General features: G+C 49.3%; 59 protein-coding genes across 59 annotated transcripts; 27 read left to right on the forward strand and 32 right to left on the reverse strand.

Moving 5' to 3' along the window:
* Positions 1-4,909: 4,909 nt before the first annotated feature.
* Positions 4,910-8,458, reverse strand: J4E88_009477 (uncharacterized protein; the record flags this gene model as incomplete). Its single annotated transcript, XM_049403076.1, has 1 exon — positions 4,910-8,458. The coding sequence occupies one exon, from the start codon at positions 8,456-8,458 to the stop codon at positions 4,910-4,912; it is 3,549 nt and encodes a 1,182-aa protein (XP_049251204.1).
* An 827-nt stretch (positions 8,459-9,285) lies between these two features.
* Positions 9,286-10,620, reverse strand: J4E88_009478 (uncharacterized protein; the record flags this gene model as incomplete). Its single annotated transcript, XM_049403077.1, has 2 exons — positions 9,286-10,574; positions 10,614-10,620. The coding sequence occupies 2 exons, from the start codon at positions 10,618-10,620 to the stop codon at positions 9,286-9,288; spliced, it is 1,296 nt and encodes a 431-aa protein (XP_049251205.1).
* Positions 10,621-10,809: 189 nt separating this feature from the next.
* On the reverse strand, positions 10,810-12,385 carry J4E88_009479 (uncharacterized protein; the record flags this gene model as incomplete). Its single annotated transcript, XM_049403078.1, has 3 exons — positions 10,810-11,345; positions 11,394-12,326; positions 12,379-12,385. The coding sequence occupies 3 exons, from the start codon at positions 12,383-12,385 to the stop codon at positions 10,810-10,812; spliced, it is 1,476 nt and encodes a 491-aa protein (XP_049251206.1).
* Positions 12,386-13,410: 1,025 nt separating this feature from the next.
* J4E88_009480 (uncharacterized protein) lies at positions 13,411-15,539 on the reverse strand (the record flags this gene model as incomplete). Its single annotated transcript, XM_049403079.1, has 2 exons — positions 13,411-14,886; positions 15,531-15,539. The coding sequence occupies 2 exons, from the start codon at positions 15,537-15,539 to the stop codon at positions 13,411-13,413; spliced, it is 1,485 nt and encodes a 494-aa protein (XP_049251207.1).
* A 706-nt stretch (positions 15,540-16,245) lies between these two features.
* On the reverse strand, positions 16,246-18,884 carry J4E88_009481 (uncharacterized protein; the record flags this gene model as incomplete). The annotated part of the gene is made up of 2 exons (XM_049403080.1): positions 16,246-16,413; positions 16,527-18,884. 2 exons carry the CDS (start codon positions 18,882-18,884, stop codon positions 16,246-16,248), a joined length of 2,526 nt encoding a protein of 841 aa, XP_049251208.1.
* An 816-nt stretch (positions 18,885-19,700) lies between these two features.
* J4E88_009482 (uncharacterized protein) lies at positions 19,701-21,932 on the forward strand (the record flags this gene model as incomplete). Its single annotated transcript, XM_049403081.1, has 3 exons — positions 19,701-20,227; positions 20,312-20,447; positions 20,505-21,932. The coding sequence occupies 3 exons, from the start codon at positions 19,701-19,703 to the stop codon at positions 21,930-21,932; spliced, it is 2,091 nt and encodes a 696-aa protein (XP_049251209.1).
* Positions 21,933-22,165: 233 nt separating this feature from the next.
* J4E88_009483 (uncharacterized protein) lies at positions 22,166-23,881 on the reverse strand (the record flags this gene model as incomplete). Its single annotated transcript, XM_049403082.1, has 2 exons — positions 22,166-22,281; positions 22,333-23,881. The coding sequence occupies 2 exons, from the start codon at positions 23,879-23,881 to the stop codon at positions 22,166-22,168; spliced, it is 1,665 nt and encodes a 554-aa protein (XP_049251210.1).
* Positions 23,882-24,396: 515 nt separating this feature from the next.
* Positions 24,397-25,182, reverse strand: J4E88_009484 (uncharacterized protein; the record flags this gene model as incomplete). Its single annotated transcript, XM_049403083.1, has 2 exons — positions 24,397-25,096; positions 25,145-25,182. The coding sequence occupies 2 exons, from the start codon at positions 25,180-25,182 to the stop codon at positions 24,397-24,399; spliced, it is 738 nt and encodes a 245-aa protein (XP_049251211.1).
* Positions 25,183-25,345: 163 nt separating this feature from the next.
* J4E88_009485 (uncharacterized protein) lies at positions 25,346-26,410 on the forward strand (the record flags this gene model as incomplete). Its single annotated transcript, XM_049403084.1, has 1 exon — positions 25,346-26,410. The coding sequence occupies one exon, from the start codon at positions 25,346-25,348 to the stop codon at positions 26,408-26,410; it is 1,065 nt and encodes a 354-aa protein (XP_049251212.1).
* A 2,771-nt stretch (positions 26,411-29,181) lies between these two features.
* J4E88_009486 (uncharacterized protein) lies at positions 29,182-31,092 on the reverse strand (the record flags this gene model as incomplete). The annotated part of the gene is made up of 1 exon (XM_049403085.1): positions 29,182-31,092. The coding sequence occupies one exon, from the start codon at positions 31,090-31,092 to the stop codon at positions 29,182-29,184; it is 1,911 nt and encodes a 636-aa protein (XP_049251213.1).
* A 3,368-nt stretch (positions 31,093-34,460) lies between these two features.
* J4E88_009487 (uncharacterized protein) lies at positions 34,461-36,211 on the forward strand (the record flags this gene model as incomplete). The annotated part of the gene is made up of 4 exons (XM_049403086.1): positions 34,461-34,468; positions 34,846-35,006; positions 35,408-35,725; positions 36,087-36,211. The coding sequence occupies 4 exons, from the start codon at positions 34,461-34,463 to the stop codon at positions 36,209-36,211; spliced, it is 612 nt and encodes a 203-aa protein (XP_049251214.1).
* A 3,986-nt stretch (positions 36,212-40,197) lies between these two features.
* Positions 40,198-41,079, reverse strand: J4E88_009488 (uncharacterized protein; the record flags this gene model as incomplete). Its single annotated transcript, XM_049403087.1, has 5 exons — positions 40,198-40,260; positions 40,319-40,724; positions 40,793-40,902; positions 40,960-40,994; positions 41,046-41,079. 5 exons carry the CDS (start codon positions 41,077-41,079, stop codon positions 40,198-40,200), a joined length of 648 nt encoding a protein of 215 aa, XP_049251215.1.
* A 1,067-nt stretch (positions 41,080-42,146) lies between these two features.
* On the forward strand, positions 42,147-43,155 carry J4E88_009489 (uncharacterized protein; the record flags this gene model as incomplete). The annotated part of the gene is made up of 2 exons (XM_049403088.1): positions 42,147-42,764; positions 42,823-43,155. 2 exons carry the CDS (start codon positions 42,147-42,149, stop codon positions 43,153-43,155), a joined length of 951 nt encoding a protein of 316 aa, XP_049251216.1.
* Positions 43,156-44,017: 862 nt separating this feature from the next.
* On the forward strand, positions 44,018-47,112 carry J4E88_009490 (uncharacterized protein; the record flags this gene model as incomplete). Its single annotated transcript, XM_049403089.1, has 3 exons — positions 44,018-44,152; positions 44,219-46,844; positions 46,889-47,112. 3 exons carry the CDS (start codon positions 44,018-44,020, stop codon positions 47,110-47,112), a joined length of 2,985 nt encoding a protein of 994 aa, XP_049251217.1.
* Positions 47,113-47,882: 770 nt separating this feature from the next.
* J4E88_009491 (uncharacterized protein) lies at positions 47,883-49,190 on the forward strand (the record flags this gene model as incomplete). Its single annotated transcript, XM_049403090.1, has 1 exon — positions 47,883-49,190. The coding sequence occupies one exon, from the start codon at positions 47,883-47,885 to the stop codon at positions 49,188-49,190; it is 1,308 nt and encodes a 435-aa protein (XP_049251218.1).
* A 1,224-nt stretch (positions 49,191-50,414) lies between these two features.
* Positions 50,415-51,152, reverse strand: J4E88_009492 (uncharacterized protein; the record flags this gene model as incomplete). Its single annotated transcript, XM_049403091.1, is given in 3 exon segments — positions 50,415-50,782; positions 50,852-51,134; positions 51,147-51,152. 3 exon segments carry the CDS (start codon positions 51,150-51,152, stop codon positions 50,415-50,417), a joined length of 657 nt encoding a protein of 218 aa, XP_049251219.1.
* Positions 51,153-51,237: 85 nt separating this feature from the next.
* Positions 51,238-52,274, reverse strand: J4E88_009493 (uncharacterized protein; the record flags this gene model as incomplete). The annotated part of the gene is made up of 3 exons (XM_049403092.1): positions 51,238-51,910; positions 52,010-52,049; positions 52,124-52,274. 3 exons carry the CDS (start codon positions 52,272-52,274, stop codon positions 51,238-51,240), a joined length of 864 nt encoding a protein of 287 aa, XP_049251220.1.
* A 3,850-nt stretch (positions 52,275-56,124) lies between these two features.
* Positions 56,125-57,347, forward strand: J4E88_009494 (uncharacterized protein; the record flags this gene model as incomplete). Its single annotated transcript, XM_049403093.1, has 5 exons — positions 56,125-56,143; positions 56,194-56,238; positions 56,354-56,430; positions 56,489-56,734; positions 56,784-57,347. 5 exons carry the CDS (start codon positions 56,125-56,127, stop codon positions 57,345-57,347), a joined length of 951 nt encoding a protein of 316 aa, XP_049251221.1.
* A 2,772-nt stretch (positions 57,348-60,119) lies between these two features.
* J4E88_009495 (uncharacterized protein) lies at positions 60,120-61,103 on the forward strand (the record flags this gene model as incomplete). Its single annotated transcript, XM_049403094.1, has 1 exon — positions 60,120-61,103. One exon carries the CDS (start codon positions 60,120-60,122, stop codon positions 61,101-61,103), a length of 984 nt encoding a protein of 327 aa, XP_049251222.1.
* Positions 61,104-65,625: 4,522 nt separating this feature from the next.
* J4E88_009496 (uncharacterized protein) lies at positions 65,626-67,911 on the reverse strand (the record flags this gene model as incomplete). The annotated part of the gene is made up of 1 exon (XM_049403095.1): positions 65,626-67,911. The coding sequence occupies one exon, from the start codon at positions 67,909-67,911 to the stop codon at positions 65,626-65,628; it is 2,286 nt and encodes a 761-aa protein (XP_049251223.1).
* Positions 67,912-71,332: 3,421 nt separating this feature from the next.
* On the reverse strand, positions 71,333-73,965 carry J4E88_009497 (uncharacterized protein; the record flags this gene model as incomplete). Its single annotated transcript, XM_049403096.1, has 3 exons — positions 71,333-71,440; positions 71,538-73,207; positions 73,254-73,965. The coding sequence occupies 3 exons, from the start codon at positions 73,963-73,965 to the stop codon at positions 71,333-71,335; spliced, it is 2,490 nt and encodes an 829-aa protein (XP_049251224.1).
* A 1,160-nt stretch (positions 73,966-75,125) lies between these two features.
* Positions 75,126-76,485, reverse strand: J4E88_009498 (uncharacterized protein; the record flags this gene model as incomplete). The annotated part of the gene is made up of 2 exons (XM_049403097.1): positions 75,126-76,348; positions 76,404-76,485. 2 exons carry the CDS (start codon positions 76,483-76,485, stop codon positions 75,126-75,128), a joined length of 1,305 nt encoding a protein of 434 aa, XP_049251225.1.
* A 3,737-nt stretch (positions 76,486-80,222) lies between these two features.
* On the forward strand, positions 80,223-82,702 carry J4E88_009499 (uncharacterized protein; the record flags this gene model as incomplete). The annotated part of the gene is made up of 6 exons (XM_049403098.1): positions 80,223-80,280; positions 80,340-80,715; positions 80,897-81,020; positions 81,124-81,291; positions 81,345-81,624; positions 81,777-82,702. The coding sequence occupies 6 exons, from the start codon at positions 80,223-80,225 to the stop codon at positions 82,700-82,702; spliced, it is 1,932 nt and encodes a 643-aa protein (XP_049251226.1).
* A 326-nt stretch (positions 82,703-83,028) lies between these two features.
* J4E88_009500 (uncharacterized protein) lies at positions 83,029-84,180 on the forward strand (the record flags this gene model as incomplete). The annotated part of the gene is made up of 1 exon (XM_049403099.1): positions 83,029-84,180. The coding sequence occupies one exon, from the start codon at positions 83,029-83,031 to the stop codon at positions 84,178-84,180; it is 1,152 nt and encodes a 383-aa protein (XP_049251227.1).
* Positions 84,181-84,873: 693 nt separating this feature from the next.
* Positions 84,874-85,365, reverse strand: J4E88_009501 (uncharacterized protein; the record flags this gene model as incomplete). The annotated part of the gene is made up of 2 exons (XM_049403100.1): positions 84,874-85,109; positions 85,260-85,365. 2 exons carry the CDS (start codon positions 85,363-85,365, stop codon positions 84,874-84,876), a joined length of 342 nt encoding a protein of 113 aa, XP_049251228.1.
* Positions 85,366-85,751: 386 nt separating this feature from the next.
* J4E88_009502 (uncharacterized protein) lies at positions 85,752-86,297 on the forward strand (the record flags this gene model as incomplete). Its single annotated transcript, XM_049403101.1, has 1 exon — positions 85,752-86,297. One exon carries the CDS (start codon positions 85,752-85,754, stop codon positions 86,295-86,297), a length of 546 nt encoding a protein of 181 aa, XP_049251229.1.
* Positions 86,298-86,722: 425 nt separating this feature from the next.
* On the forward strand, positions 86,723-87,127 carry J4E88_009503 (uncharacterized protein; the record flags this gene model as incomplete). The annotated part of the gene is made up of 1 exon (XM_049403102.1): positions 86,723-87,127. One exon carries the CDS (start codon positions 86,723-86,725, stop codon positions 87,125-87,127), a length of 405 nt encoding a protein of 134 aa, XP_049251230.1.
* A 2,586-nt stretch (positions 87,128-89,713) lies between these two features.
* Positions 89,714-91,713, forward strand: J4E88_009504 (uncharacterized protein; the record flags this gene model as incomplete). The annotated part of the gene is made up of 2 exons (XM_049403103.1): positions 89,714-90,142; positions 90,190-91,713. The coding sequence occupies 2 exons, from the start codon at positions 89,714-89,716 to the stop codon at positions 91,711-91,713; spliced, it is 1,953 nt and encodes a 650-aa protein (XP_049251231.1).
* Positions 91,714-91,891: 178 nt separating this feature from the next.
* On the reverse strand, positions 91,892-93,029 carry J4E88_009505 (uncharacterized protein; the record flags this gene model as incomplete). Its single annotated transcript, XM_049403104.1, has 2 exons — positions 91,892-92,409; positions 92,780-93,029. 2 exons carry the CDS (start codon positions 93,027-93,029, stop codon positions 91,892-91,894), a joined length of 768 nt encoding a protein of 255 aa, XP_049251232.1.
* A 702-nt stretch (positions 93,030-93,731) lies between these two features.
* J4E88_009506 (uncharacterized protein) lies at positions 93,732-94,679 on the forward strand (the record flags this gene model as incomplete). The annotated part of the gene is made up of 1 exon (XM_049403105.1): positions 93,732-94,679. One exon carries the CDS (start codon positions 93,732-93,734, stop codon positions 94,677-94,679), a length of 948 nt encoding a protein of 315 aa, XP_049251233.1.
* A 1,796-nt stretch (positions 94,680-96,475) lies between these two features.
* On the forward strand, positions 96,476-96,976 carry J4E88_009507 (uncharacterized protein; the record flags this gene model as incomplete). Its single annotated transcript, XM_049403106.1, has 3 exons — positions 96,476-96,479; positions 96,564-96,696; positions 96,820-96,976. The coding sequence occupies 3 exons, from the start codon at positions 96,476-96,478 to the stop codon at positions 96,974-96,976; spliced, it is 294 nt and encodes a 97-aa protein (XP_049251234.1).
* Positions 96,977-97,366: 390 nt separating this feature from the next.
* On the reverse strand, positions 97,367-98,407 carry PUP2 (proteasome component pup2; the record flags this gene model as incomplete). The annotated part of the gene is made up of 6 exons (XM_049403107.1): positions 97,367-97,643; positions 97,740-98,083; positions 98,137-98,215; positions 98,269-98,281; positions 98,336-98,357; positions 98,405-98,407. 6 exons carry the CDS (start codon positions 98,405-98,407, stop codon positions 97,367-97,369), a joined length of 738 nt encoding a protein of 245 aa, XP_049251235.1.
* Positions 98,408-100,503: 2,096 nt separating this feature from the next.
* Positions 100,504-102,519, forward strand: J4E88_009509 (uncharacterized protein; the record flags this gene model as incomplete). The annotated part of the gene is made up of 2 exons (XM_049403108.1): positions 100,504-101,637; positions 101,968-102,519. The coding sequence occupies 2 exons, from the start codon at positions 100,504-100,506 to the stop codon at positions 102,517-102,519; spliced, it is 1,686 nt and encodes a 561-aa protein (XP_049251236.1).
* Positions 102,520-105,922: 3,403 nt separating this feature from the next.
* Positions 105,923-110,328, reverse strand: J4E88_009510 (uncharacterized protein; the record flags this gene model as incomplete). Its single annotated transcript, XM_049403109.1, has 2 exons — positions 105,923-108,743; positions 108,794-110,328. The coding sequence occupies 2 exons, from the start codon at positions 110,326-110,328 to the stop codon at positions 105,923-105,925; spliced, it is 4,356 nt and encodes a 1,451-aa protein (XP_049251237.1).
* A 3,085-nt stretch (positions 110,329-113,413) lies between these two features.
* J4E88_009511 (uncharacterized protein) lies at positions 113,414-114,574 on the reverse strand (the record flags this gene model as incomplete). The annotated part of the gene is made up of 1 exon (XM_049403110.1): positions 113,414-114,574. One exon carries the CDS (start codon positions 114,572-114,574, stop codon positions 113,414-113,416), a length of 1,161 nt encoding a protein of 386 aa, XP_049251238.1.
* Positions 114,575-118,535: 3,961 nt separating this feature from the next.
* RPN8 (proteasome regulatory particle subunit) lies at positions 118,536-119,814 on the reverse strand (the record flags this gene model as incomplete). Its single annotated transcript, XM_049403111.1, has 3 exons — positions 118,536-119,162; positions 119,277-119,548; positions 119,631-119,814. 3 exons carry the CDS (start codon positions 119,812-119,814, stop codon positions 118,536-118,538), a joined length of 1,083 nt encoding a protein of 360 aa, XP_049251239.1.
* Positions 119,815-120,243: 429 nt separating this feature from the next.
* On the reverse strand, positions 120,244-121,534 carry J4E88_009513 (uncharacterized protein; the record flags this gene model as incomplete). Its single annotated transcript, XM_049403112.1, has 4 exons — positions 120,244-120,367; positions 120,418-121,252; positions 121,302-121,337; positions 121,387-121,534. 4 exons carry the CDS (start codon positions 121,532-121,534, stop codon positions 120,244-120,246), a joined length of 1,143 nt encoding a protein of 380 aa, XP_049251240.1.
* A 598-nt stretch (positions 121,535-122,132) lies between these two features.
* J4E88_009514 (uncharacterized protein) lies at positions 122,133-122,828 on the forward strand (the record flags this gene model as incomplete). Its single annotated transcript, XM_049403113.1, has 1 exon — positions 122,133-122,828. One exon carries the CDS (start codon positions 122,133-122,135, stop codon positions 122,826-122,828), a length of 696 nt encoding a protein of 231 aa, XP_049251241.1.
* A 2,601-nt stretch (positions 122,829-125,429) lies between these two features.
* J4E88_009515 (uncharacterized protein) lies at positions 125,430-125,772 on the reverse strand (the record flags this gene model as incomplete). The annotated part of the gene is made up of 3 exons (XM_049403114.1): positions 125,430-125,563; positions 125,625-125,739; positions 125,767-125,772. The coding sequence occupies 3 exons, from the start codon at positions 125,770-125,772 to the stop codon at positions 125,430-125,432; spliced, it is 255 nt and encodes an 84-aa protein (XP_049251242.1).
* Positions 125,773-128,767: 2,995 nt separating this feature from the next.
* On the reverse strand, positions 128,768-130,283 carry J4E88_009516 (uncharacterized protein; the record flags this gene model as incomplete). The annotated part of the gene is made up of 4 exons (XM_049403115.1): positions 128,768-128,931; positions 128,984-129,506; positions 129,556-130,211; positions 130,265-130,283. The coding sequence occupies 4 exons, from the start codon at positions 130,281-130,283 to the stop codon at positions 128,768-128,770; spliced, it is 1,362 nt and encodes a 453-aa protein (XP_049251243.1).
* A 1,599-nt stretch (positions 130,284-131,882) lies between these two features.
* Positions 131,883-133,213, forward strand: J4E88_009517 (uncharacterized protein; the record flags this gene model as incomplete). Its single annotated transcript, XM_049403116.1, has 2 exons — positions 131,883-131,964; positions 132,012-133,213. 2 exons carry the CDS (start codon positions 131,883-131,885, stop codon positions 133,211-133,213), a joined length of 1,284 nt encoding a protein of 427 aa, XP_049251244.1.
* Positions 133,214-134,525: 1,312 nt separating this feature from the next.
* On the reverse strand, positions 134,526-135,797 carry J4E88_009518 (uncharacterized protein; the record flags this gene model as incomplete). Its single annotated transcript, XM_049403117.1, has 2 exons — positions 134,526-135,394; positions 135,449-135,797. The coding sequence occupies 2 exons, from the start codon at positions 135,795-135,797 to the stop codon at positions 134,526-134,528; spliced, it is 1,218 nt and encodes a 405-aa protein (XP_049251245.1).
* Positions 135,798-136,774: 977 nt separating this feature from the next.
* Positions 136,775-137,512, forward strand: J4E88_009519 (uncharacterized protein; the record flags this gene model as incomplete). Its single annotated transcript, XM_049403118.1, has 1 exon — positions 136,775-137,512. One exon carries the CDS (start codon positions 136,775-136,777, stop codon positions 137,510-137,512), a length of 738 nt encoding a protein of 245 aa, XP_049251246.1.
* A 2,628-nt stretch (positions 137,513-140,140) lies between these two features.
* J4E88_009520 (uncharacterized protein) lies at positions 140,141-141,560 on the reverse strand (the record flags this gene model as incomplete). The annotated part of the gene is given in 2 exon segments (XM_049403119.1): positions 140,141-141,535; positions 141,555-141,560. 2 exon segments carry the CDS (start codon positions 141,558-141,560, stop codon positions 140,141-140,143), a joined length of 1,401 nt encoding a protein of 466 aa, XP_049251247.1.
* Positions 141,561-145,145: 3,585 nt separating this feature from the next.
* Positions 145,146-146,651, reverse strand: J4E88_009521 (uncharacterized protein; the record flags this gene model as incomplete). The annotated part of the gene is made up of 2 exons (XM_049403120.1): positions 145,146-146,093; positions 146,367-146,651. The coding sequence occupies 2 exons, from the start codon at positions 146,649-146,651 to the stop codon at positions 145,146-145,148; spliced, it is 1,233 nt and encodes a 410-aa protein (XP_049251248.1).
* A 911-nt stretch (positions 146,652-147,562) lies between these two features.
* Positions 147,563-148,060, reverse strand: J4E88_009522 (uncharacterized protein; the record flags this gene model as incomplete). Its single annotated transcript, XM_049403121.1, has 1 exon — positions 147,563-148,060. One exon carries the CDS (start codon positions 148,058-148,060, stop codon positions 147,563-147,565), a length of 498 nt encoding a protein of 165 aa, XP_049251249.1.
* Positions 148,061-149,560: 1,500 nt separating this feature from the next.
* On the forward strand, positions 149,561-151,231 carry J4E88_009523 (uncharacterized protein; the record flags this gene model as incomplete). The annotated part of the gene is made up of 1 exon (XM_049403122.1): positions 149,561-151,231. The coding sequence occupies one exon, from the start codon at positions 149,561-149,563 to the stop codon at positions 151,229-151,231; it is 1,671 nt and encodes a 556-aa protein (XP_049251250.1).
* Positions 151,232-157,364: 6,133 nt separating this feature from the next.
* Positions 157,365-158,958, forward strand: J4E88_009524 (uncharacterized protein; the record flags this gene model as incomplete). The annotated part of the gene is made up of 3 exons (XM_049403123.1): positions 157,365-157,419; positions 157,466-158,583; positions 158,632-158,958. The coding sequence occupies 3 exons, from the start codon at positions 157,365-157,367 to the stop codon at positions 158,956-158,958; spliced, it is 1,500 nt and encodes a 499-aa protein (XP_049251251.1).
* Positions 158,959-159,489: 531 nt separating this feature from the next.
* J4E88_009525 (uncharacterized protein) lies at positions 159,490-159,998 on the forward strand (the record flags this gene model as incomplete). Its single annotated transcript, XM_049403124.1, has 2 exons — positions 159,490-159,821; positions 159,890-159,998. The coding sequence occupies 2 exons, from the start codon at positions 159,490-159,492 to the stop codon at positions 159,996-159,998; spliced, it is 441 nt and encodes a 146-aa protein (XP_049251252.1).
* A 6,998-nt stretch (positions 159,999-166,996) lies between these two features.
* On the reverse strand, positions 166,997-168,792 carry J4E88_009526 (uncharacterized protein; the record flags this gene model as incomplete). Its single annotated transcript, XM_049403125.1, has 2 exons — positions 166,997-168,598; positions 168,655-168,792. 2 exons carry the CDS (start codon positions 168,790-168,792, stop codon positions 166,997-166,999), a joined length of 1,740 nt encoding a protein of 579 aa, XP_049251253.1.
* Positions 168,793-169,270: 478 nt separating this feature from the next.
* On the reverse strand, positions 169,271-172,003 carry J4E88_009527 (uncharacterized protein; the record flags this gene model as incomplete). Its single annotated transcript, XM_049403126.1, has 8 exons — positions 169,271-169,693; positions 169,753-170,278; positions 170,330-170,517; positions 170,567-170,839; positions 170,893-171,076; positions 171,123-171,358; positions 171,407-171,829; positions 171,878-172,003. 8 exons carry the CDS (start codon positions 172,001-172,003, stop codon positions 169,271-169,273), a joined length of 2,379 nt encoding a protein of 792 aa, XP_049251254.1.
* Positions 172,004-173,748: 1,745 nt separating this feature from the next.
* On the forward strand, positions 173,749-175,163 carry J4E88_009528 (uncharacterized protein; the record flags this gene model as incomplete). Its single annotated transcript, XM_049403127.1, has 3 exons — positions 173,749-173,975; positions 174,020-174,617; positions 174,666-175,163. The coding sequence occupies 3 exons, from the start codon at positions 173,749-173,751 to the stop codon at positions 175,161-175,163; spliced, it is 1,323 nt and encodes a 440-aa protein (XP_049251255.1).
* A 579-nt stretch (positions 175,164-175,742) lies between these two features.
* Positions 175,743-177,158, reverse strand: J4E88_009529 (uncharacterized protein; the record flags this gene model as incomplete). Its single annotated transcript, XM_049403128.1, has 5 exons — positions 175,743-176,327; positions 176,380-176,450; positions 176,499-176,663; positions 176,716-176,801; positions 176,866-177,158. 5 exons carry the CDS (start codon positions 177,156-177,158, stop codon positions 175,743-175,745), a joined length of 1,200 nt encoding a protein of 399 aa, XP_049251256.1.
* A 569-nt stretch (positions 177,159-177,727) lies between these two features.
* J4E88_009530 (uncharacterized protein) lies at positions 177,728-179,047 on the forward strand (the record flags this gene model as incomplete). The annotated part of the gene is made up of 1 exon (XM_049403129.1): positions 177,728-179,047. One exon carries the CDS (start codon positions 177,728-177,730, stop codon positions 179,045-179,047), a length of 1,320 nt encoding a protein of 439 aa, XP_049251257.1.
* Positions 179,048-179,510: 463 nt separating this feature from the next.
* On the forward strand, positions 179,511-180,185 carry J4E88_009531 (uncharacterized protein; the record flags this gene model as incomplete). Its single annotated transcript, XM_049403130.1, has 1 exon — positions 179,511-180,185. One exon carries the CDS (start codon positions 179,511-179,513, stop codon positions 180,183-180,185), a length of 675 nt encoding a protein of 224 aa, XP_049251258.1.
* Positions 180,186-180,764: 579 nt separating this feature from the next.
* Positions 180,765-183,367, forward strand: J4E88_009532 (uncharacterized protein; the record flags this gene model as incomplete). Its single annotated transcript, XM_049403131.1, has 4 exons — positions 180,765-180,768; positions 180,807-181,055; positions 181,105-183,059; positions 183,119-183,367. 4 exons carry the CDS (start codon positions 180,765-180,767, stop codon positions 183,365-183,367), a joined length of 2,457 nt encoding a protein of 818 aa, XP_049251259.1.
* A 1,897-nt stretch (positions 183,368-185,264) lies between these two features.
* J4E88_009533 (uncharacterized protein) lies at positions 185,265-186,272 on the forward strand (the record flags this gene model as incomplete). Its single annotated transcript, XM_049403132.1, has 1 exon — positions 185,265-186,272. The coding sequence occupies one exon, from the start codon at positions 185,265-185,267 to the stop codon at positions 186,270-186,272; it is 1,008 nt and encodes a 335-aa protein (XP_049251260.1).
* Positions 186,273-187,284: 1,012 nt separating this feature from the next.
* J4E88_009534 (uncharacterized protein) lies at positions 187,285-187,961 on the reverse strand (the record flags this gene model as incomplete). The annotated part of the gene is made up of 2 exons (XM_049403133.1): positions 187,285-187,676; positions 187,739-187,961. 2 exons carry the CDS (start codon positions 187,959-187,961, stop codon positions 187,285-187,287), a joined length of 615 nt encoding a protein of 204 aa, XP_049251261.1.
* Positions 187,962-188,967: 1,006 nt separating this feature from the next.
* Positions 188,968-190,899, reverse strand: J4E88_009535 (uncharacterized protein; the record flags this gene model as incomplete). The annotated part of the gene is made up of 1 exon (XM_049403134.1): positions 188,968-190,899. The coding sequence occupies one exon, from the start codon at positions 190,897-190,899 to the stop codon at positions 188,968-188,970; it is 1,932 nt and encodes a 643-aa protein (XP_049251262.1).
* Between the last annotated feature and the right edge of the window lie 29,940 nt (positions 190,900-220,839).

Genomic DNA, 220,839 nt, shown 5'->3' on the forward strand with positions numbered 1-220,839 from the left:
CTTGACGGGATCCGGGGTATCACGGATAATGGCGATCTGGAGATGTATACGAAGAGTGCACGCAGCGTGTTTGGTGCTTCACATAAAATCAGATTTACTTCTCGGATTCGCGACGTACAGCTTCTGAAGTATAGGTAAGGTTGATAATTGCACATTGAGTTTTGTTGGGGGATATTACTTACCTCCAGGGCAATTCAACGATGAGCGTCAAGTTAAGTCAAACACAGTTTGACTGCGCAATCCGATCACAGCTTCTTCAGATACGATATTCTTCCCTTTACTCTACATATTCAATCGTCTATCGTGTAAGAGCGCCTCTGATCAGCAGGCAATCACCGAAGCTTAGTCCACATGTCTTTGAAAAGCTGCCCTACAGACTTTCGTTTGCGTGGATCGTCAAGACCATTTCCGCCGTTACTAGCTTCTGGAAGTTCAACAATGGGAGCCTTGGCGGTGGCCATACCCGTTGTGTGAACAGGCTCACGGGCGTCGCAGTTGTGCGGCGGAAGTTCGAGATTGACATAATCGCCAGTCTGTTCCTTGACCAGTAAACCATCTGAGGTTGCGCGCAGAGGTCCTTGCGATACGTCTAGTCGTGATGAATACTGGTGGACCGACTCCGGCAGCTTCGGTCGCGATGCTGGGGTGTCTGAGGGCGACATTTTTAATTGTATTACCATGAATTTGGGTGGCTGGGATCTCTGGCTATCGAAAATGTTGTTTCGGTGAATCGATGAGGCGGGCCACAAAGCGATGGCTGCGCTGCCTCTCCAGAGTGAAAGAAAGCAACCAAGGTTCCGTCACGACGCATTTGCGCGCTACTTCGATGGATTCTTCTGGAGATATGATTGGGGCCGCGTTTGCTTCTGAACATTGATGCTTAAGTGTTAGTTCTTTAGTGAGGTGGCTGCCCAGGTGTGGTGTAGCGACGTGGTGCTGAAGTCAAGTGGTGACGGCAGGTATGGTACCTAGCCAGTGGACGCGAGGCTGGCAGCTACAAACGCAGTATCGGAACGACGTCAGCTGACGTTGAGACCAAGACTTTTGGTGCATGGTTGATGATAGAGGATCAAAAACCTCCCTCCGCTTACATAGTGCGTGTGGATTACGTCATCAAACAACTCATTTCGTGCGCACTTCAAAACCGTCACGAAACGCCCGCTGATCTCAACTCAAAGCTCGACATTTCTATTCGCGCCTACAACTGACTCCTACCACAAATATATAAACGCAACATGCCACAGTCGAAGTCACAACATTTGTTCAATCTTCCGCCACTCCGCCATCCCGAAGTCACTTCCACCGCCGCGTATTCGGCCAACACTGCAAACTCACAATCCCAAAGTCACCGTTCAAACCAGGACACCCAATAGTACTACTACAGTTAGCAAATCTCCCGATGCTCTCGTTATCTTGACCAACTTACTTGTACGCTTGTCCATTAGCTATGATATGAGCTTGCGCCCCATTCTTGCAATCCGGCTCCTGGTACAGAAGGCAGTAGCCACCCGGATCAGGTCCGATAGACTGAGGACGACTCAGAGCAAGACCAATCTCTTTTTGGTAAGAAATGCAGACTGTTTCGTCATGAGCAGCAGGAGGTGGCCACCACTTGCACGTTTGAGTTGCAGAAGGCGTAAAGTTTGGACCGGGGCAGATGTAGACGCCGCCCGGTCGTCCTACTTTGACGTCACAGACAGGGGAGTTTGGGTCGGTGAAGGTGCGTAGGTCGGCGTTACTGCCGCTGAATCCTCCGCCGGTGGCTGGGATTACCTGGACAACGATGGTATCTCTTGTGGGCGTGTTGACGGGGGAAGTGGCGGTGATGGCGAAGAAGATGCTGGTTAGGTATGTAGGGCAGATGTTCAGCATATCGACCAGTTGAGTTCGGGTTTAGACAGCAAGAAGGATGCCTATTCTTGAGGTAGCAGCGGCTCTTGTTAGTTGCTGGCACAATGGTGTAGAAGAGGTGGAAAGATACTGACGCGTGAGTAGAACCCTAATATATCCTCCCCGGGCGGCGAAAATGTGATGGTATCCCGTTACATTGGCGTCCTTCTTTTCAATAATGACCGCGACATGAACAGCACGATGCATCCCTTCCAATCCACTCGATCACACCCGAGCTTCACAACGCCCTATGAAAGCGTCGAGCAAAGTCGAGATTCCTGCCATTGAATGTGGTACTGAACAGCACTGTACGATGCAAAAAACAGACATAAATAGACCTGACAGCATACTTCTCCCTTCCTTCATCGTTACACGTAACATCAATCGCACAAGAACTCAGGCATCAACATAGCACGGCATCCATAGAATTAGCAACAACCAACACAAAGTCGCATTCCTCTCCCACCACAATGCACCCACTCACCCTCTTCCCCCTCATAATCACCATAGCAACAGCTCTCCCCTTCGCCGCCAGCCCCCACCCAGACACATCCGACCAAGACCAACCAGACTGTAAACCCGGAGCCGAAGGCACCACAGCCGGCGTAACCTACTGCCTTTCCACAAATTTCAACGGGCCCTGCGAATGGCACGCCTACTACCCCGACCGAGACTTGTGTATGGCTTTCGACGCAAACCCAGAAAGGCGCCCCCTTTCCATCCGCCCTCAGCACGGTGGGTACTGTGAGTTGTTCAAGGACAACAAATGTGGGGGTGATCCGGTCAGCATCTGGAAGGACGATACGACGACGAAGTTGGAGTGCCCGGGTATGAGTGATGCTGGGAAGCCGGATTGGTTTGCTAGTATGAGGTGTAGGACGGAGAATGAGGGGACGCAGAACGAGGGGACGCAGAACTCGGATGGATCTCCAGGAGGGGAATACCAGGGTAGTGGGGGTGATAATTATCCTGGGAGGGTTCAGCGCAGGTAGGTTTAGGTGGGCATTCGGGGCTGTTTATGGAAGCAGGAGGTAGATGGGAAGTTTAGAACGCGGTGCTTACATGCCAGGTTGGGCTTAGTTGACGTTTAGATCGTCTACTTGTGTTACGTTCGTATGAAATGGAACACTGAATTGATATATTCCCTGATATACATGTTGTATACAAATTATGAATGCAGTCCTAAAGAAGTAGTACCAAACGCATGAAAGATATGTACATCGCAGATAGCTAAGCCAGTAGCCACCGGCTTCAACTCAATGCCAAACCAATAACAATCCATCTATCTGCATCCAACCAATCCATACAAACCCGCTCCCACCATCAAAGAAAGCAAAAATAAGAACCCAACACGCCATGAGAAAACCCTCCCCCCCCACACCACCGTCTAATCCTTCCTACACTTCATACTCTTAAACCAAATCGGGTTCCCCACAGCCGACAAGCCCGGACACTGAAGCGGCTCCGCCCCCTTCCCCTCCCAAATCTCCACTGCATCCTCGTCCTTGCAGTTCATCTCTTTGTACAACCTGCAGTGGCCGCCTAATCAACAAATCCCAAAAATCAGCAAATGTCCATAATTCGAAATGCATATACTGTCTTAAGGTAGGTAAAACAACTTACCCATATCAGGACCGATGGAGCGGGGTCTGTCTTTATATTCGCCGAAATTCTCGCACCACGGCTCTTGCTCGAAGGCGCGCGAGTGGCACTCCTTTGTAAAGCTTGGCCACACGCACCATTTTACGCTGGGGTTTGGGGGTGGCGCGGAGCAGTACTCGGGGGATTGAGAGGGCGCGATGTATGGGCTTATTCCATGGTGGTTTTGGGGTATGAGGGGCATGGCGGAAGTGAGGGCGAGGCCGCTGAGGAGAGTGGGAAGTGTGAAGAAGTGCATTGTTAGGTGGTGATAATATGGGATGCTTGTCTTGATTGTTGGAGTGTAATCTTGATTTCCAAGGTTGCTTCGTGTCCTGACGTGGCAGTTGTTGTATTGATTTGGACTGATTAAGAGGGACCAAGGGGGTATTTATGTGCGCTCCACGACCATACCTCGTTTGCATCACACGGGCATGTCAACGTCAAGTTTGAGTTTTCACATCGGAAAATCTTGACATAGCCTCGACTATGGAATAGACACTCCGCGATGGATTACATCAACTATTCGATTCAAGAACACGTGAAGATATCCACTGATATGAGCACCGGTTCCATTCTTCCTACATCACTTTCAAGGGCTGGTAGTGCGATGATGCAGAATCAAGAGCCGCTCACAACTCCCGCACGACTAACTACCCAAACGACGAGACACTCTCTTGAACGAAAGCTGGCGCATTCACGAGAGCAGTAAAGAATGTAGATGCTTGGAAACCTACTGTGCAAGTCTTGTAGAATGCGCATGCCTAACAAACGTTTCATGCACTGGAAGAAGCTTCATCGACTCCCTAGCTGTGTAACGCACCGTCCCTTCATCACCCAACTCTTTTCACTCAGTTTCCCCAAATCACTTACCCACCATCCTCCCATCCTCCCATCCTCTTTCTCCCTGTCCCCCACGCCCTTTCAACACTCCAACTACCAACCACCCAAACACACCAACCTCTCCCTATACCCCTCTCTCCACCTTCCGAATTCCCACCTACCTTGCTATCGCAATCAGTGAAGCAGAACAGCGCAGCACATCACCCGCACACTACCCGCACGCTAAACTCGACGTCTTTGAACAAACTGAACACAAATGGTATTATCGTAGGCCAAAGCCACATCTTCTACTTCTCTCCCCTTCTCACTCTCACTCTCCCTCTTCTTTTCTCCTATCCTTCTTCCTATCTCTAGTACACAGGAAACAAGAGTCGAGTCGAGACAAAAGAGACAAGGTATACACAGCCACAATCAACGAGGAGGAAATTGTGTTGAAGCTCAAGGACAAGGAAAAGAATACACACACCTAACCTCACAACCTCACCCTCTCCCTTACCCGTCTCTTCCCCCCTTCAAGCTTTCAAGCACTAACCCCATACTAATAAGGCGCCCTCCCAACCCCACCCCCCGTCCCCACACTCTCCACCACACTGCCCCCCAAACTTCCATTCCCATCCTCCTCATCCCCATCCTCAACCCCAATACTATCCAAAAAGCCCGTAAAGTCTGGTTTACTGCCTCCACCTCCAGTACCCCTCCTCGCACTTCTTTCCCCACTCCTCCCCCTACTAACCCCACTCTTCACACTCCTACTACGCCCAGCCTTACTTCCATTGGGCGCGGTCTTGGGTCTCGTCGCGAAATCGCGGGTGTCGCTTTGAGCGTGGCCGTTTGGTGAAGAGCGCAGTTCTTCTGGGATGGGAGGGACAGGGGGGAGGTTTGTCATTGTGTAAGTGCTTTCTCTTGGGTTTGCTGCACCACCGGCGTTATTGTTGGTATTGGTATTAAAGTTCATTCCCGCAGTAGTTTCCGGGCGGGGAGTAAGCGTCGCAGCAGGCGTAGTCGGACTCTCAGGATTTTGAAGCTGTTGTTGGGACTCGGTGGTGGGTGGGTGTGTTGTTATGAAAGAAGCATCCGACAAGGAGTGTACGCTGACGAGCGAGTCGGAGGCGGAAGACGCGTCGTGGTCAGAAGAAGTTTTGCGGTGACGGTGTGAGGGGGCGCGGTGCGAGTAGCCTGTTCGAGGGGCGCCGCCACCGGATGTGGAGAGTGCGCGGCGGAGATCGTCGACGCGGACTGTGGAGCGCAGGGAGGAGGAGCTGTTTGGTGTGTCGCCTGGACTGCGGCTGCGGTTTGGCGAGGAGAGACGGCCTACTAGACCGTATGCCGCAGATGGAGGTCTGCTGTGTGCGCGTCTGGGGCTTTGGGCTGGCGAGCTACCATTGCTATCGAGGTTGCCGTTGGGGATGTTGACACCGAGGAAGTTGTTCTTCTGCGTGGCGGCAGTGTAATGGGTACCGGTCTTGGAACCAGAGATTGAAGCAGATGACGAATCCTTCGTGTGGGAAGACAAGCAGTCTTCGCGACTCCAGTTCGCCAAGAGATCTTCTCGGACCTTGAACGAAAGTTCAGGCGCGCTCTGCTGGCTCACAGGCTGTGTCGGTTGATGAATGGTAGGAATAGCTGCAGACGCCGTACGGCCAGGTGATCCCGGCGGCGATGAAGGCGGCGAGTATAGGGAAGTCGAATAACCTTCCGATATTTTCTCGACCAATGCCTCGCGGTTGTCAAAAGGCTTGAGCGCTTCGTTCTCGACAATTTCTGACGGGATAGCGACAGGTGTAGGGTGTGGGGTTTCTATCAGCTCAATCGGCATTGGTGGGACGCGTATGCTCTTCATCCAAAGACCCTTGCTGCTTCTGCGCGTGATCTCGTTGTGGAGGGCGCGACCGACAGAAGAAACCTCAAAGTCCAAGGTCATGCTGAGTGCCCAGAGGTATCCGTGTACCAAGCTTCCCAGGCGCAGCTTAGCACCGGGATCTTCGATGGTAACAATGTCCTCTTGCAACCGCATGATCATTGGTAGTCCGCTCCTCGCTGCGTTCACTCCGAGCCTGTTCACCAGAGTGGTGAGCAGTAGATGGAGGAGCAGGTAGTCCGCCTCGGAGTCGACATAGTGAAGCGCATTCTCGTACACCGCCAGATGGAGCAACGGCAAGAACGTGTCCCTACCACGTTTCGACACCCTCTCCCTGTTCGAAGCATTCGAGACCGCACGTCTAGCCAGCGCGTTCTTTTCATTCTCCTTCTCTTTCCGCCTGTAGTTGTCCACGATCTTCAAATCTTCCTTGTCCTTCTCCGTGTTCAGCCAGGTAATCAGCGCATCGACGTATGCTTTCCTGACTTGACCACTCGGATCGCGCAGAAGCCATTGTGTACCTTCCCAAACACTCACGCCGACCTTGCTCCGCGACACAGAAGCCGATGAACCATCTGGTCTTCGGGTGTTCGCCGTCTTGATGATGGCCTTGACAGCATCGAGAGCAGTAATGCGTGCTGTTTCGAAGGAGAAGAACCGATCCACATGCGTCTTCTCCTGCATACTGATGGAATCGGCAACAGCATCTATCGCACCTTCGGGGTTCTGTATCGCTTCAGTGGTGGAGGAAACGCTCGAGAGACGCGATGGCTTGAGTCGGCTTAGTATCGCTTCCACCATATCAGATATCTGATCGGTGTAGTACACATGCGTCGCGAGATCTGCCATGCATCTCTGCACTGTATCCAGAAGCTGCATCCTCGCATCAGAAGGCTTCTTGACGACTTCCATAACGACACTATCCAGATTGGCCGTCGACGATTCATTGCTAGCCTCCTTCTCGGATACGACAGACGTTGTCTGCTGATGATGCGGTACGATGTTTGATCCCGGTCCGCCAAGCTGGAGGAGTAGCAATGAGTGAGAAATGAGCCCAACCAGAACATCCATGACACTGAGTCCGATGAAGTTGATCGTCGAGGCTAAAAGGTAGTCGATGATCGTCGCCAGAGTCAGCTGCCGTTCGAGGTCGTCTTCTACGATCGGACTGCGGACCAGGGCTTCCACTGCGCCTACTAGGATTGTGTATCGGTCTTGTACGGGGACCCATGCGCAGATCATAGCCATGAGTGTGGTTGCCCAATGGCTGCTTTCGTTCGGTGCAGCTTCTTGCAGGCTCTTGACATGTGATCCGATGAACTTGAGCACAGCGGACGTCGCGAGCCGGAGCTGTCCTCTATTCACACCCTGGAATATGCTCCTCAGGGCCTGGAGCGCAAGTACTCCCACCTCTTCTTCCGCAAGCTTATCCGCATCCTCCGTTGTACCAGATGCCGCAATCGGGTCGCCGTCATCGTCGTCGGTCCGCGCGGTAGACACACTCTGCCGCCGTCGCAATGCCAGCTCCTTCTCATGTTCGCCCTTGGTGGCTTCCCGCGTCTCCAACCGCTTGAGATACGCGCCGCTCTCTGAGTGTATGTTGAGGAGGATGACTGGTATGACAGCGCCCAGTTGACGCCCGGTCTCAGACCCCAGTGACTCAGACGAGGCAATGGCCTTCAGCGCCTGCAGCCCAGCCTTCCGGTATCTGATCGCGACCGGCCAGCTGACTGGTGCCTTGCCCGTCTTGACCGTCTCCTTGGACGCGAATTGGGCGTATAGTTGTACAATCTCCTCGTACTTCTTGATGTAGTCCTGGTCGGCTGCGAGGGCGGCGGGGTCCTGATGCGCGCATAAGGCTTCGAATGTGGGCACCGACTCCTCGACCATAGTAACGTCGTTGGAATTGAGGATAGTGCGCAGGATATGCAGGACAGCGGTGGCATAGAGGGGGAGGTCGCGCGGGCACTTCTCAATCAGCGCCTTGATGATCTGCATCGTGACCTGCACATTGCCCGTCCGGACCTTCCACACATCCTTGGTCGCCCTCTTGTCCAGAAAGTCGACGACCTTTTGCAGCTTACTGCGGCGCGTGCTGGCGTAGAAGAGCAGGTAGCTCAGCTCGCTCGAATTGGCCTTGGCCTCGGCATCGCTCTTCTGCACCTTGGGGTAGCATTTTAGGACCAGGACCTGGTGCTTGGGGCGACACGCCTGCCGCGCTGCGTTCATCGAGGCTCAGGGTGGTGACGTTGCGGGTTCGATCGAGGTAAGCGGCAGCGATTGACTGGGATATGGAACGCAGCCTCGGCGTCGGTGGCAGCGGCGGCGATGACGAGCGGCGGGGGAGGACTCAGGATTAGGATAGTTGGGGGATTGATGGAGTGGGCGGGAGAAATCAGGGTCGCGGCATTATTCGCGCGGCAGGTCGTTCACTAGCACGCATGCATGTGCAACGGACGGTCGCGGAATAAGGAGTGGCTTGGGTGGATAAACATGATCGGCCGTATCCATGTCCGCCGTCCGGCCCAGAGATGTGGTCACTGCCCAACGTTGCCTGCCAAGCCGTCACCAACACCAACACTAAACATTGTCGTACACGGGAGGCTAGTGAAACGAACTACTTGTTGGATACTGAGACACGTATATTGTTTCTGTGATATTGTGGGCTCGCGCTCGAACTTGAAGTCTTTTCGCGAGGGACTTTAGGTGTGTACGTTGGTAGGTTGGTAAGTCGATAACGGTGGTTTGCCAGGGTTCGTCGGAATGGTCGTCCCCATACTCAGATATTGTTTTTGTACCACATAGACATTGGTAAATCTTATAGAGTGTTGTCTCCTGTTCAAGACTTTGATTTTTTTTGAGTTTGAGACGGGTACGGTTAATACTAAAATCGTACACCACTAAGACTGCAGCGCGTTCTCTCTCACGGCCAATCCCCAACATACACAACCAGTAACTACTCAGCGAGGTGAACATCAGGCTCTCACGCGAAGTCCAGAAGCCGCTCTCTCTCTCTGCCTCCTCATTACCTTCCCAAACCTCCCACCCCCTAGTACTTAGGACCTTTTATTCCCAATATACCCCCTCTGCTCCCACCTCTGCCCCTCACCCCTCCTATCCCTCCTATCATCCAGCCTCCGAATCGGCAACCCCGCATCCGGATCCGGCACCAAAAACCCATCCGTCTCCTCATCCCTCTTAAGCCACTTCTTCTCCTCGCCACTCAACACCCTCTTCCCGCCCTTCCCATGCTTCGCCCTCGCCTGCTCCCTCGGCAACCCAGTATTAATACTATAATCCTCCAGTCCCTGGTTCCTCAGCTGCTGCCGCATAATCCTAGGTAACATGGCCTGGTTCCCCGATTGAATGGACGAGGTCACAGAGTCCTTGATGCGGAAAAGTCGTTTGTCGAGGTTGATGGCTGGTTCTGCTTTGTGGCCTGCGACGGCGACCCATTGGACGAGGCGGCCGTCGGAGACGGGGTTGATGAGGTAGCGCGTGTCTTCTGGCATGCTCTTCATGATGATTTCGGGGCGGAGGTGCGGGAAGTGCGTGTGCATCCATAGCCAGCGCTCTGGTCCTGCGGGCTTGATGCGCTCTTCTTTTAGGAGCATCTTGCCCTGTAGGCGCAGCCGGAATTCGACGGCGTGCCCGGCTTCGATGAATTGGTAGGCGCGGTCCATGCACATTCTGAAGTATTCGACGGGGCTGGACTCGTTGAGGATGATGTTTTTTAGGCCGCCGATTTGTTTGCCTTTTTGCCCTGCGGTCTTTGGGGCTCGGTATGTGTAGGCGTTGTGGATGGCGAAGTCTTGCAACTCTTCGGGTATTGGCAGCTCTGGGTCGTCGATGTGTGATTTTGCCATTCCTTTCTTGATCTCGCCGAGGCAGTAGAGCATCTTCCCGGGTCCGACATGTTGTGTGAGGAGTTCTTCGAAGGAGGCGCTCTCCGCTATTACGGACAGCTTCTTAGCCTTCTTGTCGGTCTGCCATAGTTTGACTCGGTGCTCTACACTTTGCAGCGGCGCTAGAATTTCAATTTCCCACGAGCTGAAGTTGAGAACTTTGTGCTGTCCGAGGACTGTCTTGGCCTTGGCCGTCTTGTATAGGTTGAGCGCGCGGCGCTGCTCGAGGCGCTGGGTAGGACAGGCGGGGCGCGGTACGTGAGGGGCGCATTGCGGGCGGTACAGTGTATGGAGGGCGCGTATCGGGATTCGTAGGGGCGGTAGCAGGAGCGATTGGAATTCGACAGTGGGTATGCGCATTCTGGGTGCCATGGTGGCGCGATGAGAGTTTGTATAGACCCTGTGCGAGACGAAAGACGCGACACCTGACTCGGGCCGCGCTATGAATTTTTGGCTCATGACGTCGCAACAACAATCACTTGGCATGCCGAAACTAACACGTGCATTTCTAGGTACTAAAGTCCCGTCTGCGTTGTCATGAGCAACATTATTGTGGAGAGCCGATTGTATATTTCGCAACTGTATCTACGGAATCTTTGAATCCACCAAATGTGCCAAAGCATCCATTCTGTTCACTCCATAAACATCGTCTCTACCCCTATGCAATGATACCGCCTACGTCCACATCGGCACCGAAAAATTCGTAGCCCCCTCATCACTCCCAAGATACTGCGTTTCAGGCGCAGGCGGAAAGACAGCCTCCCAATTAATCCCCGTGCCAAAAACATACGGCGGATCATTCCAGACCACATCACCAAATTCCATTGTAGGCTCTGGTATATACGGCGCTGCATCTGCCTCAACAAGAGAATCATATCTGTGTTCGCGCCCAGTCACGTTCGTTGGTACAGCTAGGGATGGCCTCTGGAAGGCCGGAGTGGCTGCGGGTAGGGGCGTGGCTTGGTACGAGCTATTTATAGAGCTGGCACTTGCACGTCGGTCTGGGTTGGAGGGTGGGGAAGATGGCGGCTGCGCTTGATTCAATAGATCGTATTCGCAACGGCGCACTATCTGCGCCACGCGTTGTAGGAGCTGTTGCTCGGCTGGAGTGGGGACTTGTCCGGATTCCATGAGGAGCTCTTCTTGTACGCGGCGCAGAAGGTCTCTGCGGAAGCGTCGCGATGTTTCGCTAGGCGAGTCGCAATCGTAGACTGATAATTGTTAGCAGGCTAAAGATCCAGCGTGGCGCGATGGCTTACAGGGACTGGGTATCTCGGCGGCAGATACATCTGGAAAGAGGACCTGATACACATCCCTCCATTTGTCTTCTTCTAGTCTCAGCGCAGTGGTGCGCTTCCTCAGCGTCCAGACAGTCTCGCGATCGATCCCTTCGATCTGTTGGGGTAATGATCTCTCGCATTGCTGCAGTCGCACATGACTCGACTGCTCCTTGTCTGACTTGAAGGTCGCGTAGCAGATTGGACAAAATATCGGTTGGGAATGTGACCGGTAGAGATGCTCTTTCATTCGATGAACCGTGGGCCAGCCAGGCCCGGGACAGGTTCTCCTGTTGCGATGCCGATCCGGGTCGTGTTTGTAAAAAGGACATGCGAACCTCGCACCGGTCTCGGACTCATCGGTAGTGGTCGTTGATCCACGACGTCGCTTGCTTGAGCCATCTTCGTCATCGTCTTCTGGCGGTGGACTGCCCTCCAGACGGGACTTGCGCTTTGATCCTGAGCTCACAGACGTCTTGCGGCTACTCTGACCCGAAGGCAACGTGGACCTGGCTTGGCTGTGCGCAGCGTTACGTCCGGTACATTGCTTGTAAGCTGCATTGCGGAGGTTGATCTCAACCTTGCGCAGGATGAGCTCGATGATCTTCTGCATGGGTGCTGGAGATGGTTGTGTTGGCCGAACGTCATGCTCCATTTCGTCTTCGCTGACGTCCGTGTTGGTATGCATGTCGCAAGAGCTGGTGGATGAGATGGAGACGATGGATGTTACTCTTTCTCTGGGACGCTTGGCTGATGGAAGATTGTCGTCGATCCACCTCTCTATATCTTCGTCTTCCGATGCTGGCCTGTCTTTAGGGCTGTCCTTACGTGCACAATCAATAAGACTCTTGACAGATCCTATTTTTGGAACTTCTGGAGGCGTGGTGTCGAGGAATGTCTGGTTGGTAACGGCTTCTGCAGGGTTGCTGGTGATGTTGTTCTGTCGAGCCAACCCTGACCTATCGACGTTGCATCTCTTGAGAAAGGTAGCCTTGTCGTTGACAAGAATGCTCGGCACACAGGGAGGAAGTCCAAAAAATATGTCTGCTGCGCCGTTAGCGATCTGAGCTCCCGCTAGAAATTGTAGTAGGCAATACCCTGATCCAACGTTCCCGTATCCAAGGGTGACAGAGAATCAGGATCGCTATTGTAGCCCGAATCACGGGTCCTGGATGAAGACAGCGAATCCCTTCTACATATTCGCTTGGTTGTGCTCAATCTTGGTAGACCGGCTTGCGCATGGCTACATGATGCCGTGGCGAACATTGCGCAAAGTTGTTAGAGGCGTCCGAGGGGAATGCTCGTGTTCGCAGTTGACAGAGTAAGGCAGGGTGTGAGCAGAAGGAGAGGGCAACGTTATTGAAGGCATCGCGGTCTTGAAGGATGCCTGACGGCTGTCACAAGCAGTCAGACCCACTGCGCGAATGCGCAAACGTGGGAGCAGGGTGTAGCTGACGAATTCCGCCCACCGGTCATCATCCGGTCTCCAGGCACGGGAGGCCCGACTGCCAATCGTCGCAGGTCATGATGCGTCGGCACAACGGCGTTGCGGCAGATACGGACTGAACATCAAGGCGTTGTGGCTGAGCAATATTGATGAGTGAGGTGTTCATAGGACGATTCGGTCGAGTCCCGCGGAGAATGACGACGGTAGATGCACCAATGAAGCTTGCGCTAGCCCTGGAGGCAGGCGCTAAGAACGAATCGGAATGTGGGGTTGTTGCGACATTCTCGACTTCAGCTGCACCTTATTCATCTCCTGGAAAATGCCTCTTTTTCAATGTGCGAGCTCAGGAGATCTTTGGAAAGGAGTTGGGGTCTGGGCTGATCGAAGGCCATACGCTGCTTTCAGCTTCACAGTCTAGAGCTTGCTATCTTCGACGTCGCCACCAAGTTATCTCATCGGCCTATCACAGTACTAACGCCACATGTGTATACTGCTGCATCACGTATGTGACGAGGTGCTCATGAACGCTAAACAGGATGTCGCCAACACCATCTATATTCTCCGCCGAAAGCACTCCCACGACTTATTCACGACGAACCTTTGATACTCCACGCATCTCAGCTCATTGAATATCTCCTTCCCCAGTATCGCCTCAACCTTCCCGCTCCAAAACTCACTACCCTCCATATCCTCAACAAAGCTCATAAGGCGTTGTTCCAACCCGCTCTTACGAAACGAGTAGCGCGGCTTGCCCATATGCTTAGCCACGAGATAGAAAATGACAGGCAACATATCCGTCTCCTTGAACTCGCTCAATGCTCTATTGGCACTAGGACCCAGCTGCCTGAGGCACTCGCGGTGTACATGCCGATTGTACTCCGCGCCGTGGTCGAGCATGTACTTGACGATGGAGATGTTTTCGAACTCGATGGCGCGTATGATTGGGGAACCTGCGTTGATGGAAACGCCGTGTTCGAGGAGTACATCGATGATGTGACGTTGGAGGTACTGGGCGGCTGTTTGCATGCAGGATATACCCAAGGTCTGTTCGACTTTAGTCTTGTACCGACGGGCTATGTCAGAACCTGCTACGGGACCCTCCCGCTGGAAGCAGTTGGGGTTATGGGCAATGAGGTGTCGAAGGATATCTACTTGGCCGTACTCGCAGGCGAAGAGCATCGCATATGCCACAAGATTCTTCGCGGACATGGGGGCAGTACTCCCGACTACCGCCATAGCTGTTTGAAAAGTCTCCATACAGCCGGTCTTGACAGCAGTCCCGATCCATACTTCAGCACAGGCTAGATTGACGTGAGTCAAGCTGGAGTCCCAGATTCCATTCTTCCTAGCGACTACTGCCAACGTAAGAATTGTTTGGCGGTGTTTGGATTGAATAGCCGCGTTGAGGATGCACTGGAATCGGTGCTTGAAAGTGTCGGTCCACTTTTCTGCACCTCCGAAGTCTTTAAGCGCTTTGAGTAGATGCTGTACGACTTCGATGTGTCCATTAGACGCTGCTGCTCGAAGAGGATCTGCGTAGACGTTGTCATTGGTTGCATGCTGTCGGAAGTATGGCCACGACGGCCAGTCTGATTCGTTGTCCTTGAGAAGTTGCTTGACTGCACACAAGCTCCCCACAGCGGCAGCGCAAGTTAAGTCGGCACGTTCTGTGGAACTAGAAAGCGGATAGTCGCTGGGCGAGCGAAGTGCCCGATTGATAGCTGCTAGCTTGCCTCCTCGGGTCAGATACTGGAAGATGTACTCGACGTATTGAGTTTTGGTCTTCTCATCGTAGGGATGGCCTTCGATCTTGAGGACCGCTTCAGCGCGTGTCTCAATAGAGGTGACAAGCGGATCGTTAAAAGCTTTTCGAACAGTGCTCTGTAGGATTTCGGGGAGCATGTGATGTAGAACTCTCTTATCAGCTTCGCAATCTCTGGAATCTTCCTGAAAGGAATCGTATTCATAGTCGAAGTAGACAAAACGCAAGTGATTGGCGATTTGGTAGCGGATCTTTTCGTCGAATACCTCTACAAAATGTTAGCGCATACGGATTGATGTCATGATGCCGATGTATATCTTACTACAAACTGCACGAGTAGCTGAAGCTTCACTGACACGAACAGTGTGTACATAATTGACAATTATGTCGTAGAAGATGTCCTCTGGGAGTTGCAGCAGTGGGCTTTCCGATGCCATGATCTTGGATTGGCCAGCCATCGGCAATCGAGTGACTGTGGTGCAATGGTTGAGTGTCGAAGAGTAAGGAACAGTTGAGCGTTAGAGATTTCGCGGTGGTCCGGGTAGGAGCAAGGTGTAAGGAGGAAGGTGCAAGGCGGAAGGAGGCAGGCGATCATTGGCCATACTTTTGCAGGCAGTGAGAACAGCAGTTGAATGCATTGTAGCAGTCCATTGTGAAGGTGAAAACAGTAACTTAGAGTGAATAGGTTAGACTTTTGGAAAGAAGCTTGGTGAACACCAGCGTCTCGCGAAGGATGCCAACCACGGGATTGTCCGCTGAACAGGAAGTCGAAGATGCTGGTCGTGTTGTGTGAGTACTCGAGGAACAGACATCTGGTCGCCGCATGCACTTCTTGCAGTATCACCGAGTGCATCAAAAGCGGGAGGTTATTCGAACCAGGATCAGACCGCATTCTGAGTCAAAGGCGCACTCTGTCCATTCTGGAGGTTGTGCGCAGGTGAAGGTTCGTGATGGTTCGTGATGGTTCGACGGTTCCTTCCCCATCAACACACACGTCATCACCCCTAGCGTGCCATCCGTGCGCAGTACTCTCGCCCAGGCGAAGTCAGTCAATCCCACAGCACCAATCAAGTCAGCAGCAGGATAAACACAGCGCACAACAACTTATCAATCTCCCACTTCCAAACACACTCCCCATCAACAAGAAACAACGGGCACATAGCGCCCTTTCGATTCCAAAGATGCATGGGTGATACGATAAACTAGCTGGGTATATTCATACCCAAGAGACAGCTGTCCGTAGACAAAAATACGCTGTCAACTCCAGACACCATGCCAGTAAAACAAAGAAATACTAGCGAACACCCGTAACCCTATGTTTGATAAACCTTCGCCCTCCCTGGGGTGAAGAATACCATACCAATCCATCCCATACCAATCCATACCAATCCATACCAATCCATACCAATCCATACCAATCCATACTCCATCCATCCCCAACGCCCACCACCCACCAAACCCCAGACCCCAGACCCAAGACCCATCCTCCGGATACCGATATCCTATCCTATCCTATCCTTCCTTTCAAGCCGACGACCTATCAACCATACTAAGTACTCCATCCCCTCAAACAAACATTAACATCTTGCCGTCGGGCCCGTGAAGACGAGAAAAGGGTGAAGAACCTACCGATTACCGCGGCGACCCGGCAGCGGAGGCGGAACCAACGGGTTTCCATAAGCATCTGTGCCCAGTGTAACGCGACAGTCTGGACAGTACCATTTGGCGCGGCGGGAAGGGATGTCGTCTTCGGTCATGTCCATGCAGGGGAGGTGGAACCACTCTTTATCGCACTGTGGGGTGGGGATGTTTGTTAGTTCCGATGATAACAAACAACAAAAGGGGAGGAATTTTGTGGGATAAAGGGGAGGAGTTCTGTTGAATAAAGGGGATGGGGGGAGCTTACGTTATTATCACACGATATCATTTGCCCGTAACTAACGTCGTCGCAGATACAGTATCGGGGCTCATTGGGATCGATGTCGTCGGCCTGCTCCGCCTCTTCTTCTGCCTTTTTCTTCCGCTTGTTCTTGCTGCCTTGCGCGCGTTTGACGTTTGTCACTGTCTTTTGGCCGTCTTCTGCATTCGTGACTTCACCCTTTGGAGGAGGCTTCCGCCGGCTACTAGTGCGGGTAGGTGGGGGTGGGGGTGCAGGTACTGTGAGCGTGGTTGCGGGTTGGCTAAAGACACTATGACGACGGGTTTCTCGAGTTATCCTACCTTCTTCGTTGGGCTTGGGCTCTTCGCTTTGCGCCTTGGGTGTAGGGACGTGGCCGCGTGCGGAGCGAGGGCGTAGGGTCGGCGCTGCAGGTGTCTCTGGGCGGGGCTCAGGCACGGGTGTAGGTGTCTTTGAGGACTTGGTGGGCGGGAGAGTGGTCACGGGCGGAGTGGGAGCTTTCGGAGCAACGGATTCGCGTTTGGGCCTGGTCGAAGCTGCTGTTGGTGCTGAGACTGAGACTGAAGCTGGAGGAGTTGGTGCTTTAACAGGTACTGGTGATTGCGGAGCCTGTGCCACGGCAGGTGACTCCTCTGGCGGTACTGGCGACGTTGTAATGGGTGTGAGCTCAGGACTTGCCTCTTTCGAAACGGCCTTGTTGACTTTCGGTGTGCTTGGACCTGCTGGCGCAAGCGGCACTTGCACGGTATTCCCATTCGTCGATGGCTTTGCAGGCTCTGGGACTGGTACCGGTGTGCTTACTCTTGGAGAGGGCACAACAGAGGCCGTCCGATCGCGAGGGGTGGACACGGTCGAGTTGGGGGTCGGTATCGGGGAGGCGACCGAGCTTGGTGCTGGAGCGATGAGCTGCAGACGTGCGCGCTTGGGTTCTGGCGGCCTTGACGCGCTGTCTTGAGTTGCTACCGATGCTTCTCTGGTGGTCTCGATGGCGCCGTCGGTGGTGGGTGGAGGGGATGCATCGCGCTTCCGCTTGTTGGATAACCTGAGCGGAGTTTTCTTCTTCTGGTTCGCAGTTGCAACACTAGAGCTGAAGTTGAGCTCCGTAAGCTCCTTAGCAGCTTCTTTGACCTTCTCAGAAGCGCCGATAAGCTCCTGGGCGTCGTGCATAGCCTTTTGGCGCTGCGACATGCGATCGAGCTTCCTGCCTTCTTTTGCCGCGACAGGCTTCAGGCGGATGCTGACTGGCCCGGATTCTTCCCTGGAATCTTCCTCGACAGACTCGATTGGCGGGGGTGGATTTGCTGCCTGCGGGCCATGCGGTGCCAAAAGGCCCAGGCCAGAAGCTGTCATAATCTGTTGCAGCGTCTCAGGCTCCTCGTCCAGGAAGTGTTCGCCTGTCGCCTCGCAGCGAGCCTTCTCCCTCTCGTAGTCGGCCTCTGTGCGGTGCTTCTTCTCCAGCTCGCGTATCATCATGGTCTGACTAGGAGTCCATACAGCGTTCTTCTTCATCTGCTTGCGCAGGACGGCCATTTCGTATTCTGTCAGCTTCTTCCAGGGCGCCCATTTGCTACCGGGTTTCGCGTCGGCTGGCGGTGGGGCCAATTGTGCGAGCGCATTGCTGGTGGATATGCCGGCGATGGAGCTGTGCACGTTGGTGCCGAGTACGCCAGCAGCGCGCGACCTGCCCCCAGTTGCCCTTGAATGTCTGTCCCGGTTGTCCTTGCGCTTCCTGGGTGATGCCACGTCGATGCCTGAACCACCATCCGAGTCTGACGAGTATGTTGCACCGCGGCGCCCACGTCCGCGTGGCAGAGGAACGGCGGTCTTCCGGTGCCTGTCTCGGGGTCGTGAGGTGTTGGCGCCATGTCGGCCGCCATCGAAGGTGAGGCGCAGATGGGCGGGGCGTATGTAGTCGCGGTTTACGGGTCGGTGGGCGCTGGGAGAGACTGGCGGGGGCGTCGGGTCGCGTGAGGGCGGCTGTGGCTGGGCTTGGAGTTTCCGCTTAATGACTGATGAGCGCTGGCAGTGGCGGACGGTGACCTCGTACAGCCGCGACGCTTCTGTGTATGCAAACTCTCGCTGATTGATGGCCTTTTGAAGATGCTGGGCGATGTTCTTGCGTAGTAATACCGGATCGGGGCGCTCTTGCTCGGGGAGGGCGGGCAGCTTGCCGTACTGGACCGTCAGCTCGTGGACCTGCTGGACGGCGTCCGAGTAGGTCGAGTCGAGGTCGGCAATCAGCGTCAGCGAGCGCACCAGGTCTGACGGGAAGAATTCGGTGTAGTCGAGGAAGTCGTTGACCGTCGTCTGGGCGTCCGGGTTCGGGGCGGGTTGGGCCATTTCTGGCGCATCGTCGGCTTCAGACATGGCGCATCGCGGGGAGGCAGAGTAGATGGAGGGTTGCGACGCACGCGTCAGACTCTCCAGCCACGCGTCAACTAGAGTATTGAGGAGAATCAGCGCGATCGTGAGGGCGCGAGTTGCGATATGCGCTGACAAGATAGGGCGGCTGATGGGAGCTGGTCGCACTGAGGTTCGCGGAGGGAGTTCGTGCTAGCCGCTTTAGGCGCGCCTCTTGTCGATCTCTCAGGAACGCCCATGCGCTTGCGAGTTTGCCCAGCTGCCGGCTCGCCCCGCAACACCCCATCTGTGCCTAGCGACTGTATCATCCTTCACTCTCGTGCGTCACCTTACTGGCAAGAAAATGTGTCACGCTGACCTTATGCCTGGGAAGGCTTTGCATCTCCACCCACCCCTGAGTCTCCGCACATCACGACTGCTTGTGCCGTCAAATAAACAACTTCCGGCACATGTAAATTGGATGCATCATAATCGTTTACTGCTCTGAGTCGGTATGTAAATTCTACAGGCAGCATAAACTGTACTTTTCGTGATAATACGCTATTAAGACAATGTCTTCTCAAGTCTAGACCATGCGCCTTCCGTTGACACATTACCTCTGTAAAGACCACCGTCAACTCAAGTCAGACTCTCTTTCCATTTCTCAGGTCGCATGACCCATTTTTGTGTTTTCTATCTCTCAGAAGTCTGGGTGAGGCTCTCGCTCACCGCGCCTGTCGTTTGCTCCTCCCTCATCCGTCTGTCCAAGCGCGATCCCCGCATATATCTTCGCGCTTTCTATCGCAAACAATTTCTACCAGTTCCATTCGTCAAACAACCACCATGGCTTCGGCACGCCTACAGCGTCTTCGGAGGTTCGTTCAAACAGACCTTGATGCTGTTCCTGACCGCCCCGTGTCTCCACAACCTGAGCCCAACCCAGAACCCAAATCTGACCATGCCAGCTTCAACGACTGCACTGGTGGTGTATCGCTGGAGAACGCACCGCCGAATACGCCTGCTAGCAAACAAACCTCAACCAGTAAGATCGATACGTCCATAAAGACACCACCTGCCGTCGAGAACACCGAGCGCCGATACATCTGGGTCAAAGACGCCGATAGCTCCTTCAACCCAAACCTGGACTCGATGCGCCTATCCACCGCCTCGGCCCCAGCTCCTCGAACTGATGCCGCTGGTCTTCCTGCTACCGATCTTCAACGTGGCGACCTAGCCTCACCTCGCCATCACTTCACACCCATCCAGGCCCTGTCCAAGTACCCTTACAAGTACTGCGATAAGAGTCATATGCAAGACATTGCATCAGCCTTCTTCGACCAAGGAAAGTTTTGGCAGCGAGAGTGGGACCTGTAAGTTCACCTCATTCAATTACTCTGAAGAAGGATATCACCGCATCGCGACGACTCTCACCAATCACTTGCTAATCTCACCAGGTACTACGTCTGGGACATCGAAGAGACCTCCAAGCCCTTCGTACTCGTTCGTGAGAGTCAAGTTCTAGCCTTGCTTGGTGAGATCAACAAGCATCTTAATCTCTCTTTGAGAATCAGCGACCAGCAGCGTGAGGAGGTAACATGGCCCGCTCATACGTACTGCCGGAAGGTTTAGACTAACTGACAGCTCCAGGGCCTACTCGTGCAATTCCCTGATCATCCCCGCTGCTTGCCTCGATACCTTGGACGCTCGCACTCGCGCGAAGACGTCGATAGCATGGCCGAGAACGCCCCCAACGAGCACTTCCGCGCAGCAGGCGAATCTTCACACCCACCGCTTGAACAACCGACTCTGGAAGACTTCAAGCAATTGATGGAGAACCTGGCTGAAGCACAGAAGGCCAAGAACAAGGCGAACAAAGCAAAGAAGCAGCAAGAGCGCCTGGGCAAGAACAAGTCCATGACCGACCAGTTCAAACGCGCGTCAAGGTATCTCGGTCTACGCGATTCCATTCAGAATCCATCATTGTCCACCTTGTCTCCGGCCGTCGATCCATCCCAGCCAGCTCCATTCCCCTTCGATCAGTCTGTCGTCTTCGTCTGTGTTGATGTTGAGTCGTATGAGAGGGCCCATCACAAGATCACTGAAGTCGGTGTCGCCACCTTGGACACACGCGAGCTGGTTGGTGTTCCGCCTGGCGTGGACGGCGAGGCCTGGAGAGAGAAGATCCGTGCGCGTCACTTTCGCATCAAGGAACATCGTCACCTAGTCAACTCCGAATTTGTTGCCGGACATCCTGACAGCTTCAAGTTCGGCCACTCGACCTTTATATCACTCAAAGAAGCTGCGAGTCATGTCGCGGCCTGTTTCCACGCCCCTTTCGCCGCCGAAAACGGCGATGACTTCCTCAGCCACTTTGATCCCACTGAGAAGCGCAACATTGTCTTCCTCGGTCACGATACTCTGGGCGATGTTCGCTACCTCCAACAGCTTGGATACGACCCGATGAAGGTAGAGAACATCCTCGAGGCCATGGACACCGCGACCATGTACAAAGTCTGGCGTCGGGAGCAGCAGCCTACCAGTCTAGGCCGGATCATGAACGCCTTCGATGTTCCCGCGTGGTTTCTTCATAACGCAGGCAATGACGCCGTATATACCGTGTGGGCTATGCTGGCCATCTGCGTGAAGGAGGCCACTCTTCGTGGTTCCCCGGAATTGGACGATCTGCGAGAGAATGAGATGAATGCTAAACTTCAGGCTGCTCTTGAAGATGCCGAACAGAGGGTCAAGGACGATGCCGAGGGCTGGAGCGATCATGAAGCGACTGGAGACGGCGGTGTACCCGTACCCCTTGCGACTGCTCTCGCACCGAAGCCAGCACAGCCCATGACGAAGGCCATTCCTCAGTATGATGGTTATTCGGATTTCGGTATGGAGACAGGCCGTGGTCGTGGATTCCAAGCTCCGATCGGACACCGGGATGGTGCTAGACAGGGAGCTTCTCGTGGAAGGGGAAGTAGTCAGTTACAAGGAATTAGTCGCGGTCGCGGCCGTTCAGGCTCGCCCAAGGGTGCGCCTCGGCCAGAGGCTATTCCCAAGGTGGACTACCACTGGTAGGCAGGAAGTGATGGTAGCGGTCAGCGCAGTGTGGGTCACTCGGATATTGAAGCCGGGGTTCTCGACAGTCATATAGTCTTGCGATAGGAGATATGGGGAGATGATTGATGGAGATGAATGATCAAGTCTACATGAATCAAATCATAAATGTAACTTGATCTCACACTGTATCTCTGAGGAAGGCTTACCAAGACACGCTCATATGAAATACAATCATAGTCCCATCATTAATGCTACGCCTTCAGCACACCCTCCACAACCTTCAGAACCTCCACCAACTCCTCATCCATCATACTCTTCCCCACAACTTGAACATGCGTCGGTAAACCCTCGCACTCATCCGCATCATCTGCGACACGTTAGCCTCCAACATTCGCCTGATACGCAAAGTAATACTTACAAGGCGGTTCAAACGCCACGCCCTCCTTCAAAAACTCCTCATCAGCCCCCTTCTCCGCTTTCCCAGCTGCCAGCACCCCGCTCGGCCAATTCAACAAATTGACCACGACCGTGTAAATCGGAAGACCGTAGGTATCGTGCTTCGGGGCGACACCCTGGTACCCTGGCATGAGAACGGCGTCTAGTCCTTTCTCCCCCTCTTCCTTCCCAACGTCTCCGACCATCAATGCATGCCACTTCTTCACAACCCCCGCTTTCTGCACATTCAAATCCCACAGCTCATCCAGACTAGGCACCCAATCTTTCAACTCGGGGAACGAGCATGTTGATAGCGAAGGAACGGGCGGTTCGCCTCCATCTTTGATATACTGCAACGGCGTCTTCTTCGGGTCCAGCATGAAGAACTTCCATGCTAGCAGGGCGGTTTGATACAGATCCGGTATCTTGTCATCGAGGAGGACGATATCGTGGCCTTGCGCTTTGAGTTTCATCGCTGTGGTATGCAGTGCGCGAGCGATGGGTGGGTGGAGCGGTCGTTCTTTACAGCCCCTCACCAGCCCGAATCGCAGGGGTTTGCTAGAAGGCTGGACACAGCGCCACGGCACATTGAGGCAGTTTTCGTCGTAAAGCCACGGTTTCGCGTCGCCCACACTCCTTAAGAAAAGTTCGTAGTCGCGGACGGACCGGCCACACGGTCCTATAACCACGGGAACGGAACCTGGACTACCCAGCCGACCGACTGCGACGCCACCTGCAAACGGCACCCTCCCTGCTGTTGGCTTCAGAGACGAGCCGCCGCAGCATATCGCGGGGATGCGGTTTGAACCTGCGACATCTGTTGCCACGCCTAGGACGCTGCCTTTCATAGCGAGGAGGGCGCCCTCGCCGCCTGTGGAACCGCCGGCTGTGTGGCTGAGTTTGAGCGGGTTTAACGTGCGGCCGAAGATGTTGTTGTGGGAGTCTGCTGTCATCATTGTTTGGGGGAGGTTGGTTTTTACGTAGAAGACTGCGCCGAGGGTGTGCAGGAGGGTTACTAGGGAGGAGTTTGAGGCGGAGGGGGGACGGGCGAGGAAGGATATGTAGCCGAGTGTTGCTTGGACGCCGCGGATGTTGAAGGAGTCTTTTAGGCTTATTGGGAGGCCGTGGAGCGGTCCTATAACCCTCCCCTCCTTCTTCAGAAAATCATCGCATTCCCGAGCCCGAGCGAGTGCTTCTTCGAATAGTATCTCTGTCAGGCAACTCACGCACTGCTGCGCTACAGCTGCTCTCTTGCAAAATGCCGTGACCACTTCTGTACTTGTCAATTGGCCCTCTGCCATCATCGTGACCACATCAGTGGCATCGTAGTTTTCAGTAATGTCCAACTCTTTCTCGGTCAAGATGCCGCATGTTCGCGGCACATCTAACACAGATATACTGGATGTTTCCGTGTACTGAGACGTTTGAGAAGAAGGCAGCCGCCAATCTTTCGGTATTTTTGCGTACACGGATTCGCGTTTCGAAGCGGCGAGGGTGCGCCAGTCGGGTATGGATGGTGGTGCTGCGGTCATGGTGTTTGGTGATGGGATGACTGGGGTTGGACGGATGGGATCAGGGTTATTCAAGTCAGAGTTGTCAAGCAACGAAGAATGAGTATGTAAACGGGGTTTTGAAATAAGAAAAGAGCAAATCGCAGCGGTGAGGATGCAATAGCGAAGACGCTACTGTGTATCATTGTTACATGCTGATGATGAGGGGTTTGGGGGGCTATGGGGAGCCGGCCGAGGTTGCCGAGTCGGAGGGAGATCCCGAAAGGCGTGCAGTGTGGGGATATGTGGGTTTGTACTGGGGTAGTCAGGTGCGTATGATGACTTTGTGCGGCATGCAGAATAAGTTGTTGCTTGAAGAATTGCCAGATCTTCCTTTGGGTCGATGTCTGGATGTCCAACGTAAAGATTTCGCTAAAGCTACATAAGCTCTCATGAACGCTTGAACTGGGTGGCACCATACCAGTAGAAATCTAAAGAACGCCCATGGTCTGATTAGAACTGCTTTGAGGATATGTTCGCTGTATCTGCTACACTCCTCAATCCCTCCTCCTCTCACTCCTCTCATGTGGTGACCTGCTTCTCGTGTCCTTTCGCCGTCTCCGGTCTCTCGATAGTGACCTCGATCGTTTCGCATCGAAATCGCGTTCTCGCCTGCGTTCTGTATGGTCGTCTCGTCGCTTGTGGTCGCGGCTTCGTGATCGGTGTCTGCGCCTCTCATCGCGCCCATCGCGCCCATCTTCCCTCCGCCTGTCGCGCGACCGTGAACGTTCCCGATGTCTGTGGCGTCGTTCTCTGTCCCGCGAACGACTTCGCGATCGATGACGTCGCCTTCGCTCTCCGTCGTCGTCTCTATGTCTGCGTGAACGCTCCTTCTTTTCCCTCTTCTTCGCCTTGTCGTCGTCGTCCTCCACTTTGGCCTTCTCGTCTAGCGTATCCTTGACATCTGCCTCATGTACCTTCTGGCCGAGTGGCGTCAGGTTCGCATTATTGCGTACTGGCACGGGGAGACCCATGGCAGCTAGCATGGCGTCTTCCTCAGCCTCCTTCAGTTTGCGCTTCTCTTCCTTGATGCGCGCAGCTTCGGCTTCTTTGGATTCCTCGTCGCCCTTTGCATACCAGTTCAGGTCGCGTCCTTGTTGCCAACGGCCGACAGGGGCCATGAGCGAGTGGCCCAGGTAGTTTTCGCGTTGCGCATCGTTCTTGACGTCTTCCCATTTGAAGTCGGCGCGACCGCCGCTGGACACTGTCAGCTGATGCTTTACATCAATAAATGAGGAAGCTTACCGGCTGCCTTCTTTGCGCACTGTCTGGACGAGATCCATGGTGTTGAGTTGTCGTGGTCGTGCACAGAAGACGGCGCAAGTCGATTGCGGCCAACACGCGGAGGTGAGAGGCCCGTGCTACCTACCAGTAGCTTCTCCATCACCAACCTCCAAGAGCTGCCAGACAGCCCCAACACTCTTCACTCACGTACCCACCGCTAACATGCCTCCGACACTCCCACCCCCCGACGAGCAAGAATACGATGCGCCCTCGACCATCGCGACCCTCCCTGGGCAAGACCTGAATGCCGGAAACAACCTCTTCTGGTACTTCACCTCGTCGCCATGGTTCGACGCCGAAGAGTGCATCAACATATCCGTCTTCACTAACCTCAACCTCCATGACCCGGCCAATGCCCAACAAATCATGAATGACCCGACGCTGTGGAATCAACGACTCAACAGTGTACCGCAAGGAATACAATACGTTATAGCTGGTGAAGGGCAGGGCGAAGGTCACCCATGGATTCTCCAGCGCCAACACAAGGCCGAGGTCACAGATTACGATGGCAACAAGAAGAACGGCATGTTTGTGGAGGGCAACTGGTACACGCACAACACAAAGGTTCTCATGGCGCCGAGCTTGCTGGACGTTGTGCAGAGTAGACTGCTTACCGTCGCGACGCGCATGGAGCAGATGGCTGAGATATCCAAGAACATGACACATTGGACACCTGCGACGGGATACTCGTACTTCCCTCCTTCACACGAAGCGGCGAAAGCGGCGACTACGGCGAGTCGAATCGGGAGTCCGACACTGGCGCCAACAGATCCAGACGCGGCGGGCTCTCAGTCACAAGGAGCAGGAGCCACGGCACAGGCGACAGACCCACTGGCATCCACCACCGAGTTCTCAGACGCGCTGTTCATGCACTCGCTCAACCTCACAAACGCATATGGAGACGAATACATGGACGAGAACCCGCTGAAGGGCGAGCCAGGCGCGTTCGTCTTCGAGGGCACCAAGACCGCTGTCAATGCGAGGAACAAGGCACAAGAGCAGGCGGCACAGGCCTCACAGTCTACACCTGCCGCAGGGCTGAAAATCGAGACACAGCCACCGAGCAGAGCGCCATCTGCAGTAGGCACACCAAAGGCAGTAGGGACGCCGACTACACTAGAAGCGCAGGGTAAAAAGGGCATCATCGCTCCCGCTCCCAAGAAGAAGAAGGACAGGAGGAAGAGTCAAGGTGGACTGACCAGTCCAACTACACCGAGTGTGCCATAGTTCCGTCGTTCGGACTCGTTTTGGTGTAGGAGCTAGAACCCATTTCCTTTCCATGATACCCCGACTGTATACAAGTCAAAATCCAAAGATCGTCAAAAGTCGTCTTCTTCCGATTCACCATGCGCTTATACCCGTAAACTGACGTACGATTACCGATAAGAACACCTGCAGCCAACCGGAATGGAAGGTGAGATGCAACATCTAACGCCTCTGACTTTAGCCCGAACGCCGAAGTAAGCCACAACGAAACGGCCCCCAAATAACGTGTAGATCAATACCTTCCTACATGTATAAACAGTCGTTGTTGCCGCATTCTACTCTAACCATCACAACATCTCCATCCTGCCCGCAAACATGGTTCTCAGAAAAGTCGTCACGCCGGCTCCCACTCCCAATCCCCCCTCAACCCACAACACCACCACCAACGCCTCTTCTCATGGAGAAAAACAACCCCACGACTACCTCCCCGTCCCCAACCCCATGCCCAGCTACTGGCTCCAAAACCCGCATCCCTACGCCACCCTCCGCAGTACCCCCTCCCTCCCCCCAACCTGCGACATCGCGATTATCGGCTCCGGAATGGCTGGCGTACTAACCTTGTACCACATCCTCCAAACCAGCCACAAAAGCTACCTCTCCACGGGAAAACGCATGCCGCGCGTCGTCCTCCTCGACGCCCGCGACCTCTGCAGCGGCGCCACCGCACGAAACGGCGGGCACTCCAAGATTAAGACGGCGACGCTGGCGGGTATGCGAGATAGCGCGCTGAGAACGGAGATGGCGGAGTACCACCAACGCGTGATTTACGAACTGAAATCCCTAGTCGAGCAAGAGGGGTTAGTACAAGAATGCGAATTTGAACTCCGACGTAGTTTTGATGTTTTCCAAGATAGAGAGGAGTTTGAAAAGGTGAAGAGGGTGTATGATGATGCGGTGGAGAAAGGGGAGGGCTGGACAAAGAGCAGGAGTGTGGTGGAGGGGAGGTATGTGGAGGGAGTTACTAGTGTAAAGGGGGCGGTTGGGGCGTTTACGTGTGAGGTTGCGAGCTTTTGGCCGTATAAGTTGGTTACGGGGGTGCTGGAGGGGTTGGTGGGGAGGTTTGGTGGGAAGGAGGGTGTGTTGAATGTACAGATGAACACGCCGGTTACGCACCTCACCTCCTCCACCTCCTCCCCCTTTACATCCTCCAAAACGACAACAACAACCCTCCACACCCCCCGCGGCACCCTAACAACCCGCCTCCTCATCCACGCCACAAACGCCTACACGCCCTCCCTCCTCCCCTCCTTCCGTGGCACAATAGTCCCCTACAGAGGAATGAACAGCCACCACGTACCCACCCATCCCATCCATCCCCATCTGTCCAACACCTACAACATCGCCTTCGCCCCGACCCCATCCACCCCCTCATCCCCATCCCACCCAACAGGAACAGACTACCTAAACCCGCGCCCCGACAGCTCCATCGTCGTCGGCGGCGGCTCCTGGCTCTACACCCACCCCTCCTCTTCCAACCACCACAACAAATCCCTATGGTACAACACCGTCGACGACTCCGCTCTCACAGGGCACTTCCCTCCCCCCATCTACACACACTGGACATCTTACATGTCCCACAATTTCCTAGGCTGGCAGGACAGCGGCGCCCAACCAGACACAATCTGGACGGGGATTCAGGCCATGACGCACGATGGTATGCCGCATGTAGGCCGTGTTCCAGGGACGAAGGAGGGCCAGTGGATGTTGTGTGGGTTTAATGGAGGGGGGATGGGTATTATACCGTTGTGTGCGAGAGCGGTGGCGAAGATGGTGGTTGAGGGGAAGGGGTTTGAGGATGTGGAGGGGGAGTTTGGGCTGGTGGGGGGGTTTGCGACGGGGGAGGGGAGGATGATGGTGTGATTGATGGATGGGACGGGGGAGTTGAGTGTATGTGTGGAGGTGTAAGATGGGAACAGCGATGTTGTGTTGATCGATCCTCTGCACGTTGAACAGGTGCATGGATGATCCTTGGTGATACTAGTTTTCATCGCGAGAAGCGCGTTCTATATGGGGTTGGGTCTAATTACAATGTACGTACGGGATTAAATCTATAGATATATATACAATCTGAGAAAGAAGCTTATTTACTTGAACGGTAGGGCATCTACCGTAATGGTTTTTGATTCAAGGAAATCGTCACTGGTTGCAGAAGACGTACTAATGAGTGGGTAAATCCCGGATCCTTTTCGCGACCGATCGACCTTTTGCGAAACGGTGCCAATGCTGAAGGAATCTCCGACGGATACGAGTCTTGACTAACTAATCATCCCTAAGAAGCGAATTGTGAAAGAGGAGAGATAGGCTCCTCTCGATGCCAACAGAAAAAAACTTAAACTCCATCCCAGATGCCGCTTGCTTCCCTTTTCATATTTGAGCATTTGCAGTTTGACGAAAGCCTTCATCAGAACAGTTTCTTTCACCCGCCAACAATGCAAGAGTCCCAGAAGCTAGCCACAAACACACCCGTGAAGTAACAAAGGAGAGATACCAAGCGACAAGATAGAAGCTCGAAATGATGAGGTCGTCGGTGAAGTGGAGTGTACAGGTATAAGGTAGAGAGGAGAGGAGATAGGAAATGGTATCTCTAACGGCTACAATTTGAACGTGGAGGGTTGAGGATTGGGAATCGTAGGACTCTTGCTTCCTGGAAACAACGTATTCCTCGAAATCAAAGCAAAGAAAAAAAGGGATAAGAAAAGTTGTCAAGACTACAAGTGGCAGGTCATAGTGCCTTACCACACCCACTCAAGGTCACCCAGATCGTCCGTGATCTGGGCGTGTTCGGTATGAGAGCGCCAATCTTTGCTCTTGTACCAGTTGTCCACCTTCTGCTCCCAGGAGCTGACAGGGTGGTTGTTGTTTTCATTGTGACTGGAGCCCCAGTGGATCGGTCGTCGGCCAGTCCCAGTCCGGCTCCGCTTCCGGGCGGAGTTCGGAGCTTCAGTGGACTTGGGCGACCTCATTGGCTTTGACGGAGTCTGCTGCTGAACTTGCTGCTGGGCCTGGACGGCAGGGCTGCGTCGACGGTCGCCGAGGGCAGCCCACTTGTCGGCAGCAGAGCGCTTGGGGCTGCGAGCAGGTGCTGGGGTGCGATGCTCCTCGAAGACGAATCCCGTCGCCGCGCTGACGTGGTCGACCGCAGAGCGAATGTTCTTAGGCGAGCGATCCCTGCTGTTGTGGACCGTGGCAGGGTTCTTCACCTCGGATAAGCCGCGAGGGGTCGAGACGCCAGATCCGGCTTCAGAGACAACAGCCTTGGGCTTGGGCTTCTCAGCACTGAACGAGTGGCAGTTGTTCTCGAGCTCAGCAAGGAACTGCGCGTCGTCATCCTCCTCATCCCAAAGGTCACTCCAGCTCTTCGAGATCATGTCGCGCTTCTTACCGAAGACGGACGACATGCTGTTGAAGTTCTTGGCAGGAAGCGAGCCAGAGATAGCAACGGGCCGAGATCGAGTGAAGTTCATCGACTTTGGTTCGCTGACGTCAACCGACTTGAAAGATAAGCCTAAGCCAGAGTCCACAAAAGATACGGCAGAGGCGCTATCTGGCTTGACATCGTAGGGAGGACCCGGGAACATGTCGTCCTCGTAGATCTCGTCGTCAGGAATGGCTGAGAGCTGACGGAACTGCTGAGGTGGCGACATGGCCAAGGCCTTCGCCCATGGGAATGAACCATTGTTCTCGAGCTGCGGCGTCGAGATGGAGGGAGTGCGGAGGGGCTCACGGTTGGCTCCGACAGCGACGACGTCACGCTCCTCGGTGCAGAAGTCGTCAAGGCTCTCGTCATCGGTGGTGAAGCTGATGACGCGGGCCAAGGCATCCTTGACAGCGTTGAGGTCGCGCCTCTCGGGGTCGATGGCCAAGCACTGCCTGATGACCTCAAAGGTATCCTGCGACATGTTGGGGAACACGTCGAAGAGGCTCTGACGGTCGAGAGCAAAGTCGGCGTACAGAGGGTCTGAGGTGGATGGGACAGCGAAGGGGTTACGCTGGAAGAGGATGTTGAGGAGGACGATGCCAATGGCCCAGATGTCTGCCTTCTCAGTAGAGTAGCCAGTGTTGCCAGGGTCGTACTGCTCAGGCGCCATGTAGCGGTCGCTGCCTACAGCAATCTCGTAGGACCACGTGTCAGTAGTGGCAAGACCGAAGTCGCCAAGCTTCATGGAGCCATCTTGGGTGAGGAAGATGTTCTCGGGCTTGATGTCGCGGTGGTAGATGCCTTTCGAGTGGATGAACTCGACGGCACCGACAAGCTGCATCATGAAGTCGCGCACGTGCTCGGTCTCGAGAGGGCCCTTGCCAACACGAATGGCCTCGTACAGGTCGCCATTGGAGCAGAACTCGAGGACCAGGTAGATGTGGTTCTGGGTCTCGAAGGACTGGAGGAGGTTGACAACATTGGAGTGGTCGCCGAGGTGCAGGTGAACGCCAAGCTCCTCGGAACGCTCATCGACTGCGAAAGCAGAAGGGCAGTTGACGGCGGCGGTGCTCTTGGTGATGACCTTGATGGCAACATTGTCGCCAGTTACGAGGTCCTTGGCCTGGAAGACCATGCCGAAGGAGCCATTGTTGAGAGGGGAAATGGTCTCGTATCGTCCATGTAGCACAACGCCGTCGTGAAGGTGATCGCGCATGCACTCCATTGGAATAGTGTGTAGTGGAACGGGGTGGCTGTCGTGGTGAAGCCGAACAAACAAAGGAACAGGAAGAGGGGAAGCTCGATATGCGGATAAACAATGGGCAGACAGCCGAAAGCCCAAAAGCGATGCTCTATCAGACTTTTAGGTGACGGAGTCTTGGGAAGATATCAATAAATGGTTGTAATGGCGGCCGATGGTTATGGGATAGGTCGGACCGGATATGTCGTAAGGCAGCAGCGGGAGGCTGGAGAAACAGAAAGCAGTCGTCGGTGATATGCACAGGAGTCCGTCGACGGAAACAGCAAGGAAATGCTCAAGAGAGTGTGGTTCTCATTTGTCGGTATTAATTGCGTATGGATAGCTCGAGTCAACGAGCTGTCGGGGTGGGTGGAGGAGGGATGGAGTCGTAGACGTCCGGAAAGGAAGAGGTATCGCTGCGTAAAGAGAAGAGAGTCGTAACACGTGGAAGTAGAGGTGTCGTCGGTAGGCAGACAGTAGGGAGGTGTCTGGATGACGCTATTGACGGCGTGAGTCAGATGGCACGGGCTCACGCGGAAAGGGAGCTAGCAGGCTGTCGAAGGTGGTCGAGACGATGCTAGTTGGCGGTTCGCTATGCTGGATTCGATCGAAAGAGCATCAAACGTGTGCCTGGAGAAGCTATTGCGGCGGCGGTCGGGTCGAAGTGAGGTGAGGTGAGAGATGGGGACGAGCGGGTACTCGGACTAGCTAGCTGTCGGACGGATGTCGGAATGGCCAGCAGCGGACTCTCAATATCACATCAAATCAGACCCGGCGGTGGCAGCTATATGGTCGAGTAGATGCGTGTATAGCGTGGTTGGCGTGGGTGTGTCGGGAGTCGGCGGAGGGCGGAAGGGATGGTGTTGTTGACGTTGTTGACGTCTGAGCTGCGAGCGGTTGCGGCTGCGGAAGGAGCGAGGGAGGAGCGGTGGTAATTAAGGCAGCAACGGACGGTGAGGAGTGTTGTGGTGGTGATGAGGAAGCAACGCTAGAGCTTGCGAACAACGACGAGAGCAAAGTAGGTGGGTACGTGTTATGGAGGCATCGGGAGATGGTGGTGAGGTGATAGCGGGTAAAGGACGGCCAGCTGGGTATTAGAGGGCAGCGCGCCAGGAGCTGCTGCCCTCGGGGGACCCACCAGTGGCAGGGGTCGTGCTTTGGGACTAGCGCTGGCTAGGGATGGCTACGTGGCTTTCCAAGGTGCTAAAGCAGCACGAAGACCTGGCCAACCGGCGCCGCCACTGGCCTGCCAACTTTCCATGACTTTCTATCGGTTTCCACCGTGGTCGTCACCCGTCGTGCCTGCCATCACTTGCGCCCCCGTCCCCGTCGTCCCTGCTTTGGCAGCCGGTGGGTCCTTCCTGCCCATGGCATCATCTCTTGCACAGTCATCGGCTCCACTCTGATCTCTGTGCTGGCGGACGAATGCGCAGAAATTAGCTATGACGAGCGCTGAAACATTGTCCTGGCCGACGCGGACAGGGCGCACTTCCAGACCTCGTCCAGCCTGTCCAGCCTGACCAGCTGTCGTGCGCCAATGCTGGCTTAGCCCCAAGCGCCGCCTCCAGGGCGCTGCTGATCGTAGCCCGTTGCACCGTAGCACCCAACTGCCACCTGGCCTGTAGAAGCCCGCGCCCGCCCTCCACGAGCTGCTCCAACGCGACCGTTATCTCTCGTTTCGTGATGCTTGCCACTTTGTCCCGCATGAGCCTTGCGCTCTCTGCACCCGACATTGGACGTCCTGCTGTCGTGTGCTCAGATTGTCCGCAGTGTATCCGTCGCGCAGTACTGTGCTATCCAGGGGCTGATCTACGCCCCAATACAGCATGACAAGTGTTTCGTCGCTAGCTCGCGGCCATTTGGTACACTATTCGGCTGACTACTGTCTATCGTCCCTCGACATCGGCCTCAAGGGTCGGGCGGGTCGCGGCAAACATTAGAAATCTGGGGAAAGCTCATGCTGCGATGCGATGCGATGCGATGAGACTGCCATTGCGGTCAACCCTGACAGCTGATGTGCCGGTAGCATCCCGCTGCTTCACAGTCGGGGTTCATGCTACCGCTCTACCTGAGACAAAGCCGTGTATGCGCTCACGCCGCAATAGCCTCGCGCGTCCATCCCGCCTCGAATCCTCTGTTTGTTGTCTTGCTGCGCAGGATCCGGAGTAAGCTTCCCACTGCACCCTAAAGGAGGGCTCGCAGTAGCTTGCAGTAACTTGCAGCCTCCTGCATCCACAGCCACCCAGAGAGCGTGTTGGACAGGCACTCGGCGGGCTACTGCAGGTAACATGCACCGGGCCATTTCTTTGTACCCACTCGCTGTACCTGTCCCTGGGCTACCCATGAGCGGTGTAGAGAAACAAAGACAACACACTCTCCCCCAGCCTATAGCATTTTCAACTTTTTGCGTTGAGCCGGGAGGATTTGCGTGACAGGCGGACGTACAGTGGGTCGGCTGCGGAAGCTATGTGGAAATCTTGCGACATCGAGCATCGACATGGCCGGGTTAGCCAGGAACACCCGTCCATCTCACCATGGTCGCCCGCAAACACGAGTGAAGGTGTGGATATTCTGGGGCTTGCATGACGGTGTGCGCCTCAACGACCAGCCTCATCACGATCATTGCCACGAGGATGTACGATCAGTGCAAGGAAGTCGTTGGGGAAGAGCCATCGTGACTGTACGCGACTGCCAACCTTCAACCCCCGATGCCCGATGACTCCTATGCTTTTGAAAATTTTCTTCTCGACAGCACGTTCACGGCTGTCAGGCCTCATCCGGCATCGTCAAGGAATATTCAAGGAACTTGTTTACACATGTCAATAATACACAACTTGCCGTGGTAACCTCACCGCCATGTTTTGAAGTTCCCGTCCTCAAGCCTCGCACCAGTTAGCTGCCAGTCCAGACACACAACTACAGTTCGCAGTATGGAGGCGCTATAGCAGAGATTTTCTTCTCACCGCCGTTCACCGCCCTGCACTCAACAACAACAAGGAAACAATGTCGCCCGCGTCCCTCGACACCGCGCGCTGGAGCCAAGCAGAGGTAGTGTTGCTCGACATTGGTGAGTCGCTTGCCATTCTCGAGTCCCGCATGGCTAGTCGAGAACGACTGCAATCAGCCTCCACCAACCTCGCGATGCATGCAGCTGTCTAGTCAGCAACTTCCCGATGGCGATGCCGGCCACCGACAGCACCTTGCACTGTCTGTGTTGCTGCGCTCTCCCGGCCGCTACCCCAGCTTTTGCCTGCGCCACCCAGCTTCGCATTCCGATGCGTTGACTGGTCTAAACATCTCAGGAGGCTGACTGCTGCCAGAGGGCACTATTTCCAGCATCTCATTCGTCAAAGATGTCATGGTAAGCCTTTGTGTTTCTATTCTCGCGTCTCACTTCCCAGCGCTTCCACCTTCCCTCGTTGTCATTCTGTTCGTCTCGAGGCGCATCTTCCCCGCATTCGGAATCGTGATCACCACCACCAACCTCTGTCGAGAATCACGCCGGCCCGCCCTCCCATGCCAGCCTGGTGTCACCCGGCAATGATGAAGCCACTCATGGCTCCCCTCGCCTCTTTCGCCTCCCCTGAGTTCTAGATGCTTTTCCGACCTGCACCTGCCACTCCAACGATGATCTCGCGCTTCCAACCTCCGTCATCTGTCACGCGACGCCCGCCAGTGGGGTTTCCTCTTCACGCCGTCTCGCTCACAATAGCCGCAGTACCCGTATGCACTAGACAGTCTCACAGGACTAGCACGCAATTCGTGGTCGGATGCCGACTTCCAAACCCTCATCGCATCGTTCCCAGACGACGCCAAACGCAGCGCCGATGCGCTACTCGCCCACGTACAAGACCTTACGCGGCGCGATGTCAAGGCTGTGTACTTGAAGCAACTACAAGGTGGGTAACAAATTGAGTGTTTCAACATGGACGACGCACCCCGGGCCTCCCATGTCCAGCCAAATGATTGCCAACACCAAGCGCCGACACCGCGCCGCTCTAAAGCGGCTAGCTCGATCGAAACAGAGTAGTGATTCGATCGGCCAGTCACCACCGGCAGCATTATCGCGATAGTCGCCGCCTGTCGCAGCGACCCTTGGGGGTGCCAAACCCTCTTCCTGTCAGCTCGACGCCGCTCCAAGACCCCATTCCGTCCATCGCACCACAAGCGTGGCGATCAGCCCATTCTAAACGCTGCTTGCGTACTACCATCACCACACATGCACATTGCCTTTATCGATCTTATCAATCATCGGCCAATACACATAGTTGCACCGCAAAACTAACCCCTTTGCTCGCAGGCCACCTATGGACAACCGGGTTCCGCAACGGTGATCTCAAAACCCCGCTCTTCAGCGATGTAATCCCAAAACTCGAGCAGTGGAAAGCAGCCGGCAAAACACTGGCCATCTTCTCCTCCGGCAGCGTGCAGGCTCAGCTCCAGTTCTTTACCTACGTCACAGACGGTCCGAATACGCGGGACATTAAACCCCTGTTCGCCGCCCACTACGACACGGTGAACGCCGGTCCTAAAATGGAAAAGACGTCCTACGAGAAGATATGCCGTGAGCTGGGCAAGGACGTCAAGAACGTCGCTTTCTTGACTGACAATGTAAAAGGTATGTGGTATTTTCGTGAGGCTGTTACGGCGAATGGTGATTTGAAACAACACACCACCGCCTACTCACCGCCCTTACATCTGCACCCCACCACCGCATCTTTCAACCCACTCTTTGTCTCGCGTTCCGAATTCGTTACTTACCTATCATCCCACTATCACACGTCCTTCGTCACGCCGCATATTCTCGTCTAGAGCCTACTGCCCCTCTCGTCCACATCCGCGTGTCTCGTTCCACTTAAGTCTTTCCCATCACGCGACCCCACCATGTTTCACATCGATACATCTTTCTCCATCGCACGTGGCTAGCTCCATATGCACACTTCATGTACAGTGACTAACATGTTTTGTGATTTGAATAGAAGCTGAAGCGGCGATGGATGCGGGTGTCTATGCTGTTGTCGTTGACAGGCCGGATAACGCGCCGTTGTCGGATGAGTCGAGAGAGACGTTCGCTGTCATCGAGACGTTGGATGCGTTGCCTTGAGCGGATCGACGATTAATGGAGGTGTTGTCGCTTGGAGCGTGGGGAGGAGGGCTTCATACGTGGTTGCCGTTGTTGCGACACTGTATCGAGGCTTGATAACGGGTTGGTTGGCTAGATATACAATATCAATATGAGCTCTTTCCTTCATTGAAGTACCTTTCCAAAGTAACGAAGCTCTCGTCATATCTACTCTTCATGTGATCTATCGGTGATGCGACAAGAACCCAACGTCTAATCGTCAACATAGCTCAACCCGACATCGCGAATTATCGCTATCACCATACACTTTGTAAAGATTATCTGAAGTGATATAGTAATTCGAACTCTTCCTGTTGTCCAGACTACGCAGCTAAATAAAAACTGTTGGGGGGAAATTCGAAGGGTATCTACTGGTAGTTTTTCAACTTCGGACTGTAAACCAAACCAGGAAAATAATGCATCCATACCGCAAAACCCCCAAGATTTCGCGCAACTCGTCATCATCACATTATCGCTGTAGTTCGTCATAATGTAACAAGTTCCTAGAACAGAAAAGCGTTGTGGTGCTAATCATTTTCCCCTTTCGATACCTTCCCCCAACCCCGATGTCCTACAACCCACTCATCCACCTTTCCACCTCTACCATAACTTCGGTAAACACACAATACTATGAAGCTTGTAGTACTTCCAAAACAATTCATTTGGAGGTACCACCAGCTACATAGTATCCTCTATCCACCCAAACCCACCCCAAAGCCCCCAAAAAAAGCAGCCAACTAATCGCGACAATCCTTCCAGAACCGTAGAATAACACCAAGAGAGATAGCCAGCAACAAAGCCAGAAATGGCTGTCTGGATTCGCGTTGTTTTGTCGCTCTGACTTACATCAAAGCGACAAGACAACGCGAATCAAGTCAGACTATCTGCTCTGTTGCTGGCCTACCTCTGACTGACATAACGCCAACCTTTAAGATTTCGTAGGTTGAAGGCTGCTGTAGCAATCTGCAACTGACAAAGTCTAAAAGATTGGGGTGATAATTAAGGTATGAAAGGTGTGCGGTCTACTCACACTACACACTACCCCAGTCTTGTAAACTATATCAGTGGAAATACTGTATGCTAGGATAGCCATCTATTCAGCATTGATGGATATCCTACCATACAGTATTTCCACTGATATAATTTACAAGAATGGGGGAGGGGAGGAGTTCCGATACGTAAAGTGTGCGCCCGTTTGGTTACTGGATCGTGCGGTCGTCGGAAGATAGCAAGCGTGGGGGTTTTGCGATGGCTGGTAAGCCTGTTCTGATGCGTGGAGAGTGTGGTAGAGGACCTTTTCGTGTGCGCATCCCTAGGGACAACCATCGTCCAAATCGACTATCGATGTCCGTTGATCTCATGGATGCTTGTGCTCCAATGTACCTAAAGCTTGGTATAGTGGAGCAGAAGCACCCATGAGATGAACGAAATCGGCAGAACGCCTCGCCGACGTTTGGTCACCAACAACTCACAGATTAGTCGAAAGCTCGACGAAACCATCGATTAAGCCGTTCGTGATCGTAGCGTTCAGGTCGACTGTTAATGTCCGTTGATTCTATGAATTCTTAAAAAACAAAACGCCACAGATTCCTAAACGCGCTCTTTCAAGAATCCGTAAAATCAACGAGATACGCAGATCCATGATTTCGCATGATTATGCCAGTGATCTATGCCCAAAGCATCGCGGTTTACGCTCGATGTAAATACGCGGTGCTTTGGACATAGATCATTGACACTATCACCAATTATACGCAGATCCATCGCCGACGTGCGGTCAACGTATGGCTTAGCCTAAGTCCTGAGACCATCGGCTAAGCCGTTCGTGACCGCAAGTCGGCGAGAGCCTGCCGGTTCCGCGGATTCTTCGTTGGGTTTGTTGTCTCGGTCGGAGCATGCGCTCCTCGTCCAAAGGCTTGACGATTGATACCGACGTGTATGGGAACAGTTGCTCACAGATCGGGGAAGAATAAGCGTGGAAACGGCTGCAAGACACCGCAGACCGACGGCTGAGCTCCAAAACCCAGACCTTTTGAAAACCCAACCCCTTCCGTATTCCACCTCTTCAAATGTCCTCCCCAGCGACCCTCCTAACCCACTCAACCGTCTCTTGCACGCGGCTCAGAAAAGGACTATGCCCACACGCCAGCCTCGTCACCTGCACCTCCCCACCTTCCGCCCTTGCGATCTCAATCATCTTATCCTGCGCAACAACCGGCATACTCCTATCCTCCTCGCAAACCAAATAAGCACTAGGAATCTTCTTCCACGCCGCCCCCGTCGTCTTCGCATAAGCGCTCGCCAGCGAATGCGGTTGGATTTGCGAAAACCAGTGCGTCTGTTCGTCGGGAGGAAGGTCGGAGTAAAAGACATGTGGGTCGAGAGCGTGGATATACGGTCCGGAAATTTGAGTCCAAGGAGGAAAGGTGTGGTTTACCGAGTCCATTAGGCTGACACCTTCGGGCAGCATGCTGGCAGCGATATATCCACATCTCACTACTCCACCTCTTTTCCCTACGGCTTCTCGCTCGGTTTTTCCGAAGCCGACGAGAGCGCTACTGGCGACGATGCCGCCCCAACTGTGGGCTAGTACGACGACGTCGTTCCCGGAGTCGCCGATGGCGGAGTTGATCATGGACTGAACGATTGCGATGTCGGCTGAGAGGTCGGTGGTAGGTGTTGTGCCGCCGACGGAGGCGAGTTGGCGCGCGTGCGTTGTGTACCCAAGAGCGTGCAGCTCGGTAGTGAGAAGGGAGAAGGCGGAGGGTGTGTGCCAGGCGCCTGGAATGAGGACGAGTTGCGGTTTTGTCATTGTTATTGGTGTGTTTGAGAATGTCATTGGGAGTGGTGCTGTCTGTGATGCGAATAGGTCTGCGGACTACAGCAACTTAAATACTTGCAAAGTACTAACGTCGATGTAGGCTCCGGGGTGTTTGGATTTTTCCTAGGTTGGCCGAGGATGAACGAAATGGTCAACCACGACCAGTACTAGCAAGTTTATCGCGCACTCCGAATGCGCCTTCCTTCGACGATGACAGTCATGCAGTCCAACGTAGTAGTTCCCAGACGTGGAAGTTTATCGCGTAATTATCCCGATGAAGCCATCCCCGACGACAAAGGCTATGGCCCGGGGTCCTTGAGCACCGGAACTCCGAAGCTAGGTCGTCACGGGTGTGAATGGATATGGGAACGGTGGCATGTCTCGTCCACATGGTCGCCCGAAATATCGCCATATCTCCACTCTCTTTGCTCGAAGTAGGCATGTATTCCTCTTGACCCGATCTTTCCATCGTATCTTGACAGTCTTTCCACCCGTGCCTCCTCCAACCCACAGCGATATTGACAACAGGTGGCTCCATTGTTTCTCACTAGAGAGGAAGGGCAGTTGGTGTGGGCCGTATAGTCCGGTCAAAGGTCTCAGTCTGCTCCTGTAGCTCCATTTCCCCTCCCCCTCCTCTTATAAGACATCCCCTCGATATCTGATCATGTCGTCATGGTGTTGATACCGGCACGTGCGTCCGAGTTCGGTGGGGTGTTCACATGGCGTGCGTCGTATAGCCCGATGGCATAGTGTTGTCCGTATAGTCCTGTCTGTCCACTGTCGTCCACTGCAGTATCCGTCGAAGTGTGCTGGACTGGCAAAAGGAAAAAGGTGCAAAACGAAATTGGTAGTGTGGAGTGGGGCAGACATGGTGTGAAGGATTAGCGAGGTATGTAATGCTCACGACTTGCTTCCAGCCAATCACAGCTAGAGGCTTGGGAGGGTATCCTTGTCTTTTGGACAGCGCAAGCGTTCACATCTTTTATAGGGCCAGGTTTTGTTCAGAAATGTATACGAAAAGCCGAAGCTTGGGTATTGTTGTGTATCTTTCGCCGTTTTTTACGGCAATGTATGCGCCTCTAACGCCGACGGTGCCTAAAATGTCCTCCTTGTCCTTGGTACATGCTGAGTGCCGACTCGCTGCATGTGTCTAAAAGAATCTCCACCAGATGAAGACGATGATGATGAAGGCCAGTCCGCCGATAGGTCCGTACTGCGCATCGTTAGCATTCCAAGTTTATGACCGTGACGTGCGTCTGCCCGTTACTCACCTGCTTCAACAACAACTCCCAGTTGATGCGCACGGCAGCCTTCTTGTACTTCCTACTGTCCTCCCTTAACCGACTCGAGATATCGCCCATCCTCTCCAGACTGTCTCCTCGATACAGCAGATCCTCAATGTTCTTGGTCATGACCTTTGTAACATCCTTCAGCTCATCGTTCAACTTGTCCAGATTCTGTGTCGCCCTCGAATCCTGGTATGTCTTCTTTGTGCTCTGGATGAACTGATCGAACCCGACGAACTCGTACGGTCGGCATGTGGGCGAGAGGTACTGTTGCGGTTGGTATGTGGTGGTGAATTCGCGTTGGAGGTCGGAGAGGTATGTGAAAGCGAGTTTGCGCGGGTAGGAGCGGTCGCATATGCAGAGGAAGCAGAGGTCGCCTTCGATTATGTAGCTGGTAGTTGCGTTAGCATGTGATCGAGGATGCTTCTCCGCATGTAAAGGCAGGGGCAATGCGCATACTGGAATGTGTAGTTTCCGCTCTCTATACTCGCTTGTTGTTCGGCGTTACGGTTTAGGCGTCGCTGTAACATCTTTACTTTGTTCGTGGCCTCGATGAACTCGGCATCGTTCTGGGAAATGTGAGTCCTATGTTCAGGCTACGTGAACAGCTCGAGAGGCGCCGTTACCTGGTTATTATCGACCGAGGCTACCAAGTGAAGGCCTAGACATGTATCAGCACGTGTGCAGCCTTCAATACAGCTGAGTTACTGACCATCGAGACGCGATATTATGGTGTGTTTGATCATGGTGGCGGTTGAGGGTGCGGAGAATTACAGCTGGTGAGTGTACAATGTCGTCAGATAATGTGACGAGCGCAAAGTTAGGCCCGAGGGTGAGTAGTCGCGTATAGGGGATACGTGTCGAGGCTGATGATACCAGATCGCAAAGATGACGATGCGGAAAGGTCGCGCGGGAAAGCGCACGGACGCGCCAACGGCCATCACCGAACAACCAGCATGCCGTGACCCTTCAATGGACTGTCATTCGTGACTCTACAGACGCGCTCATTCAAATCCCGAGACCAGAGAGACTGACTGAAGTAATACCGGTATCCTTGTGACAGTACATCTGGTACAACCTCAACTCAGCGCCCCAGCCACCATGCGGAGCCGAGCTTCTATCCTCGCGTACCCTTTCAACACCTTCACTCCATGCATCGAGTGGCGGACGCGCTTTCAGCCCTGATTCAAGTCGCTCGATGCTCAAGCTTCCCAGTAGAATCCGACCCTAGCCATTGGTAGATCAGCCTTGCGGAACGCGATAGCTACTGCCTCAACACAAACGACATCGCACCGGCATTTTGCTAGCTGCCGCTCATACCAACCTACCCAGGTAGTCACTTGCACTTACGACGTCTTGTAAGCAAATACTTGCTCAAGTTCGACATCAAACTTCTGCAACCAGTCCAAACGACAACATGTCGTTACCAGTAAGGTGCGTTCCCATTCTTCACTACACCATGTACCGTGCGGCGTCTTCACGACTTGTCTGCCAAGCGCGTGACTACCATTGTGCAACTGCTCAATACGACCTCCACATTCACTTCGCGCGCCGACATTCTTCTTTTCACACGTGACTGTCGCCTGGTCCAATAGCCTATCGTTCGCCCGTATCCACCGTCCGACAATAGAAAGCTCAACGCGGATTGGCAACCCATATGTCGTCTCCCTCAGCTTCGATTGACAACCATAGACCTTCGTCCGCCACCCGACTCACCTCTCCACACGACTATCAACCGACACCTATTCCGCCCGCACCAAAATCAGAGCAAACCACCGCACCACCTCCAACAACACCAAACAAACGAGCCAAGATGCACCACTCTGACCCAGACTCATCACCTCTATCTTCGCCGCCCTCTTCTCCATCTGAGCAGGTCTCACCCATCCCCTCAAGCCTGCCGAGCCAAGTCCCAAATTCTGCCATCTCAACAACAGAAAACGACTCGTCCATCATGCCATCGATCGAGTCTCTATCCTTACCTCGGCAGGCGCTGGCGCCTGCATCTACTACTATGCCGACATCCAACATGGGCGCTAAACGCGCATCTAAGCAGAGCCCGAAGAGATCTCACGAAGAAGTCGATGATGACGACGAAGAGCCCGCCTTCGGTACACCGCCTCCCAAACGCGCAGCCAGGAGTACAAGCTCAGCAACAAAAGCCAAGACTACTAAAAAGAAGACGCCTGCTCCAAAGAAGCCTGCGCCCAAAAAGCCGGCCCCGAAGAAAACAGCAGCCAAGAAACCCGCTCCTGCAGCAACACCCAGCTCACGCCCCTCGCGCAACCGCAAAGCCCCAGAGCGGTTCGAGGAGTTTGAGGAAAAGCCTACGCCCAAAGCTGTCCCGACGAAGAAAGGGTCAAGCAAAGTCTTCGATCCAGTCTACATCACGACCAACTCCTCCAGCCGCCTAGTCAAAGCCGACATCTACGTAAGTCTTCGTCACAATCCACTCACCACTCACACTTCAAAGAGCTCACACATCGCAGCACATGCTTCTTGAAGGACCAGCCTGGACCAGTCTCAGCGCAGAGCAGCAAACTACACTCATCTCCATGCTCCCCGAGAATACCACGCACCAAGCTCTCCTCGCCAAGATCAGCGCCGGCAACACAGAAGACACACGGCCTTCAGCCTTCACGCTGGCAAACAACTGCTTCCGTACCGATGTCGCCAAGTTCCAGGAAGATCTCAAGAACGGTCATTTGGCGAAGACGTGGCAGGCGGCTGCTGAGCAGGCTGTGATTGAACGGGCGGCGGGAGAGTATGATGAGTGGAAAGCGGCGGAGGCAGAGTCGTGGTGGGGGCAGAAGAGCAAATGAGGTCTTTGATGGCAAGTGTTGTGCTTATGATGATGGCTCAGACGGAAGTTCTGGTGCGCGCGCCTCGTGCGGCGTCAAATGGGACTCTGGAGTGCGAGTTTGGGGGAACTTGGTGGGCAACCCCGAGGTTCAGTTGCGACATCTAGTACGTATCTTCCCTCCTAGATGTTATTTCTGCAAAAGGCAGATGTAAAAGCCGCCTCTCCTCTGTATTCTGTGTGTCCCCTCTAGTATAGCTATGACTTTCCCTTCTTCCCTTTGTTCCTTTGTTTGGCTCCCGATCGCATCAGTGAAAGACCAAAATTTCCAACAACGTGACTTTTCCGTTACGTCAGCCCACACCATTGCGACTTAGCGAGTGTAAACAAGAGTTTTTCTGTTTCCTTGCATTCATTGAGTCGCGACTCTGCTACCCCTCTATCTTGGATATTCTCAGCCCACTGCGACGACACCACGACAACACCACGACGCCACCACGGTAGCATCGAAGACGCTCAGGTTCAGATAAACAGCCCAAGGGAACTACACCGCAACCAAACAAGCGAACGCTTGCGCGACAAGGTCTCTACCACAGCCACGCTATCAGCGTAAGTCCGAACCCCGCCTCATCATCCCACCCACACGATCATTAACATATCCTCCAGCGCTGTGACAAGTAGCGAAGACGTTTCCGTCTACTACCCCTTTACGTACTGCGCCGGAAATATCCGATCTCCTGCAAGGCGTCAGTGCCAACTTTGCGACCTTCGCCAGGACCGCCGCCGCCACCGCTGCAGTGACCGCGACAAACACCATCAAGAAGACCACAAACACAACATCAACAGTCATCGCTTCCGCCACCTCCAACAACACAGCCGCAAAAATGAACTCTATCGTCTCGCCAACTCTGTTCAGGATCGTAAGCGCCGGCTACACTATCATGAACAAGGCCAATTCCGCACTCGAATATCGCGCCCTCGAATACGCATTGTACTCCGTCATGACTGTTCGGGGCACTGTAAGTGTGATGAGAATCTGGAAAGGCGCAAGGACTCCAACAGGAGTCGACCATAACACATGGAAGGCTATCACTTGGCGCGTTATTAACTGGCTTCATATTAAGCTTAAGACGAATGTTGGTCTACGGAAAGAGCTGGAAGTTGCGAAGAAGCAGCAGAAGGAGTCTGAGATGAGGGAGAAGGCGAGCTCTGACCGAGCGCGTCAGACTACACAGGTCGACGAGGTTCCAGACTTTGCGACACCTGTGCGCGAAGAGCCTACACAAACACCAGAAGTGGTCCGCAAATTGCAGGAGGCACTCAAGGAGACGAGCGATCAGCTGAAGCGCAGCAATGCGCAGGTCAAAGAGCTCCAGCAGTCTACGAGCAAGCCTGCGCACCCGAGTAGAATGTCCAACTCGTCTCACAACTCATCAACTCCAAAGCGAGATGCACTGGAGGATATGGGGCATCAACTTCGGGCGGCGCGGCAAGAGGCTGTAGACGCCAAGATGGAAGCTTCTTCCAAGGACGAGCAGCTACGGCTGGTGCAAGAAGTGGCCGATGGGGCTGAAGCCAAAGTCGCTTCGCTAATGGCTTCTCATGGTCAAGAGCCTCAGGCGGTTGAAGCTCAAGTGGCTTCGCTAAAGGCTGAGCTGGAAGCTGCGCGTCAAGAAACGCAGACGGTCAACGTGGAACTTCTCTCAGTCAAGGAGCAACTGGGTTGTGCGAACGAAGCCATTAAAACCGCTGGATCTGGCTTGGCCCAGGTGAAAGAACTTGTGGGAAAAGTCCAAGAAGAGAAGGATGAGGCTGAAGCCAACGCAGCCTCTCTGACTATGCAGTTGCAGGCGTCCCGAGAAGAAGAAGAGAAGGGCAGAGCCGATGCAGCTTCGATGGAGAGAGACTTCCACGAGGTGCGACTACGACATAGCAAGGAAGTTGCCGCGCTCAAAGAGCAGGTCAAGGAGTGGGAAGGCATTGCTGCGGAGGCGAAGGAGGTCAACGATAATGTGCAGACCGCGCTTAACGACGAGAATGAGGAGCTTAAAGAGCAGATGAAGAAGGACGGTGCTCGTCGCGAGGCATTGGAGGCGGAGGTGAAGAAGCTGAAGTCGGAGATCGACGGTACGAAAGCTACAGAGATGGCTGCACCCGCCTCGAAGTCGCTCACTCCATCTGAGACGCAGAATGCATCGAGCGCGATCTATTCCAACCATCCTATCGATACTCAGCCACGACTCATCTCCGTCGCCGGACTCACAAGCCCATCTACACCCATCCCCACGACATTGTCAGGCCCCACAACCACTCCCGATACAACCTCGACGCCAAAGAACCACAAAAAACTCACCGCAGACTGGAACGCGAGGACGATCACGCTCCCAGCATACATCGAAGGCTTGGATGCGTTGAAGCGAAAGTCTGATGATGAGGGCGAGACACCCAGACCGATCAAGCAGCTTCGGCTCAGCGGCGAGAACACAGACATTCCAACAGGAACTCTACTGACCCCCGGTGGCGGACCGGCATTCAAATTTGCCGCACAAGAACCAGGCCAAGAAGAACAGGGAGAAGACGATGGTGACGCTTCTGATATCGAAGACTTCTGGAGTTCTTTTGAGGGTGACGCGGACAACTCGGGCACTTTCACATACGGCTTGGGCGACGAAGTTGGCGCGGAGGCAGCAGCTCTTCTCGAGCAAGACGCAGCGAAAGGCGAGACTAACACTCATGGCGATACTCTCGTCATTGACGGCGATACCATCATCGATGGAAGCGATCACAGCAACGATGATCTCTATGCCATGCCTTCGCCGAGTCCAAACAAGCAGCCGCCTCCGGTCATCAGCGATATCCCCGACATCGATATCCCCGACATCGATATCCCCGATATGGATATCCCCGCCATCGAGCTGACTCCAGCTACCAAGCGGAAGATTGGGATTGAGGGCGATGAGGAGGCGTCGCCAAAGCCATCTCAGGTCCCGAGGACGAAGGAGGACCTTGGCGGTGAGCAGACTCTGGCTTTGGAGAACATGACTCCAATTGCCGTTACTCGCAAGCCTGCTATCATTCTGACCCCGGTTATGAAGCGGCTTTTTACAGATGATGACAGTGAGGAGCCGCCTCGTTCATCTCAGATGCCACCTAGGTTATTGCAGTCACTGCCGAAGTCGTCAAAGGTGCAGAGGACGAAGGTTGACTTGGGTGATGAGCAGACTCCGACTCTGGACGAGTTGGTGACAGAGAACGTCGTGGCTGCGTCTCGCGAAGGAAACGAGACGACTGAAGTCAGCGGCACAGCTCAGTCTCTTGCTGAGAACGAAGGCGCCCCGCCAGAGGTACTTCCTGCGCCGACTGAGGAAGCGGAGCCGAACAACACCCCTACCATGGGCAGCACCAATGAAACGAATGCAGTCAGCGCCGCCAGTCTTGCGCCCCCGGCTCCATCGCAGGCACCCAACAACGGGCCTCGTCTATCCGAACCCGTACCTGCAAGTCAGCGCAAGACGCGCAATGCCGGCAAGCCCGTCGGATCTCTCAACGAGAACGTGCTGAGTAAGATGGCGGCGTCGCCCATGAAAGAGGAGAAAGAGACAGATACGGAGAAGGCGAATGCAAGGGGCAAGTCTCCTGTCAAGTCGACAAAGTCGCCGGCAAAGAAGACGGTCAAGTCGCCGGCTAAGGCACCGGAGAGATCGCGAGCGAGTAGGAGCCCGTCCAAGTCCAGGGCGGACAGGCGATAGCTTTAGGCGAGGTCGATGAGAACCACGGGGACGAGAACGAGGACGAGGATGAGGATGAGGACGGAAACAAGAACAGGAACGACATGAGCGCAAAAAAGACCGGCGTCGCAAAGACGACTAGACCCAGAGGCTACATTCGCGAGGCTCGTGTATATGACACGAGGATACGAAGCGACGCAGTCTCGAATACAAAGACGCTCACGAGACGATTAGCGGGACAGTGCCGATAAGGTATCTCCCGGAAAGAAAGAGCAGGAGACTATACCAATCAGTGCGACACCATTAAACTGGGTGTTGGCATTGATGGCGAGGTATAGGACGGGTTCAGTGCGATAGACATGATGGTTTGGGTGGAGGCTTTGGAGTTTGCGATGGGTGTTGATGGGCAAGCAGTGTTTTGCATGGGGAGGTTTAGAGAAAGACAAAAGAAGGAGGAAGGACAAGAAAAGAGCAATCTTTCGTCGATTCGAGTGGGGTGACGCGATGATATGCTTGCGACAGACTGCAGCATACCGTTGCGTTCTTCTTCTTACTTCTTCAGATAGTGAATTTACACATTTGTATACATCATATTCGGTTGTGTCGCTGCTTGCTAGTTGTGTGTGAGTTGTACAAGCAACAAAGACGCAGCGGTAAGACCACCTTATAATACCCTCTTCTGACTCTGAGTCCAGTAACGCAACATGGATAAGCAACTTATAACTTCTAAGATCTCTATATACCTATCTAATTAGGCCCTCTTAAAAAGAACAGTACCGTTCATAAAAGAGCTCGCTGCTTGCTTGATCATTATACACAACACTGCCAGTACTGTGTGAAATGGGTACTTCATACTTCGGGTCAGCGCCTCAAGGGCCTTTCACCTTTAATTCTGCCTAGTACCTCACGATTCTCCTTGGAGCCAAACCTTGTCGCGCTCCACTAGCAATAAACGCGGCCCAGTCACCTCAACCGCCTCGTTGGCACCACTGACCACACACCCACTTTCAACCCATTCAAAATGACCGAATCATCAGGCCCAGCTAGCTTCTCAAACCTGCCAGTGGAGATGAGAACCAACATCTTCGCCTCCATACGCGACAAAGCTACCAATGCCGCTGTTCGTCTTGTTAACTATGAATGGCGAGACATCATCACGCCAATGGCTTTTTCGAACCTTACGATAGCGTCGGACAATGTCACACCAGATATGCTGAACACACTCCTCCAGCCCGAGAACGGCGTCATACCCCACGTAAAGAGTATTTCCATCACCCGCGGTGGCACCGAGAAGCTGTACGACGCATGCGACTATCCCACGCAGATACTGCTCATGACAATCATCAACGAACTTCCCAAGGGGGCATTATGCGCTCTATCCGGGGAAGTCAATTTGTCCACAGGAATGATGTTTCATCTGCTGCAGAATCAGACGAAGATAAAGCGGCTCGATGTTCTTGTTAATTCGGGGCTTGGTACTGCCAACGTAAGCTACGCACACGGCGCTCACGAATCGTGGATATCCTCTAGACTTGCAAGTATCGAGTCGCTGACCGTGATGCCCGATGACATGGGCAGCGAACAATGCAAGGCGGCTGGACTACTCGTGCGCAGCGCTCCGAATCTCAAAGAACTCAGGATTGTGACACGTCCTGATTGCCTCAGTCTAATGGCGTATCCTGACCGCCCAGAGGCACGACCAGACTGGGACATCTTTGGAGGGCCGTTTGAAAGTGGCAGTGCGCCTCCTCGACTCAAGTTATCACGGGTGAGCCTGGAGCAGGTGGTCTTGGGGCGAAGGGCTGCAGCTCTAATGCAGGGCAACGTCGACTTGTCCAAACTCAGATGTCTTCAGCTCGTGGGTTGCGAGAGCATCGTCGATCTCATGACAGTACTTGCGCCCGTTTGCAACCTCACTAAGTTGAACATTACGATGGCTCGGAATTCTTCTCCACTAGAATACACCATAGGAGCTGTCGAAGCACTCCTCAACTCCTTCAACAGCCTGGAAAAGCTTTGGCTCGACATGGCAGACGGACGCATGGTCGATATATCCTGTATCGCCCGCCACACCTCCCTCCGCCAACTCGGCATAGACGGCCAGATCACAGACCGCGTACCCTTCTACCCCCCGAAGGATCTGGAAAAACTACTGAAATCACTCCCCTATCTCCAAGGCCTCGCCGTACACTTCCCCCGCCAATCCCTCCACCCGATCCGAGATTCCAACCCACTTTCTTATCCAGTGCCAGACCGACCCGGCTCCGACATGATATTCGACCAGAAGATTTTTTTAGTAAGCAACCCTTTTATATCCCCACAACTCTGATAACGAAAATTAACAACTTCTCCAGACCCATATCGCCGCACACCCCCATCTGAAACACCTCCGCCTCCTATCCCCACCAGATATCCACTATACCCGCGACAACTTTCCTCCAGATCGTGAGCCCTGTGCCGTCGGCTTTGCTGCACTGGACGAGATGGTTATGCAGCACTATACTGCACAGATGCTGTATCATCTAAGCAGTTCAGGCTCGCGAGTACAAGTTCTGGGTATTTCACCACGTGCAAGCCATATCGTGGAGAAAACGGGGCTAAAAGACGGGAATGGACATTCTTGGCCGGAGTATTGGTATAGGATGGGAAGAGATTGTGATGACGGCGAGAGCGGGTCAGTGGAGATGATAGTAGGGAAAGAGCCGGTCAAGGAGAGGGAAGGAGATGTGTTGTGGAAGTTGAAGGAGGTCGCTGTGCCGATGAAGATGGGACCTGGTGTGCTGGTTAATACCGTGTTCAAGCAGATGTTTGATGTTCGATGTTGATGGGTATCGGGAGGGGCGCTATCATCAAAGCTCTAGGTCTAAAAAAGTCTCTTGGATACTGAAATCTTTACCGCAGACATGCGCTCAAGTAGGGCGAGTCTTAGAAGTCACAAGCATGGTTGCTGTAGACATGCTTTTGTATCTTGTGAGTTTGGCAAGTCACACGTGTGGTTGTTGGATACATATCCTTACTTAAGTAAAGGCCAACGCTTCATACTCTCAAAGGTCTTCTGGATACCGACATGTTTGCCGTAGACATGGACTCATGTGGTGTGAGTTAGAGAAGCTACAGAGTTGATTGCCGTAGACATGACTTTCCGTGCTTAAAGGTTGAGAAGTTACGACTGTGTCTGACGCATACATGCTCTTCGGCAAATAAAGACGCGCCTCCGTTTTTCTGGTGTAGGCGGCATGTGGAACATGGGTCGAGAGACATTATGGCTTCGTCATTTGCTCTTAATGTTCTTAACTGTCGCGCTACTTCTCACACCCTGCTACCAATACCCATGCGGGACAGAAACATCCAATCTGAAAGCTTGAAACGAGTGGCCAGAGAAATCATGTAGTTGTCTAGCTCATTTTACGTGGAGCCCGTTCCGCTACTTTGTACGTGGATCATCCGCCAGATCTACAAGGAGCAAGTTCCTTTTGAGAACTACAAGCAAGTCACCGCTTCCCGAATTCCCAAAAATAACTATCCAAGACGAAGACATGCACTTCCACAGATGCTAGTACGCTGCGCTCGAGATCATGTAGTAGTCTGGCTTAGCTCTTCGGACTGATGATGGTATGGAAATCGCCCTCCATGTGTTCGTGTGGTCGGCGGCATCCTTCATGACCGCGGCGGTAGTCTCGAGGGAGTAGGAAGTGCCACTGACATCCTTGGTCGATGTCGCATCCTGCGCGTTCAGGAACATGAGGTTGTTGTCGATGCCCCATATAGCCTTGTTGATAGTGGCGTATTCAGCAGAGAGAGCGTCATCGAAAGACCCCGCTACTGCCTGAAGCTGTGGCAAATCCTTCGCAAGGGTACACAGTTCCAGCAGTGCTAGGTTCTTGACTCGAGAAGTCTGGTTGAGTTCATTGATCTCGAGGCCTGCCGTAGCTCATGGAAGGCAAGTTGACAAAGCGAGCTGCTTCGCGAACGGTTGCTCGTTGTTCTGACCAAATATCGCCGGACCCAATCGGTTCACGGAGCCGATGAACATTCGCAGACAGGCGTTCCAGAAGTGGCTGAAGGAGCCAGCAATCTCGACATCGCTGGCGCGTCCAGCTCCTTCCAAGAACACGGTGTGAGATTGACGGATGACGTTGAAGCTCGGGGTCGTGGCGACAGACGCGGTTGTACGTATCACCACTGCCTTCCCAATCAGCGCGCGAGTGCCAAGCTTCGCTGCGGCGTTGACTGATTTGACGAGGAGCAAGATCCTTTTGGGGACTACAAGCAACTCGCCGCTTACAGACATTTCGACACAGCTCATCAAGACGAAGACATGCGGTTTTGCGGATACCAGCACGTTGCGCGTGAGAACATGTAGCAGTCTGGCTGAACTATCCTGCTCGAGAAATGGAAGTTGCGAGCAAATATCCAGAGTGATCGAAGCTGCTTTTGGCATTCCTGATTGTCCATTCGCCCTTGATGTCTTCGATTGAAGTGCCCCCTTCAAGTACCAACTTCACGTCATCGTACGTGAGCGAAGGTGTTTGTTCCTTGGGCCACTCTTCTGCATTGTTGGCGGCCAGTATGTCTCCCAAGCGACAATTGAGGGCGGCTTGTACGACGATAGCTAAGGTGAACAACACAGCAGTATCCCAGGAAGGTAAGTGGCCGTCGAGAGCATGCTGGATCATGCCTCGCGACATCCGACGGACGAAGTACACTCCTAGAGCCTGATCGCGGGAGACGCACTCTTGTTTGGATGCATAGCCGTCGTTGAGCGTCCGTTCGATAGCACCTTTTGCTCGCATTTCTTGACGTGTGGTGAGCTTGAAGTCGTTCCATCTGAAGCTGGCTCGCTGTGTGACGGCTGTCATCACTTCTTTAAGTGTGTTGTACGACCATTTCACTCGCGGCTTCGAATCGATGGGCGCTTCTTCAACGATGTCGCCTTGTTCGTTGGCCTCTTCGTCGTCACTGTCCGTGCAGACTGGCTTCGGCTGGTATCGGCGAAAGTAATATAGTATGAATTGCTCGAGCTCGTTCAAAATGAAGACCTTGGAGTTACTGGTATAATTGTTAGCACAGCCCACAAATAAAACCATTGGTAGAATGAAACCTACTTATGCCCTAGAATGTCCTTCCTAAACTCGTCAAACCTTGTACCCCATGTCGAGACGAAGCGTCGTCGAGTGTACGATCCAGGCTGAACAATAGAGCTCCTCAGGTTTCGCAGCTGCTCCGCCCATTAGGTATTTGTAAGTCCGTTGGAATCGTGACGTTCATGGGGTGTGTGGCCGAGATGGTCGAGCTCTTCGAAGAAACCGTCGTCACTGTTGTTGTCGTCGTCGTCCACACCTGCGGCGAGCATGAAGTCGTGATTGGTCCCATCCGATGTCTCGAGTGCTTGTAACTCTCTGAAGGCGGCCATTGTGACAGCTACAACGGGGAGGTGAATAACAGGAGTTGAGGGGAGTGAAGGAGGTAACGGAGGTGAAGGAGGATGGAGGATGAGAGGTATGGCGAGCTGATAGTGGATTTTGAATGACCACCACCTCGTCTGTCGTGCAGTAGGGGCGAAGCAGTACCGAGGACAGGGGATTCGAACTCCGTTCCCGTTGGGCGTTGTGCCTGCGTAGCTTCCCTGTAAAAGCTTGTGCTTGCTTCTTACTCGTGGTGTACGCTTTCCGATACCATAGAGCGGAAGTTGCACTCTAGCAGAGATGCACAGTTGCGTATACATAAGAAGGCAGTCTCACCCCGGTGCTTGTTGGTCGTAGCGCGTGGCTGTTGTCGTGGTAGAAGGTGAGGGTTCATGGAAATCGCAAAACTGTGGTTTGGCGAGTGATATGTTGTTCCTATGACCAGTCTCGCAGACTATAATAGCGTTGAAAGAGGTATTTCGGCATATCGATCCAATCGAAAGAAGAGTGTGATTTGATGGGGATGTTTGGTTTCAGGTGCCTCGATGGGCTGCGCTCGCATGGTGACGCGATAACTTGTCGAGAGACTCTGCAAGGCCAGTGAAGGTGAGAGTGACTGTGATTGTTGGATAAATATAGGAGTGTTGGTTTGTTTAGGTGCCTCGATCGGCTGCGCTCGCATGGTGGCGCGAAAGCTTGTCGAGCGCGTGCGAGAAGACGATTCTGAGACGGTCGCGCAAGGAAGCAGGTCGCTACCAAGTACTCACACTCTCAGATGTCTTTCTCGCTGTCGCTTTTGGGTGACGATCAGTGGCGAGGATAATCAGAAAGTTGGGGGGGTGTTGGTTGGTTTTGATGCCTCGATCGGCTGCGCTCGCATGGTGGCGCGAAAGCTTGTCGGGCGACTGCGAGAAGACGGTTCTGAGAAGGTCGCGCAAGGAAGCAGGTTGCTACCGAGTACTCACATTCTCAGATGTCTTTCTCGCAGTCGCCATTGTTGGAGAGGAGGGGCGGGTGGTGGTGAGGTGGTGGTGGGGATTGGGTTGTTATAGCGTCGACGTCTTTTTATTTAGGCAGCAGCGGAAGTCGCAGTGACTCACGCTTTGTTAGTTTAAGGTGGGTGACCGTATAAACAAGGTGACGTCAATGGTATGTCGGTAAAGTTGAACGTGAAGCCGCCTTCACCCGCTTGTCTTGCTAGCTTGAGCAAACTGGCATGGCAACCGTTGAGAATAATGCTGTTGCCTTCCCCGATACCGGAGACGCGATATTCTGTAGCAATACGCCCCAGAAGCGAATTCTGTACATCGTCCATGGATGCTAAGACCGGTAGCAGTGCAGGACCTGGAGGGAGCGCTTACGAAACTGATCACTGCCACGCACAGGAAATAGTCTGCAAAGCGTTAGCAATGCGATGTTTGACTGCAGTCAAGGGAAGACGTACGGTAATGAACACTTGGAAAGCGGAGTCGGTACAACGTCATGACGGAAGTCTCAGTACAGAACCCGGTGATACCAGAACAGCATCGCTCGATCGTGCACGGTTCTGAAGTACATATCACCTCGACATTATTGCTTGTATGTATGTGAAACTACATACTATACATACTGCGTTGTTTCTATAACTCGAAGACCTTCCGTGACAGCATGATATGACGACAAGCGACGTGTGACCAATCCGGGCTATACCTGCTATAGATACGATACGAACAGATCTGTATAGTCGTAGTATGCCAGACTCTCATGCTCATGTAAGTGGATCGTTGTATATGAAGGGGGCATTTCTCTCCACCCATCGAGACGCCGTGCCCTTCAAGAAGATCCTCCGTTGGTTTGGGGTGTGAAGGCCGTGGGTCTGAATCAGATGAGAGTCGTACTCTGATGGACTGCTGAACTTGTGGGGCGTGGTGCATCCTTCTACGTAGCAGGAATGAAACGTTTGCTTCTCCTGCTCGAGCACAGTTGGCTGATTGACTCTGTGCTCTTTCTGCAGGTGGTCACGATAGGGGACGTGTGCTTTGTAGCGGACTTCGCACCCCTCAGATCGGCATGTGATAATCGTGTCGCGGTCGTACAAGGCCATGGCGTATCCCAGGTGATCTGCTTTCATGTGCTTGTCGATATGGATAAATGATGCGAAGTCGGTGCGTGGGCAGCCGTCAACTGGGCCCGCGGCGGTATAACACTCGGTGTGCTTTGGGGACGACATGCTCTTGCAAAGCCCTCTTGTTCTTACAGGACTTGTCTCCGGTCTTGGTACAGTTTGGCAGAGTACAAACTGGTTTGGAACCTGTCTTGGGTACTGGCTCCGGTTCGTCGTCTTCTGGAATTGTCGGAGAGTCTTGGACAAGAATGGGCAGTACCCAATACAACCATGTTGAAGCTTTCACATACATCTTGAGTTGATAGATGGCGCGAGCATTGGCCGATTGCAGATCGTGCTTGTCGACTAAGTGTAGTGCGTATGGTGCGCCTGCGCCCGCAGCATGCTTCAGCTATATCGTCTCCTTCACGTGCCAGCGTGACGGCGAAGTATGAGCAAATGGTTTTGGTCTCGCAACCAATCTCCTATGCTGCAGCTGACAACACAGCTAGTGGATGTTCACTGTGCTGAGACTGAGCCATGTATACGCTTGGGGCTACAATGATACTTCTCAGAGTCAATGAAAGATGCGTTGTATGCTGCAAGGGAAGATGAGCTGGGCTTGAGATGGAAGGGAGTATATCTGTATACAACGGCCACGATACTACCAGCAAGTAAGCATGGTTTGCACAGTAGGAGCGTGCAGAAGAGAGCTAGAGTGACTTCGAGAAAACAGGTTGTTCATAGAAAGCTGATGGTAGCTCATCCCACCTCCTTCTAACACGGTATGACAAGACGCAATGACGCAAGTGTTCTCGCGGTGGTAAAACTTGAAGTACCGCCGAGTTCAGCATTCTCCATGAACGCGATACTGGTTTGACCTTCCGATGACTGGCGAAGTCTTAGTGATATCCCCGATGTGATCGGATGACTTGAGACGGCTGCCGTCGGAGGGGTACTGGAGAGCGTCAGACAGCGACAACCGACACCGACATACGGTGTCAGCCAGCATCACGAAGCTGCTGCAACACCAACGTCACGCATCCAGCCATGGCAGCCTTGGAAAGGCATCTCGGCAGCCCTAGAAGCCAGGCGAGGCTTCGCGAACCACGGCTCCTGTGCCAATAGCGGGCAGCGCGATGGAAAATTCGCCGCCTGGAGTTTCGGGCCCCACGTTCTTTGAGGCCCTCGCCGCTAGTTGTTGGCCCGAGCCAGGTTCCGTCCCCGAGATTACCCGACCTAAAAATGGCGGACCCTGACAATGGTGGCTCGCAGAAAGGAGAGGGTGGGAGACTTGGGCTGGAAGAGGCATGTGAACACTTGTACATCCCCACAGTGGATTTTCCATGTTGAATTGACGGCTGCGGGCTGCCTTTAGACGCGATTTCGTCAAGCCATAGGCATTGTGTGGCTGCTACGGCAACGCTTGTGGGGGTTCCGTTGGGATCAAGAGGTAGAGGATCGTGAATTGTATGCAGAGCAGGCCGTAAACCTAGAGCAATTGGAACGTACAATAAGCCAATTGCAATGCGACGACCCTCACAAGAACTTTTTTCCATTCACCATTGTCCCAACCCGCGTTTCCGAGGTGTTGATGAGGGTGCGCTCGGGATAGCGGGCAAGACCACTAGCACGTGATTGGCTTAGTGCGAATTAGCGCTGCTGGCAGAATTTGTCGCAGCTTCGCTACAAATACACCGTTCTTCCCTCAACGCAGCACCAGCATCTGCAACCTCACCTTTTTCAACCAATCTCCCCTCCATACATCATCCAAGATGTCGGGCGCACAGCAGGGTGTGTATCACAACTACGAATTGCACGAGCCGACGCTGACCAGATTGCAGACAAGTCCCTTTTCGGGATGCCAGGTTTCGTGGTGGACTTCTTGAGTACGTTTTATCTCCATCGACAGGTCCATCAATCCGTCTGCCATTGGCAATTGGATGTGATGCGAGCCTTGTCGGCCAAGTTTTGCTCTCGCAACAGCCACTAACAGCTTATCAGTGGGCGGTGTTTCCGCTGCCGTCTCGAAGACCGCTGCTGCCCCCATCGAGCGTGTTAAGCTCCTCATCCAGAACCAGGTAAGCATTATCAGAACCTCGACCCCCGCATGTCGACAATTGCTGACCCACCCCGCAGGATGAGATGCTTAAGTCCGGTCGTCTCGACCGCAAGTACGATGGCATTGGCGAGTGCTTCAGCCGTACCGCTAAGAACGAGGGTGTCCTCTCCCTCTGGCGTGGTAACACTGCCAACGTCATCCGTTACTTCCCCACCCAGGCGCTCAACTTCGCTTTCCGCGACACCTACAAGTCCATGTTCGCCTACAAGAAGGAGCGTGACGGTTACGCCAAGTGGATGGCCGGTAACTTGGCCTCCGGTGGTGTAAGTACATCTGTTCAATGGCTGCCAAATCATGATCTAACAACAACAGGCTGCCGGTGCCACTTCCCTCCTCTTCGTCTACTCCCTCGACTACGCCCGTACCCGTCTCGCCAACGACGCCAAGTCGGCCAAGAAGGGTGGTGAGCGCCAGTTCAACGGTCTCGTAGACGTCTACAAGAAGACCCTCGCCTCCGACGGTATCGGCGGTCTCTACCGTGGTTTCATGCCCTCCGTTGCTGGTATCGTTGTCTACCGTGGTCTGTACTTCGGTATGTACGACTCGATCAAGCCCGTCCTCCTCACCGGTTCCCTCGAGGGCAACTTCTTGGCCTCTTTCGCTCTTGGTTGGGCCGTCACCACTGGTGCCGGTATCGCCTCCTACCCCCTTGACACCATCCGTCGCCGCATGATGATGACCTCCGGTGAGGCCGTCAAGTACAAGGGTACCATGGACGCCGCTCGCCAGATCGTTGCCGCCGAGGGTGTCAAGTCTCTCTTCAAGGGTGCTGGTGCCAACATTCTCCGTGGTGTTGCCGGTGCCGGTGTCCTGTCCATCTACGACCAGGCCCAGCTCATCCTCTTCGGCAAGAAGTTCAAGGGTGGATCTGGTTAAGCGCCTTTCTTCCCTCTACGATACCCCCAACCTGCGTTTATGTGGTGGAAGCAGTTATTCGCGACGTGAGAGATGGGGATGGGGTGTACGTGTATGAGAACGGCAACACGCCCTGCGGGCCGACGGTTGTTCTTGGTTACGAAAAGCACGATCCCGGGTGGTAACACACTCTTGTACTTTATACATTCACACGTCATATCCGGCTTGCAATGCTTCATCTGTTTCTGGCTGTACTTCCTCTTTTCATCGCTTGGTGCAATGGGGAAAATAGTGGTCTATAGAAAGTCATGGGTTTCTTTGTACAAACAAATTGCTTCTACTATGAGTGATGCACTGCTCTCCTGACTGCCTATGCTCATGTAACCCCTCTCCAAGCCTAGCACGTGCTCAGAACCCGCCGCCATTCTTACCCTGAACAGCTCTCCACACGCTCTCCTCGCCCTTCTTCAGTGCCTCACCCGCCTTGTTCAGCATGCTCCACGCCTGTGCCCCGACACCCTCGCCCTCAGCGTCTCCCGCTCCGCTCGACTGACCAATGCCTCCGCCAGCAGTATACGGTGCATTATCCATCGCCTGAACATAGCCCGGCGGGTGTTCCAAGCTCGTCCTCGTAGGCTGCGCTTGATCAGCCGATTGGAATGGCGACGCCGCAGGACCGTAGTTGAGCGTCGTAGGACCAGGTTTGCTAGCCGTCGTAGCCGTCACCGTTGACCTCCCCGCCAACATGGAGTCTGAAGGCGGAGGATGACTAAACTGCGGCGGCGGTGGCGCTTGCCGTGTCTCCGTCGTTATAACCGTTGCCGTCGGGACGGCACCTGCTTGCGGCGCTGCTGGTGTGTATCTGTCGTTTCCTTCTGTCATTCCGACTGAACCTGTTGGTACGGCGGGACGGGCGCCCGGCTGTGGAGCTGGAGGGTTCGACGATGCGTCTTGTGTTGTTGTAGCGGGGGCGTAGGCGGGCGTTGTGCGTGTGGGAGGCGGGTTGGAGGCGTTGTTGGGGTCTGAAGAGGCGGTTGAAGGGGTGGTGCCGGAGGGTTTTGCGGCGGTCGTGGGCGCGATGGGCGCGTTTTTGTGGATGGGGATTGGGGGGATGTTGGGGGTGGGTTGCGAGGATCTGGGGTGTTGGGTGGTTTGTGTGGAGGTTGTGAGGATCGTGGAAGGTGTAGTCGCGGTAAAGCGGGCAGTTACTTTCTAGATCTTTGTGTGGATGTAAGGATTGGTTTGGAGGCGATCTGGAGGTATGGACACGTTGTAGAAACTGTTTGTTGCTGCCTTGTGCTGTGCTCTGCTGGCCTCTTGGGCGCGTTCTTTGGTTCAGATGAAGGTGCTTGCTGCTTTGGGCGATGATGTCATCTACCACGTGAAACCTTCTTTCGACCTCTGCAGCGCTGCGGTCCCTCGCTCGACTTCACTCCGCGATGTCGTTCAAACCCATGATTATGCACTGCGACATCAGAGCCCAACACGTTTCGGACCCGTTGTGCAGCCTCGGTGTGAGTACACCCTGGTAGCAATCACAATTGACCATAGGTACTCACTCTCAACTGTCATTCTGTCCATGACTGGCCGGATACACGCATATCAGCACTGAGATTACCAATTTCTTCCTTTGTCGTTATTCCTTTTCTCATGCATATCGATATGTAGCTATGCCAAGCCTCTGAGCGGCTGTTCGGCGCAGTCGAAACCACACTCGCAGGTCAAGAGAAGCTTCACGACTTCGTATCCGTTTCGTCCCTTCCTCGATCCTTCTCTTTAGCCATTGCCCATCTCGCTTTGCCCATCCCAATCTGCTATGGCTACAAGTGCATGCTGCTGTGTGCTTTGATCAGGAGTTGGGTCCCACAAAGGACCGATGGTGATGGATCAACAGTCCAGACGCTTCGGTAAAGCAAGAGATTTCGAGCCTTCTCAAGAAAAGAAAATTTGCCCACGCTTCTACGCTGCGACGAACCGCACACATTGATACGGCCGAAAGACTTGCACATCGTCATACCTCCTTCGGAGTACCTCTCATATCGGTCGCTCTGCACGCAGCCCGACAGCCGCCCACACCAGATCGAACGTGGCACCACAGATCCATATTTTCAAGATTGAACACATGCATCAGGACCATCTCCGTTCTTTCAATACTTTCGATACATGTGGTTTACTGATCAATCACGACTCAAGCCGCCCGCTCCACCACTGAATCGGTAGCGATACCAGCAAGCGCCCGCCATGTCTCCACAAGTCCTCTAGCCAAGACGTTCCTGCGGGTGCGCAGTTACGGTGTTCAAGTGTGCCCTTGTTTCGAACGACGTCCTTCGCAATCTCACATCGTGAAAAGTGGAGTTACCCGCGCCTGTTTGGGTTAGTCGTTTCAAACAGGATCCTTCCGCATGGTTGCCAAGAACGTTTGACATGTCGCGACGTTTGTCCGCTGTACGGAACCCAGCGAGGGAAGAGAGCTCACCCGAGATCGTGAGCGGTAGCCCTGGTATTCCATTGTGGCGGGTCCTTCAGCGGAGCGTATTGGTGCGAAGACGTTGAGACTATTGTGCCCCGAGCGTCTATGCTGTCGGTAAGGGCCTGTCTACGGCGGGGACACCATACCTAGGCAGCCAGCACCGATGCGAGCGGGTACCAGACGCAGTATATAAGGATGTGCGTGACCGTCCACTGAGATCTTCGGCAGCAAAGCTCTTCCATTCTTTTCTACAACAACTCCAGTCCTTCGCTTTTCCCCTTTCACATTCATTTTCCAACTTGACCAACACACTTCTTTCGACAATGAAGTTCTCAATCATGTCTCTCGGCCTCATGGCTGTCTCTGCTCTGGCAGCACCCATGCCATCTCAGATCGCACCCAAGCGTGCCGGTCTCACCAAGCGCGCTGCATCTCTGGAAGATGTCGCGACCACCGGTTTCGCCACGCAGAACGGAGGTACCTCTGGAGGAAAGGGAGGCAAGACCATCGAGGTCGGCTCTCTCAGCGACTTGGAGGCTGCCGTCAAGGGCGACGACGCCGCCATCGTCCTCATCACCAGCCCCATCAAGGGCAGCGGCGAGAACGTCAAGATCGGCAGCAACAAGTCCGTCATCGGCAAAGACTCCTCCGTCGTCCTGACCGACTTCACCCTCACCGTCAAGGCCGTCAAGAACGTCATCCTCCGCAACTTCGCCATGGAGAAGGTCGTCGGCGGCGACGCCATCGCCATCCAGAAAGCCCAAAACGTCTGGGTCGACCACGTAGACCTCTCCTCGGACCTCGACCACGACAAGGACTACTACGACGGTCTGCTCGACGTAACCCACGCCGCCGACTACGTCACCATCTCCAACAGCTTCATGCACGACCACTGGAAGTGCTCTCTCGTCGGCCACTCGGACAGCAACGGCAGCGAAGACAAGGGCCACCTCACCGTCACCTACAACAACAACTACTGGAAGAACATCAACTCGCGCGGGCCCTCGTTCCGCTTCGGCACCGGCCACCTCTACAACAACTACTACGAGAACGTCAGCGATGGCATCAACACCCGCCAGGGCGCGGAGCTCCTCGTCCAGAACAACGTTTGGTCTGGTGCTAAGAAGGCGCTTTACAGCAAGGATGGTGGCAAGGCTGTTGCTGAGGGCAACGACTTTGGTGACAGCGAGAACACGGCTGATAAGGGGTCTTTGACTAAGATGCCTTATGAGACTAAGGAGATGCTGGAGGCGGGTGCTGTTAAGGCTGCTGTTGTTGGTACTGCGGGTGTTACGCTCAAGTTCTAAGCTTGAGGTGCGTGTGCATTTGGTGCATGACATGATCATTCCGGGTTGGAAACGAAGGGAATTTTGAAGACTTCGAATTGTAAATATTTGGTCGATAGACCTTTCTTGTAAATATGGACGCTGTGCGGACTGTTTTGAGCAATGAAAAGGACGCTTTTATTGTGTATTCATTCGTACGTGGTTTCTGCTTTTGAGTGCTTACTATCATTGCTTTCTCATACTTCAGTCAGCTCTTTGGGTGATGTGTCGTGTTTGGCTTCCCTCGCAGGGAGTTAGTAAACCTGTCTGCCTCAAGGTCAACCCCACGCCGCTAAGCATCCTTGGCGGAATTATAAAGTCCCTCTCTTCTTCGCATATGCTCTCTTCCTTCCACCAACAATTTCTCGTTCTCATTTTACCAAAAGTCAATTACCAACACTACATGATCTTCCGCTGTCGGACTCAAAACATAGCTGACGAGGTTCTTATGTCTCTTATCTTTTCCAAAAACAATCCAAAACACCTACATGTAGCAAACACGATTGAGACAGCTACATTTCTTGCGACGAACCTCATGAGCGAGAGCTATATATAATGCTCTCTTCGCTCTCTGTCTCTCTTCTTCAGGCACTTTCTTCTTTCGCCAAAATAAAAAGACACGAAGACAAGTTCATGGCCGTTGTCTGCTCCAAAACGCATGTCAAAAGAATTCATGTGTGAGACGTGACATGAACATATACGATGAAGTTTTTATGTTGGTCCGGCCCTCAAAAACAAAATGCACAACCTTCATGACCAGCCTGTCGCTCGGCGGGTCGCATATAAAACCGGCTTACTCCTCACTTTTCTCTCTTCTTCACACTCATACCCCTACTCGAGATCAAAATGTGCACCTTAGCTATCGATGGCTGTTCTCCGCTCCAAAAGGCATATTCTCCAATACCATGTGCGCGGCGCGACAAAAGCCTTCTCAATCACAACATCATGTCGACCCAGACTTTCAAAACCGTGATTGCCGCGTCCGATGGTCTGCCTCGCGCTCTGCGGACAACACATATATAACTGCATCTTCCACGCTCCATTCTCTTTCTTCAAATATCCGCCTCTTCAGTTTGGCAATACTCAAAACCTACATACCTACATTTCATGGCTGTCGTCCCCTCCAAAACGGCTAAATTCAGAAACATGTGAAAGTCGCGACACAAAAGGGGCCGGTGATGATCCCATGTCGAGCCAGTTTGTCAAAAACTGCATCGATGCTCTGCATGGGCAGGGTGGAAATCCGCGAATGTCGCATGTGACATGATGCCCCTCTTCCCGACCTTCTCTCTTCTTTGCATACGCGTCTCTCGGTCTTGGGAACAAAATCACTATACTAGATTGCAATGGCTGTCTCTGCGTTCTAAAAATCTGCAAATAAAGAGATTGATGAGATTCTACGGAAAATGCTGTCTCAAGGCTTAATGTTGAGCCCGTCTTCCAAATTCCACAGCGGTGTTGTTCATGAACACGTCAGACAAGCGCCCTGCGCGCGGCATATATAAACCCACCTCTTCTCGTCCATCTTCTTTCTTCTCATCACACGAACCTGCCTTCTTGTTCTCCAAAATTTGACTACTTCTCTCACATGTGGTTTTTCTCCGCCTGAGACTTCACAAAATATCTGTGGACTGTGTGATGTGCGAGACGCGACCAAAACAACAAGGGCGCAGTACCATGTCGAGCCTGTCTATTGAAACAGCGACCGAAAGCGGGTATGTGTGCTTTCGAGCTCATTGCGCAAATGATGCGTAGATCTCCGCCTGATCTTCTCTGCTCTCTCATCACACACACTCTTCTCCATTTCAAGAAAACCAAAGATCAATGACTTTGTTGTACATGTTCTCCTGTCGTCTGCTTCCCAAAAGGTTGATAGCGGCAAGTCATGTGCACGTCTCACCACAAAATCGCCACACTTTCGCAATATGCTGTGTGGCTTCTGTCTATCACAAAATCACCAAGGGCAAAACTATGTCTGCTCTGGCCCGCCGCGAGTGCTACATAACAGCCTCGCCTTCTCCCCTCTGCTCTCTTTCTATGCAGAACATTATTCTCAGAATCAGAAATTAAGCTCGTTCCTGCTGATGTTCTCCTCCTCTCTTCTTCTCAAAACACAAACGTGTCGCTACATGTGCTTGTCCCAAAACCAAAACTGTCGCAATTTCATTATATGCTGTGCGGCCTCTGCTTAACACGGACAACAGCATTAAAAAGCACATGACGACTTCCTGGCTCATCGCGACCGACATATAAAAGCTTCGCCTTCTCATGTACCTTTCTTCTTCTTTACACCCCTCTTCATCATTTCCAAAATTTGAGATGGAAGAGGTCCATGTTCCTCTTCTCTGCCTCCAAAATCATCATTTTTCCGCCTGCATGTGTGCGAGTCTTGCGACAAAACTCCTCAACAATGTCGCTTTGTCGAGCGCCTTTCGCTGGCCACAAAAGCGATCGCCAACAAAGACATCGTGTCGCGCCAGCCCGCTGCGAGCAATGTACAAAAGCCTCGCCTTCTCGCATACCTCTTCCCTCGTCACACTTCATCCTTTTAACCCTAAAAAGCAGGAAGACCCGTTTATGTTCTCCTCCTCCTCTTTGCATCCAAAAATTCCGCGGTCTTACTTCATATGTGCGCGTCTCCTCAAAAGGCCATACTCCTCCGCCATGACGAGTGCTTTCTGCGCGAAACAAAATTCAAGACTGACAGTCGCATGGAGTTTCGCTAGCTAGCCGTGAGCGATATATAAAAGTCTCCTCCTGTTGTACCTTCTCTCCTCACATCCACACTTCTTCTTTCCAAAATGTAAAGATAAGGAACTGAATGTTCTCCTCCTCTCGGTTTCCGAAAAAAGAAAGAGAACGTTATCCCATGTGCGAGACCGGTCAAAAAGATGCACGGAGAGCACACATGTTGAGTGCGTCTGCCCGTAAAAAAGCTATCGCTATACTACTATGGCGACTCTCGGCCTTGCTGGACGCGCGATGCATAAAAGCCTCCTTCTGCTGTCCCTTCTCTTCTCACATCCACACTTCTTCTTTCTAAAAGGCAGACCGAGACGCAAATGTTCTCCTCCAAAATCCACACGATTTCACTACATGTGCAAGACCAGCCAGAATGACATAAACAACCGGTTCATGTCGAGTGCGTCTGCTCTTTACGAAAGCCTGCGATACATGTATCATGGCGACCCTCGGCCTTGCTGGGCATGCGATGTATAAAAGCCACCACTTGGTGTACCTTCTCTCCTTACACACTTCTACGCTCTCAAGTCCAAAATCCAAAATCAGCCTAAACATGATCTCTTCCCCTCTTCCAAAAAGCTAAGAGAATGTTTTCCATGTGCGAGACCACCCAAAAAGACCAAAAGAAACAGGCCATGTCGAGTGCGTCTGCTCCTCCAAAAGCTGTACAAAACACCCGCATGACGACTCTAGGACTTGCTGGGCATGCGACATATAAATACCCTCTCTTCTCGCTGTGTACCTTCTCTCTCTTATCCCACACTCCATCTACGGAGTACCAAAAGGCATTGCACGTCTACCAATGATCTGCGCCTCTTCTCCAAAAGTCCCAAACGACAGTGTTGATGTGAGAGCGACTCCTCCGCTCCTTTCCCAAAAAGTCCAAGGCGACAACGGATGTCCGCCGCGAACTCGATCAATCTATCACACACCATTTTCGAAAACCACGAAGGACCAACATATGTGCTGGCTGCCTTTCTCGTCTTTTCACTTCAAAATCCCCGAGTCTGCAATATGTGTCTCCAGCATTTCGCCGATTTCTAAAGACTCAATACATCAGAACTCATGGTGGAGACGAAAAGTCCACATTAACCAAGAGATTCATACCAACCACTTCATGTCTTTGTCTCGTCTCGAAAAACACAACATCAACCACATGACGGTGCGCTCGCCGAGTAAGAACAAAAACATGCGAAGAAAGTAGCGAATGAACATACCAAAACGCGAAGGACTAGAACTCATGGCCAACTTGCCGTTTTCGCTGCTTCATACCCACCATAACACGCCGCTCAAGACTTACCACGACATCTACATGGCGGAAAGAGAGAAGGAAAGCGCTTGATGAAGGGGGTGCTGGGGAATACATGCCGTTTCCCTCTATGGCGACGCAGAGGACGCATGTCAATGTATTCTGCACAGATAGTCATGGTGTCGCGTAGTGGACATAGTATAGCAATGTAATCAGCACACATCATCATCATATCTTATAACAGACACAACATCACATCGTACCCCTCAAGACATCCACCAAACAATCGAATCATAGGGGGGTATATTCATTCACACCTCTCAGTGTCTCACAGACAAGCTATGTACCTCTCAGTAGTAGCGTTAACCATTCCATCTCATTCCAAAACAATACACATTACAGGAACAACTAAGGACGTCCCTTTTTCGGCGCCAAAAACTCCACGCTGGATTGACATAACAACCGTGAATGAAAAGCAGACCTTACGGAAGCCTCGCACGTACGATGACGCGCTTACGGCTCCATGAAACCGTTACCCTTGAGCTTGCACTCCGTCTCCAGCTCGAAACTCTTCTCAAATGCGCGCATGCGGTTGTCGTTGTCTGCGACGCGGACGCGTTGGATTGGGGGGCTGAGCTTGGTTGTGACCTTCATGTTGGGCTTGGGGAAGGCGCGCTTTCCGTCGGCGTAGCGGGCGCCGTTGACGCATTTGCCGTTGTTGCTCCACTGGGCGTCCGCGGCGGCCTTCCATAGGGCGGTGATGTCGACGGTCATCTCCGGGGTGAAGTAGAGACGGCAGTCGGCCTCCTCGTATTGGAACTGGAGGGAGACACCGGACGTGTCGTTTGCGCGGAGGCCATCGCGGGTGTTGACGGCTCCGCCTCCACCGACGCTGCGGGCGTAGACGAGGTCGCTGTAGTAGTCTTCCCTCAAGATGGAGGAGTTGAGGGCAGGGTCGAACCGGACAGCGTACTGAACGGTCTGCTGGATGTAGCCGAAAGCGAAGTTGTTGACGCCCTTGACACCGCCAATGGCCTGGATGGGGTTCTTGTTGCTGCGGCCACCCATTGCGATGGTCTTGACACCGCCCTGTTGCTTCATCAACTCACTGAATATAGTGCAGGTTGAGGCACAGTAGCCGTCGGTCACGATGACGATGTTTTCGGGTGCGAACTTTGGTGGTCCGGTAACGCCCGACAAGGGTCCGTAGCCAGTAACGTTGATGCCACCAGACACGTAAGGGACGTATACATCAGACAGGTTCCATCGAGCCTCTGTGGTGTAAAACTCTCCGTGGACCTCCTTAGGACCAATCTTCTCGTCCCAGGAAGAGAACGGAGTACCATCGGCCTTCATGTCCATATGGTAGTCGAAGTAGGAAGACTGGGCAAAACTGATCGTATTGTTGTTGCCGAGCTCCCTGGGAAATTGGCTTGCAAACTTGCTGAGAGACTGTCCGACGAGGTCCATGGCTTGATGCGCCCTCCAGCGGTTAGTACCGAGAGGCTCAACGTCAGGGAACAACTGCTTGAACATGTCGTAGCCCTGGAGAATAGTACCACCGCCGTTGGCTTGGAGATCGATGATGAGCTTGGTCTTTCCGTCGGCGAGAGCCTTGGGGATGAAGTTCTGGGTGAGCTCCTGGAAAGGCACCTCTGCGCGGACGTTTCCGACAAAGTTGGGCACCTGCAATACTGCAACATCTTCATAGCCAGCAGCGTCGATGTAGAAGCCGTTGATGAGACCCTGGGGGCCAGCGGCGACAGGAGCAGGGAAACCAGGAGTAGCGGCACCAACAGCGAGGGTAGATACCTCCTCTTCCTCCGACTGGACACGGGTATCGGCGAACGAAGTACCTGCGGAATCGAAGCTGAACCACTTACGGGCCAGATCTTCACCTGTAGCAATCTCGCGGAAAGGAATGGTTGGGCGGGCGTAGTTCTCCATAGTGTAGGATGTACCGTTGGCGAAGGTTAGGGTTGTGGTGGCACCAGGATAAACCCATCGTCCACGGCCGCCTCCAGTGAAGACACCAGTTCCACTACCCGAGGTTCCAAGGCTGACTTGGGCGAGCTCGTAAAAGACGTTGTTGTAGAGAGCGTCGCGATCCTGGAGGGAGCCGTACTGACTGAGGTCCTCGAGGAACTCGGTCGCGTCTTTGCCGTCAATCTGAACAACAGGCGAGGGTGTGTAGGAGATGTTCTTGTACTGCATACCGAGCACGTCAGAGAAGACGAAGACAGCCGGCAGCTGATCGCCATCTGCAGAGACAGAGACAAGGGGGACAGGGCGGCCCCAGGTGAAGATAGCGCCCACGGAGTCAGGGATATAGGAGAAGTGACCATCGTGGGCGGAAAGGATAAGGTTGTAGAGAGTCCAGCCAAAGTCGTACTCGCTCTTGAAGTTGCCGGCGTCGATGTCGCCCTCGATCTTATCAAGGCCACCGAAGATGTCGACGGGAGGCTGCACCTTCTCGGCGTACTCGGCAGGCGGGTTCTTGAGCTCAGAGAGGGTGCTCTGCCACTCAATGTAGGGACGCATCGCTCCAATGAGCCGCTTTGCTGATGAGGCGTTGAAAGGAACGGTGTTGATGCAGTCCCAGGCCAACTGAGCAGGCATGCTGAGCTTGGCGGGTAGTGTTCCATTACCGTAGACGTAGTTGGAGACCTTGGCACACGGGGGAGTGGTGCCATCAGCCTGGCGGGCCTTGACCTCGGGCTGAGTCCGGGAGGGCAGGACGGGAGAGGCGACGGCCAGTGACGCTGCGCCAATGGCGGCGAGCAGAGCGGAAGTCTTCATGGCGAGGGAGTAATGAAGTTATCTGCCGTGGAGAGGGTGGGATGGAGTTGAAACGAATGGAATTGCTGAACCAGCGAGAGCGAGTGTAGTTGATGGGAGGGGGGAAGGAGTCGTCGAGCGAGTATTGTTTGGCGGTAGGTGGGGTAATCGAACGCGCCTGCTCTAAACGCGACGAGGTGATGTACGCACGGTGAACGCGAGGGCAAACGGTCACGTGTAGGCTCTAGTCCGGGAAAGCGCACCTGGGTGGACTGCAAACGGCCGGGGCGAGCAAATAACTCCAGGCTCCCACTTTCGCTGGTTTCTGGGCGAAAGATAAGTCGTTCCTGGGGAGGGAGAGGGATTTGGGATGGTAAGAGACGGGAAACAAGCCCACACGGTTCCTCTTTAAGAAAGGGAAAATCCACACGCGCCACTGAGAGGCTGGTGATATACTGGGGAAAAGTGACGCATGAGGGATCCGCCAGGCTACAAATACTGACAGGCCGGTCGGTTCTGCCTTGAACGTGCACTAACCCGCAAACTGGGTAACAAACGTGCATGTTCGAGGCTGTGACACCAATCACATTCACACTTTTTTTGCCGCACGTCGGGGCTTTTCCCGGGATCCATAGGGCAATCATCGTTTAGATGGTGTGCAGCAGGTGCAGCAGAGAGCCGCAGTTGAGCTAGGGCCGTAGCCTATATGCAGGCAAAAAGTATTAACAGTTTTTGACCCAGGGTCTGTTCGGTGAGCTGTTCGTCTTCAAACCATCTGAGGACATACGTTGTTGTTGTTAGACATGCTGCCAACGCTCACCTTTCGATAAGGCACGATTTGGCCGCGAGTAAGGCCACCCGAAGACGTTTTCTGGCGTTTGTTACGATGTCATGACAGCGGGACTGACGGGTTGGTTGAGGTCCAAAGCGGAGTCTTGGCAGTCTGTGCCTGCAGATCGTCAAGGCGCCATCCTAGCCACTCGCTCCACTCCTCCAACGCCCCAATGCAAGACCACCTCATCGTCCGCCTAACGACACGACTGCGCTGCTGTCGTGACCATTCAGCACGACATTCTTCCATCGCGAAAGCACAGCTCCTCGCCGTTGTCGTGCTACGTGGTTCCTCCTAGGTATTGAGGCTGTACGTGCCCTTGCTGTACGATCCGCCGTAAATTGGGACCGGCTGGTAAAGTCCAATTTATTACCAAAGTCATGCGCCCCTTGGACACGATCAACATAGTGGAGCCCTTTCAGCCTCGCCACCTCCGCTCTAAGCGGTGCCCGGGAGAATGACATCTCGAAATGTGTTTCTCCGACACCATTCGATGGCCGTGGCCTTCATCGCCAGATTTTGATTGCAAAGTCTCACACTTCAGTTTTGGCGTACGACGACTGTGATCTGCAATCAAGAAAACCGTTCGGCGCCCGGTCTGTGGGCCTCCCACATGCCTGCGATGTCGGTGCTGGTCAGGTCGCGTGTGGCACGTTTCACGTTTCCTTGTGGTAGCCTGAGCAACTTGCCTTTTCCGCCTCGCACGAGGGCCTGTGCTACGCCGAATCAAGACGACGCATTCTCTTCGGCTAACCGTGCCACTAGCATCGGCTGCCGCTACGCAAAAGTTTGGTTCAACTACAGCACGATGGCGTCGTTGAACGCCTGTTTTGCTGATTTTTCAGAGGACGCTATTGACTATGAGGCTGCCGATGTTGATGCAGAGCAGATGGAGGCTCGAAGCAGTCGACAAACCTCGTGGGAGCACGTCGATGTGTCAAGCACTCAGCATCCCGGTACCAGTCCAACGGAAGCACCAGCCACAAAGCTTGAGCAGCGAAACACAAAACTAGTGCACCTGCCAACTACCAGCCCCATCACCGCCGCACCAGCCACCACCACTTTTCGCCCATGCCTCTGTGTCTCTGTTCGATGCTTCTTCTCGCTGAATATTAATAGACGGCACAATACCTGTTGCACACAACAACAAAAAAACAGCGGAGATTTTTGTGCCACGATGTACTTGTCGCATGCTCGTCGCACGTACAGTATTTGTTGGTGTAGGCTGTGGAGTCGCCAAGAGTCGTCTTTTGAGGCATCCCTTCTTACCACCAACTCCACCAACTGAGGAACTGTTGATCCATCGCTATGTTAAGCAATCATGCAAGAGAAACGAGATGAGGCAGACTTGTGTGATCTCCTCCGCAGGGTCTCATCTTCTGCGAAGCGCGGATGTGACAACACCAGAACATGACCAGTAGCATGCAGCATGTAGCTCTGCCGCATACGCACAGCCATTACGTCCTGGATCAGCAGATGATGTCTTAGCTACCGTATACATCCACCCAGCGTATCGACAACAGTATACAAAATACACGTCCTTCTTCCCTACCATCACATGGAATCCTCGCGTCCGCAAACTTATGTCAAACACATACTCATCACGATATCACATAATCACGCTTTCATATACCGCGATGATGGCGCCTCACGTCCAATCACCTTTACTCAGAAAACCAATATATAACACAAAACATCTCATTCCATCCAATTGATCAGTCCAACAAGTATCATGACATTCTAGCGCATCCGTGATGATGACTATTACAAGTTCAACACACGATCAACCTGACATGCCTAGTCACCAACCCCGTACAACCCTCACGATCGCACAGCCCCTAAACCGTATCTCCTTACATGGAGACTAACTAGACTACTATAGCGCTGACATGACATACATGTACATCGCTGTACAAGCGAATCTGTCACAAAGTCACGTCCACGTCAACTAAGAAAAGAACTGAACAGGCCTGCGGACTACATCACAACAAAACTCTGCCAAGTAGGTCGACTAACGGCAATGTAGGCTCTAGGATGTGCAGGTTTTATTAGATTGACGTGGTATTGGGTACGAACGCTATCTACCACACGCCATGTCTGTCACCCTCCCAATCGTCCCGACCCTCACGATCGCACAAGCCCCTGAACTGTATCTACTCAACCTGCGGACTTAACCACAATAGCGCTGACATGTACCCGATTCTCCATCCAATCTATCTACCAGCTGATACCTATCAAACTATTAGCACAAATAACAAGATATCTTAGAACCGCGTTAGCTAAGCATAGCAAGAAGGCTACATACTAGTAACAAGTTAGCAAAATATCTTAAGAGCTATCTGTGGAGGCTACTTTACCCTTGCAACACGCTCTTCCACCGTGACAGGTAGAGCGTTTTGAAGTACAATTCACGAGTTCCAGATAAGAGAATGTATCAAGATGAAGAATGATGCACCATTCAACAATCCGTATCATCACTATTACTTCCATCTGATGTTGTACAAAGAGATACGCAGCGACGCCCAAGTCAACCCAATCCAACCCAACCAACGCAAATCCCCTTTTTCTCTTCTTTCAAACGATGTGCAACTCCGAAGAACGCGTTCTTTCTCAAACCCTAAGCTCCATCTGTTCAGCCCCATGACTAGCATTAACAACACTACCAGCGCCGTGATGGTGGTGGAGATGGTGTTGTCTTTCCTTGACGAGAGCGTTGTACTGTCATCATACGTTAGCAAATGCCATCCACTAAAATCCGTCTTCCCATCACATCCATGACGCATGTATGAATGACACGGAAAGGGAAAGAACATACCTTAAACCCAAAATTCAAACACAACGCCACCGCCAATCCCACACAAACCACCAACGGCCCCGTAACAGCATCAAAGTCCTTCCCACTCCTCTCCCTAATAAGCCGCGCGCGGTAAATATACATCGCATACCCCCACGCAAGCGTAAAAGCCGCAATGCACGTATACACAACCGCAAGCGCGCGAGCAATATCATTGGCCTCACCCGCCGCATTATACAGACCCAGACTCAACGAGGCGAGCAAGACGCTAACGTGCTGCCACTTGATAAACGTACGTTGGTTCGCGAGCCAGACTTTGGCTTCTACACGCACGGGACCTTGGTCTTTGATCCAGACGCCTGGGTCGCGGATGCCGGGCGGGAGTTGGATGGCGCGTTGTTGTTTGCGCGCGTATTTTGAGGTGGAGAAGGAGGGGAAGAGGGAGGCGAGACCGCCGCTGCTGCTGGTCTTGGGCTGTTTTCCGTTGGAACCGCCGGCGAGGAGGAGGGTGTTTTCGTCGTCGGAATCGGGTTCTTCGTTTATGCGGGTGGTGGGGGTGTCGGTGTCGCGGTGCGAGCGCTGGGAGAGGTGCGATCCGATTGTGGGGAAGGGGGGTTTGGTGACGGGCATGGAGTGGGCGGCTGCGGAGGCGCTCTTGGGGACGGACGACCGTGTTGCGGCTGGTGAGCCGACGGGCGAGGCGATGGAGGCGCGGTAGCTGGGGCTTGCGCGCGCGCCGAAGAGGGAGCCGACGGCGAATTCGTCTTCGGCTGCTTTGCGCTTCTTTTCTTGTTCTTGGTCGAAGGCGGCTTCGGGTTCTTTGCGGATGTCGTTGTCGACTTCGCTGAGCCAGAAGGGGAAGGTGTTGACGTTGTCTTCGAAGAGCTTGGCTACGCCGTGGACGAACTTGGAGAAGCGGGGAGATTCTTTGACCAGGTGCGAGTGCATGAGGTCTTCGATCCATTCGTACTTCTTCAGGCCCTTGACTTTGATCTCGAGGAGGGCGTAGGGGAACTTGTGGAGCTCGCCCTTCTTGAGGGCCTTGAAGGGGAACTCCATCTGCCCGTTGTCGATGTCGCGTCTATGCCAGTCTTCGGGGTCGCGGCAGGGCCTGTCGTCGTCGAGGGCGTCTTCGCGGATCAGGGCGAGATTGGTGTCTAGGGAGATGCGCACGCGGTTGTCGCCGGGGATCTGGAACGCGGTGCGGGTGTAGTTGGCGCGCAGCATTGGCTGCAGCTTCTGCTTCTTGACAAAGCTCTGGATGTCTGTTACAGCCTTCTTGAAGTTGTCCACCTCCTCCTGGTTCTTGTTGGGGCGGTATTCCATCTTCTCGATGCTCTTCTCCATGTGGTACTTGTCCTCGAGGAAGGACTGTACGTATTTGGCCTTGATCGGGAAGCGGACTTCTTCGGCAGCGTTGCCGTCCTTGATGACCTTCTTCTCGAACATGATCTCGGGCTTCTCACCGAGCTGTCCGTACCATCTGAGGCGCAGCGAAGAGGCATCGGGCTTGCCGTTGACCTTGTCCGAGTAGAGGGAGAAGTTGGGGTTATCGAAGTAGATGGACGTGATGGTAGGGTCGCGCTGGGTGCCCTCGGCGACCTTGGACGACATGGGGTTGTAGACGAGGACGGGGAGACGGCGGAGGATGACGGTCTTGACTTCGAAGAGGTTGTCCATGTGGACCCAGACTGTGTGTGTTAGCTTGTGCGTGTTAATAAGATGGAATGTGCCTACACTTGTGAGAGGTGAAGCCCTCGCCATCCGTGCTGGTCTCGCCAAAGGACAAGGCCTCCTTGGACTTGCCCTCGAGGCTCTGTCGGACGAAAGAATACAGCGCCGACAGCCTGTACAGCAGCGGCGAGGCATCCTCGGTGTGCAGCGGGTGGCGGGCAATGCGCGCATCGATAAAAGGTCGCAGGCGGTAGGAGCTGCCGCGGATCTTGTCGTGCTTCTTGGTGGCCTTGATGACGGCGGTGAAGTTGATGCGGCTGAAGCTCTCGAGCTCCTTGGTCTCCTTGGTGATGTTGTCGAGCTCGCGCAGGACTTCCTTGAGGATCTTGTCCCTCTCCTGCTGGCTGGGCTCGGGTTTCTTGGATGCATCGCCGGACGCGTCGCCCAACAAACCCTCACCACTGCTCTCCTTCTTCTCCTTGTCGTCCTTGGCCTCTTCCTTGCCCTCCGCCTGGATCCCTATGGCCAATGGCTCCAGCTTCTTCTCGCATGCCGTCGTGCGGTCGCGCAGCTTCTGCGAGATGTCGGTGATGAAGTTGTGCACCTTCTCCAACTGCACATTGGCCAGCTCGTCAACAAACGCGCTCTCGTCGTCGGCAGTCCAGGAATCGTCATCCTCGTTATCCTTGAGCAGCTTCTTGAGCTTGTCGTAGTCGATGTACTTGTCCTTCCACGGCGCATACACGCTCTTGCGCAGTGTCGTGCCGAACTTCATGGCTTAGCGAGCGAGTGTAGTTGGTTGCAGGAAATGGAAGCTCCAGCAGTCGCGACGCGCAGTAGCAATAGTCAGGATATAAGAATTGCCGGCGCCGGAAAGCTCTGCATGGGAGGATTGGGAATGAAGCAATGCAGCTGGGTTTAGCTGGTGGGGAGCTGCGCGCAGCCAATGCCCAGGAACTTTGGGCGCACGTGTTTCGCGTCCCGCGAGCGTCATAGCTGCAGCTCCGCTTTCATCCCAGCTCTCTTCACACGAAGGATTCAGCGTCATATTCACTGGAGTGGATGTCCGCACTGTAATTCAGTTCATGCGAATCTACACAACCTCTCGATGATTCATAGGCCTACGTTGAGATGCTGCTCGTCAACAACTACAAAACAACATCCGCCGCCGCGAGTCATTCCCGCTAGGAAGACCCACGCATCTTCACGTCCCGACATTAGTGTCCGAGGCCCAAGTCTGGCCCTGCCTCCTCAACCCCCAGAGCTCGGTGATTCTTGCGGCGCAGCTGTTGAGATGATGCCCTGGTATACCTGAGTTGTTGACATTCGTCTCTATAGGTCTTGTTGTTGGGGTGCTGGTCGCTATGGTTCCTCGACGCATCCGTGCCACTTCATACAAGAGAAAACACGAACAGGCCCAGAGCCTACATCGACGTTAGATTACTAACATTGCATGTTTCTATGTTGATGTAGGCTGCAGACCTGTTCAAATTTTCCTTAGGTTAATGTGAAGGTGACTACAGCGTGTGTCGCATACATGCTATTGAAACCTAACATCCAGTCAGTCTCAAGAGCAATGTTTACGTCTAGCTTGATAATCAATTTGTGGAATGTGACACGAATTGTATCTATCCCACGTGGCGTCTTTTGGGCCGATAACGTTCGCATATCTCCAAAATATCTCCAGGATCAACTATCTAAGAACTCAAGCATCTTCATCGAGTAAGACCATCTATCTCGGCCAATGCTTCAGCACGCTCAACTTCAAACTCGCGGGGTCTCCACGCACTCACCCGTCTCTCAGCATCATCACTCATCCCCACCAACCCCCTAACAAGGAAAACCGAGCTCTCCGTCTCCACAAACGTATCCGTGCGACAACCCTGTCGTCCGTCCGCGTTGTGTAACTCCATACAGGTACTTTCCTTGCATCGACTACTTCTTAAAAAGCCCTCTTCCGACCAAGCGTGAAAAGGAAATCTCGCGTCCCTCTAGTATATCCTCGATAACCTCAATCGCGCCCGGTGTTTCACTCCATGCACAGTAGTATTCCGGCAAGACCTTGTGCATCTCCGTTTCCTCGCCCATACCGATGTTAAGGGGGTTCATCAATAGATGGGCCCGGGGCTCTACCACTCGAGGCCAGAAGTGCTTGTTGACTCTGTGTACTGCGTGGTACAACCGCAGGACCTGATCCTTTACTCTTTCGAGTATAATCTCGGGCTGGCCAATGTCTCCCTCTCCCGTGTCGCGCAACACAATGCTGCTGCTGCTCACGTCGCCGAAGTCCCGTGGCCGAATGCCATCAATAAGCACCCGGACATCGAGGAGCATGCGTACTTTGACCAGCGTAACCGCAACAAGATGCGACAAATCAGAGAAACCGGGTACGGCAAAGTTCTCCCCACCACCATAACCATCGCCAAAATTCCTAACCCGTTCAAACACCTCCACAGTCTCCCACGCATCCCCACCACTGCCCATCTCATGCGGCAGCTGTCTGACGTTCTTCCAGTCACAACTAAGACTACTCCCCTTAGTAACCCACCACTTGCAGAAATCATAGGCCTCCTGATCCCGTCCCAGGCGCAAGAAAAACGCCGGCGTGATACTCCTCACACACATCGGATCCTGCAGATTCAACCGCATCAACCCAAGCGCGTGTTCCAGCGCAGCTTCCACCGCCGCTTTGGTATTCAACCTAGGCAGTTCTCTTAAGAGCTCGTTGCGTGACCTCATGTAATTCCTCGTTCCGCTGTAACGCCAGAAGTCGCCGACGGCGGTTTCGAAGGCGTTGGGTGGTGTATCCATATCGCCTTTGTGGGCTCGGAGGGCGGCTTCGTCTTTGTCGAGGACGAACGTGATCTTTTTGATGGATTTGCACCACACCTTGTGGGCGGGGCGGTCGGCGCGTTGGTGCTCGGGGCTGCAGTAGTGGACTACTTTGCAGGCACTGCAGCGGCTGAGACCGGTTTGTTGCGGGCAGATGTTGCAGCCGGTGATGAGGTTTTCGGAGACGTCGAATGGCATTATCATGCCGTAGTTGTTTGGATTGAAGCCGGGATGGGGCGGCTGAGCATCGGTGTCGGGTGCAGAGCGATTGCCGGCTGTTCGATCGGTGTTGCGGGCGGCGTTGTATTCTTCCATTGCTGCTCGGTCTTGGAGACGAGGATGTCAGTATCGGAGGTGTGGAACGGGAGAGATGGGGCTTACCTTCTTTCTCGCGCTGCTCGATTATGTCCAGAAGACCCATCTTGCCCAATTGCTGGCGCTGCTGCTCACGTCCAGGATCCATGTTGTGATGACGACGAGATGCGGCGCGTTGAGGTCGTGATGGGTTGGGGTGCGATGAGACAGAATGAGATGAAAGACGGTGAAAACGAAGTCGGCAGAATTTTAGACGTCAGCCGAACAAAACCACACTTGTATGCGAAGCGAGGGATAGCTGAGCCTCAAGCGAGGGACAGCTCAACATCGCTCGGAGGTATTTTCGAGGTCAGCCGAGCTAACTGCGGAGGTCAGCCGAGCTCAGATCGAAGGTCAGCTCAACACATCGGAGCCTGTTTCGGGGACAGCCGAGCTTTAAGAACTTCATTTGCGAAGCGAGGGACAGCCGAGGTCGCCCGAGAACATGAGATTGCAATTCGAAAGCTTTCAGAAAGCTATTTGAATGTCTACAGATTGGTAACGTGGTGTTGGCATGCCACAATGCCATGGGTTCACTGCCTCGCGAATTGTGTGTTGGGCATGGGGGGCGAAAGGTTTTGGGTTAGCGCGGGTAAAGACTGAGTAAATACTCAGTAAAGACTCAGTAAAGACTCAGTAAAGACTCGGCATTTACCGGCTTTACACCAACTTCATGTCGGTTGCTGTTTTTGGATGAGAGTCGCCAGGACAGACTCTGAGGGTGATGTCGTGGAGGATGAAGTCTTCAGGCGTTTCTGCAGCCTACTTCAGATCAAGTCTTGGCAAGGTTGAGTATAAGGTTGAGGATAAGGTTGAGGATAAGGTCGAGGATAAGATCGAGGCGGATGGCATAGCCAGCATGAACAGTGCTGCTTTATGCATATAGGCGAGACTACATTCGAGCCCAAATCCATGGAGCTGGACGTTTGACTTTCGGCGAACAATTTGGATTGGTTCTGAATCGATTCCAACGTATTCCCAATATGTTGGCAACATGTTACGGCGCACCGTGCGCTGTGGTGCTGTGAGATTTGGCGCCGAAGTACCACGAACATCAAATCTTGACACTAAACCACTACTAACTGACTAGCTATACAATATATGTACGTTATTCTTAGCTTGTGAGAGTCAAATTCTGGCGATGTAGTCTCCATGCCATGTCTTGGTCTCTGCTACCATTCGTGTTGGTGTATAGTCTTGGTTTTTGGGCGCGTTCGCGGAATGAGCCTTTGTCACCCTGAAGTCGTCGATGATTGAGAGAGAGAATCGATGTATTGATATATTGCGAAGTATATATACCAGAAAGAATGCCTCAGAACAGACAAGACCCATCCACGGTTGATGATGGAACAGTCGAAGCGACGTCGCGCCACCGGGAATGCTATGTATACATGTTGTATAACGTATGGAAACGGTAACAAATAAGAATGAGTGATGTGTTGCGGGTTCGTGGCTTTATGTCGTCCATCGTTGTAGTGATGACGTATTGTGGAGTTGAATGTAGTGGATAGGATTGTAAAGTGACTGTTCTGTTCGAACCGCGCTTTCGAGCTACTCATGACCATGTTCGTTTCTCGCGCTGAAGAGTGAATTCGCCAGGTGATGTCGTACGGAAAGGATGGGGGTTTCAATTGCCAAACAGAACGTGCACCGCATTCACGAGTGCTGCGGTAGTATAGTCGTTGACAGTGACAAGTGCTGGAAAGTCGTATGCCGCGTTAACATAGGATTGGCCCGTTGCGCCATCATCGATGAGAATGAGGATCGTTGGAAGTCCAGGTATAGTATCGCTTCTCGATATCTTTTTCGATATGCTCCGTGCAAACTTTAATTGCCGTTCAAAAGCCTGCGCATGATTGCTGATGACATTCGAGGTGGTGCATATGACGATGATGACTGCTCCGCTGGTTGGCAGAAAATCGGCGTGCATCTCTGTCATGCCAGAGTCGAGACGGTATGGGACGTGTCGTACTTGTCTCGGTAGAGCGCGACCGAGAGGCTCGAAAGGGTCCATGTCCTTTGCCAGTGTCGTCGATGGCGGATGAGATACAAATGGGGTGAAGAGGGTAATTATCTCTGCTTCGTTCAGGCGCCGCAGTCGTTCAAGAGTCTGTGTTGGACATCGCACAATCATGGCGGTTCCGGAAGATGGATTCTGAGTCGCGGTCGACCTGCTAGATGCTGAAGTCATCTTGGGTCGATATGTGTTGCCCTTTGAGGACGGTTGGCTCTTTCGTTCACCCATCACTACGCAGCTGCGGATGTTACTATGGTGACGGTAAAAAGCACCAAAAGATCTTAGGTGAGCCAGTCGAGAGGAAGATCTGAGATTTCTTTGGGCATCGTTTGCAAAAGCGCGGCTCTTATATTTCGATCGCCCAGACTCAAGTTCCCATAGCGAATCGACTCTTGCTTTTGCAGGGAAGAGACACCGTCAGAACACTGTGCCGATTGACGTTGCAAGCCGAAGCCAGCCGGCAACGGGCGTAAGATGTTATGCTGAATGGCAAGGTAGGCGGTCCCGGCTATGGGATTCAGGAGTACACAAAGCAGCTATGCAAGGTTGCCAGTAGCCACCCCAGGAATCGTCAAATGAGGTGCTGATGTCGAGTGCTTGTGGATCGCTAGGTGGACCGTGACCTTGTTAATAGTAGCTGAAGCTCCTCCCACCCTGTTCAATTGGAATGAAGCTCCTGAGGATGTATGTCAATACGATAGATAGTAATACTTGGGGTGATACCAGATAAAGAACGAAGAAAGTAGTACATGACCGCGGCCAGGCACTCTCCGGTGCAGATAAAGAAGTGCATCCACTGCCGTAGTGGGCGGAGATCTTACCGATTGGATGATGTTTTCCCGTTCGTAGCCATGACTGACACGACAGAAGCGTTGCCGTAGCGTGCTCGCGCATGTCAGTAAGGAGCACAACGGGCGTATAAGTGCACGGCGACGGTTGCATCGGGTAGCAGCAGGATCGTGTATCGAGAATAGATGACGCCACATCCAATCGCAGATCCAAGGCTCCACATTGATCACCTTGTAGGCCTTGGGATGCGCGTGTCAGCCTACTGTAGATGAAGGGCAGTCCTAGAGGCCCGTCGGCCGTCCTGATAGAGAATGATGATCCAAGGAAAGCCGGCCACTCATTCCAAAGCAAGGACCAACAGCCAGGTTGATAATGAAGGTCGATACCCGACGCGTGCTTGTCATAGCGGGCAAGGCGTACAACGCGCGGGGGTCAGTACAATTCGAGTCAAGGTTGCAGGAGGCGTGCTTGAGTTGATGGCTGACCCGCAAGGCCACCATCCATGGCGGACCAGTAGTAGTTGCGCAAGCCGCAATCATTACATTTCGATGCTTGCTGTGTAACACAAAGGGTTGACCTCGATGTGGCGATGGCGAGAGCTGCGATGCATGCTCCAGTGATGACACGGCCATGCGGGTGACATCTGCACGATTGATTGAATCAAGCACGAGTAGCGTGAACGAGCCGCGGATGGCCAGACCGGCAGCCGCGCTGTTGTGTGCCCACACATGAATATTGGCGATGATTTCGAGGCTGGTGATACATTGATGGCATCGTTGAAGCAATCTGGTGCGAGCAGAGTGAACCGTGGAAGGGGTGTGTCGACTGCGATGTGTTAGCGGGGCTGCTCGCTTGTTCGTAGCCCATCGAAACAGGGAAGGCGCGATCAGGCTGTCAACAACCACCGCGACGCGTCTGCATCATCAGCGGCTCATACAACAACGGCTGACAACTGTCTTACTGTATGCACGTTGCACTGGTAGCGTGATGCCATCGGTCGCCGGTAACCCCACATCGACTTCGCTCCAAGCCAGCTACTGATGGACTCAGCAGAAGAGCGGCCCACGCTGCAGGAGACGCTAAACTTACTGCATCAAGGTAGGTGTCGATATGCGGCAACGAGCCCGGTCAGGATCAGTGCTTACACCGGCCTGCAGCATCTAGAACAACTGCAAAGCAGCGGACCGTCAAGGTCTCCAGCATAGTCGATGTCATCTGCCGTTACGCCTCGGAAGATGGCCTTGACCAGGATGCTCTGCGAGACATAGTGCAGCTCGCGTCGGTGAAGACCCTGCTAGACCAAACCACCATCACGACTTTGATCAAGAACTTGTACCCGTCTCAAAAGGTTCCAGGCGATGTTGTCATTACTATTGTTGGTGCGCTTGGGCAGGGCAAGGGCAAGCCTTCGCCCGGTACACAAGACAGTCTTGTGAAATGGCTCATCGCAATCCATGAAGTCGTGGAAGATTCGAGCGTCTTGTCCCGACTATATGGTGTGCTGTTCGGCATGCTCGACATGATCAGTATCAGGTGTGTTACTTCGGCCTGTCACCAAGAACATAAGTGCTAAATTTAGCAGGACATCTTTGTGCCATCTGCTGTCCTTGATCACCCGCAGGAAACACGTCAAACCATTCCGGATTCAACAGCTGTATGTACAGGGCTTTCAGCATCAATACGATGTAGATACCGATAACTGATCTTACTCCAGACTAGAGCTGTCTCGCGGCCTCGGCAACGAGCCTGCGCTCCAAGGTCTCCTCCGTGTCTACAAGGATTACTATCCCGATATAATACTCGGGAGCACTTCCACAAGCCGGAAGTCGTTCGCTCCGGTGAGTATCCGTCTCTCGTACCACTACAAATGCAACCTCAGATCCCCCACGCTACTTCCCCGCATCTCCTTGTGGCACTGCCGAATGCAAGCTAACTCAATAGCGACCTGATGCCGAATGGCAAGCCAAGATCGTTGCCATCCAAGAGGCTAGTGTGGCGGAAGACGACTCGAATGTAGACGGGCAGAACGGTTTCAAGGTGCTACGAAGAAGACTCAAGGGCAGCAAAGGATCGGCGATTCCGGACGTGCATACCTACCATGCGACCGAGGTGAGCGAACATCTCTGTTTATCATCCTGGCAGGTACTAACATTGTGTGACAGAGCTCAGCAACCCTTGAGGGCATTGATAGTGTGGACGATTTTGTGGAGAAGCTCGACAGGATAGAGCCACCGGGCCAGCTGATAGCGCTCCTCGTGGACCCGTTGCTACAGAAGTACATCGATCTGAAGCCATCACCAATCACAGCCAGTCGATTAAGAAATTGGCTTGCGACGTGCCTGGAAGAGCAGTTTGAGGAGTACCGGCAAGGCACTGGAAACGAGCAGTACCTATCTGAAGTTCTCGATGGGCTTTTGAGGTACGCTCAGTACACGAAGGCAAGTGCATTAGCAGGGTTTACGTGCAACTGGCTAACTTATCAAAGTCACTCCATCCTACAGTATTGGCGTTTCTTCGTGAATACCTGCCGATATGGGATGGTCAGCAAGATCTCGATTCTCTGTTAGGACTGGTCTCTTATATCCCAATTGAAGGGTTTGAAGACGCCCACACGACCTACCTGTCCCCTGTCGAACGAGCTCTAGCAACCCATGGCATTACTGCATACACAAAGCTCGTCGACTTCTACACAGCTCTGCTGCAGCACCAAATAACCCAGACAGCGTCCGGAGCTGCCGACCAAAGAGATACTCAACAGGAAGTCTTAAGCGACCTAGTCGAGCATGTAGCCACCTTATTCACCTCCGCTCTTGTCTCCATCCCACCAGGTTCCAGCACCACCCTCACATCATCCATCCTCTCGTTTTACGAACTCCTCAGCACCTCCTCGAAACCACACATCATCCCCATCCATCTCCCGCCAATGCATCTCGTCTACCTCCTCTCCCAGGACGCTTCCCCAACAACACTTGCCCGCATCTGCGGCATCATCGGCTCCTACAAGCTAGCTTTCGATGCGCATCCCAAGCCGGTCAAAACATACTACCCCGCAGAAGTTACCGATGCATTCAATTGGTGTCTGCGCGATATGTACAATCTGGTGTGGGTCTCTCGTGGCCTTCTTGTTCAAGATCAGAAGAGCAAGGGGTTGTACTGCGATACGATACTGAGGGGTACACTTAACGAGTATCTACGGAGAGTGGATCGTGGATACACTATCGGGGCTGCGTTCACGTTGTCGTACAACGTGTGGTTGGCTTCGCTCTCTGCCGCGGCGTGGCGTGCGGTCGAGAAGAGGGAGGTTGGGAATGTGGGTGAGAAGAATGTCACACGGTATCACGACGGGCCTGTCACGGAAAAGAGTCTGGAGGTTCTCAAGAGTAAAGGTGGCGTGGACGTGGATTGGGAAGGTGCAAACGGGTACAAGGTCATGGTGCTGCAATGGCTCACTGAGAGGGGCTTGGGTGGGATTAGAGATTTAATGTTCGCTACCGTCATCAACTTGAAGGGTACGGCCTGATACACACCAATATATAGACCCAAGAGGTCAAACGAATTGTAGGTATTGGCCTGGTGCTCGGGTCTGATGTTCATGGTGCCTGATACGCGTAGCGCCAACGAAATTTCGAACATACCCTAAGCATATTCTGAACGTCTTCTAATCGTGGCCTGTCTATTTCGGCCAATTCTTGTCGCGCATACGACTTCGTTTTTCTAGGTCGACCGCTTTTATTTTCGCAACACCACCTAGCCACCCTCACCGTCTTTCATTTCAACGCATCTCATCCGCATCAGCACTTGAACACTCACGATACTTGGTTTCATTACCTTTGAGAACGAGCCCAAATGGACGAAGGCAACTCATCTCCAAAACCACGCAAACGCAAAGCGTCCAACCCCGATCCCGCGCCGCCGCGTACGCACCACGTAATCGAACACTATGCGCCATTGCCCTACAAGAAATCCTACGGTCTCATGGGTCGCTGCAGAAACTGTTTCGAAAAGGAGAATCTCATCCTATGCAGCGACTGCAATGCTATGTTTTACTGCAGCACCGATCATCAAGCCCTCGACAAGGCAGGACACCAGACATTGTGCGACAGGATCCAAAAACTTCACGGCCTCATCGCTGATTCTGAGGATGCGCTGAAACGGGATTCGGGAGATGCGGGTACGCCTAAAGACCCGTTTAGGACTGCGGGTGGCAGGTTTTGGGAGTATGAAGCGACGAGGGAGTATATGTACCGGAGGAGGGATCTGCTGTATGAGCTTTATAGTGTCAATACTACAGCAGCGGTGCAGCAAGCGTTAGACGAAGCATTTGCCCTGTTACGACTGGATTCTGCGGATCATCTACAAATGCGTTGTCTAGTACCCTGGCTGCTCCTCCGCCTAAAGCGCGACCAAGACTGTTACGACTTCTGCAAATGGTGGGTCACAAAAGGGACCGACGAAGAACACGACTGGACCTCCGAAACCTTACCTCTTGTCGGCGAAGACGCATTCGAATCCCTCGAAGTCTTTGAGCGACTCAGAGAACCCAGATCCACGGCTCCTGCATCCGAGTCGTTTACGTTCCTCCTCGCCATCTTACTAGTCAAACTCCGCATGGTCTACGAGATGAAATTCCTGAAACATGGTAAAACCTCCACCGAGGTGAAAGATAGCAAAAGTACCATCATCCTATCCATCATAGACAGTCGCGTGAAAGAAGAATGGATACCGCTTATCCAGTCGGTGGAAAACCAGGTCAGAACGCTATACCGTGCTGTTGCAGGAGCGAACGAATACTTTTGGCCTGCGTTCCTCAATCGAGCTGATGATGGCCTGGGGGATACACCGCCGGAGTCGGCTGGTATGGGCGATGAGGCGGAGATGAAGATTAAGTTGAGGGAGTGTATGAATGCTTGGTTGGAGAGTCTGGGGGCTGAGGGGTTGGTTTCGGATATGGAGGGGGGTATGGATCATGAGCCATGGTGGTGCTCTAATAGGGGATAGAGCCCTAGATTCTGTGCATGAATCCTCATGATTCACTCGATTCCAAAGTGTCGGGGGTCTACCACAGCGGTACTTGAGCCACGTCACATCACATCGCAGAGCGTGCGTACACATACAGACAAGTCATCCGATCTCGGCGTCGAGCATAACCGCCCATGTATCATGCAGTTGGAATGTGACATATGCTGGCAGACATGCATGATGCATATACGAAGTATGTCACAGCGCATGCTGCGATGTTCACGTGAGGTGTTGGCTAGGGTCGAGATGGTGTTTGCTGGTTGTGACGTGCTGTGTGCATGCTCTTGGAAAGATTACTCGAGATATATGCGATGTGTCTGCGGGGCGTAGAGAGAATGAGGTGGTGGTTTGGTATTAACATTACTGAGGTTATTGTACGTCTATAGTCGTGAGGGAATAGGTATGTAGGTATGCCTGAATTGGCGAATGGAACTCCTTCTTGCGCCTTGCCTTATGCATGTGTTTGGGACTGTTGTGCGCTTGGAGTCCGTACTGTCGTCTCAGGGTAGGCGGTAGAAGCCTAACTCCGTCGGGGCGCAACAAGCCGAAGACTTCATGCCCTCCAATAGGCGACCATGTTCCCAGGGCATCCAGTCAAAGCATCGCTTCGACGCCCCTAACCAGACCCCATCATCTCCAGGATATCCTTTCTAATCCATTTCGTGCGTATCCCTATAACTCCATCATCCCCCGCCCATTGTTCATAGCACCCGCACCCGCACCCAGCGGCCCATTCGGCGTAATCCCTGTATCGATACCCCCGGTTTTAGGTACTGAGTTACTCGAAAGCGAATCGTGGTTGCCCGATAGGTAGTAGAACATGCGGTTTGCGATGATGGTAAGGTGCTCGGGGAGGTACAGCGACGCGGCGATTATAAGGAGGGAGAGGAGGAGGAAGAGTACGGAGTCTGGAAAAACCACATCGTTAGCAACTGTCCTAAAGTAATACCAAAGGACGGTGTAGGAGGAGAGCGACCCGGATAGGGGCGGTGGCTCATGTCCAAGAATTGAGTTGAGAATGCGATGTGATGCGGTAAAACAGGATATTTAGGACATACTGAAAATGAACTTCTCAGTCGACGTCAACATGTACAGCGAGAAGGTGACTTCATATTGATAGCGCTTGCGCTGGAACCAGCGGAGGAGGGCGGATGGGTACAGCATTGCGGCGACGAGGAGCGTGGATGCGCTGGCTAGGAGGAGGATGGCGGATAGCGTTGTTGTGTCAATCATAGACCTTCCAGTTATGCGTCGGCGTGTTTGCGCGTACAGAAAAGGCGTGTTTGGAGGTGGAATTGGAGGGTTAATGTGTCTGGGCGCAAATGTTGGGAGCGGTGGATGACGGGGGAGATGAAGGGTTCAGGGACGGCGGATTCGGAGCAGGGATGGTGCGATTGCCTGATTAAGATCGGGAGCGGGTGGTCTAGCGCGTGAGCTGCATGGCATCATCAACGAACACGCGTGCGAGAAGTTTCTACACTGGACCAGCGATGCCAATGCTGTTGCAATGCCTCCGCCATGCCGTATCCCTCCCTAACACACACCCAACAATGCGTCTCATCCCCGCCCTCCGCTTCCGCCCCAATATCCCACGCCTCCAAACCGCTTCCCTCTCCACCTCACCCCCCCTCAACAATGGCAAATCCCTCCCGCCCCGCACCCCCCTCCTCGACGCGGACCTAATCGAAAACTTCCTCAAAGGCTCCGGTCCCGGTGGGCAAAAGATCAACAAAACCTCCTCCGCCGTCCAGCTCAAACACATTCCCACTGGCATCGTAGTCAAGTACCAGGATACGCGGTCAAGAGAGATAAATCGGAAGATGGCGAGGCGGATTCTGCAGGAAAGGATTGAGGAGATGGAGTTGGGGGAGGGGGCGCGGACGAAGGTCAAGGCGAGGGAGAAGGCGAAGAAGAAGGCTAGTAGTGGGAAGAAGACTAGGCGGAAGTATAGGGCGTTGGCGGAGGGTAAGGAGGGCGATGGGGGTGGTGAGGACGGAGGGGGAGAGGGAGAGGAGGTAGTAGATGGAGTTGAACAGGGGGGAGGGGCAGAGGAGCAGGTTGAGGTTGTCGATAAGAGTAAGACGGTGGGCGGTTGATGATACTCTTGGTCCACGGCTACGATACAAACCACAAACTGCGCACCATTGTGCTACGAGCATCGGCAATGAAAGGTATATCGGCACGGAGAAGGACAGCCGCCCAGCGTGTTCCGCGCGACGAGACGCCGAGCCTTGGAGACATGGCGAAGATACATGTAAAAGTTGTAGGACTCGGGTACGGCGACACTTGCAACCGCGGGAGCAGTGGAAGAAACGGGGACAGGTGAACGCAGCGTCACTCTGATATGGTCTTCACTCGCATTTTGACTCGAAAACTGCGAATAGACTAGCGCAAGGCCTCTACGCTGTTTCGATCACGCCTTTCCAAGGTTCTTGAGCGCGACTTCCCCATTGTCGCATGTAATCACCTGTCTCGATAAACCCTGCTATTCTACACCAGCTTCTTCAGTTCCAATCTCAACATGAGGTTGCTCAGCAATGTTGCGTCCCGCCGCTTCGCCGGTATCACAACGACCCGAAAGCTCTCAAGCACTTCCAATGGCTTTGTGACAAGACCTGGCGCGAATCTTAACATCGACGCCCACGGTGGAGGCCCTCGGTATCGCAACTTCAGTACATCCAACAAAGCACTTGATGGTTTCGCATTCAACCCGTTCACCAAGACACTTCCGTTCCGCAAGCCACTTCCGTACTTCAGCGCGAAGTGCCTCGAAATCAAAGACGCAGACTTCGCATGGTTCACGGCCCTCAACGTCGCCGTCCGTACCCAGAGGAACAGAGTCTACCTGTCACATCCCGACCGCACCCCGCGTGCCGTTTTGCACGACTACCAACACACCCTGCGTGTCGTCGCCGATGCCGAGTGAATTCTGCGGAAAGAACAGAGGACGCATCAATGGGCTCGGGACATTGATTCGACACTGCATGACGCACGACATCACCCACGACATGAGTGACGCATGATATCTCTCCTCAGACGAGAAGCGGAATCAATGGCAAATCGTACGCGAGTTCACGAGGGCAGCGGGATGCCCGCCCAACATCATTTGGCAGGCGTCTTGTCTCGCTGCCCGCCTCTCGGGTGCTATTCAGATTGATGAGCAAGGGTTCACCGTCACCAACTTCTCTCACGAGCAGCCCATCCACCGCGTCTCACGTGATGCATATCACCTCCAACGACTGGGCGCTGTGGGCGTGGCTCGATATTTCTATTTCCATGGTATGCATGAAGGATACAGGGAGCCTGGGGTTGGTTTCGATGTCAGCTGTCTGCGGCATATGCACGGCGGGCAGTACGTCGAGCGGTTCACGACAGAGACCGGGGCGGAAATGGCGCACAAGCGGTATATGTGGACGACAACGAAGTTTCTGAATGGGTGGGATGCTGAGAATGATGTGGGCTCTGTTGTGACGGGGCGAGGGTTCAGGTAGTGCTGGATATGTGGTGGTTCTGGTAGTATACACGGGGATGCATCGATTACTTCTCCTTTGGAGGAGCAGAATGGTCCTGACTTTCCGCGGCAATGAGAATCCTCTCCTGACTCTTCTCCTGTTTAGTCCTCTTCTTGCGCGTGAACAAGTTCGCGATCCGACCCCACAATCCTTCCTTCTCTTCCCTCTCCACACACTTCGCCTTTCTGTCCACCTTATCAAATGTCCCCCTCGCCGTCGCCCCATGCGCCTTCAACAACCTCACCACCTCCTCTTTCTTCTCCGGCACCCTACAAAGCCCCCTTCTCTATAAGATCCAAAATGGGTAAGTCAAGACACCTCCCCTCATCGGCCACATGTCCCAGCTCCTCCAGACAATACCTCACCAGCTCGACATCGCCAGCCACCGCCACCGCTGCTAACCCCACTACATCGCTTTCAATTCTGCAATATCAATCTCTCGTCTGCTCCTTACTCTACGGAGATTTTGAAGAGGGACAGACCAGATGAGACGGCGAGGTTGTGTCGGTGCGCGGGCCAGTCTGGGGAAGCGTGTAAGACGGGTGTTTCGACGATTATTTTCTCCGTTCCGTCTGCACTCTTTATGATGGTTAAAGATTTGAATGAAATCTGTTCAAAGTCAATTACTGCCTTTCCGATAAGTCCAGACACTGCGAATCAGCAGGCCTCTCATCGTCTTGCCATCTACTACAGCATGCACAACCCCATCACCCAAGGCCCACTCTCTAACACCAAAGCCAAACCCAACACCACTATCATCCGCCCAGAAACACAAACCCACCCCCAAACGCATCGCCAAGCCCCTACCAACCGATCGCAATGTTGTCAAAGCCGTGCAAGCTTCGTATTCCTCGCATGCCGCAACTCCCTTACTCAGATCTCGCGTTGCCAAAAATAGCATGCGCGCAGGGCCGCCCAGCGTCGCTTCCAGCCGTTAGGGCCGCAACGGCAACCCACAAAGAGCTTACTGCTACCCCACCGCAATAACACGAAAGTCATGCTTTGGAAGGCCTGATCGCGCGGTGTTGCCAGAAATACGGGAGGTGTTGGTCGATTAGTTATGTGTTTGGGGGAGCTAGGCGTGCGAGTGCGAGGGATGTATGGAGATGCGCGAGGGTGACGGGGGGACACAGACGTCATTTCCTTATGCGGTCTGACCGGAGCTTCAGAGATGGGATACCCCTTCCAACGCGACCGCCGCGACCGTCTCTCTCTCTACCGCGCAATCCCATTAAGTTTCCCATTGTTGCAAGTTTCCGCAATGCAACACTACCGTGCACATGCCTCTCGTACGAAATCCAAGGACCCGTTGAGCGGCGAAATTGCTTTTCGTCACGAGCGCCCGCCGTTTAGGCCTCTGCGTAGTAAGCTCGTATTAGGACCGACCGGGCACACAGCTGTCCTAAGATCGACACCAGGATACGCTGCGCAGTGGATTTTAGAGCGTAGAATGAGTTTTCGATCGTGTTGAGTGGAGCAATCATTCAATGGAAGGTCGTGTCGAGGCCGTGCGGCTGCTGCAGGTACGGGAGGATGTGCAGCGAAGGAGGCAAATGTCCTCGTATTGGTTGTGGTCTTAAGAGGTGATTTGCCCTTGTGTATAGGGCCTCACTTTACTCTACTCTAAAGCCTTGGTCTTGGTCTTGGTCTTTGCTTTTCCACGCTCGTTTATCAGGGTAAGCTTGAGACGAGCTACCCACCGGGGTGTCGGCGGCCGAGCCAGGAAGGCTTGGCGCGCCCTCGCGCACACCTATGTGGAGTACGTGTTAAACTTCAATTTACGCCTTTATGAGACACCTGGTAGAGGGCAGTTACCTGTTTGAGACCTGATTTTTTTGGATTTGAGATACCCATTACGCTGTTCAGAATAAAACATCAGGGTAAGCTTACCTTGTCGGTCCGTTCGTTTGGTCCTTCTTCTTCCGGTCGTTTGGGGTATACAACGCTCTTTCCTGGTTGACTTCGACGACTGAACTCGGATGGTCGTCTTCAACGTCGCCATGAAGCTCCTCGTTTCTCTTACGGCAGGTCTGCTGTCTATTGGTTTGGCATCCGCCTCGCCAGCTGCGCCGCTGAACAAGAGAGCTGTTTCCACCGACGGAAGCTGCGGAGGAGCAAAGGGCTTCACTTGCAAGGGTTCTTCGTACGGTGACTGCTGCTCACAGTATGGATGGTGCGGAACATCCACGGATCATTGCGGTGCTGGCTGCAACTCAGCTTTCGGCACATGCACTGGCAGCACCACGTCAAAAGTAACTCCAGTAACGGTCAAGACTTCGTCGACACAGGCTCCACCGCCGGCATCGACACCGACTAAGAAGGTCTCACCAGACGCGACATGTGGTGGCACCAAGGGTTACACATGTCTGGGTTTTGCTGAAGGCAACTGCTGCAGCGCGAGTGGATGGTGCGGCTCGACATCGGCATACGTGAGTACTCACATACGCTTTGAATGACTATATACTGATCTTGACAGTGTGGAACTGGATGCCAGGCAGGCTTCGGAAACTGTGGCAGCAACACCGGATCAGGACCTACCACCAGCAAGACTTCTTCAGCGGCACCATCGTCAGCGCCATCTCCAACCCCATCTGGATCTGCTCTCCAATGCTTGAACAGAAAGGATGTGCCATACAAGATGACCTCGGATGCTGAGTACTCTGAGCTTTCGGAGCCTTACAACCTGCGCGTTCCTTTCAAGCCGGCTGTCATTGTTCTGCCCACCACCAACCAGCACGTTCAAGATGCGGTAGTGTGCGCCGCTCAAGCTGGTCTCAAGGTTCAGGCCAAGTCCGGAGGTCACTCTTACGCAAGCTTCAGCTCCGGTGGCAAGGACGGCGCTATGCAGATCAACCTCCAGTCTTTCCAGACCATTCAACTAGATAAAAACTCTGGTATTGCGACAGTCGGAGGAGGTGTTCGCCTGGGCAACCTAGGTGACGGTATCTACACCCAAGGCAATGCTGCCGTAGCCCAGGGTACCTGCCCCGGTGTCGGTATCGGAGGCCACTACACGCACGGAGGCTACGGCCACACTTCCCGCCACTGGGGATTAGCCATGGATCAAGTCGTCGGAGCCGACGTCGTCCTCGCCGATGGATCCCTCATCAAGGCCTCATCCACAGAGTCCCCCGACATCTTCTGGGCCATCAAGGGCGCAGCCGAGTCCTTCGGTGTCGTCACAAAGTTCTACCTCCAGACCCACGCCGCACCCGCCAGCATCACGTACTTCGAGTTCGGCTTCACTGGCATCCACGACTCCAAGAGCGTGTGGACAAACACCTTCATGCACATCCAGGACGTCGCCAAGAACGCGTCCGTCGTCGACAACCGCGTCTCCTTCGGCATCTACCTCGACAACTATGGCGGCTACAGCCTCAGCGGCGCCTTCTTCGGCAGCGTGTCCGAATTCAACACCCAAGTCAAGCCCGAGCTGCTCCGCAGTCTCCCCAACCCCACCGCCACCGTCCAGTCCATGGCCTGGTACGACTACATGGTCAAAGTATCCGGCAAGACCAGCATCAAAGAGCCTATAACCGGGTACGACGAGCACGAGGACTTCTTCGCCAAGTCCGTCACCGTCCCTGAGTCTACCGGTCTCACCTCGAATGCTCTGGATGCGCTGTACGATTACCTACAGACAGCCGACGGGACGGAATACTACATCATCATCAACCTCTACGGCGGCCCCGGCTCCGCTATCAACAGCAAAGACACTGAATTTGCTGCCTACAGCGATAGGGATAGTCTGTGGGTGCTGCAGAACTATGGCTATGGGGGTGATTCCATGGAGTTCATCAATGGCATTAATAGTGCTATTATCGATGCGCAGCCGCAGACGTCGTTTGGCGCGTATTTGAACTATGTTGATCCTAGTTATGATGCTGCGACCGCGCATAAGCTGTATTATGGCGATGCTGTGTATGATAGGTTGGCGGCGCTGAAGCAAAAGGTTGATCCGAAGAGTGTGTTCTGGAATCCTCAGGCTATTGGTGCGTAGGAGTGGGGTGGTTGATGGACGGGTAGATGGGTGTTTGGGCGTTTTTGCATGGGAAGAGCTCCTCATGTATGCCGGGTTGCGTGTACTGTTTATGATTTATTTAGTAATGAGACTATTGCAACATTCAAGATCACGTCCATTTTCCTCTACATGGATATCTACAAATAGCATTGCCGCATCAATCCTCCGTCTTGACCACAGGCTCATCTGCCTTGACCGGCTGATCATGAAGCTCATGAACATTGTTGGCTTCCATCTCATACCTTAACGGCAAGACCTCAGGCACGACCGCAGGCTTATCTTCCAGCTCACCTCCCAACTGCTCAAAGCCCTTCCTATGCGGCTGACCCATCTCCGATATGTGATTCGACGGCGCTTCGTAGACGTCTCCGCTAGGATTCTGACCATCTCTATCGGGCTCGTACTGTTCAATTTCGGTAGCTGGTAATTGGTGTGACATTCTTCTTCTCTTTTTCTGGAGACGGCGGAAGAGTAGCCAGCCAGCTGCTATTCCAAGGGCAAGCGTAGCGGGTATAGCTATGCCGAGACCGATCTTGTGGCTTAGTTGGAAGTCGTTGTGCATATGCTGGTGAATGTTTTGGTCGTGAGGGTTCGATGGATTTGCGGTGGTGCTTGTCGGGGTGTTTGTGGTAGGACTTGTTGGTGTGCTCGCTGAACCTGTACCCGATTCCATACCTGTCGTGCCGGATACTCTTGTCGTCGACGTTGAAGCCGACGCTGAAGCTGCAGTTGACAATCCTTCTGGTGACCAAAACGACCGCGTCGTCGTAGTAGAAGAACCCACCGCCTCAGACGACGCACCACTCCCCGCGATAAACCCATCCACAATATTAAAATACTGACTAGTATCCGAATCCCCATCCACGGAAAAAACACTAAGAAAGAACAGCGTCGACTCTTCCAGCCTCGCATTCGTCTTGACTTGCCACAGATAACTCGTTCTATTCACGATACTCGCTGGGGTTCACATGTTAGCTTTGCTTCTGTAAATCAAACTTGGAAGCCACGGAACTGAGCGGCCCTTCCTATGTATGAATGAACTTACGCATGATGAACTCGCCGGAGCCGGTCTGGTCCTGGCCGATTGTTTTGACTTGGTGCAAGACTAGGTCGTAGGGCCCTGTTTCGTCGCCGGGATACCATTGGATGTTTATGGTGTAGTCTTGCTTGTAGGTGGGGGGGTTGGAGAGGCCGCCGTCTGTGCCGTGGGTTGGGGGGTTGATGAATTGGATGCCGAGACTTGATACGTGGGGGGATAGTATGGCTAGCAAAGTATATGTTGTTAGTAAGGCCATGACGGACTGAATCGTCTCTAAAGACTAGGCAATTGCGAGATCGATTGTTTAGCAGCAGGATCGAAGTGAAATGAGTGAGGTTGAACAGCGAGTGACAAGAAACACACGCTGAACAAAACTTGAAGCTGGCAACCGGGCGAAGCAATCGCATCTAGTAACATGGCTCAGACTCCGCTCCTCTCATTCCTCTTGTTCCAGCAGCGAGAGGCGTAGGGTGCAACAGCGCCTTGCCACGATGCGCCCCCCGTGATGAAACTTCTTTGTACTCATCGGTTTTGGGTGTCAGCCTAGGGTCGACATGATGCAGCCGCCACGATAACTGAAGCAAGCCATAAAACACTGGAGTATGAATACGAGAAGTACAAGTGAACGTGTTCCGAAGCCGAGATATGTTCGCACGGGGGTCCAACAGTTGAAAGGGTCCCCAACATTAGCCGTGATCTTAGATCATCAACCCCAACAGACCCATGTATCAGCGCTACCGTGCCACATCAAGCGAGATGTGATAACAGAAAGCTAAGCGCCACACTCAGCGCTCCGTGAAAATAGAATGCGTGCAGCCGCCCCTAAAGTCTGCGAGCTGCAGGTACCGGTCTCACTGCGGCGTTCGCCCACCATTTGTATAAGGATCGCCCCTCCGTGGCGCTTTGCGATCTCGTGCCCTCCTCTTTGTCTTTTCCCCCTTTGTTGGCTTTTCCCACCATGTCACTGTCGCTACCCAAAGTCTTCAATCATTACACACTGATCGCGCTATGCACATTAGCGTTGGTTTACCACTTTCTCTCCATACATGACCACTTCACTGTCCGTGCGCCGGGTACGCCCGCGATAGCGCAGCCACCGCAGAACGGCGGGTTTCCTAAACGCATTTGGTACAAGTTGGGCCCCAATGGCCTTTCTGAAGAGACGCGAGCTTGGACCGACAGCTGTGTGAAGAGCAATCCTGACTACCAAGCACACTTCTTGACGGACGACGACGGCGATGAGTACGTTCGTAAGACCTTTGCGGAATCCCGACCGGATATCGTCGACGCCTACCTCGCGTTACCCGTCCCTATTTACAAAGCCGACATGCTGCGATACGTATTGCTGTGGAACGAAGGTGGAATCTGGTCCGACCTAGACGTCTCTTGCGAAGAAGGCATATCCATGGACGAATGGGTGCCAGCCGCATACGAGGGTATCGCTTCGCTAGTAGTAGGCTGGGAGTTCGATCAAGGCTGGCCCGGCGAATATGTCCGCGAATTCGCCAGCTGGACTATAATGGCTAAACCGCGATCGCCACACATGATGCAGGTCATCGACGATATCCTTCAGACACTGCGAGACAAGACGGCGGAGCTCAACATCCCGATCCAGAACGCGACCATGGATATCATGGGGGATGTTGTTGATTTTACGGGTCCCCGGCGCTTGACGCGCAGTGTTTATACGAGCTTGGGGAAGATACTTGATAGGGAGATTGACGCGCGCGATATGATGGAGCTTGTGCAGCCGAAGCTGGTGGGCGATGTCTTGGTCATGCCGGGTCGGTCGTTTGCTGCGTCGGCGAATACATATAAAGAGGAAGAAGAAGAGCTTTTGCCGCCAAAGCTGGTTACGCATCATTATGCTGGGACTTGGAAGAACGACAACGGGGGCGAGCAATAGAAAAAGAAGAATTTGGAAATCTTTGGAAGAACACCAGAAACGCATCGATGAGTATGGTCGTGGAGTGATGGAGACGCTTCCATTACGCTGCCTGAGCATGAAATATGTCCTTATCGTCGATTTGTTACATGCTTTCCCAGGGTTCCACCGCCGTTTCCAACACCGGTGTCGTATTCGAACGGCAGGCACGACATGATACGTGACCGTATCGGCCGCGTTGATAGACTTCCGCATTCTGGCTGTAACAAGACCTCTCCCGGTACTGAGGCTTGACCTCCACGACAACTTCGTACCGAACAACCATCCCAGTCCTCTTACCAGGGGCGACAACACTTGCAGTGACCGGCACAGCCACGCTTTTCGAAGCGTCCATTATACCGATAGTTCAAGTGCCTTGGACCTCGGTAGCAACTAAAGATAATAACGTTCTCTCGGGCGAGGTTTGCGTAGATCTCTAAACCAGCCTTCAGTCGGTACCACGAGCCCCCGTCGATCCTGGCAGCTTCGTAGCGGGCTTCACGGTTGACGAAGAAGAGTGAAGGGTAGCCTCGGAGGCTTTGTGCGATGACCTCGTCCTCCTGATGAATGCGGATCTCATCGGTAAAGTTAACTTCGGTGCTGTCAACGTATTCTATCTGGCTGTGTAGCGCGATAGCCCACACCCTGGCACGAAGTTCTGCGGGCAGGCGGGGGAATAGATAGAAGGCCCGTGCAGTGGGTGTTTTCGACCATTGGGACGGCCGAGAGAATCGTTCTAGCAGTACCACTGTATCGTCATCCGAATCGCTCTCAAGGCCATACTGTGTCGACATGATGTTGACGAAGATGTATCCTTGGGAAGGCGGGTGGAATAGCGAAGGTGGTTTGTCCGCGGATGGAGGCGCTGGTTGATTGCTCTTGAGCGAAGACAATGGAAACCCGAAGAGTCGTAGAAAGTGTAGAGAATGCGAAAGCTTACGTAGCGAAATTATCCCCCCAACGGCCAAGGCAGACGCGTTTGCTTGGTGTTGACGTGATGCCAAGCCTTACCTAGTATTTCACCATGGACCTTGAGGTGCGCCTTTGCGTACCACAGACGGGTCGAAATCATCTGGGGCAATGATAATGCCGTTTTTTCAGCGCTGAGTTCGAGATGACTGTCTAGCTCTTCGTGTTCGCCATCAAATTCAATTGATCAAGGAGCTTCTTGAGTGCCTTCCTCACCCATCGTGAAGTGTCGCAGTTGAGGCCCCAAGAGCAGGTCAATAAGTGATCGTACCGTGCAGGTCATTCTCTGTCTTATCGAAACGAGAATGGCTGAGAGGAAGTCAAGTTGCGCATCTCAACCGTGAAGTGAAGAAACGTTGGTGTCCTCCCCAACCCTGCTGACGCACCCACCCGCAAAATCCCGCGCACCCTGATTCGTCCACCTTTTCCCAGCGCCGCCAAGCCCAGCATTCCCGCGCTTTCTCTGCGCCATCAACCTCACCAGACATCACGCCAGACATCACCCTTCCCACCCGCGTTTATACCCCAACGAACTCGCCAAAGATGTCTGTCTCATCCTTCGGCCACCACGGCAAGACGCCCGCTGCTGTCGTAAGTCGAGGCCCGTGCAATGGGGGAATTGGAGGCGATGACGAAAGAAGAAGGAAGAAGCTAATAACTGGGAATAGAGCATGCGCAGCCCGTACAAGGCTTACAGAAGTCCTTTTGGCCCTCAGTATGTATTTTCTGATATCGACGAGGCTGTGGGAGGGGTGGTGGGAGGGTTGGGGCTGGGTTGGGAGTTGTTGGGAAGTTGTGGGAAGAGGAGGATGTGTTGCGACGCCTCGATGGACAGCGGGATAGGCAATTGGATGCCACGCATACGCTCGAGATGCGCATAGAAAAGAGGAGGAACAGCCCAGCTCACACCCGCGCCGCCTATACGATCCACGCCCGTCGCACTCTCGAAGCTCCAGACACTAACATACAACCACAGATACACCATCCCCAAGAACTACCACGGCCTCACCCTCAAGCAAGCCGCGAAATAGTACGTCTTCCCCCATCCCTCCTCCCCTCCTCCCAATTCCTCCTCCCATACCCCTCTCCCCTCCCCTCCCCTCCCTCAAACCACCCACCCCCTTCTCCTAACACACACTAACCCCATCCACAGCGGTGGCCTCGCCGCCGGCTTCGGCGGTGTAGCCGGTTTCTTCGCCCTCTTCTTCTTCGCCGAAGTCCCCAAGGTGCGCGACGACATCATGAAGAAGATTCCTATCCTGGACAAGTTCTTCACGGTTGAGATACCGCCTGAGGATAACCCTTTCTGAGCGTTCGGCGGCATGGACTGGACTGGACTGGACTGGAGTGTATAATATGGGGACAATCGGCATTGCAGACAGGGAAATAGACCGCTTTTGTCTTTGTTGACATATTGCAATATGCTCGGGGTGAATGTGTTTATGATGATGTGTCGTACTTATGGCTTAGATGTGTTGAAGGCTTGAAACGTGCTTTGTCGTATCTTGATCTACGATCTGCTCAATTGCCAGACGTCACCATAAGCTCGTTCAATCCGCATAACAGTTCGCCACTTTTATCTCTAGGACATTTGGTCATTGCTTCATTTTCGCGTGACTCTTACATCTATCAAGATGCTATCATATGCCATCCCATATACCACTTTCCCCAGCCATCCTCTCGTTCCCCCATCAAATCGCTTAGTTCGTCGGCAGCCTTCCAACAACCTCAGCCATCTCCTCATCAGTGTAGATCCTGAAGCCCTTGTCCTTGGTCACACTAGCCAACTGCACATTCTTGCTATCCAGCTTCTCCTCCATGACCTGCTTGAGCGTCTTGAGCGTGAGCACCTCGGCCTCGGGGAGCGTGAGCGACTTGTGGAATTCGTTCTGGAGTTCGGCTTGCGCGCCCTCGGAGCCGGAGCCGATGGCTTTGGCGTCGTAGCGGTAGAATGTGCCCGAGGGTTCGGCGTGGTAGCTGTGTGTGTTGTTAGTTTGTAATCACAATTCTGATTCTAGAGCTGGGGATGTTGTAGGAGAAGACATGATGGGAAGATGGGAAGGAGTGACATACAGACTCGGACCATCCTCATCATAACCCGCAATCAGCAGCGCGACACCAAACGGCCGACTCATGATGCTCTCCTCACCCTCAGCACCCTCACCAAACCTCAGGGCCAAATCACATATCGCCTGCGTGCAGCTCTCAACGCGAAGTGGCTCGGCGTAGTTGAAAGCGTGGTTCTGGCTCTCGACACGCGCGTGCTCGATCATGCTGCGGGCATCGGCTTGCAGTCCCGACATGGCACATCCGATGTGGCGGTCGATTTCGACAATCTTCTCTACGGAGCTGGTTTCGAGGAGCGTGGAAGTGACGCGCTTCTCTACGCCGAGGATTACGCCTTCGCCGGTTGCGACCTGTGTGTTGTTTGTGAGTTTGTGGAGATCGGCGACAGGAGGGGTAGACGTACGCCTATTGCTGTTGAGCCGAGCTTGATGGCTTCGAGCGAGTATTCGACTTGGAACAGACGGCCTTCGGGCGAGAAGGTGCTGTTGGTTTGTGAGCGGGCGGGCTTGCAGTGGGAGGCGCGGGGTGGACGAACTTGATACCACGGTCTAGGATGTTTAGTTAGTATAGATTCAACTGTATAGTTGTTGTAGAGAGCTTACCATATTCGCTTCGTGCTATGAACTACTCATGTTAGTACAAGAGCTCCAGCGGGGTTCAATGAGGCGTACCATGACGGCTGCTTGTGCGGAAGTGTAGTTGAGAGGTGCGGTGAGATATCCAAGTGCGTCTCGAACAGGTAAGTCGAGATTGGGGGCGTATAGGCGGCGGTGAGGTGTTGCGGAGTTGCGTTGGCGGCTTCGATGTTTCTCTAGCTACCGGGAGCTTCAGGCAACATGAGCCCGCGACATCGCGCTAGAGCGGGATGCCAAGACTTCCATCTCATGCTCAACTCCACCTTCAGCATTCTCACTCTCTTGACACAACTACCAGATACATCAAAATTTACAGTCACAATGTTGGATAGGTGTCAGAAAGCTGAACCATAACAAGCGACGGTGGACCTTTGCAGTCGCATCTATCGACTGCCCTCCATCGGTCCATCGTCTGCCACCAACTCCAAGGAAATACTGGAAAAGTAGCTCACCGCTTCTTGTCACCAAGCAATGTTGCGGCTGAGATATCTTCACGAAAGAGTTGTATCTCCGGGAGCGTTCTCATCGCATTCTGACAATCAATTCGCCACCGCGCTCTGCCAACCTTTTAGTAATACCCATGGAATGCTACAACATAGTACTCAGATGCTGCTGAACTTTAGAATTGTAGTTGATGTAGTCGCGGAGCTACACCTGATAAACCACCTGTATCGCAGTCCAGTCTCACCGAAGTCATGCTGTCAACTTTAACGGAGTGATCTTGGCCGTACGCGCCTGAGGGTAAGATCATGAGTTATCTCAGTATCAGTCGTACAGTCAGGTCAAGTCACCTGGCTATGCAGGTACTCCGCGTAACGTCAACGCAGGTATCTGCTCGTGCCAGAATCATATTGTCCGCAATTTCGGGCAGCTTCTCGTCGGGTACCGTGCGCGTGGCTAGAATCCCGATAGAACGCGGGAATATCTGCTAGCGACCTCACAGCCACGATATCCACCCGTTATCTCCCAGATTCGTCGACATCGCAGAGTGCTCCGAGTGTCTAATCGATTAACCAAGCTTCCATCGACATATCGAAGCTGTGGTAGGGGTAAAGCTTAGCGTACCGATTCGTGACATTGGCGCATGGCGCCGGGACGAAACGCCTTCCAAGACACCAAACCGCTGGAGTAATTCTCCGCATGCTCTACCTTTCCAACATCAACTTCGCTTCCTTGTCTGAACTTCAAATTCTCGCCTCCCGCATCCGCGGATCAGAAGCCGGTGATGCGCGTCATAGCTCGGATCGAAAGTGCCTGGCGTCGGCACCGTTTCTCCTGAGTTCGGACCAGCAGCGCTATCCACGTCACCACATTCTGGAATCTCGGCCTGCGACCATGATGGATGGTGCTTCCGGTGCTGTCAACAACGAGCTCATAACCACGGTAGTGCGCAACGCCAACGGATGACACGAGGACATGTGTCTACCATACACACGCATGAGGGTGTCGCACTCATGTTAATGAATCGACTATTGACTTGAATAGCCACACAGGTGTCGACGATTTTCGATAAATCCGCGTGTGCCATGTTGCACGCTCATCATGAGATGTGCAGCTCATCTCCCGCGGCGGGGATGATGTCGATGCTGGGTTATTTTTATCCGGATACGACCCTATACCGGGGCTTGACGTCGCTGTCTGGCCGTTGAGTATTGCTTCTCCACATGGGCCAATGATTAGCGAGGACGGGGCGAAAGGGTCGTTCCCTGTCTTGCCGCATCGGGCCTTCTAGAATGCTTGGTGAGCTTCAACCGTCGACGACTGCGATGAAAGCAGCAACGAGCGAAGGATGAGAATGTTGGGGATGGCATGAACAGGCTGTTGTTGAAGAGCCTGCATGCCAAGATTGCTTGACCAGGCTTCAGGGTTGGGATCACCGCCGGCATCCGCGTTCCTGCGTGCCTGCTCGTTCGAGAAGGCACTAATTAGCTGTGACCGTGCGGCTAATGCACGTCCGATGAATAGCCTTCAGACGGCAGCGACGTCTAGATCCAGCAAAACGTCACCGGTGAATAAATACTTCGCTGCGTCCTGCTCACCATTCCTCGCCCACGCCGCTCTCTCGCACCCTTCTCCCTTCTCAAGACCTCATTCTACGTTTTTAATATCGTCTTCTTCCTCCTAATACCGCCACCATGCGCGTCTCCTCCACCCTCCTCGCCGCTGCAGGCCTCTTGACCTCGGCCAACGCTGCCATCAAGGGCTTCAACTACGGCGCCAACTTCAACAACAACCAGGCCAAGGTTCAGGCCGACTTTGAATATGAATTCAACGCCGCCAAGCAGCTTCCTGGCACCAATGGATGGACCAGCGCCCGTCTGTACACCATGATCCAGCACGGCACCCAGACCGACGTCATTGAAGCCATCCAGGCTGCTATCAACACCAAGACCGGTCTCCTCCTCGGCATGTGGGCCTCCGCCGGTCAGGCCAACTTCAACAACGAGATTACTGCTCTCAAGGCCGCCATTGCTCGGTACGGCACTGCCTTCACTGACCTCGTTGAGGGTATCTCCGTCGGCAGTGAGGATCTCTACCGTGTCACCCCCACTGGTATCGAGAACAAGTCCGGCGCCGGTGCTCAGCCGCAGGAGCTCGTCAACTACATCAAGCAGACCCGTGATGCCATCCGTGGCACTGCTCTCCAGGGCAAGCCCATCGGTCACGTCGACACCTGGACCGTCTACGTCAACGCTACCAACAACCCCGTTATTGAAGCCGTTGACTTCATCGGCATGGACGCCTACCCCTACTTCCAGACTACCATGAACAACAACGTCGGTTCAGGCAGCCAGCTCTTCTTCGACGCCTACCACCAGACTGTTGCCGCTGCCAAGGGCAAGCCCGTCTGGGTTACCGAGACCGGATGGCCCGTTAGCGGCGAGACACTCAACCAGGGTAAGCCCAGTGCGGATAATGCCCGCATCTACTGGGAGGACGTTACCTGCCAGCTCGTCAAGGACAACGTCAACTTGTGGTACTACATCCTCCAGGATGTCCAGTACGGCAACCCCGTCCCCTCGTTCGGCATCAAGCCTGCGGGTGATCTGATGCAGGTGAAGCCTCTGTTCGACCTCTCTTGCCCTGCTGGTTCCGCACCCAGCAACCCGTCCAAAAAGGTCTCCACCGATGGTACTTGCGGATCCCAGGGAGGTGCTACTTGCGCTGGCTCGCCGTTCGGTAACTGCTGCTCGCAGTACGGATGGTGCGGAAACACCGCCGGACACTGCGGTACCGGTTGCCAGAGCGGATCGGGCACTTGCACCAAGGTAAGCTAGTACCTTCTTATGCTCCTCTTGTCACCCATCCTGTCGTCGTTCCTGTATGCTCTGTCTGCGCTTCTGTCGGTTTCTTGCAATTGCCTCTGTTCCGTTCCTGCCCCGTACGGGGTTGCACGGACTAATGGCCATTGGAAGGAGCCTTCGAGCAGCAGCAGTATTGGGATGTCATCAGGCATTGGGTCGTCAAGTAAGAGGGCTGAGGAATACTTAAAGCAAACAGTCAGAAGCTAATATGTCTCAGTAAATGCTCCGACATCCCAACCCACAATCGTCACCATTCCAGTAATTAGCTTTGATCGGCCGACCCCAACAGCTCAGAGTTCAGCACCGCTTTCCGCTTCGTCCACTGGAATTGGTCTTGAGCATATCGAAGGCCTACCGCAACCAACCTTTACCCCTCTTCAAGAACCATTCGAATACCCCCACCAGCTCATCCCCATTGACAAGGCCGACCCCACCAAAGTGATCGGCAACGGATATACTGCCCTGCTATCGCCTACCATATCAACCGTCTTCGTTTACGATATCCGCGCTGAGTTCGCCGGCAAGACTTGCACCTTGGCTCTACACATGCCCCCGCCCTTTCCCATACCCGAAACAGCACCCGTTCAAATTCGCACTCCGGGTGGTATCAGCGTATCTCGCCTCGCCAACCAAGTTTCTGATACTGTTTCCATGCAGAGTGTCGGCAACTCAAGTCTTGTCGGTGTTGTACAACTCATCGAGCCTGCTCATCAATACAACGTCGCTAGCTTTCCTTGCGAAGCTGGCCAACGGGTTAGTTACCAGGTGGACTCGATCAATGGGCTTGATATGAATTGGTTCCAGATGACGTACCCTGCTCTCGGGCTGTTCATGCTAATTAGCTGAATCGGATGAAGGCTGTGTGGACTGGTGGCGACGTGGAAGACCGGGATGTCAACTGTATTGTTACGAACCTAAGAGTCCTAGATCCTTCTAATGTAATGTTTGTACCGAGGATACGTATCTTGTTCATGTCGTCGTGTAATGTGCTACTAAACTGTATCGTATTTAACCAATGCGTTAGGTACGATACAGTTCAGTAGCATATCACAAGGGGGTATGGGCATGAGCGGAAACGGGTGTTTTGCTGTTGTATAACTGTTGTGTGTATTGTCTACGTAGTCGCGTGACGGGGTTAGAGTCGGGGTCGAGGTGGTGAGATGTGGCTGACCGTGAGATATAGCCGTGAGATATCGCCGTGAGATATCAGCGTGAGATACAACTGTGAGATGTGGCTGAAGGTGGGATATGAGACGTGGCTGAAGGTGAGATATGCGATCGTGAGATATGCGATCGTGAGATATGCGATTGTGAGATGTGGCGCAAGGTGAGATATGCGATTGTGAGATGTGGCGCAAGATGAGATATGCGAAAGTGAGATATGCGAAAGTGAGATATGCGAAAGTGAGATATGCGATTGTGAGATGTGGCGCAAGATGAGATATGCGAAAGTGAGATATGCGATTGTGAGATGTGGCGCAAGGTGAGATATGAGATGTAAGACGTGGCTAACTATAAGATGTGAGATAAGGCCGAAGGTAAGATATGCGATGTGAGATGTCGCTAAAGGTGCGACAAGACGTGAAACATAGGCTCTGAGATATAGCTAACTGCGATCTTCTTGCATTAAACCAAAGTCGCTTGCGAGAAGACTGCTTGGGCTCGAGCGCGCGGGGCAGAAAAGGATAGCTAGCTGCGAGATGAGATACAAAATGACCTACAAGATGTCGCTGGCCGAAAGAATAGATTGCGCCTTTAACTCAGACTGCTGTGTAGTCTTGTTCGGGATTGTAATTGAGATTGTACTTTGATATACGGTATATTTGCGGTAGCTTCGATGGAGTGGTAGCTCACCGTGAGATATGAGATATGAGATTTGAGATTTGAGACGTAGCTCACCGTGAGATGTGGCTGACCGGGAGATGAAATATGAGATATGAGATATGAGATCTGAGATCTGCACTGTGAGATGAGGCGCACTGTAAGATGAGGCGCACCGTGAGATGAGGCGCACCGTGAGATGTGGCGCACCGTGAGATGTGGCGCACCGTGAGATGAAATGTGAGATCTGAGATCTGAGATGATTGTATTGTCTACTCAATGACTTGAAGCTTATAGTACTTCTTCACGGATTGAATTCACGAGAAAGTAGGCCCTCTGCTTACCTGCGCAGACGAGCGGCCTGGGCGATGGTTTCGGGCTTAGCAGCCTGGAGACGAGCTACGACGATGAGATGTAGGACGTGGCTGACGGTGAGATGTGATTGACGGTGAGATATGGTTGACGGTGAGATATGGTTGACGGTGAGATATGGTTGACGGTGAGATGTGGCTGAGCGTGAGATATGGCTGAGCGTGAGATATGGCTGAGCGTGAGATGTGGCTGATCCGATCGTGATACGAGATATGAGATATGAGATATAAGATGAGGAGATAAGCTTTGCCCGACCGCAAGGTACTTAGGTAGAGTTTGGTCTAATAAGAGAAAAGTTCTGGGGTCTTGAACCTCGCACTCGAATCACACGAGCTCAAGTTGACCATACAGAAGCTGTTCACATTCGATTTAACTTGATATCTTCAAAAGCATTCCAAAGCTAGCTACGTGCGAACCGGCGTGATGTTCTAGCATGAAGTCTTGTCGCCAGACACACTGCACGCAGCACCACCCTTGCATACCTATCCATGCATCATCAGCATACCACTCACACTAGCACAGTACAGTAAAGAAGAGGCGACAACTTACGTTCTTGCACGCATACCAAGTTTTACCATCTGCGCAGCACCCTGTCTTGGATGGGCAGTATCCCCATTGGTTGTTGGGGTCGCTGCCTTCTGCTAGTTGGGCGTGGTTTGTGGTGAAGTGTTCGTCGTGGTCGAAACATTGCTGTGGGTTCAAAACGTTAGTCATGAAAACAGAGATACTTCGGGTGAATGAAGAAGAGAATGCATATTGACTCGGTCTGGGATGTAGTCTTGGGTTGGGCTGGCTGAGGGGATGATCAGGTACTCACCCAGGCGGAGACGGAGGCCGTGGCTGTGAAAAGGAGGACGAGGGCGGAGATCTGCATGATGATTTTGAGGTGTGTGGGAGGATTGGATGTTGAGGTTTTGGAGATGTTCAGGTGGTGGGTGGTGCTAGGAATAGAGGGAATGCGCTGTTATCAACGTCGAACGAGTCAATATTAGCCATGTCTGCCTCCTACTGATCGCCTTTAGCCCTCATGTAGATGAAAAGATCAGGTAGCGAGTCCAGATCATCACGAGACGAGCGCGGATGCACGGAGATGTTCAGGTCTTCCTCGGATCTTTGAACGTGCTGTCGGGCCGGACCCCTGTTTTGAACCAACCTCCGCATGTTTGAGGCCAGCGAACTTCGAAGAAACGAAACAAGCTCATGTCTTCTCCACACTTGGCATTGCGGTGAAAGCTTTTTCCTACATTTGACGACGTCTCTTTCGCTTTCGCATGCGCATTGCTGATGTGTTGGCCCTACCTCCTCGACTTCAACTTCACCGCCGTTTCGCACGCACTGAACGTCGTTCCATTAACCAACATTCTGTCCGCGCAATATAAAACCTCGGAGCTTCATCCAATGGCATTTCGATGACGGCTGGACAGATCGCTGCAAGCGAGATAGTCTAGGCTGCACACAGTAGGTACGGCGTAATGCGCGGTTCAGCTCGTCGCGTGGTTCGGCGTTATGCGTGGTGCCGGCACAATGCACGGAGCACTAATTTCACGACGTGTGCATCTGCATGAGGTGGAATCCCACCAGTTGGAATGTCTTGATGTTGTGACTGCAGAGAAGTCGCGGTGAATTTGATGGCGAAGAGACTGTACGACCTGATGAACGAAAGAGATACATCATCAGCGTGAGAGGTGCGCTGCAGTCCCTATTGGTGTAGAATTGGAGATTCAACAGAACTGAAAGGCGAGGTAGGCTTCCAAGTTGTTTGCTTCTCATTCCGATTTACTTAAATGGGGTGCGACCAGAATTGAGAGGTAATGGAGCTGGTACAAATCTACCACAGCTCATTATCGATCGTACCGGACATGTTCGTGTAAGTGTTATAAGGAGCAGTACGATGCTCGTTCAAGGTCGCAGACGAGACGATATCCAAGAATCTCGAGCCGAAGAGTAGAGTTGATACCGTAGGAGATGCTATCAATGATGCACCAACTAGATCGGCACAGTCTTGGCCCTCATATCAAGTTCCGGATTGACCATGCTGACTAGCACGTGAGGTAGCTCATCGTTCAGTGCTGTCATCCACCTCGTCATCACTTGTACTTCCAGTTCGTCCATCTTTGACCGCCCCTGTAACTTTCGGTATGCTTACGCTGGCATGATCAATGTGATCGACGTGATGTTTCGTCAAGATGTCCCTGGTCCTCTCCAAATGCCACTGGATCGGCCGGATAGATCCGGGGGTCTTTGAAGCTGCTTTGACAGCGTATTGTAAAGCGGTGCAACCATATTTGTCTTCTGCACTTGCGTTGATACCGACGACCTCAACGAGAAATTCTAAAGATTCCTGGGTTAGAGAGCCATTCATAGCCGCACAATGTAGCAGGGTTCTCTCATCCCAGTCCTTTCTCGCCAGGTCAACACCGTACTCGTTGAGAACTTTCAGTATGGGAACTCCAAAATCGAGTCTTTCAGCGCACATGTGCCCTAGATTCCGTCCCTCCGAGCCGATAAAGGAGCTAGTCCCTTTCATACGAAGAAGTGATGTGCAAATCTCGATGTCGAGTGTCCATATGGAGGTTTGGATGTATTGCACTAGAGGCGAAATTCCAAAATGATCAAGCTCAGATGCATTCGCACCCATTCTTAGTAGCCAATGCACCGTCTTGACATCTGTAGCCTGCGTTGTCGATTTCATAGATAATAGATGATGAAGCACATTGTATCCGTTCTCGTCCTTCAACGTTACCAGTGTGATTGCCTTAGCCTGCTCGCTCTCAAGAATGGCAACCATGATATTCTGATTCTTAATTTGAGCGGCGTGGTGAAGTGCATTGACGAGAATTTCGTTGGGTGGCGACATGTTCGCACCCATACTGAGCAGTACTTCGACTGCTTTGTCATCTCTCATTTTAATGGCATGCTCGAGTGGGCTCTCTTGGCTTGGATTGATCAAGTATGGATCGGCGCCATGTTGCATAAGAAACTTGATCATCCCGATCATTCCTGAGCTGACAGCGTCATGGAGGGGACTTGGAACGATTGCGGTGAATTTCGAAACAGCGGAAATAGTGTTCACTTGGCTGTCTCTTGATATGCCGACTCTGCTTGACCATCCCTGCCGAAGAACTCCGGTGTCAATATGTACCCCCGAATCAATGAGTTGCTGCGCGACGGCTTCGTGCTCCCACTTCACACAATAGTGCAATGGAGTCATGTTTGCAACGTCGATCGTGTCCAATGGAACGTTGTACTGTTGCAACATCCTGACAAGTGAAGATGTACAATTCGGACTGTCGACGGCGTGGTTCATAACACCTTTCGACTGCATGTCCGACGCAAGGCTAGCACCCCTTCTAAGTAACACTTCCGCTGTCGTTTCTTGTGATGATCTGACTGCGGCATGTAGCGCACTACCCCACTTGGCATCCTGGACATCAATTTCGGCGCCCTTGTCGAGTAACAACTCAGCAACTGCCGTATGACCACTTTTCGCAGCAGCTAGAAGTGCATTGCCGAAGCCTTCGTTACCAAGAGCATTCACGTGTGCGCCCGCTTCTATTAAAAGCCTGACCACTGACTCTTCACCTCGGAATGAAGCTATCTGTAGTGCACTGTGGTCCTTGTCTCGCATGTTGGCGTTGGCCCCCGCTTTAATCAGCAGTTGAGCTATTGCGTAGTTGCCGAGGCGTATTGCTATTATTAGTGCATGGTCGTCACCTTCATCGTGAGCGTTGATGTCTGCATTGGCATCAATGAGCATCTCGACCAGTCCCTCGTCGCCCATGAGTGCAGCGCGCTGTATCGCATAGCCATTTGCATCTCGCTTGTTGACGTCGGCGCCTGCATCGATCAGAACCTTGACTATCGCCTTGTCGTTGTCGTATAGCTCTAAAGCTTCATGTAGTGCAGATTCCCCGTATATACTCTTAGCATTGACGTCGGCTTTCGCATTGACTAGTAGTTCAGCCACTGCCAAGTGGCCTTCCTTAAAGGCTGCCCATAGCGCGCTACCGTGAAATCCACCTTCCGCGTCGACATCGACGTTTTGGTCCAGGAGCAGTTTCGTAACCGTTTTCAGGCCCATCGTTGATGCGTAGTAAAGCGGTGATCCTATTTCATCCTCGCCTGTTTGTTCATCGTAAGTTTCTTTCAGATCCGGTACGAAAATTCGGATCGAGTTGGCTAATACAGGATCGTTCGTGAACAAGAGATCCATCGCCAGCCGACTCATTTCTTCTTCCTCATCTCCCGTCTTCTGGAGATGATTGTTCCAGAATTTTGCGGAGTAATCTGCGAGCGCTGAAGCGTAGTAGACTTCAGGAGTCAATGGTTCCTGGAACTGGTTTAGATACCCCAAGCAGCCTATCGTCATTGCTTTGTGACATCCCGACTCTGTCATGCTGTACTGCTTTGCTGGCCCTAGCTTGATTCTTTCTGAGACAAGGTACTCCTGAACCGAGTAGTGCGCAAGGGTGACTATCCCGGATAGCACTTCAGGCTCCGAATAGTAATCCGGATCCATATAAAGATACCAATCCGAATAAGAGTCCGACTTTTCCATTTTGACAGTGACGAGACTGGAGCAGATTTTCAACGCTTCCAGAGGTTCCACTAACACTTCATCGCGATTGAACGCTGGCTCGCGCCCAATATCGATGGCAGCAATTTCGGCAACTTCTTTAAGAGTAAGTGGCCTGGCGGAAAATGTGAGCCATTGTAAGATCCGAATCGTGTAGATGCGGTCCTCTTCACTGATAGCTGTGAGAATGCGGTCGTATGTCTGGTCTAGCGTTTTCGGCAAGGTCGCGAGCGATTTCCGTAACATCGCTAGATTGCGACACTCTGCTATCATGTCAAGCTGACATGTAACCCATCGGAACCTACACCATCGTCAGGCTTAGCTCTATCAAAGCTGGGGTAATATACGTACATTCCTTGAGCCCCGCGCATGAGTGCTGTCTCGATCTCTTGCCTGACTTCAGGGTTCTTGTTCCACTTTTCCAGCCGCCTATCGTCATCTAGCTTTTGTTGAACGAATCGTAATATGTCTTCATCCACTACGTCTCTTTGAAGACTAATCATGTTGTCTTCCACCACAAATGTTTCCAATGACGTTTCGATATCCCGCTCTTTCCGGCTTGTCATGAGCAGATGCACGCCGTCAAGCCGCAACCCGTCTATTGCGATAAGCAAGTCCATCAGACCTGGGCGTTGTGTACATTCGTCTAGCGCATCAAGAACTATGTAGACATGCGTGAATTGTCCCATCACCTGCGGTGCCACAGTGAGAAGTTTATGCAGCGGTGGTTGTTGCTGCCCGTCTCCACAGGACGCGAATAATGCGTCGACGCACTCGGGTATCGTTATGGTATGCTGCAAGAGCTGGCGTAGTAATGAGCGAAGCATTAGCTCTGGTATCTGCTTCTGTGCATCATTGAAGTCGAAGTAGAAGTACACTGTCACTTTACGTTTGTCGTCACCGCAGTGGTGCTGCAGATGCTCGACAACAGTAGAGCTCAAGATGGTCTTTCCACATCCTGGTATCCCATAGAGCCATAGCCGCGACGCTGCGTCTTCTTTCCAATTCTTGAAATTTTCGTGCTCTTGTAGTAGCCATTGCCCAGTCCCAGGCTGTCGCTGGTTGTGCGCCTTTTGATAGTTGCTAGATGGATCGGGTGCGGAAAGCCAGCTGCGTATCTGGGCAAGTCTTTCTCCTCCCTGCATCTCTTTCCTTAATCGGTTCAAGGCGTTCTCTTTCCCTTCACCATAGATTAGTGGTAGGTAGCAGCCAACTATGCCTAACAGACAATAGGCACCATCCTCTTCACGCGTCGTCTGACGATTTTCTGCCCAAGTGAAACGTTCGCTGACGTCGAACTTCGACATGTCGCTGCTTGAAAAAGCTTCGATCGGAATCCCGGTAACCTCATGTATGGTCTGCTTTAGCGAATCTTTGTCCCCCAACCGTGCTCCGTCTGCCGAGAAGAATTCGACGGAGCGCGGAGCTAAGAGCTCCTGCAGAGTCCAGCCTCGAGTGAACCATCTGCTCGCCCGAAACGCGGTCTTCCATTGTGAGGATGGCCTGCTACCACCCGCGGAAGACTTGTCCCCAACATCCGTAAGGAAAACGTAGCACCTGTCCGCATTCTGATACCAGCGAAACATGGAATTGATCGCTTCCGAAAGCTCCGTGTTGTTTGCCTTGTCGATGCAGCAAGTGTCGACCCAGAAGTGATCTAGATTGTCACGCTTTGCTTGTTGTGCGCAGAACTGGATCTTGTTCCATCCATCTCTTTTCTCGGGATCAACAACCCCCATGATGCCACAGCTCTTGAGATCATTAAAGACAACCTCTGGCTCTTTCCAGGTGTGCGAAAGTATCGCGTAGGGAGGTATCTCTTCGACACGGATGATGTCCTTGGTGAATTCGAGATGCCCGTCGCTCTTGATGTGCAGCAGCCGCATCGTATCATGTGTTTACTCCGTATGTGTGGGCGGCGGAAGGTAGCCTTGTGGCCTTGCAGTAAGTTGAAAGATCCGATGATGACGGCGCGTGCTCGTGCAGGGCATGAAGAGCGTAGTCAGTTACCAGGCTGATTGCGAGAGCTAGAAGCAACCTGCTAGATTGGAGATGAGGAAGGTCGGCTTGAGGAAGCGAATGTGCGTGTCAGGCTGCAGTGGCTGAGGCCTCAACATCCTCGGCGGTCGACACAGCCCGCTTGTACCACATCCACCTGGGGGCACTATCCAGGTGAGGAAGGAGGGGCAAGGCTGAGAAATCATCGAATGACAGCGACATGATGTCGTCTGGAAAGCCTGAAAGCGCGATCTAGTGGTGCGGACAGTGCGATGCGCAGGCTGTTGTTCACTAGAACGCTGTTTGCGCGTTCGTGGTAGAGGCTCTCGGGGACGCGCACCGCGCGACTTGCCAAGGCTCATCACGTGTCAGTGAACCAACCCCGGAATTCTTCCAAGGTCGTGTCAGCACCTCTGACCCTATTTAATTACACATTCAACCCTAATGCAGCCTTGAGGACAAACAACATGGACATATCGGGGTGAGAGCAACGTGCTATGAGACCTAAACGTCTCGACGCTCATTACTAGGGAACCAGTAATAGCCAATAAGATAATTCGATGTAGTTCATTGACTAGCAATTGATGGCGGTTTCCAAGAAAACGCCTCAAGTGCGCGTGATATCAAAGTATTGAATATGATAAGATTGGGTAAAGTCCATACAGAAGCGACTATACTCTAGTCCCTACGCTCTTAAAACACCCAAACGCCCTGTCCGCCCAATAAGAAAGGCTTATGATATACGTACAGTACGATACCAGCCCAAACAACACCTACAAGACATCCTACTCATCCCATCCTGCCAATGCCTACGCACCACCAGCCCTCCCCGTAGTCGTAGCACTACTAGGCTGATCATTATTCCAAGTCAAATACGTATGATCCCCCAACTTCCTCGGCTTAATCAGATGCGTAGCCAGGAAGACCGCTCCTAGCAAGATGCAAATGCCGCCGACAACGAGGTATGCGATGCCGAGGAAAGGGTTCTTGCCGCCCATGACGGTGCGCGTGGAGATGAGGATGGATTTTGTGCCGCTGTATTTGTCGACGGGGTAGCCTGGGTGGTGAGTTAGTGGGAGGTGTGGGAAAGGGGGGGAGAGGAAGGGAGGGGAGGGGGTGGGTGGAAGGGAAGAGGGATAGAGAACGTACGATCATAGATCTTAAGACGGTAAGTACCAGCAGTCAAAACATCCTTGTCGTTACGCTGGTACAATTTACTGAACGTAGGCAGACCCGCAGTCCTCATCCACACCTGGAATTGCTCCCAGGTATGCAGGTTCGGCAGCTTATCTCCATAACGCCCATTCTCGTATTGTTCCTGCCAATTCGGTGGTGGGATAACATCCTCAGGCTTGTACTTTGTCTCGCCGTACAGATCACCCTCGTGGCTCCATGAGGTTCCCTCCACAGTCATGGTGTAGTTCTGGCCACCGGCATTTGTTCCACCCGCGGGGTTGGCGAGCGTCAACTGGCTGAATGTGTCGTTGAACATGGAGTTCGCGATGAGACCGCAGGGGTAGTACGGCTTGCCTGTCTCAGAGTCTACGTCCAGCGGCGAGCAGTCGCCCGAGCTGAGATCGCTGGCGCTGCGGGCATCACCCTTGAGTTGTTGGATATCGACAGACTTGACGTAGCGGCGGTGGTTCTGGTAGAAGTTCGTGAGGCGGTAGTAGAAGAGGATCGGCGGCTTGATGTCTTCCGGAATGTTGAAGCTGAGGATGCACACGTTTGTCTCTTGCTCGACGCCGGATTCGAAGGTGTAGTTCTCGCGTCCCCAACCCCACATCGCCTGGGGGTCCTCCTTGGATCTGAAGGTCGCGGACACTCTGCCGCCGGGAATCGATTCGAGCGGGTTTTCGGCATTGGGGTCGAAGTTTACGGGGACTTCGGGCGCGGTGCTGTTGCAGTTTGTGTAGTCGATTGAGATCTCCTGGACCTGCGCGCTAGCATAGAGAAGCAGCCCGCCGATGGGGGCAAAGATAACTCCGACGATGAAGAAGAGAGGCAGAACGGTCTTCGGCGTTAAGATGGGCCTGATGCGCGGTTAGTCGTGGGTACTGCCATCTTCCGCCCTGATTCCACCTACTGCCATGCCTTCAAGCGCTGCTGCCTGAACGCAGTATCTAGATCCCATCAGCAATGTCCTCCTTCGCGCATGTCCATATCAGGCTTACTCGGCGGCCTCCTGCTCTTGGTCTTCTTCGGCTCGTCGCGGCTGGGGTCCTGGCTGCTGATGGAGTCGGTGTGCTCGACCTGCTGTGTGCGCGACATGATGGGCGGTTCCGCGCGACTCGGCGGGTCGATTGGTGGAGTGAAAGGTAGTCGTCGCGGGCGGGAGGAGTGAGTGGTGGGAACGCGCGGGTTTGAGGTCGGCCAAGCCGTTGTCCCAAATTAGTGACAGAGCAGCCGCGCCACGCCTGCACGCCTGTGGAGCTTACGCATCCCCGCCCGAGACCCTGAGCCTTTCACGGACGTATCACGGAATCGTCATTGCAGCAGCATCGCAGTACGCCATCAATTCATCAACGCATATTTAAGTCGTCACGCAAAGGCATTGCGGAGAACATTCAAGTTATGTGAGATAGTGCATTCTGGTCTAATACTAAATATGATAGAAAGCCTGCATTTGCGGCGACAATGTCCACACGGGACTACAACATTCGTTGGTGGGAGCTGAGGGGTATCGCATGCCGTTAGATAAAGAAAAGGAAAGTCGAGAAGCCCAAAAACGCCATGAGGGAGGACAGTATCCACTCCCGAACACCTGTTCATGCCAACAATAGTACCCATAAAACCCATCGAAACGCCGTTCGTAATATCATGCGGAGGAGGACATCCATCACTCCTTGTAATCATACCAGTCTTATCCAAAGAAAGCGAGCCCAGTCGGGTGGGCCGCGAGGTGCAAAGTGCAACTTGATGCATCGTAACCAAGAAGAGGAAAAAGAATGGGAAAGGCTATGCGGTGCGGGCTCAGAGGTACTGGCGGAAGTAGTCAGGGTTGAACCAGCCTACACGGTCATATGACTGCCACAGTTTGCTAGCCTTGTTGACGTCAATCTTGCACGCCTGCTGGGCATCTGTCTTGCGGAACTCTTTGCCAATCTTGAGAGCCTCGATGCGGGCCTGGAAGATGCGTCGCTTGCTGGTGAGGTAGGTGGCGCAGTTGAGGCGGAGTGTGCCAGCGAGGTTCAACTCAGCCTCGTGCAGCAGCTCGCGATCGGGGTCGTCGGCAAGCGAGAGCGCTTGCCCTTTCCACTCAGCCTTGAGCGCCTTGGTGTTGCCCTTGGGCAGTGTGTCCAGGGGTGGGGCGTAGTCGGGAATGGCAGTGTAGTCAGAGTCGTCGCGGTTGGTCACTGGCCGTGCCGGCTTGGGAGAGGCTGACTTGGTGGTGGGGGAGGTGTCGAATGAGTCGTGGATCTGAGTAAGAGGCGTGCGCTTAGCCTTGGGTGCGGCACGAGGGGCGCGAGCAGGCAGCCGTGGAACAGCGACCTTGGGCTGGCGGAGTTTTGAAGACGGCGCAGGGGCGAGCTTCTTCAAGGCTGGCCGCTTCTGCACACGGCCGCTACGGACCTCGTCGATTTGCTTGTCGAAGGCGCGTTCTTGAGCCCACCATGCCTTGGGGTTGTTGCAGGCCTCTCTGAAGACGATGGATCGGACTTTGGCAACCAATTCGTAGTCAGCGCGGCTCGGCTTGCTCTGCAGTTGTGCGTAGTCATGAGACTTCATGTGCGCGGTGATGACATCTTGCGAGGCTGACTCGGGTGACTCGTCGGGGAACAGCGGCATGTGAGCAATTGGCGCCGCTGCGTCAGCCGAGACGAACAGCTGGGGATCGCGTGTGCATTGCTCCTCTGAGCTCTCCATGTTCTCCTTCTGTGCCTGTGTGTCGTATGGGGAGATTGGCGGGGAGGCGTAGGCGATGCGGTGGGCGGCTGCTGCCTGGATCGCCATGAAGTCGGTTTTCACAGCAGACTGCGAGGGTGCTGAATTGAAGGAGGAGAAGGGTGATTGAGAGTAGGCAGGCGGAATTGACGTGCCAAACGACTCTGATCGCTTCATTTCAGGGGGCGAGAGGAGGGAGGAAACGGTGAGCCGATTGCTCGGGGGCGTCTTATAGTGCAAGTTTGCCATTGCGGTGTGGTGCGAAAGTTTGTCCTTTGGTTAAAGCGCAACGTCGGGGCGGTAGCGATATATGAATGTGTCCAGGCAGCCACTGGAGCGTGGTGCGTTGGTAATGCGATCAATGGTAGAGTATGAGTGGAAGGAGGGAGCCTTGGTTGAGCGAACGGCTTCGCCACAGTTATGCTGTCAGGTGTGCCCGGGCGCAAACGTGACCGTGGAAGCCGGCAGAATGGTCCGACCGACTGCTTATACCAGTTATGCGAGCGGGCAATTAGTCAGGCAGTCGTGACAATTGAAAAAGCAGTGCGGAGTTAGGACGATTGAATTGCGTGGTAGGTTAGTCGTCCCGAAACAGACGGGGTGAGCGGGCTGGTTATAAGAAGCACCACCCAGGCGCGTCGGGGGTTTCAGTAGGCTACAGGATGGACAAGGCCAGTGTGACTGTCCTTTGAGACACTGCGGCCCATGTGCTAGCGAACCAGACAAAGAGGGTGTGCGGTTGGCGCGTGCCAGCAGGCTCTCATCCTCCCAGGCCAGGCATCATCCATAAGAGGAGCGCCCGTTGCGCGCGGCCGGCAGCTGACGAATGCGGGCGGCCAAGAAGTGAATAGAAGGAAGACGAAGGGGGCTCCAATGAGAGCGGCCAATTGCGCAGCGACGCGTGAGGCGGAGCTGGGAGCGCGCAATGCTCTCTGACTGTCTGAGAGATTGAGTCACTGCACAGGCGATTACCTGTCGCTCCGTCCCAGCAAACCGGGCTAGTCCATCGGGGCCGAATGAACCGTCCCCATCGTCACATCATCACTGCGCTCCAGGGCTACATACACGTTGCCTGCCCTCATTGCGCCCTGGATGCAGCGACTGAGGCCTGGTAGTATGTCATTGGCACCCGATTCCAGTCAATTCCCAGTCCTCCCAGCCAGCGTGTCACCGCAGCGCCCAATTCCAATCCCCTCTACAGATCGCTTCCGGTGGACAGTGTCCGAGTCACCGCTTCCGTCATCGTTCCTCGTACTACGCTATTGTGCAGTCTGACCGCCGTCGATAATGCAGAGATGACTATCCCACATGCTCCACATTCCAGCAATTGACCCATCATCGGCACCAATCGACTATGCTTGACCCTGCGCTTGACCTACGCTTGACCTGCCAGAGCCCAATTCACTTCAACTGCCCTTCGCGGCCAGTGGCGGCCGAATTGAGTGCTCATCTGCATGGATCTAACCCCCCTCCGTCAGCGGCGGCTACCGAAGACAGGCTGCTCACCGAGTTCTGTGGAATGGCGGTTCCCGTTCATGGTCTTGTGACATGGACACCATCAAGCGGCTGTAGTCGACGCCACTGGCGTGGAGCTGCAAAGGACCAGCGCCGACTAGAAGGTTCACTCAGGGCAGCTCATGTCTCGCAGCGGGTAACATGCGATGTGTGCGTCGTTAGCCCACTGCGGTACGTTCCCGCCATGTTATCGATTACCACTCGTCTTAGCATGTGAAAGTGAGCCCCGTGCTCAGCTGGTCAAATAACTAGGTCATCTACACCATGACGCCTGTCCACCTGAACATCTCTCACGCTCTCCGCACACCGTCGCTCACGGGGCAATGAGGCTTCACACCATCTTCTGTTTGGTCGAGGTCATCCTTCGGAAACCCGGGGTGTCTTATCGTCGTTATCGTGCTGTGGGGGAGGGGTATGCCAGAAACCCCTCAACCCTCATCTCTCGACGGCGCTGTTACCGCCAGGCTTGCCATCTGACCTCAGCCGCCTGATACCGTCTCTTGCCTTGAATGCCAGCCATGTCAATCTCCCAGGATATCGCGTCCGCTGTACCCCTCACCATTTGCGCCGACGAGCGCGGCCCAGACCGATGCCGAGTAGGTTCCGCGGACAAAGCAATGTGATCCTGACTCAATAGACTTTGAACTTCTCGATCATGGCGCGCTTTGCACAACTCAATCAATAGCCTTGAATCGCGACACCAGACACCACAGACTGTCGCAGTCCGTCTAGAAGCCTGGCCGCGCCTTCTGCGGGTAGATCTGCGCATCAAAGTGCCAGCCCGAATCTGGTCAGCCGATAGGACAATGCGAGCAGATGACTTGCTGCCCCGTCTTGCGAGTTCCCACTACGCCCAGCACCATGGGGGACCCTGCATCTGTAATGCTGGTAACCTGCCACCCATTCAACGACAACAATGGCGAGCTGCAGGACCTTGTTTCATGGCTTTGCCAAAAGTGAAGGCTGCGCCGTCCTTTGATTACCACGTTGCGAAATGGCGTCATGGGTGCTTGCTGCCAGGTCCGCCCTGCATCAAAACAAATGCGAGGCTGCCGGAAATAGACTGTCTCGCCGACTGCCAGCTGCAGGCACATTAGACTTGGAGTTGAATTGACCAACAATCTCGCAGTTGGCGTAAGCAGGGCTGAGGGCAAGTAGAGCAGTAATGACGCAAACTGTATTTGCTTCACCGCTTCGACACGTACGCATGAGATCAAGATTATTGCATTCAATTGCTAGGAATAGTCAGATCAAGTTACATGTTATGGCATTGACGGTTTCACGTGCCTTCGTGGACCTCGCCCCGCGCTTTCCCGCGCTCCCGTCGCGACTGCCTCAGCCTTGACTCAATCCACCAATCCACCAATCCATCAAATTCCCCACATACGTCATCTTCAATTCGACACAACACCATGCCCTTATACCATTGCGCGTTACCATGGCGTCGCCAGTACTGCCATTACCTTCTAGCCGCCACTTCGTAACGCAACTACTCGATTCGCTAGCAGCTCCGCCGTCAATTGACCAAGCTGCTGGGAACGCGAATGCCAATGCCAACGCCAATTCGCTGAACAATGTATCCGACGCGACGAGGAAACAGCTACTTTCGCTGCAAGTACTCTTCCCGAATGAGTTTGTACCCGCGTTGGACCTGCTCGATCGACGGCTCGTGACGCGATTTCGGATATGCGATGGCGAGGAACTTGCTGCGCGAGCAGCAGGTGCAGAGCAAAGAGATGCAACAACAGCGCAAGACGTACAGATACAAGACACAGAGGAGACATCGCCATCACAGCAAGAAAATGAACAGAAAGAGCAACCAGGCACACACGCCCATGCTGCAAACACTAATGAGTCTCCCGCTCCAGACAAACCATCAAACCACACCGCCACGACTACAGCACCAGACACCTCCAACTCAAACACAATACACTACGTCCGCTCCGCCCAACACCGCCCCTCCCGCTTCTCCACCTCCTACGACACCCTAGCAACGTACCAAGTACGCCTTCTGGGCTGGAATTGCTCCTGTCCTGCGTTTGCATTCGCTGCTTTTCCTGCTGGTCAAGCTACGCCTCTTGTGCCTCTCAACACCGCAGTACATCCGGGTAAATCAAATCAACCGTCTGGCCTTACAAAACAGGCAGAGGATAAAACGAAGAAGGAGGGTATGGAGTGGATCTTCGGTGGTATGAGTTTAGGAGACGATATGCCGCCTGTGTGTAAACACTTGCTAGCATGCGTGTTGGCGGAGAGATGTAAGGGGTTGTTTGGGGGGTTTGTGGAGGAGAGGGATGTTAGTGTTGAGGAGGCGGCGGGGTGGGCTGCTGGATGGGGGGATTGAATCTGTTCCAATAGCATTGCGTGTTACTGGGCTGATGTTCCGGGGTCGTGGGGCCAGGTAGATGTACATGTTTGTTGTAGGAAGCAGAAGAGGCTGAGAATGCTGTTACGATACGCAATGCCGCTGCAGCACGGCCTAAACAGAAGAGACAATAGCACCACAATGACCTCAGACAACTTGATGTCATGTTCTTTCATCATATCACATCTATCAGCCATTATCCATAACATGTCTTCACATGCCGAGGTCGCTTAGCCCGAAGCCACTTCCGACCCTACTGTCTTCTCATCGGCTCCGAGATAGTATAATACACATGTCTTTGCCCTGCGCTTCTCCATCATTGCGCTACGCCTATTTCTTCTTCATCTCCTCCTTACCCTTCTCTTTACCCTTCTCCCCCTCCTTGACCTCGCCGTTCTTCTCTCCTTCTTTCTTCTCCTTGTCGCCCTCTTTACCCTCATCTTTCTTCGCCTCCTTGTCTTCCGCTTGCTGCTTGTTTTGTATCTTGTTCTCGATCAAGTCGTGGAAGGCGGTGATTGCGCGGATCAAACTGGACAGGTAGATAGCCATGAGCTGGTCGTTTGTCTTGACGCTCATGGCGCGGGCTAGCTCGCCGTTGTCAACCGCGCCTGCCTGGCCCGCAGCAGATCCAACGCCGTTTGTTGCGCCACCGACGGGTGCGGCCTTGGGTGTGGAGAGGTTGGGCAAAAGGTTGAAGACGTCTTGCAGGTTGCCGAGGATGGCGTGGTTGACGGGCAGGTCTTCGTCGAGGACCTTTTGCAGGTACTGGCCTATGTCTCGTAACCGTAGGTGCAGGCCTTGGAGCGATTGCAGTTGTGAGGTTATGCGTGTGGAAAGGGTGCCGACGGCAACATCGCGGATGTCGCGGAGGAGGTGCTCGACTCCGATCTCTTCGGCCTCTTCGGCTTCGATTATTGAGGGCGTGTGGACGAAGGTCTTGGATGTGGTTGTGCCGTCCTGGGTATGTCAGCATTGAATCTGTAGAATGAGAGACTGGCGAGCGTTTCGTTGGTGTCGCCGCCACCGAGCGTTTCGTTGGTGTCGCCGCCACCGAGCCTGCTATGCACTTACATCCTTGATCTCCTCCACCGCAAAGTAGGCGTCTGTGGGTACGCCCACCTCCTTCGGCTGTACATCAATAATGACGAGTAGCGGATTCGGTGTGTATCGCTTGAACAACTCGTTGACCTCCAGATCCGACGCCCTTAGCTTAGGCCCTGTGTGATACCAGCCGATGAGCTTCTCGCGCGCGTTGACCTTCTTGAACATGTCGTTCATCGACTCGACGTAGTTGTGGTCTAGGAACCATACTGACGGGTCCTTCTCATCTTCCTCGAATGGCACTGCAGGTGTGTCAGCTGGCGGAACGTCGCTTGTCCTGTTCACCGTCCAGGCGGCAAACGGGACAATGGAGGGGCTACACACCCGCGAAGCTGTTGGATACCCGCACGTTCTTGCCGTCGTTCTGTCCGAGGAGCACGCCGACTACTCTCCTCTTGGTTCCCTTTGCTTGGCGGCCGTAGTGGTCGGCTGCCGAGAGGAGGACGAGCGGTGCGACGGAGACGTTGCGGGTCACGAGTGACAGCGTCTCAGCTGTGGTGGCGGGCATTTTGGGGATGTGGACTCAGTATCGCCGGGGCAGGTATTGGGAGGTTGGCAGCGATACGGGTGGGGATTGTGGGGGAGGGCGGTGATGGTGGTTGTTGTTGATGCGGCTCTGCGGTGTCCATCGAAGCTTTCGGAACTGGACATGGTGAGGGTGGGTCAGAGCTCGCGCGCTAGTACTTCCAGCAGTGCGTCAGTGAGCGACATGGGAATTGCGATAATTCAGCACAGCTAAGTACGGTAGATAAATACGTCAATTACAATCAACGGACTATAACAATGGCAAATGTCTGGTATCTGAAGAAGGGACAATATACAAAAAGCCGAAGGCGAAGACGCGGAACCACCCAAGATCAGCCCAGCGATCGAATCATGCAAAAGCGAAGGCCAAACATTATCGCATTAGTCCAGGAAGTGCGTGACGAAAAAACCATCATAGCGTAGCGGTGGGGAAGTAGTACTGATCCCAGAGGAACTCGTAGTCTTCGATGACACCGCCGACCATATCGAGAAGAGGCTTGCCCTTCAGCGATCCGGTGATACTGTGTATCCAGGCCCTGTTCAATGTTAGTCATGGATGAATGAACGTCAATGTGACAAGACTTACTTGGTGATGTTCTCGTAGAAAGCGCCGCGCATGGCCCACCATCCCAGGGACCAGCCCCGCTTGCGCAGCTCTTCCTTCTCCAGTCCAGTCAAGCCGCGAAGGCCTCCAGCGAGTCGCTCTTGGAAGTCCTTCTTGGCCAGTTGTCTTGCGCCGTACTCCATGCTGACGCCGATCAACCACGGCCTCCAGCTCTTCCTGTCGCCACTGAAATGTTGCATAGCCAGGGCGTAGACAACCGGTCGGAGAATGTAGAGTGCTTCGGCCAGCTCACCCTTTCCGCTGACTCGGTGGAGCAGGGCCTTCGGGGGCTTGATATCGTCCGCAGTCAGGACCTTGGAGAGGAGGTAGCTTGAGATATCCGAAGAGTCCGGTAGGCTGGGCATGGAGAGGCCTGTCCTAGGCATTGCCCAGTTCTCTGCCTCGACTGAGCGCTCACTCGGCGGCGTGTCCATGCCATCAGCCGATGCCGAAGACTCCTCCAACGAGCTCGGATCAATCTCTCGTTGTGGAAGCGGCGGCGACAGGAGTGGTCTCGAGTTGGTCAATCGAAGCAGCAGCAACCGACATACTGCCTTGACAATCTCCAGCAACACCACGACGCGCCATCGCACCTTCTCGCCCTTCCGCTTCGCTGCCATCTCCCATAGCAGTTCTGTGTATTGGATCATCTGGAGGACTAGCGCGATGCGCTTGTATGTGGGCGAGTTCTGCGTCCAGAACTTGGTGTATCGATGATGCGGGGTGAGGGGCTGCCGCCGCGTTCCGGGCATTTGTGCCATGGCTTTTGAGAGGAGAGAGTCATGATATAGGGAGAGTACTTGGACGCCGCTGTGTACTTGGTGGTGTTAGTCGGGACGAATGCGCGATAGCCGGACGCGACCTACTGGATTCGGATGCGACTTCTGATTCCCGGAAGCGGCCTGTTCGTGATCAGCAAGATGCGCAAATACAGACACTGAGCTGACTAACCAGGTATAATGTATGTTAGTGACCGCAGTGCGGATTCAATCTGGGTAACGGCGCTGCTGTTCTTGGTGATGAAGTCGGAGTACATGCCCAGCCACTGCGACGGCATGGACAGCACCTCGCCCGTTTTCTGCGTCGCCTGCCTGTACATGTCTGCAGTCGCCCCAGCTGACGCGCCGAGATGATGCGATTGCGCGACGTGGATGTGGTCGTGTCCGAGTGCACGTGTGTGTAGATAGGAGCGAAGGGCGAGGGTGAGATCATGGCTCCATTATCGCGTGCGCTACCAGCCGGCCAAGTACCGAGGCTGCTGCGGCTCAGCTACCCCGGATGTTCGTCTCCACCTGCACTGACATGAGTGAACTCCTATTTGTTCCTTCTCGTTCTAAGCCAGTTTTAGAGAGATGGTTGCATCTCTTGTGGGATGTCATGTTCACTGATGCCGTTCAGAGTGTCTGGGGAGTATGGAAGGGGCGACGGCTGGTCTCAGGGACAAAAGTCGCCAATCATGTGACTCCGCGTGGGCAGAAAAACGCGTTACACGTCTCTCACCCCTTTCAAAATACACAGACGCCATTTCTTCGATCATCACAGAGCCCTATTTCGTTACGTCGGGTCCAGATCGGGGTCCTTCATCTGCTCGTCACTGCCTAATCTACGTTTGCGAACACTTGAGAAGATTTCTATCAGAGAGTAACATCAGTGCTTGAACCACATCGATCCTCCTACCCATCCCATACCCTCACACCATGGCGCTTCAACCCACAAACCCCATCCAAGCGCCTCGAGTCCCAATCCACGAAGAGTACATACCCCTCTTCGTATCCATCAACGACTTTGTCTACGACTACATGTCAAAATACGACAACTCCCACGACTATAAGCACATCCTGCGCGTCGTCTCAAACGCACACCGCATCCTCCAAGCCGAGCTCGCTCGCGACCCCTCCGTCAGCTACGACACCACAGCCCTCTTCCTCGCCGCCCTCCTACACGACGTAGGCGACCACAAATACATCAAACCGCGCCAATCAGCCGAGAGGCGCATCTCAGAGATCTTAATCAACCGTGGCTGCAGTTACGAGTTGGCTATCGTCGTAGACAATATCGTTAATCATGTATCCTATTCACACGAGATACGCGAGCCTGTTATTACTGCGGGTGTCTTAGCAGCGTATCCTGAACTGGCAATCGTACAGGATGCAGATCGTCTTGATGCTATCGGTGCTGTGGGTATAGGGCGTTGCTTTTCGTATGGGGCGGCTAAGATGCCAGGGGAGCCTATGGATAGGGCGATTGAGCATTTTGAGGAGAAGTTGTTCAAATTAGAGGGGATGATGAAGACGGAGACGGGGAAGCAGATGGCGAGGAAGAGGACTGCAGTGCTGAGGGAGTTTGCGAAACAGTGGGAAGAGGAAACGAAGTTGAGTTTTGAGGTTTTGTAAGGGGGAGTGGTGATGTGAATGAAGGATTGAGGATAATCAATGACGAGAGTCGGTTTTGCCCATGTCCTATGAAGAATAGAGTCTGTCTTTGACTCGTACTGGGGTCTCATATTGGTTCAGGTTGGTCATTGAGAAGGAATATGGTACACGGTAGGATTGCGATAGCTTTGATGTCGTTCTCAGGCACGCTTAGTGCGTCAAGAAGGTGCATCAGTAACGCAATATCCTTCAACCTACCGCGCTCGAACTTGACCGGTGTTCTCGCGATGACGTTCGGGTGAATACCTCGATGATCAGATATCTGGTAACACGGGTCAGTAATACCACACAATACATGGCAAAGGAATGAAATCACATTGGTAAGCCGTAGGACATTCGAGAAAAAGAAACCCACTAGAACGATGTTATGGGGTTGATGACAACGATGCAACGTAACCCCAACTTCAACACCTCGGTCGACTCATTCCAAGAAGGTCAGTCAAGACCTCGTCAACACCCACGGGTACCGCGGCCCTTGGCAGCACGGGTACGGAGCCGGCCGCCCTCGATCCTAACCTAAGATCAACAACGTTGTTCCCCAACCTGTTCAGCCCTGAGATCTCGGTTATCTGTAGCGCAGACGACAGCCGACGAAGCAAAAGTAAACATCGAACCAAAACCTCACTTTTGCGAGTCATGACATCACGCCGTTTAAAGGTGTGCTGCCCAGGTAGAATGGATAGCTATCGTAAACTCGGGGTATACTCCGACAGAGTTTCATGGTACATCTGCTTGACTCATTCTTTCCATGCAACATCTCTCGACCAGAGGGTACGGAAAAGACACGACTGGAACGGCCTGCTTCACCGATGAGCATGTGCGTGCGGGCCGAATAACGTAGCGTTCGCTCCATAAAAGTCCAAGCCACAAGTTGCATGCGGCGGAATGAGAAACTATACCGATTACTTAATTCGCTGTATCAGTTCGAGCCGTTTCCAACATAGAGACCACAAGGCACTGTCGACCTCATCTTCTGGAGTCATCATCGTCAAAAGTATCGTGAGATATGAAATCACAGCAGCGTAAACAACAATGACGGTGTTCAAACCCTCGCAGATCAGGGTCTGCGGGAGGAGTTCCCAGCCAATGGCGCGCACTCCCAGCTTACCAACCTCATCTGGAGCGCGTGCCTCTGTCTCCGACGATGGCCACTACGTGTCGCACGCTCCATCCGCCGTACGCTTGCTGACAACAACCAATTGAGCTGCGGACGACGCTCCGGTGCGACCCCATTTCCTCATCGGTAGCATGCAGCCCTCACCTTTCGAAGTACAGGTCCGACACACACTAGCATACGCTAAGGCATACCCCATCTGTTGTCTGCGTTGACGTCTGGATTACCCCAAGGAGGTGTTCCACCTTAAACCATCCGTGTAATGCGTACCGCGGCCGTAGCTTTTGGAGATTGGAGACTGCACGATACGAGACCAAGACTTATTGCGGTGGAGACAAATAAATCTGCTGTCTATGCATGGCAGATGCAGCCGCAGAAATCTCGATGCGGCTAACCGGAGTAAAGCCCTGCTTGCACAGCTGCAGGTGCACCGTTAGTAGGACGAATGTGGAACGACCATTGCATCTGCTACAGTACACCATCGAATCTCTTTCTAGTATATGTCTTGTTGACGAATGAGAAATACACACGGAGTTATCGTACCGTCGCCAATCACGACGTGGTACGTTTTTCCAAATAACGACATCATGCCATGCCGGTGCTGGACAGCCCCATGGCGGAAACGTGGGCATCTTGCGCGAACCGCAATACCAAGACGCGTATTAAACAAACACCAAGATGACGATACGTAACGGCAATTGCCGGGTTCGCATTCCAAACACGCGTATTGTGTAAAAGACTGCTGCGCAGAAGATGAAGTTCGGCGACGCACGCAATCCGCATCACTCTGGCTTCCGATTGGCGGGCAAACTTGCCGCGTTCCAATTACCATCGAGATCCCGGAGGCCTGGGTCTTTTTTGAGCAGCATCGATATTCGACAAATTCCATCCCTTAAAAGATGGGAAGGAGACCACGTTTCTGGGCCCCACCATGACCACCGTATTTATCATCAGTTTCTAGCCTTCGTTTTTACGACTTTTTGTTCTGTTTGAGCAACGTCCTGCTGCTGGCTTTTTCGTTTTCGATCGAGCGCTATGCGTCCACTCAGACCACTCCTCCCGTCTGCTGTTCGCCCGCGCAACGAACCTCTCCCGCCTTTACCTCGTGATCGCGTCGCATCCGCTTGCGACCAATGTCGCGCGAGGAAGATCAAATGTAACGGCGAGCGTCCTGTCTGTATCGAATGCGTCAAGCGGACGACATCCTGCCACTACGCTACCCGGTCGTCGGAAACCCAGGGCCAGGCCCTGAAACGGAAATACGATGCTTTGGAAGCCGAAAACGAAGCGTATGTCGAACTGTTCAAGTTGATCCGGACGAGCCCGGATAGCGAGTCGTATGAGCTGCTGAGGAGGGTTAGGAAGGGGCGTGATGTTGAGGATGTGTTGAGGGAGATTAAAGAGGCGGATTTACTCATTCAGCTTAATCCGAAGCCGGAGACGAGGGTTCAGATTACGTTGCCGAGCTTGGCGAGTATTATGCCGAAGCGCATGTCTATGCCGGATAATCCGTACTTTGCGCTGGCGGCGACAGGTCCGGCGTCGTCGAATGCCGGCCATAGGTCTTCGCCGGATAACCCGGCTGCTCAGTATCCAAGTCCGCCCGTGTAATCTTTTGTGTTTTCATCTGGATGGAGACTTACCGGATGTCATGAACAAGTGCTCAGCGGTGATTAGCGAGATAGCTATTATGCTGTCGTCGAGAGGACAATACTCGTTTCTGTCGTAGAGAAACATGGAGTTATCAGACTTGTAGGTCTTGTATATATCAATCTTTGGACTGACTAACATATTCAGCAAGTATCAAGCAAAACCCAAGTATACCTGACTATCATTGCTCGCGAGCTTAAGCTGTAAGCCGAACGCCAACCTGTGTGTTGATAATCACACCACGTCTCCAGCATTGGATCAAGATACATCCAGTCTGCCTTGTCGAAAACACCAACGACTCATTCCGGAGTCACAAGAACGGTGGAACGTCGGCGATTACGCTTCCAAGCTGCGACTACCTGGACCCTTGTGCTCATCATAGGAGTTACTCTGGGGGGCTGACCGGTCATCATTCCGGAGAGACGTGCGCATTATCGACAGTGTCCAAGTTGGGCGTGATGCAGCTGATGGAGAGCTGTTCCGGATGACTGCTGAAAATTTGCGCAGCGAAGTGGATGTGAGGAAGTCGCGGTACTGTGCCTCATCACGTCATGACGACGCGCTGGGCTTGGCGTCACGTGCACCGGCAAACGCTCCTGCCTTCACCTTTGGCGATGGGCAGTCTCGCTACACGGCGAATTCTGCGCTCTCTCACTCTTTGCGAGCTTTCTGTCTACACCATCGCTTCTCCAAGAGAGCGACCAAAACTACTCTCCAAGCAGACGCGCCTTCCGCTGACCTTCCAACGATGGCATAATCATCCGACTTTCTACCGATTACTATCGTCGACAAAATGATCAGCAACCGCCTTATAGTGCCATGGGCCGAGGTGGAAGAGCCCTACCACGAGCGATACATCCGCATCTCGGATACTTCCAAAGTATTCACCGAGTCCAAAGGAGCTACCAGGTCAAAATTAACTGCCAAATCCAGAAGAGCCACCAGAAGAGCTACCAAACTGTGCTGGCCCACCAAGGGTAGAAAATCGAAAAAGGCCAAGACTACGAGAAAGTCCAAACCATTTCCTTTCTCACGCCTACCAGCCGAGCTGCGCGCCAAGATATGGGCTATCGCCTTTCACGATCAGATATCCCCACCCCGTGAGAAGCTTAGCTATTGCTCCTTCCCTGAACGAAATTTCGTCATCATCCATCAGGACAATGGGACCATCTCGGTTCAAACACATCGTGGCTATCCTACACTCTTCTTCATCAACCGTGAAGCGCGATACGAAGCCGCCAAATTAGACGGAGGCGCGTGGTATTCTCTGGGTGTCGACGCTGCAGAAGTCTACGCGAACTTCAACAAGGAGGATGTTTACGTTTCTGACAGCTGCAAAGGCCAGATATCCTCTCTTCTGTTCCAGAAAGCGCGTTCCATAAGTCAAGAGAGGGCCCGACGTGTCAGACAGGGAGGATGGGCGGTCATGGAGCTTGACGAATTTTTCCTTCGCCATTCCGACATTAGAAGGAGACGGTGAGAAATAACTCGTTTTGAGTCGGCGCAGGTGATGGATATTCATGCATAAGGAGTGCAGGCGGGGGGAAAGTCCAAGGCGTTTCCAGCATATCAGCAGTTAATCTGCCCGCACGACACCTGAGCCAGCGATTTGGCTTAAAGGAATCCATGTACCTAGAAACATCACAACAATGTTGGCTCGGTCTCAGAGAAATGGAACCATTCCAGCCCATCTCTCCACTCCCCTCCCTCAATCCCCCCGCGCAACTCCCCAGCACAAGCTTTGAGAATATTCATACAATTCCCAAACTTGAACCCACACCGCTCAGCAGTATACCTCTGCCTGGTAGTCTTTTAGCGACACGCCTGCACACTATTGTGCAGCGCAACATTGTGATACCGCGTGTGGCAAAGGAACCAAAGAACGATTGCTAGAATGAAGCCAGAGATAATAACCACTCTTGCTTTCTTGGGGATGTCACTGTCGGAGATGAATGCGCTGATGAAGAGGTGTAGGACTAGGATGAGTGAAGAAGAGTAGGGGTAGGGGAATATGGTCGAGGTCAGGTGGGGAAGGAAGAATGGGTGGAGGGGGGGTGAAGGAGGCTGGGATGGAGGCATGAATGGAGAAGTCTTTATACGTGAAGAGCATACGAGTACTACACCGCGATCAATCTGATGAAATAATGGTTCGTTGCTACATGAGCTAACCTAACGCCCTTCATCCTTCAAACAAGCAGACATCCATCTAACCCCCCCATCCTCTCCCATTTCCTTCTCAACCAACAGCCCATCTACCGCGCCTTGCTACATCAAACCCTACTCCGCTTGCGATGTCTTCTTAGACTTCTTAGACTCATGTTTAGGCGCATCTACCGCCCTTCCGTCCCATGTTAGAACTTGTAGTCTCAAGTTCCCGTTCGCCTGTGAGTCATACCAAGCTGCTAGCTCTTGTACTTTGCTTAGAGGCCTACGATCTTTCAAGTCGTTCTTGGTGGGTGAGACTTTTGTGTCGGCGGCATCAGCTGTACCATCAGAGTGGTCAGATGGGGCTGTTACTGGTGATGATGGTTCTTCGTGAGTATTATCGGTATCATCGGTGTCATCGGAGTGGGCTGATGCGGCTGTTACTGATGACGATGAACATCGATGAGTATTTTCAGTGTCATCAGAGTGGTCGGATGGGGCTGTCGCTGCTGAATCTGGGTTTTCGTGAATAACTTCGGGGTCTTTGGGTGTTAGACTGGGGGATGATACTGATTGAGACATATCGTGAGTTGCTAGGATATCAAGATGCGGAGATGGATATGTGAACTAGGAAGCAGGGGATGTGGGCGTGAGATTTCTAGAAGAAGGTGGAGGTTTTGCTGGTAAGGTCAATTATGAGAAGAGACAAAAAGTAGAGAGAGAGGTAGTGGCTGTCTAACAATGGTTTCAGTACCATTGTAGGGTGTCAAAGGCTTGGGACAAAGAAAGTTGAAGAAGAAGAAACACGATGCAGAAGACAGCTCTAGGGTTAAGACAATGTGTCTCATTAACAATAACATTCGCATTAACAGTAGCAGTAACAACAGCGGCTTTGTATATTGCTGCGCCGGGGTATAAATGAGGTAAAGGAAAACGTGAACTTTTGATGCTAATGGCATCGTAAAAATACATAGCATACAGAGTTTGGTGCTCAAGCACCCTTCTCGTTCTTCTTGAACAAGTAGCGTAAAGCTTTGACGCGTTCCTTGATGGTCTTCGACTGCGTAACTTCGTAGAGGGGCTTGTGCTCCTCGAAGATGTCGTGCTCGCTTTCGTAGTCGACGTGCACGTAGGCTCGCTCAACGTCGGCAAGACCTGTCGCGTGTTAGTGTCGTGTATTGGAAACTAATGGCTGAGTGAGACATACCTTCGAGCTTCCTCTGGAGGGTCTGCGAGACGTCGTGAGTGACCTTCAGCGGCAGACCCTCATCCATGACAATATCTACCTCCACGTAGTAGTTCTGCCCAGCATGGTACGCGCGGCAAGTATCGACTCTCTGAATCCTGTCGTCGTGTGTAACAACCATGTAGATCAACTTGCTGATGTAGTCCTTGGGTGCGGACTTGCCGACCAACAGCCAGACGTGATCGAAAGCATTGGCAGCCCAAGAAACCAAGATCAAGAGACCGATGAGAATAGCACCGATAGGGTCAACATACCAGACGACGCGGCTACCGACGATCGACATGGCAAGACCAAAGGCATTGACGACAATGTCATTGCGATGGTCGATGAAGAAGACGTGGACAGCGGGGTAACGCCGATAGATGAAGCAGTAGACGCACAGGGAGCCTTTGCAGAAGATGGCTGTCGCAACGAAGGCGATGGGGATGATGTGGAGCTCCTCCGATTCCGTGGCACCGCCAGCCAAGGAACGCCCAGATTCGATCTTGTTACATGTCAATAGCTGAGCCGGCCACACGGGAAGGAGTACTTACGATGAGCTGGATGGCTACTGTGGTCATCAAACAGCAGAACATGATGATGCCGATCGTCTCGATACGCGTCCGCCCCACGGGGTACTTGTAAACGCTTGGCCGTGCTGCCATGCGCGATGTGATGAGCATCACCACCGACGAGACCAAGTCCATGAAGGCATCCGCAGCTGTCGCGAACAGCGACAATGAACCCGTGGAGATGGCCGCGTACATCTGGATGATGAACAAGCAGAAGTTGACGATGAACGAAGCGTTCACGGCGAAGCGGACCTTGGGTCCGTTCTCGACCATGTCAAGAGCAGCCAAGCGCTCTTCATCTCCGCTCTGAAGGAACTGATCGATCAAGGCATTCTGTCTTGTGTAGAACTTCTTCATATGCCTGGGCTTGGCGAGTGGATAGTCACTCTTCATCTGTTTCTGGGTCACATCGTCGCGCATGTGTTTGCGGAGATCGAGTGGATCGTTGTGGACGGTGATGGTGACATCGTCCTTGGCTCCCCGCGACGATGCATTGTCTACAGATGACAGCCGCTCAATGGCATCTGTCCTATGCTCGGCGCCGACATTGGCCTGGTTTGACGAAGGCGTAGTGCCAGAGCCTACTGGAGCGCTTGTTTGCCCAGCAGCTTGGTCGTGTGATGGGCCATTAGGTGAAGCTAGACGGACGGTCAGACAAGAGAACCACGGTCTTGGGTTGCCTGAGACATACTTTGAAGATCGGAAGTCATGGTGTCCGGGCAATGGGCTGAGGGACGCGTATGTGTGTGTGTGGGCGATCTCTAGGATCTGCTACGGTGTGCGAGTTACGAAGTGGGTGATATATGCCTCAGCTCAGGGCATGCAATGTAATAAAGCACCGCTGCGAACGCCACCGCGGCGTATTTCCCGCCCTCCTCCGCAGGAGTTTCTTTCTCTGAACCCTGAAGTCATAGTGGAATGGCCAGATCGTTTACTCGGTGCCACATTGTGTGAATACTGCGCGTCGGTGCAGGTGTAGGAATGCTGGGCACGGAGCATGAAACTCGCTAAGCATTTCCAACGGCTCGCTAGTACATGGTGGGTTAGCCGTGATACCTGTTATGGTATGACTTGATGAGCTTGGCCTTGTCTTGATACCTCATAAGGCTTGGCTGTCTGCATGCGCGGAGGCGTGGTGAAAATGCCCGCGCACGCGTGTACAACGTGGAGATGTTAGCGGCGATCTAAACTGACCGGAACTTTTACGATGCTAAGACGCGTTGAAAAGCTTGTCATCTGTGGACGAACGCGTCCCCACCCACCCATCTCCATTCTCGAGGTGGGCTTGATGGAATTGTTGTTGGTGCGGTGGTTTGATGACTCGGAAGACGCGTCGCAAGTTCTCCAGGGTTGGCTATTCTTTCCCTCCGGCTAAAATCGTCACACGCCTGACAGATAGCGCAGCCTTGGAACGCAGTGATCGCCGCGGCAGGATTGCATCGGCTGCAGCGTGGGGCCATAGTGGACGCCATCTATATCCCCACGACGACTTTCTTTTACATCTCCAGGTTTCAAAACTCACCGAGTCGGCCCATGCCAAGCTTATCACTACGGCACGAAACTAAGCCGAGCTTGGCCCACACACGTCAACGCAATCGCGAAACGGCCCATTGGCCAACGACATCGGCATGCTGAGCCACTTCGAACTCCTGCTGCACCAGATGGCAGCAGTCAAGCCTCACCCCTAATGCTTCGCACCTCCACACTTCGTCAGCTGTCCCACTCGCTTGGCCCACTCGCCGGAAACGAGACTTGAGCCGCATCACATCCCCACCCCTTCGCAGATCGAGCGTGCCTGCCAAGCATCTACGCGCATGACAGCCGTCTCCAATGAGCTTCGAAGGCTGGGCGCAGGCAATTCCAGTTCCTGCCTGGAAACCTCGTGGCAATGCTTCTTTCGTCTTCGGCGCAAGGCTGGCTGGTCCTGACACCGTCTGGACCTCCGCGTTTGCTGCTTGGAGCACCTATCACTGCAGGCGATAGCTGAGGCACAGGCCACTGTATCGAGGTCCCACTATCGTCTTCAGGTGTTCTGGAGACGTGCAGATCTGCATGATGCGGTTAGTGTCTCTTATCCTACTGGCCCTTAAAGCAATACATAGTCTGGAGTGCCGAGCCTGCTGCCCATATTCACAACATCACTTCTGTGCGTTTTCAGTTCTTGTTACTCTTTGAGAGAGTGTGTTGACTTCCTTTCTTTCTTCGTCTCTTTCTTCTTGTTCATCGTCGCCGGCGACGGGACTGCTGGCAAGTCTGGGATTATTCCACACATTCCTTGAACTAAACATACATTCTTTGTAATCTTCGCAATGGCCGACACGGAGAAGCCTCAGTGCGGCAGCGAGGCGGATGCTGCCGTCTATGACTTTCCTCTGCACGTTGCTGCAGTTTGTAAGTACATCCAAGCCGATCACAGTACACCACTAACGTCGCCTTAGTCATTGTGTTCTTCGCTTCCATCTTTGGTGCTGGATTTCCAGTAGTGGCAAAGAAGGTCAAGTGGATGAAGATCCCACCGAAGGTCTTCTTCTTCTGCAAGCACTTTGGTACTGGTGTACTAATCGCTACTGCCTTCGTCCATCTACTGCCGACCGCCTTTGCGTCGCTCAACGACCCATGCCTACCGGATCTATTCACCGACGATTACCCTGCTCTACCAGGTGTGATCATGATGGGTTCGCTCTTCATCCTCTTCACGATTGAGATGTGGCTTCACGCGAAGACTGGCGGTCACAGCCACGGTGGCGCGACAGGAGAGGCATTCAACGGCGCACAACACGCCCACCCCTCCACCACTGGCATCCAGGCAGCCTTCAACAACCCCATCCGACGAGTTGAGAGCTACGATTCGCAGAAGACAATGCTTGCTCAGCGCGACGAGAAGCGAGGATGGGTCGAGGAGTCAACTTACCCCGTGGACAACTTCCCATTCCCCAAGAGCGGCAGCGACGAGCTCGAAGCCAAGTCCGAGATGCCACCATGGTTCATCGTCTTCTACGAGCAATACGTGCGCCAGCGCGACGAGATGCTTGCCACGATCAACCGCGCCATGCCTCCTATGCCATCCTACCAGCAGCAACAGGCTCCTCATCAACCGGAGGCCAACTCGTACTTTGACGACGACGTCGAGGCAGCTGTCGACCCTCTTGTCCTCAAGAAGCAGTCCATGCAGATCACGCTCATCGAGGGTGGTATCCTGTTCCACTCCGTCTTCGTCGGCATGACCATTTCCATCACAGCCGAGGGTTTCATCATCCTTCTCATCGCTATTGTCTTCCATCAGATGTTCGAGGGTCTCGGTCTCGGCACACGTATCGCGGATGTTCCTTACCCCAAGAACAGCTGGAAGCCCTGGGCTCTCGTTGTTGCTTTCGGTACCACCGCGCCCATTGGCCAGGCTATCGGACTCATTACTCGTGGATCTTACGACCCTAACTCGGCATTCGGTCTGATCATCGTCGGAGTATTCAACGCCATCTCGTCCGGTCTTCTAATCTACGCTGCGCTCGTCGATCTGTTGGCCGAGGACTTCCTCTCCGAAGAGGCTCAGCACACAATGACTGGCAGCACCAAGACATATGCATTCATCTACGTCCTTATGGGCGCAGCTGGTATGTCTATTGTCGGAGCTTTCGCCTAAGCGCGCTCGTCATGGGCTACTCTCTTGGAGTGCCCATTGACCTTCAGCGTCGCCAAGCTCTTCTGCACTACGCGCGACGCTTTTCCTTCATGTCTAGACAAGATCTGCTACAACAGCCTGGCAGAACGATCAACTGTACGAGTATGGGAACAACACTAGGCGTCATAACGTATATGACGGCACATGTTAAACTGAAACAAGAATTACTTAAATGGGGCAGCCATTCATTCTTTACCTGGTCATCTCTTCTTTTTAGTGCATAATGTCATGTTCACCCGTTGCCTATCATCCTCATGTCTCAAATTTCACTGTTATCTTTGTCGGTAGATCCCGATGTGTTGCTAGACTATAGATATCACGAATTCATGACTCTGATATAGAGCTAAGCTAGAGATCTTGCGTGTATGCGATCTATGGTGATCAGGTTCGCGCTAAAACCTCAAGGGTGACTTTCATGTGAAGTACGCCCAACAAATCGCCTGGCATCCTCCCGCCGACTTCGCTGACTCCGCCGAAGATTTGGAACCAGGGACAAAGGGCGCGACGACTGCTATGCGCATTTGCTCGCGACGAGCCGAATCAGCAGAGGTCCGCCTCTGGCGAAGGAAAGAGTGTCGAAGCAGAGGTTCCTTTCGAAAGCCAAGAATCCGGCAGAGCTTCGCCGTCAGCTTCAGAAAGCAGAAGTCGGCGCTACTCTCATTGTGCCCTACAACAGTGCGATGACCTATCGCTTTATACGCAATCTCCACGGATTCCACAGCCTCAGCATACTAATCATGCAGGCAGAAAACGCACTTGCCGAAGCAGCGATGAACCATCCGCGACCGGAATCCGCAAAGACCGAAGGCATGTTTGTCACGGGATTTGCAATGGCGTTGTTGGCGGTTTGCTCGCCCTGTAATGCGGGTGTGGCTTGGCTGGGTCAAGACGTCGCGGCAAGGTGTGAGCTGCACTGGGCAAGCGCGCTTTCGGCTGGATTTTCGACGGCGGATATGCTTGGCTGGTGTGTGATATGGGAGGATGTGCGTTTCGATGCGTGGTGGTGGTGACGAGGATGGGGGGCAGGCCCTGGCAGGGGGTGAAACGCGTCTCGAGACGTTGGGGCGCGTGGCGTTGCAGGGTGAGACGGGAGGGCCAAATGAGTCGGCGGAGTTAGTAACCTTGGAAGGAACACGGGACTTTGCGATGTGAATTATTGTATGTATTGATTTGGATATGTTGAAAGCCCGAAGAACGGCCAGCGACCGAGTCGCTAGGAATGAGATGAACGCCAGGAAATGCTACGACACCCACCAGGGACACGACGCGCCGCTCAAACCAAGTTACCCCGAGCGTCCTGCTCCCGCTCAATCGCTTCGAACAAACTCTTGAAGTTACCCGCGCCAAACCCATCAAAGTTGTTCCTTTGGATAATCTCAATGAAAACCGTCGGCCGATCCATCAGATGCTTTGTGAACAGCTGCAACAGGTAACCACCCTCATCAAAGTCAATCAGGATATCCAAGCTCTTCAACACCTCAAAATCCTCGTTAAGCTTGAGTCCCGACTTCTTGAGCCGCATCTTCATAGAGTCATAGTACGTCTCCGGCACCTTGATGAACTCCACGCCCCTCGCTTTCAGGTTCGTAATATCGCGAACGATATTATCAGTCCGAAGCGCGATATGTTGAACACCAGGACCACCGTAAAAGTCAACGTACTCCTCAATCTGGCTCTGCTTCTTGCCCTTCGCAGGCTCATTGATAGGCATCTTGACCACATCATTCGGCGAGCTCATAACAATACTCTTGAGCGCCGAGTACTCAGTGCAAATATCCTTGTCGTCGACGCTCCAGAAGCGATGGAAACCAAGCACCTTCTCGTAGTACTCGCATGCGCTTTCCATCTCGTCCCAGTCTTGGTTGCCGACGCAGTGGTCGATGGCTTCGAGCTTGACTTGGGGAAGGTACTTTTGGAGGGGGTCGGCGGAGGTGGATTCGGGTCGGTAGCCGGGGAGGAAGATGCCGGCGTAGTTGTTCTTTTGGATGAGCGTGTGCGTTGTGTCGCCGTATGTGCGGATGGTGGCGAGGCGGACGGTGCCGTGGCTGTCGGAGATGTCGTGCGGGGCTGAGATGGTGGCGGCGCCTGATGAGACGGCCGCGGAGTATATGGCATCTACGTTGTCGACTTCGAAAGCGACATCTGAGTTGATAAGTCAGTAAGGATGCTGAACGACGATAGGGGATAATATCCTACCTTTGACGGCATCACCATGGCGCTCTTGGTGCTCATGAATCTCTCGTAGAAGCTGCTCATCCTCTTTGCTGAACCTTGAGCCCTGCTCTAGGCATCTCAAGGGCGATGTGAGGATGAAGGTCACCTTGCCGTTCCGGATGACATGGGATGCGGTCGTTCTTGATCCAGTCTCCAGTCCGCGGTATGCGACACGCTCAAAGCCCATACGCGATACATAGAACGAAGCTGCTTGTTTGGCATTACCGACATACCAGTGCACATGGTGGTAGCCTTGGTATGAAGAGACGTCTGAAGGGGTGGCAGCAGATTGTCGTGGCGATGCCGGTGGGGAGATAGCAGCGGGCGCCATTGTGAAAGTGATTTGAGAACAGCAATGAACAGTTGAGTAGATCAAGTATAGTTGAAAGTACTCAGACGTTTGGCTAGCAAGTAACGGAGCAGTGCTGCGAAGTGTAGTGAACTGCCCACTAGGCACCGATGCGCAGCCATTCTTTATCTTCTACCGTTCTGCATCCACTTCCCTTCTCGAACCGATATCCGATCACTCTTGCTAGCAATTACCATATTCAATCCAGGTAGCGTCATTTACTTGGTTATGCCGAGCTCACGTGCACTGGCCGTCAGAAGAAAGCAAGTGTTGTCCGCCGCTTTCCGCCAATGAATGATCCGCCTGCATCCGCCGTGAGAACGACGCGTCGCAGTCGTGTGGTTTTAGCAGGCTCTCGACGAGCGATTTGTGTCAGATCGCGATCATTATATTTGCGATTAGTTGCGCATACACTGGAAATAAGGCTGTGTCGTTGTGTGATGTACGCTGTTGCGTGTAGGAAGAGTGTTGGTCGCCACGTTGCGGCTTTGCGGGCCAGCCGGCAATTCCCTGGCGAGGCTGCCCTCACTGAATGCACAACCATGCGACTTCACCACCACCAAGGACACTATGATCATTTTTCATCTGACTTGATGCGCTTTAACAGCTCTGACTTGAACTCTTTCTATCGCTAAAAAAGTTAACATAGACATGGAGAATCATGAGATGATGTTCACGGCCACGACGCGCATAGGCCGAGCCAGACAGCCTTGCGCGAGCCGCCTTCCGCAGCCTACCTGAACTTTGCCGTGGAATTCCGCAGCTTAAGCCGAGTGAAAGAACGTGACATGCAACATCGCGATCATCAAAATGACTTTCACGTGAAAGAACTTACATGTTCTCTCGCTGAGTCCACATGCCAACCTTCTTCAACGATCTTCAAAAAGATTCCAGTTCCGACGTAGCCAAACCACTGCTTCAAGAAAGCCATCTATCCCACGACCGAACCCAACACAACCATGGCAGTCACCCTCCCCAACACGTCCCTATCCGCAAACGACGCACGCATCCTCAACGCACTTTTCGACCCAGAAACCCTTCCTTCCTCCGTCGGCCAACAAAAAGACATATCCTCATCAATCGACCCATCACTACCTGCCCACCCCAACATTCCAAACACGCAGCTCACCGCACTCGAGCGCCGACAAAGCGAAATCATAGGCCGCATCTCCAGCACATCAAGCGTCAGCGATATAGACTCTGCGATCGAACAATTAAATGCGGTGTTAGAGCAGTGGCCGGCGTATGCGGGTGCGTGGGTGAACCGTGCCATGGTACGGCGGATGAAGCTTGAAGCTACTCTGGAAGAAGGGAAGACCATTTTCGGAACTGCGAATGAGACATCGGAGTCAGATACTGAGGCTGTGTTCTCTGATCTTGCGCAGGCGATTAAACTCTCCTCCACAGCTTCGACATCAACACCAGCCGTGTCGCCGCATGCCGCTAAGATCCTACGAACGGCATATTCGCACCGGGCGTATCTTTATCTCAAAGTTGTGGAATCAGAAGTACGGTTATATGGTATGGCGAAGTCGGAGTTGGAGGAGCAAGCGAGTAAAGATTTTGCGGCTGCGGCAAGATATGGAGATGAAGTGGCGAGGGAGATGAGTGTGAGGACGAATCCGTATAAGAAGATGTGTGGTGTTATTGTGAGGGATGCGCTGAGAGAGGAGATGGGCATGAATGCGTCAGGTTGATAGAAATTACTACAACAAACCACTGCGCGCCGCACTCGCTACGCCACATGTTATCGCGTGCCGTTAGAGACATAATCCACATACCTATTCTATTCGCTCTTCGACAGAAACTAGCCTTTTCCAAGCGGAGGCGCTTGGCTATCGGCAAGCGCCCGCAACATGTTTCTGGCAGCAAACATCGATCTTATCTTTGTATGTGATGCGGCACGGTTTCGCGAATCTAAAGCGGCACAACAAAGCCCACCGATAAGGCTCTACCTGCATACACAATCCATCAACATCCTCTGTTACTATCGTCAAACACACTTACTATCTTCGTATGTTTATCATGTCTCTCCAAACTATCATAGCCATGTTGGTTACTTGCATGGCACCGCTCTTCCTCGTCTACTTCGTCGTAAATGCAATCTCCATGCTTCAGCTCGACAAGACTACCTGCGTCAGCGAAAACTCAGAATCCGATGTACCGGCGCAGTCCAAAAGCTTTATCGTACTATGCGTTGCATGCTTGGTAGCTTGCGCAGTGCTATCGATATATATCGCATTGATTGGCGGAAGGAAAAGAGCTGAGGAGGAACACGCGCGCCGAAGGACCGTGTTCGGGGATGTGAGACAACGCGACGAAGGAAGAATGGAATGGTTCGATCTCAATCTACTGAAGGACGATGTGGATGTGGATGATGAGGAGGCGAAGCGATCTCACTTCTTCGACGTTGACAACGGAATTGGCGATATCAGTCTTAAGAGCGGAAGTAGCGAGGACAACATTGAAAAGGAGTCTTTGGGAAGCGCAAGTGGTCCGGGATGGTGCGTGTCGACGTGAAGTCAGTACGAGATGGGCTCGACAAGGTGACAACAAGACCGAGAGCAAGCAATGGACAACTCAGGCAAAAATCGTATATCGAGGTCACGAACACTCGCTCCCGCAATCCGCCACATAACCTTCTTCATCAACCGGCCCATCCCATCCGTGAAACTCCTCGCACGTTTCCATTTTCGCAGCACACTGGGGAACGATGTAATTGCAGGCTTGGAGCGCGTTGCTCACGCAGCTATCGTGATTGTCGACGCGCATGTGGTAGATAGACATGAAGGCAAGAAGCCCTATGACTTTGAAGGGCTTACGGATGCGCAGGAGGATGAGACTAGAACAAGACAGCGCGAGGAGAGCGAAATCGGGGGATGGGTATGAGAACATGTAGGGCTGGAGGTTGGGGCGGTTGGGTGGTGGGTTTTGAGGGTATGAGAATGGTATGGTATATCTGCGGGCGTGATGTCAAGTTTGCTACTCTACTTCAAAGTTTGATAGCTGCTAGAACAGAATCCACGGGAAAGTACTATTGCAGGTGGTGTGTTTCTTGTTCTACTTTCCGTATCTTGACTAATCAATCTCTTCGGGAAAGAGCGAGAAGAATCTAAACAAAGAGTCGGCTGATGGATAGTCCTCCACGTCATATCCACATGTACCTCGTTCAACTTTAATTCGATTACTGTTCTTGCAACATGTTCCCACTTATTAACACTGCAAGACCAAACGGTGTACATACATCGCATGTCCAGCCCCCCTAACCCACGAACCCCCTTTCTTCCTCCCTTATACAACACCTAGCTCACCACAGCCTTCAATACACCCCTCTCCCCACATCACCACTCCTTCCTCCAGCGAGCCTACCGATGACGTGCGCATTCCAACCTAGCCACCCTCCCGCAGGACTCCCGAGACGAGATAGCAGACCATGAGGAGGACGGCAAAGTTCGGTAGGAGGATAACAAGGGCATTCTTGGCTTTCTGCATGATAATCGCGTTCGAGTGGCCGTCGACGTGCGCTTGGACAGCGATAGTAGCGAGGATTGTCGTCATGATTAAGGCAAATGCACACAGCAGGTCGGTGAATGTTGCTGGCATGTTGGGCAGAGTTTCTTGTGAAGATGGATACGCTTGGCTTGGATGTGCGATAGATGAATGACTTCGTGATGATGATGGTTGAGAACAAAATGAGCGACACGGGCGCACACTCTTATGTGTGCGTTCTGAGCGTAGGGTTTGCTTCAACATACTTTTCTTTATGACGAGGTTACCTAAAACTTGGGTTGGAACGTTCCATTATTACCCGTCTCTTTGAGGAGCAAACCCCAATACGCCAGGAGCGTGTAGCCGCTGGACTTGTACAGTTTCCCACCTCATATCCACATGTATCCTATCCGTCCCCTCACATAGGCAAATTCCAAATAAAATCCAACGTCCCATCATCGAACCCCTGAAACCCCCCCTGCAACCCGCCATCCAACCCAAACGGCGCCATCGCAGGATCAAAAGGCAGCGCCAACCAATCATCATCAGGCATGTCAGGCATAAGCCCCGTTACATTCTCCGCGAGGCTCGACAAACTAGACTGGCCCGCGTTGTGGTTGTTCAAGAACGCCATGCCTTCTGTTGCGGAGGCGGAGGCGGCGTGTGAAGTATTATGGGACGTATTATGGGGGGTGGAAGTGGCGCGCGAGGGCAGCCGGGGTGGGCGGGATGACACGACGAAGGATTCGCGGAGGCGGGCGACGTGCAGGTCGAGGAGGGTGGCGTAGCGGGATGCGAGGTGCATGTCGTCGAGGGTACCTGAGATGTTGTGTTAGTTAATGCAAAGCGAGATGTGCGTTGTTGGAAAGGGTAGACTTACTAGCCCTCAGAGCCCTAATCGCCGCATCCAGGATATCCAAACAGCTCTGCAACTTCGCATTCCTACTCCCCAAGCTCAACCCCTTGATCAAGTATATCGAGCTCGTCGTTATCCGCAAGAAGATTCTGACAGGCGAGTACCGCAGCGCCCCTGTTTCAGACAGCTGGCAGACCTTTTGCAGAATCTGACAGCTTCCATCGACGACTTCTTGGATGAAGTCGTAGTCTCGGGGCTCAAGGTTGAACGGAAGATTATCTTCCTGCGGCACATCCGGATCGGTTTCAGCGAGTGTACGCTCGACAACGGCTTGCATGCCGAGAGAGTTGGTGTAGATGCGGACGTATTGGTATTCTATGTGGAGCATGTCGTGAAGACCGACTTTGAGTTTGCAAGGATCGAGATACTTCTTCCGCCATGATACGAGCAGTGGCTGGAAGTGCTCGAGCAGCCCGATGTAGCGACCGGTGCGTAGTAAGCTTCGTGTCGTGGCTGTGTTCGGGTAGATGGTGTCTGAGATTGAGCGCGCGAGCTTGGTGAGTTCGACCCATGCGCTCATGAAGGACTGCCATTGCTCGACCGCACCAGTCGCAGAGTCAACTGGAATCTTCTCCATCAGAGCATGATTAAGACTCTGCGGGATCATCGATGTGCAACCGAGCCTCCATGAAAGCTGCTCGAGCAGAACATATAGTAGCTTCCGAGCTCTGATCCTTCGTAAGATGAGGTACTCAGTAGTGAACTTTGGGTAAGAGACTTGGTCCTTGTCGATCCTAGCGTTGTCTTCGAAGAGACCCAGCTCTTGTGCTAGTGACAGCGCGCACCCCATCAGCATCCATGACATACGGTCAGAACGCTTTGCGGGCTCAATGACATCCTCAAGCCATCGGTTGGATGTTACATCTCCTTCCAACAGCTTCGCGCCTTCTTCTGTGGTGTTGTTCGCTCCGATCATGAGCTCGCAGTCCCAGCCATCAGCAGCAGTGGGGAAATGCAGCGCGCGAGGATGCCATTCGGATAGCAAGAGAAGAGCCTCTATAGATCCGATGGTCCGGCTCTGCGCTTTGGATGGCTTAACCTGTCCGAGCATGATCTTCATGATGAAGCGCTGGCACTGCTCCCAAAGCCGATCATGCACAAAGTAACCTCTGGACGCGCCGCCTACACCAGGAAGAATGTTGTACCTAGAAGAGATCATAAGTATGGTAGTGCACAAGAATGGATCCAGCGCGATCAGCGTGTAGTGATTCTCATGATGGGAATAAAACTCTCCCAGTATCGGCGATAACGGCGAGCAGTTCTTGAAGAACAAATCAACGTAGGTGACCGCCTCATGTGCGGAGAACCAGCCCATCTGCACGAAGCGACACGACGTCCATGTCTTCAATGTCTCCGGTGACGGCGTTGACATCTGCACCGGCTGCGCTCTGAACGTGTGAAACGGCGACGACGGAACACCCTCATAGCCCGATGGCCCCGACCTAGGAGTCTCATATGCTTGCGACCCCGACTGTTCCTGGCTATCGATAGCATCGCGATGATGCGCAGCTTCGAAAAGCAAATTCAACGCATCGCTCCCACTCGACACCACGGTCCGCATCACCGAATGCGCAAGATCCGGCTGGCTCGACGAGATCCTCCTCAGATGTCCATGAGGCGACTGAAACTCAGTGCGATTGGTACCATTGACATGCGGACTAGTCCCCGGCGTGAAACCATGCGTCGATATGGACGACCTATGAGCTGGCGAGGGCTGCACGTTTGGCGCAGGATTGGACTGAGGGCGATCATGAACAGGCTCATCGTCTTCCTCGCCCTCGCGCGCCGCTTCCCCCGGTTTACGTCTCTTAACCCAGCTTCTCTCGGAGCGAAACACACACTCGCGCATCTCCCGCTTGCATCGCTGACATGGTGGCTTTAGTTCACCTCCATCTGGCCCGGTTCCCAAGATGCACTTAGCCTTGCGTTGCCGGCAGTTGATGCAAGCCTTGTATGCGCGCTTGAAGTCCTCGGGGTGGGTCCGCTTTTTGCTTGCAGACGCCGAATTGGCATCTTGTTGGCCTGTGCCAGTAGCGGAGTCGTCCATGGTAATGGGATAAAAGTTATAGATGATAGGGTGATACAACGGATGGCGCAGGAATTGGTGGTGGGCGGAAGCCCGGGTATGACTGGGTTTTGCGCCTCGGGTATCGGCGGTCTGGTGGCGGGCTTATTCTGCAGCCGCCTGCGCCCTACGAGGTAAGAATGACGGACATTATCTGCGACGCAGCTTCCATGATGTGTTGAGAAGCCTCGTTCTGTCTTGGTATTTGCGCACGATAGGAAGTTGTTTGTATTGAAGACCACAGTCGCTGCTGCATTGCGATGGCACTCGTGTAGTGACCGGCTATTGGTGGGGATCTGAGCAAGCATCGGGAAGGTGCAAGCATGCATTCGGTAATCACGATCGATTGTAAATCATCTACCATGAGGTGCTATCGGGAGCTTACTTACTAGGCTGTACCCGTCACGCCGCTCGTCTGCGCCAAAGCAAGTCCTAGTCGATTCTCAGTATCCTCATCTCGTTATTAGCCACAACTCGTCCGATCGCTCAATCTCAGAGGTCTTGATCCGCGCGAGAATGATTCTATATCAGGGGTGCAGTATTGCTACACCTAGAGAGTGAGGAGGTGTTAAGGGCGACATTATGTTAATGTATAGCTAGTGTGTAAGCAGTTAAAATTATCTAGGTAAATAGTTTAGAGTACAATAAAAAAGTAGGTAGAGATTAAAGGTATATTATATATGCAAGGGCGTTAAAAGGCGCTTAAAGTGCTAAAATAGATAGTACTGTAGTTGCGATGTGTGCGATAAACGGTTGTATGGTAGCGATCCTACACCTATCGATATCTCTTCCTACATAGGAACGAGCTTTAGTCACACTAACCTTCTAGAAAAGCGTAACATACTCTTAGCTAAGCGCGCGCATAGTGGCATATAAGCGTATACAACTTCTATCACCCTGCTTTCCTGCCATTCCACTCAGCAATCGGAAGTGTCGAATCACCAAAACCCCGACCTTCCACTCGTGGAGTCTTCTCCACAACCGGAAGTTCAGACGCGCCACGCGCTCCTTGACCAATACTACAGGCCACCGGGAGATTCGCACCATATCCCATAACCTGCTCCGCGTTCAAGGCCCTTGCTCTTCTTTTGTATAGCAGAAATATTCCCAGTACGATGAGACCGACCCCGAATATAGCACCAAGCGCTGCCCCGGCTACAACACCAGAGCTCAATCCATTTTGAGGAAAAGGAATAGGAGGCGTTGAGGTTGTTGATTGCGTTTCAGTAGCAGTGGATGAGGTAAGACTTTGGTCACCGGAAGGACGACGAGACGTTGACTGTGATGAGCGATCCGAAGTCCGGAGACTAGACGTTGAGCTTCTGGCTCCTGTGCTGGTGTTGGATGGTATGCTAACTATAGTGCTAGACGTAGGGGGTACAGCAGTAGCTGATCGCAATGGCGTGGGTAGAGGTACAGTAGTAGCTGGGCGCGGTGGCGTAGGGAGTCTTTGAGTCGTAGTATCTTCAAGACCGGAGTCTCTGCATTGAGCTTGATTAGCAGCATCAGTGAAGCACTCCATGCTCGACGGGCAGCAGAGCCATCCACCAAAACCACATGGGGTTTTGCAGTCACGCCTCTTCAGCACATGGATGGGTGTTTCAATACGTAGCGCTGTGGCGACAGCGCATGCGAGTGGACCAAGTGAGACGAGAAATTGGAGAAACTGCATATCGGCGCCGGGAATGGGTCAGGAGAAGAACTTCGAAGTCCTTGTAGAGCGGCCTCGATAAGTATCGATCAAGGCTGAGGTGCGCTACTCTGTGTCAAGCTATGTCTTGCATACCTGCCAACTTGGCACCTCAAGGCTGAGGCAAGGCTGAGGAGATGTTCATATCGTGGCGGGGAGACGGGCGAGATGTCGAAGCTCTCGAGAGCTTCTCCGCGCGCTTGGCGAACTTTTTAAACCAACCTTATCTTGTGACTCTGTTTCCGTTGTAAAGTTTTCTTTTGGTTCCGCCCACCAAATCTGCCATCACTCAAAACATCCAAGCGGTCGCGACAACAACACCAACTCCCACAATCCCACACCAACTCCTCTCTACCCTTCCACCCGAGCCCGTCGTCGATGAAGCTGGCGCATCAGATGCATCGGATGCATCAGTCGACGCCGTCAGCTCGTTGGTAGTCGATGCTGTCGATTCCACACCAGTCGACTCCGAACTCGAACCAGCACTCTGCGCAGCACTCGAGAACAACGCGCTAGTAGTAACACCACTCGCAGCCCCGACCCCGGTCTCAGACACCGATTGAGAACTTCCCACGCCTGTGATATGCGTCGACATCTCCATCTCCATCGACGTCACAGTAACGGAACCCATGCTAATTGGTGTCGGCGTGACAGTAGCAAGATCCGAGCTGACCACCAGCGTCAGTGTTGAATTGACAGAGAGGTTAGGAACCTCGCAAAGCGCTTGATTATTCTCGTCCGTCATGCAGATTTCGTCGCCGGTACAGCACAGTTGGGCGGCGTAGCCGCATGCCGTACCGCCGTTGTCGCATGTTTGCGCTGATGCGACGCAGTAGTGGGAGTAGCAAGCGAGAAGGAGGGGTAGTGGGATGGTGAAGCGCATGGTGAGTACTAGTCGCTGAATTGTGGTGGTTTGAGTAGGAAGGAGGTCGAGTTTTATTGTTTGTTGTGGTGCGGTCTTATTGAATCCTTCTGTCGGCTAGGCTAACCTCATCTGCTGTTTCTCGTATTACGGATGTTGGACCTCAATTCGCGTGGTTAGCTACTTCTCATCGTTTCTACGCGCATCACGACAAATACTAGCATGGAAAAAGTTGAGTCGTGATGGAAATCGAACAACGTGTCTCATGATCGCTACTCTACCTCGATCCAGTAGCACCACCTCTATCTCTAAGCCAACGCAACGTCCTTCCTCTGCGCCTTCCTCTCCTCAATCCCCTCCCTCCACTCCCTCCCCTTAACCGCCGTCAACCACGTGGCGCCCGCTCCCGCCACCAAAAAGCCCGCGCTGATGGTCGAAAACCAACCCACGCCAATCGCCCTCACAGCCGGCAAACACGCCGCACTCCCCGCCGCCGCAAACATATACCGCATAAAATAATTCCCCGCCACAACCTCCGCACTCCTCCCCTGCATAACATCCAAACAATACGTATTCAATGACGGAAAACAAAACAGCTGCGCCACACCCTGCAGAAACATCATAACAACAGGCAGCGCGATGCCTCCAACCCTTTTCTCGACGCTCCACCCGTAGACGAGCATGCAAGCGGGTATGACGCCGCCGAGGAAGAAGACGCAGGACCGGAGTCTGTCTTCGGAGACGCGGTGGCCGCGGCGCTGGATGTATTTCTTGACGATGTGGTCGGCGTAGCGGCCGCCGAAGAAGGTGCCGAGGAGGTAGCCGCAGCCGGGGGCGATGTAGAAGAGGCCGGATTGGAGGGGGGATTGGAGGTTGAAGCGGGGGTTTAGGACGTAGCGGATGGGTGTTAGGAGGGAGTACATGTTCCACACCAGACTGCTACTCGCCAGTGCCGTTAAGAGGATATTGGGATACCGGTATAGTTTGACGACGCGGAAAGGGTTTAGCCATTGCCACATTTTGTGTGCGCGTTGTTTAGTGGGGAGGCCGACGAGTTCATCGGCGCGCTTCTTGTGGATGGTTTCGGGTTGCAGGAAGAAGCAGAAGAGGGTTGCGGCACCGGCCAGGGCGGTTTGCAGCCAGAAGATGTCGCGCCAGGAACGGAATGTTACGATGATGCCGCCGATGAAGGGGCCGAGGGCGGGGCCGATGAGGGTGCCGCTGAGGAACCAGCCTAGGGCTGTTGCGCGTTCGGTCTGGGTGGGTGTTAGTAGGGGAGGTGGTGTGGTGTGTGAGAGCTGTGATGAACGCTCGTTGCATACGCCGCTCCTCAAATTGATCTGGAAGCAATCACCAACACTGGAAAAGGGCATACATACCGGTTTATACACATCCCCAATAACCGCACTCCCAATCACCAAAAACGCCGTCCCCTGAAACGCAGTCAAAATCCTAAACACAAAAAAACTCGCCAAATTGGGCGCCAACGCCGTCCCAATCGAAAACGCAGTAAACAACCCAGCGCTCACAACACTAACCCACTTCCTGCCATATATATTCCCATACGGACCGTAGAAACATGGCGACAAGCCCATGAAAAGCATGTACAAAGCGTTCGACACATTGATAATACTGCCATCCGTGTCAAACGTCTCCGCAACTTCAGGAACAGCAGAAAGCACCGTGGTACTGGAGATCGGGGCCAGGAAACTGCAAAACGAGACTACGGCTACAATGACCATTTTGCGGCGCTCGGTGAATTTGTTGTAGATGACGTCGTTGTCGCCCGTGGCGATGTACTGGACGTTGGCCATGTCGTGGTGTTGGCTGACGGAAGAGACTGTGCGTTGGAGTTGGAGACGGTCTTGGTCGTTTTCATTGCTGCGTGGCTGGGGGATGATGGAGGCGTATTCGGTCGTCTTTTCAGGTTCGGCAAAGGGGGAGTTGGTGGGGAGTTGTTGGCCAGCGGGTGCTAAGGAGGATGTGGAAGAGGGTGCCATTTTGAGTGCTCATAGAAGGCGAGATGGTAGAATAGATACTAGAGTTGGTGAAGGAGTCGGGAAGGGACTCGTGCTGCTGGTTAGAGTGTTTGCAGCGACATTCGAGGTGTTGGAGGATGGAGAGGAGAGAGAGCAAGTGACGAGAGACGTTAGATATGTTCACGATTAGAGTACATGTTGGGCTATCTTTGTGCATTAGCGCTCCTGCAACGGCTCCATATCCGCGGGTGGAGACTTGTCGCTGCCCAAGGAGCGTCTTTTCCGTGAAGATTTTCGCCTACATCGTGTCGAGAGGTTATATCCGGTGAGTGGAGTAGCCGACATGGGTGTCGGGCTAAGAATGTCCGGTCGGAAACTTTGCCGCCGACGATGGAAATGCTCCGAAGTATGCTGCATTTGCGTACCAAGTATCTTCTCGAAGAAGTCGATGCACGACTAGAGTAGTTGTAAGATAGTGCACGCCTTATGAGCGCTGGCCAATACTGACCTCGGCACATGACTCCTTGGCGCACCAGACTTTCACATGCATGATGCAGACGACCACGTCGAGTGAGCTCAGGCGAAGAGCCCGCAAATATATACGTGTATTCGTAAGCCATGCGACAGGCCAAATTTGTACGGTGAAAGATTCTAGATAACCCAAACGTGGATCTTGCAGTGAGATCTCGTGTCCTGAACGCCGATGATGCAGTTGCGCTTTTCAAGCAAAGTAACCCTCTCCCAGCTCATATGCTGAGCTTGTCTAGACTCAGGCGGTCGGCGCTTCTGTGTCGCTTCACCATGCCCAGCTTGTAGAACTTCTCCTCGCCCGTCGCTGTTCGCCCGCCAATGTACCACTTCTCGGCGCCCATGGCTTCGTGGAAGCCTTCGGACGAGCTGTCGGAGCCCCGCCTGCCTCGACGCGACGCGCCTGGTATTGGGAAGGCTTGGGCTTTGGGTGATGTGGAGCGGTTGTAGGGGGCGGTGTGTTGTCGCGTGGGTTGGAAGTGGCCAGTCGCCTGGACGGACACGGTTGTCGCACCAGGCGATGGGGAGCGCGTCTTTGTGGTGATGGTCCGTGACGACGCGGCTGTTGTGTCGACGGTGTTGTTCTGTTGTGAGGTGGTGTTTTGCGAGTACGAGGCCACAGACGCTGCTTGGGAGGCCGTGGTCTTCTGGAGGCTGGGCTGTTGCGCGCGGAAGGCGGCGAGGAAGCCGCCGAAGAAGGGGCGGTTGGTGGTCATGGTGGTGGTGGTGGATGTCTGATCTGGTGAGGGTCGCTGGTGGCTCTGGGGCATAAGATGGCGTCTATAAACGTCGAATACTAGCGGCGGTGTAGAGGTGTGTGGTGTGTTGGCGGCTCCGCAACGGCGTTTCGTGCAGCGACCAAATAACAACAGCACAGGCGGCGCTTCGACTGCGCCGTTAAGCTCGGGCTCTGCGACGTTTTCTATTCCATGCACTAAGGGCGGGTCGTGAGTGATGGTTGGTGATGGTTGGCGATTATCGGCGCAAATGTGCGTGTGACGTAGGCGAGCTGCAGCTGGGGTGGGCGTCTACGCGTCTATATGTGAGGGTATGCGGTGCCGTTGATGTCAGCGGGGTAGGCGGCGACGCGGTTTATAGGAGACTGGGGGAGATGGCGGGGGGAAGGAGGTTTGGCAGGTTTGGCGCATCGGACCGTTGCTGGAGAGGAACATGTCGGAACCCACGACGCACCTGACGAGCTGCCAGTGCGCCTCCCGAACCTCGTCCGAGGCCATCCCCAGTACCTACCCTACTAACAACCACCATTCCAAGATAGCGGAGCCATCGAATTCACCCACGATGCGCTGTTTGGCCTGTTGCTCTGGGTCTCGCTTCGCCATGGTGTGCAGCTCTGACAGATCCACACCCGCTGAATGGCCGCCCACATCGCAACGGCCACCTACGCCGCCAACCACGCACATCTCCAGAACTCGTTCGCATGCCGTTATCCCGCTTGGCCTTATCGAGGCAAATCATCGTGCACCATCAAGTAACGCCCAGTAGTGGACCGCCATGCTCGATATGCGATCGCGATGCCCTGTTGTGTCGCCGGCTATTACCTGCCGCATGCTCTTGGAGGTGTGAAGAGCTCCGAGTGGTTCCGATAGCCCGGAACACCCACGAGGAACCTGCGCTTTGCAACACCTCGCAGCTCATACGACGCACGACGGTTGAGCTAACCCTCGTCATGTCTATCCATATCCACCAAAACGCGGGGTAGTCCGAGAATTAGCCCGTCTTCCCCAGATCTGGATATCACATAAAGAGTGACACGGCACTCTTCATGGCGCCGGTGCTCACACACATTCATTGACATATGCGAACGCATATGATCGGCATAGCATGGTCACGTGTTGTAGAGCCGCTTGTGACGTAGCCATGTGTAGACTCTCTCTGATCACAACCGGCAGACAGGTCGAGCATAGCGGCATATCGCTGCACGATGGATACTCATCAGCCTCTCAGAACCATCTCGCTGTACACGAGCGTCATGGCAATCCAACTGCTTCTGCCATGTGCTCTCAAGGCAACCAATCAGCCCCGTCAGCCTTGTGCACGGGCCTCACGTCCCCTCTATTAGGCAACCCTTTGCGTGGCGCAACTATCACCAACACCCTCTTCCAACTGACTTCTTACGACTGCTTTCTTTGAATCTTGTGTAGCCGTTTAGAGCCTTCAGTCACCGTACGACATCTTCCCAATACATCGCTATTGTTATGGCGACATTCTCTCTCCTCCCCACCGAGCTCGTGGAGTACATCGTATCCTATCTCGCTCAACACGATATATACGCTGTTTGCCGAGTCAACAAAAGTCTTTCCGATCTAGCCATACCGTTCCTGTACCGCCATGTTGATCTCTTCATACCACCTGGCAACAAACTCCCCAGGATCGATCGCTTCTGCCTAAATATCATCAGCGACAGCCGCAAAGCTAACAATGTCGAGTCAGTCCGCCTGGGACTATCACCAAGCGAAGATGTCAAGCAGGGTCAGCGGTGGCTGGCCCCGGACAAGACCTTTGACGATAAACAAATGTTTCGAAAAGCCATGGTTGCGCTGAGTGATGAGACGTTGGTGGCTGCGGGAGACTATCTAAGAGACGCCATCTACATGCGCGAGTACTCTGCCTACGCAGCGCTCGCCCTTCTCGTCCTTCCAAAACTCCGTCGACTCGACGTAGCAGATTACAAGCAGGCCACCTTCGACCACCTCCACAATGTTCTTCGCAATCTCGACCCCGGAACTCTTTGGAACCGGCGCTATCCATCGCAAGTTCTTCTTGATCGCCTCTCATCTATCAAAGAAGTATCCCTCATGGTTGACCGCAAGACCGGGGTTTGGTATCCAGGAGACAACAACCGCAATCCAATCGGCCACTTCCTGAACATCCCGGGCATTGAGAAACTCGAGTTGTTCAACCTTGGCGGGCAGTCGCATGCACATGGCGTGGCTATATCGCACTCACTGATAGCTTTTCCCACAGCTACTAACATCACTACGTTGGTCTTCCGACACTCGGGTGCCTTTAACCGGGGTCTAAAGTCTTTGTTCCAATGCACGCCAAAGCTACGTTCTCTTACGTACGATTCCTACTTCAACGCCCAGGCACAGACTACCCAGCGAGGAGATCTGCTTATGGTAGATGCCTGGAACGAGCACCTCAGGCCCCTGCAATCCACTTTGGAAGTCCTAGTCCTCACCGCGGAATACTCCGACCCAGACGCCTTCTTCTTCGCCCAACCCCGCATCGGCGATAGACTCTGCGGCTTTCTTGATCTCACCGACTTCACCGAACTACATACCCTTGAAGTCGCCTTCCCTTTCCTCACTGGCGACGTCGACTTCTCCATCACCAAGGATATTTATCCCCTATTCCCGCCAAACCTACGCCACCTCACGCTACGCCCCGATCTCTCGCACGCCCAACTCCCCTTCCCCTTCGACTCCTCCATCCTACCCAACGGCCTCACATTCGAAGAGTCAAAACAGGAAGCACAGTGCCTAATGAACGCCCGCATGGACGTATCCTACATGTTCCAAGCCTCCCTCTCCCTCCTCGACTTCTGGCCAGCTTTAGAATCCATGTCCGTCTGGCAGCCTGCCGATCCGTCGCTCGAGTGGTTCGACGGCCAGATTGAAGACTTTGCGACGACGTGTCGGAATAAGAATATCACGGGGAGGCTGCTGAAGCCTATGTTGCTGAGGTGGAAGAAGGCCGAGCATTGGGATTTGATGAAGGAGACGACGCTTTATGATCGCGGTGATCCGCAGTTGGGTGTTGTGGATAGGTTTTGGAGGGGGGAGTGGGAGGGGAGGCCGCTGGGGATGGGGTGTCAGTATCATTTGAATGCGCTGAGTAAGGGGAAGGTTAGGTTGCGGAGGTAGGAGTTTGATGGACTATCCGAGACGTGTCTCGTACACCTTTCTCGCACTTTCTTCCGCAGAAGAAAATTACCTTTCTCAAGCACTCCAATGCAGTCCAAGACAAGCTCTCACACAACTTCGGTTGCTCTCAAGCAAACTCCGCCGCATAATAGTTTTCACCTCAGCATACTCAGGCACCTTTATCATCTCACTTGTCACTGCCAGCACCAATACGAACGACCATGGCTACCGACTACAACTACTCCGACGAGTTTACCTCAGCTCAATACCTACCCCCCGGACGAGGCCCTCTCCTCATGGAATACAATCCCCCGCCCCCACCAGATCAGCCCCTCCTGCAGAGAATACTCCACGCAGTAACAGCCCAGTTGTCTACAGACACCATCACCATCTTCGTTACACTCGTCCTCACCTCGGTCTTCTGTCGCTACTGCAGGGCCCTTATCAGCGACTGCTGCAAGCGCCGTGTGAAGCCCAGAGCCGTCTGGTGCCCCTTTATATACGGCCTCATCTTGTTCGTTGTTGTGAAGGGTCTTTGGGATGTGAGAATGTTGCGGGACGAGCTTAGGGAGGTGTACAGGGCTTTGAACATGTGTATGGCGATGGCGACGATGCCGCCGGAGAGGGGGATGGGGATCTTGGGGAGATGGATTCATGAGGATGAGTAGCTGGGGGGAGGGGGCGTGTGTGGGATGAGCGATGTCTTACCTCTTGCCGCTTCTCGACTCATACATGGCCGGCCGGCTTTGCGACATGTCGAGACAATCTCAAACAATGATTTACCCTTACGGTGAGCAAGCGATACTAATAAGTGACAGCTACAAAAGCAAGCGCCTCACCGGGTATCTTCATCCTGCACATCCGATCGACACGGCATTGAGGATTAACACACGACCCTGAAAACAGTTCTCTTAATATTAACCAAGTCGAGTACAAAATGTCATCCTACTATCACTTCTGCCAACAACTTCCTCCACTCATCGCAACCATTTTGCTCGCCTTGATCTTCCGCAAGATCTTCTACAAGTACCTCAACACTGCTAGGAAGCGCAGACACGCTATCAAAGTCGTTGCGGCTAATGTTGGTATCACATTTCTCCTGTATGTCGTCGGTAGGAATGTGGTCATGATAGCGGAGATGCGGGATCGGCTTGAGGTAGAGGGCATATTGGGGAGGTGGAGGTAGCAGAGATAGTGGGCGAGCGTTCGGGGGAGGGTTGAATGGCGGATCACGAAGACGGTTTACAAATGTGTACGAAGGGGTGTGGAGAAGAAGCGGTGGTTGTTCGAGAGGGTTAGAGAGATAACAGGAAGAGTTCAGACCGAACGCGCGAAAGATGTCAAAGTTACTTTGTACTAGATGCCTTCCTCTCAGCAAGAATGCGAACATGCGTTACACTCTCTCCTGCTTGTGCGACGCCCCTCATCGCCTTCACGTACCCCAGATCGCCCTCAACACTCGCATCCAAAGGCCCCAATATCCCATCTCACAACTCAGCAACATCTCCTCCCTCTCAGCTAACTGAACGCGCAGTTTTCCTACTTCTAGCATCCCGTGAGCAAAGGTGTAGATGGTGATCGCCATGACACAGGTGCCATTGAGCGCACCCTGATTCGGCCCCTCGTCCCGCAGCCGATAGAGGTAGATGAATGCGAAGAAGTAGACGAATAGAGAGGCAAGTACGGCATAATCGAGGAATAGATGGAAGAGTTGGGTGGTTGTCATTTTGTATCGTGTTTTGGTTGGGGTTGCGGAAGAGTTTAGATACCTAGGTACCCAGGTAGGCGAGATTGAATAGCCCGGGCTGTGGAGACGGGCGGTCGTGATGATTGTGGTATTAGGCCGGGCGCTCACGAACTACGCCTTTTAATGCATGCGACAGTGATGCAAAGTTTGCTAAGTCATTGTTGGCGGTGTCGTAGGATACCCGCGAAGCGGTTGTGAGCCGTTCCGGCGTTTGTAGAGTGTCAACTTTGAGCGGATATCTTTGATGGGAACAAGGAGATGTTGTTTTCTTGAGAACCACAATGTCTGACAAGGCGGATATGCATGGTAGTTTGCTTCCGAAAAGTAGTTACCAGGTGGAAACTACCTAATGCATCGCAACTGGAAACGAGTTGCAGCAAGCGTCGGATTGACGCCGTGTTCACACAAACGTGTTCTTGGTCGTCAGTCCTAAACGCGACCGTCACTACGAAGCCACATAACCGCCCACCTTGATTCTCTACTTACCGAGCATATCAAAAGCTCATTCTACATGTTCAACACAAACATTCAGTCCCTGTGATACTTCTCCTTATGCTCCTATTGAACTTCCATTACCTAGGTAGCTTCCGCCGCTCTTCTTCGCACATCCTACACCTAATCCCATTCTCATACTTGTGATGACATCTCGTGATTTCCCTATCCGACCACGCCAACTGGTGCCGTAGCTCCGTGTCTTCCGATAAGTCACCTACATAAACGCAGATAGCGAGAGCAGATGCAACAACAGCGATGACCCAATATGCATCACGTTCTAGAATAGCTTTTTCGTAAAGAGAGGCGAGCATCACGAAGATGAAGAGGAGCCAGAGGAGGACGATGGTTTGGAGGAGCGGCCACAGGAGGGGTGTGGTCGGCATCATGTCCTTGGTGGCTGGATGGGTAGTTGGACGGTTCCTGGGTTGGTTAGGGAAAGGGAGTAGTTGGATGGATGGGTGGATGAATGGATGACTGTTCGTGGTAATAGTTAAGATGAAGATGAAATGTTCATATGATACGGTCTTTATGAATGCGACAACAGAGGAAGGGGTTTGTCGACGTCTCTTTCGCAGTGCTGGAAGATCTTGTTCATGTTCATCGCTGTACAGCCCAGCAATCATTCGACTTCCCAGTTTGAGCATTATTCTTTGACGAGAACAAGAGATCAAGGTTATCTCGCTAGCTATAGTCGTTTTTTGGTGCAACAACGCGGTCCCTGATTGCTCCCCAAAGGTATCTGCAATACGAATTGCTCAAAGCGAAGGTGTTTGCAAATGACAGTAATCAGAAGATAGCAATCTTTCGAACGATATCGTCATATACCATCGTACCACCGTCCAACCGTCGGCATCATCCATCTCCTCCTCTCCCGTCGAAGCCAAGTACCAACCAACACATTCATCCACGTACTCAAGCACATCAAAGCCATTTCCCGACATGTCAGACACATTCGCTCAGTTCCTGTGGTCCTTCTTCTTATGCGCTCTGTGCATGCTTTTCCATACCGTTGTAGAAGCCATCTTGAACGGCCGTACCTACGAGCAGACTATACACCGCCTCCAGCATGACCTGCGCGTTATCGTGGGATGGGGCGTCCCGGTGTGCATTGTGGGTCACTTCTTTGTCGTTGCTGTTGTGAAGGCGGTGGGCGGAGAAAACATTAGACTGCCATGGATGCGTTGGTTGTGAGATGAAGGGGGCCGGGGGAATGGTCGCGTGTGGATGGTTGATGAAGCATGAGGAATGAAAAGAACCTAGGGCAGAATACTGGAGAATGGATAAGGCAGAATAATTTGGCTAGATAGTCGAATGGTGTACAACGTCCCGGTGGATAACGCGGTTTACTACTTCCGTGAATGCGTGCCTTGCTTAGCCTTTTGTACTATATCAACATGTTAAAAGCCTAACGTACATGTGTAATCCCACGACGTCATTTGGCTGCACGTACCTTGTGGCCTGTGCTCTGCAAGGACTACTTTCGAAAGCAGAGAAACTGCTAGCAACTCTGAAGTGCTTCTGAGAAGAAGTAGAAAGATACAATCGTCAAACTCGGATTACTGGCGTTAGCTATCACGCTTTACATCTCGTCTACTTGATCAAAGGAGATAGCAAGCGCAACGAATCACCTAGGTAAGTTGTGGATATATTAACATGATCGCCACAGACTTATTAATACTACCTACAGCATACCGCATCCAGCCATAATGTCCATCATCTTCAAATTCACCATCTTGGCAATCTACTGCTACGCCCTCTTTAGTGAACATGTTCCGGAAGCAGCGCGGTTTATATTCGGTACCGCGTGTACGCTCGCCCGATGCGATGACTTCCGGTCATACAAAAGCGACCCGGCTCTCGAAACATGCAAACACAATCTCGATGTCCTTGTACGGCGTAATCGTGAACTAGAGACCCGCCTCAAAGAGAGCATTGATGAGAGTCGGTGGGCCCGATTCAGAGACTACGAAGACGACTCTGAATTGGTAAAGGTGGTGATGGATTGCTTGGCGGAGCGTGTGGAGGAGGAGATTCGGGGGGTTAGGAGGCGGAAGGGGGAGGAGGTAAAAGAAGGAGGGGAAGGGGAAGAAGAGGCTAAAGAGGGACGGGAGAGGAATGATGGAGAGATGCGATCAGAATCAGATGAGGCTGAGTGAACTCCATTCCTGTTCTACACGTTTCAAAGAAAAGAAGGTTCTGGTAACGCGAAAATACTTCTGGAATACTGGGGTGATTTGATGCGCTCTTTGACCTCTCCGGCTTGATGAGTGCAGGCAGCAAACCCAATCTCATCGAACATAGCTACATCATCAGAACGTACGGATCAGATCACCATCGCGCAACGTAGACCCCATCCCATCATGTCATCGTACACCACCATAGGACTAATAATCCTTGCAACCTACTCCTCCGTCTGGTTCGTCCGCATCATTGTCCACTCCCCGCTAATCATCGTATTGTACCCGAAATGGGCCAGGTTCCTCTCGCTAAGCATATCCGTCCTCGCTGTGATCGCAGCCTACCAACTCCGCACAAGCAATCAAGCCCTGCACACAAGCAATCAAGCCCTCCACACAAGCGACCAAGCCCTACAAGCATGCAGTCACAGCATTCACGCGTGCGAGAACGATATCCAAAACGTCACGCAACAGTACGCACTACTAGAAGACAATCATCCTATGAAAGGAGTGCCAGTGTTGAGAGCTGAGCTAAGCGAATGTCAGACGGAGAAGAGTATGCTGGGGTGGTTCGATGATGCTTGGCGGGTGCATGTTGAAGAGCACGGGGGAGACGATGACGGTGAGTGGAGAGGGAAGATGATAGATACAATCCTTGGACAGATGAAGGACTCGATTTTGTCTGCTGAGAAGAAGAGGAGAGCCGAGAAGAGAGAGGAGTCAGGGAAGCATGAAGAGAAGTAGAGGATGATTTGAATGTTGGGGAAGTGTGGAGATGCAAAGAATGTCCTGGTGAGGCGGAAACCGTTCTAGAAAGCTGTAACAATGAATTGTGCGCTTTGGTCTCTGCGGTTTGGAATTAGTGTAGCAAACCCAAATTCACAAGTGTGTCTATATCAACAGAAGAACAAGAAGGGAAGAAACCCCATCACGCAACAAAAACCACCTCATCATGTCACTACGACTCGTAATAGCCGGACTCATAACTCTTACCGTCTTGATCACACTCTTCATCCCCCACCACTTCGAACTCAACCGGCTCCTCTTATCCAGCCTCCCCATCATCGCCGCGTTCACCGCCATCGAGATCTTTACAAACGACCAAGCCCTCATTGCTTACAGCCACGACCTTCAGACATGCAATCACGCTCTTAATATGACCCTGCAGGGAGGGGTAGTACAAGCGCACAGACACAGTCATCACATGGCTGCTCTAAAGGCTAATCTAGGTGAATGTCTAAGAGAGAGGGATGTGCTAAGACGGATCGAGAAGGAGTGCAATGTGCGTGACAACGTGGACGGGGAAAGCGTGCAGTGGATAGATAAGATGGTAAGGGGCATGAAGGAACAGATAAGGGAAGGGGTTTGTGCCATTGGGCAGGAAGGAGAGGTGGAGAAAGGAGAGTAGTGGGAGTGGAGGGTGGAGTGTGTGGAGATGGATGTTGGAGTAGTGCGAAGGTGACGCGATGGAGGCATCTCGCCACACAATGTTAGAATTCGGCGGTGGCTTGGAGATGGCGTATGGAAATATCAAAGCATTTTAATAACCTTCGTAAAGATGCGAGGAGTGTAGCCTGTCATGTAGAAGAATGGTCACGATGAAGGTGGAATTTGCCATCTTGCACGTGCCCTCGCGTGTTGTTAGCGCGAATGGCGCGTCATAGCGAGTTGCATCCCGCGTTACCTGACCCCAACACTTACATGAACATCCGCAATGACGGATATCTGGAGCGGAGATATTCTGCTACCCGACGGCAATGTTATTAAAGGTATACACTCTCACTTATCGGAAAAATTAGTCGCTAATCCTCACAGGCGTCGGTCTCGCGTCGCAAAATGCCGCGTCTTCTCCAGCCCTCCCCGCCACGTCTCTGCGCTTCCTCACCACGGTCGATACCGCCAAGATTCCACTATACCTTTCCGCCGGCCCCAGTCTGGACGTATGGACGACAGAGGAAGCTACTCAGACTTGGTTTGAGGCCGTCCTGCTGAGCAAGCCTACGCTGGCACACGCGCCCAACACTGCCGCGAAGGAATGGTGGGACCTCGCGCGATCACAATCACCAATTGGTTTTCTTGTACAAGTCCAAAGGGTTGAGGAAGAAGGGCGAAAACCCAGAGTGACTGAAATCCTCTTCTATGGCACCGTCGCCGCTTCTACCACGGCTGGGCTACCCACACCACCGTCCTCGTCTCCGTACATCGACAATGCGCACGCCGAGATACTTCCTGAGCTTCGGGTTCACGCACTGCCGCTTTCGTCCGATCTCCTACATGCTACCAGCGTCGACTTCCCCGCCGATGCCGACCCTCAGTTCCTTCCGCCCCAGCACGATTTCCATAACCCCCCAACATCACCCAAACGGACCCGCGACATATTCGAAGAGGCTACCATCGCAAACAAGAAGGCGCGAGGAAGGGGTGGAAGAGCAGTCTCAGCAGCAGCAGCCCGCGTGAGCGAGTCTCAGCAGGCATACAGCCACCGAAAGTCGTCGCTCTCTATCGATTTGAAAGCCTCGTCTTTCTCCGACTCCAGACCAACGTCTGCTTCCGACCATCTAGCCCGCCCTTCTTCACGTCCACTCTCGCGATCGCCGAGCATAACCTCCGATACAAGACCTCTCAGCCGAAAGGGTCAACCCGACGCGCATGCGAGACGATCGAACCTGTCGCAGGTCGCTACGGTACCCATACAGCCCGAAGAGCCAACAACCGAGTCGCGCAACAAGGACGCACTGGTCAAGGTGGTCATGGCAGCGATGCGCATGCATGGCTTGCAGCAGCGGAAACAGAATAGGTCTCGCCGCGCCTCCTTGGCTGGCGCCGAGGAGAGTCAGCAGCGCAGTGAAGAAGCAGCCGCTGAAGAGGCTGCGAAGGACGACGAGTACAAGCTGATATACCACCAAACCTTCAAGGGTGCACAATTGGCACTGGTAAGACGCATATGCCCCCATCTGAGACCTTCGCTGACGATGTTACAGAGAAAGCACATGTCCGAAAAACCGCTACACGCCACGCCCGACCGAATGCGCGACATCGTCGAGAAGCTCCTGGCGCTCTTTCTCTCCGACCCGCTGGCCGAACCTCCGCCCCCCGAGATACCTGCGGACCCAGTTGCCACACCTGGTAGCAGACCTAGATTTGTGATCCCGGGATCCACACATGGCCATGCCAGTCCGTTCGACTTGCCTAGTACACAACGACGTCCTGGCATGATGAGATCCGTTACCGATAGCCATGTTTATACAGGCTCGCCAGTGAGCAAGAAGAGGGGTACCACGGGCGAGACGTTGACCGTGCCTGCGTGAGGTGCCAATACTGGATACGAGAACAAACCAATCACCGTCGGCTACGATGATTCACTCTCGTCGGGATTGACTACGAACCGCGGACGCGTCACTGGGGTCCTGCAGTTGATTTATTCTTGCAGATTTCCTTTCTTGGCACCCGCTGCTACGCTTGTCACCATCAGTAAGCACTGTGGAACGGTCATCAAGTCTCCCAAAGCGGCAATCGTTAGAGTACGTCTCAACGCCGTAACCGTCGTGCAGAGATGATATGCGTGCCCTTGCAGCGTAGCCTTGCGCATACGAGTGGCATAGTGAAGCACGGAAATTAATCTCAAATCGGTTGCCTCGGATATCTCGACACATCGTGGCCATGCAACGTCACATCGGCTGCAGCATAATGAAAGCGGCATACGTTATAGAGTTGCAATGATCGCCCCTTATACGATGGGTAGACCTATAAATCCTCCTCGTCGCCTGATGGAAGAGCAAATCAACACTGACAAGACCAACGAACACGCCCATCACGTCCAACCATATCACATACTCAACATGCTCTCCAAGATCACCGCCCTCGCTCTTCTCGCCACCGGCGCATCCGCAACGGCCCTCCCCCGTAGCGCAGACTGGACCTGGGACGTCACCGACTTCAGCAGCGTCTGTAGCGCATCTGCTTGCTGCTACTTTTTTAATGTCTCCGCACCCACCGGTCCCTCCGGCCAACCAGCCTTCGATGCAGAGTTCTGCTCCGGCACTAGTCTCCAGGGTGGCTACAAATCTTGCGGTGTAGTTGGGATTGATGTACCGGGCGATGTGCAGACGCAAGAGTTCAACCGCGGGATTAATGTCGGTGCGACTGTTAGTGTGCAGTACACGCTTATGCAGTGAGTATATCATATGCGAGGCGGTGGGGGTTGGGGGGTTGAGAATGGTGGGAGCTGACATGTGGCAGGGGCGAAGTGAGGTATACGTACACGGGTAACGAGACTGTTAAGCATACTGGATTGGGCCCGACTGTGGAGTTCAGTATTGTGCCTACGGAGGTTACTGCTGTTGCTTAGGGCGGTCAGGATGTCGCGGTGCGGGTGACGACGAGCGAGCTGGCATTAGGGAAGGCAGCTTAAGCGCACTGCGACTGGCAGAATGGCGAGATTAGCTGAGGAAGTTGTGGGTATGTGTATGCTACTCTATGGACTTTCCATAATCGATCCGGGAAATCATGAGACCAGGACCAACATCTCCGACTCTCCTACATCATCCCGCCCTCTCGCTCTCGCCATCCTATGCTTTTGACGGGGACAACTCTGGTCCTACTCTTCTCGATCTGCCTCCATCACTGCTGCGTTCTCATGCACATTGACGTGAAACGTGCCGCCTGGCGCTACATGAATATGCATGCTTCCACCCTGCGTTACATAGATGTTCGTTCGAGTTCCGTAGATATGGCACGTGTCTATGTTGTTGATGTCGTTATTTTCCGCCTTCTGTTTGTCTTCGTCTTCCGCCTCTTGATTCTCTTCTTCAGATTCGTCTTTTCCATCGTCTTTGTCGTTGTCGTCGTCGTTGTTGCCGTCGTTGTTGCAGTCGTTGTTGCCGTCGTCGGTATCCTCGTTATTCGTCCCGTTGACGTCGTCCTCTGCACCTTCCAATCCCCCCACATCCTCACCACCCTCCTCACCACTTCCTCCCGCCATCCATTCAGAAACCATACTATGACCCACACCCTCTCTCAGCTCAACAGCATCATCCCCCTCCGCTTCCTGGGCTGCCGCATTAAGGTTCGCCAGATAACGGACCCCCAGATACAACAACGCGGTCACCACCGCTAGACTATTCGCTGCCCACCAATTCGGGAATAGGCCAAAAATCCCCAAGTCGAAAAACGCAATGATACAGTAGATTTTGATGATCCACGACCTTTTTTCAGCAGCGTGGCGGGCAGCGGGGGTGTTGTTGGGATTGTTTTGGTCGGGCATGATTTGGATGGTGGAGAGTTTGGGGTTTGTGAGTAGGTTGAAGATGTAATAGTTTGGGATTACTGGTCAGCTAATGGTTTTGGGTTGTTGGAGATGAAGAGTGGTGCGGAAGGTGATATGTAGCGTGGACTGATGTTTGCTGCAGGAGGATGGTTGGCAATGTTGCTTTGTTACTTGTGCGGGGAAAGATCTAGTTGTTGCGTTGACATATTGCGCTGCGCGATATTACATACGGAAGGAAAGATTAGCTACATTTTCCTCCTTGCTGCAGTTCATTTGTTATTCTAACTTGCAATTTGTCTCTTTCCATCCCCATGAATGCCTACTAACTCTTGTTCCTGTTTCATGTCCATCCCTCAGCCTCCACGCTTGTAATAATATGCCCAGCGATGCGTCGATACTCCGCCGTGATGTGCTGAAGTGGCGACGACACGAAGTTAGTGTATGTGTCGAATGTAGTTTGTACGGACCTAACTTACCTGTATGGTATAGAAAGAAGGCAACAACCCTTCACAAATGATATCCCAGCGGGCTCCTTGACACCGGCCTCTCTTTGCTCTGAACTTCAGTCACAGTCAAGGTAACAGTGGTGTGGACCGTAGTCGCATACGGCGTCTCGGACGTCGTTACCGTTGTCGACATGTCCGTGTTTACCTTCACTCCTTTGATCCCAAATCCTAGGGCACGAATGAGTGCAAGGCATGCGACCCGACCAGGTACCTTTATCCTCCCATCCTCTTCGTGTAGCTTCTCGTGTAGTACCGTGCAGATGAGTAGGACCGATGCTAGGACCACTGCTATAATAAAGACTCTTGATATTATCTAGCGTGTCTAACGTAACGTAGTACTTTTAGGTATAATATAGTGTACGTTATACATTAGCCTATATATATAGAAGTAACTACTAGCCTATATTATAACTATATAAAGTAATAGTAAAAAAGTTATAGTATAGCTAAGTATAGTATATAGCTTAAAGCTATTAGACTTTAGCTAAAAGTAAGCTAAGTAGGCTAGAGATTATATATAAGGCTAAAAAAAGTCTATATAGATAATTATCTAGTATTATAGTTATTACTACTATTACTTATAGCTAATATAAAAAGTAAAAAAAAATATTTTAGGTTTATTTTAAATATAAAAAAAAACTTATAGTACTTTAATCTAATTCTTATTAAAGCTATTTAATACTAAGTAAGTTTAATTTAAGATAGTCTTATACTTATAAAATTAGATTAATAAAGATAGTAAAGTCTCTATTTATAGTAATAAGCGTAACTACTATACTATAGAGAGTTTATAGAATAATAAAGTATAGTCTAAATCTTTAATATATATCTTAAAGTAGTAATAGTATATATATTCTAAGATTATAAGGCTATTATAAGGCTAATATCTAGCTTACTATAGTATTATAAGTTAATTATAGTAAAATTTTATTAATTACTATAGTAATATATTATAACCTTAAGAGCTCTAAAAGCTTAGAACTTTAACTACTTTTATAAGCCTAGAGATAGTACTATTATTTAAAGTTCTTACTCTTTCTAGCTATATATTAATAAAGTTAATAAAGTTATTAGCTTAGAGAAGTATATAGAGATTATAAGATATTTAAAGTAGATAGCTAGAAGATAGCTAGGTTTAGATAATAGTATAAAAAGTAGTAATAATAGCTATATCTTATTAGTATTCTTTATATAATACTATATTATAATATACTATAATAAGAAGATTTACTAGTGCTACTCTCTTTACTCTTTTAACTTCTATAGCCTATATAGTATACTATACTACTACTACTTACTATTTTCTTACGCTACTAGAATTACTAGCTCTATTATTTTAGATAATACTAATATCTTTAAGTATTTTCTTATAAGTTTCTAAAGCTTTAGAGGTAGATAAAGAGGCTAAGAATAGTAATAACTTTATTATAAACTTTAGTTATATCTACTATAATAGTAAGTGTCTAGAGCTATATAAACTTAGCTACACTATAATATATAAAAGCTAGCTTACTAGTAAGCGTAAAGCCTTCTTAGTATAGTAATATAGTATTAAGATTAGCTATAATAACCTAAGTAGTAGTAAGAAGATATTCTAGCTATATAAGCTCTACTATTATAGCTTTCTCTATAATACTTTTAAAAAGATTAATAGCTATAACTATATTAAAAGGTATATAGTAAAGAAGTACTATATTAATATTACTATAGATCTATTACTAGAGGCTAATAAGCTAGTATATAGCTCTCTATTTACTACTACAAAAGTTACTAGTTTAAATAAGTTAGTATTATATACGCTATAGAAGAAGAAAAAGCTATAAAATATACTTATTAACTAGATAATACTATAAGATATTAGCTTTAGTATTATAACTTTAATAAAGCTATAAAAGCTACTTACTTAGAATTATACTAGTTTTCTTAAAGCGCTACTAATAGTAAGATTAATAATTACTAGCTACGTGTAATTAACTTACGCGTATTAAATAAGTAAGATTAAAGTACTATTATAAGTAGTAAGTAGCTAGCTTAGCGTAAGTATTAATATATAGATATTAAGTAATTATCTAAGTTTTTTTAAAGTAGTAGCGTATTTCTTAAATAAGATTCTTAGTACTTATAATCTATTATAATAACTAGCTAACTATTTAGACTCTTAGTATAAGTAGTATAATATTTTAATTATATTTTATAATCTTTATAGTAATTATACTAGTGCTGCGTAAGCTACTATTATACTTAATATTCTTAATAAGTTTAAAGTTACACTATAATTATAAGCCTTTATTAGTAATAATACCTCTAATAATAATAGTAAGCTTATTAATAGTCTTAACTAGTACTCTAATATTTATCTCTTTTCTAGTAATTATATACGCTACGCTAGCTATATTATAAATCTTATTATTAAAGTAACACTATATAGTAAAGATATTAGCTAGTTTAAGAATAACTTTATAATAGCGTTTATAATATAATAATATAAGCTCTTTTAATTATAAAGTATTATTAGTAAGCTCTATAACTTTATAAACGTAGTTTATATATCTTATAAGTATTATAAGCTTTTTCTATTAGTATAGAAGAAATTACTTAATAATAATAATACTTTATATACCTATAATACACTCTAGCTATACTAGAATAGAAGTGTCTACTAGCACTTAGTATATTATATACTTCTCTACTACCTAAAGCTTTAGAATAGTATATAGTACTTTATAATAAAGTTATAAAGCGTATTATAATAGCTTAATAACGCTTATAATCTACTTACTAATATACTTACTAAGAAGAAGTAGAAGACTATATAGTAGCTTATTAACTTTCTAGTACTACTTATTAAAATAATAAAGCGTCTTAAAAGTAGTAATAGTATTTTTAAATTTAGATTACTATAGTAAATCTTAATAAATCTATAAACTTTATAGAATTACTACTTAATAAAGAGTACCTACCTTAATTACTCTAATAATAGTAGTAGTACGTACTTTACTACTACTATTATATATAGTAAGTAAAAGCTTAACTTCTACTTTAATAGGCTTATTATTAGCTTAGATATTAGCTATTACTATATTATAATAGCTCTCTACTCTACTTTACGCCTTACTTAGTTTTAAACTTAATAAAAGCTTTATTTTAACTAGATTAAGACTATAAAAGCTTCTATTAAAAAGGTCTATAGTAAGTATTTAGTAGTAGAGCTAGATAATAAAAAGCTAGAGCTACTACTACTACTACGCTATAAGATACCTAGTAGTAATAATAATAACCTATATAGTTAGATAATAGTAGTAGATATATACTACTTTACTAGTAATAAAACACGTAAGTACTAGAAGCGCAATACCTAGCTTAAGAAGTACTTTAATAACCTTTATAATAATATACTTATATAGTTAAACGCGTAATATAAGCTCTTCTATAACTTATAGCACTAGTAGCTTTAAGTTAGCTATAATAAGTACTTAATTATATTCTAGATAGCTACTAATATTTTTTTTATCTCTACTACTAGCTATAAGTGTAAGCGCTACTTTTTAACTACTAAATAAATAATTACTAATAATTATAACTATCTTAAGACGTCTATAATAAAGGCTTTATAGCTCTAGAAGAACTAGCTATATAATAATATTATTAATAGTAAGCTTTTATAGCTAAATTACTATATTAAGAGCTTAGAACTAGATAATAATAGTAATAGTAAGGCTATAAGTAGTAGTAGTAATAGTAGAGATTATAGTAATAACGTAAGTTAAGATTACTATCTTAAGAGCTTTTATAGCGTTAACTATAGCTTTAATTTACTACTCTATAGCTATAGATTACCTAAATAGGTATAAATATAATATATAAGTAGCCTAAGTAACTATACTATAGTTTAAGCTATATTATATTTATAACTATATATATAATACTAATAATTAAGCTATACGTACCTTATAATAGCCTTAAAAGTACTGTATTACGTTACGTTAGACACGCTGATATTATCTACTATGCGACTCCGAGTATTGTGTTTCGGACCCACAATTCGAAGTATATCGTATCCTTGTTCCTTCTGTCGTTTGCGGCACTAGCCACGTAGTTGAACGTGCAATTCGAGATCTGAATGGGTACTTTGCCAGGGGAGGGCATGAACTTGAGGGCGGAGGTTGCAGATGCGGTTATCGATGTGAAGGAGGAGGTAGAGGCGAGGAGAGCGAACAGTACGAATATGGTGAACAGGACGAGGGAAAGCTTCCTTGCCGACGGAAGTCTAACGTTCATGGCACGAAAGGGAAGGCAAGGACGAAGGGCAACGTCGGGATTGTCTTCCATCGTGAATGGCAAGATGCGGTGTGCGAGGAAGGGCAGGTGGGCTGACGTTGGGTAAATGATGATGATGGCGATGTGATGAATGGGTAGGACTATGTATTGACGCAACTGGGTCCCATGGAGAACGAGCGGAACTATTTATAGCGTGTATATACAGTAAACAGACACGCGAGAACGTAGGGCGAGTGCCGTTGCTAGGAAAGAGGAGAATGTCTTACATTTATCTACTGGCCGTCATCGCACGCGTGTGCCCGGAGATACGCGCACTTGGTTTCAGATTAGTCGTGAGGTTCCAAAGATAATGCGCAGAATGAACGGTGTGTGCCGAATGTCTAAGGTGATATGCGTTGTGATAGCTCGAATGTATGTAGCTGTGAAAGGCTAGTGTGCTACGTGCCTGCTTACTCAGGTACAGAGGGCACTTTGGGCTTGAAAAGACGCAGCAGTAGTAGTGATTCGCGCACATGATAGATCCAAGTCTATACCAGGTTCTCCAGTCACTCGGAGAGATGTCGTATCTTCTCCACGTGAGATGCAAGCACTCCTGCTAGCTAGTTCGGCCGAGGCAAAGACACGGCCGAGCGATAGTAGGAAGGAAACCTTTCCGGGGGTTCGTAGCGGTTCATATATGGCAAGAGATGACATGACATGAGATCTATGTGTATAGCTGCGCGAAATGATGCTGAGCCAGGCCGGCTGAAGGCGATGTCGGGGGGACCGTGAGGCCCGGAAGATGGCTACGCGAACACCGGCACTGCTGACTAATCATGTTCCACACACGCCGCTCGACGCGTCGCGTCTTCTGCCTCTCCACGCGCTTTCGGCGACATCACACTATGACTAGCCCGGCATCAGTAGCAGCTCAAGATCTATCACTCTTGGGTCATATGCCACACGTCGAGTTATCAGCCTCGTCCGTCGCGCAGTTGGCGATAAGTGAGATCTCCATGCGGCTTCCTCAATTACATTCATCACGGACTTGCGATCAAGGAAGATTTGGTCAACGAGTCTTGTATTTACTCAATGTCTACCTAGATGTACATCAACCTAAGTTACCGCGTACTAGGGAAGAGATAACGCACACCGAAAGTAAACAACCCAGACGTCTACATAATATTGCCTCAGCATGTCGTCGAGCATTGATCTGTGTACTAACGTAGCCTGCAACGCACTTGCTCTATCTCTCCTCTCGAGGCCTTCCAGCGAATATGGCACAACAACATGCAATTACCCAACTGAGTGCGCAACTTAGTACTCGACATACCACGCGCGATGCAACCTCACATTATCCAACCGGCCCTGCACCGCTCCGCAAGTAACAGTCTTATCACCCTTTTGAGGATCGGCCGCGAAGCCCAGTTTCAGACCACCTCCGCACTTGAGAAACCCAGGACTGTTAGCGCTGGATTCGAAAGAACAGTCTTCCTCGCCATCGATCTTAAGAGGCCACTTCTTGCCCGCCGTCACGTAAGGTGGATCGTGGATATTGGCGTCGTTCTGATACATGTCCTTCTCAAATTTTTCTTCGTCAATGACAGCATCCTTGAAGCGGCCATCGTCGACACAAAGTTTGACTGGCACACCTAGCGGGCCCTGGTAGATCTGCCACCACTTGCTAGCACCGTAGCCAGCCAGCAAGATCTGGATCGAATGGGTGGCCTTCGGCTTTGATGGAGTCGGAGCAGGAGCAGGTTTAGGTGGGTAATCGATCTCGAGCTTCTCTTTCACTTTCGCCATGATCGCCTTGGCCATCTCACGGTAGCCGCTCTCGGTAGGGTGGAAAGGTCGAAGAGTCAAACCGGGGTAGTTCTGCTGATACGGGCCGATCATGTCGAGCCATTGCAGGTTGTCTGGATCATCTGCGACGGCTACATCGTTACCGGACTGGAGCGCGGCAGTCAAGTTGAACTCGATCTCGCGAGGGTCATCGGTAAATCGACCGGTCTCAAGCCAGTGCTCGAACTCAGCTTGCGTTGGCTGGCGACCTTCCTCTGCGTTACCATCGCCGTCGTCTATGCCTCCCACCATCTCGCCCTGCCAACTGAAGATACCGCTTGGAGACATGTTCCAAAGATATACATTGTCGCCGAAGTATTGGTCATACAGCGTGTGACCAGGCTGGCAAAACCGGTGACCTTCAAGATTCTGGTCGGTATCGACAAAGGTCGCCCGCTCCGGATGGAAGCTACCCTTGACTCCGTCCTCGATAGCCTTGTTCAGATAGCGGATAAGCGCATTAATGCGCTTCCTCAAAGCAAGACTAAGCCTCGGACGATCGCTAGACCGCAGACCGAAGCTCACATTACTACACCAATCGCCCTCGCCGCCCTCGTCGAAGAAGAACTGGAAGTAACCAACTACAAAGAGCCGAAACTTAGGGTTCTTCTTCACCTTGGGGTGATCGAAGACTTGGTTGACGATCCATCGCGCGTCTTGGAAAAGCTGGTCGCGTCCTGTACCTAGAATGTACTGCTTCGTAGCCTCGAGTTCCTTCGCACATTGACCGTTTTGATCGGGATACTCGGGACCGTAATCTGCTCCTTGTGGCGCGAATATACATGCGTATGCGACACGAGCGAAGTTCGCGTTGTTGCCGCCGGCCTGTAACACGATCATGTCGATGTTGTCAGGGACGTCGTTGAGTTGGATGTGACCCAGATGCGGCTCGGCGTCGATTTGTCGCCAGCGGGTGCCTGAGCAGGACTGGAAGTGGAACTCTTGTTCGCGGCCTTCGGGGATCCAGGAGTTATCGCGGCTCATCTGCGGGGCGTACGCGTGGTTGATGCGGAGGCAGTGGTCCATGTTTCTGTCGTAGTCGGTGGTTCCGAAGAAGCCGTATGAGACGCCGCTCTACACTGGGTTCAGCGAATGCCTTGGATAATGAGATCGCGTCTTTAGGTACTTACCGCCCATGAGTCGCCGAGACCAGACCAAACGTACTTGGTGGAAGCCGCGTTGACTTCCGCTTCGGCTACCACTGTTGTGTTCTTATAGAGACCGGGAGCCGGGCCATCGAGAGGTGCTGTATATGATGTACTAGCCATTAAGGCTGTCGACAGAAGATAGAACGGCCACTGCATTGTCGCGAGGACTTAGGGTCTAATCGGATGGTTGTCCACGGATCTTAATGTACATCTAATGGCTCAGTTTAACACCAAGAAGTAGTCTAAAGCTCGATCAACGCTTGGAGTAGTGAGGAGTGAGTACTCGTTAGTAGCGAAAGTGTGGGTCTAGCTAACTGCATCGGTGAAGGAGTACAGGCGACACCAGCAGCAGAGTGCTTCGCCGCACGGATCAAGACTATACCCAGGGCCCAAATACGCTTGAGACGTCGACATAGCATTGGATCCTACACGGGCTTCGAATGATGCAAGGCCATAAAGATGACAACGAAATTGTTCAACTACTTGAAGCGGACAAAGATATCGCGAAGACTGCAAATTACCTGATCCGCCATCAATCACTCCCATTATGGCCGAATGTAGCCTGACGCAAAAGACAAAGATATAAGAAAAGTGGGGCTCACTGCATCTCCTTCCCTACCGCCTCACCAACCTGATCGAACGGCCCAAAAGGATGCTGCTTTCGCTTGAACCCGATCTTCACGCGACCAACACGCTGCATCTTGTCTTCGAACTGAGTCCCGATCCGCAACACAGTCTCTCTGTACATCGTCGCGGTGGTCCAGTCGTAAGAACAGCCGATGATACGCTTCATACCGCCTTCAGAGCCAGCCATGAGGAAGCACACGGGTGGACGCTCGGCGAGAAAGAGCGTTGCAGTCATGTTGCCGGTGTCGACGAGAGTAAAGACGCGTTGCTCCCCTGGGCCAGCAGTCTTCGCTCGTTGTACGAGAGCTGCGACAGCAGGATCGGAAGTCGGATCAACGGGAACGCATTCGCCGTGAACATTGCGATGATGCCTCGACAAGGGACTAGCTGCTGCCTATGAATTGCGACGACAAGATTAGAACGACGTCATTAACAGGACGAGAGCATACATACGGTCCACTTCATGCGCCCAAGCCTGCCACCAAAGATCTGGCTCTCGATCGTGTCCAGGTCCATGTACCCTTCGAAGCCAAAGAACCAACATTGCTGCTCCCAGAACTTGCCAAGAAAGAGAAGGCGTAGAAGCCATGGTGATAGGCCCATGATCACCAGGGAGTAGAGTAGCAAGATGATGCCGATAGTGTTTGTGGGGCCGGGAAAAGCGATAAGCACACATGCAGCGATGAAAATGACACCGCTGAGACGCAACATACCCTTCGCGAGGAAGCGCTTCCAGGAGTCGCGCCGAGTGTGAGCGACAGGTGTAAAAGACTTCCACCGAACGTTCGCAGCCCGACAACCATCAAGAATGATGCTGTCGTCTTCTCCGACACCGGCGATGCCGACATCTTGTGGCAGTATGTCCCAGAGCTTGGCGTTGTACGCGTCGTCCATGGAATGCCAGGGCTGGTCTGGATGTTTGGGCAGCATGCAGATCAGGCGCTCGAGAAGCTGATCGCTGCCGTTCGCAAGAGAGAGTCTGTGAGATGTTAGCAATGTGACGAGTGACTGCAGTTGAGGTACGACATACCGAGCGAACGCCTGGAAAGCAGAATCCGTGCGATCAATCTGTGGCCTGACACGGAGCAAGCCCATCAATGCGTAGCTGTGATCTCCGGGAAGATGCTCCGTGGTGTCGCGGTTATGCAAGCATTCGAGAGCAAGCGTGACCAGCTCGAGCTGGCTGAGAATCAAGTTCCCCTCATAATGGTCGATGAGCTGTGGAGATTAGCTGTCATGCAAATGTCGGTATTAGAGGCCATCTTACCTGTCGCGCAACGTGTGCATCATTTTGCCAGACTCGGGCAGCGAACTGATTCTTTGGCACCTGCAATGGCTGCGACAGATCGCTGTCGCGCACGTAGACGCAGATGTCTTTACCAGCGGGCGCCAAGAGAACTTCGGGGAACGTCCACACTCGGTAGCCCCATTGCTGAAGCATGAGATCAGGTGTGTTGATCTCATAGCGGTTGTTTGCTGGAGGGCACACAGCGATTGCGAGAGATTGCGCGCCTCGAATGACGTCGCATATGCGGTAGACCTCCGAGAGTTGTTAGCGGGTTTACAGCCATATCGACAGGGTTATGTGCTTACGTCTTCCTCGAGCTGGTTGTCGGGCATGCAAGAGCACCCCACCCAGTATGCAATAACGCCGGCATTGCGCGCGGCGACGTCGGCCATTTGATGCAGAACACCGAAATCCTCGGGCGTGTTGAACTGCTCAGCAGTATACGCGATGAAGACGTAGGACAGATTGTGAGCATCATGTTGAGCCAGCCTGCAGATGTCAGAGATGAACTAGAGGTACGGCACTGTTGACCTACCAATCGTCGACCTTGGTGATGATGGCCGGCCTTCCTGCCTCTCGCAAGAAGCAAAGATATCGAGGACGCAGCACACGTTCGGCAACAGGGTTAGCTTGACTCGAAGCATGACCTTGGGGCCTGTGCATCTCGATCGCGTTCTTGGCGACCTTGGGATATCCGAAGTACTGGTATGGCAGGCCATCGTAGCTTCCACCGTTGCGAGATGCGATCTCAGCGGGGCTTGGGCTAGAAATCTAGACGCCGTCAGCTGGGTGATCAAAATGCGGATGGAATGGACTCACAAAGATTGTGATGAAGCAGGATGCGACGAACCACTTGAGACAAAGCATAGGAACATCTTCGCTGGGGATATTGCCATCGTGACGCGAGAAGTCGATGTGATTGAACGGCCAATTTGCCAATCGCATGTAGATGGGCGCAATGTTGCGGATAAACGTTCGTCTGTACGTCGACCCAGTGTTGTTATCGTATATATCGTCGACAGCCTGTACGACGAGCTTGGAGACCTTTCCGTCCCAAGATGAGATGTAACGGTCATCGTAGTCGCCAGTCCATTCGCGGTCAAAGATGTCTCGATGTCGGTGCTGACCAAGCTTCTGGTATGCAAGACCGGGCTTGCGGTAGAAGTTGGGGCGCTCCCATTTCATTGTAGTCCACGGGGAGAAGATATGTGCGTACCCCTTGGGTGCGATCATTCCGTTGCGCTGGATTGCGTTAGTAGGTCCTAGTACCTGGGATTTCAGCTCACATACCTCTATTACTGACTGTCCTAGACGCCTCTGGTTGGCTTCGTGGTCATCTTGGGAGGCAGCGGCATGTCTATACGGTGCGACTTCGCGGACAGACGCCTGAGCGTCATTGCCTATCATCTTCGCCATCGCGTGAGTAATGCTAGGCAAAGCAAGCACACAGTCGATTTATGAAGCTTGACTGCTGGTTGGAATGCTGGAGCGGCGGTTGTTGATACTGTTGATGTGGCTGACGATAATATTCAACTGGTGCCTGTGCATCTATGAGAAAGGCATGGAGAACGGAGAAGCGGGAACGTACTTGAGGCGCGACCGTGGGCTGTGGGTGTGGGACTGGTTGGTGTTGCACAACAACCGCAGGCTTCAGAGAAGTGTTGTTTGGGTCGTAACCACCTCCGTGGTGCGGTTGCGTCTGATGAATGAGGTCAGGTGGGTATCCCAAATCAACAGGACAGAAGCAAAGACGTACCGGATAAAATTGCTGATACTGCGGTACATGCACAAAAGTGTCACTGCCGGGATCGAAGCCACCTCCGTGTCTTCCAGAGAGATTTGGAGGGTAAGCCTTGAGATGGTTAGCGGGTGATCGACGTGGAGGCCGGAGAGTCTTAGTACCATTCAACGTCGGTTTATGAAACTGAGCGGCGGTAGTCTTGAGCATGCCCTTTAGAGACCTTGAGGCCGGCGATCGTGTCTAGTCTTATCAGGTTCAGGTCCGTTAATAGAATGTGGTCAGGTGGCACGAGGGTATAGCGCCTGCCTGGACGCGCGCATTTTTGGAGTCGTTGCTTTTGACTGTATCCTGGACTTCAGCTCAAAATCACCCTTTCTTGGATTGGCCATTCTCTCACATTTGGACCCTCTAACTTCCACTTCACGATATCGTGGCGTTTGGGTGGACCCTGTATGCAGGAGACATGTCCAGAAAGGGTCGAGGCCTTATCGATGCGGCCTTCAGTACCACACGGTGGTGACACTCCATGTGGGTGTCAGTCATCAGACTGGATGTTGTCCATTTCTTGGCTTTGTTGGCGCGGTGGGCGACCTCGGGGACTTTGCATATCGCCTGTCCTAGTCATCTGGTGTGGCTTGAAGCATTGTTCATGCGAATGTACGGTATGCGGGGCTTGCCGCCTCTTAAACGAGCGCCATGCAAACGGTGAAGAACTTGAAGTTTTGAGTTGAAGTTGAGATCTGTAGGAGCATACACAGCCTACGCATCACGAAAGACGTTCGCGAAACGAGTTTGTGTTCTTCGAAGGCGTGCCTGCACCTGGTAGGTGTAGCAGCAACATCCGCCAGGCGCAGAAAGCTGTGTGATGTATCGTCCTTGGTGCACTCGAATACCAACGGATCTTGTTGTCAATTGAACTTGACAGATACCGCTTTTCGCATTGTCGCGTACAGTACCATTTCGAGGGGCTCGGCTGTTTACCAGCTGCCATCTTGGCAGACTCAGCCTTGCGCCACCAATAGCGTAGCGCTGACGGCCTCTGCCGATAGGCTCGCTCGGACACTCCCTTCAGCTCTTGAAATTGCGTTTACCGCTTCGGACCAAAGCTGAAAAACGCCAAGTGCAGAACCGCTGGCCCATGGCCGCATGTTCCTATGCATCACACCATGAGAGCGATGCTAGGCTGATTTTCGCTTGACAGGGTGCGCGGTTACGGTTTCGTCGAAACCAGTGGCGCTGGCTTTGCCCGCATGATTGACTGGGGCTGATAAACGAGCAGTGCAATCGGATAAACGCCCTCGTGTTGCCGTGATCGATTGAGTGTCCAAGTAGTGTCGGCAAGTGCTGGACTGTGTCGAGGACTTCGTGCAAGTCAAAGTTCTTGTTCTTTTACTGTCGCATCTGGACTGCAATGATACCAATGAAGAAGACAACCTTGTCCCGGCAACTGAATGCCGATAGCAAGCCCTTTGACGAGTTCCGGAGAAGAGCTGTCGCAGCTGCGGCGAAGTATCCAGAAGCGATACATGCTGATATGACACTGGACCTTTGCGAATGGCTTGATGGCGCGGACGAAGGTGTAGAAGAGCATGGCCTGAAGTCCGCACAAGATCTTGAGGCGGAAAGCAAAGGCGTCGTTCGAGTGATGTGAGTATCCTTGCGAGAGAAGGCCGAGTTGCTAATGATCATAGCTTTGCCCCACGAGACGTACCCACACCAGGCGCGGAACTACTGCTTGAGTTGTTCGAGACATGCGGTATCCCAAGCGCCTTCGTCGATGAGAGCCTGCGAGCGGTTTCGCAATCATTCGCAGCGCGCGAAGACGCCGATGGCACTACTTGGATCTGGTTCCACCTCTTGTGCAAAACGTTAGCAGTGGTCGAGAACAGGATCGTGCCGGACGACGACCCTGCAGAGATCGAGAGCAAACAAGCAAAGAGTCGACAGTCGGCGCCAGCTCAAAGTCAGGCGAACTTCTCTTGGATCAAGCCTGGTATTGTGCTGAAGATTCGGAAGCAGTCAGATACTCCGCCTACGCCGGTACGGACCTCAACTTCAGACAGCGACACGACATTGGCACCCACTTCAACCCAAGCCAGGGTAGAGCTGATATGTTTCGGCGCACCCAGCACCCTACGGGACCGAATTCGGGCACTGACGAAGACGACATCGTGCGAGGCATTGCTGGAAGATCCGCATATGCTGCTCGAGCTCGTGTTCGAGGAGATGTATAAGCTCCTGGACTGGACAGCCTGGGCTGTGTCGGATACGTTCGGGCCTTTGGAGACGGTGCGTGCGCTCCTTTTTCGACCAAGTGTCATGCTAATGTACTGTCAGCAAACCTTAGGGATAGCCAGTAGGGTCGGGAAAGCGACAGAGGAACTGCCAAAGGACCTCTTCACCGGGCTCCACAACCTGGCCAAGCATGCCATATACCTCCACGAGAACTGTGAAGCAGCATTAGCCACACTAAACGATCTGTATACCCATAATACAGCGCTGATGGGCACTGGCTCGAGCACCTTGCAGAGACAAACCCGAGAGGCACTCAAATATCGACAGACTCTATTCGAATCGACGCAGCGACGGCTGACAAGTCTCAATGCGCGGATCTCGAACATCATCGGCTTATCGTTCAACATCGTCACGCAGGGCGATAGCAAATTGATGCAGTCGGAGAACCAGAGTATGAAGACAATCGCCGTCATGACGCTATGGTTCATGCCGCTAGGCACGGTAGCTTCCATCTTCGGTAGCCAGTTCATGAAGCTGCAGGATGAGTGGCCGCATCATATTACCGTCTCGCAGGACTTTTGGCTGATGTGGGGTATGTGAACTGCCACGACCTGCTCGTAAGACGCGCGCTGATCCTTTGTCGCAGTCATCGCGGTTCCTTTGACCCTCGCGGTCCTGTTGAGTAAGTGCAACCCGGATCCGGGGCCGCTGAAGACGTGTACTGACCTAACCGGCAGTTTGGCGGGTGTGGTACATGGACGCGAGGCACAGATTGATAGACGGAGTAGAAAAGAAGCAGGGTGAGCATGGCTATATGGGGTGGAAGACGTTACCACAGACGTTGCGCAGAGGAAGGGCGAGAAAGAGCGTGCCCGATGTGTGAGCCCCTGGGTGCAAGGCCGATGACGTAATCTGGGCGGAGCGACCTCGGCAGCCGCCGCTAGACGTATCCTTTCATTGGAATGAAACAATACAACCACGATCTTGGGATGGGACGACAACGTCATTTAGTCGTTTCTCGTCCACCTGAAACGAGCGATGAGCCCATGCGTCCCGTAACCCCATCAGCGCGTACTCCCGAGTCGCAGCTGTCATTAGAATCGGACCTCGGGATGGATTAATGAGAGAGCATACACCCGCCACTACTTCTGCCACGCAATATCCCCATCTCCACTACCCTCACATCAACCCATGATCCAAACCCAACCCCACCATCGCCTCCCCATCCCTCTGCGCAATATCCACCGCCCCACTAACCTCAATAAAGTCCTCCAACTCCTCACTCGTAGTCTTCAGTTTCTCCTTCACAGCCGTCACCCCCTCCGTACCCACAATATGCCTTGCAGGAGGATTATCATGCCCCCCAATCGCCGTAAGCGCATGCACAGTCTCCGCAATCAAATTGCTCTTAACCCCCACCGGCAACGGCGCATACAAACTCGTCACCGTATCTGAACTCAACAAATCGCCCATGGTGGGCTCTGCATCTGGATTGGTGTCTGACATTACGCTTTCGTCTCCGGGGGATTTCGTTGTGTTTGTGTTTTCGTCGAAGGGGGGATGGGCAGACGGGTTGTCGATTCTTTCTAGTTTGTCGAGGAGACCAGAGAAGATTTCTCGGGCTAGGGGCGCGGGGTTCTCGCCTTGCAGGTATTCGGACATGGGGGGCACGGAGGTTATTCGGTTGGTGAGGACGTTGACTTCCATGTTGGCTTGGACGAGGGACATTTTTACGTTGAAGGGGGCGATTTCGTAGGCGAGGCTCTGGGTAATGTTAATTAGGGCGGTAGCAACGGCGAAGATAGTGCTTTCGTACGTCGCAGTAGCCTTCGACTGCCCATTGAGAAGAGCAGTACATGCCTAGACCGGGTGTTCCCAGATGGCCAGCTGGGAAGGGTCAGATAAGGAAATCTTCGAATGGTGATGGTGACTCACTAATACCAGTTATCACGATGATGTGACCATTTTTCCGTTCGCGCATGATCGGAAGTACGGCTTTGATGATGTTGACGTTCGCGAAGAAGTTGATCTCAAAGATCTCGTCGACCAGACTTCTTGTCCGGCTAGTCTGCGCAAGTTCCTCTACGGAGCCGATCACAGCTATATGAATGACATGTCAGTTTCACCTGGGGAAGCAGGGCAGGATCGCAACCTTCGCTCGCAGCGCACAACAACACGTCGATGCGCCCAAACGCCTCCACAGCCTCAGCAACAGCTGCTTGACATTGGCCGACCACCCTACAAAACAAAGCCGTCAGCAATGCGCAACACCTCACGATAAATACCGGTATCAGATACTCACCTACTATCCAACCCAACAACCCTCAAATGCTCGCGCCATCGGTCCGTCCCCTTCACATCCTCCAAAAACGTCCGAAAATCCTCACTCTGGCCTTCTCTCTTCTCAAACTCCAGCGGCATAACACCCGCAACAACATAATCGCCATGTTCGAGCACTTGTCGCGCTAACGCGATGGCAATAGGCGATGCGCCTCTTGTGATGAACCAAACGCGCGGAGCATTGTGGGGCGGGAAATGCGGCGACTTTGGCCGTGGCGGCTTCGACGACGCTGATAATGGCGCATTGCTTGTCATGTCGGGGTAAGAAGGGATGGTGTGCACCTCATGTTGACTGGCGCGTCTTCATGCTGCGGCGATGGGATGCGCGGTGGAGACCGGGTATGTGGGGCAAGGAGGGCGTAACGCCGCTAGTGGTGAGCGTTAGCGTGGTCGAAAATGACTGAACGAGCAGAAACACCATCACGAATTTGCCAAGACTTTGAGATAACGCGCATTGCATAGTCATATCCAGTGTAATCTTGAAGCAGTACACACAAAGTTACTAGGGATCACTCTTCTGTTATCGCTCTAACATCCAACCTCAATCCACCTCCTTAACACCCACAAAAGCCGCCCTTTCACCTTCACTTCAGGTATGTCAACTCAGTCGTCATCGGCTGGCCATGTACCAGCCTCCTCGATTAGAACTCTTCTCGTTACTCCCAGCCTCCTGCCGCACAAATGAAGCAGAGTCTTCAGCTCCTTCGGTCTCAAATCTTTCTCTCCAACCTACACTCAACTACTACACTCCATTTCCATAATTCTTCAAACAATTCCCCAAAAGCACTTCTTTCCATACATTCAAAAATCACACCATTTACAGCATGAGTCTGCTACTAGACCAGTTCACCAACCACTGGACTGACCAGTTTCCGGACTACAGCAATCAAACCACCCATACTCTGCCTTCAGACGGCACTGTCCAGTTTGATCTGGCAAAGTGGTTGGCGAACGCCCAAGAAGAGCTACGAGTTGAAGAAGAGCGCTGGCTCGCTGACGACTTCGACATCAACGAGCCTGCTCCGCGACCGGTCAAGATCCGAGCTAGAGACTCTGCGCAGTGGATCAAGAAAGACAACCGCAACTTCACTGGCCGTCGCAAGCGTAGACGTGAACTCCCTGTTCCGCGCGCCTTCAACAAGCCCTTCTCCCTGATGCAGCACCAACGCCATTCCATCCACCTCATGGGCAGGGTCCTCAACGTCCGCACCAATGGATCGCCGTTCACGCTCGTCCTTGATGACCTCAATCAGCGTGCCGACATCTTTATAAGCGAGATCACCCGCCGCGCACTCTCTCGCAACGTCAACGTCGTCTTCGTCACATTCGAGTCTGGTCAGGCCATGGCACCAATCCGCACGGTCCAGGGCTTCGGCATGACGAGCGGCGAGATCCTGAAGGCTTTGCGCAAGGCCATGGATGATGCCAAAGAGAGCATCGTCGTCATCGACAACCTCCACGAGCTCCTCTACACTTACGGCGTCGACATGACCGCGCTGTTCCAGCTCGTCGTCCACAAGTACGCTTCCACGCTCGTCGGCATCTACCACCAAGACCTGCTCGACAACCCAACCGAGTCACCATACGCCCCACAACCCCTGGAGCTGATCAAGTACATGGCCACCTCCATCATAACCTGCAAGTCCTTCGCCCACTGCCTCGCCGCCAAAGCCGCCGCCGAGCGCAGCCTGCCCGAGCCCACCTGGGGCATGCTGGAAGCCGCCGAAGGCATCATCCAAGACCTCGACGCCAACGACAACCGCGGCATCGTCATGGAAGCAGAGTTCCGCCGCAAATCCGGCAAGCCAGAGGGCGAGACGTACTTCCTCCGCACGCCTCGTCCAGAAGACTACCACGACCCCATGCCTGGCATCCCCAACGGCACTCTCAAGCAGGAGTACGTCATCCTCCTCGATATGCAGCCCGCATACGCCGGTAACGTGTCTGGCCTTATCCAAGATGCCGCTGAGAACCCCAACTCGACTTTCAACCTTGCTCTCACGGAGAAGCAGAAGCAGGCCCGTGAGGAGGTCGTGCTGCCTTACTTTGATGCGCAGAAGGGTGAGGGTGCTGGTGAGGGTGGTCGCATTCTGTATGACATGGGCTCTGAGGATGACTTTGACGAGGAGGAGGATGAGATCTGAGGAAGCTTAGATTGTCATCGGTTTGAGCGCTGGTCGCAGGTTTGAGTTGAGCTTCTGAGATACCCTGTCTGGTAGGGCGACGGCGTTATGGCAATCATTGATGGGAGAGCGAGATGCGCGATGCGCAGGCAATGAGATGAGAGCACACTGCGAGAAAGCTCTTGCCTTCCATTGGGAGACGGTCTTACAGACGGATGGTGTTGCGTCTTCTCAAGATGCGGCAGCCATAGATGACGAATAACATGATAAAATCAATCAATAATGCGCTTTGCCTTACACAAGTGAAGTGATACTCTGCCTACTGACCTAGCTCTTCGACCTCCACGTATCGTGATTGAGCCTCGCGCATAAACTGCACCTTGGTAGAGCCTAACCCTCAGCCTTGGCGCCCAAACTCCCCCAACTCACCAAACAATTCCCTTGCGCCAGCCACACCCACACCCCCCACACCCCCCTCCACACCATGGCAGACAACGAGCGACCACGCGCAGCCTACAGCGACCCCTTCGAGCGCGACACCCGGCGCGCACCCCGCGAAAGCCGCGATCGAGGCGGCACACCCACCGAGCGCCGCGGCAACCGCTCGCGCAGTCCGCAAGAGCGCGGCGCCCGACGCGACAACCGGTACCGCTCGAGATCGCCGTTCCGCAAAGACGAGCGCGACGGTGCAGCCAGGGGAGGACGAGGGCGCGGACGTGGTCACGACCGTGGACGGGGCCGCGACGACAGGAGAGGAGGTGGAGGTGGACGAGACGAGCGCCCCAACTTCCGCGACCGCTCACCCCAACCACCCAAAGGACCTCGCAGCGACAACGCGCCTCCTGCTCGCAGTGCCCGACCTCCCCCAACAGGTCCCCGTTCCTCCACCGTCGACCCCATCAACCCCATCAAGAAAGAAGAAGAAGCCTCACCCGACGTCGAGATGAAAGATGAGCGCCAGAAGCCGGCAGACATGGACGACGACGAGTGGGAGATGCTGAAGATTATGGGGTTCGGCGGGTTCAAAAGCACGAAGAACACAAAGGTACCCGGGAACGATAAGAACTTTGGAGTGAGGAAGGATAAGCAGTTGCAGGCTAGGCAGTATATGAATCGGCAGGGTGGATTTAATAGGCCGTTGAGTCCTGGTAGGAGTTGAGGAGGGGGTTTGGGGACTGGGGTTTATGGTCATATTGTGGCTGGCATGGCTACCATGTCATGAGAGATGGGCTTGCATGGCTAGTCAGAGAAGGACTACGCGTAAATTGGGGACATCGTGGGGGATTGCGATACACTTTGCTTGCGACCTGAGGCACGACCTCAAACAGCAGAAGACAGTTGTGCTGGTGTGACGAATAAGCGTCGGGACGGCATGGCAGGATTTGTATTCATCGAAATCGCGACCCATGGTATGGTGCCTTCTCTTCTCTCCTGCACTCTACGGGTTCCCTCAGTCTGACTGGAGCAGAGCAAGCTAGGAAAACGTGAGATCTGGCTGTGATACCAGATCCAGATCAGTACCTAGGTAACTTCTCGAAGGACTGAGCGCGATAGATTGAGGCAATCACGATTCATTTTGACCCCCAACTTTCACCGTATCCTCGTGGTACACTTGAACAAACACATGCTTGCTGAAACACCGTAGTTCAAGACACTTCGCATACCCAGACGAACATATTCGGAAGGCGCCTCCACCTCGGCCAATCAACGGCCGAGGAAGTTGCGGGTGCTCCGCGAAATGTGTCCCAATCCCCCGCAAAGCTCCAGCTCCAGCTACCAGCTTCACTCAACACCATGACGCGCGAATCTCGGCATGGCACCCTTTGGAAGGGGCTCACGTGCCTTTTCGCCCTTCAATTGCCCCTCGTGAGCGCGCAGGTCGCCGAAATCGAGAAGGCAACCAATGCGAGCTTGCTATGGGGACCCTACCGCCCAAACCTCTACTTTGGCGTCCGGCCGCGCATTCCCAAGAGCTTGATGGGCGGTCTGATGTGGACGCGCGTTGAGGACTACCAAAGCGTGCAGCATAGTGGGTCTGCAATTCCAGGCTTGAACAAATCCCATTGCTGACAATGTAGACTTCCGACACACATGCGAGCAACACGAGCTCGATGGCTACGGCTGGGACGAATACGACGTGCGCAGCGGCGGCCGACAGACGATCCACGACCCGGCGAACAAGATCGACATCACCACGGAGTTCATCAAATTCCCTGGCGGAGAGCATGGCGGCAGTTGGGGCGCGAGGATCAAGGGCACACCACGAGAAGACGCAGGCCCGAACCTGCGCACGACAGTCGTCTGGTACAACACACTCGCTGGCTTCGGCAACTTGGGCATTGAAAGTGCTGATCCCGAAGAGCCTGGCATCGAGGGCGACGTGGTCCTGAAGGGCCAGACGAAGGAATTGGGCGAGTTCGAGCTCACGGTCACCAAGGGCACCGGCGAACATCCCATCACTGGACACCCAAGCTACGACGAGAAGCCTCTGGACCGGACTCTAGCACACAGCGGACAGGTGCCAGAAGATGCGCTGTGGCAGGTCAAGGCCATGATGTTCGCGCACATGAAGGGCCAGATCGACGTCCTGGTCCCCAAGTACGGCGAGGACAACCCCCCACCGCCTGCACAGGTCTACACCATCCAGCATCTGCCGGGCAAGGGCAACATGCACCTGGTTCAGAAGGTCTTTGAGGGTCCCTTCGAGTTCGACATCATCTTCTCATCTGCATCGGCGCCCGAGAAGATCACATCTGAGCATCTCACCGAGCAGATCGATTCGGTTACCTCTAGCTTCTCGACTCGCTTCACGGATATCTTCAAGCCCCAGACACCTTTTGTCAAGGAGCGCTATGAGGAGTTTGGCAAGTCGCTCTTCTCGAACCTTATCGGTGGCATCGGCTACTTCTTCGGTGACTCTCGCGTCGACCGATCCTACGACCCCGCCTACGAAGAGGATAGCGAAGGTTTCTGGGAGGAGGCGGCTGAGGCGCGAGCTAGGAACCCAGCTCAGCTGGAAGGACCGTCCGAGTTGTTCACTGCCATCCCGTCGCGACCTTTCTTCCCTCGTGGTTTCCTTTGGGATGAGGGCTTCCATCTGTTGCCTGTCATCGACTGGGATGCAGATCTCACACTTGACATTATTAAGAGCTGGTTCAAGCTGATGGATGACGATGGCTGGATCGGACGCGAACAGATTCTCGGCCCCGAAGCTCGCAGCAAGGTACCAGAGGAGTTCCAGATTCAATACCCTCACTACGCCAACCCGCCCACACTCTTCATGGTCATCACGTCTTTCCTCGACAAGCTCGATGCTATGAAGACTGACACTAGTAGTGAGAAGTTGCAGCAACAGAAGTCGTACTCGATGCAACTCTCGAATCGCGAAGCCGCCCTGGAATACCTCCGTTCGCTCTACCCACTCCTCAAGCGCAACTACTTCTGGTACCGCAAGACCCAGGCTGGCGACATCAAGAGCTACGACCGAGAGGCCTTCTCCACCAAAGAGGGCTACAGGTGGCGCGGACGCACGCCTTCACATATCCTCACTTCCGGTCTCGACGACTATCCTCGCGCTCAGCCACCACACCCGGGTGAGCTACACGTCGACCTGATCAGTTGGATGGGAATGATGACTCGCGCAATCAAGCGCATCGCAATCTACTTGGACGAGCAAGACGACGCCGCCGAATTCGCACGCTACGACGAAGCTATCGTTCGCAACATCGACGACCTCCACTGGTCAAAGAAGGACAAGACCTACTGCGACGCCACCATCGACGACTACGAAGAGCACTCGCTCGTCTGCCACAAGGGCTACATCTCTCTATTCCCCTTCCTGACGGGCTTGGTCGACAAGGACAGCGATAGACTAGGCGCTATACTCGACCTGATCGAGGACGAAGAAGAGCTCTGGAGCCCTTACGGCATCAGGAGTTTGAGCAAGAGCGACGAGTTCTACCACACCGCGGAAGATTACTGGCGCGGTCCTGTCTGGATGCCTATCAACTACCTTGCTGTTTCGCAATTACTCGTAAGTCTCCCGAACCTTTTCCTTCCCATGATGCTAGTATACTAATTGCGCGGTTCTAGAACGTCGCAACCACACCCGGCCCCCACCGCGCTCGCGCAACCAAGATCTACACTGAACTCCGCAGGAACCTCGTCAATACTGTGTACGAGAGCTGGAAGGAGACGGGCTTTGCTTGGGAGCAATATAATCCTGAGACTGGCAAGGGGCAGCGCACGCAGCATTTCACTGGCTGGACTAGTTTGGTCGTTAAGATTATGGCTATGCCGGATTTGAGTGGAGGGGAGGAGCAGGTGAGGGATGAGTTGTAGATGGGTGGGGGATGGGGAGATGGGGTATCAAGAGAGGTGGGACTAGGGTCATGTCGTGGGCATGGACAAATCGACCAGGTGACGCGGTCAAGACGACTGCTCACGCATCGCGCGCATGTCTACGACCCTTCAATTCTACGTCCAACTGTGGAGGCTCCATGCCTAATTCGTTGATACTGGGCAATTAACTGCTTGTACTTTGAGTGACGCCACGATCGCCATGGACGTCCAAGAACGAATGTTGACCTCGCGTACTGCGGTCGCTGTTCGATCGACCAAGGCATCTCGTTCTTCATAATGCAGCTGGCGTGCGGCGAGGTTTAAGTTAAGCCGGAAGAGCAAAAAGAAAAGTGATCTTACAGATTCTGCGCAAGGCAGGCTTTGTAGCCGGTGGCGCAATACATACATGAACGCTACCAACGCGTACAGAAGCACTCATCCTCAGAAGCCCACTAGTCGACTACGAGATAGTCTGTGGTGTATCTCGCAGGCAGATCTAGAGTGCACGTCAACGCCGTGCAGAACACATTGGAGTGGCGACGGCATGCTTTCCTGTCGTGGAGAATTGCGCTTGCTTTTTACCGGTGTATCTGCGAGAACAGCGGCCCGCAGCGACGTGCATCCGTCATGCACAGCCAGCTCTGATGTTTTGCAGGCGCTGTCGTTTGTGGTGGTGTGGATTGTCGTCCTTTGCGCGAGAGCGGGAAGGATCGCCCCACCTTTGCACTCGGCAAGACCGAACCGCAGTTCTCCGTCGGGCCAGGGAGTCCTTCCGACCACTTCATCGCTCAAGAATATAGACTGCACTTCCAGGCCGCCCCCAGGACTGAGCCCTCTTGTTGCCAGACATCAACATCAGTGCTTCAAAGAATGAGAGGTGGTCCCCGAGCTCCGATTGCATCGTGCATGACAGCTTCGTATATGCGAGCTTTCGGCATCGGCCCGTTGCGCAGTCCGCAGATTAAGCTGCAGCCACTTCATCGACCCATTGTCCTAATTTCGTAAGCCACGTCCGGGCCAAGCGGCGTCGTTAACGTCCTTAACAGCGTCGAGGGTTCTATCATGATAGGTACTGACTCATGCGAACGAACTAGCATTGGCGTTGATTGAACGGTGTGCGTCATGTCAGGCGCCTGCACAACACGTATAACTTCGGGATGATTGCGCATACGATTCTTAAGTCATCGCTGGAAACTAGTAGACCATCTTGGGAGTGCCTAGTAAGCGACTGGAGAGGACGGAAACTGTGTCGTCACTACGTACCTGCTCGAGGCTGCATGAAGTTGCGGTCAGCATCTCAAGCGACGCGAAGGTCGAGGGCAAAGACGAGACCAATCATGTTTCAACACAAGAGGCTTCAGCGCAATCCAGCATAGCATGCGATGGTGTGGTGTAGGGAAGGTCTCACGGACGGCTGCCGATGTCGCGATAGCAATATTTTCCATTGTGCGCATCAGTGCGAAGCCGACTCCAGAGTCCATTAGGGGCATAGTAGCAACACTACAGCGATGCCTACACCACCACGGCCTACTAGGTCTTGAGCTAGGACTTTCGTTGCCGGGCGCGCAGTGAAGCCGGTTGTTCGCTCCCGTCTTCGAGCAACCAGGACCGCTGCAGCAACTAATGAGCCGACATGCGAAATCGCATCAGAAGTTACCGATCGAGCTGACCGGTTTGAAAGCTTAGAAAAAGCATCGCGAGCTAGTTCTGAAACGGAAAAAGGGACTGTTAATGCGACGAGCCCTCTAGGTACCTTCGGGGTACATAAAGTACTGCAACTTCAGTACAGAGTCCTTATCCGCTCCAGGTCATTCTCGCTCAGCTCCTGAAGTGTCAAACCCAAAACGACTAAGGTCTTCTTCTCGATTTCATCACTACCCAATTCAAGCCATTCAAGATGACTTCCTCCGACGGCATCCCACCCCCAGAAGTCCGCACCCGCATCCTCAACATGTCCTCGCGACGGGCCCTCATAAGCAATGAGCGCGGTACCAACCATCTGAGCCACTACGACAGCACAGTAACCTACGACGACCACTACTGGTACATCAAGCCGGGCAAAGACGAGAACGCCGGCCTCTACCTCATCGTAAGCGCCTACACGGGCCGCGCCCTCTGGGCAAACCACCGCAACGGCGCAAACGGCGGAAACGGCGAGGTAGGCACCTGCGACCCGCCAGGTTCATACCCAGACCAATACTTCGACCTCGCACAGACCCAAGGCACGGGCGTGCGAAACAAGCAGTTCCGTCTGCACTCCCCTGCGGGAAATGGCAATGTCTTCTCGAGGACTCATAGTAAGCCTGAACTAGGTTGTTTGTCGGACTCGGACAAGATCTACGACGACCACTGGTTCACGTTCGAGATGGAGCCGTTGAAGTTCGTCAGGATCGACTATGACGAGCAGCATCCGGAGATCCTCACGTCGCCCCGCCCCAAGGAAATAGCCCAGCAAACAGCGATGAACCATTTGGATATTGAGACGACGCAGGAAGTGACGATTAGCAAGGAGACGGAAATCCAGTCGACCTTCACTTCGGAGGTTGGGCTTTCTGTCACGGCTTCGGTCGAGTTCAGTTGCGGGGTGCCGCTGATTGCGGAGGGCAAGGTGGGCCTTAGTACGACGCTAGATACGAGGATGTCGTGGGGCACTACGAATATCACGAAGCAGAAGTGGGAGGCGAAGGTGGTGCTCAAGTGCCCGCCCAAGTCGGCTACGATTTGCACGGCTTCGGTGGTGGAGACTAGGTTTCGCATGCCGTTTGTGTCATACTGGAAGACGGAGGAGGGGGGGAAGGAAGTGAAGCTCAAGGGCGTTTATGAGGGGCAGAGTTGTGCTAGTTTGAGCACTGTGTCTTCGTATGGCGACTACGTGGCCGAGAAGAAGAAGGCCGAGAACAAGTGATAGTTCATTGTATGCGAGGGGTGGTATAAGAAGGCTTCTAGGGTAGGAAATCAAGGACACTCATTTGCAACGTAGCATTATGCATCACCCTCACGTACCTTACACATGCCCATAACCTAGTCACACCTCCCTTTGTATTCCGTCTCCACACTCCAAGCCCATCTACAACTCGTCCCTAACCAGAACGGCTCGGTAAGCATAACCGCCACAGTCAGCGGGAGGTATGCATAGGGCAAGACGACTATCACGAGGCAGAAGTGGGAAGTCAAGATGCCCCTAAGATGTCCACCCAAGTCTAAGTTTAAGGCCGTTACTACGGTAGTGGAAACAAGGATGCGCATGGCTTTTGTGTCGTACTAGAAGACGAAGTCCGGTAAAGAAGTTCAATTCAACGGAACTTACGAAGGGCAGAACTGTGTTGGCTTGCATACAGAAGTTCCGCAGACGAAGTACGAAGACCCTGAGAAGGACGGAAAGCCTAAGGGGCTGTTCTGAGCCAGGGGGTCATTCTACCCCATTCGATAGCCACACTTGTACCCTTACGAAGGGTCTCACAATAGAACTTTAATAACACATTCATTTTGCGACGTGGCGCTACGTCTTGCGCAAGTGTGATATTAATTGCGAAGTCTACATTGTGCTTGTCGTTCTGTTCTATGTGAGCGTTGTTCGCTCGTCGGAAGACGCGCACGAGCGGGGTTTGTGTAATGTCGCGTCAAGTGGTCATCTATCGCCAGTGGATTGTCTTATCGTGATAGCTATTGCAGCAGCTCGAGACTTGTCGATCGATGGATACGAACGGAAGATGATACGGAGCATCGTCGGCGGGTGTTAAGTAGCACGTGGTCGTGAGGTATAGAATGTATTAGGGACGACCTGCAACTACTAATAACTCCTAGGAATTCTCCTCCAGCCTCTGTGGCCCGACCTGCAAGACTTCTCATCCAAAGGGGGGGATGGAACAAGGAGGCGCTATGCACCCCCGATCTCTCCCGCTTCCTCCGCTTCAAACCTACATGCCAGGAGTGAAGGCGTACTTCTCAAAGTCAGAGGGAACATCTGTGTTGTCGTTCCAAGCCATATCCATCAACGCGTCCGCATCCGCCTGGTCGATTCCCTTGACCTGGTAGTGCTTTCCACCGAGGTACACACCGTCGGGCTGAGTGGAACCGGTGCACTTCCAAACATCATCAGCGTCATCAGTCTGCCTCTTGGAGTTAGAGTCGCTGCCGTCCGAACCAGGCTCGGTCCAGCTGAAACCGTGGAAGTTGCCACCAGTGATGCAAGTCGAAGTCTCAGTGATGCGAAGCTTCTGGTCGATATTACCGCACTGGAGCAGGCCATCGTCGTTGGACTCGGGGCCCTCGTCCCAGGCAATGAATCGCTTCTCGCCACATTCTTGTACTGCAGATGGTGTGTTAGTACGATGTGGCTTTTGAGTGAGGTTAGAGCATGTGTAGACGTACCTTCGAGCTTGCCGGACTGGACGGTGGTTACGCCCTTGGCGATGGCATCGGCAATGTCAGTTGCGTTTGCTGTGATGGACACGGCGCAGATGTTGTGGTCGATGTCCTTGAAGAAGAAGGCGCATCCGGAGCATCCGGGCTTGGTGTAGGTGTAGATGTTGTCAGCTGCGACGAGGCTGCTGAGGGTACCGACGGCGGCGATGGTAGAGAGAGCGAAACGCATGGTGAATTGAGTTGGTTGTTTGAGTGAGTGGTTTGAGGCGTTGAGCGTTCGTTGCAGGTCTGTGGTGATGGAAGCGAAGGAACTGTAAGTTGTACCGATATCAACACGGGCGACGTGATGGCTTTTATGGTGGTCGTACCATCTTCACGATGCCATGCCAGCGGTTGATGCCGGCTACACCGTGCTGGCCGCTAGTAAGCACCGGATTACCACCTGAACTTTACCATCACACCATCCAACATCGCAGAAGGTTCTGATGAAGCGGGAGATTTGTACCGACACTTCATCCCGAGCTGTAGAGTATTGCGATCGAATGGGCGGTGCACCCACGAGCGCGGTCTTGGTGTACTGGTCTGATGACATCAGCACCGGCTTACGACCTAGACCTTGGTATTGGGATCCCAAAATCAGACATTGCGGGGCAGATCCGCAGCATCGAAATTGTGATCTTCTCGGTCATGCGATTGTTGCGCATGTTGGCCATCGCATTTGGTCGCGATGAAGTTGGGAATTGGAGGGGCGCTCCGACACCGCCTTGCGTTCGATACTTTCGTCTGCGCTGCACTAGAACTCAACGAAACCTTCGAGAAGCAGCATTCCGGTGAGCGATGCGGTGAACCGACATGCGCGATGCGATGTGTGTACACGGCGAGTACGTCTATGGTAATTGTGAGGAATTGTACCGGCATTAGCCTGAGGGACATGCTCGGCGCTCTAAATCGCGTCGCGTCGCGTCTGCCGAACAGCTCCGCGTCTTGTTGAAGGTGAGATAGACGAACGAGACGGGCTTATAACGGATGATCTTTCTGCTGCGCCTTGTTCTTGGGTCATCGCCCGATCGCGACCGTCGCAATTACCTGAAGCTCACCTTGAGGCTATTCTACAGTACATGGTGGTGCTATGCCGTATATGACATTCCGATGCTTCCGATACTTCCGCAACACCCCACGAAACCTTCACAAACCCTTCTCAGTTATCTCATTGGTACGGCACGATATGAAGACCTTCATGACTGTTCCCACAGCTCGTAATACCGCCCTTTCTTCTTGCACAACTCTTCGTGCGTTCCCCTCTCTACGACACTCCCCTCATGCAGGACCAGAATGGAGCTCGCATCTACAATTGTACTCAATCGATGCGCGATGACAATTACAATCCTTCCCTCTTTGAGCTTCTCAAGTGCTGTCTTGATATGCCTCTCTGTGACTGTGTCTACCGCGCTCGTCGCCTCATCTAGCAGAACGATCGGTGCGTCCTTGAGGAGCGCCCTCGCAATCGCAAGTCTTTGCGCCTCGCCACCCGACAGCTTGACACCGCGCTCGCCGACGTGCGTGTTGTAGGCCTTGGGATAGCGCATGATTGTGTCGTGAATTGCGGCTGCACGACACGCTTCGTAGACCTCTTCGTCGGTCGCGGTGTCGCGTGCGTATCGCACGTTCTCCATGATTGAGGTGTTGAAGAACGTGGGTGCCTGCGGAACCACGCTTACGGCGTCGCGAAGTGAACCCAATGTGACGTGTCGGATGTTCTGCTTGGCGATGGTAATGCTACCGGATGTGACGTCGTGTAGGCGTAGAAGGAGTTTTAAAATCGACGATTTGCCGGCCCCGGTTTGGCCTACGAGAGCGACGGTCTGACCCGGCGACGACGTGAACGATACGTCCCGAAGTGCGTAGCGGCTAGAGTCGTACTTGAAGGACACGTCTTCGAATCGGACTTCGCCATCTTGTACCGCGAGCGGGTAGGCTTCAGGTGCGTCGGTGACTGTTGGCTGGGTTTGCAGAAGGTGAAGAACTCGTTCCGCGTCCACAAAGTCACGCACCAGCCACCGGACATGATCGGTCAAAAATTTTAGCGGGTAGATGATGGAGTCCCAGTATGTGAGAAAGAAGACGAAGTCTCCCGGGGATGCCGTGCCCGCAGCAATGCGCTGGAGGATGAGGTAAGCCAGGGCGAAGAAGGTAGTCGGTACTAGCAGCTCAACAACAGCCTTGATCAGCGCTTCTCGTATCTCGAAACGTGTCCTTGCCCTCATGTGATCGCCTACAGCACTTGAGAGTACACTGGCCTCCCTCTTGAACTGGTTGAAGTACGCCACAGTTTGCCAACCTTGTATCGCTTGGTGCATCTTTCGTATCTGGATCCGCTCAGCCTTGGTCACTTTTCTCCGGAGCCCGGTTGTGAATCGCGACGACAAGGCTTCGGCAACCAGGAAGGCGATTGATGCGCCAAGCAGGACCATGCCCACCGCCGGAGTGAACTTCCGGTAGAAGATAGTACAAGCAACGACGACATCGATCAAGGTTGGTAAGATCTCGATGACAACCATCTCGAGGACGTTGCCTAGCGCTTCGCCTTGCTCAACGGCTTTCATGACCTCGGCTGAGTCTTGCGTAGAGTGGAAGTCGATCGACTGCGACATGACGTGGCTGAAAGCAGCGTTGGTCAACTGCTTGTACGAGAACTGCTTGATGGGTATCTTGGACAGCTCTTGAACGAAGATCAATCCCGACTCGCTGTTGAGGTGATCCAAGAGAAGGAAGATGAGGAGTTCTCGGATAGGCATTGCTCCGTGCGTGACCTTGTCAGCAATCACCCCAAGGACGTATGGGATAGCGACTTGCAGGACGCGCTCCATCGCAATCGTGACGAGGCAGATGAGTAGACATATTTGTACTTTGACGTCTCGTTTGGGTATGACGTAAGGCAGGAAGATGGTAAAGTCTTTCAGATATCCAAGCCAGCCGCCCGTTTGGCGCAACCGCTCGGCACGCGTCTCCTTCACATCTTCATCCTCGACTTCGTCGCTATCATCATCGCTGTCCACTTCGTCGATCTTCAGGCAGTCTTCCTCCAGTCGGGGAGGAAATGCTGTCTCGAGTAGTGGGTCGGTGTCCTTGGAGCCCTGGCCGGGGGACCTCCAGAATTGGAGTGGCATCGTTCGAGATTGAAAGGTCGTTGTGTGACTCAATGTCCGGATACCGACCGCCTCTTGTATACTTTACTACGAGGGCCATGACGGCGGCGAGGAATGAGTGACGATGACTCACGCCAGCCTTTCATTCATTGCTGATTGTGTCTGGATGCGACGCGCCCAGAACGGCTTCCCACCGGCCAATCCAATCATTGGTGTCGTTTGTCGGTAGAATTGTCAAGCGCTGCGTTCAAAGAAGGTGCGCCCTTTCCATCACACTACCTTTGGGGGCGCACAGCCACGCTGCCGATCCATATGGTGGCATCAAGGCACACTTGACGCGATTAGCTTGTGACTCAGGCCGTGGCGCAAGCACGGTCAGTGAAATGATGTTCTTCGAGACGCGCGCATCGACCTCAGAAGCGGACCGACTGCGAGCTGCCGGACATCGCAAAGCCCGGAGCCGCGGCGAACTGGCGTATAGAAAAGGGCGTCGCAAGTGGCTGACCCGCTCACCTGTTGTGGTTCGGTCTGCGGCGGCCGGAACCTCCGGTCCCGCGTGCAGTTGCGACCACAACGTCATCCTCCAACACGACCTCGCTTTCTTCACGCGCATCGCGCAGCGCAATCCTCACGCCTCCAACGCACACCGCAAACCCGTTATCGTAGACAGCCCCGGCTCTGAGTTCAATCAGCAGCTCGAATACAACTGCGAGCGGCGTGATAGCCAATAACGCCGGCCTCGAGGTATGCGACAACGCCCCGCGCTTCGAGCTCCACGAAGTCGATACCTAGACGCTCGCGCGCATCTATAAAATTATCAACGGCCTTGTTTTAGCCTTAGCCTAACGAAGGCCTAGTTCTTTGCGGAGCAGACACATAGAATAGAATACTGCAAGTAGGCTAGGTTAAGAATTGCGCGAAGCCTACCTAGCGCATTAGCGTTAGTCTTAGGCGCTTTAAGAGTAATATATAGTCTATTAGGTAGTGTATTAGTGTTATAGTAGGTTTCTTTTAGAGTAATAAAAGTGTAGATTAACATAGGCTATCTTTAAGAAGAAGTAGAGATAGATTAGCACTAGCTTTCTAGATATACTCTACCTCTATATTACGTTACGTTATATCTTTTATACTAGAGTTAGATCTTATTACTAAGAACTATAAGATTTACTATTACTATAGGTTTATAGATAAAACTTTACTTATAAAGCTATTTCTATATACTTATTATAAGAATATCTAGTAGAGAAAATAGATATATATAATTAGTATATTTACTATATATTACTAGTAGTATAAAGTTAGGCTAAAATAAAAATATAGCTTAAAGAGTATATAATAAATTATATTTATATAGAAATTTTAGTAATTATAAAGCTACTTACTTAGTATCTTAGTACTATTTATACTAGTAAATAAATATAGTATATCTAAGAATAGATATAGATTAGGTTATAGTTAAACTTTATCTAAGAGAACGTCTTAGAGCTACTAGGCCTAAGTAATTTTTAGTAAGAGTAATAAGTACTAATAAGAAATAGAGAGTAGCTTTAAAGTAGTAGCTCTAAGGCTTTTAAACTTTACTATCTAAGAGTCTAGATAAAATCTAAGTAGACTATTTTATGTAGAATTACTACGTAAATTTAATACTACACTTAGCTTATTAATAGCTACTTATATTATAAAGTTATAGAGTAGAGAAGTTTAGAGCTAAATTTTAAAGTTCTTTACATAATTACTACGCTTACTACTAGTATAGTCTATATATAGCTAGAATTTAGCGCTTATAGCTAAATTTTAATATCTATAGCTAAATTTTAAGCTTAAATTAAGGCTAAAATTAGGCGCCTATAGTTAGAATTAGTTACTAAATTAAGTACTTAAAATAGGCGCTTCTATAGCTAGAGATTAGTACCTTTATAGCTAAAAAAGAGCGCTTTTATAGCTAAATCTAATATTTATAGCTAAATTTTAGACTTAAATTAAAGCTAAAATTAGATACCTATAGTTAGAATTAGTTACTAAATTAAGTACTTAAAATAAGCGCCTCTATAGCTAGAGATTAGTGCCTCTATAGCTAAAAAAGAGCGCCTTTATAGCTAAATCTAATACCTATAGCTAAATTTTAATATCTATAGCTAAATTTTAGACTTAAATTAAAGCTAAAATTAAGCGCTTATAGTTAGAATTAGTTACTAAATTAAGTACTTAAAATAAGCGCCTCTAGTGTTAAATTTAGTACCTCTATAGCTATATATACTTTATTATACTTAGTATTAGTAGCTAGCTAGTTTAGAATATTATTTCTCTAGCTCTAGAGCGCGCTAGCTCTACCTTCTCTTATTATATCTTACTACTTATTATCTTTACTTTTCTATCTACTTTCTTACTAAATTACGCTTTAGGTACTTTATTTTATCTTACTATAGTATACTACCTTTATATCTACTTACTTATACTCTCTTTTCTACTAGAATTATATTAACTAAATACACTTACTTTAAAATTAATACATCTCTACTATAGATATAAGCTCTACTACTACTCTAATCTATTTTTCTACTACTTCTATAACTTTATAAAAAGCTAAGACTAGGTAATTTCTTTAAGCCTAGTAGTAGTATAATAACTACTAGCTCTTCTAAAGACTAGAGTACTACTAGCTCTTCTAAATACTAAAGCACTACTAGCTCTTCTAAATAATAGAGTACTACTAGCTTTTATAAATACTAAAGTACTTTACTTTCTACTATATTCTTCTATACTAGCACTATTACTATACACTATAGTAATTTTATATAGATAGCTAAGTAGCTATTCTATAAATTTAAAGAAAGTACTACTTATATTAGATCTCTTATATAGCTTATTTACTACTATACTAAAAAGATTATAGCTATCTATAAAGAGAAGAAATATTTTAAAAGATTAGCTACATACTATAAGTAAGAGGTAACTAAAACTAAAAGTAAAGTTAAATTATACTATAATAAGGTATAGAGCGTACGTAGAGAAAGTAAAAGATATTAGAAGTAGGTTAACTTCTTAGATAAGATAGTATATAGAGTCTATAATATTATTAATAAGACTATTTATCTATACTCTACTAGCCTATCTAAGTTAGATAGGCTAATTAGTAATTAGCTTTCTTTATATTTTAGGCTTATAACGCTATCTTTTATATTAATATTCTTTTTTCTATTACTATAGAGTTATAGCTTTACTTTTTAATAAATAAGAAGCGCTATTAAATTTATAAAGTATAGTCTATAGTATAAATATTATAAAAGTAATTATATAGCTAAAGACTCTACTTCTTAGCTACTTTATAACTAGTACTTTTACTAGTTTTTAAGCTAATACTCTATTTATAATATCTATAATAGCTCTATCTACTTACTAGCTCTAAGGCTTAGCGCCTAAAATTTAAAATCTAGATAACTACTTAAGTTATCTACTAGTATACTAAGTTCTTATCTATAAAGACTATAGCGCTATCTATAGTTAGACTAGATATCTTAAGAAATTTTACTAAGTTAAGAAGAAAGAGTAGTAAGTGCTAGATAAACGCTATTAGATTAGTACTCTTCTACTTACTAATCTAAGAGATATTACTTTTCTACTACTAAATTAACTACTAATACTACTTCTAGGCGCTCTAATTCTAGCCTACTCTTATACCTATATAAACTATATATTTATTACTAAGAACTATAATAAGATTTAGCGCTATTATAATAAAGCCTATAACTAGAGAATAAGCTTCTAAGACTAGAAGTCTTAGGCTTATATTTAAGCGTAGATATTCTTCTATACTAGTAGCTTTTAGAAATACTTTAAAGTATAGCTTATTACTAAAGATAAAAGTAGTACTCTTTCTAGTAAAATTTTACTTATATTATAAGAAATTTAAAGTTTATAAGTAAAGTATATAGAGTTACTTACTATAGCTAATACTATAGTTATAAAGACTAACTACACTAGCTAGTTTAAAAGAAATTACTAGCTAATTTATCTTACTAAGTATAATCTTCTTTATCTTTACTAGATAAGCTATATACCTAATAAAGATAATACACTACTTACTTAGATAGCTACTATTATTAAATAAATAATTAAATAGATAGTTAGTAAGCTTTTTACTTTTAAGCTTAAGAGTAAACACTAGTTATAAAGCTCTAACACTAAGTAAATTAACCTATATCTAATAGTACGCTTATAAAATCTAGAAAGCTAGAAGTAGTATACTAGGTATATAAAATACTTTATCTACTATCTACTACGTATCTATAATGTCTAAGAGATAGACACTAATAGTAGTAGAAGTAATTTATTTTAAACTTAGCTTAGTATAGAAAGTAAACTAGATTTAGATACTAATAGTTAGACTAGCCTCTTACTACACTATAGAGATAAAATACGTAATATAAAGTAGCTATTTCTCTAGACTAGTAGCTAAAAGTAACTTACTAAAAACTTTATTAGTACTATATACCTAAATAGCCTAGCTTTTTAAATTATCTATTTTCTATACTTATTTTAAAAGTTTATATTTTATATTACTAAAGATAAGCTCTTTAGTAGTAAGTTAATTTACTTTCTTACTATTATAGATATTAATAAGACTACTAACTACCTATAAAAGGCTTATAATTACTTTTATATACTAGTAGAAGTAGTATACTATATACACGTGTTAGCTATTAAAATTCTACTTTCTATAGCTAATTACTAGTAGTAGACTAAGTAAGATAGAGAGAATTTTATCTAGGTAAGAAAGTAGTACCTAGTTAATAGTACGTATAGCCTCTTTAGTAAAATACTAAGCCTTTTAGTATATTTAAAGTATATTATATTAAATACTACTAATATCTTTATCTTATAGTAGTCTAAAGATAGAAGTACTTTATATATATATAGTTAGCTAATCTTATTAACTAGTTTTTAAGTAATAGTTACTAGTATACTATAAAAGAAAAAGAATGTTTTTTAAAAGAACTTACTTTAGACTACTATAGAGGTAGAGTAATTTTAAATACTACTTATAAAGATTTAGAATAATATTACCTTTAGCTAAAAAGACTACTTCTTTCTTTTATACTCTAATAATAAATTAGTAGATAGTTTAGAAAAAACTATATCTAAGATACTAGCTAGTTTTTAAGACTATAAACTATATAGCCTCTAAAATTCTTTCTAGTAACTCTAGGTAGTGCGCTACTACCTAAAAAAGGTAGACTAATTTCTTAAAATTCTTCTCTTTTTTATCTACGTTACTAGTAAGTAGCCTACTAGAGGTACTAAAATTACTTTTATCTACTATTATAATAGCTATATATAAGACTAAAATATATTTATTATAGATAGCTAGGTAGTATTTATTAGCTAGTATTATAAAAGTTAAGTCTTATAAAATAAGTCTAAAGTTATTCTATAGTTTTTACTCTAGTAAGTTAGTTAGTTATTTACTATCTACCTAGCGTACGTTTAGCTACTTACTAAGTACTTTAAAAGTAAAGTATAAAGTACTTCTTTAATAAACTATATCTAGGTAACTACTACTAGCTCTTAGAAAACTAACTAGCTTAGTAATATTATTATCTATAAAACTAGAATCTAGTTAAACTACTAGCTTACTACCTTATAATACTAGTACACTACTATTATAATTAGGTATAAGGTAGTTAGCTTAAAGTTTAGTAAAAGTATAAAAAAAGTACTTACTAAGAGTAAATAGAAAAAGCTTAAAATATAGTCTAAAAGTAGATTAGATTTTTAGACTAGCTACTTAGAGCTTATAGGTACTCTTTACTATAGTGTTAAAATAGATATTATATTCTATCTTAGCTACTACTTACTTAAACTATTTTAAACTTTAAGTAGCTAGTAGTATATATTTCTTTAACTTTTAAGCGCTTTACCTACTAAGCTTACACTAAAAGGTATAATAAAGAGTAGTATATTAGGTAAAGAAAAAAGTAATACTAAAGCTATCTAGTTAACTAGTCTATCTAATTACTAGCTTATAGATAATAAAAGGCCTATAGTAATTAGTAATTCTAATCTTTAAGCCTTAGTTTATAAGATTATATAGAAAGAGAGCCTACTTATATTTAAATTACTAAAGTAGAAAATTACACTATAAGTAATTCTAGCTAGTAAGACGCTACTTATTATAGTACTTCTAATAGATAGTAGTAAGAGTTTTCTTTTTATAGCGCCTGCTTATTTTTTAAATCTAGAGATTACTATTATTATTATACTCTTCTATAAGCTAATTTAAAATCTAAAGCGCTAGTTAGTAAAAGCCTAAATTCTAATAATTAAATAGCTAGTAGAGCGTACTAGGTATACTCTAGCTACTATAATTATAGTTAGTGTAGATACTATAGAAAAGTATAAGTTTCTTACCTTTATAAATATACTAAGCTAGAGTAGTATACTTAGGCGTATTATTATTAATAAATATTATTTAATATTTACTAGCTATAACTAGTGTCTAAAGTTAGCTTATCTTACTTATCTACGCGCTATTTTAGCGTAGATAGTATTACTTACTACTATCTAACCTCTTTTACTTAAGCTTAAACTAGAGTATACTATAAGTATAAAAACTCTATATATTATACGCGTCTCTACTACGCGTATAAATATTTAGTACTTAGTTTAGAGATATTAGCTAGAGAAACTATTATAAAAGATAGAAAGTATTACTAGACACTAGTTACGCTAGCTACTTCTAGGTAAAAAAGTAATTATCTATTACTAGTATATAGATTAGTATAAAAGAATAGAAAAGAAGTTAAACTACTTTTACTTTTATACTTAGCTAGAGTTAGACTACTACTTATAGGCTTTAAAAATCTAGTTTACTAGTAGAAGTCTAATAGTAGCTACTTTATCTCTAGAAACTAGTATTAACTACTCTAAGATTATAAAAGTGCTCTATGCTAGTACTCTATATAGAATAATTAACTTTATATAAGAATTAGAGCGCGCTAGTTATTAGAGTAAGCTAGTTAATTTAGTTATATTAGTTAAATAGCTTTTAGCGTAGAGACTCTAGGTAGCTAAACTAACTAATAACTTATAGCGCTTATTAGATAAGAGCGCTATATAAAGTTTTATTAATACTAGCTAAAGCGCTTACTAAAGAAGTATTCTAAGCTACTTTCTAGATAGCTAGCTAGTAATCTACACTAAAATTTTAGCTACTAACTATAACTTTTATAGTAAAGATTAGTCTAAATTAGTAGCTTTAATTTAGAAAAAAGCTAAAGATAAAACTAAAATTTATAAAATACTATAAGAGTTAGCTAGTAGTTATCTAATTTATTAGATAGTAGATACTATAGACTAGTTTAATTACTTATACACTAAATATAGCTAGTATAAGATATATTAGACTCTTAGGCTAGAAAGCTATAAGAGGTTTAGAGATTACTTTAAGAAGTATACTTAGTAGACTTTAGTAACCTATACCTACTATAAGTATAGACTTAGCTAACACTTCTATATAACTAGTAAGATAATTACTATAATATATTAGTATCTAAGTATAATATTTCTAGTTCTACTTATAGTATTTTTATATAGTAAGTAAGTATTTAATAAATAGAGAATTATACCTAAAGACACTAATACTCTACTTATATAGTTTACGTAGAAGTATAGATAATAAAAATAAAGCGCTATTATTAGTAACGTAATAGTAGTCTTAGGCGCTATTCTTACCTAGCTAGATATACTATAGACTCTTTACGCTAGACTTTAAAAATAAGATTATAAATAGTTAGTTATAATATTTATAAGCTAGATAGTAAAGAGAGAAGTACTTTAGTAATTAATTTAAGGCTAGGTAACACTTTTACTCTACTAATAATAAATTCTTATCTTTATCTATAACTTTATCTAATCTACTCTTTCTAAGTAGTATTATAAACTATATTAAATATTAGTATATACTTTTAAATAGTTACCTAATCTTCTCTTTTTAAGTAGTATTATAAATAATATAAAATATTAGCACTTACTATTAAATACTTACCTAATCTTTTTTTTTTAAGTAGTATTATAAATAATATAAAATATTAGCACTTACTATTAAATATTTACCTAATCTACTCTTTCTAAGTAGTATTATAAACTATATAAAATACTAGTACTTACTATTAAATATTTATCTAACCTACTCTTTCTAAGTAGTATTATAAACTATATAAAATATTAGTACTTACTATTAAATATTTACCTAATCTACTCTTTCTAAGTAGTATTATAAAAATAATCTAAAGATTAGTATATACTATTAAATATTAATTTTAAGATATACCTAATTTTATATTTTATCTCTAGCTACCTACTAGCGTAAAGTAGAAGAGACGTTTAGAAAGTATCTAATAAGTTTTTTATATCTTAGTATAGAAACTAGATACTAACTATATTAGAATATATAGTACCTAGTAGAAACTAAGCGTAGAATAGCCTATACGTAATAAATTTAGTTTAGAAACTAAGTGTAGTAATCTAAAAACTAAGCGTGCTAGTTTAAGAACTAAGTGTACTAGCTTAAGAACTAAGCGTGCTAGTTTAAGAACTAGAGGTAGAAGTTTAAGAACTAAGTGTGCTAGTTTAAGAACTAGAGGTAAAAGTGTAAGAATATAAGAAACTAAGAATCTATTTAGAGCTTAAGAACTAAGTAGAGCTATCTAAGAACTATACTAATCTTAGTACCTAATTCTAGATAAAATAGCTTTTACGTAGATAGGTAGTAGACGTACTACTAAAAGGTAACTATTACTCTTACTTAATTCTTCTTTTCTTTTCTAGTACTACTATATTTTGTATGTTACTCTTCTACTAATACTACTCTTTTATCTTCTCTTATATATTTAGTTTTCTACTTTTCTATTCTTTGCTTTAACCTTTCTCTAAGTTACTAACTTTAGTAACTATACCTCTTGTCTAGCTATTAGAAAAGTATAGAACACTACGCGTTATAGACGTATACTTACCTTATTAAGAGCACTAATAGCTTTATTATTAAGTCTATTTTATTTAACTACTTTAGAAACCTAAAGTTATCTAGTAGAGGCTTCTCTTATACGTAGGCAAGTAGTAATAGCTCTATCTAGAGTACTATTACCTAAGTATTCTTATTATACGTAGTAACTATTTCTATCTATTATTATATATAGGTCTGCGTTAACCTCTTCTTAATAAAGATATCTAGGTTATTAGAATTTAGTAGCAGGCTAAACACCTCTAGGCTTTCTATTCTTATTTTTATTATATTCTATCTTTACCTACAATCTAGTCTTTCTCTAAACTTCTTCTAGAGCACTAGATCTAACTTCTTTATTAGCTCTCTACTAAGTTTCTTTAACTACGTACTTACAAAAAGTACTTTCTTAGTAAGTAAGTTATACTAAACTCTACGCTATTCTATACTATGTTTTTATAATCTAATTTTTATGTCTAGGCGCTTAAACCTCTTATAGAAGAGGTCTAACTTATACTATTTTCTTATTTAACTAGCTAGAGTATTAACTTCTATTTTATTAAGCTTAAAGTACTTATTCTAGAACCTAGCTACCTTATTATTCTCTAATCTAGTAGCTGCGCTGCCTAGCATACTATTTTCTACCTACAAAGATTATTATATTATAACTAGAAGATATTAGGCTACGTAATTATAAAGCTCTTTTCTATAATAAGCCTATCTTTTCTATATAGCTAGAGTTACTGCCTAGTTCTTAAATACATTAAAACTCTCTACTACCTCTACCTAGAACATTATCTAAGCGCTAAGTAACACGTCTACTTTAGAAAGGCTTATAATATAAGATTAATACTTTAATTCTTTATTACTTACTATAACTATACTCTTAGCTTCTTTCTAGTTCTACATACTTACTATAGAATAGACTAGGTTTATATTTATCTTGTCTACTAATGCTTTGTTTGCTTATTTAGTAGTTAATTTCTATTTTTACTTTAATCTAGTTGCTAGCGCGTTAGACTTCTATAAAGTATTCTCTTTCTTATCTAAGCCTATACTCTTATTAATATACTTAGACTATATTAGATTATTATAGTTATACTTTATTATTATTAGTAGCGTAGGTCTAGCTAGATATTAGTATATCTATTACAAGACACGCTCTAGCAACGCTGCAATAAAAGTAGTAATAGATAGAGAGCTATCTAGAATTGTAAGAAAGAATACAAGATTAGAAAGATATAACTATATTACTACCTTAGTTATAAGTTAGTAATTATCTTTCTTAGAGTAGTATATAGAATAGAAGCAGGCCTTTAGAGTCTTTAGTATAGTAATTATAATAAGGTTAAAGCTACAGCGTTAGCGTAAAGATATAGAAATATACGTAGTTTAATACTCTACTTTTCTTAGCTATAGTTATAATTTTAGTCTAAATATTATACCTAGATTATATAACTCTTTTTTTTATTTAAAGCACTAATAATTTGTCTAATCTACTATACTAAGCTTCTTTACTAGCACTATATATTATATTACTTAAAGTCTTCTTCTATCTTTATATAAAGTCTAGCTATAGCGTTCTTATCTATAAGGCCTATTACTATACTATCTTACTAAGTAGCATTATTACCTACCTTAGCTCGCCTACCTATAGTAAATAACTATTCTCTTCTATACGCTAAACTATCTAAAATAAAGTAAAATTCTAAGCTGCAGAATTTGTATAGAATTACAGCAATATTAAGCTATCTACTTAGATTATACCTACTCTTGTAGGTCTTACTCTCTACTAATTAGTTAAGTATAAGTAATATAGGTATATATATATAGGCGTCTCTAGTGTTAAGAATATAAAGAAATATCTCTATAACTAGTATAATATACGCGCTACTAGCGTAAAAGTAGATATATAGGTAGAATAGTAGACTACACACTAGCGCGTTATCTATATATAGTAGTTTTTTATACATATTCTAGAAAGTAGAGATCTAAAGGCGCTATAATATTTTAAGGTTATACTAACTATACCTCTCTATAATTATAATAGTCTACTAGAACTTAAAGACTAAGAGAAAGTTACTATTAAAGCTATAGATAATAGTAAGGCTATAGCAGCCTATAGCTCTACTCTAGAGAGTACTAGCGTAATAATTAATAAGCTATTTACTTACTACAAAGCTACTAAGCAATTCTAAGTCTAATACTATAATAATAAAATTACACAAATCTCTCTTGCACCTAAGTAGTAAACTAATCTATATCTTTAGTATATAAAATTCTAGAAATGCGTATAAGGCCTATTATAGAAGAAAGTATATTAATATACTACCTTTCTATTAGAGGCAAAGGCCTACTTTCTATTTAATATAGTTAAAAGTATAATACTTATATATTAATATATAGTTACGCGTACGTCGCGATAGGCGCGCATCTATATTATAGTAGAGAATAAGTAGTATATACCTACCTTTTCTCTTATGTATTACTAGGCATTTAACCTCTAGTATAGTATTATAGTAGCTAAGATCTTTTAGTTCTTCTTCTAAGTACATTTCTAGCGTTGTTCTTAGCTAGCTACTTTTCTAGCCTTTACTTCTAATTAGTAAAACGCATAGAATACGCTTATATTCTATTTTAATAGCGTTCTAGAACTCTTCTCTAAGATTTCTCTTTACTATTACTAGTATAAATTAGACACTTTAGAGCGTTTATATTATTCTTTCTAGATATCTCTTCTTAAATAAACTATTATTAAGAACAACTTTAAGTTTACGCTTATTACTTCTCTAGCCTTTCTTACGCTTAATATATAGTAGCCTAGCTTCTAACCTATCTACTTATTTAGTACTAACCTAAGTGTAATTAAGAAGTACGCGCGTTTTGCAGCTTATTAAAAACTCTAGAATAAGATTAGTTTAACGCCCTCTATACTAGTAGAAGTATTAGGTAGTCTAGATAATAATAGTAAGCCTAACGTACAGCTTATAGAGGCAGCTATACTAATTAATAAGTAAAATATAGCTACTACTACTATTATAACTACGTAGTTAGAGTAGAAAGCGTAGAAAAAGAATAATAGCTTCTACACTTAGATTAACTACTATCTAGAAGAGACGTACTATACGCCTATAGCGTAGATAATCTTATCTACTTAGTATATTAGTTAGGCTTAATATAGAAAGACTGTTAACGCCTTTATTTACTAGAATAGCCTTACTATTACTATAAAGAAGATCTCTACTATATTTAATAAGTTCTATGCTATAGTGTAGTTCTTGTAGTATAAAGCTAAAGACTTAATTCTATATCTTATCTTTATAGATAGTCTTGCAGATCTTTCTACACTACTATAGAAATCTATAGACTACTACTCTAGTAAGTAATAGCTAGATTATTTACTATTTATAACACTAGAGTTTTATAAGAATATACCTATAAATTTTATTCTACACTAAATAGTAAAGGCTATCTAAGAGAAGAAATATAATAAAATAATATTTTAGTTAGACTAGTATAACTATATTCTTTAGTATAGTAACGTTATATAAGAGCTTCTAAGCACCTTATTTCTTCTTATATACTTTATAAGTAGACAGCTAGCTTATATAATAGAACTTCTTAGCGCTTAAGTAGAGAACTTTATTAATAATAGTCTACGTAATTTCTTTATATATAAAGGCCTTATTACTATAGTCTTACGTTACTATAAGAAATATAACTATAATAAATCTCTTAAGATAATCTATTACTATCTACTAGAATAAGTAGGTTTACTTCTTATATAGTACTATAGTTTTATTTACCTATTTTAGTAGATTATTATAGAAGGTTAAACTAAAGAGTAATAAAAAGCCTATTACTACTAGTTCTAGAGTCTACTACTATAGGTAGATATAGATAGAAAATAATTCTCTTATATATAATGTAAGTATAACGCTATTTAAGACACTATATTACTATATCTTAGTTAGTCTATTACACTACGCCTTATGTAATACTTAATTATAGCGTTTAGTTATAAACTTAATAAGAATTATAGTAAGAGCTATACTAGTAGTGTATAGATCTTATTACTAGAGAAGGTTAATAAGATACTTAAAAAAGAGTAGAATAAGTATTATAAACTTTAAGCTAGATACACAGTATGTACTAGAGTTAGTATCTATAGCTCTACTATAGTAGTAGTTTTTTAAAGTAGATTTACTATACTAGAAGTATATTAAATAGTGTCTACTATATAGTATATAGACTTAGGCTTTTATAGCACTAACTCTAGCTATAATAGTAGTAAGAAAATTACTACTAGTTTCTATTTTAAGAAGTAACTTACTGCTTAAGCTTTACTTAATATTAGAGTAGTTCTTTAAGATAGCTTTAGCGTAAAGAGCTTTTATAGCAACTAGAAAATAGTAATTAATATAATTCTTGCTTATAAACCTATAGTAGCCTATATTACTAGTATAGAATCTAGCAAGAGTATAGTGTTTCTACTATCTACCTACTATAAGAATTATAGGTAGGCTATTCTAGTTACACTACTTATTATACTTTAAGAAGATATTATCTCTAAGTGTAAATATCTAGTAATTATCTAGAGTAAGTAGAGTAACTCTTTATTTAATAAAATAGCTAGCATTATTCTAGCTATACTAGAGCACCTATTAGATACCTATTTCTAAGAGATAGTAATGCAGGCTTAAGACGTTAGACGCTTAGAATAAGTAGTAGTAGATAAGTTCTACTACGTTCTTCTTTCTAACTATAAATACTACGCTAGACTTATAAATATATATAGCGTAGCTTAACATAGTATTTCTATTATCTTACTTTCTACTACTATTTCTTATTATAGTAAGAAGAAAGCGTATTATCTTATAGAACTATAGAGATAGATGTAGATATTCTAATAATACACTATCTAACCTAACTTAGTATATTAAGTATACACTATGCTACCTAAACTTACTATCTAAAGCTCTACTATAGTCTGTTACCTATCTACTAAGGCTTAGATAGCTAGTAAACTTCTAGTATATATCTCTTTCTAAAATAATACTATATAGCTAGTAAAGAAGCTATATAGCTTCTAGTATTATATAGATATAAGTAAAGATAAGTAGAAATAGGCCTAATTTAGGTTTAAGCAAAACTCTAATAGCGTTATAGTAGCTATATCTACCTTTAATTCTAGTGTAGACGTACTTAATATATCTAAGATTATTATTATAGAAGAGCCTAATTATTCTATTATATATAATTAAATAGTAGAACGTAGAGAATAGAATAGAATGCGTTATATTATTTATATTTTAATTAGAGGTAGACTAAAGTCTTTCTTTTATAAACTAAGTTTACCTAACTAGTAACTTCTTAACTAAATTATGCAGCGCAATATCTCTACACTAGACTAGTATATCTGCGTTATATTAGATAAATACTTTAATAGACTAATATAACGTATTAGCTACTACTAAAATAAAGAAAAATGTAATATCTACAAGACCTATATAGTTAGCTACTTAACACTACGTTCTAGTAGGTCTATAGTACTACCTCTAGAGTTACTCTTTCTATCTAGTTTATACGCTGTAGCTACTACAAGTACGTAACGCAAAGTGTTCTCTAATTCTAAGCCTAACGTACATTCTTTGCCTTCTCTCTATACTATAGCACTATCTATTAACTAGCGCTATACTAATCTACTACTATAAACTCTAACTCTAACTTAGTTTAGTATAATCTAATCTATTAGGTCTACAAAGAGATATAGATATTAGAGTATATCTCTATTTAAGTATTATCTATATCTATTAACTATCTATAGTTTTAATAATAGAATTATCTTCTACACTAAACCTCTTATCTAAAGCTACGTAAATTAAGTAGATATTAGTATTTATAAGCTATTAAGCTACCTTAAATCTCTAATAAACTAAACTTCTTTAGTAATAACTTATTACTACTAGTAAGTTCTAGATAAGCTATTATGTAGCTTACTTTGTTACAAAAGAAGACTTTAACTACTCTAAAGGCACTACTCTCTACAACTACACCTAGATACTAGTAAAGTACTTTTACACTATTAAGATAAATAATAATATAGTAGGTAGACTACTATATTTCTAGTGTTTCTTTCTAATATCTATCTATAGTAGATAGCAAGATTTAGATAGTACTCTAACTAAGAATCTAAAGGTAGAAAGCTATATATTTCTATACGTAGTAGAGAATATATAGACTATGTTATAGTCTACCTTATTCTATATAAGAGATATATAGCTATACTATATACGCAACTATAATAATAACCTAGATAGTAATAATAACGCTAATTTTACGTTCTACTTCTAGAAAACAAAGCCTTTCTCTAAGCTACTTAGTAACGTTAGCTATATTATATTAGACGTAAATTAGCTAACATAGAAGTTCTTCTTAATAGAGAAAGCAAAGTAAAAGTTACTATAGAAGAAGAAGGTAACTATAGTGCGTATAGTAATAGTAGTAATATAAAAGATAAGCTAAGAGAAAGGTAGAGAATAGTTTAGAGAGAATAAGAAGAGAGTAATAGATACTCTCTTAGATAGAGTAGAAATTAAGAGAGAGTAGAAAATTAAAGAGAGTAATAGTTACTCTTACTAAGTTATACTCTCTTTTTGCCTCTTCTCTTTCTACAGCCTTTTATTTCTATAGCTAGTAAAGCTAGTGCTATTAATCTACTTTATATTATAATAAATACCTATAATAACTAAATATATACGTACGTAATAGAAACTCTCTATATCTATATTATAATAGTCTAGTAGTAGATAAGGTATAGACCTTAGCCTATGCACCTACTAATTAAAGAGTAGAAAATCTATTCTAGAAATTAGACGTAATCTAACGTATTACCTATAAAGTAATACGCATAGAATAATATAGTCTATAACTTACTATATAGCTATTAACAAATATATTTAAACTAAGGCTATTTCTAGGCAGAATAATAGAATTAGAGAGGTAAGATAAATAGAAAAGGCTCTATAGGTAGGTAGAAGGTAGAGAATTAGTAGAGAGAGAGAGAAGAGAGGGAGGTATATATAGGTAGAGTAATAGCTAACTCTATTTAGTCTAGTACCTTACTTTAATCTTAGCACCTATTTTAATCTTAGATTTCTACCTTATTATTCTTCTACCTACTTACATCTACCTACCTATACCTAACTACTAATAGTAATCTATGCCTACGCCTACTTTACGCGCTTTTATATCTCTAGAGCGTCTATAATTATGTAAATTACTACTAAATAGCTTCTAGGTAATTACAACATTAGAAGCGTTAATAAAAGAAATACTAATAATTACGTAGTAATAGTCTCTTACCTAGACTATAATATAGAGACTAAAAGTAAGTTTGTAAACTATTACCTTCTTTAAATTCTCTCTCTTCTCTTCTTCTCTAACTACTAATATTTATATATTTCTAGATAGTTTACACTATATTAACTATTACTAAATCTAGAGTGCAAACATTAGAATTAGAGATTTACTACTATTTTCTATTTATAGAAAGGTAACGTAAGAAGTAGAGAGTTAGAAGAGGTAGAGGGAGGCAAATTTAGTAAAAGTAATAGTTACTCTCTTTAGATTCTCTTCTCTTTGCTATTACTCTCTCTAGTTTCTTGTTCTATTACTATTACCCTCTCTAGTTTCTTATTCTATTACTATTATCTTCTCTAGTTTCTTACTCTATTACTATTACTTTCTCTAGTTTTCTTCTCTCTCTCTATTTCTCTCTCTAGTTTCTTTTCTCTTTTTATTACTCTTCTTATATTTCTCTACTCTTTATTCTTCTTGCGTTACCCTCTATAATTATCTATTACTTTTGTACTAACTAAGGTATAGAGCTAAAGGTCTCTATATTATTTTCTAACTTAGACTATCTTTATAAGAAGAAGAAGTTCTATAATAAAGATCTACTCTCTCTACCTCTAGATATAGATAATAAGAACTCTAATCTTAATATAGAGGCTAATTAGCAACCTAATATAGAGAATATAACTATAACCTCTTCTTTTCTAGAGCTATTAGAGCTTTGCTCTAGTAAGATATACACTATTAACACTAACACTATACGCCTCTATAGCTTTAAATATACTACTACGTTTAATAATGTTCTTAAGTAGTCTAGAATTAAGAATAACGTAGCACACTTTATCTATATCTACCTTATCTAGAATAGAAAGTTTAAGATAGCTATAAGTATTAAGAACTATTCTACTCTTAGTTAAATACTTAAACGTATTAGTAACCTTTAGAGATTAAACCTCTGCCTCTTTAACACTAGTCTTAGGCACCTAGAGAATAGCCTTTCTAATAAGAAGGTAACTCTATATACTCTTGTTATTGCTATATTCTAAAATTATTAGTACGCCTCTAATAGAGCGCTACTAGAAAGTACTAGTCTTAAGTAAAATATAGAACCTAAGTAGGTTATAAGTCTTATTAAGCTCTTAGACTAATAGAGTAGTAGATATATAGATGTAAACACTAAATAGAATATATAAAAGATTAATAGTAAACGTTATAACGCACTATCTCTAAAGTGTAAGCTAATTAAGCCTCTCTATATTCTTTAGTAGAAGGCTACTAACTTGCGCGTAGCTAACGCTAATCTCTTCTAGAATATTAAAAAGCTAAGAGAAACTACTACTTCTATTACTAAGATATAGAGATAGAATTCTAATAGTACTCTAGTTATAAAACTTGTTAACAGCATAAAGCTTACTAAATAGACTATTATAGTTAATTCTAAAGGCAACGTAGAAGAACTAGATAATTCTATAGCTAAGCCTTCTCTAGATAACAAAGAGAAGAATAGTAAGAAAGGCAAATCTAAGCGCAAGACAAAGTATAAGATTATTAAGTCTACTACTAGTCTTAGTCTTAACACTAGCTCTTCTTATAATAGCTTTAAGTAGTAGGTATAATAGCTAAAATTTAACTATATACCTAACTCTAATAACTCTTAAGCTACTTAGTTCTATAATAGCTATATTATTAGTTACTCTAAGAATATTCTTAATACTATTATAGACTTTTAGAAAACTAAATAGTATATAACTAAGGCGCTTAGTATAGTTATTAAGCTTGCACTATATTAGAATAAAGCAAAAGTAAGCGCTTTACGCACTATAGAGAATATAACTACCTAACTATAGAAACTAAATACATAATCTACTAACCTTAATAATAAGCTTATAGAAGTAACTAGTAATATATCTAGAAAAGAGGCTACATAATTAAAGAAAGAGGTAGATAAGACCTAGTATAAGGTAGTAAGCACTAAGGTATAGAAAGACTAAGTTAAAAAGATATATATATATACTAGCTACTAGGTAGGCAAGAAACTCTAGAAGACTACTAATAACGTTTCTAACTTTATAACCTAAGTTTTAGCGTTAAAGTAGTATAAGTTACTTACCTTAACTAATAGAGAAGACTAAGAGAATAATAAAAATAAGTCTACTTTTAATATATATAACTTAACTATACGCGCTAACGTTAACAACGTAGCTAATATTATAGATAACTACGCCTACTAGCTAAAAGATTATTATATAGCGCTAAATTATAGTTATATATAAACTTACCTAAGCTCTAAGGTTCTAGAATAGTTAGCTAGGTTCTACACTAATTTATAGTAGTAAACAACTAGCGCTATAGAATTATTAATATAATAAGAAGTTGCTAATATAAAGCGCCTACGCTAGTATAATAAGATTATTAATAAGAACTCTAATAGCAAGTAGGCTACTATAGACGCTAAACGTAATATAGATTATAGTACACTTCTTATAGATAATATTAGTATTAGCAAGTTAAATACTACCTATCTAATCTAACTTATAGTATGTTTTATAGAGAGCAAGATAGAAGAATTTAAGAAGAGTAACACTAATAGAGTAGAATTATAGAGAGAGTAATAGTTACCCTCTTTAAATTCTTCTTACTGCTTTTCTTCTGCGCAAGAACTATAATTAGCTAACTCTATTTATAGTATATTAATAATTGTAAGTTTAAGCTATAGATATATTATAATAATAAGAACTAGAAGTTACTTAAGAGAGCTTCTAAACTCTAACCTATATTTATTATTATATAGTTATATCTTATTAGTTAGCTTATAGAGAACTACTCTAGGTTCTTAGAGTATTTTTTAGTCTATATCTATAGAAATAGTGTATAAACACTACCTCTAAAGACTAGCTATATTACCTAACATCTTACTTACTTCTACCTAATATTTAACGCCTCTAATAAACGCAACGTCTACATTATTATAGTTATATTATACTAGATACTTACTCTACAATACAGCCTAAAGACTTAGAAGTAGTAGATACTAGCTAATAACTAGAATAAGAATAATATTAATAAAAATAAGTAGAGTAGTATTTATAATAATAATTAACTTAACTAGCGTGTGCCTTATAACCTAAATAGTCTTATTAATAAAGTATTATTAGACAAGAGTTAGAACTTAAAGAGTATGTTTCTATTTCTTATACCTAGTTTATACCTTCTCTAGTATAGAGTAGCTACTAAGAGAGAGAGGTAGAAGTAGAGAATAGAAAATAGAAAGAGTAATAGTTACTTTCTCTATAATCTCTTCTCTTTATAGTTACTCTCTCTAGTTTCTTCTCTTAAACGTTACTCTCTTTACGTTCTTCTCTTTTACTATTACCTTCTCTAACTTTTCTTATTCTACTATTACTCTCTTACCTTTACTATTATACACTAACTCTTCTTCTAGGTATAAAGTTCTATACATTAAACACTATCCGCCTATTAGACTATAATTAAACTACTATCTTAACTACTACTTCTATTTCTTATAAGCATTATAACTTTATAGGCCTTTTATTATTTATCTAGTTACTATATTCTAATAAGATAGCGTGTATCTATATTAGTAGTACTCTGTATTAGAGCTATAACTAGCTAATTTTTTTTAACCTATATTATAATAAAGCTAAAAATAATTAAGCGCCTATTAATTCTAATAATATGTATCTTAAGTTTACTATCTATACCTATAAGGCTTTTATTTGCAATAGTAGCTTCGCTACTAAGGTAATTAGAACCTATCTTACTACTATATAGAAGCATTTTATAGTTAGATATAATTTTAACTTATTATATATTATTAATAATAAGAGTAATATCTATTATATTAGTAAGGCTATATCTATCTTATTACGCTATACTATTAAGCTTAAGAACTCTATATCTATCTAGGTTCTACACAACCTTCTAATAGAAGAGTATATACACTTAACTATTATTAAAGATAAGAAGAATCTAGGCAAAATATTTCTTAATAGAAAAAGTATCTAACTACTTAGACTTGCAGCTATTTCTCTAATACTACTTCTATTAAAAGATATACACTACACTAAGGTACTAGCTAGTAAGGTATTTAGCTCTAAGTCTAAGCCTAAGTATAATAGCAATACTAATATAGATAATAATAAGCCTAGTATAAGAGAAGAGGTAGAAGATATTCTACTTATTAAAAACTCTTATATGCGCAAGTACTACTAGCTCTATAATAATAAGAAGAATACTAAGTTTTTCTAGAAGCTTATTAAGAACGTGTATAAAAGAGTCTATAGTATAGATCTACTATAGAACTAGTATCTTTTTTCTTATAGATATAACTTTAATAAGATAAGAGCTTAAAAGCTAGCTAGCTTCTTTATTTAAACGTTAGCTTGCCTCTAAGCATTATTCTCTATAGTAATAGACTAGATTAACATTTATAATAAGAAGACTCTAATTTTTATAAACTTACTATAGAAAATAATCTTCTATATAACTATACTAAAAGCCTTTTAGTATAAGGCTTTAGCTATTGCGTTATATATAAAGAAGAATATCTAAGAGGTAACTATTAAGAGATTTAAGTTCTATCTTACTTAATAGAGATTAGCTTTTAAAGGCGCTGTGTACTCTAATAATATAGAAGTTCTTATTCTCTTATATTATCTTAACTCTAGCCTAAACCTTTACTATAAATGTTATAACTTATATACGCTATTGCCTCTACTATTACTATCTATCTAGGTCTAGTCTTATAGTTAGCTAATATAATTTAGCTAAAAATATAAAGTACTTATTATTTACTATTACGTAAAAGAAATATACAACGCTACTTAGATAGCTAGTATAATGCGTAATACTCTTACTTATATTATAGCCTTTGCGTGTAGAGAGCCTACTATAGTTAATAAAGAGAGTTTTGTTAGTGTTTAAGTAATATATAAGTAGCTAGATACCTTTTATAAATTCTAGAATATATTAATTTTAGAGAAGTATCTAAAGTTTACTAAGCTTATTTAGTAGAATAAAGTTAATATTACTCTAAGTAATAATAATAAGTTCTTACGTCTACTTAATATCTTGTTAGAAATTACTATAAAGTCTTACTTATCTACAACTAGCTCTAGTTTTAAGACTACTTAGAACTTATTCTGTTACGCTAGCTAAGTTACGTATAGTAGAACTTTAGAAAGTTAATTTAAAAAGTACGCTACTATTAAGATAGTTAATAGATATAAGAAGCTAGACTCTATTATAGAAGAGAAGAATAAAGGCAACATAAGTAATAAAGGCTTTAGTATACTAGGTTTAAATATAGCTACACTAATCTACTACTATAAAAAGAAGAATAATAACACTAAGGTAGAGAAAGAAGAAAAAGTTAAGATAAAGCTAGCTAAGAAGACTACTAAAAAAAAGAGAAAGACTACTAATAACGCTTCTCTAACTCTAAAGCGTTCTAAGAAGAGTAAGCCTAACTTTACTAAGCTAAAGTTATCTAGTAGTATATCTAATACTATTCTAACTACTAGTCTAGCTTAGAACACACGTAGTTATAGCTAAAGTACTAACACTAGTAGTGCTAGTTGTAGTAGTGCTAGTTATAGTAGTAATAGAGCTTAAGTTTAGAAGTACTATTTTAAGTTAAGACTTTATATAGTCTAGATTAAGTTAGTTTAAGTAAAAGAAGTATTAAATAAGAATATAATATAGATAGCTAGTGTAGATAGTTATTAATACGTAGTTAAATTACGCATATATAGTATACTATATACTATTATTCTACTATAACGTTTATATTAGTAGTTAAAACGTACTATCTTATATTATACGCAAGTAACTATTATTCTAGTAATTACTATATTAGTAGAGAGGTAGACGTAATAAGAGTAATAGACGTATAAGTAGAGTTATCTATAGCGTATTAAGAACCTCTAGAATTAGCTAAGGCGTTTTTTAAAGAAAGTAAAGAGTTAAGTAGAGGTAGATAGAATATAATAAAGTAATAGTTGCCCTCTTTCTATATATAGAAGTAGAGACTTTAGAGGTAAGAGAAGAAAAATCTAGAAAGAGTAACTATTGCCTTTCTTAAAAAGCTCTCTCTCTACTTAACCTTCTATACTTAGAACTAGTATAACCTCTTATATAAAATCTATTCTCTATTATAATAAAACTATCTAGTAATAGAAGTTATACTTACCTAGTATTAAAAAGAGTTACGTAATCTATAAATGTCTAATAATATAGATACAGCGTAACTAAGCGCTTTATCTTATCTTTATAACCTTTATATAATTTATATACTACTTCTTAAGCTAGTTATAGTACATAAAACTAGATATTTCTAGTAATTCTATACTTACACTAGATAATAGCAATAACTAAATTTATAGAGAGAGAATAAGGTAATTAGAGGTAATTAGATAGAGTTAAGGTAAAATAAGAATAGAAAATGTAAGAGTAGAAGAATAGAGAGAGTATATTAAGGTAGAGTAACTACTAGCTCTATACGTCTTAGCGTCTTACTTTAATCTTAGTAGTATTTTTAAACTAAGATTATATTCTCTCTTCTTCTTCTACCTACTTATACCTACTTATAACTACCTTCTATAACTTACTATAAACGCGCTATCTTGTTCTAATAATTACTTTAGTAGTTACTAGATAGCTCTAAGGTAATTACAGCTTTACGCGCGTTACTATAAGCTATACTAATAAATACGCAGCTATTTATACTTACTTTTACCTATAATATAACTAGCTAAGATAAGTTTATAAAAGGTTGCCCTCTTTAAAAAGCTTTTCTCTCTCTTAACTCTAGGTTTCTAGATAGCTAAGAACACTAAACACTATTTTTATATTAGTACCTCTATATTTAGTCTACGTAGCTAATACTAGGTATAGACTTTAAGATTAGAGGCTATATCTATATATAGAGTGTTAGAGTAGACAAACTAATAAGCTTATAGAACTAGAGAGAAGTAAATTAAAAGAGAGTAATAGTTACTCTCTTTAAATTTCTACTCTTCTTGTTACTTTCTCTTATTTCTTCTATCTAGCTTCTTTTTTAGCGTTACTCTCTCTAAATTTCTACTCTTCTTATTACCTTCTTTTATTTCTTCTATCTAGCCTTCTTTCTAGCGTTACTCTCTCTAAATTTCTACTATTCTTATTACTCTCTCTTATTTCTTCTATCTTACTACTCTCTAGCGTTACTCTATACCTTTATATATTATATATATACTAACTATATTTAGCCTCTAGCTCTAGTACTCTACTTTAGCTATAGAAGATTATCTCTAAGAACAAACTACGCAGTAAGAAATTAGACTCTAACCTACCTTTAATAACTAATAACGCTCTAGAGAAAGACTCTAATCTTAATATTAATAGTAATATATCTACTACTATTATAGATATAGTTATTAATAGCGCTAATCTAGAGCTGTCTATAATATATCTCTCTAAATAGCAATCTATTAATAATAAGGTTACTAAATACTTTAGTTTTAATTACGCTGCTGCTCTTAAAGACGTTATTAAGAATAGCAGCATCTAATAAGACGTAAATAGATTTACTAACCTACACTACGCGTTTAACGCTAGATATAAAACTACTAATAGAATTACTACTTATCTAAACTTCTTATAGATTTATAACTAACTATTAGCGCTACATAAGAGTTAATCTTGTCTATTTAAGTATAGTCTCTTAGACCTTAAGTAGAATCTCTCTAGTAATAAGACTACTCTATATACTCTAGTAACTATAATATTCTAGAAGCGTTAGTTTATAGCGCCTAGCGCACTATTATCTAGTTCTAGTCTTTATCTAGAGATAGAACTAGAGCATATTCTTAGTCTAGTAAAGCTACTTAATTATCTGTATAATAGCTACATAGATATAAACAAGAGTTATACTATAGTAAAGAAGGTTAATAGCAAACACTATTCTATCTCTTCTACTAAGTGTACACTAGTTAAGAATTCTTAAGTCTATAAGGTAAAAGTAGTAGTATCTTATAAAGCTAACACTAATCTACTTTACTATATTAATTAGCTTAAAGAGTCTATAGCTACTATTATAGAGTATTAAAGCCTAAACCTAGATAGTACTCTAAAGGTTATTAACTTTAATAGCGCTAATCTAGCGCTAGCCTCTTCTACTACACTAGAAGAGGAGGCGCCTCTATTAGATAGTTTAGATAACAACTCTACGCTAAGTAAGACTAAGAAGAAGAAAAGTAAAAAGAGTAAGAAGCTAAGAAAATTTACTATAGTTAAGTTAATAGAGAGCTATAGCCTAAATATAACTACCTCTAGTACTTCTAGTTTAAAGTAGACCCTCTAATAGCCTAGGTTTAACTATATACCTAATTCTCTTAACTCTTATAAAATCTAGTTCTATAATAGAAAGATTATAAGTTACTCTAAGAAAGTTCTTAATACTATTATAAGTTTTACTGTAATAGAATAGATTTATTAAGATAAGAAGAATAGAAACGTTACTATAGTACCTTACGCTAATAAGCCTATTACGCCTACTTTATAATCTATAGATTTAATTACTAAGCAGCTTAATAAGCTTTTAGTAGAAAAGAGTAACTATACTAATAAGCTTACTACTATAAATAGTAACTCTTCTAGTAAAGATACTATATATTTAAAGCTTATAGCTAAGCAGGCTAAGTTTAAGATTAATAGTACTATATTATGCAAGTTGCGTATTAAGAAGATTAGAATATATACTAGATATAATAGCTTAGATAAGCTCTAAAAGATAGAAGATAATATTCTAGACTTTATAACCTACGTCTTAGCTTTAAAGCGTTATAAGTCTCTTACGTCTATAGATAAGTCTATAGACAAGTCTATAGATAAAGAGTAGAGTAAGGTTAAGTAAGAGAATGTTAATAGAGTACTATTAGATATACACAATAGTAAAGTACGCGTAACTATTAATAACGTAGCCTATACTATAGATAATTTTGCCTTTTAGTCTAAGAACTACTAAGAAGCGTTAAACTGCGGCTGTATTTACAGCAGGCTTAGCTCTAGAGTACCTAGATAGATAGTAATATCTTTTACTAATCTTTAGTAGTAGACTATAGACGCTGCTAAACTCTTATAGAGATAAAATATAGTAGAAGAAAAGCGCCTACGCTAGTTTAAGACTCTTATTACTACTAACTCTAAGATAAAAACTACTACTATAGATTTGCGTATAGACGTTAACTATAAAGCTCTACTTACTAATAATATAGATATTAGAAAGACTAATACAGCGTGCTTGTTACGCTTAATAGTAAGTTAGACTAGAGTAGAGTAGAAGAGAGAGTTTAATAAGAGCAACGTAGCTAGATAGAAAAATTAGAGAAAGTAATAGTTACTCTTATTAAATCTCTCTCTATAGTTATCTTATTATATAGTAAATTAGATAAGCTAACTATTATATTAGTATATAAATAATAGAAAACACCTTCTCTAGATATATTATAATAATAAGAATTAGAATACGCTCGCTAAAGCAAAAGTACTCTGCCTAGTCTTTGTTATTATATAGTTATATCTTATTTTATAGTTTACTAAAGACTTTATAGCCTTTTTAGAAAACTTCTCTATCTTTATCTATAGTAATTTAGTGTAGATACTACTAGAATGTATAACTTACATTACTAGCTATATCTTCTAGTCTTACTCTATATTTAATACTACAAATAAGCAGAACGTCTAAGTTATTATTATAATATTCTATTAGATATTAGCTCTCTATTATAGTTCTAAGGCGTAAAAGTGCTAGATATTAGATAATAGCTAGAGATAACGTAAAGCTAATAGCGAGAAATAGTTTAGCGTACGCAATTAGAACTAACCTAATTAGCGCGCTTTCTATAATCTTAATAGTTTTATTAATAAAGTCTTGCTAGATAAGAGATAGAATAGTAAAGATATATATATATTCTACTTATTTAGCTTATAACTTTGCGTATATAGAGAAAGCTCTATAGAGAGAGATAATTTAGAGAAAGTAATAGTTACTCTCTTCTATTATTTCTCTCTTAGCTATTACTCTCTCTAATTTTTCTCTCTATTATTACTCTCTTCTATTATTTCTCTCTTAGCTATTACTCTCTTTGCTTTCTTCTCTTACTATTACTCTCTTTAATTATTTCTTCTCTAGCTATTACCCTCTTTATATTATTATGTCTTACTAACCTCTCTTATAGAAATAAAGTTCTATACCTCTATTACTATCTACGCACTAGGCTCTAACTAGATAACTATTATAACTATAACGCTAATTCTATATAAATATAATAATTTTATAGATTTTTTTAGCTTTATATAGTTCTTTTACATAAATAAGATTACTTAAGCCTATATTAATAGTAACATCTATTAAGGTTGTAAGTAGTCTACTCTTATAAATCTATATTAGAATAAGGCTAGTTCTAATAATACTCTAGTTAACTCTTTAGATAGTTCTATAAAGTATACAGCGTATGCCTTTAAATACTTTATCTATAACTAAGAATTTACTACTAGTATTATTAGTACCTACCTAGCTACTATATAGGCTTAATTTATAATCTATAGAGATTTTAATTTCTAGTGTAAGATTAACAATAAGAGTATAGTTTATTGTATTAGGTAGTCTATACCTAAGTTACTTTAGTATACTATTTAACTTAAGAATCTAGAGGCTACCTAGAATCTATATAATCTCTTAATTAAGAAGTATATTTATTTAACTCTTATTATAGATAAGAAGAACCTAGAAGAGATACTTATTAATAGAAAGAGCGCTTAGCTACTTAGTCTCGCTACTATCTCTCTACTTCTACTTTTAGCTAAGAGTATTTATTATACAAAGGTTAAGAGTGTTACTTCTAATAAGAATAAGCCTAATAGTAAGAATAAAGATAATAATAAGCTAGGTTAAGAAGATAAAGTAGAGAACATTCTTCTTATAGAGAACCTATACCTTAAAGAGTATTACAACCTATATACTACTAAGAACTACTATAGCTTTCTCTTAAAGCTTATTAAGAATATCTACTAAGAAGCTTAGAAGATAGAGCCTCTATAGAATAAAGCCCTCTTTTCTAATAGCTATAATTTTAATAAGATAAGAGTTTATAAGCTTACTAGATTCTTTATCTAAACTTCTATTTAGCTATAGGCTCTATACTCTACTATAATAGACTAGGTTAACGTTTAAGATAAGAAGGCCTTAATCTTTGCTAACTCTCTATAGAAGGTTATATTCTACGCTATAATCTTCTAAGCCTTTTAATATAAAGTAGCTGCTATTACCTTAAATATAAAGAAGAAGCTTAGAGAGACTACTATTAAGTAATTTAAGTTGCGTTTTGTATAATAGAAGTTAAACTATAATAAGGTAGACTATACTAATAATATAGAGATAATAATTCTATTATACTATATAAACTTAGGCTTAAACCTCTATAACTATTATTATAATCTTTATGCGCTTTTGCCTGCTTCTTCTCTTATAATATAGATCTAGTTCTATAAGTATCTAATTTGCTTTAGTTAGAAGTATAAGATAGTAATTATTTAATATTACGTTAAAGAAATATATAACACTACGTAAACTACTACTATAATACGTAATACGCTTATATACGTTATAGCCTTTACCTATTATAAGCTTATAAGTATAAGTAATAACAGCTTTATAAGCGTTTATATATTATATAATTAACTATAGTTTCTATATAGCTACTAAGATTTACTAATTAGTAAGAATAATAACTAATTTAACGCGCTTATAAAGGCTAGAAAGATTAATCTATATCTAAGCTATAAAGATAAGTTTTTACGCCTTCTTAACATATTCTTAGATATAACTATTAAGCCTTGCTTAAGTAGAAAGTTTAAGACTACTACTAACTTATTTTATTACGTAGGTTAGGTTAATTTTAGTAGCACTCTAAATAGTAAGTCTAAAAAGAATATAACCTTAACTATAGTGTAGAAGCTAAAGAAGATAGAAGAGGTTAAGAAAGAGAATAAAGACAAGATTATAGGTAGTATAGTCTTTAGTGTACTTATACTAGATAAGACTATGCTTAAGCGCTAGCGTAAGAAGGCTTAGAATAAAGCTAATATAGTAAAGAAGAAGAAGCTTATATTAAAGGTAGAACTAAGAAATAATAAGTAATAACTAGCTAATAGGTCCTCTCTAAAGAATAATAAGAAGCCTAAGCTACTAGCCTCTACTACTTTCTCTCTTTAGCGTAGCACTCGTAAAAGTAACTATAGTTATAGTAGTAGTAGTAGACTTAGTAGTGCTGCCTCTAAATATAGTAACACTAAGGCTTAAGTAATAAGACTTAGGTCTACGCTAGGTATTATTAGAAATAGCTCTATTAGAGTTAGGTAAGATTTAGAAAGTAAGATTAGATAAGAATAAGATTTAGTTAATAGTTATAGAGTATAAGTATAATGCACATATATATATTATATATTATACCTTAATATAACTATAACGTTTTATCTAACTTTATAATAGATAATATTAGCAAACGCGTATAAGAAACTTAAATATACTAGAGTATACGAATAGAGATAGAGTAACGTTTATAGTAGTTAAAAATAGAGTAATTTAGGTAGATTCTATTAAGTATAGCTATAACTTTTACTAGTAGTATATAGTAGAAGAAGATAGTAATTATAGTAGAGTAACTATCGCTTACTATATAGGTAGAGAATACTTAATTAGAATAAAATAGATAATTATTTCTTTAATAGGTATAGATTATAAGAGAAGAGATAATTAGAAAGAGTAACTATTACTATATTATAATTAATTATTTCTTTAATAGGTATAGATTATAAGAGAAGAGATAATTAGAGAGAGTAACTATTACTATATTATAATTAATTATTTCTTTAATAGGTATAGATTATAAGAGAAGAGATAATTAAAGAGAGTAACTATTACTCTATTACAATTCTCTGCTTTCTTCTTCCCTCTACTCTTTCTAATTACTACTAGCAACGCTAGAGTACTAGAATAGAAAACTATATAGTTACTCTAGTAATTTATATAGGTATAGTGTAATATATACATAAGAATTAGAGGCTGTAATAGTTACTCTTTTATAATAACTTCTCTTTACCTATAATCTACTTTACTATCTATGTAACCTTAACGTCTCTATATAGTTTAGCACTATCTATACTCTAACTACTATAGACTAGCGCACTTATAGTTATACTCTTACTATAAACTAACTATTAATATACGCGAAAGTAGTGTTAGGTGTACTAGAGACTATATCTACAGGTAGTAGCTATATACTCTATTCTACGTTTATCTTAATATACTAGTAGAGATATAAAGCTATATTATTAGTGCTATTACTATAGATAAGCGTTATAAGAGTTGTAACTATAATATACTAGCCTTTAAATACAATCTTAAAGCGTATAGCTAATAGATAGATTATAGCAAAGTTAATAATATTATTTATAACTCTATATAGGCTAGATAGCTAGTTTAGGGTTAGGGTTAGGGTTAGGGTTAGGGTTAGGGTTAGGGTTAGGGTTAGGGTTAGGGTTAGGGG

The sequence above is a fragment of the Alternaria novae-zelandiae genome, assembly GCF_023758075.1.
Source record: "Alternaria novae-zelandiae strain BMP 2774 chromosome Unknown scaffold_24, whole genome shotgun sequence".
NCBI lineage: Eukaryota > Fungi > Ascomycota > Dothideomycetes > Pleosporales > Pleosporaceae > Alternaria > Alternaria novae-zelandiae.